The 287,047-nt window shown below is 44.4% G+C and overlaps 8 protein-coding genes, 1 long non-coding RNA gene and 1 other non-coding gene across 54 annotated transcripts in view; 5 read left to right on the top strand and 5 right to left on the bottom strand.

Annotated features, from left to right (window-relative positions):
- The window catches only part of LOC101126376 (destrin), a 10,858-nt gene extending 10,257 nt beyond the window's left edge, over positions 1-601 (bottom strand). The window contains exon 1 of the mRNA XM_055381327.2: positions 459-601. Within this exon, the coding sequence (XP_055237302.2) occupies positions 459-601 (143 nt within the window). The remainder of the gene's footprint in view (positions 1-458) is intronic.
- Positions 602-11,688: 11,087 nt separating this feature from the next.
- On the top strand, positions 11,689-21,064 carry XIRP1 (xin actin binding repeat containing 1). 4 transcript variants are annotated; one of them, XM_019024449.4, is made up of 3 exons: positions 11,689-11,838; positions 14,756-18,192; positions 18,620-21,064. In XM_019024449.4, the coding sequence occupies exons 2-3, from the start codon at positions 14,836-14,838 to the stop codon at positions 18,626-18,628; spliced, it is 3,366 nt and encodes a 1,121-aa protein (XP_018879994.4). In that variant the 5' UTR covers positions 11,689-11,838; positions 14,756-14,835; the 3' UTR covers positions 18,629-21,064. The 4 variants fall into 4 exon arrangements, with proteins under 4 accessions (XP_018879994.4, XP_018879992.4, XP_055237301.2 ...); XM_019024447.4 differs by having other exon boundaries at positions 14,756-21,064; XM_055381326.2 differs by having other exon boundaries at positions 11,698-11,838; positions 14,835-21,064.
- Positions 21,065-22,748: 1,684 nt separating this feature from the next.
- LOC129532507 (uncharacterized) lies at positions 22,749-29,041 on the bottom strand. The gene is made up of 4 exons (XM_063703459.1): positions 28,990-29,041; positions 26,108-26,215; positions 23,164-23,458; positions 22,749-23,052 (listed from the first exon to the last, which is right to left on the bottom strand). The coding sequence occupies exons 1-4, from the start codon at positions 29,039-29,041 to the stop codon at positions 22,845-22,847; spliced, it is 663 nt and encodes a 220-aa protein (XP_063559529.1). The 3' UTR covers positions 22,749-22,844.
- A 20,823-nt stretch (positions 29,042-49,864) lies between these two features.
- CSRNP1 (cysteine and serine rich nuclear protein 1) lies at positions 49,865-62,826 on the top strand. Of its 7 annotated transcripts, none has more exons than XM_055381320.1 (5): positions 49,865-49,994; positions 57,952-58,202; positions 59,424-59,683; positions 60,229-60,543; positions 60,636-62,826. In XM_055381320.1, exons 2-5 carry the CDS (start codon positions 57,992-57,994, stop codon positions 61,623-61,625), a joined length of 1,776 nt encoding a protein of 591 aa, XP_055237295.1. In that variant the 5' UTR covers positions 49,865-49,994; positions 57,952-57,991; the 3' UTR covers positions 61,626-62,826. The 7 variants fall into 7 exon arrangements, with proteins under 7 accessions (XP_055237295.1, XP_055237294.1, XP_004033928.3 ...); XM_055381319.1 differs by lacking the exon at positions 49,865-49,994 and adding an exon at positions 50,053-50,163; XM_004033880.5 differs by lacking the exon at positions 49,865-49,994 and adding an exon at positions 50,164-50,242.
- A 2,952-nt stretch (positions 62,827-65,778) lies between these two features.
- On the bottom strand, positions 65,779-97,192 carry TTC21A (tetratricopeptide repeat domain 21A). 24 transcript variants are annotated; one of them, XM_055381298.2, is made up of 29 exons: positions 96,869-97,192; positions 95,516-95,645; positions 94,591-94,701; positions 93,713-93,879; positions 92,149-92,271; positions 89,988-90,145; positions 86,541-86,625; positions 84,684-84,782; positions 83,513-83,705; positions 79,526-79,623; positions 79,154-79,354; positions 78,296-78,425; positions 76,192-76,349; positions 75,694-75,963; positions 75,370-75,608; positions 74,529-74,601; positions 74,322-74,432; positions 73,841-73,979; positions 73,585-73,688; positions 71,440-71,628; positions 70,352-70,462; positions 69,506-69,587; positions 68,172-68,349; positions 67,619-67,780; positions 67,292-67,499; positions 66,969-67,193; positions 66,292-66,412; positions 66,056-66,123; positions 65,779-65,968 (listed from the first exon to the last, which is right to left on the bottom strand). In XM_055381298.2, exons 1-29 carry the CDS (start codon positions 97,190-97,192, stop codon positions 65,891-65,893), a joined length of 4,335 nt encoding a protein of 1,444 aa, XP_055237273.2. In that variant the 3' UTR covers positions 65,779-65,890. The 24 variants fall into 24 exon arrangements, 21 of the variants coding, with proteins under 21 accessions (XP_055237273.2, XP_055237274.1, XP_055237275.2 ...); XM_055381299.1 differs by having other exon boundaries at positions 67,292-67,484; XM_055381300.2 differs by having other exon boundaries at positions 68,172-68,322.
- GORASP1 (golgi reassembly stacking protein 1) lies at positions 97,082-108,061 on the top strand. Of its 8 annotated transcripts, none has more exons than XM_004033875.5 (9): positions 97,082-97,253; positions 101,171-101,251; positions 101,843-102,046; positions 103,622-103,708; positions 103,847-103,977; positions 104,221-104,419; positions 105,230-105,380; positions 105,840-105,992; positions 106,244-108,061. In XM_004033875.5, the coding sequence occupies exons 1-9, from the start codon at positions 97,191-97,193 to the stop codon at positions 106,495-106,497; spliced, it is 1,323 nt and encodes a 440-aa protein (XP_004033923.2). In that variant the 5' UTR covers positions 97,082-97,190; the 3' UTR covers positions 106,498-108,061. The 8 variants fall into 8 exon arrangements, with proteins under 8 accessions (XP_004033923.2, XP_063559779.1, XP_018879131.2 ...); XM_019023585.4 differs by having other exon boundaries at positions 97,107-97,253; positions 103,847-103,936; positions 104,270-104,419; XM_055381325.2 differs by lacking the exon at positions 97,082-97,253 and adding an exon at positions 97,473-98,339 and having other exon boundaries at positions 103,847-103,936; positions 104,270-104,419.
- WDR48 (WD repeat domain 48) lies at positions 108,062-152,571 on the bottom strand. Of its 3 annotated transcripts, none has more exons than XM_055381317.2 (20): positions 152,387-152,520; positions 141,256-141,396; positions 138,554-138,632; positions 137,811-137,893; positions 137,566-137,695; positions 137,371-137,484; positions 135,577-135,665; positions 134,688-134,789; positions 129,481-129,705; positions 127,217-127,291; positions 126,191-126,293; positions 124,933-125,030; positions 120,479-120,586; positions 120,005-120,101; positions 119,129-119,224; positions 116,507-116,612; positions 115,422-115,509; positions 113,043-113,119; positions 110,668-110,860; positions 108,062-110,084 (listed from the first exon to the last, which is right to left on the bottom strand). In XM_055381317.2, the coding sequence occupies exons 1-20, from the start codon at positions 152,432-152,434 to the stop codon at positions 109,989-109,991; spliced, it is 2,148 nt and encodes a 715-aa protein (XP_055237292.1). In that variant the 5' UTR covers positions 152,435-152,520; the 3' UTR covers positions 108,062-109,988. The 3 variants fall into 3 exon arrangements, with proteins under 3 accessions (XP_055237292.1, XP_055237291.1, XP_004033924.1); XM_055381316.2 differs by lacking the exon at positions 137,371-137,484 and adding an exon at positions 114,715-114,750; XM_004033876.5 differs by lacking the exon at positions 137,371-137,484 and having other exon boundaries at positions 152,387-152,571.
- On the top strand, positions 152,528-232,410 carry LOC134758042 (uncharacterized). 4 transcript variants are annotated; one of them, XR_010132792.1, is made up of 5 exons: positions 152,528-152,599; positions 171,937-172,060; positions 176,182-176,245; positions 219,731-219,819; positions 232,321-232,410. It is a non-coding gene; the product is annotated as an uncharacterized lncRNA (long non-coding RNA). The 4 variants fall into 4 exon arrangements; XR_010132790.1 differs by lacking the exon at positions 232,321-232,410 and adding an exon at positions 232,164-232,292; XR_010132791.1 differs by lacking the exons at positions 219,731-219,819; positions 232,321-232,410 and adding an exon at positions 207,767-208,021.
- Positions 178,392-178,498, bottom strand: LOC115934092 (U6 spliceosomal RNA). The gene has a single exon (XR_004069940.1). It is a non-coding gene; the product is annotated as a U6 spliceosomal RNA (small nuclear RNA).
- Positions 232,411-260,496: 28,086 nt separating the features above from the next.
- SCN11A (sodium voltage-gated channel alpha subunit 11) overlaps positions 260,497-287,047 on the top strand; it is a 104,451-nt gene continuing 77,900 nt past the window's right edge. The window contains exons 1-5 of the mRNA XM_019023578.3: positions 260,497-260,763; positions 263,937-264,055; positions 265,332-265,433; positions 283,858-283,986; positions 285,281-285,375. Coding sequence (XP_018879123.2) covers positions 260,497-260,763; positions 263,937-264,055; positions 265,332-265,433; positions 283,858-283,986; positions 285,281-285,375 — 712 coding nt within the window. The remainder of the gene's footprint in view (positions 260,764-263,936; positions 264,056-265,331; positions 265,434-283,857; positions 283,987-285,280; positions 285,376-287,047) is intronic.

Raw genomic sequence — 287,047 nt, 5'->3', positions numbered from 1 at the left:
GACCTCCTGGGCTCAAGTGATCCTCACGCTTCAGCCTCCCGAGTAGCTGGGACCACAGGTGTGTGCCACCACACCCAGCTAATTTATTTATTTTGTAGAGATGGGGGTCTCGCTTTTTTGCCCAGGCTGGTCTCGAACTCCTGGGCTCAAGTGATCCTCAGCCTCCCAAAGTGCTGGGATTACAGGGGTGAGCCACCTGGCCCGGCCCCCCAACGGCTGATTGATTTTTTTCTTTTTAACAGGAATTCCGACCCCTGTGTTGATTCCTATTTGATCAATGAGAGCTCTGAGGACCAGAGGAGCTGCTGAACAGAAGCCTCCCTCCTGGTATCTCTACAGCCTCACCCGGCCCTCCTCAGCCCCGCCACCTGGCTGTGCCTTCTCACTGTCACTGCTCTGCCAAAGTGCTCAGGGGCATCCTTGCTGAACCAGCAGCCCATCCTGCCTGCTTATGTTACCACAACTCTGTGTAGCCCCAGACAGTGGTGCTCTCCTCCCCCCTCAAATATGCTCTTCCCTTAGCATCCTCCATGACCAACTCTTCTCCAGGTTTTCTCCCTCCCTCTCTGGCTGCTGCTTCTTTGAAGTCCTTCTCCCACATCTGACTCTAAGCCCGCTTCTCTTCACAGACCCCTGCGAGTGCTGCTCCCCTCACAGCCTCAATCCCCATCTGCACACAAACACTTGCCAGCCCAGTCTTCTCTCCTGAGCTCCACATCTGATTGCCTGATCCCCAGAAAGCCAGCTCTGACTGGGACAGCCCGACATTTAATGCTTATCTTGTCCAAAGTCAGCCTGTGGTCTCCACACACCACCAACCACCCTGCCCCTTCTCCCACTCCCACTGCCCCCACTTATGCATCCCCCACTCACTTATCCAGACAGCCGGGTAGCAGCCCAGAGTTTTCCCTTCCTCACCTCCAGGGTCACTAGATGGTTTTCAGAAGTTGCATCAAACAGTACACCAAGCACTTTAGCATATTTTAGCTCGTTTAGGTTCTGTCGACTCTGACTCCTGGGCAGCCCTCAGACAGTCCCTCCTCTCCCTCATCTGCCACCATCAGATCCTCATCACATGGAACCTGGACTGCTGGGACAGATTCCCTGCCCTGTCTCCTCCCCTGTGGACTGCCTCTAACCAACTCTATACTCCAACTTGCCCCTGATTAAAATCCTTCAGGATGGGACCCAAACTTCCATGCCTGCCATTCAGTTTTCACAACTTGGCTCCATGTGCTCCAAGACCACGCTCCACCTCTGCCCATCCATCCTGCCTTCAAAGCACACTGCACACGTCACACCATCCAAGCCTCTGTGCCTTTGCCACTCTCTTCCCTTTGCCCAGAATCTCCTTCCCTCATCTTCTCATGTCCAAAGTGTCTCATCCCCGCTGTACAGACAAAGAAACAAGTTCATTTTATTATTTTTATTTTTTTGAGACAGAGTCTTGCTCTGTTGCCCAGGCTGGAGTGCATTGGTATGATCTCAGCTCACTGCAACCTCCACATCCCTGGCTCAAGCAATTCTCCTGCCTCAGCCTCCCAAGCAGCTGGGATTACAAGCACCCGCCACCATGCCCGGCTAATTTTTGTATTTTTAGTAGAGATGGGGTTTCACCATGTTGGCCAGGCTAGTCTCAAACTCCTGACCTCAGGTAATCTGCCCACCTCTGCCTCCCAAAGTGTTGGGATTACAGGCGTGAGCCCCTGCACCTGGCCAGGAACAGGTTCAGAGAGCTGACACAATTGCCCAAGGTTGTAGAGCTGGGAAGTAGTGGAGCTGGGGTCCCAAAGGAAAACTATCTGAAACAGGCTCTTTTCACTGCTCTGCAGGGTCCAGACTTTATTCCAAGTCTCAGCTTCCCCATGTGTAAAAGGGGGAAATAAAAAAACAAAGGAGTCCTCCTGCTCCGACTTTGCCTGATCAGGATTTCTTGATTCTGAGATGCTCTGAAGTTCCCTGGTGACCTGGGGGCACTGAGCACAGCTGCCTCAGGTCCCTAGCCAGCCACTGAGTGGAGAGTGCTCAGGCCAGACCCCCCTCAGGGACTGCCTGCGTGACCTGTGAGTGCTTTCCACTAAGAACACTATGACCAGTAGGCGGCAGGGCCTCCTGCCTGCCCTCAAGTTCTCCAGTTTCCAGTCTGTGTTCCTTATCTATTGCTGTGTAGCAAAATACCACAAAATTATCAGTTTAAGAGGATGTTTCCACTCACAGTTCTGAAGCTCAGAGGTCCTACAGACATGGCTGGGTTCTCTGCTCAAGGTTTCCAAGGCTGAACCTCGGCTGTGTTCTCATCTGGAAACTGAAGAGAAATCTTCCAGGCTCATTCATGTTGGGGAAAGGATTCAATTTCCCGAGTTTCCAGGATTGAGGTTCCTGTTTTCTTGAGGCTGTTAGCCTCTCCTGGCTCCTTGCAGTCACCCACAGTCCTTCTCCTGTGATCCCTCCAAGTTCAAGTCAGCAATGGTGCGGCAAATTCCCCTCATGCTTCAAATCTCTCTTCGCATTTCTCTTCTGCCACCAGTTTGGGAAAACTTTTGAGGGGCCATCTTTAGAAGTCTGACCAGACCCTCATTCATCAGGCGTTTGCTATCTGCTCCACACCTAACCTGTACTCAGCAGTGCTGGGGGGCAGAAATGAACAAAATTTGACCACATGGCCTCTGGGACTCCTGTCTCAATACCCCTCTATTCATCTGTGCTTAACCAGATTTTCCTCCTACCTGTCCATACTTAGGCCATACCTCCTACCTAAATGCTGTTCCCCACCATATTCATTGGCCAAAGCTGCCATATCAAAATACCACAGACTGGATAGCTTTTAAACAGACATTTCTGTTCTCACAGTTCTGCAGGCTGAAAGTCCAAGATCAAGGTGTCAGCAGGGTTGGTTTCTGGTGAGGTCTCTCTCCCTGGCCTGCAGACAGCCGCCTTCTCACTGTGTTCCCACACTGCCCTCCCTTTGTGCATGTACATCCCTGGTGTTTCTTCCTCTTCTTATAAGGACACCGACAGGGCTATGGCCACACTTTTATGAATTCATTTAACCTTAATTACCTCTTTAAAGGGCCTATCTCCAAATATAGTCACATTTCAAGGTACTGGGGCTTCCACATATGAATTGGGGGAGGGGAAGAAAATTTAGTCCACAATACCCACCATCTCCACCCATCAAGTATCTCATTTGGGGGGCTCAGTTCACAGGCTGCCTCTTGCATAAAACCACCCTAGATGGAGTTTGTGTCTCACCGGGTCCCCCAACACCCAGTTGGTACTTCTGTTCCCACCATGTCAGTTTCCCACTAGACTGGGAGGGTCTAGGGAAGGCTCCAAAGCTGACAAGTTGGTGTGCCCTGGGAATCCTCCAGCAGAGGCCTGCTCCCAGTAGGGCATCAATAAGTGTTGGGGAGGAACAGAGGAGCAGGGGATGCTAACAAGGTCAAGCGACAGGGCCCCCAACCCCAGGGGAACTGACAAAGGCTGCCAACCACACATCTTCCTAGTGAAAAGTGTTCTGGGTCCCCAAGACTGCTGCATGGCTGACGACAGTTCTGCAAGCCCAAGGACTAGGGGGCAGCCACCTCTCAGCTTTCTGCAGCCCCACTCAGGCAGAGTTGGACCAAGTCCTTAGAGAGACTTAGGCCTGTCTCATCCCCCATTACATCCCTTCTCACAAGGTATCCCTGGGCGCTATAGAAGTATACCTGCCACCCTGATCAAGGGTTCAGGAAACCTGAGTTCTAGTCCTTGATGTGCCTCTCGCTTACTGTATCACTTTAACATCTTAACATAACTTCGCTGAGCCTTTGTTTCCTCACCTGTAAAATGGGCCCAAATAACTTTCTCACAGGGCTTCTGTGAGGATTGCATGAAGTCAAGCACATGCAAAAGGACCTCAGAACACTGGAGCCGGATATTAAAGGAGGGAGGGATTTGAACATTGGCAGCTCTGGGAAAGGTGTTCTAAGCCAAGAAAAGTGAACTAAATGTTAACACTTTTACCTTCCCTGTGGCTGTTAACCATAAACAAATCGCTTTCCTTTGCTGGGCCTTAGGTTTTTCAACTGGAAAATAGGAATTTGGATTCAATCTTTCCCTGTCAATGAGATTTTTGACCCGGAGAGGACTTTAAATACCATTGACTGTTATCTTATACATTTCACAGATGGGGAAAATGAAGAGGGGTTGTCAGGGCAGTAGTGGGGCTAGGACTGAGGACTCCTGACTTCCAGGCCAGCGCTTGCCCCAGCACCTTTCGGCCTCTCTCAGTGCGCAGACCCAGCCAGAGCTGATATAAGCCGACTATTTGCCCTAAACACCTCACAGGGATTAACCCTCTACATCTATGCTGTCCAATATAGTCTCCACTCACCACATTTGGCTACTGAGCACTTGAATTATGACAAGGGTAACAAAATGCAAAATGCACAGATGGTTTCTTTAGTTTTATTTAATTCACTCAAATTTTAAAACTGATAATTAAGTTACTAGAAAATTTTAAGTGTGCTTGAACAACTTGAGAATCTACTTTTCAGCAATACATTTTATTAAATATAGATGAAGTGGTTTTTCTCGTTGTTGTTGTTGTTTGAGACAGGGTCTCACTGTCACCCAGACTGGAGTACAGTGGTGCCATCTCGGCTCACTACAGCCTTGACCTCCCAGGCTCAGGTGATCCTCCCACCTCAGCTTCCCAAGGAGCTGGGACTGCAAGTGTGTGCCACCACTCCTGGCTAATCTTAGTAGAGACAGAGTTTTGCCACATTGTCCAGGCTGGTCTCAAACTCCTGTGCTCAAGAAATCCACCACCCTAGGCCTCACGAAGTGCTGGGATTACAAGTGTGCACCACCATGCCTGGCCAGATAAAGTGTTTCTGATGAAAATTTAGTGTCTGAATTAAGATATACTATAAATATAAAATATACACTGGATTTCAAAGATAATTCAAAATATCTTATTAATAATTTTATATTAATTTATGTGCAAATGATACTTTGGAAATCTAGGTCAAATAAAATATTAAAATTCATTTCATCTCTTTTTTTCACTTTTTAAAATGTGGCTACTAGAAAATTTTAAATGACTTATATGGCTCTCTCTCACACTATTTGGCTTATATTATTTAGACAAATTGCATTATTTTTCTACCCAACAGCACTGGCCCAAATCTTCAAAGCAACCCCATGACGTGGGCCTGCTATTATCTCCTTCATCTCACAGATATGGGAACCTAACATAGCATATGCTGCCCGTGTCCCATACTATCTTGCCCCACTTGGGGTCACCTATAACTTCCATAGACAGTTCCTGTAAGAGCTTCCTACTTCAAATACTTGCATCTTCTCTCTGCCTAAGGAGCAGGCAAGAAGTACAGGGGAAGAGGAGGTAGATAGCACTTCCTGAAACAGCACCCAATCAATGGGAGGTGAGGGTTGGTAGACAAATACCCCATTGTCTTAGTCCATTTTCTGTTGCTTATAGCAGAATAACTGAAACTGGGTCATTTATGAAGAAAAGAAATTTACTTCCTATAGTTATGGAAGCCAAGCAGTCAAAGGTTGAGGAATGGCATTTGGTAAGGACCTTCTTGCTGGTGAGGACTCTCTGCAGAATCCCAAGGCAGCTCAGGGCATCATATGGCCAGGGGGCTGAGAGTGCTTGCTGTGGTGTCTCTTGCTCTTCTAATAAAGCCATCAGTCCCACTCCCATGACAACCCATTAATCCATTAATCTACTAATATAATCTATTAATCCATGAATGGCAGAACCCTTATGACCCAATCACCTCTTAAAGGCTGCCAAGATTCAATACTGCCACATTAGGGCTTAAATTTCAACTTGAGTTTTAGAGGGGACAAATATTCAAACCATAGCACTCACTTTCCTCACCCCAAGTGAGGCATGCACTACCCCCATCTGTCAGAGGGTCTCAAGTGAGATTAAACTCAGTTTCATGATGAAGTGGAATCTATCCCTAGGATACAAGAATAGTTCGACACACAAAAATCAATTAATATTATACACCACTTTAACATAATAAAGGATAAAATCACATGATCATCTCAGTTGACTTAGAAAAAGCATTTGATGGCCGAGCCTGGTGGCTCACCCCTGCAATCCCAGCACTTTGGGAGCGGGAGGCTGGTGGATCACTTCAGGCCAGGAGTTTGAGACCAACCTGGCCAACATGGTGAAACCCCATCTCTACTGAAAAAAATAGAAAAATTAGCCAGGTGTGGTGGAGTGCACCTGTAATCCCAGCTACTTGGGAGGCTGAGGCAGGAGAATCACTTGAACCGGGGAGGTGGAGGCTCGGAGGCTGCAGTGAGCCAAGATCATGCCACTGCACTACAGCCTGGGTGACAGAGTGAGACTCGATAAAAAAAGAAAGAAAGAAAGAAAGAAAGAAAGAGAAAGAAAGGGAGAGAAAGAAAAGAAAAGGCATTTGATACCTTCTATTCCTAGTTTATTGACAGCTTAAGCAGTCAATAAACTAGGAATAGAAGGAAGGCACATCCTAACTAGGAATAGAACGAAGGAACATCAACATACTAATAGCTGTATATGAAAAGCTCACAGCTAACTTCATACTCAGCAGTGAAAAACTGAAAACTTTTCCTCTAAATTTAGTAACAAGGCAGGTACGCTCCCTCTCACCACTTCTATATTGAGTAGACATAGTACCGAAGTCCTAGCCAGAACAATTAGGCAAGAAAAAGAATAAAAGTTAATCAAATCAGAAAAGTAAAACTGTCCCTGTTTGCAGATTCTTATGTATAGAAAACTCTTAAAGGCTCCATTTAAAAAACTGTTAGAACTAATGATGAAAACTCAGTAAAGTCGTGGGATACAAAATCAACAGATGAAAATCAGTTGTGTTTCTATACTCTAACAATGAACTACCTGAAAAGGAAATTAGAAGATTAAGCCCCACTTGTTTACAGAGGTAACCCACTTTCATCCCTTCCCTTACTCACTTCTCTACCCTCACTACATTCCTGGGATCCTCTCCCAGTTAAATCACTTGCACTCAAATGCTCGTCTCAGATTCTGCTCTTGGAATAACCTAAATACAGACATTAAGGTACAGAGAGCTGAAAGACTCTCAGAGGTCAAATAAATAGTAAGAGACAGACTGGCAATTTGATCTGAGGCCATCTGACACCAGCTCCCACTCTCTCAAACACCATGCTCTGTTTCCTCTCACACGGTAGCCATGATATTCCCATGGCAGGAGGGTGGAGACTCTCCCCTCAAATCTGCTGACCCTAGAGCAAAAAATCCCTTCTCTGGCTTCAGATGATTCTTCTCTGGTATCAAGAGGCTGAGCAGACCCTTCCCCTGCAGGCTTGGAACAGAGCCAGCCTGGCTGCCCAAGCTGTCCTCCTGGCACCAGTGCCTGCTTCCCAGCCAGCAGGAAGCCAGGACTGCCAGCCAGTGCCAGGGTAGCCAGGAGTTGCACAGCTATTAAGTGTCACAGGTGGGATTCAGCCTCAAGCAGTCTGGCTCCTATCATTCTTGAATCCTGTCTCTCCTGAAACTTGAAGTGAGTCAACTGCCAGCTACTTACTCAGCTCCTTCATGATTTATGCATGAATTTCTGCCCAAACCCAACTTTGATGGAGCCCCACTTGGAGGGAGGGGCCGGTAGGAGATGATGCCCTGGACCCTAAAAACCAGCAGGCTCCCAAAAAGAGGACTGCGATAGCTGGAAGGGAACCACCCTTCCCTCACACCCCCTCCCCGAGCACCTCGCTGCCTGTTGACAAAGATCAGCTGTTCAACCTCAGGATATTTATTTATTTCCAGCCTCGTTCCCAAAATGATTTCAGAGAGCTTAAAGAAATAGATGCACAGTATCTCCACTGTTAAAGTAAGTTAAAATGGAGCTCAGACCTGAAGCATCCCTAAGCAGGCAAAACAAGTTAGGTCTCGTAAGGGACCTTAACCTTGCTTGATTTGTAGACATGCAAAACTGGAGCTCTTCCTTTCTTCTTTCTTTCCTTCCTTCCTTCCTTCTTTCTTTCCTTTCTTTCTTTTTCTTTCTTTTTCCTTCCTTCCTTTCTTCCTTTTCCTTCCTTCCTTCTTTCTTTCTTTCTTTTTTCTTTTCTTTTCTTTTTTTTGAGACAGGATCTCACTTTGCCACCTAGCCTGGAATGCAGTGGCATAATCACGGCTCACTGCAGCCTCCACCTCTCTGGCTTAAGCGATTCTCCCACTTCAGCCTCCCAAGTAGCTGGGACAACAAGTGCACGCCACCACACTCAGCTAATATTTTCTTTTATTTTTTGTAGAGACGAGGTCTTGCTATGTTGCCCAAGCTGGTCTCCAACTCCTGGGCTCAAGTGATCCTCCCACCTCAGCCTCCCAAAGTGCTCAGATTACAGGTGTGAGTCACCATGCCTGCCCTTGAGCTATTTCTTGTAAATGCCTATATTAAAGAAAAATAAAACTTAAGTGCAACTAATGAGAAGCAGCCAGCACAAATAATTATATAACCAGGGACTTTCCAATGGGATAGATCAAATAAGGCAACTGTATAACTGTAACCAATCAAATATTATATTTGCTTTACTTCTGTATCTGTCTTATAAAAACCTCCCGCTTGTGCTCCCTCAGTAGAGTTCCCAAGCCACTTCTGGTTTGGGACTGCCTGATTCAAAAATTGTTGTTTGCACAAATAAACTCTTAAAAAATTTATTGTGCCTCAGTTTACCTTCTTAATACCACTAAAGATACTCCAGTAAATAATGCCTAGTTTACTACCTTGACAGCCTCATAATTAATACCATGATGATGTGATATCATTAGATCATTACACACAGAGTGACTAGCTTGTCCTGGTTTTGTTAGAACTTTTCCAGTTTTAAAACTGAACATCCCTTGTCTTGCAAAACTCCTCGGACACAGACAACAAAAAGTTGATCACCCTCATTACACAGGATTTGGACCATAAAGTCTACTTGCTAGATTAAAAATTTAGCTCTGAGTTTCCTAGCAGCCAAGTCAAAGAGAAACACCATATGTCATAAAAATTGTTTATTCTATTGACAATTCTCCTTCCAGAAAAATTTATTTTCTTATTTATTTTAACATCTATAACAGCACTATCCGTAGAACTTTCTGAAATAATGGAAACATTCTGCACTATTCAATATAATAGTTTCAGGCCGGGCGCGGTGGCTCACGCCTGTAATCCCAGCACTTTGGGAGGCGGAGGCAGGTGGATCACCTGAGGTCAGGAGTTTGAGACCAGCCTGGGCAACATGGTGAAACCCCATCTCTACTAAAAATACAAAAATTAGCTGGGCACGGTGGCACACACCTGTAATCCCAGCTACTCGGGTGGCTAAGGCAGGAGAATCGCTTGAACCCAGGAGGTGGAGGTTGCAGTGAGCCGAGATCGCGCCACTGCACTCCAGCCTGGGCGACAGAGCGAAACTCCGTCTCAAAAACAAACAAGCAAACAAAATCAATATAATAGTTGCTAGCCACTTGTCTCTATGGAGCACTTCAAATATGGCTAGTGTAGTGAAATAACTGAGTTTTTATTTTATTTCATTTTAATGTACTTAAATTTAAATAGCCTCATTTGGCTAGTGGCAACTCTATTGGACAGCACAGCTGTACTAGATACAAAGAAACCAAGTGCTCAGAAAGAGCCTCTTTCCTAATATTGAGGCCTGAGGAATTTCTCCCATGAGTTATCACAGGAGGTGAGTACAAAAGTGAGTTCCACCTAGGGGCTTTTCTTTTTTTATATTATATACAGTATAATAGCTGGCTCTTCTAAAGCATAGGCTATGTGCTAAGTACTCTCAGGCACTTTTTTTTTTTTGAGACAGAGTCTTGCTCTATCGCCCAGGCTGGAGTGCAGGGGTGCGATCCCAGCTCACTGCATCTTCTGCCTCCCAGGTTCAATTTTCCTGCCTCAGCCTCCCAAGTAGTTGGGATTACAGGTGTGTGCCACCACACCCAGCTAATTTTTTATATTTTTGGTAGAGACAAGGTTTCCCCATGTTGGTCAGGCTGGTCTGGAACTCCTGACCTCAAGTGATCCACCATCCTCAGCCTGCCGAAGTGTGCTGAGATTACAGGCGTGAGCCACCATGCCTGGCTGGAGGCACTCTTTTCATATAATAATTCCTTCAATTCTCAAAACTATCCTAGAAAGTAAGAAATTTCAGTACCCACAGGGAGAAAGCTCCTCCCAGGAGAAATCCTGAGAAACCTAAGGCTGCCCTTTCCCTGAAACACTGGTACATCGGTCTCCCTGCCCTTCCTAGAGAGAGCCAGGAGCCTGGGGGACAGGCAGAGGGCTAGAAAAGAGCAGGGGAAGAGACAAGAGGGAGGAAGACCAGGAAGAGGGGGTTCCCAGATGTCCTTACCCCCATCCGAGCTGACGCTGCAGGACTGACATTGACTACATGGAAAAAGTGAGCAATGTCTGGCATCACCCCCTGGTACCAGAGGGCATTTGGGGAGTCAGAAGGAAGACCTCATGTGCCAGGCCACAGAATGCACCTGCATACCCACAGGCATGGAGCCTGGGCCAGGCCCACCTAGGACAAAACACCTCTTTCGAGTTTTTTGCGGATGGTCCCCTGACATCCTTCACCACACTGGTCTGACTGCCAGGATCTCTTGGGCCTCCTGGGCCCCTCACGCCCTGGTAAGCAAAGGAGGAGGCAGGTGTGACCCCCCCGCCCCCGCCACCACTCCATCTGTGACTGGGAAGCTGATGACTCCAGGGTCAGAAATAACCCCACGGTCAGCTCCCTGCATGCCGCTCTTCCCCTCCCCTCCATTCCCAGAAAGCCTGGGCCCTGAGTCAGAGGGAAGAGTCGAGAAGAAAGGACTCAGATAATCTGGAATGAAAACCATAGAGTCCTGCTGTGGAATTCATTCATTGGGAGGCCGAGGCAGGTGGATTACCTGAGGTCAGGAGTTCGAGACCAGCCTGGCCAACATGGTGAAACCCCATCTCTACTAAAAATACAAAAATTAACTGGGTGTAGTGGCGCAAAGGAGGAGCTGGGACTGGCCAATCTCGGCCCAGTGAAGAGCTGGGCCTGGTAATTCAGATGTCTTCCCCCCAAATCCAGCTTCATCGGGGATGTGTTGACCTGTGCTGTGGGGCACAGGGTGGAATGGATAAGAAAGAAGGAACTCTTTAGTGCAGAAGGGAATGGGGAAGAAAGAGAGCTGAGCCTCACACTCAGAGGTATCCAAGCTCAGAACAGAGAAGGAGGTTCCCAGCCTGCCCTCAGGAGACCTCCAGTCTCCTGGCACGGTGGGTGGAGACACGTCAGGAAGAGTCAGAGGCAGGGCCAGAGTAGAATGATGGGGGCTCACAAGACGGGAGCAAGCTGTCCAAGGTGTCAGATGCCTCTTCTTATTCACTCTCTCAAAATAGTCTGGGACACCCCCAACCCCACAACCCAGCTGAGTCACTGACCCCAATCCCCAGATCAGACTCTGGATGAATGAAGCTTCTCCCCCTCTGTTTCCCCTCCCCAGCCCAAAGGACATGTAACTGATTCCCCAGGATGGAAGAGTGACTTCCACAAGACCTAAAAATAACCGAACCACTTAATACTCTGAACATAGCCTCTCCTACCCGCCCCCACCACGGCCCACCCACTAGCCAGCAAGATAAAGGCAGCTGCTGGGGCTGGCAGGGGACAGAGACCTGGAGCCAGGGCAGCAAGAAGGTGTCTGTTGGAGCCAGCAGAACAGAACCAATTTGAACAAGAACCTCCAGAGGAACGACGAACCCTGAGACCACAGCTGCTACAGACCACAAACACCCCATCAGCCAAGAGAGACCCTCGGTGAGTAACCTACCTCTCCATCCTTCCACAGCAAGGCTGGCTTTCACAGCTGGGATCCCCTCTCCTTCTGAAATGGACGTATTAGGGATGGCTCTGAGTAGGGGAAGGAGATTGAGGGGCATGCATGGGAGGAGGTGAGTGGAAGTCTCAGACATAAAGAACCCACAAAGGAGGTAAAGACAGCGTGAGCCCCATGGGAGCTCTCAGAGTGGCTGCCACAGGCCTGAAGCGAGCAGAAAGGACAGGCTCCAGCCAGGCTGGCATGATCCAGAAAGGCCTGGAGTTGTGATTTCTAAAATACAGGTATGGAGTGCCTCAGGCTTCAGGGCTTCCTCCCAGGGAAGCTTCAGGCAGGCCCAGGATCTGGAGGAAGGAGGAACAGAAAAGAGGTGGGGGCAGGGGGCTGTAAGTAGGCCTGAGTGTGCATTGCTAGAACAAGCCCCATGCCTAGTTGTTGTGGATGACACTCTTGGCATATCTGGCCCAGGGATAGCTCCCAGGGGCTGGCCGGAGCCCAGCTCCCTACATATCATAGCCTAAAATCTGGGGTGGAATTCGGACTCTGCCCATGTCCATAGTCTTGCCCAGTGGGAAAGCCCCCAGGGCAGATCTGGGGGGCTCAGGGGAGGGAGACCAGATCTGAATTTGCCCAGATGTAAAGACATATGGAGCCAGCTGGGCCAAGGAGGAGGTGACCTGAGGACAGCAGGGGGACCATCCTGAGAGGCTGGCCCAGCCCTAGGAGACCAAGCTCTAGGACAGTTCTTGGAGCTCACCCCACCTAAGTCTGGTCCCAGTTATGAATTCTGTCCCGACTCTACACTTGCCCCAGGAGTCTCAAGCCAGGCAAAGATGGTGGTGGGAAGGCCAGGAGTCAGGAGACATGCTTCAGGCTTTGCTACTGCCTTGCTGAGCCTCCTTGGACAGCTCTTTTCCCCTCTTTGGGCCTCTGTTTCCCTATTTGAACAATAAGGGGTTTAGATCGAGTGACCTCTGAGGGTCCTTAGGCCTGACATCCCTGGACTCCATGATAATAACTGTCTGTGGCCTTAGCAGAGATTCTGGAAATTCCTGGGGGCGGGGGTGGGGTGAAGCTGATGGTCTGCACATGCCATCTGCTCAGGCCACCCTGGTGGTGACAGGATGGAGTAGAGGTGGAGACAGGCTCAGGTTTGCCTTGGGCAGGGGTTCCTCATTGGAGCTCAGAAATGAAAGAAAACCACCCAGAGCTTTGATGAGACTCAGGCTGCAGGTTTCAGAGCTCACATTCCCCAAAGGTTCTGATGTCTTTGGTGGACATGCCAGGGTGGGCATGGGGTCAGCAGGTCTCAGTTTCCTCTCTCCTCCTTCTGAGGTAGCCATAGGGAGGAAGTCCTGCCCCACTTACTTCCAGTACCTCCCCCCAGTGCAGACTCCTTTGGCCAGGGAAGGTGTCCAGGTTCTAGCACCTGGCTGGCCTGCAGCCCAGGGGCCTGACACCAGCCCAGGAGGCAGGATAGGGGAGCCCAGCCTAATGAAGGAGATGAGGTGAGCCAAGGGTACTGAGGGTCCCCACTGGCTGGGCCTCAGCCTCCCTCTGAGCCCAGGGCTGCTGTTCTGAGGCCAGGACCTCAGCTATATTTAGCACCCTGTGTGGTGCAGAGCAGTGGGTCAGGGGCAGCAGGAGGGGGCACATGCTTCCCATTCTTTCCCTACTGGCCTCTGGGGACTGTTAGTACACCTGTCACAAGAGAGATAAGACATACATGGACAGAGACCAGAGAAGGGCTTGAGGGGTGGGAGGCCATTGAGGGGCGGGGGTGTAGCTGGGGAGAGGCTGAGCTGGGGTGGCCATGAGGCCTGCTGGGGTAGGGCTTAGCCTGAAGCCCCCTGAGTCCGAGCCCCTGAAGCTGTACTTGCTTGCTTAGAGAGCGGTCTCCAGGAGCAAGAGGCAGGGCTGTCTCTGCAGAAAGGACCCTGATCCCATGGTCCTCTCCCTGGTTGTTGTCACCCTCATATCCTCCCAGGGGTGCCTGCTGGGGAATAGACGGGTTCTATGGCCAATAAGAAAGCTTTACACCTGCTACCCTCATTTCTTGAGGCCATGCCCTAAATGTAGTCTAGGGACCCCAAGCCAGCACGGCCTTCCATTTGTTCACCAAGATCTGACTCTGGGCCTAAGTTCCCTCATCTTTATTTATAAATGATTGTGCTAAAAGACCTTTGAGATCCCCCTAGCTCAGACATTCTCAGTCTTCGAGTATAATGCAGAAAACCCTGACCAGATATTCAGAATTTGGATCTGGCCTAAGCACGAGATATCTGATGAGCAGCTTCCCAGCCCTGATTCTCAGCTGCTTCCGCTCTAGCATGGGCTGTTGGCCTCTGCTTGCCTCCTTGGGCCTGGGAAAGGTTGGAGTGCATTGACAGCCAAGAGGTAAAAGTTAGGCAGCGTTCCAGGTCAACGTGGCAAGTCTGCCCTCTGGTGTTCTGCAAAGGAATCTCGTCTCCATAGGAAATCAGTCACCAGTTTAGAGACCTGCCTCTCCAAGGCTGGGACTCCAAAAGTCAGGATTCCCCCAGGCCACTCCCCTGGCAGTCTTCCAGGGAAACACTGATTTTTAACAAAGGAAGGCGAGGATGGGGCATGTCCAGTTTGCCCACTGGAGGTTTATGCATCCCTTATGGAGCTAAAGGAAAGTGTCTCATGTCCAGTGGTACCATGGTCACTCCCTAGCAACGCATGAGATGTAGGGAAAGCAGGAACCCACTATGATTAATGGGTCCATGTCCTAAGTTCAAGACCTGTTGCCCACAAACCATGCAGGCAGCGAAGTGAAGCCCAGGCCAGGCACATAGAGAGAGGGAAGGAGTCTCTAAGCGTAAGTCACCCAGAGCTACTCTGACTCTGAGCCCTGTTTACTACCATTTCTCCCAGCATCCAGCCTCTACCCTGCTGAACATCTAGATCTAAGGCCCCCAATCCCATCCTCATCTCTGCCCCTTCTTCTCAGAAGGATGGCCGACACCCAGACACAGGTGGCCCCCACACCAACCATGAGGATGGCAACTGCAGAGGACCTGCCCCTCCCTCCACCCCCAGCCCTGGAGGACCTGCCACTGCCGCCACCCAAGGAATCCTTCTCCAAGTTCCATCAGCAGCGGCAAGCTAGTGAGCTCCGCCGCCTCTACAGGCACATCCACCCTGAGCTCCGCAAGAATCTGGCTGAGGCTGTGGCCGAGGATCTGGCTGAGGTCCTGGGCTCTGAGGAACCCACCGAGGGTGACGTTCAGTGCATGCGCTGGATCTTTGAGAACTGGAGACTGGATGCCATTGGAGATCACGAGAGGCCAGCTGCCAAGGAGCCCGTGCTGTGTGGTGATGTCCAGGCCACCTCCCGCAAGTTTGAGGAAGGCTCCTTTGCCAACAGCACAGACCAGGAGCCAACCAGGCCCCAGCCAGGTGGAGGAGATGTTCGTGCAGCCCGCTGGCTATTTGAGACAAAGCCACTGGACGAGCTGACAGGGCAGGCCAAGGAACTGGAGGCCACTGTGAGGGAGCCTGCAGCCAGCGGAGATGTGCAGGGTACCAGGATGCTCTTTGAGACGCGGCCGCTGGACCGCCTGGGCTCCCGCCCCTCCCTGCAGGAGCAGAGCCCCTTGGAACTGCGCTCAGAGATCCAGGAGCTGAAGGGTGATGTGAAAAAGACAGTGAAGCTCTTCCAAACCGAGCCCCTCTGTGCCATCCAGGATGCAGAGGGCGCCATCCATGAGGTCAAGGCCGCATGCCGGGAGGAGATCCAAAGCAACGCAGTGAGGTCTGCCCGCTGGCTCTTTGAGACCCGGCCTCTGGACGCCATCAACCAGGACCCCAGCCAGGTGCGGGTGATCCGGGGGATTTCCCTGGAGGAGGGGGCCCGGCCAGACGTCAGTGCAACTCGCTGGATCTTTGAGACGCAGCCCCTGGATGCCATCCGGGAGATCTTGGTAGATGAGAAGGACTTCCAGCCATCCCCAGACCTTATCCCACCTGGTCCAGATGTTCAGCAGCAGCGGCATCTGTTTGAGACCCGAGCACTGGACACTCTGAAGGGGGACAAAGAGGCTGGAGCAGAGGCCCCACCCAAGGAGGAAGTGGTCCCTGGTGATGTCCGCTCCACCCTGTGGCTATTTGAAACAAAGCCCCTGGATGCTTTCAGAGACAAGGTCCAAGTGGGTCACCTACAGCGAGTGGATCCCCAGGACGATGAGGGGCATCTATCCAGTGACAGCTCCTCAGCACTGCCCTTCTCTCAGAGTGCCCCCCAGAGGGATGGGCTAAAGGGGGATGTGAAGACTTTTAAGAACCTTTTTGAGACCCTTCCCTTGGACAGCATTGGACAGGGTGAGGTTCTGGCCCATGGGAGTCCAAGCAGAGAAGAAGGAACTGATTCTGCTGGGCAGGCCCAGGGCATAGGGTCCCCAGTGTATGCCATGCAGGACAGCAAGGGCCGCCTCCATGCCCTGACCTCTGTTAGCAGAGAGCAGATAGTCGGAGGTGATGTGCAGGGCTACAGGTGGATGTTTGAGACACAGCCCCTAGACCAGCTCGGCCGAAGCCCCAGTACCATCGACGTGGTGCGGGGCATCACCCGGCAGGAAGTGGTGGCTGGGGACGTTGGCACAGCTCGGTGGCTTTTTGAGACCCAGCCCCTGGAGATGATCCACCAACGGGAGCAGCAGGAACGACAGAAAGAAGAAGGGAAGAGTCAGGGAGACACCCAGCCTGAGGCACCCCCAAAGGGCGATGTGCAGACCATCCGGTGGTTGTTCGAGACTTGCCCAATGAGTGAGTTGGCCGAAAAGCAGGGGTCAGAGGTCACAGATCCCACAGCCAAGGCTGAGGCACAGTCCTGCACCTGGATGTTCAAGCCCCAACCTGTGGACAGGCCAGTGGGCTCCAGGGAGCAGCACCTGCAGGTTAGCCAGGTCCCGGCTGGGGAAAGACAGACAGACAGACATGTCTTTGAGACCGAGCCTCTTCAGGCCTCAGGCCGTCCCTGTGGAAGAGGGCCTGTGAGATACTGCAGCCGTGTGGAGATCCCTTCAGGGCAGGTGTCTCGTCAGAAAGAGGTTTTTCAGGCCCTGGAGGCAGGCAAGAAGGAAGAACAGGAGCCCCGGGTAATCGCTGGGTCCATCCCCACGGGTTCTGTCCACAAGTTCACTTGGCTTTTCGAGAATTGTCCCATGGGCTCCCTGGCAGCTGAGAGCATCCAAGGGGGCAACCTCCTGGAAGAGCAGCCCATGAGCCCTTCAGGCAACAGGATGCAAGAGAGCCAGGAGACTGCAGCTGAGGGGACCCTGCGGACTCTGCATGCCACACCTGGCATCCTGCACCATGGAGGCATCCTCATGGAGGCCCGAGGGCCAGGGGAGCTCTGTCTTGCCAAGTATGTGCTCTCGGGCACAGGGCAGGGGCACCCCTATATACGAAAGGAGGAGCTGGTGTCAGGTGAACTTCCCAGGATCATCTGTCAAGTCCTGCGCCGGCCAGATGTGGACCAGCAGGGGCTGCTGGTGCAGGAAGACCCAACTGGCCAGCTCCAACTCAAGCCGCTGAGGCTGCCAACTCCAGGCAGCAGTGGGAATATTGAAGACATGGACCCTGAGCTCCAGCAGCTGCTGGCTTGCGGTCTTGGGACCTCCATGGCAAGGACTGGGCTGGTGATGCAGGAGACAGAGCAGGGCCTGGTTGCACTGACTGCCTACTCTCTGCAGCCCCGGCTAACTAGCAAGGCCTCTCAGAGGAGCAGCGTGCAGCTGTTGGCCAGCTGCATAGATAAAGGAAACCTGAGTGGCCTGCACAGTCTGCGGTGGGAGCCCCCGGCTGACCCCAGTCCAGTGCCAGCCAGCGAGGGGGCCCAGAGCCTGCCCCCAACTGAGAGCATCATCCATGTTCCCCCACTGGACCCCAGCATGGGGATGGGGCATCTGAGAGCCTCAGGGGCCACCCCTTGCCCTCCTCAGGCCATTGGAAAGGCAGTCCCTCTGGCTGGGGAAGCTGCAGCACCAGCCCAATTGCAAAACACAGAAAAGCAGGAAGACAGTCACTCTGGACAGAAAGGGATGGCAGCCTTGGGAAAGTCAGAAAGAGCCACGACTACCCCTCCGGGGCCTGGGGCCCCAGACCTCCTGGCCGCCATGCAGAGTCTGCGGATGGCAACAGCTGAAGCCCAGAGCCTGCACCAGCAAGTTCTCAACAAGCACAAGCAGGGCCCCACCCCAACAGCCACTTCCAACCCCATCCAGGGCGGTCTTCGGAAAGCTGGGGCTACCCAAAGCAACATAAGGCCTGGGGGTGGAAGTGATCCCCGGATCCCAGCAGCCCCCAGAAAGGTCAGTAGGGAAGAGCAAGCACTACCCAGAGGGCTGCCTGGGGGGTGGGTGACAATTCAGGACGGCATCTACACCGCTCATCCTGTGAGGACCTTTGACCCACCTGGGGGTGTCCAGCCTTCTCAGAGGGAACCCCAGTCAAGGCACAGGGAGACTGCCCTCTCAGTCCAGGCTCCCCGCCCACTCCAGGGAGGCCCAGGTCAGAGTACTGGGCCAGGGCGGGAGGAGCCTGGGGGCTGCACACAGATGGCCTGGGGGCCACCAGGGAAGGCGATGGCAGAAGTCTGCCCAGGGGGGCTCCAAGCTGCAGAGACCACCCTGAAGACTGCCCCTCTAGGCCGCCACACTCTGGCCTCTGGGCCCCAAGCTGCAGGTGCCAGCCCGCACCCCCATAATGCCTTTGTTCCTCCTCCTCCTACTCTCTCAGCTGCTGTGACAGGACCTGACTTTCCAGCCGGAGCCCACCGTGATGAGGACTCCATCCAGCAGGCCTCTGAGCCCCTGAAGGACCCCCTTCTTCACTCCCACAGCAGCCCTGCTGGCCAGAGAACCCCTGGAGGGTCACAGACAAAGACCCCAAAACTGGAGCCCACCATGCCCCCAAAGAAGAAGCCACAGCTGCCTCCTAAACCTGCACACCTAACCCAGAGCCACCCTCCTCAGAGGCTGCCCAAGCCCTTGTCTCTGTCTCCCAGCTTTTCCTCGGAGGTGGGGCAAAGAGAACACCAACGAGGTGAGAGAGATACAGCCATCCCTCAGCCAGCCAAGGTTCCCACCACTGTAGGCCAGGGCCACATACCTCTGGCCAGATGTCCCAGTGGACATAGCCAGCCCAGCTTACAACATGGCCTCAGCACCATGGCCCCCAGGCCCACCAAGAATCAGGCTACAGGCAGCAATGCCCAGAGCTCTGAGCCCCCCAAGCTCAATGTCCTCAACCGTGATCCCACCTCACCACAGTGGGGCCCCAGCCCCTCAGGAGAGCAGCCCATGGAAGGTTCCCACCAAGGGGCCCCTGAGAGCCCTGACAGTCTGCAAAGAAACCAGAAAGAGCTCCAGGGCCTCCTGAACCAGGTGCAAGCCCTGGAGAAGGAGGCCGCAAGCAGTGTGGACGTGCAGGCCCTGCGGAGGCTCTTTGAGGCCGTGCCCCAGCTGGGAGGGGCTGCTCCTCAGGCTCCTGCTGCCCACCAAAAGCCTGAGGCCTCAGTGGAGCAGGCCTTTGGGGAGCTGACACGGGTCAGCACGGAAGTTGCTCAACTGAAGGAACAGACCTTGGCAAGGCTGCTGGACATTGAAGAGGCTGTGCACAAGGCACTCAGCTCCATGTCTAGCCTCCAGCCTGAGGCCAGTGCCAGAGGCCATTTCCAGGGACCTCCAAAAGACCACAGTGCCCACAAGATCAGTGTCACAGTCAGCAGTAGCGCCAGGCCCAGTGGTTCAGGCCAGGAGGTCGGGGGTCAAACCGCAGTCAAGAACCAAGCCAAGGTTGGATGCCACACTGAGGCCCAGAGTAAAGTCAAGATCAGAAATCACACAGAGGCCAGAGGTCACACAGCCTCAACTGCCCCTTCCACCAGGAGGCAGGAGACATCAAGAGAAGATTTGTGCCCTCCTCGGGTCTTACCTTCCAGCCGCGATTCACCCTCCTCCCCAACATTTATCTCCATCCAGTCGGCCACAAGGAAGCCTCTAGAGACTCCCAGCTTTAAGGGCAACCCTGATGTCTCAGTGAAAAGCACACAACTGGCTCAGGACACAGGCCAGGCCCTGCTCCACCAGAAAGGTGTCCAAGACAAAACTGGGAAGAAGGACGTCACCCAGTGCTCTGTGCAACCTGAGCCTGCCCCTCCCTCAGCCAGTCCCCTGCCCAGAGGGCGGCAAAAGAGTGTTCTGGAGCTACAGACGGGGCCAGGGAGCTCACAACACTATGGAGCCATGAGAACCGTGACTGAACAGTATGAGGAGGTGGACCAGTTTGGGAACACAGTCCTCATGTCTTCCACCACAGTCACAGAGCAGGCAGAGCCACCCAGGAACCCAGGCTCCCACCTCGGGCTCCACGCCTCCCCCTTGCTGAGGCAGTTCCTGCACAGCCCAGCTGGGTTCAGCAGTGACCTGACAGAAGCTGAGACGGTGCAGGTGTCCTGCAGCTACTCCCAGCCAGCTGCCCAGTGAGGCCCACCGCCTCCCACCACACCTGCCACCTGTTCCTGGCCTCCACTGCCCCAGGACTGAAGTGGGTACCTGCCTCCTGCACACTGGAGAAGGACCAAGAGGAAATGGCATCTTCAGAGGATTACTGTGGGCCATTTCCCTTTCGCAGTTCTTTCAATAGGCCCAGTTCTTCCAAATGGAAAAAGAAAGGTCTGGAGGAGGCCCACAGAGTTGCATGGGCGTGGGGGTAGGATGGGGGCTCCCAGCTGCTTGTGGAGGATGTAATATGTACAGACACACATGTTTTTCACACAGGCCTGGCCCACGCATCGACATGTGTGAATTTGCACACCACTGCCTGAATTGGAGCCCCCCAGAGTGTCCCTCTACCCAGAGTTTTTATTTCTTTAATTAGTCTGAGTGTTCCCAGCCATCTGCTCCTTAATCCCTGGAGAGGAACAGAGCCAACTGGACACAGCGTTGGTCTTTGTTTGGAATCACTGTGAGGTCTCCAGAAGAACCTGGCCGCCAGCCCCTTCATTACCATCTCCATCATTCAGCTGGTCATCTGGTGGCCCAAAGGTCACACAAAGAGTCAGCAATCAGCATGTCCCTAGAAGCCAAATGCACTGCCTTTCTCTGTCCCCATGACTGTCCCCCACTCTGCACCCCAAATGAGAAGCATACGGTCTGAATAAATCCAAGTTTTATTCTCTACTTTGTGCATGTCTGACTGTGTGTACATCTGTTCCAGTATGTGTTCCCACTGCAGGGGGAGAAAACAGCCACAACCTCCAGGTGCCTCGTGTTCCTAGCAACAGCAGTGTGGGAAGGCTCTAAAAGCCACCCCTTCTCCACCATCTTGGCTGGCAACCAGAAATGCCCTGCCCACACTTCTATTCTCCTTGCCCCTATCCCCATCACACACACACACACACACACACACACACACACACAGTGCTGCCCTATCTCGACCTCGCCTCCTGGATGTTCTTGAATACCATCCTGGAGGGGTTCTTAGAATCCTGCCCCAGAGCTGGAGAGCAGCCCAGTCAGGACTGGGAAGCGGGAGGAACTCACGCCAGGAGAATTCCTGTGCCCAAGATGGCTGGATCACTTCTGCCTGTTCAGCCCAGGTGTTGTGTGCCAAGCAGTGGTTCCTGAGAAATGAAGTGCACAGATCCTGGCCTGGAAAGTCAGGATGTTTTGGTGAAGGGCCCTTTTCATGCTGTCTTTCAAAAATCACTAAGCATCTTCTGTATTCCAGGCCTGTTCTAGGCAGTGGGGACACAGAGGTGAGGTCCAACGGGGTCCCGCTTTCAGGGAACTTTTTAGAATGAGGAGACAGAGAGACAATAAATAAGAAAAATTAGATCAGGAATAGGGTGATGCATCTGACTAGGCCACTCTCCCACTTTGGGATAAGAGTCTTAAAATATGGTCATATGACAATGGCAGGTGATTGCCTTAGACGGAGTGGCCAAGGCAGGGCTCTCTAAGAAAAAAACACCTCAGCTGAGATCTAAATGACAAAGAGCAACTATGTGAAAATTGAGGGAGGAAGCATGCTAGGTAGAGGGAACAGCACTTGCAGAGACCCCGAAGTGGAATAAATTTAGTTCCTGGGTTTCCTGGATACCCAGGTGTTTGAAACTAGGTTTGCCTCACACCAAGTTTATGTGGAAAGTCACCCACACTTTGCTTCAATGGAAGAGACAGGCCCCTAGCCTACCCCTAGCCCAGGGCCCAATCTTCCACAACCCTCACAGGTCCCTCATTGCCTGCTCAGCCAATATGGGTAGGGTTCCTTTGGGACAACACAGCTCTGATCTGGAAGGAGCCTGTGCCCCGTGGGAGACTGTGCTGTGTCAAGAATAATCAAGGTACCAAATCCACCTGCTTGGGCCTGGTACATGAATCTTGTTGATCCCCTGCCTTCTGTGGGATCTCACTTGATTACAGGGCTCAGTGGCCTATATAGCATGACTGTTCTCCTCAATGTTCTCATCTGTAAAGTGGGCACAGCTATATTACCTACTATTGTGAAGATTAAGTGAATTAACCCATTTATGCCTGAGGTCGCAATTTTTTGAATTTTTGTAATCAGACCTTGGCAATGACCTTGAGCAGTCGCATAAATAACACCCACATGCTTAGCGTTCCAATAATGGAACACTAGGCAGTATAAAGTGCTTGAAGCTATGCCTGGCATCTGGAACTCCAAGACACTCACTTTTAGTATTATTGTAATTTTAAAAATATATATATCTTCTTTCTTACCTCCAGGGGGGTCCCTGTCTCATTCATCTTGGTACGTCTTTACCACAAGTGCCTAGAGGGCGCTCCATAAATGTCAAATAAATGAATGCATAAAGTATGAAATGATTGAGTAAATCTGCCGATTCATCCAAGTAACTTTTATTGAGCACCTCATTCATGCCAGGTTCTGTTCAGAGTGCTGAGAACAGAGACGAACAAGGCAGAATTTGTGCCTCAGTTTATGGAGCTTCGGTTTCAAGAGGGAAGGCAATATAGGTAGAAGCAGACAAGATAATTTTAGAGGGGAGAAATACTGTGAAGGAAATAAAAAACAAAGTCCAAGAGAAAAGGTTAGCAGTTCCTTCAACTTGGGTGGTCAGGGAAGGCGTCTCAGCGGAGGTGACCCGAATGACAGAAGAGCCAGTCCGATTGGTTGGAGGTGGCGGCCTAGGGGGAACAGTGGGGAGAGGCGACTGGGCCGGTGGTGCGCGCCGGCGGCGGCGTGCACAGAGGAGAGAAGCGGCTTCTCGGCGAGGCCCCTCCCGGTGCCCTGCACACCTGCGGCCACGCGTGCCGCCGAGGAGGGGCGGGGGCGGGCGGGGCTGAAGGCGCACCCCGCGGGAGGCGGAGCGCATGGCGCCCAGACCCCGCCCCCGGAGCCCGCAGGGCGTGTTCCCGCCGGCCGTCGCCAAGGTGACGATGAGGCCTAAGGGGCCGCCGAGTTCAGAACGTTCGGGCGGCGGCGGCTGTTGCTGGGAGACGCCCGGCAGGCGTGCAGCCAGGGACTGGCTCTGCAGTGCAGACGCCGGGCGCCAGGACGCGCCGTACTGGCCAGCCCTCTCGCTGAGGCTCCCTTCGGATTCCAGACGGATACAGGGTTCCTGTCCTCACCCACGTCTAGATCCTGCCCGGGACCTGCAGGACTGGGCGCCTCCTCCCTCCCTGGTGCTCTCTGTCATTGCCTCTGGGTCCGGAATTTGTCCACCAGTCCCCATCTTCACCGCCATCACCATGTCTCAGGCCACCGTCCATCCTCCCTTCCCTGGGGGATTAGGCACTGCCATAGCCTCCCCAATGGTCCTCCTCCCTTTGCCCTGTGTGTCCTTACGCTCTGTCCTCCACCAGGCAGCCAGAACTCTTACTAAGAATTTACCAGATCCAGTCACTCCTGCATAATACCCTCCACCGGCTCCCCAGCTCACTCAGTCTTAAATCCAAACTCCTCTCAGTGACCTGTAGGACCAGAATGACTTGCCTCTCTGCCTTCTTCTCCAACTTCGTTGGCCCCACTCTCCTTCTCACCCACATCACCCTAGTCACACTGTCTTTCTTGCTCTTCTCAGAACATACCAAGCTGATTTCTGCCTCCAGACCTTTGTACTTGATGAACCCTCTGGCTGAAAGTCTCTTCTCCCAGATGGTTAGCGGTTGAGCTCCTTCTCACTCAGGTCTCAGTTCCAATGTCTCTCCAGAAAGGCCTTTCCTGATCAGTCCTCCCCCCTTCCCCCATCTAAAGAGGCCCTTATTTTCATGCTGTTTTATGTCTTCCCATATTTCCCTCTCACAATATGAAATTATCTTGCTCACTTATTCACTTGTTTCTTAGTGTTCTAGATAGTATTTCTGCATAGCAAACCACCCCAAACAGGAATTTGGACAGAGCACAGTGGGCATGGCTTGTTTCTGTGCCACAATGTTTGGGACATCAGCAGGGATGTCAACCAGAACACACATGTGTGGCCTTTCCATGTGGCCTGGGCTTCCTCACAACATGGCAATCTCTGGGTTGTCGAACTTCCTAGGTTGTAGCTCCAAAGACATGTCCCATCTAACAAGGCAGAAGCTATATCACCTCTTATGATCTAGTCTCAGAAGTCATGAAAAATCACATCTGCAACCAACATGCCGTTGGTTACAAGCGAGTCACAAGTCTGCCCAGATTGAAAGGAAGGGGGTATTGGACATCACCTTTTGGTAGGGAAGAGGCAAAATTCTAGAACATGCATACATCTTTGGAAAGTGACATCTCCACAGTCAGTCTTCCCCCCACTGAAGTAGCATCTCCATGAAGAACCACGTCTCATTTGATTTTTATTGCATCCCCAGTGCTAGAATGGTACCAGAACACATAGTAAGTGCTAGATTCGTGTTTTAGAGTGAATACATGAAGGATTATCTTTCAAGGAGTCATTCAGGCCCAGCTCTTCTCCCTGTAAGTGTATTTCCTGTCCCAGCCCTTGCTTTTGGCCTGATCTGCTCTGGAAAAAGCCCAGTGTTTGTATTGGAGGGTGGGAGTCAAGCCTATTATGGGGGTGGGGATGTGCACATAAAAACAGTTATTGGGGATTAAGAAGTAGGTAGCCAATGAGTTTATGGGACAGTTTTCTACTGAAAGGGTATTGAAAACCTAGTCTGCTTTTCCCCATTCTTTATTCTGGAAATGTCCAAGTGAGGTGGTTTTGTCCTCCAGGCCATAATGAGCAGGAAAGTGCCCCAACTTGCAGGGTCTGGGCAAGAGGTGGCCCTGAAGCTGCCCACAAGCCTGTGAAGTTACTCGAAATCTCCTTGCTTTGTTATTTGTGAAAGACCTTCCATTTGATCTTCCCAAAGTCCTGGAGCACATACAGGTTCTCCTCCTGTCTTCCTATTTTCCAAGAGGGGTAGCAGCATCTGCCATTCACCCAAGCCAGAGAAGATAGCCCAGGCTTCTCCCTGCATTACTGCCTCATATCAGTGGGCTTTGGCTTCCCAAGTATGTCTTCCCCTTGCCCCCTGCTTCATTTCCACATTGATTTGTGAGCTCCAACATGTGACTACCATAGCAACAGCCTCCTCATTTCTCTCCCCACCACCAGTGCCACCCGCAAACCATCAGTCCTCCAATCCAGCCTTGCAGCAGTTTCTCACCACCTCTGTCGCCTTAAAATCCACGCTTCTTAGGTCATTCAAGGCCCTTCCTGTGCAGCTGTTACTGTGTTTATGGCCTCCTCCAGGAGGGGAGAATTCTATCCTCTAGATCCTTTCATGTTCTTTCCAGGCTGTGTCACATCGCTCTGATTTTACCCAGGGCCAACTCACCCATCCGGCACAGGGGGCAACACTGCCTAGGGTCCACAATCCTTTTAGAAGCATGAAAATGTTTAACTCATTTTACTATCAGAAGGGAAAATCAAACTTTCAGGCCGAAGAAATTGTTTGAATATATAACATTAACATATTCGGCTTTATACCACCACAGCCGTAAAATATACTTTAAAATTTTTTTTTATGGAAAAGGAGCCCATTAAGGCAAAGGTACTTAGGGCCCACAAAAATCATAATGGAGCTCTGGTTTTGGTTATGCTGTCCCTCCCCCCAGCCTGTGGCAGAGCTGCCTAGTTAGATGCCCAGCTAACTTCCTAAGAAAACTCTAGCAGAGGCTTTGCCTGGGAACCCTCAGGAACCACTCCCTGGTCCCAAATCAGGAGCTATGAGGACTGAGGTCCGTGTCCCCAACCCCCACCTGCGTCCCGGAAGGCAGGCGCGGGGGTGCCCTGCTGCGGGCCAAGGGGGCGGTACTCGGGTCTCGCTGGCTGCAGCTCGCCCGCCCGCCCTGCCAGCTCCACCCGACCTAATCGGAAAAAGGAAGCTGACCCTGAGCTGTTCTCTCTCTTCTTCCTCAAAAGCTCCGCCCACCACCCCCTTCCCACCCCCTTCCCACCCCGCGCCTCCCCAGTTACGTTTCTTACGAAAAAGTGCTGCTGAGAATTCCCAGAAAGTCCCGGATATGAAGTCACTCGCGTGAGGTCACCGAGCCTGGTTCCAAGAATCAGAAGCTTGTGGGGGAGAAAGGAAAGCGCAGAAAAAGAAGGAGCAGTGATCGGAGTTGTGGGTGCTGTCGCGGCCAGGGGCGGGAGGCGGGCCCCCGCCCCCTCCCCCTCCGCCCCTCCCCCCCCCCGCCCCCGCTAGCTCGGCAGGGTCCCAGGCGTCTCCAATCAGGCCTTGGCCGGTGTGACCCCTGGAAAAGTTCCAAAGGAAACTAGGCTTCACTACCATATTAGAGAAATGCCGACTGAACACAGAAATACCGATCCTTATTGACCAAGATCAAAAAGTCTGATACTGCATGGTGTTGGGGCAGATGGGGAAACAGCAGTGTTTATCCACTGTTGTCAGGGAGAGAGAACTGGCCGGGTCTGCCAGTTTGGAGAACAACTTGGAAATATGATCAGAATTTTAAATGAGCATACCTTTTGACCTAACAATCGCACATCTAGGAACTTATCCTACTGAGAAATACAAGGATAAATGCTTAAGAGAGTTTTCAGCAGCATCATTTGAAATACTGAAGGTTAGAACCCACCTAGATGTCCATCATAGGAAACTAGTCTAAAAAATGCCATGGTACATCCGTACTCTGGAATACTATGTGCTGTGAAAAAGAATGAGGCAGCTGTTTATGAGCCAGCTCTGTGTTCCCCATTACGGTCTTTTTTGTGTATGTGTGTGACAGGGTCTTATTCTGTCTCCTGGGCTGCAGTGCAGTGGTGCAGTCATGGCTCACTGCACCCTCGATCTCCTGGGCTTAAGTGATCCTACCACCTCAGCCTTCCAAGTAGCTGGGACCACCGGTGCATGCCACCATGCCTGGATAATATTTTTCAATTTTTTGTAGAGATGGGGGTCTCACTATGTTGCCCAAGCAGGTCTTAAACTCCTAGGCTCAAGAGATCCACCCCCCTCAGCCTCCCAAAGTGCTGGGATTACAGGCGTGAGTCACCACACCTGGTCTGGTCATTTCTTAAAGGTATATATTCATTCAACAGACATGTTTTGAGCACCTACAAAGTGCATGGCACATTGCAGACACTGGCAATAAAACAGAGAACAAAACAGCTTATGGGGATGGGGGAAAACCAATAAAATGCATCAAGTGGTGACAAGTGCTTTGGAGGAGACTCACTCAGAGCAAGGGGTACAGAAAATGTCAGGGTTGTGCTATGTTAGATTGGGTGGTCAGGGAAGGCCTCTGGGACAAGTTGACTTGGGAGCAGAGACCAGAATGATGGGAGAGAATGTCACCTATCTGCCCGGTGTAGGGCCTAGCCTGTGCCCAGGATTTTACTTGGACACAAAGACCAGCCAGGAGGCCAGCAAAGCTGAAGAGGAGCAGGCAGGGTCACAGTGGTAGGAGGAACGGTAGTGAAGGAGAGGAGGAGGAGGGTCAGGTAGGACTTCCTAGGCTTTTGTGAGGATTTTGGCTTTCATAGCCATTGGAGGGTCTTGCACAAAGAAGTGACATGACTCGACTTAGGTTTTAAAGGATCCCTCTGGCTGCTGAGTGGAGACTACTACAGAGGGGCAAGGGTAGAATCTGAGAGCCCAGGAAGGAGGCTGCTGCAACCATGGGAGATACAGCAGGGCTGGACCACGGTGGTAGGAGATGTCACGCAGTGATCTTCTTCTGGGTACATTCTGATAGTAGAGCTGATAGGATTTGCTGATAGCCCCAGATGTAAGTATGAGAGAAAGAGGAGTGTGTAACTATAAGCATGGAGTTATCTTTCATCAGGAGAGGGAAGCTGGTGGGAGGAGCAAGATTTTGGGGGACCGGGGTGAAGAATCAGTCTGAACTCACATGGGTTGGGAATTCAGGAGTGATGGAAACATGAGAGCTGTTTGGAATTTGTAGCAGAGAGGGTCCCAGGGAGAGACAGCTGGCACCCTGGAATTGAGAAATTTGAGGAGGGTTTAATAAAAGGAGCCTTTAGAAAAGAGTAGCAGGATGTAGAGAAACCAGGAGGGCAGTGTAGGCCCCCAGGGCTATTAACAGTGGGGCCTTAACCATCCATAGTTCTGAAGGAGTGAGAAGAGGGAGTTGCTGGAACCTGGGGACAAAGACAGCTAAAAGATAGCCGAGTGGAGAAGACAACATCTAAACTCATGTGATTTCATCCAAGGAAGGGGATTTATCTTTTTTTTTTTTTTTTTTTTTTTTTTTTGAGATGGAGTCTTGCTCTGTCACCCAGGCTGGGGTGCAGTGGCACAATCTCGGCTCACTGCAACCTCCGCCTCCCAGGTTCAAGTGATTCTCCTGCCTCAGCCTCCTGAGTAGCTGGGATTACAGGTGTGCGCCACCACACCTGGCTAACTTTTGTATTTTTAGTAGAGACAGCATTTCACCATGTTGGCCAGGCTGGTCTCGAACTCCTGACCTCAGGTGATCCACCCGCCTTGGCCTCCCAAAGTGCTGGGATTACAGGCGTGAGTCACCACACCAGCCTGGGATTTATCTTTTAATAGACAAGTTTGTATGTTGCCAACTGACAGGAGCTGAGGCCTTTGGTGGAAAAATGCAGCCAGTCCATGGCAACCCTACAGAGAGAACAAATATCCTGACCTCACTCTCCACCCCTCCTCCAAAGTCCGTGGGAAGCCAGAGAGCAAGGGAGCCCATGGATGCAGCACGTATGGGTCAGTCCCCAGCCCAGAGCAGGGAGGAGAAGGATTGCAAGCGGGTCTGGAGTGGCACATGGAGGCCAGGGACGCAGGAGCCAGCAGTGAAGGTGATCCGCAAAGCCATAAGGCTGGAGAAGGGATCTCTTAGGAAGTGAGGCAGATAGAAAAGTGGACCCAGTTCACTGTCCTGGGGCCCTCCAATATTTAGAGATTGAGAGATAAAATAGAGCCAGGAAAGGAACTGCCAAAGGAGCAGTCAGTAAGACAGGAGAACAGAGAGCTGTGCCTGAGGCCAAGGGAAGCAAGTGTGTCTAGGAAGGGGAAGGGAGGCAGGGCTGAGATGAAGACTCCAGAGAGGTCTAGTAGGATGAGGGTGTGTGTGTCTGTAAATAATGTACATAGCATATTTCTGGAAAGCAACAAAAACTCTTTTTAAAAATTTTTATTTTTATTTTTATTTTTTTTGAGACGGAGTCTCTGTCACCCAGGCTGGAGTGCAGTGGCGTGATCTCGGCTACTGCAAGCTCTGCCTCCTGGGTTCATGCCATTCTCCTGCCTCACCCTCCCTAGTAGCTGGGACTACAGGTGCCCACCACCATGCCCAGCTAATTTTTTGTATTTTTAGTAGAGACAGGGTTTCACCGTGTTAGCCAGGATGGTCTCGATCTCCTGACCTCGTGATCCGCCCGCCTCGGCCTCTCAAAGTGCTGGGATTACAGGCATGAGCCACCGCGCCCAGCCAAAAGACTCTTAATGGTGGCTCTAGCGGAGACATCTAAGGGTAAACAGAAGAAATGAGACCTAACTTTTCATTTTCTTCCATTTTTGATATTTTAATCATGTATATGTACGAATTTTATCAAAGGAAAGAAAATAGGACTTTTTAAAAAGGCTCTGCCACCTCAAGAAAGATATAATTTTATAGAAAAAGCAGATCCAGGCGGGGCACGGTGGCTCATGCCTGTAATCCCAGCATTTTGGGAGGTTGGGGCAGGTGGATCACCTGAGGTCAGGAGTTGAGACCAGCCTGACCAACATGGTGAAACCCCATCTTACTAAAAAATACAAAAATTAGCCCAGGCTGGTGGCAGGCATCTGTAATCCCAGCTACTCAGGAGGCTGAGGCAGGAGAATCCCTTGAACCCAGGAGGCGGAGGTTGCAGTGAGCCAAGATCGCACCATTGTACTCCAGCCTGGGTGACAGAGCAAGACTCCATCTCAAAAAATAAAAATAAAGAAGCAGATCCACAGTTTTTTTTAATCAGTTGAAAGACAGGCTTGAAAAAAAAAACAAACAACCCCATCAAAAAGTGGGCAAAGGACATGAACAGGCATTTTTCAAAAGAAGACAAACATGTGGCCAACAAGTATATTAAAAAAACCTCAATAGCACTGATCGTTAAAGAAATGCAAACCAAAACCACAATGAGATACCATCTCATGCCAGTCAGAATGGTGATTATTAAAAGATCAAAAAATAACAGATGCTGGTGAGGTTGCGGAGAAAAGGGAATGCTTAACACTGTTGGTGGGAGTGTAAATTACTTCTGCCATTGTGGAAAGCAGTGTGCCAATTCCTCAAAGACATAAAAACAGAGGTACCATTCAACCCACCAATCCCATTACTGGGTATATATCCAAAAGAATATAAATCATTCTATCATAAAGACATATGCATGCCTATGTTCATTGCAGCACTATTCACAATAGCAAAAACGTGGAATCAACCTAAATGCCCATCAGTGACAGACAGAATAAAGAAAATGTGATACATATGCACCATGGAATGCTATGCAGCCATAAAAAAGAATGAGATCATGCCCTTTGCAGGAACATGGATGAAGCTGGAGGCTATTATCCTTAGCAAACTAATGCAAGAACAGAAAACCAAATACCACATGTTCTCAGTTTGGAGTTTGAGACCAGCTAAATGATGGACATGGACACACAGAGGAGAACAGACACTGGGGCCTACTTGAGGGTGAAGGGTGGAAGGAAGGAGGGAATCAGGAAAAACAACTAGTGGATACTAAGCTTAGTACGTGGATGATGAAATAATCTGTACACCAAACCCCTGTGACACAAGTTTACCTAGGTAATAAACCTGCACATGGACTCCTGACCCTAAAATAAAAGTTAAAAAAAAAAAAAAAAGAAAGGCAGCCTTGGGGGTAACCCTGGGATTTGAGAAAGAGAGCTGATAGAGTCTGGGACGGGCAAGGCTGAGAAGAGAATGGCTGGAAGCATCTTCTCCATGTGTCAGTCCAGCCAATGGCTTTAGGAGCAGTGACCTCTGACATCTGGTTTAAATTATGTCCTGCTATGTGCTTCATGACTTGCCCCTCACTCCACTCCTTCCAACTCAAGACTTCAAGAAAGCTTAATTCATCACATCTTAGTATCTTTTCAATAATTTTACATGTCATGCTTTAAGTATTTTCAGTCTTGTATATCAAAAATAAATCCCCCTCCTTAGATGATGTCCAAGCTTGGATGATGTCATCTTGGAAGACAGATTCCTCCTAGTTCTCTTTCTGATGAAGCTAACCCTCAGACAAGGTGTGTCTTCCTTGCAGAGCACAGAATCCTCTGGACGGAAAGCTTCCTTTCTTTCTTTCTCTTTCTTTCTTTCTCTTTCTTTCTTTCCTTCCTTCCTTCTTTTCTTTTCTTTCTTTCTTTCTTTCTTTCTCTTTCTTTCTTTCTTTCTTTTCAGTTAAGAATCAGCTCCAAATTTGTGGGAATTATTTGAGGATTGTACTCTGATTCTTATCTCTATTGCAGGTCCCAAGGAGGATAGGGTCCTGGTTAAAGACTCCTGTGGAACCAGTCCCTCAGGAGCCTCAGGCCAACTTTAGGAGGCTTCTCACCAATAGATGGAGGGATGAGATTGGGGGAGGGAAGTGGTAAGAGGTAGCTTTGGGAAATCTCATCCTCTCCTTTCCTAGGGCTGCTTCCTTGGGTTGGGAGTTGGGGACTCCCAGTCTGACAGACTTGAGACTTTTCTGACATGGGGGTTTTCCCAAAAGGGAAGGGCCAGCAGAGGAAAGGGAGCCATCAGCCCAGGCCATCTCCCCTCTTGGAGCCTGACTGTGGTGGGCTAAGGTCAGTCAGAGCTCCACTTTCTTCTCCATTGCTCAAACTTCTCAGTACAGCCTGTGCCTTTGAGTCTTCCCACCTCTGTCCTGATAAAAAAAAAGAAAAAGAAAAAGAAAACTCCATGAGAGCAAGGAGCTTGTGTGTATCACTTTCTGCTAATGATCAATGACTAGAATACCATCTGGCACTCAGTTGAGTACACAGGATGAATGAATGCCCAAAATGCCTTTTCCACAGCTCAAACTACATTTCAGGAGAAACTCCCTAAACCAGCTTCTCCATCACCCACTCAGAAATCTTCCAACCATCCATTTTTAGAATCCCATACACATAGGTCCTGGGGTTGGCAGCCTCTACTCAGTGGTGTACTATAGCCTCAGAGAGGTGATTGTGCACATCTCTGCCCAATTTCACTTTCTGTGCCAGTAGCTTGAAATCAGCCATCGTGGAATAATTTACACCATAGAAACTGGAAAACACTAAAGATCATGGCTTCCCTCCGCCCTCCATCCCTGCCCCAACCCAGAGAATTGGTTGCTAATCATTTACCAGCACACTACTGCCTCCAGTCCCGTTTTGCCATTTACAAGCTCTATGATTCCATCAAGTCACTTAACTGCTCTGAGCTTCAGTTCTCTATAAGGTAGACATCCCATAATATCTACCTATAGGATTGTTGGGAGGATTCAATGTGATTATAACCCTGTAATGTGTTTAGCACACTGGCTTGTAGTAGATACTAAATACACTTTAGTATGGTTCCAGTTATCTGTTGCTGCATAACCAACTGACAAATGTAGTGGCTTAATACATTTATTTTGCTCATAAATCTATAATTTGGGCAGAACTTGATGAGAATAGCTCATAACTGGAAAGACATGAAGGCTAGAGGTGAGAATCATCTGAAACTGTGTTCACTTATGAATCTGGCAGTTGATGCTGGCTGTCAGCTGGGGCCATTGGCCAGGACACCTACATGTGAGGTGTGTGCCAGGTAGCCCAGGCTTCCTCACAATATGGTGGCTGAGTTTCAAAAGCGAGTATTCCAAGAAAAAGCTAGGTAGAAGCTATATCACCATTTCTAACTTAGCCTTAGAAATCACACACTATCACTTATTTTACGTTCTATTTATTAGAAGCAAGTCACTAAGTCTGGCCCATTTTCTTTCTTTTTATTGAGACGGAGTCTCGCTCTGTCGCCCAAGCTGGAGTGTGATGGCATGATCTCGGTTTACTGCAACCTCTGCCTCCAGGGTTCAAGCGATTCTCCTGCCTCAGCCTCCCGAGTAGCTGGGATTACAGGCGCGTGCCACCACACCTGGCTAATTTTTGTATTTTTAGTAGAGACAGGGTTTCACCATGTTGGTCAGGCTGGTCTCGAACTCCTGACCTTGTGATCCACCTGCCTCAGCCTCCCAAAGTGCTAGGATTACAGGTGTGAGCCACTGTGCCCAGCCACCTGGCCTGTTTTCAAGGGGAGGGATGTTAGATTCTCATTTTGATAAGAAGAGCATGTGGCCAGGCATGGTGGCTCATGCCTGTAATCTCAGCACTTGAGGAGGCCAAGGTGGGTGGATCACTTGAGGTCAGGAGTTCAAGACCGGCCTGGGCAACATGGTGACCATCTCCACCAAAAACACAAAATGTGTCGGGCATGGTGATACACGCCTGTAATCCTGGCTACTTGGGAGGCTGAGGCAGGAGAATTGCTTGAACCTGGGAGGTGGAGGTTGCAGTGAGGCAAGATTATGCCACTGCACTCTAGCCTGGCAAAAAAAAAAAAAAAAGAAAAAAAAAAGACTTAATTGCAAAAAAAAAAAAGCATGAAAGAATGTGTAGACATGTTTTTAAACCATCACAACCATTATTATTGTTGTTGCCTTTAGTATGCTCTAGCCTGTAGTATGGGAACTATCCCACTTCTTAGCCTATGCGCTCACCGCAGGAGGGCAGGAATGCATTCAATTCTTTAAGGTTCATCTCCTGAACCCTCTATCATTCTGCATGTGAGCCTAGGGCCCTGCAGGATTCAGTAACTGTTATATAAATGAATTTCCTCTTGCAAGAGCTGGCCCTGGACATTTATGCTCCAGTTCCTTAGGATGACATCCCAGTTGGCCCATAAGAACTGAGGTGAGAGCCAGGCGCAGTGGCTCACGCCGGTAATCCCAGCACTTTGGGAGGCCGAGGCGGGTGGATCATCTGAGATCAGGAGTTCGAGACCAGCCTGGCCAAAATGGTGACACCTTGTCTCTACTAAAAATACAAAAATTAGCCGGGCATGGTGGCAGGTGCCTGTAGTCCCAGCTACTTGGGAGGCTGAGGCAGGAGAATCGCCTGAACCCAGGAGGTGGAGGTTGCAGTGAGCTGAGATTGTGCCACTGCAGTCCAGCCTGGGCAACAGGGTGAGACTCTGTCTCAAAAAACAAGCAAACAAACAAACAAACAAAACCTGAGGTGAGGGATCTGGACAGGACACAGCTAGGACAGCGGGTGATTTTACCAGCAGGGCCATGATTCTAATAGGCCCTACTTACCTTGGGGTAGTGGATGATTGAGAGGGTAAGCTTATGGTTTAAACTCCCTCCAAAGATTCCTCTGAAGTTGGAATGGCAAAATCATTGTCTGGGAGTCAGGTCATGGGTTCATGATATAACCTCTTTCTTGGCCTTAGTCTGTCAACTGGAAATAAGAAAAGGTCCATAGGTTAGACATTTCCAATCGATTATTTAGAAAACTAGGTTAGAAGCCAATTTCTTCTTCTGGAAATGGTTGACAGGGTCACAAGCTTCTCTCATAGGAAATAGGAAAAGATGAAGCACAGAGAAAAATGCCTTGTTCTGTGGGACATGAATCCATCTCAGTTTCTTTTTCTTTTTCTTCTTTTTTTTTTTTTTTTTTTTGAGACAGAGTTTCACTCTTGTTGTCCAGGCTGGAGTGCAGTGGCGCAATCTCGGCTCACTACAACCTCTGCCTCCTGGGTTCAAGCAATTCTCCTGCTTCAACCTACCAAGTAGCTGGGATTACAGGCATGCCCCACCATGCCCAGTTAATTTTTGTATTTTTAGTAGAGACAAGGTCTCACCACATTGGCCAGGCTGGTCTCGAACTTCTGACCTCAGGCAATTCACCCTCCTTGGCCTCCCAAAGTGCTGGGATTATAAGTGTGAGCCACCACGCCCAGCTCCCTCTCAGTTTCTTTGAGATCCACAGAGCCAGGGTCTAATCCCAGAGAGAAACGAGTGTGTACACAGATGATCTCCTACTTACTATGGTTCTATTTACAATTTTTCTACGTCACTATAGTGTGAAAGCTATACACATTTAGTAGAAACCATACTTCAAGTACCCATACAACTATTCTATTTTTCACTTTTAGTATTTAATAAATTACACAACATATGCAACACTTTATTGTAAAATAGTCTTAAAAGTGTTAGATGATTTTGCCCAGCTGTAGGCTAGTATAAATGTTCTGAACACATTTAAAGTAGGAGAGGCTAAGCTATGTTGTTTAGTAGGTTAGGTGTATTAAATGCATTTTTGACTAATGATATTTTCAATTTATGATGGGTTTATCAGGACTTAACTCCATCATAAGCCGAAGAGATCTCTATGTGGGATGTTTGTGTGGGGACTTCTTTAGGAAAGATCCAGGAAGGAACGGACCAGAAAACCCTTCATTTCAATGGTGAGGGCAGGAGCAGAAGGAGAAAAACACAAGAGCTGGGAAAGCGAGGTGAGAGGGGTTCAGGGGAGAGAGGAGGTACAGAGTGGTCAGGCCCAGCCCTTCACTGGCTGGAGACCCCTTCCAGCCTTAGCTTCCTCTTCTCTTATTCCCCTCCTGCCCCAGCTTATGCCAGGAGCTCCCTGTCCTCAGTGGATCTTCCAGGTAAGTCTAAGAAGGGCTGAGGCCCCTGTGTGTCTTGCCTGGTTGGGGGAGTTCAGGTTACACCTCCAAGGCAGCCCCCAAGGGCATCAGGACATCAGTCTATGCTGGTTCCATAGAAACACCAGGGCCGCTGGGTCTGTCCCTCACCATAGAGTAACCCTACGCACTTCAGGGCCCTGACTCTGGGCCACAGTCCGCTCATTGATGAAATGAGCAGAGTTGTCTAGAATAGTTTTTCCTAAAATGTGTTCCATGAATCTCAGAGCCGGCAGGGATATTTCAAAGAAAAAACTGCCTCGAGCTCATTTCCCTCAGAAGCAAACCCAGAGACAAAGATTTGAGTGTTTCACTTGGATCCCAGGAAGCACTCATGGAAAGAAAGGAAGATGGGCAGGGAAGGGAAGGAAACCAACACAGGGTGTGTTGATGAGTAAATTACCAGGGTGGGCAACTGCAGCTCAATCTCCCTGGGACCTCTGGGATGCTGTCTGGAACACCCCTCAGTGTCTACCCTAACCCATTGTCAGCTAAGGGCTGTATTCAGGGGCATGTCCAGCCTGCCCTGTGTGCCTGTGGAGCATGGTCCTGTGACCAGAAACATCACTCAGGCAGAGAGTCACCTGTGTTTGCAGTGAGAAACCATCAGGAGGTGTGAGAACTATGAAGCCCAAGGGGATACAAGCAGGGCATGGCTACACAGAGGTTGCTACACAGACAAGAAATTTTGTTCACATACATTTCATAAATGTGAGATCAATGATAATTTCCACAGAAATCTCAATACCTTTGTAATAATTATCATGGTCTTGTAGCATGCACCTGGGCCATCAGAGCTGAATTAAGCAGTTTAGCTCAGCTTGTATTTAGTAAAGAGAATAAATACCATTAGCTGTAGTCCAACTTGATAAAACATTTTCATACTGTTTTCATGGTATTGTTTATATTTATTATATTTCCATTTTATTGTTACTGTTATTGTTATTATATCATATAATAATGGCAGTATGGCCCCAAATCATAAAGATAGATCCATCGTTCAAAAAAGGTTCATTAAAGAATAAAAGTATTATTGAAAATAGTAACAAAAATACTGCAATATAAAGTGTGATTATATATATTAGGGCAGATGAGTGGTTGAATCAGATGATTTTATACAAGTAGGAAAAAAAGTACGAATCAGAAATAAGGGTATGGGAATGAATATCCAAAAATAGGATTTTGTTAGCTTGTAATGCATTTCCTCTTGAGGCATCGTCTATTGTGAAACTTGTCAGATAGTGGCATGATGCCCAGTGAGGCCTTTGCATCATATTTGTTTGCATCAGACCCTGTAAACTAGTTAGAAAACCAATCAAGCTTTTCCTGAATGTGAGTAAAATAAAGTCTAGTGTGATAGGGATGCACTTTCTCACTAAAGACAGAGAAAAGATTGAAACCACAAAGGCATCATTAAACTTGTCCAACTTATAGTGAAAATCAACACAATTCACACCATGGCTTATAAACTGAGTCATAGGCTACCAGGGAATATGATGATTACAGAAAAAGCAGAGCAAGCTCTTGATGAAATTACTGGATCAAACAACACTTTTGGCTGTCACAGAAAATCAATGGCACATTCTGTGAAAGAGCAATTGCTGTCCTGAGTGAGTGCTAGCACACAATTGGCTTCATTGTTGAATACAACCACTTGTGGTAAGCCTCATTCATTTTCAAGAATTCATCCCATCCCTGCCTTCTTGATGACAAATCCCTAATTTTGATCCATGCACCAAAGTCTCCAGTCTCAAGCAATTAATTACAAGTCATCTAAATCAGGCATGATCAACCCATTTTCCACCTTTCCTGTCTTCCTTGCTACTATAGGAGACCACGAAGCCCCATTCTGATCAATGAAATGTGATGGGAAGTCTGCTGAGGGTACTTCTTGAAAATTTTTGTTTTCTTAATAATTAGGCATACATGCTGGTACCTCTTTCCCTCCTTCTTCCTAAGTTGACCATGCCTGGGGCTGGGCAGCCATCTTGCAAATATGAAGCAACCAGTACAAGGTAAAAGCTGAAATAATTCTAGGCACATCCGCAGTGCCATTATTGAGCCACTGAATGTCAGTGGTTGCCTACTTCAAGACTGCCTGCTATAGTATAGAAGTCAACCTCTCTATGTTTAAAGCCACTGTAACTTGTTTTCCATCACTGATAGTTGCAGACATTGCTAATGGGTGCACCACTGGTGTGTGGAGTATGAGTCAGCTCTTCACATATTTTCAAGACACATGAGGGAAATGTGCTTGTTAACTTTTTATGCTGTTTATCACCGAATTCCTTTGCAAGATTAGATGAATGAGCTTCTGGCTCCCAGTTGGGTTCGGCAACGGCAATCCCCAGCAGGAAATGGAGAAGGAAGAGAGTGAGATCAGGGCACTTAATCCCCTGGCTTCCTGCCTGTGAGTCACCATGGGTTGGATGCATCCTTCAACAGGAGGCCACTGGTCCTCCCAAGACAGCCCACTCCATCGGTTCTCTCCCTTCTAATGACACCTTCCACCCTTTTTTTCTTCAGGCCTGTTGGTGGTAACAGCTTTGCTACTGCTTCTCCAGTTTATTGTATCATCTCTTGGCATACTTCTACATCTGCAAGACTGTAAATAGTCCCCTTGTAAACAAGCCTTCCTAAAATCAGGCTTCCTAAAACAAGCCTTTTTTTTTTTAAAGTGAAAACAAGTTTATTAAGAAAGTAAAGGAATAAAATAATGGCTACTCCATAGGCAGAGCCGCCTCATCTTGGTTTTAAGTGTGCTATTATCTTTTGGTATACTGACTGACCAACCAGCATCAATTCACAGATTTAAAGAAAAAAAAAAAAAAACTTGCAGCTGAATGTCAACCATACACCACTGTATTCACAAAGACCAGCTGTCAGGCAACAATCTGGCTCCTAATCTCGATATATATAGAAACAAATAGCAAGAAGAGTCAATGCTTTCAATTCATGGCCTCTCCTATTATGTCTTCTCAGAATACTGTGTAGAGAAATGGACAGTAAGTCAAAGACACTGTTGAACAAAGTATGCTGGTTGCTGAAGGAAAGATATTCACATGAGGTTTTGAAAGAAGAGATGAGATACAGCATCCCTTTGTGGTACTGATAGCTCTTTGATGTAGGTGGCTAGTTCAAGCAGCATCTCAGTGGCACATTCAGTATCTTGATTACCCTGAACTTTTGGCTTCTGGGCAAGGCTATCAACCTCTTTCATATTGAGAAAAAGACATCAAGATTTTGAAGACAGAACTGTGGTGCCAAAGCTTAGCCTTTGAGAATACAACTCTTTTCCTACATCTAAATGTTTTCTTCTCTTGGCAGAGAAATAAATTGATATAAAAGCAACCACTAGAAATATTAAAAACAGACTTATGAACCTTCAAATAATCAGACAAAAATACAAACATATAGGCGCACACACACATGCATACCGAAGAAGACAAAAATACACAGGGTAAAACATAGAAAACACAAGCAGTATTTAAATAGAAAACAAGATAAGAAGACACAGTTAAGGCGAATATGTCAGTTATATCAGCACATGTAAATGGGATAAAACTACTCATGATAGAAAAATGATTCTCACATCGAATGATAAAAGTGTCTTAAAAAGTGTATGATGTGTGCAAGAGATGCATCTTTGCCAAAATTACTCAGAAAGGTTAAAAATAAAATACAAACCAAGGTGTACCAGAAAATACTAAGCTGAGGCTGCAATGCTACCATCAGCCAAAATTAAATTAAATATAAAAATGTGAAACGAGGCAAAAAAAAAAAAGTTAAACAGGAGCAAGAGTGGTATCCACCTGAAGAATCTAGTTTAGGCCAGGTGTGGTGGCTCATGCCTGTAATCCGAGCAGTTTGGGATTGCTTGCATCTAGGAGTTCGAGACCAGCCTGAGCAACATAGGGAGACCCCCCCTGTCTCTACAAAAATTCAAACATTTGTGGGGCATAGTGGCATGTGCCTGTAGTTCCAGCTAGTCAGGAAGCTGAGGTGGGAGGATCACTTGAGCCAGGGAGGTCAAGGCTGCAGTGAGCCGTGATTATGCCACCACATTCCAGCCTGGGTGACAGAGTGAGACCTTGTCTCAAAAAAAAAATAATAACAATGAAATAAGTAAAACCACAGTAAGATACCACCTTACCCTAGCCAGAATGGCCATTATTAAAAAGCCAAAAAACGACAGATGATGGTGTGGATGTGGTGAGATGGGAATGCTTATACACTGTTGGTGGGAATGTAAATTAGTACAACGTCTATGGAAAACAGTATGGAGATTTCTTAAAGAACTAAATCTACCATTTGATCTGACAATCCCATTACTGGGTATCTACACAAAGGAAGAGAAGTCATTATATGAAAAAGACACCAGCACATGCATGTTTACAGCAGCACAATTCACAATTGCAAAGATATGGAACCAACCTAAATGTCCATCGACTAATGAGTGAATAGAGAAAATGTGGTATATATACCATAGAATATTACTCAGCTGTAAAAAAGAATGAAATAATGTCTTTTGCAGCAACTTGGATGAAGCTGGAGGCCATTATTCTAAGTGAAGTAACTCAGGAGTGGAAAACCAAATACTGTATGTTCTCACTTATAAGTGAGAGCTAAGCTGTGGGTACACAAAGGCAAACAGCATGGTGTAATAAACTTTGAAGACTCAGAAGTAGGGGGGTGGAAAAGGGGTGACAGATATTGGGACAATGTACACTACTTGGGCGAGAGATGCACTAAAATCTCAGACTTCCCCACTATATAATTCATCCATGAAACCGAAACCCCCCGGGACCCCACAAGCTATTGAAAGAAAAAATTATATATAGAGAGAGAATGAAAAGGCCTGACATTGTGGGCACATCCTATACCCAGGTAAGAGGAGGATTAAACCAAGAGCTGTAAGGTGACAGATTAGCTGAAAGGTTCCAGAGGAGAGCTGACTGCACTAACAAACGTTGCGTTTTCAAACATGTTTCAGGTGCATGTCAGGTCATTCGGATGGGACAACGGTTTATACCACAGTAGCCAAATGTAAAAAGAAAGAAGTCATTTCAGGAAAAGGCATCAGGTTGAAGGTAGTGCCTCCAAAGATAATGTCCTCCTGAAAGCTGTGAATGTATGAAAGGAGTTTTGTGGGTGTAATTCCGTTAACAATCTTGATGCCATCATCATGGATTGAGATGGGCCCTAAATCCAATGATAAGTGTCTTCAGAAGAGAAGAGGAGAAAAGGCCCACAGGGGAGAAGGCAACGTGAAGACAGAGCAAAGCCCAGAGGGAAGCGGCCACAAGCCAAGGAGTGCCGAGGATGGCCGGCAGCCACCAGAAACTGCAAGAGAGGCAGGGAATGGTTTTCCCTCGCAGCGTCCAGAAGGAAACAGCAGTGCCAACACCTTGACTTAGGACTTCTGGCCTCCAGAACTGTGAGAGAATAAATTTCTATTGTTTTAAGCCAAAAAATAAAAAGCAAGGTGAAAGCAGCCATCGTGATCATTATCATTTAACATGGCTCTAGCAGTTCAAGCCAGTGTAATTAGACAAAAAAGAGAAATGTGATGTAAATATTGGAAAGAGGAAGCAAATTTATATGTAGATGATGTGATTGGAAAAGTCCCAACTATTAGAGAGACAGTAATTCAGGATGGCTCGGGCGTGGTGGCTCATGCCTGTAATCCCAGCACTTTGGGAGGTTGAAGCGGGTGGATTTCTTGAGCCCAAAAGTTCGAAACCAGCCTGGAAACGTGGCGAAACTCTGTCTCTACAAAAAATACAAAAATTAGCTAGGCATGATGGCGAGTACCTGTGGTGCCAGGTACTAGGGATGCTGAGGTGGAAGGATCACTTGAGTCCAGGAGGCAGAGGTTGCAGTGAGCCAAGATTGTGCCACTGGGCAACAGAGCAAGACCCCATCTCAAAAAAAAATAAATAAAGATGATGGCAGTTTCCAAGGTTCATATACAAAACCCAGTAGCTCTCCTTTACTTTACTTTATATATATAATATATGTATATATATAAAATCTATCAGAAATATATGAGAGAAAGAAATTACAGTTACAATGGCAATCAAAAAGACAAAATATTTAGAAAAATATTTAAAAGACATATAAGGGCCTTCACAAAGATAATATTAAAATTATACAGAATGTTGGGCAAAGTGCTCCCAGCATTTTGGGAGGCCAAAGCGGGAGGATGGCTTGTGCTCAGGAGTTTAAGACCAGTCTGGGCAACATAGTAAGGCCTGACCACTGCTAAAAACAAACAAAATTAGCCAAATGTGATGGTGCACGCCAGTAGTCCCAGCCACTTGGGAAGCTAAAGTAAGAGGATTGCTTGAGCCCAGGAGTTTGAGTCTGCAGTGAGCTATGAGCCCACCACTGCACTGCAGCCTGGGCAACAAAGTGAGATCCTGTCTCTAAAAATAAAAATAAATAAAATAATAGAGAACATTCTATTCTAGGCTTTTGTTTTTTGTTTTGTTTTGAGACAGGGTCTCACTCTGTCTCCCAGGCTGGAGTGCAGTGGCATGATAATGACTCACTGCAGCCTCAACCTTCTGGACTCAAGTGATCCTCCCACCTCAGCCTCCTGAGTAGCTGGAACTACAGGCATACGCCACCACACACCACAAAGTTTCGAATTTTTGTAGAGACAGGGTCTCCCTATGTTGTCCAGGCTGGTCTCAAACTCCTGGATGCATGTGATCCTCCCACCTTGGCCTCCCAAAGTGCTGGGATTACAGGTGTGAGCCACTGTAGCGAGACTACTCTGTGTTTTTTGTTTTTTGTTTTTTGTTTTTTGAGACAGTGTCTTCCTCTTGTCACCCAGGCTGGAGTGCAGTGGTGTGATTTCAGCTCACTGCAACCTCTGCCTCCAGGGTTCAAGTGGTTCTTCTGCCTCAGCCTCCCAAGTAGCTGGGATTACAGGCACCCGCCACCATGCCTGGCTAATTTTTTTTTTTTTTTTTTTTTTGAGACGGAGTCTCACTCTTGTCCCCCAGGCTGGAGTGCAATGGCGCGATCTCGGCTCACTGCAAACTCCGCCTTCTGGGTTCAAGCGATTCTCCTGCCTCAGCCTCCCGCGTAGCTGGGATTACAGGTGCCTGCCACCACGCCCAGCTAATTTTTGTATTTTTAGTAGAGACAGGGTTTCACCATGTTGGCCAGGCTGGTCTCGAACTCCTGACCTCAGGTGATCCACCCGCCTCGGCGTCCCAAAGTGTTGCGATTACAGGCGTTAGCCACTGCGCCCGACTAATTTTTGTATTTTTAGTAGAGACGGGGTTTCACCATGTTGTCCAGGCTGGTCTCGAACTCCTGACCTCAGGTGATCCACCTGCCTCAGCCTCCCAAAGTGCTGGGATTACAGGTATGAGCCACTGTGCCCGGCCTATTCTGTGCTTTTGAATAGAAAGACTCAATATTATAAAAATGTCAGTGTTGGCTGGGCACAATGGCTCATTCCTGTAATCCCAGAACTTAGGGAGGATCACTTGAGGCCAGGAATTTGAGACCAGCCTGAGCAACATAGTGAGACCTCAACTCCATATTTTAAAAATTTAAAAATAAAAAATGTCAGTGCTTTCTCAATCCATTTACTCACTGTGACTCTAATCAAAATACCCATAGGATTTGTTTGTTAGTCAGGTGAGGAACTTGTCAAAAATTATATGACAACCAAATGAGGAAATAAATAAGAGCCAGGAAAGCCCTGAAAAAGAAAAGCAACAAGATGAGGCTAGATGTATCAGATGATAAAAATATTATGAAATTATAATTTGTAAAGCAATTTGGTATCCAAAGGTGAAACAGACAACTCAGTAAACCAGAATAGAAAATCAGAAATAGATCCCAATACATATCAGAATTCAGTTTACATTTAAGGTGACATTCTAAATTAGTAGAGAAAGGTGGTAGTAAAATTAGCTACCCATTTGGGGGAAAAATATAATGGGAACACTATTCCCTAAATCAAAATAAATTCCAGGTGGATAAAGGATATATATTAAAAATAAAACCATAAGACCATAGAGAAACAATAAGTAAATTTATTTATAATATTATGATAAAGAATTCAGCAAATAAAATCCAGGATCCCTAAAGTAAACATTTATGAAATGTGGCTATATAAAAATTTTGGCTCACACGTGTAATCCTAACACTTTGAGAGGCTGAGGTGGGATGATTGCTTGAGCCAAGGAGCGCAAGACCAGCCTAGCTACATAGCAAGACCTGGTCTCTACAAGTAATAAAAAAAAAAAATGAGTTGGGGGTGGTGGTGTGCACCTGTGGTCCCAGCTACCTGGGAGGCTGAGGTGGGAGGATTGCTTGAACCCTAGAGGTTGAGGATGCAGTGAGCCGAGATCTTGCCACTGTATTCCAGCCACCCTGGGAGACAGAGCGAGACTCTGTCTCAAAAAAAAAAAAAAAAAAAAAAGACTTCTGTACGGTAAAGCATTCTATAAAGCAAGGTGAAAGACAAACCAATAATAAGTGCTACTGTGTAACAGACAGACAAGCTCACCTCCTTCATCCTCAAAGACCTAAAGCAACTCAAGACAAAATGAGTAAGGAATATAAACCAGCAGTTTACTGAGAAATAGAAATGGTTTTTAAAAGCTTCAACTTCACTCGTAAAAAGAGAAATGCCGACTGAAACAGTAAGATTTGTTTCTCCTATCAGATTGGCAGAGATTCACAGTTTGATAGCACCCAGTGCCAGGGAGGGTGTTGGGAAACAGTCACCCTCAGACACTATTGGTTGAGAGTGAATTTGGTGCAATTTTTGGGATGGTGATTTGGCAATGTCTTTCAAACTCCTTTGACCCAGAACTCAACCGCTTGGATTTTTAACCTACAGATCTATGCACAAAAGTCTTCCAATTTAGATAAATAAGAATGTTCAAGAAATGTGCTTTAAGACAGTCTCCTTTCTGCATTTTTGCTTTCCAATGCAATGCTCAGTGGGCCTCAAAATTTGATGTGCATAAGAATCAATTGGAGGGCTTGTTAAAACCCAGGTTGCTGGGCCCCACTTGCAGAATTTCTGATTCAGTAGGTCTAGGAAAGACCCAAGAATCTGCATTTCTAACAGCTTCTCCGGTGATGCTGATGCTGATGGTCAGGGGTTAGAACTTGAGAACAATTGCCTTAGCCTGTTGAGAGGGCTGGGGTGGGTCTCCAACCAAGATGAAGGCCTAGAGAGGGGAATTCCTTTGAGGAGGGGGAAGAGTAAAAGGCAAGGTGGAGAGGAGCAGAATTCCCCTCAGGACTATGGAAAGGAGGAGGTAGTTGGGGTGGGGTTGTCCAGAGAGGAATGTTTGAGCCCCCTAAGAAGCCAGGAACTTAGTCCCTATTCGCAGCCTCATAAAAGAGTCTTCCCTTCCCTCTGCACAACCAAGGATAGCTCAGAAATAGCAGGGCCCATCTTCTATGCTCAGCGGATCCATGGGCTTGGAGAAGGAGAATATTAGCCACAAGCAGACAGTATGGACTGAAAATCAGACACCTAGGTCATCCTAGACAGGGGAAGGCATCCCCATTCTTCAGATAGACCTCAGAGGGGTGGGGTTGGGATGGCACACAGGAGAGTGTCTCTGCTGACTGAAGGGGAAGCTCCCATTGAGACTTAGCTGCTCGGATTTGATTTGGGGGAGGGGGAATTGTTTTTAACAAATCATGTTGGGAAAACTAGATATTCATATGCAAAATAATGAAGTTGGACCCTTAGCTTATTATCATATAAAATTTAACTATAAATGGATTAAAGACCTAAATGTAAGAGCTAAAACTATGAAACTCTTAGATGAAAAATAACTTGAAGCTCCTTGCACTTGAGAGTCATGAATGGAATAAAATTCTTACCCATCTGTGGCAAAATAAGAAATATATTTGGTCTTCGTCCCTACTTTCTTGCTCAGAGTTCCTCTGGAATTTCCCTTGGAGTTTCCTGAGTGACAGGATTTATCCATCAGGAGCCCCTTACAATCACACCTGAGTCTATGCTATTATAATAAAGTGATTAAGGGTGGGGCCCTTAGCCTCAGAATGAGGTTGATCACCAGAAAGACCAAGGGATTAGAAGGCTAGAACTTTCATCTCTACCCATCAACCTCCAGAAGGGGGAAGGGAACTAGAGATTAAGCTCTACAAAAACTCCTGAACAATAAGACGGAATGAGCTTCCAGGCTGGTGAACACATCCACATACCAAGAGGGAAGCAGACCCCAGTGCTCCAGACACTTCTGAACCTTAATCTGTTTCTCGTCGTCTGGCTCTTCGTTTGCATTCTTTATCATAAACTGGTAACTAAAGCGTCTCCCTGAGTTCTGTGAGCCATTCCAGCAAATTATTGAACTTTAGGAGGGGGCTGTGGGAACTCCAGCTTTATAGCTGGTTGGTCAGAAGTACAATAAGCCTGGAACTTGTGATTGGTGTCTGAGAGGAATGGTCAGTCTTGTGAGACTGAGCCCTGAAGCTGTGGGGTCTGCACTAATGCTGGAAAGTTAGCGTTAAAGTTGAATTGTTGAACACCCAGCTGGTGTCTGGAGAATCAGATAATTGGCTGTAGGTGTTGGAAAACTCTCCAGACCATCACACTAATTTAGATGAAGAGAAACTAAACAGTTGAACCTGACCTGTGGACCCCAGATATACCTCACTGGTCTAGATGTAGATTATCGGTGAAAGGCTGAAAACACTGGCTCCATTTTCACAATAATGGCACTGTGATTGACACTAACTTCTCCTCTCTTTAAAAAAAAAAAAAAATCAGGGTAAAACTTAAAGTGAACAAATCTTCAGTAAGGAACTTGAATCTTTACACATGTATATACCTGTCCAACTGCTACACAGATCAAGATATAGAACATCTCTAGCATCCCGGAAGGCTCTTGTGCCCCTTCCCAGTCAATATCCCCAAGGCAGCATTATCTATCACTGTGCTTTAATTCACCTGCTTTAAAATTTAATAAAATAAGTGGAATTATAGTTACTCCTCTTTCAAAGGTCGCACCTCCCAGTACTGACACAATGGCAATTAAATTTCAATCTGAGTTTTGGCGGGGACATTCAAACCATAGTATCGTATGAAGCAATAGCTCGTTATTTTTCGTTGTTGTGTAATATCCCATTATATGATAACAATTAATTTTCACTTACCTATTAGTAGAATTTGTGTTGTTTTCAGTTATGGGCTGAAAACATACATAAAACTGCTATAACATTATTTTAAATGTCTCTTGGTGTGTATAAGCGCCTTGTTTCTCCTGGGTATATACTGAATAGTGGAATTATTTCCAATAGTTTCCAATTATAACCCTCATTAACTCAAGTGCCCAAACCTGCCCAGTTCCCTGATTGTGTCAATTCACCCTCCCATCAACAATGTACGATGGGCCAGGTATGGTGGCTCACACCTGAAATCCCACCATTTTGGGAGGGCAAGGTGGGCAGATCACTTGAAGTTAGGAATTCAAAACCAGCCTGGCCAACATGGTGAAACCCCATCTCTACTAAAAATACAAAAATTAGCTAGGCATGGTGGCATGTGCCTGTAGTCCCAGCTACTTGGGAGGCTGAGGCAGGAGAATTGCTCGAACCTGGGAGACGGAGGTTGCAGTGACTTGAGATCATGCCACTACACTCCAGCCTGAACAATTTACAACGGATCTGGTCAATTCTTAATTTTGTCATATTTAATATTGTTAGTTTCCTTTGAGATTAGCTTTACTAATGGGAATAAAGCATTAATTTTTAATTTAAAAAATTTTATTTAAAACTTGTGATAATTTTTATTTACCTAAAATTGGTGGTTCACGGATGCTGAATGTTGGAGAAACTTAGGACTCTTCCAAGTATTCAGAAATTCCTTGAGGATATGTGGGTGTGTTTCTGCCTATATATGTGCCATAGTCACAGATGGATGCTGCTCCAGACCCCACCCTTAATGCTTTGGAACAGACCTTTCTTTTCCCCATGAATAAGAAGAGTTTACTTGGGATCCCAGAGGGAGATGTTTCCCATCATCAGTAACATCTGGGGAACATCTGGTGAGTCCATCCCAGGACGGGGAGATGCTTTTCTGGAGAACACACATCACTTGATTCTTCTTATTCTCCTGTATTTTCCCTTGTTCTCTCTTTCTCTTCCATTGGGCTCCCCACTCTAAGCGCCACTCCAGCCCTCACCAGCAAACTCCCTACCCTGATTTCTGACTCGTCTCGTTTCCCCAATATACAACTCAACAGGATGCAAACGTAGGCAGCATGAGAGACCCTCATTAATTCTAGTGCCCAACCCTGCCCAGTTCCCTGATAAGCAGGCAGCATCTTCTAGAAACTGAGTCAAGGAATGTTGAAGCTGGTGAGGGTTCTCTTGTCCAATGCCTCCATTTTACAGATTGAAAAGCTAAAGGCCAGAGAGCGAGGGAAAGAGACAGTCAGGGACAGAAACAAAACTAGATCACTTCTGGGTATCATAGAAGCCTCTCTTCTGCTGGAAACTTGGCCTGGAGATTAGAGGCAGGCAGGAAGGCAGGCAGTGGAAAGGATTCCTTGGGAATAGCAACGTCTGCAGCCCGCAGCCACAGTGAGAGCACAGCTGAGGTCTGAGGTGGGTGGTGGAGGGTGGGTGGCCTGCGGGGTTACCCCTTAAAGCCCTGAGAGTGGAGTCACCTCTAGCAACAGACACCCAGCTTTGTAGCCTTTAAGCTCCTTCCTGTGCATTCTCAGCTACACTATAGCTTCAGTGTGCTAGCTGTGTGTTAAAAATCCATCCACTGCCATCTCCAGCCCTGCCCTCTCCTTGAGCCCTAGCAACTTTACCCATTTACTAGTCATGTTTAGTTTATTCAACAAGTTCTTATCAAGCACTGGAGATAGAGCAGTGATCAAGTCCAACATTGCTCCTGCCCTCCCACTGCTCACAGACAAAGCACAAGGAAATGCACAAGGAAACCACACAACTAAGTGGGTGCAAGGCAGGTGCAAGGTGGGATCCGCATCCTTGAAAGTTTAAAACAGGACATACTCTGAGAACTGACAACTGGCCAACAGAGCTGGAGAGCAGTCATCAGGGGTATGAGGTGGAAGTGTACAGGTGAGGCTGCGACAGAATCATACCTCATGTATAAAATAAAACCAAATGCAGAAGGACTAACGTTAAAAGCACATGAACTGGCCGGGCGCGGTGGCTCACACCTGTAATTCCAGCACTTTGGGAGGCCAAGGCGGGTGGATCATCTGAGGTCAAGAGTTCGAGACCAGCCTGGCCAACGTGGAGAAACCCCATACCTACTAAAAATACAAAAAAAACTAGCCAGACGTGGTGGCGCATGCCTGTAATCCCAGCTACTCGGGAGGCTGAGGCAGGAGAATCGCTTGAACCCAGGAGGCGGAGGTTGCAGTGAACCGAGATTGAGCCACTGCACTCCTGCCTGGGCAACAGAGTGAGACTCCATCTCGGAAAAAAAAAAAAGCACATAAACCAACAAAATGACACGTACACACATTAATGGCATTGAAGGGGGGGGAAGGGAGTGGTAAATGAGGGTATGAAGAGAGAGGTGAGACTGCAAAAGTGAGAAAGGGCCAGATTATTCCAGCTTTGTAGGCCCCAAGGAGTTGAGACTTCATCAGGAGGGTACTGGGAAGCCGCTGGAAGCTTGGCTCCAGCTGCCCAGACACCTCCCCCTGCAGGCCCCCAGGTACACACTCAATGCATGCGGAAGGACAGGGCCTTTATCTTCCCCCAACCTGCTTTCCTCCTATTGTTCTTGCAGGAAAGGTAAAGTGGAGCAGACCCCTGCCATTCTACATGCACTTCTGTGGCTGAAGAGGGGCTCTCACCATCAACTCCACCGCAGATGCCATCCAAGCAGGCCAGGAGGTCACCCCCACCCCCAACCTGGAGGAAGGTAGAATGGAATCCTGAGGGCTGGGCTAGTGGCTGACAGCATTCATCTAGGACAGTCAGAAGAACCCAGAATGCAGCGGGAGCAGGACTGGGAGGGGGAGGGTCAGGCTCCCACGAAGGCTCCCTGGAGGAGGCAGTGCAAGCTGAGCCCTTAAAGCAATGGGATTCTGGTAAGCAGAGAGAGGGCAGGAGAGCATTCCAGTGGAGAAGACCGGCTGCAGTAAAAGCGTGAGGGTGGAAACGCTCGAGGTGATGAGTAGACTCGTACCTGCGGTTGGGAAGTGGGGCTGAGGGTGGGCTCCCAGGCCAGGACTTGGTTGCCGGGGCATGTCGTACCGGGAGGGTTGGCCCCGAGTCAGGAAAGGCCTTGGCGGGAGCAGAGAAGGCAGTGGGCCATTTTAAGTGGCCAAGATCTGGCCCGGAAGAAACCAGCCTTTTTTATTTTTTTAAGGGAAGGTTGAGGTGGGAGTGGGCAAGCTAGTTCTAAGAACCCCTAGTTTGGAACTTCTGCAGGGAAGGGTCTCTTGGCCCGTGGGCAGGAATGAAGTTCAGGCCCACTGATTACATCCATCCTTCCCGCTCCCTGCCTCCCCGCTCCCCACACACCCCAGATTCCTCTCCAGCCACAGTTTACTTTTCCGGCGGATCTGGGGGTGGGTGGTAGGTTGGGGGCGGAGGGGGGAACTTTTAGATTGGAATAAAATAAACTCCCTCTAGAGGGGTGGGGGTGGAGAGCGTACAGGAGACGTCGGCTCTGCCACTGTCTAGCCCGTGGCCTTGCGGAGTTACGAGGTGCTCCCGGCCTCGGTCTACCCATCTGTAAACTGGGGCGGTGGGGCGAGGTGGGGATCTCTACGCTCGGCTCTGCCGGCTTGAGTCGTCCGCGCCTTTAGGGACCGTGCTGGAAGCCGGGCGGGGAGGGCGCTGGCGGGAGAGGGCTGGGGGCGGAGAGCGGCGGAGGCGCAGTCGCCGGGTCAGAGTCCGCAGGGAGGCCCCCAGGCCGCTGCGCCAGGCTCCAGGCGGGGGAGGAGGCGGCGCCTCCGGGGCGGGGCTGCCGGGCGGCCTGGCTGGAGGCCCGGCGTGCGTCAGCGCAGTGAGCCCCGGAGTTTTCCACTGACGAGGAGGGCGGAGCGGCGGGCGGGGCTGGGCGCAGCCAGTCTCCCGCCGCCGCCGCCGTTGCCGGACGCGCAGAGCGAGGGGCGGCTGGACCGACGGCTGCCGAGCCGAGCGCACAGAGTCGCGGCGCAGGGGGCGTCCCCGGCCGGGACGCGGGTCCCGTCGTTGTCCTCCGCGAGCGTCCGGATTGCAGGTGAGCGCCGAGGGGCCTCGGGCCCGGCAGGACGGGACTTTGGGGAGGGGGCATCCAACGCGAGTGGCACTGCCGCTCCTGCCTCCTGCCGTTCACTCCCCGGCACCCTGAGCGGGCGCGGGGGCTGGAGCTGCCCGGCTCTGACGGCGTGCCGCGGCCGGAGTCGGGGGCCGAGGGCCTGGCCGGCAGGAGTCGCAAGTTTTCTGCTCCCCTCCCCCGCCCGCCGCGGTAACCCCGAGAGAAGTCACGGCTCCCCGAGCTCGGCGCGAGTGGGGACAGAGCCGGGCTTGCGCGCGAGCGGCGAGGCGACGGGGGCGTGCTTCCGCGGGTGAGTTTCCTTTTGACCCAGTTGCCTGAGAACTTTTCAGAAGTTCCTCGCGTGGCCGGAGCAGGTGACATTTGTCGCCTTCCTCCTCGGGCTCCCCCCTCGGGGAGGCTGCGGGAGCTGCGGCGTGTGCCGGGCGCCCCCGGCCGGCGGCGGTCAGGGAGGGAGTGGAGGGATGAGCGTAGAGGGAGGCGCGGTGAGTCACGGACCCCGGGAGGGAGGGATTGTGTCGTAGGCTCACCTGTTTGTCAGTCGCCGTCACTCTCAGAGGCCACTGCTGTGAGTCACGGGCTCAGCTACACCGGCCACCCGCAGGCACACGTAGACTCTCTCCCACGCACTTCTCCTCCTTCCGCAGCACGTACTTCCTCCCCTTCCTCAGTTTCTCCTCCCCGGGGCCCATTCACAGGCACGCACTGTGGAGATGCCCACACCACAGCCATAGTCACACACTTAGTCACTCCCGCTCCCGGCACAATCACACACAGCCGTAGCCCACACTCCTGACACCAGAGGGTTCCTCCCCGTCTCCTGCTGCCCACCCAGCACCTCCACCCAGAAGTCGCAAGCCTTTTGGAGAGTAGCTCATCACCTCCCCCGACCCAAATCCTTGACAGCCCTGCCCTCTTCCTTTTCCACATCTTGGTATCTGCCTTTCTCCTATGCCCTTGACCTGTCATCTCTCCTGGCCCTGGCAGCACCTCCAACCGGTCACACCCCCTCCACTCCCGGTGCTGAGCCACGTTTTTAAAATGCAAATCTGGCATTGTCACTCCCTACTTAAGCCTTCTGTGGCTTGCCGTGCCCTCGAGGTAAAGCCTGCCCTGGAGCCCAGGCTCAGCCTCGCGGGCTGCCCCTCCTCCGATCACACTGTGCTGGTCCCTCCTCCTGTTCCTTACCCATGCGGAGCCCCTATCTGGAACTCTGCCTACATTCCTTCCTCGGAGAGACCTACCTTCACCCCAGCCGTACCCTGTCCCACCCTTCAGACCCTCCATCCCAGCACCCCACTCTATTTGTCCTCCCTGCTCAATTCAGAGCTTCAAGAGGGCAGCAGTTGTATAAGTCTTGCTTCCTGCATGCGCGAGTGCCTGCCACAGTGTTTGGCACATATGTGAGCTTAGTGCGTATTTGTTGAATGAATGAATGAGAGAGGGAAGAAGGCCCCACTTAGGTGGAGGAAGCAGTCATTGTCAGGTGCAGTTTCCCTTCTGCAGGAACAAGTGCCTCATGTAGCCAGCAAACATTTGGCACCTATCCAGTGCCAGGTCCTGGAGGCCAAAGCCGAGGAGCTGTCCCCTCCCCCAGCTCTCCTTCAGAGGGATGGTTGGGGAGGAGGTGCCAAGGCTTTCGGTCTGCCCTCTCAGGGCCACCCAGGCTGGTTTTTCAGTGGGGGCTAGAGGTGCTGGGAGGTGCCCTCCCCTTCTCCCAGGAAGTTCCTGAGGGACAGGGGTCATGTGACCCCAAGTGTTTTGGGGGGACTGGCCAAGGCCTGGGGCTCTGAGGTTAAAGGACACATTCTTCAGATTCCTGAAGGGGGATGGAGGCAGCTAAAGGTGCCCCCTCCCTAAGACTGGCTTGGGTTGAGGCCTGGGGCACTGGTAGGACTGCTGAGGTAGACAGAGGAGTTGCTGTGACGTTTTCAAGCCCCGCCCCCACTTCTCAAAAACAGCCTTTGGTTGCTTGGTGCCCAGGGGTGAGGTGGCCTTTCCTGGATTTGCACAGTGTGACCTGAGCGTGTGGATAACTGTGGCCAGTTGAGTGGGGGGTTGTCAGTGCCTGTGTGTGGTGGCAGGAGGGCTGCCTGATTGTCAGGGCTCAGATCCCAGAAGAAGCCTGGCTCTCAGATTCAGGGCCCGTCTCTGGGGTTCCTCGGCGGTGTGGTATTTCTGTCTGAGCCAGCTCCTGGGAACTGCTTTTCCTTCCTCCAGGACCCTAGGGAGGGGGCTGTGCTCACCCTGGGAACACTGCCATGGTCAGGATCTTGATTCCTGGGTAGCTGCTGAGGGCCCCTCCCCCCACCTCTGACTCACTGTCTGACACTTTTCTTAGATTCTCACTATGTTTCATTCCCTCTTGGCCTCTCCTTGTCTCTGGCTCAGTCTTTTTGTTTCATCTCCTGCCTCTGCCTCTTAGCCTCTGGATTCCGAGGTGGAACAGAGGAACATGAGAACCAGGGGCACTTCCCCCGCCTCTCCAGAGGAGTATCAGGGAGGAGGTAATTTCTCATTTCATTCCCGCTCTGCAGATTTGGAGGGGATTGTTCATCACTAGAACCTGCAGCATGACCGTAGCTTCCCTGTGTCTCTGTTTCCCTGTCTGTAGGCTTGGAGGTCATAACCTCCTCACCTTAAGTTCTCTTTCTGTGGCGATCCCTTAGGCAGAGCCGCAGTGCGTGGCTGAGCCTGCTTTCCTGACATCTCTCTCCATCTGTTTCCTCTTGGGGGACCAGGGAGCCTCCTGGGATTGCCTACATTGGCACCTGCCTGCAGCCTGAGCTTCCCTCTCCTGCCACCAGAGCCACCCTTTTTGAGCACCATTCTTGCTTGTACCCTCTGGCACAGCTGGGGGATAGACATGTGACTCTCCTCCTGCCCCTCTTAAATTAACTGTGACAGGAGCAGGAGAAGGTCACACTGACCAGTCGCCCTCAGCAGCCTCATGTGCGTAAGATTGCCTGTGCAGTTGGGTCTATATCCGATATGCAGGGCTGGTCTGCTTACCTCTGGTATTATCAGGTGCCTTCTCTATGCCAGACTCTGTCCTAGACATGGGCACAGGGGCAGCCAGAGAGAAATGCCCTCAGTGTGAGGCAGATGAGCAATGAGGCCCTTGCAGTCTGATCAGACAAAGTCTGTGATAGGGAAATACCAGGGTTTTTGGGAGCTGTTTTACTTTGGGCTGCTATAATAGAAAGTCCATAGACTGGGTTGCTTAAACAAAATATTTATTTTTCACACCTTGGGAGGTTGTGAAGTCCAAGATCAAGGCTCTAGTCAGCCTGATGAAGTCTGCCTTCTTGGCTCACAGATGGACACCTTCTTGCTGGGTCTGAGCTCACATGTTGGAGAGGGAGACCATCTCTTTTGTGTCACTTCTTATAAAGGTGCTAATAAGGTGTCATTTATCTCCTGATTACCCCAAGGCCCACCTCCAAATACCGTCACACTGGGGATTCAGTCTCAACATAAGAATTTTGGTAGGATACAAATATTCAGTCCATAGCAGGAGCACAGAAAGGCAGGAGGAAGGAGTGGGGGATTCAGGAGGCCCCTTGAAAGATGACTTTCTGAAAGGGAATAAGGCTGGGTTGTTTCAGCTTTGCAGAGGCCAGGAGGTGAGCAGGGACATGGCCATTACGGGAACTGCCAGTTCAGCTGGAGTAAAGAGAGCAAGGTGGAGAGAGGGAAGCAGTGGCCAGGTCAGCTTCAGCTTCTTGAATTCTGGACTTGATCCTAATGCCCCAAGGGGAGCTATAGAGTGGTTCTAGGCGTGGGAGTGGCAGGTAAATGTGTGGTTTAAGAAGGTCATTCTGGCTGCAGGATCAAGAATGGCTGGGGAAAGAGGGCAGGAGCAGAGGGACATGGGGTGGCCGCTGTGGGGACAGAGACATGTTAAGGTTAGTGAACTTTTTAAATTGATAGTAACCTAAATAAAATACATAAGTATATAAATCTTAAGTGTCCATAAGACGAATTTTTACAATTTTAGACATTCATTTAACCACCATGCAGATCAACATAGAACTTTTACAGGTCCCCCAGCCCTTCCTACCTCCCACCCCAGAAAATTTCCCTCATGACTCTCTCCAGGGTGTCCTTCTCCCTCCCCTGGGGAACCACTGCTCTGACTTATATCATCACAGAGTAGTTCTGCCTTTTTTTTTGAACATCTGCATATATTTCGTGTCTGCCTTCTTTCACTCAGCATGATGTCTGTGAGATGCATCTGTGTTGTGTGCATCCAGGAGCTGGAGCTCATTTTTTTTTTTTTTTAACAGTGTGGAATAACACATTCACTGAGCACTTATCACTAATCTAAGAACATGTGACATGTGTTGATTCTTCTAAACCCCCCAACCCTATGAGGTCTTAAGACAAAGAATTGGAGGCACAGAGAGGTTAAGGAACTTGCCCAGGATTACCCAGCCAAGTAATAGCGGAGCCAGAGTTCAAAAGCAGGCAGTCTGGTTCTGGAGCCGAAGCTCTTAACACTGCCACGTGGCCTCCATGATACCTCCTGGGTCTGTTCCTGGCTCTGTGTGGATTAAATGGATTTACATGAACTCCCAGGCATGGCGTGCCTGGATATAGATGGAGGAAGAGAGAGGAAGGAGTTGAGGATGACTGCAGGTTTCTGGCTTGAGTGACTGGGTGGGTGGTGGGGCTGTTACTAAGATAGGGAACACAGGAAGAGGAACAGATGGCATGGGGGGTGGGGAACAGAGACAAGGGGTTCGATTTGGGGCCTGCAGAATTTTATGTTTCTAGGGGATGGTTGGGCGGAGATAACAAGTGGGCAGTGGGTCCTGGGGGATCTCAGGCTGGATGTGTGGTGAAGGAGGCATTCAGGACCCTGTAGATGGCATCTGGAACTTGGGAAAGGATGGGGTCTCTTGGCAGGATGCGATGGGGACAGGATGTGTGGGTGTTGTTTGTCCATATGTTTGTTTCCGTGTGGTCTGAGCATGTGTGTACATGTGAGTATGCCTGCCTCTGGATCATGAATCCCCCACCTCCTGGGAGAACCTGCTGGTCAGCTGGGAGCTGGGTTGTTTTTGTTTGTGGTTTGACCCTGGGAGGGGGGGTGCCAAGCCTGAGAAACTACCCACGGAGAAGCCCCCGGAAACATCTGTGAGTCTTCTTCCCCCAGGCCCAGGGTGGGGGATTGGCCGGGGAGGGAGATTTTCTTGCTTCTCTCACGCTTGCCTAGGGGAGGCTGTCCCTGGGGTAAACATTATCCAGTTAGTAAGGTTGACAGCAAACTACAGGATTCGGGGACTTCGTAGGCGGCTGGGAAGAGGGCAAAGGAGTGTTTGGAAAGGACACCTGAGTAGAGGAGACCAAGACAGCCTTCTGGTTGGTTTTTCCTGTTCTCTTTCATTTCCTGTGATGGCAGTGGGGGAAGGGTTCCCCAGCACTGGGGCCTCGGCCTCAGCTTCAACTTCCTTTCCCTTTCCCCCTGGTGACCTCCCCGAAGGCCCAGCTGGAGCAACAGACACAAGGTAGCTGTACTCAGCCTTTGGGATTGAGTCCTCTGGGGCTTGCCAAACCTTGGGAAGGACCCTTATTTGCTGAAGCATTCCAGGGAATGAGCCCCAAGTTTCTTCTGCTTGGATAAGGCCAGCCAGCTGTGGGACTCTCTGGTTATACTTCTGCTGAGGGCTGAGACTCTCACTTGTGTTGTGGGGTGCTCCATGTCATGAAGCCACAGACAGGAGAGACTTTGGACATTAGGATCAAATGAGATGTTAAAGAGACAGCCTTAGTGGCTGTGGTCACACAGGCCTGGAGGCAGGAGACTTCTTGACAGTGGAGCGGGGGTTTCTAAGGGAAAGTCTGAGAAGCTCCCACACCGGGAGGGGAAGGGCTCAGAAACTACTCCGTCTAGGAATGGAGGCCAACGTCAAAGCCAGCCTGTTCCCCAGAGTGCCTGGCTAGCCTGGAGCAAGGGCCCGCAGCCCTGCCTGTGTGCAGAGTGGCGTGCCTGTGTGGGTGTGCTGGAGGAGGAGGAGGAAGCAGAGCCACCATACCAGGGCCGTGCGGGCTGTGCGGGCTGTAGGGCGTACACACACACATACACACACACACACACACACACACACAGGCACACAGATGCAAGCTGTGTGAATCACCCAGCCTGTGAGTCAGCCCCAGGATTCCTGTTGGGGAATGAGTGAGACCAGGCTGAGGTCTGTCAGTCCATCTGTTGGTCTGTCTGCCTCCTTCCCCTGCTGGTGTGGATGCATATGTGTGTGTGTGTGTGTGTGTGTGTGTGTGTTTTGTGTATGTATATAAGTGTGTGTTGTAGGAGGCAGTGGGGAAGGTGCCTGGTGCCTGGGAAGGCTTTGGGCAGAGGTGGGAGTTTGAAGCATCAGGCCGTGGATTTGCACATTAGTTTGGAGGGAGGGAGGTGCTGTGTCTTGTGCAGAGATCCTCCTGGAGACTGTGCCCTCCCCCACACAGAGCTCCACAGGCAGGGCTGGAGGGCAGAGGCCAGGGTCTGGGATGCCTTGGAGGGTAAGTGGGAGGGATGATGATCCTGGCTGGAAGTCCACCTGCTGCTGCCTGCCTGCCACTTAGAGCCTTCTCATTCCCATTCCAGGCTGTCTGTCCCCAGACCCCAGAGCACGTCCGGCACCACCATGACTGGGCTGTTGAAGAGGAAATTTGACCAGCTGGATGAGGACAACTCCTCGGTCTCCTCCTCCTCCTCTTCCTCTTCCTCTGGGTGCCAGTCTCGCTCCTGCTCCCCAAGCTCTTCTGTCTCCCGTGCCTGGGACTCAGAGGAGGAAGGCCCCTGGGATCAGATGCCCCTGCCTGACCGTGACTTCTGTGGCCCCAGAAGTTTCACCCGTGAGTACTCCCTCCCCTGGGAACTCCATCACCTGCCTGCCTTCCTGAAAGATGAAATTTAGAAGTCCCTGACCAAATGCCTTTGGCCTCTGGTGGTTAGGTCCCCATGGCGGTAGCTCTCATGAGCTATAATATAGTGGTCGCTCAGTGTCCACTGTCCAGGGGCACCTGAGCCCAGCTAATTCACCTTTGACCTTGGGAGTGATGACATCCAGGATGCAGCTCTGCAGAGTGCCCTCAGGGCCTTCCCGGTCTGGCCCCTCCCTTCTGTTCCAGTTTCGTTTCTCCAATGAGCACCCTACCGTCCTACAAATGGAACTGCTGGAGGTCCCCGCCCGCCCCATGCTTCTCTGCCACGGGGCCTGTCAAGCCGGTCCCTCTCCTGTCAAAATGCTGTCCATTTTGCCTGAACATAGTGAAAAGGGGTTTTTCCTGGTTATTTTCAAGCTTGTATAGTTGTGATTCCAGACTGATGAACATGGCCCTAGAGCAGTGTTTCTGGACCTTATTTTTCATTATTGTTCCCCAGGAAGCCTATTTAGACATTTTCTCCTTAATTACCCCCCACCATGAAATTTTAATACAATAGATGTGCTGTTTACCTTTTTATGTACTGTAGGTATATATCTGTGCATTACACATAAAAAGAATATAATTTTTAGCACATGGAATCTAACAGTATAAACAGAAAACCTTTTAGAAGGGAATTCCCTCTGGTAGCTGGGTACAAAATTAATATAGTAAGTTGAAATATATGGAATTTCCAATATTTGACGATTACATGGTAATTTGCTATGGTTCAACCTAATGAAAATACCAGTACATAGCTTACTAATCAATAAACATTAACTTGTAAAGGGAAAGCCTTTTTAAGCCTGTTGCAAAACACAGAAATCCTACAAATCAATAAAAAAAAATAGAAAACTGTACAAAGGACCTGTACATGGCTAATAAACATAGGAAAGATGTTTAATCTTACGAATACTGTCATTTGGACTGGTAAATAACAATAAGCCAGTTCTGACATGGGTGTGGTATTCAGTTTCAGCCGCTCCAGTCCCAACCACACAGGCTCCTAAATTCACATTTCTTTTTTCAAAATGGGTGGAGAGGGAGGAGGGAAAAGGTGGGAGGCGGGAGGGCAGTCTGGCATGATCTTTTTGGAGGTAAGTTGTGCCTCACTGAAAACTAATCCCCAGCCCATCTTTGCCTGCTTTCTAGCCCTGTCTATCCTGAAGCGGGCTCGCCGGGAGCGCCCAGGCCGTGTAGCCTTTGATGGGATCACCGTCTTCTACTTCCCCCGCTGCCAGGGCTTCACCAGTGTGCCCAGCCGTGGTGGCTGTACTCTGGGTATGGCCCCTCGCCACAGTGCCTGCCGTCGCTTCTCTTTGGCTGAGTTTGCGCAGGAGCAAGCCCGTGCACGGCACGAGAAGCTCCGCCAGCGCTTGAAAGAGGAGAAGTTGGAGATGCTGCAGTGGAAGGTAGAGAGAGCCCTCTCCGTGGCCCACCTCTTGAGGCAGCTCCTGGAGTCCTAACCTTGAGGGGTGGGCGTACCAGGGGTGGGTGCTGACTTGCTCATTATGTTTATGGGGAAACAGGCCTGTGGGCCTAGTGATTGGCTTGATTGGAGTCTGTTGCCTGGGTTGTCTGCAACAGGAGGCGCAGAGGAGGGCTCGTGTCTATTTGCTGCAGGGGCTGGGGGCATGATACCTGAATCTGAACTTTTTGGAGAGGGGGATGTGAAGTTGATATGAACTGGAGGGGGTGCGTATCTGTCTGGTTAGGAAAGGGAGTCTGTCCATGATCTAGGGAATGCCATGAGTAGGATATCTCTCTTTTTTTTTTTCAAATGCCCTGAGGGCAGTTTTCTTGGCTGTCCTGTTCACTGTCTGACACACAGTGCCCATCGAAGATTAAGCACGAGTAGTGGGGGGGTAAGCACTTGGGGAGGGTTTGTCTAATGACAGTAGGGCTAAGCCCATGTCCATGTCTGTGCTTCTCACATCCCTCTTTCCTGTGGATGCAGCTTTCGGCAGCTGGGGTACCCAAGGCAGAGGCAGGGCTGCCACCTGTGGTGGATGCCATTGATGACGCCTCTGTGGAGGAGGACTTGGCAGTCGCTGTGGCAGGTGGCCGGTTGGAAGAAGTGAGCTTCCTACAGCCGTACCCAGCCCGGCGACGTCGAGCTCTGCTGAGGGCTTCAGGTGTGCGAAGGATCGATCGGGAGGAGAAGCGGGAGCTGCAGGCACTGCGCCAATCCCGGGAGGATTGTGGCTGTCACTGCGATAGGATCTGCGACCCTGAGACCTGCAGCTGCAGCCTGGCAGGCATCAAGTGCCAGGTGTGATGGCTGGACTGGGATGGGGATCCTGAGCGTGGGGACTTATTTGCACTCCACAGAACCCTCACTTGTACCTCTACTTTTCTCTGCAGATGGACCACACAGCATTCCCCTGTGGCTGCTGCAGGGAGGGCTGTGAGAACCCCATGGGCCGTGTGGAATTTAATCAGGCAAGAGTTCAGACCCATTTCATCCACACACTCACCCGCCTGCAGTTGGAACAGGAGGCTGAGAGCTTTAGGGAGCTGGAGGCCCCTGCCCAGGGCAGCCCACCCAGCCCTGGTGAGGAGGCCCTGGTCCCTACTTTCCCACTGGCCAAGCCCCCCATGAACAATGAGCTGGGAGACAACAGCTGCAGCAGCGACATGACTGATTCTTCCACAGCATCTTCATCAGCATCAGGCACTAGTGAGGCTCCTGACTGCCCCACCCACCCAGGCCTGCCTGGCCCTGGCTTCCAGCCTGGCGTTGATGATGACAGCCTGGCACGCATCTTGAGTTTCAGTGACTCTGACTTCGGTGGGGAGGAGGAGGAAGAGGAGGAAGGGAGTGTGGGGAACCTGGACAACCTCAGCTGCTTCCATCCAGCTGACATCTTTGGTACTAGTGACCCTGGTGGCCTGGCCAGCTGGACCCACAGCTATTCTGGCTGTAGCTTCACATCAGGCATCCTGGATGAGAATGCCAACCTGGATGCCAGCTGCTTCCTAAATGGTGGCCTTGAAGGGTCAAGGGAAGGCAGCCTTCCTGGCACCTCAGTGCCACCCAGCATGGACGCTGGCCGGAGTAGCTCAGTGGATCTCAGCTTGTCTTCTTGTGACTCCTTTGAGTTACTCCAGGCTCTGCCAGATTATAGTCTGGGGCCTCACTACACATCACAGAAGGTGTCTGACAGCCTGGACAACATCGAGGCACCTCACTTCCCCCTGCCTGGCCTGTCTCCACCTGGGGATGCCAGCAGTTGCTTCCTGGAGTCCCTCATGGGCTTCTCCGAGCCAGCCGCCGAAGCCCTAGATCCCTTTATTGACAGCCAGTTTGAGGACACTGTCCCAGCATCTCTAATGGAGCCTGTGCCGGTGTGAGGACCAGGATGCCTTTTCCCAGCCCCAAGAGACCTGTTGCTGCTTTCTTGTAATTATGGGGCTCCCCAGAGTCTGCGTAACAGTCTCCCACTGGCTGGCTCACCCACAGGTGCCATGTGCACACTCCTGGTTTTCAAACAATTCTCTGGATTTATTTATTTGTTTTAACTTTTCTGTGCTGAAGAGAGGACTGGGGGGAGGGGGCTTCCCCTTTCAGCTGCCCGGCCCCCGACACCCACAGCTTGCTCTTCTATCTCCACAACGTGAGCCTGGAAGAGGAGAAAATGTGGCTCCTCTGGAGCTTGGCAGACCACTTTTCGGTCTTTGCGTGATGTTCCTTAGCCCAAAGACGGTGAGACAGGGCTGAAATCAGGCGGCTTCTGCCACCCTGAGCCCTAGACCCATGGGTGGCTAAATCCACTGGACTGTGAAGACTATAATTTATTTCCATAATTTATTTGGAGATTGAGGAGGCTTTGGTTGCACCTCTTTGGCTGGTGGGTAATGCCAGGGGTGGGGTGGGCACAGGCCCTCAAGAGCCCCTTTGGCCTTGTAGTCCTACACCTTGCCCTGCCTGGGCTTTGGTGCAGACTAGGTGTGGATTTGAGCTCTGTGATCTATGTCTGCTGCCTGGCTCCTAGATGGCTTTGCGGGCAGGTGCTGGCCAAGGACATCATCTAGGCAGGGGGAGAGCCTGGGCTGAACAGCTGTGACCAAAACTCCCTTCTGCCCCACCCTGCCCCCTCCACTTCCTGCCCTCTGTTCCATCTTCCCCCTTCCCAAAGGCCACAGCCTTTATTCCAGGCCCAGGGATGTAGGAGGGGGAAGGAGGAAACAGGAAGCCCAGAGAGGGCAAAGGGCCTACCTCGGGGCGCGAACCATGCCCCAGACTATTATCTCAGGGCTTTCTGGGCACTGCACTTCAGCCTGGCCCACCTGCCCATGCCCTGAGGCCAGTTGGCGAGGGGTGGCTCCTGAGGGTTTTTATACCCTTTGTTTGCTAATGTTTGATTTTGCATCATAATTTCTACATTGTCCCTGAGTGTCAGAACTATAATTTATTCCATTTCTCTCTGTGTCTGTGCCAAGAAACGCAGGCTCTGGGCCTGCCCCCTTGCCCAGGAGGCCTTGCCAGCCTGTGTGCTTGTGGGAACACCTTGTACCTGAGCTTACAGGTACCAATAAAGAGGCTTTATTTTTAGCAATGTGGTATGTATTTGTGGGGTGGGAAGCAGGGGCAAAGGGGATGGGGGACAAGCCCTGCAGAGGGGAGTATGGACACAGGCTGTGTTGAGGGGTAGGAGTAGGCATACCCAGCATATTGGGCCTCTTTCCAGGCAAGCCAGTCAAGTTGGAGGCAGGAAGCCAGCTGAGAGGCTGGCCAGGCAGATAGAGCAGTTTTTCCTTTGGAGTAACCTGTTCCTCTACAGTGGTGACCTGGGGTGGTGGGGAGGAGCAGCACCAGGGTCTTCTGACATGGGGCTATCTGCTGGGGATGGGTAAGGGCACCCTTCTTCCTACACACCCACACTGAGCTGAGGCCTTGTCCTGAGGGTGAATTCACCAACCTGGGTGGAGGCAGGGTAAGGGCATGTGCCTGGTCAAGGCCTGGTGATGGCCTTACATAGCAGCTGTGGTCCCTGGGGACTTGAGCAGGTGGGCAGCGGAAAGGGCAGGGGGAAGCTGCAGAACCTCATCCCTCTGCACCAGCCAGACCTGTCTGAGCTGTCCCTGGCAGCTCAGCTGGGCAGCAGGCCAGAGGAGTAGGCCACACCCTGCTCTGGGGAGCCCCAGTCTGGGGGCCTGAGAAAGGTTGACTTCCCTCTTAGGAATGATAGTGATTTGTACAAGAGCTGGAAGGAGGAACCGCCAGAGGAGAACTGATTTGGGTCTCCTTGCTCTAATTCTCTGCCTTGGTCTGTACTGGGCTCACTCATCTCTTTGGCTTAACTGGTAAGAGCACAGAGCCAGAATGCTGGGCTTGAATCTCAGATTTTCTGCTACCTAGTGAGGTGATTTGTGCAAATTACTCCCTCTGTGCCTGGGTGTCCTCAATACTACATGCAAACAGTAACACCACTCACCTCATAAACTTGTTTATTTCATATTTACAAAGCCCTTAAAGAGTGCCTGGAACATGCAAGTCCTGTGTATGTTTGCAACTTGCATCGATTTTCATGTTTCTGCCATTCTTTCTCTGAATGTTTAATCCTTTTTTTGCCTGTCCTGTCACCCTTCAGGTATGTCTCTTGCCTCTGGACATGCACGGTCATGACCACATGGCCATATCAGTGCCATTAGAGGACTCACACTCATAGTTTGGAGTCTGGCCTATGGTGGGGTAGTATGTCCCTGTAACCAGCTTAACTAGGAATAGGCTTCTCAGGTTAGAGTACCCTGGTACATTGAGTTGTCCTGTCTCTTCTTCACTGGTGCCTAGACACCCTTCTGTAGCGATTACTTCAGCATGCACAATCCAAAACCTGGGTTCTTCAAGGGTTCCCAGGGTCACTCTGATTGGCCTGGTGGTCTGGGTGGCAGCCCTCAGCTCCAGTACTCTGGCAGGAAGTCCCAACAGGCTTCCACCACATGGACTCAGCCCATGGCTGGACTGAGGCCTGCCTACTCCCATCTAGGGCCACAGGGTTCTTAGTTTTTGTTTCTCTGTTTTTAGATACATGAAGACAATCTAGGTTTTACAGCAAAAACATGATTAATGTACAATCCCTTTACAGGATCATTCTCCATATAGATAGACCTGTCAACAAACCTGTCCCAACAAAACTGGGTTGTAAAGCAGATCACAGAAAGGGGACTGGGTTTTCCCATAGGAAAAATGGTAGTAACCTGGAGAAAGCATTCCAGATCCCCAGCTCATATCAACAAACCATGTATGTGATCAGCAGTGTGTTATAAAAACAAGGCTCAGCACCATCCGAGTTACACTGTTCCAAAGGGACCCTTATCTGTCCACTGTTCCCAAACCTTAGTCACTGGACAACTGCTCTTGAAAACTCTGCCCATATCTGCATTCTACTTACTCTAAATAATTTTTCTTTAAATCAGTTATATCAGTATGCTTAAAAGTTAAACCCATCCCATGGAACAGCACCCATAAATTCCTGACTTTTCTGTGCTAGTTGGTTTTCCATGTAAAAATGATGTGTTTTTAAAAACACATAGTTATTAAACTTTAAAATGTTTGCTGTGTATCACTGGCAGAGAGTTGTGCCATGATTTGGGAGACATCTAATTTCCTGCCACAAATGGGGACACCACTAAGACCCAGAGAGGGGAAGGGACCTGGGAAGGCCACATTGGGAGATCCTAGGCTTCCTGATTGTCCTGAGGCCAGACTGTCCCATTATTGGCATCCTTAATGACATCAAGGAAGACTGGTATTGGGAGCACAGCAAAGGTGCCCTCTGTCACCCTCTTGCCAGTTGCAGTTAACATTATTCATCTAAATAGGAACCACTGCATTTGCCCCCTTAGACATTAAAAGGTTTTCTGTAGGATGTTAGATAGGCAATGTATTTTGTAAAAGCTGAAGTGGGAACTATTTTTTCTTGGAATGTATTTCCTTGTGCCAGGCGAGGGTAGTCAGGTTTGTCCCAAACTGGTAAGGACCAGAAGAAGCCAGCTGGACTTGGCGGGGAGTGGGGGTGCGGGGGGCAGGGGAAAGGGAAACAATGCATGGACAGGGTGGGACAATGGCTCTTGCACCCTGCAGGCCCTCTCACACAGGGCCTTAGCTGTGGGGGCCTTCTGCAGTTAATCCTCCTGTCTGGGCCCACTGCCCACAGCATCCTGGGCCCACCGCCAGGCAGACTCAGAGGGTAGCATGGCAGGGAGAAGTATCTGCTTCTTTAGCTCCAGGATCCTGGAGACCAGACAGGAGAGGGGCAACAACCATTGAAAAACAGCTGAAGGGGATTCTTTTCAACCACCATTCCACTAGGAGCCCCCTCTTTGCTCCCCTCCGCCCCCTCAAAGAGTGGGATAAAAGCAAGGTCTGTTAGCGCCCAATGAGCCCAGCAAAAGTTAAGCCAGTTGATGTCTTTCTTCCCAGAGCAAAATTTCTTGTGCCTTAAAAACATAAAGTTAGGTCAGATGAGACATGACTCAAAATAAACCACATACACTATAGAAATGGGGAAGAATGTGTCATTTTCTGAATCCCTTCTCCACTGACCCACTTTCTATCCCTCCACACAACTTCAGTAGGTTGATGGCTTCTACTGGTCCAGGCCCCTTGACCCCAGCTAGGGCCTCAGGGACCTTCGGGCCTTTTCCAAAATTTCCTCCCTGATCTTGGGGTAGTCGGGGTGCTCCCTGAGGACCTGGAACAGAGAGAGAATGGGTGTGCAGTATCATGCAGCGTTCCCCACCACTACACCAGGCCCTCCCCACCAAGGCTGCTGGCTTACATCATTGCAGATTTCGATGGCCTCCACAAATTTCTTGTCCTTCAGGTAGTTGAAAGCAAGTTTGAAGCCTACCGGGGACATGGAGAGCATAGATGGTGGCACCCTGGTGACCTGAGAACCCCTCTGGTTCTCATAACAGCCAGGGTACAGGCCTTGAGTTCTGGGGTCATGGTGGGGGCCCTCCTGCCCACCTCCCTCCCACGTCCATTCACGTGCACCCTGGCGGGTTGCCTTACCAATGGCAGGGTTGGCATGATGACTGTACTTCCAGGCCAGTTTGTAGTTGGTGACTGCATCCTTGTAGGACTGCTCCTTCTCCATGATGAAGCCCATGTACTCATAGGCCTTGTAGCAGGACTGCAGGGAAAGCCAGTTAGAGCCTCTGCAGAGCGGAAGCCCCAACTGGTTCCCTGGGCCAGGGTGGGACTGGGACCAGAACCAGAAGCAGGCAAGGGACAGAAGTGAGCTGCCATAAACCAAACTGCCAAGGGACCCCAGGGGTACCCCAACCTTTGCAAGAAGCCAACTGTGTGCCCTCCTCTCAGCTACCCCAGACACTGGCGTAACCCCTTTCCCTGCAGCCCTCCTGTTCCGCCACTCCCATTCCTGGCCTGCTCTGACCTGCAAAAGTCCCTCCAGCTTGGAACCCATGAAGCTTTCCCATCTCTTTCTGTCCTTTAGTGTTCCCTCCTCTGGACATAACACGACCCCTGTGCACCTCCTCTCACCTGGTCCATCGCCCTTGATCCTCATTCCTATCCTGGTCTGTCGCCCATGTGCCCCTCTCAGCCTGCCTCTTCCCGACTAGTTCTTATTCCATATGGCCTCTACCTGCAAAGCCTGCTTCACCTTCCTGGAATGCCTAGAACCCTTTCTGCCATCCCGCAGCCCTAGTGTGTGTGTGGCTCCTTGCCTTGTTGTATTGCACACAGCGCCGCAGCAGTTCTAAGGCGAGGTCGAACTTGCTGCCCTGGCAGTAAATGTCGGCCAGCAGGAGCCAGCTCTTCTCCAGGTCCTCAGCCTCACTCAGCACCCAGGGGGTCTTGGCCAGGCGCTTCAACTGCATACGCGCCTTGGGGATCTGCTTCAGGAACACGTAGGCTTGTGCCAAGGCCAACAGGGCAGGGATGCTGTCCTTCTGCACACCAGGTAGGAAGTGGACGTCAGCACGTGTTGGCCGCCTGGTCTTCTCGGCCCTGCCACCTGCCCATGCCCGCCAGTCCCCACCAGCCACACCTCAGCCTGCGCTATCTGGATGAAGCTGCCCAGCGCAGCCTCCATGTTAGCCTTTTCTCTGGTGGCCAGCCGGCAGAGGCCCTGCAGCAGCCGCAGCTGGGTCTGGCTGGAGTCTGAATGTGGGTAAAACTCACGCAGCAGTTTCTCGGCGGTGCTCACACCCTGCTGCTCCAACTCCTTCTTCTCCATGTAGCTGCAGGTGGTAGACCTGGGTATCAGACACAGGCCGGTGGCCTGCCCGTGTGGCCCTCACCTGGCTTCAACCCAGAGGTTGCAGGCTTTCTGTAACTTCCCCAGGGTTCCGCCCCTGCCTCCATGGGCCCTTACTTGCTCTCAGCCCCCTGGTTCTCAAAAGCCTCTCCGCCCACAACCTCGTTGTCTGGATTCAGACAGATCTGCACCATGTGGTAGATGGCGCTCTGGCCCCAAGTGCCGTCCTTGCGTGCCTTGTTCAGGAACTTTAAGGCTTCGTTGGGCTGCCCTATGTGCCTGTGGTGGAGAAAACACCAAGAATCAGTGAGGGAAACTGAGGCCCAGACAGGGCAGGGATATACAAGGACCACTTTGTGAGTCTGCACAAAGCAGAGGCTGGATCTCTGGTTTCCCAGCTCCCCTGGAGGAGATGCAGGCGTCGGACCTGGGTGTTGGATGCAGGCTGGTGGCCTGCCCAAGTGGCCCTCACCTGGCCTCCATCCAGAGGCTGCAGGCTCTCCCTGACTTCCACAGGGTTCCACCCCTGCCCCCATGGGCCCTCACTTGCTGGGTCCGGGTGTCCTGGAGGCAGAATTTCTGCTCCTTTTGTGCAGAGCAAGGGCCTAGCCTATCTGCCAGTAGGGCTTCCTGCACACAGCTGCCCCTCAACACACCACACCCAACTCACCAGCAGTAGATACCTCTGCAGTAATTGAACCCTGGTTCCAAAGGCACCCGGCTAGACACCTTCTTGGCCAATTCAAAGAAGGCAGGAATGTCTTTAAGTTTACCACTTCTTCTTAGCAGATCGATTAATTTATTCAATAGCAAAAAATTGTCTAAAATAAGAGACAGAAATCTCCAGGCTGAAATGCCCAGTAGCTGTTATCAGATGAGGGTGCTGGGGCCCTAGGAGAAGCCAAGAGATACTGCCCATCTGGGCTGAGCAGGGACATTCCAACAGCTCCAGAGTCTCCACTGGTCTCCAGGGTTGAGTAAAGAATAATACTAATGCTTAAAAATAGTAAAGAATAGCAGCTAACACTTATATAGCACTTATATTGTACCTGGTATTAAGTGCTTTACCTATATATTAACTGCAAGATTAGGTAGGTACCTAATCTTTTTTTTTTTTTTTTGAGATGGAGTCTCACCCTGTCACCCAGGCTGGAGTGCAGTGGCGTGATCTCGGCTCACTGCAAGCTCTGCCTCCTGGGTTCATGCCATTTTCCTGCCTCAGCCCACCCCCGAGTAGCTGGGACTACAGGCACCCGCCACCACGCCTGGCTAATTTTTTTGTATTTTTAGTAGAGACAGGGTTTCACCGTGTAGCCAGGATGGTCTCGATCCCCTGACCTTGTGATCTGCCCGCCTCGGGTTCCCAAAGTGCTAGGATTACAGGTGTGAGCCACCATGCCCAGCCTAGGTAGGTACTCTTATTGTGTCTGTTTTACAGATGAGGACACTGAGACATGGAGAAATAATTTGCTGAAAGTTGCACAACCAGTAAGTGGTAGACCAGGACTCAGACCCAGGCAGCCTGGCCCCAGCACCCATACTCCTAACCGTGGTGACCTCCTGGGCCTATGGGCACACTGCCATGGGCCTGCCAGGGCTCCAACCTGAGCCTCAGGTCTGGCCCCTTTCCCCAGCAATAAGGGGTGGTTTTACGCTGCAGTGAATGGGAATGAAGCTATACAACGGGGGAGAATTTCTAGTCCCTCCAAGTGGCTGTGACCTCAAAAGGGGACTGTGTCAAGCCCCATTGGCTGTGATTTGGGGACAGACATGCTGTCCTGGGTCCAGTGCCAAGTCCTTGAGACCAGGAACTGGCCCCTTGGACTCGGGAAGGGCCGGCACGTTCCACTGGGTCTTTATCAGTTTCCTGCTTCTCTGGAACAATCAGGGAGGAAGGGGCTTCCTCTGCCCAGTCAGGAAGGAGGGAGAGGTCCCACCCTTCTCTGGGAGAGCAGCCCTTGCTCAGTGGGAACTGGTACAGGCAGTCTCCATGGGCAGAATTACCTGGCGCTTTCTCCAAGACTTGGTGGTAAAGATTGATGGCCGCTTCATGTTTCTGTTTTCTAAACATCAGGTCAGCCATCAACTACCAGAAAACACACAAAGCTCCAGATTTCCCAACAGTGGCAGCTTGTATGGGTGTAGGGGGAGGCGGGGGGTATGGGGGTGATGGTGGTAAGAAGGGAAGGTAGAAAAGGACTTGCAAGGCAGCCTCCCTAGGCCTTGTGAGAAGCTGCCACAGGAGAAGCCTGAGGGTTTCTCAGGCCCCCACCCAGAAGGTGAGGACTTCCCAAGGTGAGGGGCAAGAAGAGTTGGGTTGAGGATGTACATGGGAAGGTAAGACTAGTGGTAGAGACCAGTGGGGCTTTTTGACAGCCTACAGGGGAAGCCTCTCCACCCATTCTGAGAACTGCCAGGCAATAGAGGTAGGGATGAGGACCCCTCCTTACTCTGCAAGGGCTCAGCTTCTGCTCCTGGGCCAGCCCTAGAGGAGGTCTGGATGATAGGGAAGAGAGAGGCAGGACCGAGGAGGGCTTTTCCTGAAGCCCCAGGAACCTGTCCCACCCTTGCCTTCACCTACAGTGAATGTGCTTTCCCCTGGGGTGAATCAACCTCACCCCACCTTAGACTGGCCCAGGAGATTGATGCTGCCCACTGCCAGCCAGCCTACCGCTTCCGGCTAAAGGGCAGAGTAGGTGCAGCACTGAGTCCTCTCTGCCCGACAGCTCCTCAGAGGTGTGTCAGTGAGGCATCTGAGGTTACGGGGCTAGGAAGTAGCCTGCATCTGGTCACAGGGACCCTGGGAAGGGAGGAAGGGAGGGGAGGGAGAGGGTGCTGGGGGCTTCCTACCACAGAAGCGGTCTCATGGTTCTGCTCAGTCTGCAAGAGGATGGCACAGTGCTGCTCACACAGGTCCAGGTGCCCCTGGAGCAGGTAGAGCTGCGCCAGCTCCAGCATCACCTGGGACAAGGCCGGATATAATAAACTAACTAGTAAACACCATGGGAAACCCCTGGGGTTATCCTTGACAGCTCTTTCCCTCACACCCCACTTCTATCAGCTCTGCCTTCAAAATATGTCTCGAATTCCCCAAGTGAACGTCCTGGCCTTCCCCTTCTCCCATGCAGTTCTCCAGTCATACCCTGTGTCTTACTAACCTCTGAAAGTTGGGCCAAGCTAACACATTTTCATCCTTCAGCTTCACCTCTGGCCTCACTGCTCTGAGAGCCCTCTGTGCCCCAGACTCTGGGGCAGGTACCATTCTTCCAAGTGGTGCCCTGTATCCCCATGCAGGCATGTATTGCATGGCATTAGCGCTGCCTGTGCTCTCGTCTACATGCCCTTGCCCAAGGGTAATCTGTGGGCAGTGACCAAGCTTTGCCCCACTATGTCTCCAGAGCCGGGCACAGTACTTGGCACATATTAGATGAGGTATCTGTTAAATGAGTTGAGTATTAAATGAATGAATGTATCGGTCACTAAGCTCTTCATCTACTGTGTTAGCGTGAACTCCAACTATGGTTCCCTTATCTGGAGCCACACCTCCCTCACAACTCTAGGCCCTCTTGGAAGCTCAGCCTGCACTTCATGCCCAAAGTGCCCTGACAGCTGCAACCCTCGTCATCTCCCCACCTCCAAGGGGGACTTGAAAATGTCAGACTAACGTGATTTTCAGCAATGTCTTCCCCACTACACCCTTCACATTTGGCTATCCATGGTGAGCCTTGCTCCAAGGGCTGCAGCAGGTGAGGCCCCAGGTCAGCAGGAGCAGGCACCTTACCCCAGAGGCCACTGCTAGCTGGCCTCCCATGCCCATCATATCTGTGACTCCTCAGGGAAGAATGGAGAAGGAACTGGCCCCTGTACCTGGTCAGTGAGCTCAGCAAGTCATTGTGCCCTGAGGGAGAAAGCAGCCTCTTGCTTTGAGGGCCACTCACCTTATTGTCAGTTGGCAAGTAGGAGAAGACATCCTTATAAGACTGTACCGCCTTGTCATACTCTTTCTCTGCCAGGTAGTGCTCTGCAAATTGGATGCAGATAGAGGCTGCCAGTTGCTTCTGGGAGGGAATCATTTCTGGTTGCTCCAGTGGAACTCGCTTCAGTATCCGAGACTGGAGGTCCAAGGCCTTGAGAAACCAATCAAGCCAGGATCAGAAACTCAGAGCCTGATATACCAGTTCACAGAAAGTCCTAAGTTCTTAATTCAGAGCCAGAAGTATGAAAAATGACATCTTAAGTGCCCTTGGGCAAATTTGGGTCACTCTGAATAGGCAAAGCCACTGGCTGAGTACACATGAGGCAAGCTGGCACTGCCTCTGGGGGCAGGAGCAGAAGCAAAGGACTCAAACAAAACACGCTTTTGTACTTAGCCTGTTTACCTGCTTCCATCACACCTTGAGGTTCTGTGTCTAATTTGCTTCACTGCACTACAGGCTAGAACTAGCACACAGTAGGTGTCCAAGGCACACAGTAGACTGTTCTGTTCTGTATGCCTCCCTGCTGGGAATTTGAGGAAGCACCCACAAATATTCACCACACAAATGATCAGGTGAGTAAGCAGAGAACATCAGGGCAAGAGGAAATGATGATGCCAGGGTTAAGCTGTAGGACGTGGGTAGGAATCAGCACTTGGCTCCCCGAGGGCCAAAAAGAGGAATGGGAATCCAGTGGTAAACAAGGGGATAAATCATCTCAAACAGTCAGAGAGTGGGCCCTCCCTCTAGAAGCACAGAGCATACTCCAGGAACAAGTTTGAGGCCACACCCCTGGGGGAAAAAAGTGAGGAAGATATGACAGGAATAGCCGGGGGCTCTCGGATCAGGGGCAGCCCAGTGTGCAAAGAGCATGGGTTGGGAAAGGCCAGACCTGGCTCAGATCTCAGCTCCACCACTTGCTGGTACAGTCACGTGCTGCATAACATTTCAGTCAATGACAGACCACATATACGATGCTGGTCCCTTAAGATTATAATACTGTATTTTTACTGTACATTTTCTATGTTTAGCTGTGTATAAATACACAAATACTTACCATGATGCTACAACTGCTTACAGTATTCAGTAGAGTAACATGCTGTGCAGGTTTATAGACTCAGAGCAATAGGCTACACTAGATAGCCTAGGTGTGAAGTCAGCTATACCATCTGGGTATGTGGAAGTACATTCTATGATGTTCACACAACAAAACCATATCCCTGCTGATAAGCAACATATGACGTTGCTATGGTTTGAACATGCCCCCCAAATGTCATGAGCTTTCCTGGAAACTTAATCCCCAATGTGGCAGTATTGAAAGTTAGGGCCTTTGAGAGGTGATTGGATCATGAGGGATCTGCCCTCATAAATGGATTAAACTACACATGGATGAATGGATTAATGGGTTATCATGGGAGTGGAACTGGTGGCTTCATTAGAAGAGGATGAGAGACTGGAGCAAGCATGTTAGCATGCTCGGCGCCCCCCGCCCACCATGTGGTGCCCTGCACTGCACTCTTTAGAGAGTTCCCCTTCCCCTGAGCAGGAAGGATCTCACCAGATGTGGCTCCTCCACCTTGGACTTCTCAGCCTCTAGAACTGTAGAAAATGTATGAATTACCCAGTTTCAAGTATTCTGGTATACACCAACAGAATACAGACTAACACAACTGAACCCAACTTTGGGCACATTTCTCAACCTCCTAGAGACTTATCTGTTACATGGGAATGTCACAATGCTTATTACAAAGGGCTACTGTGATCATTCAATAAGAAAGCAAAAACCCTACAGAACCTAGCACAGAGCTTTCAATGCATGGGAGCTATTGTCATTACCATCCTTATTATCTCTACTATCACCCTTGAGGACAAAGGCACTCTCTTACTTCCTGCCTTTCCCAGCCCACCACAGCTCAGAGCACATTAGTGTACCATCACTGAATGAACCAGGACGGGAAAATAAGTGAAGGTGGATGTCAGAGGTGTAACCTAGGTCCTTTTTTAAGGAAGAGGTCTGGGGCTTTCCAGACCTGGAGCTCTCTCCTTCCTCCTCCTTCAGCCCCCATCAGCTGATGGCAGATAAAGAGCTTGAGTCCACCTGTCAATTACCTTGTTCAAAGTTTCTATCACAGCTTCTTTTTTATGGCTCTTGTAAACCTTTGCCAGCAAAAGCAGGCACTTAACATCATTCATCATGGATGGGATGTCTTGGACTGTTAAATGGAAACTCAAATTAGTGTTAGTTCACTGGCTCCTGGGAAGCTGTGTTGGTGGGGAGCGCTGGGATCAGGACTTCAGCTAATGGGGAATGGGGGAGGAGTATGTCTGCTCCAAATGCTAGAAATGGGTTACAATGCTGCCTCACCAATGTCATGTTCCAGTGCCTGCTTCAAAACTTTTTCTGCTTTATTGACCTTCTTTAACTTCAGGAGCAGTTTGCCCAGATCGCAGCACAGAAAGTCCTGTCCATTAATCTTCTGGGCAGCCTCATAATACTCAATTGCCTTAGTGCAAACAGTAAATATTAGCCTCTGGCCTGGTTCTGCCCTTCAGTGCCCGACACCATGTTCCCCTCAGCAGCCATCACACCAGTGTGCCCCTCCAGAACATAGCCTAAAGTGAAAAGGCACTCCTCCCAGCTGGCACAGGGTGTAACCCTCAGCTTAAGCAGGTGTGGTCAGCGGCAGAGAGTTGCTGAGTTCTCCCCTTGGCACCCCATTCAGCAAGGAGCTGAGTGAAAAGTCAGCTACTCTCCTCCCACCCAGAGCTCCCTAGTCAGGTACCGTCCTCCTCCTTCCCTGCTGGGCTGGCCCTCCCTGCCCCTTCACACCCTAGCCCAGCCTGACCTCAGTATACTGGTGGGCCTTCACATAAGCTTGCCCAATTCTGCTGGCCAGGGAGGCGTCATGTGGGTTCTGTCTATAGGCCTCATCATAGACCTCCAGGGCCTTCTCGGGCTGGTGGGGAAAGTGTCTTTGGGTCTTCCTCTTCTCTCCCACTGGAGAAGGGAGACTGGGAGGCCACTTGGCAAGGCTGTGAGGCCTCTCACTTACCTCCAGAATGCTCATTAAAGCATCGCCCAGTAGCAGGCTGGTGTGGGGGCCAGGCAGATGTTCACAGAGCTCACTGCAAGCAAGAGTAACCAAAAGCTTATCCCAGGTTCGCACACACCTCATGTTCCTGAAATCATCTCCTTCACTTCCTTCCCACTGATTCTGGCTGACATTCATTCATTCATCAATCAATACTTATAGAAAGTCCACTGTGAATGAGGCACTGTGCTAGCTACCTAAGTCAGGCTTTCCACATCCATCTCTGTAGTTAGGCCATGGCCAGGCCCTCTACCTGTTCCTCTCACTCTACCCGCTATCCCTCCAGATCCCTCTCCATGAGGCAGCAATGTCACTCTTTCTAAAACTCCAATCTGGCCGTGCCTCCATACTGTTCACTGGTTTCCCACTGCTGGATAGCCTTCCCTACTCCCTCAGCATCCCCACCTCCCACTTTAAATTGCTTAGATGCAGCTCTGCCAGAAGAAAGGGATGAGGAAGGCGCCTTGGAGGTCCCAGTGCAAAATCATACAGAGACAGCAGCTTGGAGCTTCAGTGTGTCTGCTCTGAGAACCAGGCCTACAGTCTCCCACTACCATGTGCAAGCAGGTGAGGGGGAGGCAAGCAGGGCTCAGGGCCAATTCAATTCTGTATCCTCATCCATGAACAGGGCTTACTGACCTTTCATGCTCAAATTGTAACCCATGGACAATTCCATACATTCATCAACTACACTCCAAGGACACATTCTGGAGACCCAGGTTGAAGAAATACCATCTGAAGGAAACACTCCCTAAGATACCACTGCAGAAGAAGCTGTCATTGTGCTGCCTGTGGGGCTTACCGGTAGCATCTGATGTAGAGGCGCCTGTCTCTGAGGGTCTGCAGGTAGATGTTGGCCATCTTCTCTCTGGCTTCCATATAGCAGGACTGCTTGGGCAAGATGTTCCTTAGCATGTTCAGCGCCACGTCCACATTGCCCTTGCTCAGGACCAAGTCCACGTTGGCAATGGTGATGCGGTTCTCTTCTGGTGTGCCACCGAACTCATTGATGGTGTCCTGCATGACCTTGGTGGCCTCATGCTAAAACATGGGAATCAAACAGACCCTTCACTTGATGCACAAGTAAACAGTGGGTGGAATCAAAGAACCTGGTTCCTGGGCCTACCCTGAGCCTCCAGTGTGCCCCAGTCCCCAGGGAAGAGAGCACGGCATTTCTTACTAGCTCCCCATTCAGCCGGAGGGCCTCCACCAGTTCCAATAAGATGGATGCCCGCTGGCTAGGCTGCACTGAGGGCCTGAGGAACTTTCTGCCTTCTTCCTTCTTCAGAGCTGGCAATTTGATGACCATTTTCAGCGTCTTTATGGCCTCTGGATAGTCTCCAGCCTTGTTGAGGGCCCTGGCCTTGATGAGGTGGTAGAGGGGGTGATCTCGGACCTAGGAGGAGCACAGCAGAGTGTGGGGCTCCAGTTCACTGCTGCTACTGCTGCTGCTCACAGCAGCCAGGTCAGAGAAAGCCTCAGGAGCCCACTGAGCCTACCCCTGCCTTTGGACGAGCAGAAAGATCTACGGGACACAGCTAGCCCCTGGGGCTACTCTCAGAAGGCAAACAGGGGCCACAGCTAGCTGGGCTTTGGGATGCTGAGAGGATGACAGGGCACCCACCTGGAAGTTGTGGCTGACACCCAGCTCTAAGCAGTGGAAGCACATGCCAAAGTTGCCCTGAGCCAAGTAGATCTGACACATGAGGAGATGGGCATCCACGGAGGCGGGGTCCAGCTCCAGGCAACGCTGCAGGATGCTCTGGGCATTCTCTAGCTCTCCTAGAAATAATACACAAACCTCTACATGCAGGGTTCCCAAGGGCTCCTAAGACCTGATATGCAAGGGCAGAATGAATTTTACATGTCCTGTTCCCCAGAAATATACAAAGTTGAGTATTTTAGCCAGTTTTGTTCTGCTTCACTCAGGGGTCCATTTCTAAAATTAAGACTACACAGTTGTTTCCTTGACTCAGACAAACGACAGGAAACTCAAACCTCAGTGCAACACCCTTCTTGTCTCTGTAACCCTCAGGGAGATAGCTAAGTCACTTCACAGCTCCATCCAGAAGCTCAGGGGAACACATTAAGTCTCAATTCCCACACCTAAGAGCAAACAAAACCTAGTAGTAACAGCAACTATAATAGTTACAATTTAAGAAGCTCCTGCTCTATGTTCAATACTTGCAAAACACTTTAGAAAGTCTGATTTATTACTTGCCCAGCCCTGCAAGGTTGGTGCTATTGTTCTTGTTTTTTCAGATGTGGTACCTGGGGCTCCAGTGATATAAGCCACTCGGCTTGGAAGGGGCGAAGTTGGCATTTACGTCCAGGCCTATTGGGTTCCTGAGCTTCAGCTCTGAACCCCCTGGGGCTTGAGGGCTGCGGGGCCTCCCTGCAGACAGGCTGGCACTTTCAGGGTGGTAGCAGCAGCCTAGGGGTTGGGTGTGATGAGTTGGTAGGGGCACTCTCTTCCCTTGCAGTCAGGTCTCTCAACAACTCCTACTTGGGATCCATAACCTGGTGGGTAGGGAGCACCTGTTTCTGGGTCCCAAGCTCCCTGCTCCTTCTTATGTGCTGTGGAAATGTGAAGAGGTCACCATGGCAACCTACACAGCTGGAGACTGCTTTGGGCCCAAATCTGCTGGCAGATGCCGGCACCCAGGGGAAGTTATCTCACCCTGGCCTTGTATCCAGGATACCTTGAAGCTGTGGGGAAACCTGGCACCCAAATGAACATAGGGAGGACCAAGGATGAAGACAGGAAAGCTCTCAGCAGGAGTGCAACCCACATGATGCAATGCCAGAAGACAGACAAATGGCCACAGTATTCTGATCCCTTTGGACACCCCCAGAACACCACAGATCAGCCTGGTTTCCAAGCAGGCAGGATTGGGTGAGAGGCCACAGGGAGACAGTACTTCAAGGGAGGACTCTGCATCAGAGAGGACAATAGAGCACCCATAGAAGAGTTTCCCTCTCCTTCCCTTTCTCTCCAGGGTCTGGGCCTTGAGAAGGGAGAAGGTGAAAGGGCCCCTGGAGGCTCTGAAGGCCTCATGGTACAGGGTTCTCACTTCTCCACAAGTTCTTTCTGGATACCTTTTCAAAACTGCAACCCTGCCACCCCTGCATCACTTCCCTGTTTCAGCTTCTTCCATAGCATTACCATGTTCTAGCAAAAAAATACGATGTGCTCCCTCGTGGAGCTTGCATTCAGTTGTCAATTTCCCCTTACTAGATGCAAGCTCCATGAGGGAATTTTTGCCTATTTTTGGTACTACTGTATCTCAGAAGAAGTTCAATAACTATTACCAGCACAGATCAAATGAGTAAATCCACAAAGGCCTAGGTGGGAGAGACCCCTGCTGGTGAGAGGTCAGGAAGCTTACTAGGGAATGGAGGCTGGGAGTGGGCAGGCCTGTAGGATCATGTGCCTGTGTGTGTGTGCACGTGTGTGCATACGTGTGTGTGTGTGTGTGTAGTACCCCAGGCAAGGAGCATGCATGTGTGTGTGTGTGTGTGTAGTACCCCAGGCAAGGAGCATGCATGTGTGTGTGTGTGTGCATAGTACCCCAGGCAAGGAGAGAGAGAGTGTGTGTGTGTGTGTGTGTGTGTGTGTGTGTGTGTGTGTGTATATGTGTGTAGTATCCTAGGCAAGGAGCCTGCAGACACAAAGCTACATCAGGTGTTTGCAAGGCCCCACCTGGCTGTCAGGATCCCCCGCTCACCTGAGTAATACCTGACCTGAGCCATCAAATACAGGGGGTCGATCAGAGCTGGTGCTGCTTTGACTACAGGATTCAAGATCACGGCGACTTGTTTAAGAAGTGGAGACACGATCTGGCCTGGTAACCTGGGCTGTGGGAACACGGCGGTGGAGGTGGGAGTAGGTTTGCCCTATTCTAAGAGAGACTCCTGGAGCTCTCAGAAAATGCTCTCAGTGAAGGAATTTTGCTTCATTCCACACTTATTTATTATCCTCTGTATCACCTAGTGCTTAGAGCACGAGCTCCAGACTATGGAACTTTGTTTTGTTCACTGTTGTGTCCCCAGTACCGAGAATGGTATCTGGCATGTAGAAATGCACTCAATAAATATTTGCTGAATGACTCATTACAAGGCACTGGGGGGATATTAAGGTGTATAAAAATATGATCCTTGGTCACAAAGAATCCTGACTGGCTGGAAGAGCAGGACAAACAAGTAAAGACTAACATACTTCTTAGGGGGCTTCTGCGGAAAAGGAAGCCAAATTCTCATCTCGGATAAAGGCAGGGCCATGGGCCGGTGCCCTGTTCTTCCAAGTGTGGTCCCTAGACAAGCAGCATCCATATCACTTGGGAGCCTGTTAGAGATGCAGGGTTTTAGACCCCCCTGTAGAGTCAGAATCTGTACTGGAACAACCTCCCAGGTGACCTGTGTGCTGTATGTTCAAGTTTGAAGAGCACTGGGCTCCCCAGCTGCCCAAGGCTCACCCCATCCTTACTTGTGACTGGCCAAGTAAGGTCCTTGCCTCTGTCCTTCAGGTGGGCACCATCCAAACCTGTACTCCAGACCCCCACCATGAAGACAGGCCTTCCCCTAACCTGCTTGGGGCAGAAGAGCAAGTACTCCTTAGCAATGCAGACCAGGAAGTACGGGTCCAGCTTTTCAAAGTACTCAGAGCCAAGAGGGATGCCTTGCATGCTGGAGAAGTGAAGCTCCACTGCCTCCTTCAGGAGCGCTGTGGTCTCTTCCTCCCCCTTGTGCTTCTTGGACATCAGGAGGGCTTGAAGGAAAATTAGCACCTGTGGAAGAGAGGACCGAGTCTCAGTGCCAATATCAGCCTGGGCAGATTTGATAGGCAAGGGCAAAGTGAAGGTCCAGGCCACCTTGCATGCTTTCTATTGGAAAGTGGGGGTGGGAGGACAGCAGAGGACATCATCCTGGAGCAACCCATACCCCCAGGGAGCTCTGACCTCAGACTTCCCAAGGGACTTCTGCACCTCCTTCAGGAATTCCAGCCGGTACTCAGCTTCCTCCAGGTGGCCTTCTAAGATATGACACAAGATGATCCCTGTAAATGGGACAAAACAATGATGAGCAGCTAACACTGAAGCACAGCCAGCAGCCCATCAGGTCAAGGAGCATGGATAAGACAGTGGAAGGAAGATGTCTCAGTGTAGGGGATCTTTTCCAACATTTCTACAAACTTAAAGAGAAATACATGCTCATGCTCAAGAATTCAAACCCTAAGGCAATACAGAAAAACATCCCTAGCTCATGTTCTGGCTTTAACAATGTCTCTCTCTAGAGATAACCACTAGGAACAATTTGAGGTATAATACGTTACTACTATATAGACATCTCAGACATATATATGTACACATGAGCATACCAATGGGTTTAAAAACACACACATACACAAAGGGAATCAAATTTCACATACACCATTCTGCAATCTGCTTTTTTTTTTTTTTTTTTTTTTTTTTTTTTTTTTCTGAGACGGAGTTTCGCTCTTTTGCCCAGGTTGGAGTGAAGTGGCACGATCTTGGCTCACTGCAACCTCCGCCCCTCAGGTTCAAGCAATTCTCCTGCCTCAGCCTCCTGAGTAGCTGGGATTACAGGCATGGCCACCACGCCCGGCTAATTTTTGTATTTTTAGTAGAAACGGGGTTTTGCCATGTTGGCCAGGCTGGTCTCTAACTCCTGACCTCAGGTGATCCACTCACCTTAGCCTCCCAAAGTGCTAGGATTACAGGCATGAGCCACTGCGCCTGGCCACAATCTGCTTTTTTAAATTTGTATATGATAGTCATATTTTCCCATCTCTTCATACAAATCTACCCCATTTTCTTTGATGACAACACAATGTTTTACTGTGGATGTAACAATTTATTGCCCTACTAATTATTTAACTATTGCCCTACTGAAGGACATCTAATTTCATATTTACTTTATTTTTGGTATTTAAATACTACAATGCTATGATGAACATTTACATAAGTTCAAATTCCTGAGGGAGAGCTGATGGGTCATAGAGCACATATATTTAAAATACTGATAGATAAGTTCAACTTGCCCTCAAAGATACTTGAACTTATATTACTATCAAGAATTTAAAATATCCTTTCTTCATAACCTCAAACGTGCTGTAATTTTTGCCAGTCCGAAACATGAAAAGTAACTAGTTTTCATTTAACACCTTTTTTAACTATTAGGGAGAATGAACACCTGTTCATATTTCCAATATAGCCTTTTCCTTTCTACGGTGAATATTCTGTTCACAGCCTGCCTGGTTTTTTTGGGGGGGGTGATTTTTTTTCTCTTTATGTTTTATTAACCCTTTGTTGCAAGTGTTTTCTATTAATTTGCCATTTATCCTTTAACTATTTTTACAGTACCTTGTTATGTAGTAATTTTAAGCTTTTATGTAGTCAAATAGGTAAAATATTTTCCTTTGCAGCTTCTATTTTTTTTTTCCATGTAGAGCCACAAAGCCAAACTTTGCAGCTTCCAAGTTTGGAGTTAGGCTTAGAATCCCCAGGGAAACCCATGTTTCACTTAATTTTTATGTTTAATACTTAATTCATCTGAAATTTAAGTATGGTGTAAGATGAGAACTTACCTTTTTTTCTTTTTCATAATGGATAGCAGGGTATCCAACTAGGAGTTGGTGAACAACCTATTAGTTTGAAATAAGGCCTGTTACATCCCATTTATCTATTTGCTTATCCCAGTCAGTGCTGGCCTCAAAGGGACTTAATTACTGTAGTTTTGTGATATGTTTTGATGTTGGGAGGACAAATCTCATCTGTTTGAAGCAAGCTATTCTACTTGCACAGGTATTTCTTTGCTATTTTGGTATATTTATTCTTGACTGTCTTCCTCATCACCATCTTAGTTTTCAGTTATATCCATCCCACTATTAGGCCCATTTATGAAATTTTTTACCTTACAATATTTTTTATTTTTGGCAACTCTTTTTTGTTCCTGTACCTTTTTCACAGTAGCACATTCTTTACTTATTGACATAATAGCCTCTCCAAACACTGAAGGTGTTTTGGGAGGAAAAGTCTTTTCTGTACTAGCCTTAACTCTGCTCCTCAGATGGCTACTGCTTTGCATGTTCCACTCGGCCAACCTTTCAGACTGCTAGCAGATTTATAAAGGAAGGACAGCAACTAGGCACATTTTACACACTGTTAAGGTCACTGATTTTGTCAGACTGGGCAGAAAATATGGTGACTCCAGGACATACAGGTGGGCTCGGCTTGGACTGGGAGAGTGGGACAGACATCCTGACCAGTGGACTTTCCTCTGGCTAACCACTGGGACTCTGCCCCTTGAAGGAGGAAGTAGGGAAGGACTCAACCTGGTGGAAGAACATTCTAGGGAATTTTGCTTTTGTGCTGAGCAGCCAAGTCCTTTTGTCCTTCATGTCCCTGGTTACGGTGGGAAATCATCCAGAGCACTGCTCCTCTCCCTCCTGCCCCAACACCCAATACACACCTCCTGGATTCTAGCCTCTGGCCAAGGCATGATTCCAGTAATCCTCCTATTATCGCTCTCACTGCCCCGTGGCATGCTTTCACACTCAGCCTCTGGTGACCCTGAGCTCGTGTTTTTTAGTTTTTGTTTTTCCTGGAACTCTTTGGGGAAAGCTGGTCTACTAAATTCTTTAGCTAACCCATCTCTGCCTATGTTTGCTTATGGGTTTCTAGATCTGCTTCGAATTCCCATGTATTTGACACCATTTGCCCTCCATCTTCTAGAAATGTGAAATTCTTCAAAGTTTCTGGTCCACGCTGCTATGTACTCTTTTTTTTTTTTTTTTTTTTTTTTGAGGTGGAGTCTCACTCTGTGGCCCAGGCTGGAGTGCAGTGGTGTCATCTCGGCTCATATCAACCTCCATCTCCCGGGTTCAAGTGATTCTCCGGCCTCAGCGTCCCGAATAGCTGGGATAACAGGTGTCTTCCACCACACCTGGCTAATTTTTGTGTGTTTTTAATAGAGATGGGGTTTCATCATGTTGGCCAGGCTGGTCTCGAATTCCTGACCTCAAATGACCTGCCCACCTCAGCCTCCCAAAGTACTGGGATTACAGGCGTGAGCCATCACGCCTGGCTCATTACCTTTTAAAGATATCTTTCATTATTTTCATGGGATTTGGGGACAGAGGGAAAGCATGGATTTGAGGGGGTCAGCCTGACATGTTGAACCACAAGTCAAGATAAACTACTCTGATAAATGTGCTATGCAGATGAGGAGCCTGGAGTTTAGAAAGGAGAAGTGACTTGGCCCCAAACACATAGCCCCTCAGAGCCAGGGCAAGAGTCGGCCTGCCTTGAGCACTGGACCACACAACTTCCTCAACCCAAACCAAATACTGCCGCTTCAGAGTTCACCACAGACCATGGAGTAGGGGGCTTTAAAAAATGTGTAAAATGGAAATGGCACTGTAGAAAGTTCATTTGGCATTTACAGAAAAGATTTTTAAAGTCACCTGGACAGACAGGGAAATATATAATTCTCAGAGCTACTCTTTTTGGTGGTTTTTCAGCTCAGAGCCCTGAAGGAGGGTCTACAGAGGTGAATCTAGAGGCTCTGCATGTGGGGACTGGTGGTGAGTAGAACTGCCTCCAACCCCGGCCTGGGCAGCCTGAGAAGAGGCAGGGCCCACTGAGTATAAGGTTCAGCCTGTCAGTCTTCTGGGGCAGTCAGTGTAGACAGACATTGGAGGTCTGGTGGAGATCAGAGTGACTCTGATCATACCTCTGAGCATTGCTGTGCCTCTTACATCTATACTTGTGGATTCCCAGAAAGATACCCCATCATACATTGTACCCCAAAATTCACATACCCTTCAAGGAGAATGCTTTCCAGCACCTCTCTTCTGGACCCATGGAAGCTGCCCGGTTTGGCTCCCGACACCCATCCCTGAGCCCTGCCACACCTGCATATACCTGTCAAACCAGCCATGCCATCCTTGTCCAGTTTCATGGCTTCTGAGTACCACAGCAAGGCCTCTTTCACGTGGTTCTTCAGGATGAAGAGATAACCTAGTTCTGTGGCCACATGGACATAGGAGGGGGTGGCCATGAAGGTGCGCTCGATGAAACTACACACTAGCCCTAGAATCACCTGGTGACTCCCACACTGCAAGAAACAGGAAGGTGGGAATTGGGAAACCAGTCAGTCCAGCCTGTATGAGCAAGGTCATGTCAGAAACGGGGGACACTTTGGTAGGCAGGGCTGGTAGGCCCAGGAGAGCCCAAGAGGTACCGTGTGTCTAGGCAGCTGGGTCTGTGTTGCTGTCTGGCTCCCAAGGAACCTCTCACTGGCCACATCTGTGGAACCTGCCTCTAGCCACAGGGTCCTCTGAGGGACCTATCCCCTGTCTGGTCACAGTAATTGGTCTAAGGAGTCACCAAGAGGTTTTTCAAAAATTGAAGCTGAATGTGTCCAGTAATAAGAAGTGGCCCCAAAGGCTGCCATCAGCCATGTTCCCTGCCATGTGTGGAGAACAAGGCAGAGAGAATCAGACATACAGAGGGAGAGATGGTGCCTATGCAACTCCACAGTTCTGGTTCCTGGGGTCCCAGAGTTGCCTTCATTCTTACAGCAACTACTTCTAGTAAATCTTGCTTTGGGGCTGAAGGGTCTGAAAGAGATACAGATTTGTTGGCAACCTGGTCTAGTTGAACCTTCCCTGATGTTTGAGAGGCCTAGGCAGGCCAGCCTTCTCAGGTCACCTCCACAAAAAAGAATATGGGAGATGGGCACCCAGGCACTAGAGGCTAGAGCTGGGTGTGGCTCTGCTGCATAACAGCTGCAATACCACCCGCTTTCCCCAAATAAGGCACAGCCCACTCCAAAAGCACTTTCAGACCCCGTCTCCCTGATCTTCATGGCATCTCTGAGGGGGCACCTAGGCTAAGGATGTAGAACCCACATGTCACAGTTATCAGCCAGAGGCAAGTAGGCACAGCAGGATATGAGCCACTACCCTGAAAGGACAAGTTTGAGCCAGAAGGGAGGGGTAAGGCACTCAAGGAGCTTCCTGGGGGAGCACAGTTCTCCTCTAAGGAAAGCAGGGAGAAGCACCATTTCAGAACCAGGAAAGAACCTTCTTACCAGTCGGCTAACCACAATAATTTTTTTAAGATGGAGGCTTGGATTTTCGGGCTCCCTTGTCTCTAGTGCCTTAATCAGATTTCTAACGTGATTGGTAGCCTGCAGGGACAAAACAGAGAATGTCAACATGCAAGGTGCAAGGTCAGAGTTGGGCCGTGGTTCTCAACCCTGACTGCATAGTAGCATCAGCCGGGAGATTTAAAAAATGCCCATGCCCAGGCACAACTCCCCAGAAATTCAGATTTAAGTGAATTGGAGTGGTCCAGGCATCAGAATTACTTCAAAGGCCTATAAGTGGAACTCCTGGGGACATTATTCACCCAGAGCTGGCACTGCCCCTCTGTTCTTGAATTTGTTTTTGTTTTTTTTTCTTTTTTTTTGACTGCTCCTTATGGAGCAGGGCTAACCCATAGAGTAGCCCTGTTCCTGAGTTTGTGAAGAGAAGTTGCCTTTTCAGACCCACCCAGGCAGAGCCAGGAGCTAGCCCTCACTGTGTCCACAGTGCAGCCTGCCAGGCCAGCAGCAAACTAACTGTGCTGGCCCAGAAGCCTCTGCTCCATTTTGACATGAATCAAATGTAAGTCAGTATAACTATTCGAACTTTCCAAACCTTCCTGTCCAACACATGAAAGGTTAGAAAGGTTAGGCAATTGGTCTGAGGTCACCCAGCCACCTAGGTCACTGACAGATTCCAAAGCTTAGGTTCTTTCCCACTCCTTACCCAGGAGTAAGGAATTCTTAGTTCCCAGCTGCAGAGAAGTGCCAAAAGCAAAACCAAGGATGGTATGGGTCCACTCTGTTCAGTAAGTATGAACAAAATTAGAATTGGGTAGCCAGCCCAGGGTCAGTGGGTAGGTCCCAAGGTTTGAAGTGGGAGTAAGAAAGGGGCTAATGCTAAATCTCAGTTAGCTAAATGCTAAGTCTGCCCCTGGGATTAACTTTCAGGCCAGGCCCCAGGAAGGCCTGCTTAGGGATCTGGAGTCACAGGGAGCTGAGGATAGTCCTATTCTCTTATTCCTACCCAGAGACGAAAAGGGCTGGGGCCTTTTTCTCCCAAATACGGACTCTCCCCTCTACCTCACCCCATTCCACAAAATCCACAATCTCAGAGCTGTGCAGAAGAAACCAGAAGCTTCCCCTTCCCACCATGACCCCTTAGAGACTCTTGGTTTGCCATGCTCTCCATAGAGGCAATATATTTCACTGATCGAAAAGGCAATGCTTTGGCTAAAAACAAACCTTTTTGAAAATGAGAACCTGTCTGGGTATTGAGGTTTCACTAAGAATTCTAGGTGTTTCTGACTGCATTTGAGGGCTATTTTTGGTTTCTTTGGAAAACTACAAGACTTACGAGCATGTTTGGGGCCCAGTATTACCTGGCCAATGCCTGAGCAGTTCCAACTATCCCCTAAAAAAAAGGCATTTCCTGAATTCAGAAATACTACCACAACTTCTACTATCAGTTAACACTGATGGAATTACTGTAGTGTGCCAGGGACTGTTCCAAACTCTCCCACTTCTTATCACATTTAGTCCTGTGTGGAATTCTGTCTATTTTACAAACAGGAAGCCTGAGGCTTATCCAGGTGGGGACACCTGCCCAGGCTTCCACAGATAGCACATGGCAGAGCCTAGAATCAATCTCACTGCCTGATGCTGCCTGACTCCCAAGCTACACAACTCAAAGAGTCAAACCAGAGCAGGCCTCCTTGGCAGCGAGTATAGGGGTGGGGTAGAAAAGAGGAAGCTGAGATCCAGGAGCTCCCTACAAGGGCTTTGGGTCAGGTGCACAGGTTATGAAGGGTTCCTCCTTGATTCTGTTTCAAGGATCACCTTCTGAGTCTTCAAAGAACTTACTGTGGTCATGTTTCCTTCTCTTGCAAGCTCATGCACAGTTAGAATTTGGCAGGCATCAATATTGCTCTCATCTTTTTCTAGGATTCTGAAGGAAGAAGAGGAGGCACATGAATTGAGAGTATTGATAGGCAAGGCTGGGATGGTGTGTTGGCGACTTCTGATTGTCTTTGAATATCCATTCTCCCCTCTTCTTTTAATAATAGAACTCCCAAATTAGCCAGGCACAAGCTGCTCAGAATAAAGACATTTCCCAGCCTCTCTTTGCAGCTTACATTTGGCCATGTGACAAAGGTCTGACCTACAGGATAGAAGTGCAAATGAGGGGTGTGCTGTCCAGTTGTACCCTACCAGCATGCCTTCCCTTTCCCCCCTTTCCTCCTGCCTACTGTATGGAATGTGGACCATGTGAGCATTATCCTAGGAATAGCAGAGCAACAAGACAGAGGGGCCTGGGACTCCCCAGAGTTAAGCTCTCATCCCAGCCCTGAGCCACCACCAACTTTACCTGGAGGAGGAATATGTTATTTTATTATGTTTTTTTTTTTATGTTATTTTTTTATGTTATTTAAGTTGTGTATCTGAGGGTATCTTTGCCACAGAAACTTATTCATAACCCAACTAACCAGACATGACCATGGTGCCAGAGACTGGAGGTGGCCAGAAAGGCACTTGGGGGGCAGTCACTGGAAGATGGAAAAGGAACCTGGGTTTCAATTTTGTACTATTGTGAAGCTATAGCTTCTGACCATACTATGAGGTTTTCAATATTCTATTTCTTTATAGAAAGATTCTTTCCCATTTTTCAGCCTGTCAGGGAATGACTTTCTGCTTAATAGCAGATTAGTCTAATTCACATACTAAATTCCAACATGATTAGACACAATCAGCATTGAAAAAGTTCTAACCATTTCTGATACTTCTGAAAGCACTGTAAACCTCATACATGTAAGAATTAACAAAAACTGCAACATACTTTGAAATAACTTATAGACCAAAGAAGAATCAAACAGATATTAGAAAATTCTTGGAGCCAAATGATATGGAAAAATATTACATATCCAAATGTGTAGACTGTGCAAAAATGGTACCTCAAGGGACACGCACAGACTTCAATGCTTATATTCCAAAGTAAAATTGAGAATGGTTGAGACAGGCATCCAACTCAAGAGTCAGAAAACAGGCCAGACACGGTAGCTTACACCTGTAATCCTAGCATTTTGGGATGCTGAGGTGGGAGGATTGCTTAAGGCCAGGAGTTCAAGACCAGCCTGGCAACACAGTGAGATCCCATCTCTACCAATTAAAAATTAAAAAATAAAACTAAAAACTAAAATTTTTAAAAAGTTAGAATACAATAGCAAAATACCTTGGAAGAAAGCAGTTGGTAGGAAATAAAAAAGTTAAGAACAGAAATTAGGCTGAGTATGGTGGCTCATACCCATAACTCCAGCACTTTTGGAAGCCGAGGCAAGAATATCATTTGAGCCCAGGAGTTTGACACCTGCTTGGGCAACATAAAAACAAAAAATAGCTTATAAAAAAAATAGCTGGGTATGGTGGTGCTTGCTTGTAGTCCTAGCTTCTCAAGAGGCTGAGGTAGGAGGATCACTTGAGCCCAGGGGTTCGAGGCTGCAGTGAACTATGATTATGCCACTTCACTCCAGCCTAGGCAACAAAGCAAGACATTCCCCCCCAAAAAAGGGGGGGGGCAGAAATTAATAAATTAGAATACACAAAGAATATAATATAGAATTTATAATACAAAATTTCTATTTTATTAGAATATAATAGAAAGGAGCTACAAAACTCAAAGCTGTTTCTTTAAAAAGATTAATAAGAGAGGCAAACTTTTAATATTAATGAAGAAAAATAAGAAAGAAAAAATATATTAGGGATGAAAACAGAAACACATCTTTACAGAGCAGAGTTTTAAAAATCAGTGAGGGAATTCTATGAATCCCACTAACTGGGAAAGCTTCCATGAGGGAACACGCTGGGGCACTGGATTCAATCTGTTGGCCCCAAACACTGTCTCCCTACACATGGGCACAGCAGGGCCAGGGCCAGGGAGGCCACAAACATCCACATATGGCTTCAGCCAGGTGCTTCCAGGTGAGTTGCTGGCCTGAGGCCTAGCCTCCAAAGCAAGCTCCTACCAAGGCCAGGTTTACACTGTGAGAGAGGGAAGCTGAGGTCCACACAGGCATTACATGTGTGGTGCCTGTGGGCTGGGCAGGGTAGAGATAAGTTTGATTTGCTACCAGCACCTCTCTATAAGATTCAAGTTCCAGTCATCAGCAGAGGAATTAGGATTCTTCTCCAGGGAAGGAAGAGGTTTGATTATATGCTTTTTTTTTAGACCTGTGCTATATATTTCCCTATAATTCAGTTACAAGTCATAGTGATAACTCATGGGCCATTAACTCCTTATGGGAAAAAAGTGAAGATGACACATTTTAGAATGATTGCGATAAAAATAAAGTGTTAGAGTTTATTTTTATTTTATTTTATTTATTTATTTTTTTCGAGACAGGGTCTCATTCTGTCACCCAGGCTGGAGCACAGTGACACAATCGCAGCTCACTGCAGCTTCAACCTTCCTGGGCTCAAGTGATTCTCCTGCCTCAGCCTCCCTAGTAGCTGGGACTTCAGGTGCATACCACCATGCCCAGCTGATTTTATTTTTTAATTTTCTGTAGAGACAAGGTCTCACTATGTTGCCGAGGCTGGTCTTGAACTTCTGGGCTCAAGCAATCCTCCTGCCTCGGCCTCCCAAAGTGTTGGGATTACAGGCATGAGCCACTGTGCCCATTAGAGTTTAAAGAGATAATTTTTTTTTTTGGTTTCCCAAAAGCCTTGCATCAAACACCCTCCCCAAAGCGGCTGTCATTTCTCTTCACAATGCTTCCAGATCACTCTATACTTGGAGTCTGGTTTCTACATGCCCAATAACTCCTGAAATCTGCTCTCTGGTTTATGTACCCAGCCTGCTGCTAAAACACTTCTCTCAAAGTCACCAGTGACTTTTTTCCCCTAAAGTTTTTATAAAGGTATACTATACTTAATAGTTTAAAAAAAACCTTAATAATGCAATATATTCTAGTCTCATTCTCCTGCCAGTCTTCATAGCAACTGATTTCTACCCTGTAACTCTTGCTTTAGTTCTTTTGATGGGTCCTTCCCTGTCTCTTCTAAACAATAAGCCTTTACCTTCTGTTTCTTGATTTAGCCATCATAGGCCACAGCTCCTAGCCTCATGTTATCATGTGTATTTCATTTGCTTGCACCCATCCCTGCTCTCTTCCTCATCCCAATTTGGCCATAGCACAATTCCCAGTTCCTCTATGGGTGATATTTACCTTTCTGTCTTGTTCTCCTGCCTCTCCAGCTCATAAGATGGTAAATACGTGTTACCACCCTTGGCTGCCCATTTGTGCAGTAGCTCACCTGTGTCCCATTTCTACTGTCTGCTCCCAGTCCTGCCGAGCTAAGAACAGCTGCATCTTCAGGACGAGGGCTGGTAGGAAGCTCCCTGAAGTCACAGTGATCTGGTTCACCACCTCCAGGGCCTCTGAGTAGTTCTGCTGCATCATGAAGTACATTGCCTGTTGGGAGCCAGACAGAAGAGCCTCCGTGAAGGGAGTGCCCATGAAGGGAGTTTGCTGGAGGGGGGTTGTCTCAGTGTCTCCATGAAAACAGGAACAGAACCTGACACATGGGCACTGTGGGTCCTCTCAGCTGGGCCAGTAGCCCCTCAAAGTCCCCGGGAGAAGGAGTGACATATCCAGGTTTACAACAGTCTTGGGTTCTCGGACAGGATGAGCAGGGGCTTTGGGGAGATAGCTAAGCCTCAAGCTTGGAAAACTTAGCAGGCCTGGGATAGGGTAAGGCCATGTGAGGTCACCCTGAAGGGGAGAGGTGAGGTCACTGGGTGCTTTCCAGTTCCATACATTTTCCATTCATTTCCCATTCACTTTTCCATATTTCCTCACTGAAATTGCTCGCCAAGGCCCAGTTTAGCAATTCTGAGTCAGTTAGGGTTTTCTGGCAACTACTTCTATAGCAAGGTTGTGGCGTTTTTTTTGTTGTTGTTCTGTCAAGGCCTATTGGGCTGTGGTCATGGCCTCTGCAGGCCAACACCAGCCACCAGGTTCTCCTCAAAGAGTCATGACACAGGTGCCCTAAGGGCCAGGGTGCAATGCTTCTAAAAGACTTGAAATTGGACTCTGAAAGGACGGCTTCCCTTAGACCTACAGTAACCCCCATTAAGAGACTCGTCATTAAAAACAAGAGGACTATTCCGTATAATGAAGACTTATGCATAAATGTGTTCACTGAAGCACTTTAAGTGCATAACTGGAAACAATCCCAATATCCAAACAATAGGGGACTGGGTTGGTAAATTACATTATGCTCATACAGTAGAAGACTGGCTTTATATCCATGTTCAAACTGACATTTTGAATATTACACAAAGAAAATATTACATGAAGAAAAACAAACTAAATGACAATATGCCCTAGGGTGAAAACTACGTTATAGACCAACACTGTCTCCCACCCCACAGTGACTGCTGTGTGTGACCCACCCCCCTACCATCAGGAGCAGGAGAGTTGGTGGCTGATGGCTCTCCATGGAGTCTCCCTCCAGGGATCACCCATGGTTGAAGGGAGCTGCTTTGTCCCAGGTCACACCTGTCCCTGGGGCAGCCCACCTCCAGTGTCAAGGCACTGATGGGGAGCTCACTGAAGGGGCATCCTGGCTCCAGAGTTCCCCAAAGAGTAGGCTGTGGCCTTTGCTGTGACTATTCACAGCCCGCCTTCTCTTTCCACAGGTGCTAGCCCCAAGGGTGCTCTGTGATAAGCTGGCTCACAATAATCTCCATTGCTTTCTGCCAGCCAGAAAACCAACCTAATACACACCCTGGACCCAAGTATAGAAAGAAGACTAGAAGACATTGCCCTAAAATACTAACATTTGTCTTGGAGCGGTAAGACTAAGCCTGCCATTTTAATTCATCTGTTGACTTTTTTTAGGCTTCTGTTTTCTTAAATAAGTACGTATTCTTTTATAATAAAAATATATGCAAACAGAAGAAAATACGAGGACATTTTTTCTCTCAAAGATTAATTCCATGAGGTTCACAAGAGAAAAAAGAAACTTAAGATCAGAAAACACAGAACATATAAAATATATACCTCCCTTCTCTTACGGCACACTAAATGAATTTAACAGGTAGAAAGAGGTGAAATGGGAAGGTCAAAATAAAAGAAGAAAGGGAGAAGGGCACTGAGTGAAACTAACACAGAGGCAGAGAGAAAGCCTGAGAGGGTCAAGGAAGGACAGACCTTAAGAAAGTGACCCTGAGAAGACCCCCATGCAAATGAGACAGAAACTCAGATCAAGCAGGAAGAAATCTGAGAAGTAGAGTGGACCTTGGACTGCTGTGTAACCCTGGATTGGTTGCTGAACCTCTCTGGGCCTCTGCTCTTTATCTACGAGATGAGGCATCTGGAGACTGAGGGTTTGGCCTGGGGGTACCTGGTGGGTCTCTGGTTCCAGTGGCCTGGCCAGGAATACTTCCACCTCTCCCTTTTCCACTGCCCACCTTTCCCATCAGCCCCAGCACATCTTTGGTGTCCTGAATTCCTTGTTCCAGGTACTCAATGGCTTTCTTCGCAGTGTGGGGCTTGTCTGAGGTCAGGTCCACCCAGCCTCTGAGCACATAGGCCTGGGATGAGAACAAGATGAAAGATGAAGTCCTTGGTCCTGCACAGAATCAACTCAGCCTGCACATGATCCACACTTTGCCACCCAAAACCCTGAGGCCCTGCCAGGCACAGTCCCGTGCAGATCCCAGGGCAGCCAGCTCTCTCTCATGGCCAGGACTCCCATTGTTGCTTTGTCTGGAAATGCCCTGGACAGCGCCCCTCCCACTCCCAACCAAACCCCTTCACCTAATGTCCATTACCACTACTTACAACTCAGCCTCAGAGGCCCCTGCTTAGGAGGCCTTCCCTCCCTGTACCCCTACAGCTCTCCATGACCCTTACTGAGGCACACTCACCTATCCTGTCATTGCCTGTTTACACTGGGGTCAGGAGCCAACATGGGGGCCTACACAAGGCCACTCTTGATCTCTCCACTCCTTAGGCCAGCACAAGGCCTGGCCCTGCATAGGAAGCCAAGGAATGCCCTCTGAGTGGGTGAGCAGGAGCCGTTCTGAGCTCGTGGACCTCACTGGTTCCATGTTAGCCTTCACCCAGCCTCTCCAGGCAGATGGGGAGGGCCAGGCCTGGGAAGCAGACTTGGAAGAGCCCTGCCCTAAAGCACCCCTCTTGATGGCCTAGATCAGTATTTCTCTATTATAGTTCTATTTCTCTTTTTCTATTATCTATCCTAAGGAGTCTCTTTAGATACTGTTTTCTAATCAATCCCTCCCCTTCCAAGAAATGTTAATGCCTCAGATATACCGTATCTGTGTATTGTGTACTGTATATATATCTGTGTTTTATACATAAAGAGTAAGATTTTTTTCACCCTCTCCCCCAGGGACCATGTCTACACCCTTGAAAATTGGTATCAGCCCTGCTGAGAAGGCATGGCCTAGACTGAGGCTTCAAATTCCATATTAGTGCAGATATACAGTATATGGGCTGCACTGCATGAGCCACCATTCAGTTCCAGCAGAGCATTACAGGGAGGGAATGGCCCAGTGTGGCCAGCTCATCTGGGTCTTCAAAAGAACCAGTAAGTCTGGACCAGCCTGGGCAACATGGCAAGAACCAGTCTCTACAAAAAATGTAAAAACTAGCTGGGCGTGCTGGCACACACCTATGGTCCCAGCTACTTGGGGGGCTGAGGTGGAAGGATTGCTTGTGCCTAGGAGGTTGAGGCTGCAGTGAGGTCTCAAAAAAAAATTTCTTAAGAATATGGTGCAAGCCATAGAAAATCTATCTAAAGATCAGACTCTGTGTACAAATGCCAATGTGTAACCTCTGCTAAGCCCAGAGACAACATGCGTGGGGCAACTGTGAGACCCGGTGTTTTGTCAGTGCCTGGGTGTAGCTCTCCCCCAGTTTCAGGGCCCTTTGTGGGAATGAGGGCCACCCTGCTATTATGTGTTTGGATGCTGCTTTCTTCGCCTGTTGTCCCCATGGTGTGGTAAGTACCTCTCTGAAGCCTCTAGAAATCTTCAGCATGCGGTCAATGTATTCTTTGGCCTTGTCATGGCAGCCTATGAGCCAGACGAAAAGGCCAGCATAGTACAGTGCAGTCCCACTGACTGTCTTGCCTATTTCCTTCAGGCTGTACTCAAGCTCCTGAATTGCTTCTCGGTCTGTAAATCCAAGAGCGAAGGAAGAGGGAGAGTTAGGATGTGGAAGTCTGCCTGGTTCTGCATGGGCCACCGAGGGCCCAGGGAACTACCTCGGGGTCTCCCCCAGACACCGTGGATCTCCTTCAACATATGCAGCACACCGCATGCAGCCCAAGGCCTGGAAACCAGCAGTACCTGCTCTTGAGATGCTGCAGGGGCTGCCCTGGTGTGGACTCAGGTGTGCTGTCTGAGATTATCTTCTCTTCTCTGTGCCCAGCAGTGTGCTGAGCAGGCAAGCCAAACCAAAATCCTTAGCCTCAGGCCCACAACTTATTGTGAGTAGGGAAATAGTAGTCTGTAGTCTCTCTTGGACCCTCTCCCTGACTCTAGAAATATGGAGATTAGGGGTAGAATTATATATATTGGCTTGGTTTTTCTGACAAGATCTTGGCAAAGAAGAAGGGTGTTTCCCCAACTCTTGGGATCTGGAGCATGGGCCCCTCCCACTGTCATGGGCTCTGCCTGCTTCCACTCAGTTGGGCCCAGGCATGGAGTCTTCTCCCAGGCCTCCAGGGGGAGAGGAGCAGCAGCCACTTCTCACTGGTTAACAGCATCTGCACAGCCACCAGGGCACATACCTCCTTTGGCAGCCCTTGAGGGGCTGTGTTATCTCTGGGGCAGGGCTTTCCTTCCCCTGGTGGGCCAGGCCTGGTTGAGCATGGTGGCACTCACCAATGATTTCACATCTTTTGTGAGCATAAATGAGGGCCATGGTGGAGCACAGGGACACGTCTGGGTGATGCCTGATGCTTTCCAGGTCACTGATGGCATCCTGGATGTGCTCTGCAAAGACAGTCCACATAATTATACTCTCAAGCTCCAGGACTAGAGGACATGAGACTCTATAGCTGACCCAACAGCTCAGCACTACTACCTGCTGGACTAACTGGTCTGAAAGGTCCCCAGTGACCCAAGTTCCCTGAAGATTGGGGCTCTTTGAAAGAGTTGCTGGTAACATGGTCCAGGCTGTTAGGGGCTGGAAATCTTGGACTTGAAAGGTTCACCCTGTGAGTACTTGTGGGGATATGTGTGAGGCTGCAATTATTAGCTGTGTCAGTTCTGAAGAAGGACCTCAGGTAGGGCATTCTCAGCTACCGCTCAAGAGCCACTGATTACATTTATCCCTCTATGTCCTCAGACATTTGGCCATGGGCTATTCGGCCAGTCCTCAGCCCAGGACCACCTTCTGAATGTCAGCCCATCTGCACCTGCATGGGTCCCACTCCTCTCCCTGTACCTGTACCATACCCATCTGTCCTCACACCTACCTCTTCCCCCTCCTTTGCCTGCATTACCAGTTCTCAGCTTCCAGGCCTGGAATTACTTCAAGAATCATGCAGCTATCTCTCCAACCAGTCATTTTACAGAGAGGGAACACGAGGTGCAGAGCAGGGATAGTCAGCGCTCTGAGGTCTCAAAAGTCAACTAGATATGGATTACGTAGGCCTCTGTGGATTCCCGTGGGAATCCAGCCGCTGAGTGTGAAACTGTTTTTATGGGACCATAACTAGGATACAAGAAGGCATCCAGGTGGAGCCAGAGTGTTAGGGCCCAGCTAGTGCCTGGGGTCACAAGACCAACACTGCCAAGTCCTTACCTTCTTTGAGGACTCCATAGGCTTTAAAGAACTTCAACACAGGGTCATTGCTGAATTTTTCCAGGCCCACAGCTGCAGCCTGCTGCACATGGTGGAAGTACTTTTCCTGGCTATAGTAAATGATCCCAGCCTGTATGAAGGAAGACATAACTGCAATAGCCCAGTCCCTTCTCTGTCTCTGTTCTGTCCCAGATGGGATGAGACCTGCTCCCTTCCCTATCCCCTGCTCCTCCTCAGTTCTGCAAAGGGAAGAGAAAGATGAAACATTCAGGCCTCATCCTGTCCTCTAACAGCCCTGGGAGCAGCTCCATGCAGTTTTCCCAGGAAAGAGTTTGGAGGTGTTTGTTTGGGGGATTACCAACAGATTCTGGTTCAACTATGATGGGGAATTCAACCAAGGCTTTGTCTTAGGAAGGGACTAAGGGGGGAAAAATGAGGACAAATAATAAGAAAAATTATACGAATTGTAGTTACAAGTTATTGTGTGCTTTTCATATCCACTATCCTGTGCATGGTCCTCTCAGTATCTTTCACAGCTAAGGAAGCTTAAGCCCATGGAAACTACAGCTTGACAAAGGGGCTGAGATTTTAAAGTTAAGTTTCACTTCCCCTAAGGTTTGTGGGTGCTAGGTTGGGAGCAGATGTGGTTGGACTGTAAACATCCTCATGGGCCATATGAAAGAGCCCAGACACCATCCTAAGGGTAACAGAAAGCAGAATGGTTTTAAGGCGAGGGATGTTTTCAGATGTACATTTTTGCAACAACCACTCTGGCTGCTTTTGCATGTGGGGGGTGTGTGCCGTGGTGGCAGCAGGGACTACTGATGCTGAAAAGAGCCAGAGCAGAGAAACCAGATGGGAGGGAGGCTGTTGCAGGCTCTCAGGTGGGGAGAGATGGTGCTGGTTCTGGGCTAGAAGATAAAAAGATAAAAAGAAAACCCAGGAGACATCAAGGAGCTGGCATTTCTTGTAGACAGGATTAGAAGATGAGTATAGGGAAGAGGTATGAGTTAAGGCTAGGAGATTAAATGGTGCAGCCATCAACTGGGGTGGGAGGCGCAGGCGAGAGTGAGCTGGGTGGAAGAAGGGATGATGACAAGAAGGGATAATGATAGTGATTGGATGAGCTGGTTTGGGGTAGCTCAAGAAACGGGGATGCTAATTTGGGGCTCAGGGTGCGCAGAAGCCACCGGAGAAGACGCCCTTGCCAGGGGGAGTGGGGCAAGAAAAGGCAGGACCGCCTGATATAACTGAGGACAGCGAAGGGTGGCAGGAGAGTAGCAGGGCAGACGGTCTCTGGGTCACGGGCGGGGAGTCACGAGGGAGCCCTCGGACAGCGCCCGGGCCACGCACCATAAGGGACGAGTCATTGCTGCTCATCTCGGGCCGCTCGCGGCTCCGAGTCCGGGTCTGGTGGGGCGGTGCAGAGCGGGATTCCCGAGGCAGGGTCGTGGGCACTCTATCGCGGCGGGCGGTTGAAGGCGTTACAGTCCTTGGAAACCGAGCTGCTAGCCGGTTGCTAGGAGCGTCAGTGTCTGGAGTGGGAGGAACAAAACGCCTCACGTCACAAGGCGCAGGAATCGAGCGCCGAGAGAGCGAGTCGGTGCTACTGGCGCCGGGTCGGTCCGGGTAGCCGCAGCGGGACTGGACCTGGGTGCCGAGCGGAGCCGCTGCCATGGGCCTGGGTGTCAGCGCTGAGCAGCCCGCAGGCGGCGCCGAGGGCTTCCACCTCCACGGGGTGAGCTGCCGCCGCGGCGCCGGTGACCTTGGCGAGGCGCCCGCAACCCCGCGCCCGGGCGTCCGGTCGCCGGCTGGCTGGCGACTGCGGCGGGGTCCCGGCCCGAGTGTTTCCGACTGGGTGGCGGGAGGTGCCCCCTGCCCGGTGGGAGCCTCCTGGGAGAGGCGGCCTCGCGGGACTCCCGGACCCTGGCTAGGCCGCGGTCGGGCCCAGCGCCCGCCCCAAGTGCCAGCAGTGCCGGAAGCGGAGCGTTTTCCTGGTCCGGCCGCCGGGAATGGCGCTCCTCCCGGGTGAAGAATGCACCACTACCAGTCGGGACGCACTCGTGCGCTTAGCACACATTTACGCTCGCCTGCCGCGGGCCGCTCTCCGTGCTGGGCCTGGGAAGAGAGTCAGCCACGCCGAGGACAGTCCCGGGGGCTGGGGTTAACCGAGTGGACGCAGCTGCGGGGGAGCCCGTCGGCGCGCGTCCTGCCAGTCGTAGGGTCGTAAGGGCTTCGGAGGGTAGAGGACCGGTGCAAACCAGCCACGGGATAGTGGGGAGCGGGAGGGCCGGGAGAGTGCTGCAGAATCCTCGAGGAGAGCGTTTGCAGCTGGGGAGGGTCCCAGCCTTTAGATGCCGCTACATGGAGGTCTGGGCGAGCAGGCTTCCGGAGAGTGGAGACGGAGTGGGGTTCCTAGAACGGAGTGTGCTGTGAGGGTGAGGAGAGGGTCCCGCAACCGGATGGAGATTTGTGCCTGCGGTGAGGGAAGGGCTATAATGTAGGTGAGAGGGGCTGGGGGTCTCTGACCCCGGAGCGCTGCGGGGAAGAGGCGTCCCTGCACCCCCCTTTCCCTAGTGAAAGGCAGCTGGATGCAGAGATGAGTGGAGACAGGCAAGCTTGTCGGTTTGTGTGTTTTGAAGGTAGGGTCTGTTGCCAGCTAACCACATGAGAGGGCTAAAAGTTTCTTAACGTGAAAACCAGGCTGGCTTGGAGAACCCAGAGTTGACAGGATTTGTGCTTGGGAATGGGCTTTCTTATGGTGAGACACCAAACAGCAAGCGTGGACAGTGGAATGCATCCAGCCAGGAGCGTCTTCCAACAGGTTTGATTAAAGGCAAAGGAACTCAGGATATTGGCAAGAGGAGGGGTGGGGCGATGATGGGAGCTTCGAAGACGGGAGGGGCCTGCCTGATGGAGAGGGACAAATCGGAGAGGGACCAGGGATCAGAGGTTGTCAGTCACAAAAACAAAGTTTTGAGCTCCTACTCTGGCAGGCAGAATTCTAAGGCTCTAGAGATAAAGCAGTGAACAGAACAAACATGGTCCCTGTTCTCCTGGAGCTGACATTTGGATGATGGTAGGGAAAGAAGGGAAATGAAAAAATACATGGTAGGTGGTAATTACCAGTGATAAAAATAAAGCAGGTTAAGGGGATACAGAATGGTGAGTGGGTGCTATTTTTGATAGAGTGGTCAGGAAGGGCCTCTTCTCAAGTCACATTCGAACAGATGCTTCTGAAGGAAGTAAAGAGTGGACAATACAGATATTTAGGGGAATAGTAGTATTCCAGGCAGAAGGACCAGCTTGTGCAGAGGCCCCGAGGTAGGTTGTGCTTGTGTGTTTGAGGAAATACCAGGTGAGGCTGGTGTGCTTGGATGGTGTGGCCAGTGTGAGGAGGAGACCAGAGCAGACCGTGTAGGACCTTGCCTGTTGTCCTGAAGATTTAAGATTTTATTCTGAGATGTAAAACCATCAGGAGGTTTTAAATGGAGGAGTGACATGACCTACTTACCTTTAACAACACTGAAGAACAGCTGTGCTGCATTCTAGAAATATTGGCACCTCGCTGCGTGCCCAATACTTTGGAGAAGTCGCTGCCCTCAGCGAGCTTAGAGTAGTGGCAGATTCAACAGGAAACAGCTGTTAGGAGAGGGCAGTGGTTAGGGGGAGGGCTCTGGGTTGGATTTCCTGGGGTCAAATTACTGAATTATTGAGTACTTGGTCTCATTTGTCATTTGAGGTTATTAAAAAGGTTAAATGATACATAAAGCAGGTGAGGTGGTGCCATGCCCTGGCACTCAGCCAACCAGCCCTTAAGTGTAAGTTGTGATCACTGTGAGTTCCATTAGGTTCCCTGATTGGGAAAGATAGGGTGGGAGCATGAGGAAAAGCAGCACTATAGGGCCGTGGGGCAGGCTGTGATGGGAGCCCCTGAGGGAGCTGGATGGCAGGCAGTGGTTTCTGCAGGGGGAGCAGTACAGTGGGCAGCAGCATAGATTATTTCAGCTGCGGAGCCATAGCGAGTAGTGATGAAGCCCCAGGTGAGAGAAGTGGAGTGTAGCCAAGCAGAGGACAAAGCCACAGGAGAGGGTGGTGGAGGTACTGGGTGGGTCAAGGAGGCCAGGCCTGAGGCCTGAGCCTCTGGACCTCATTCATGATGGAGAGCAGCTGACATGCAATACTGGGGAGTGGGGAGGGAAGTAGGCAGGCACCTGACGTGGAGTGATTTGGAGGTGGCCCTGATTAGGGAGGGGCATTGTCCCCAAGCTGTTCCTGAATAACTGTCCTGTCCTGTGGTTTTCGAAAGATCCCCTCACCCCAAGGGTTAGAGGGCAGGGCCCAGAGCTCCCCTGCAGCGGGGCCTGGGAGCAGCTTGCCTACTGGGCCAGGCCAGCTAGGGCCAGATCTGATTTCTGGGCCGCACTCACTCCCTTTGGAAGCCATGGCAGCTTCTGGAGGTGATAAGGAGGGGCTCAGTTGGTGATGCTGCCAGAAGGGAATCCTAATTCCAGGGGCAAACTGGCCTTGATCTCAGTGGTTTGTTCTCAGCCTAGTCTTCATGAGCTCTCCTTCAGGTTGGGGAATCCAAAACTGGAGGGGCTGGTGTGTAGCAGGAGCCACAGGGCCTTTCCCATGAGGAGGCAGCAAGAGCCTAGGTCCTGTGCCCTCTGGGCTGGGTCTGGCTGGTGTCTACGCCAACAGGTTATCAAATGCCTGCAGCCAAATACCTGAGGGTGTGGGCCCATCTTTGGGTCTAGGGCCTTGGGACAAAGCCTGCATTGTTTAAGCCAGGCTCTGTATATGGGGCTTTTGGGATGGATTTCTGCCACAGCCTGCAAAGCCTGGTTGTTGTGCTTTTGGAGACAGCAGTGAGGTGGGGAGTTCAGGGAGGGGCAGGGAGCACCCTGGAAATGGGAATGCTTCCTGGAGGAGGTGTCCTGCACAGGCATGGAGGCTACACTATGAGGCTGGTAGGGCAGCTGAGCCACTGGGGGACTCCTCAGTCCAGAGCCAGGCTGTGGGGATTGGCACTGCCCACTCACTGGGCTCCCTGGCTCAGGCCTAGTTCTACCCCTGGGGTCTGCTTCTCTGCCAGTGGCTTTCATTACCTGCTGGACTGAGCCTGGGTCTCCCACCCCAGAGGCTGGGGTGCAAGCTGGGACCTGGCTGCAAGCTGCCTTTCCCACTCCTCTTTCTGGGTACAGCCCTGGGTGTATCCCTCCCGAGGCCTGCCCACTTCCACTGCACGTCAGGGCCCTCCCTTCTTGTCCAGTCTAAACCTTTCTGGTAAACCCTTTTGGCTTTCCGGCCAACCCTAGCCCAGCCCTCTGGAGCAGCATTCCCACAGGCCTGGGCCAGCCTGTCTCCATATTGCCTCCTGGGAGCCCCTAAGGATGTCCTGGGCTGTGAGCCATTTCTGAAAGCATCTGTGGATCATAATCAGGAAGGAGCCATTTTCCTAAGAGGAAAATTTGTGCCCAGGAAGGTAGCAAGAGGCCATGGAGTGAACCTTGAGAATGTCCGGAACAGTTCATGCCAGACATGTGTTCTGGCTGGCACACTGGGAGTGCTGATGGTTCCTGAAATGGGGGAGAGGGCTACTTGGAGAGTCCCAGGGTTGGCGCAGTGACTGTGGTCTTTGCTGTGGGACAGGTGCAGGAGAACTCCCCAGCCCAGCAGGCGGGCCTGGAGCCCTACTTTGATTTCATCATCACCATTGGGCACTCGAGGCTGGTGAGTTCCCCAACCTGCCTCTGCTTTGCTTGCTTATGTGTGTTTGTGTGTCTCCATCTGTCCCACAGGGGGCCCCAGTCTACCCTTCCCTCCCTTTTTTTCTAAAGGGAGTCCCAGCCCTGTCTCCCCTTCTTCCGGGGCTGTACTCAGAGCCTGACTGGGGCCCTGCCCAATGCTCAGCTTCTGAGCTCTGTGGGGTGGACAGAGGACATATGGCCTCTTGGAGGTGGCCACAAGGCCCAAGGGGCCTGCCTCCTGGGGCATGAGGGATATGAGGGCCCTGGCCAAGGGGCAGCTCAGAGTGGGGCAGCACTGGAATGCTGTGGATCCGGGAGGCTTTTTGCTTGCTTTGTTTTTTCTGGCAGGCTGAGGAAGGTTTGGCAGTGCTTGGGGAAGGTGGGGGTCCCAGTGGCTGCAGGCTCAACCCTGGTCTGTGAACCTGGCCCATCCACTACCTTGGCCCATCCCCACAGTGACCCTGCTGAGGGCTGCTGCCCACTAAGGCCCTTGCCCCATCTCAGGCCCAGACTTGTCTGAGGGTCCTAGCCTGGGCATGAGGTGGCCTTGGAGTCAGCCCCATTGCCCCCACAGAACAAGGAGAATGACACCCTGAAGGCACTACTGAAAGCCAATGTGGAGAAGCCCGTGAAGCTGGAGGTGTTCAATATGAAGACCATGAGGGTGCGCGAGGTGGAGGTGGTGCCCAGCAACATGTGGGGCGGCCAGGGCCTACTGGGTGCCAGTGTGCGCTTCTGCAGCTTCCGCAGGGCCAGTGAGCAGGTGTGGCATGTGCTGGTGAGTGTGGGGTATGGCAGGGCAGGGTGTGTCGGAAGGATGAGTTTACTGGGGCAGGTGTGGGTGTGGGCGGGGTGTGAGGGGGGACATGCAGGAGTGGAGCGGGAGCCTTGGAGCAGTGGCCAGGGAAGACTGAGGGCAGGATGTGGTCTCATTCCAGTGTCCCAGAGAGGGCAGCTCATGACTACCTGAACAGTGTATCTTGCTTCCTGTTAGCCATGACTTTGGGTACTTTCTTACCTTCTATACCTAGGTTACTTAATTTGAAAGGTAGAAATATCATCTACTGGAATGGTGGTTGGACTGCTGGAATGCTGCTGCTTTTATTATTCTCTGTGTCTCTCCGTGTGTGTGTTGCATGACAACGTTTCAGTCAACCACGGACTGCATATACAATAGTGGTCCCATAAGATTATAATACCATATTTTTACTGTACCTGTTCTATGCCTGAATGTTTAGACACACAGATACTTAACTGTGTTACAGCTGCCTACAGTACTCAGTATAGTAACATGCTGTGCAGGTTTGTAGCCTAGGAGCAACAGGCCATAGCATATACTCCAGGTGTGTAGTAGGCTATGTGTAGGTTAAGTTCACTCTATGATGTTTGCACAACAATGAAGTCAACTAACAATGCATTTCTCAGAATATATCCCTGTCATTAAGCAACGTGACTGTAAATATACTGTTTTTTCTGGTATATTCTTATATGATTAATCGATATCTTAACCTCAGTGACCAAGCTGTCATAGATGTTAGTCTGTCCACAGACACACGTGCACACCCAACACCTGTGCCCATTGATGGTATCTAAGTTCTTGAATGCTCAGTCCTGTAGCCTGGTGGAAGGAGGGTGCTCTGAACTAGAAGTTGGCTGATTTGTTTTCTAGCCACTTATTTTTCTCACTGACTTCTTGGGAGAGCCTGGCCAAGTTTCTCAACTTTCACAGCCTGCCTTAATCTGCCCATGAGGGAAAGGGGACTGATGATGCAAATTGCTTTGCATTTCCCAGGGAGACTGGGAGATTGGGAGTGGTGGAACTTTCCAAGGGAGAAGGGAATCCTTATTTGTACCCAGTTTTGCTCATTGCCCTCACCTCCAACCCCTAGGAGTCTTTAGCCACATGCCTGCAGCAGAAGCAGCAATGTAGTGGGTGCTCCTGTAGCCAAGGTGTGCTTTTCTTCTTTTCATATATTTATTTTTCTCAGTAACCCTATCATTAGGTACTGTGTATCTTACTTTTAATTGTGGGGAAACTGAGGCTAGGAGAGGTTCAATAATGTGTTTATAGTCATATAGCTGGGCAGCTGGAGCCAGGGGTTGAGCCCGGGGTCAGATTCCAGAGCCTGGTGCTGAGCCTTATCATGGTACTGCCCTCTGCTGGACAGGCTGTAGACCTGGGGGAGGTAGGGGAATGGAGGGGTGAAATGAGGGAGTATGGGCTTGAAGCCCTGCTTAGGGACAGAGGACAAGTGTCCCACTCACTACCTCAAGAGGCAGTTCCCCCTGCCCTTTCCCATCCCCCAACCCCACCTCTGGTAGCATGGCCAGTGGTTTGCGGTTCTTTCCCCAGGATGTGGAACCATCTTCACCTGCTGCCCTTGCCGGCCTGCGCCCCTACACAGACTATGTGGTTGGTTCGGACCAGATTCTCCAGGAGGTGAGGAACCCGCAATTTGCCCCTCCCCAGACCCTCTGGATGTGGTGTGAAGAGAAGGGTGCTGTCCATGAGAAGTGTCTGGTTTTGTTGAGGCTTTAGCCCTGGAAGCAGGCCTCAGGTGCTATGCGTTTCTCACAGTCCGAGGACTTCTTTACGCTCATCGAGTCTCATGAGGGGAAGCCCTTGAAGCTGATGGTGTATAACTCCAAGTCAGACTCCTGCCGGGAGGTGACTGTAACTCCCAACGCAGCCTGGGGTGGAGAGGGCAGGTACTTCGTGGGGTTGGAGGGCTGCAGGGCCAGGTGGGTGGGGCCTGACCATTGGGCATGGACCTCAGAGTTCTATGGTGGAGATGGAGGAGGGTTGGGCCCTGGGCCCAGGGATCCTGAGGCTGACCAGTATTTCAGAAGTACCCTTTTCAGCCCCCTTATTGCTGGTAGTAGGTGGGGATAGCAAAGGTAGGGAGGGCCGTGGGACAAGCCCCTGGATTGAATGTTTCTGGCCTTCGGCAGTCTGGGATGTGGCATTGGCTATGGGTATCTACACCGGATCCCAACTCAGCCCCCCAGCTACCACAAGAAGCCACCTGGCACCCCACCACCTTCTGCTCCACCACTTGGTGCCCCACCACCTGATGCTCTACCACCTGGACCCAGCCCCGAGGACTCTCCTTCCCTGGAGACAGGTTCCAGGCAGAGTGACTACATGGAGGTATGTGGGGAGAATCTGCCAACTGGGAAGACAGAAAACTCTAGAGGCTGCCCTTGGGGAGCCATCAGCAACCCTCACCAGGGGCCTGTGGGGCCTTTGTGATCTGAGAGGCCCATGTACTTCTGGGACCCAGTGGGAGCAGGCAGGCCATGCCTGGAGCAGTGAAACTCACTTTTGGCTTTCCTGCCCCTTGGGTCTAGAAGTGAGGGTGGAGGTGAAGCACCAGTTGTCATCTTCATTTCACGAGTGGGAAACTGAGGCTCAGAGATGGGTGCTTGCTGTGCCTGTGAGTTGTGGCAAAACTGGACAAAGGGCTAGGCCTTCAGAGCCACAGTTGGGATGGTTGTCTGGCCAAGTCTGCAGGGAAGTGCTGGCCCTGCCTTCACAGCTGATGAGTGGGTCCTCTGAGAGCACCTTTGGGCACTGGGCTGGTGCCTGGGGTCTAGGCCAGGGAGTATTCAAGGATGTTCTCCAGGTGTGCCTGAATTCAAGGAAGCCCCTCTCTTCTAATGAGTCATTGATGGGGCAAAGGGAATGTGTCGGGGCCAGGTGGGCACCTGGGATTCCTTGTCTGAGTGCAAAGAGTGCTCCCTCTCAGTGCCAACACTGCAGGGAGGCCAGGCCAGGCCCCTCAGGCCTGACTTCCTATCACCAATAGAAGAAGGGGTGGTTTATTAAGGCCATTTCCTTCCTTTAGGCAGAGCAGTGCTCCTGGGACAAGTGGGGACTGGTGGTTAGGGTGGACTGCAAAATTCTTCACCTTGAGGCACTGTCCTGATTGTCCCCTACCCATTTCTTCTTCTTTCCTAGGCCCTGCTGCAGGCACCTGGCTCCTCCATGGAGGATCCCCTTCCTGGGCCTGGGAGTCCCAGCCACAGTGCTCCAGACCCTGATGGACTTCCCCATTTCATGGAGACTCCTCTTCAGCCCCCACCTCCAGTGCAGCGAGTTATGGACCCAGGTACTGGGCAGGCCCTGGAGAGGAGTGGGCCCCAGGCTTGGGGCTGGACTTTGGCAGCTATGTCAAAACTTTCCCCAGGCCTTGCTGACCCCTCATATCTCATGTATACCAAGATATTTAATAGTTGCATATCATCCAATCTAGTATACAGATGGGGAGTCTGTAGTCCAGAGAAGAGAGGTAGCCTCCTTCAGGTCACACAGCAAATTGGAGACAGAGCAGAGTCTATGCCTGCTGCCACTGTGCTATTCCCATGATGACCAACTCCAGGCCCCTTTCTTTCCTCAGAAGCAGGCAGTGTGGGAACCTCTTTGAGGTTGGGTGAGGGGTATCACCAGGGGCTGAGGAGATTACAGTCTCACAGGCTGGGCCAGATGCCCTAGGCAAGGTGAGCCCAGGGTGCTGCTTTCCAGCAGTCAGGGTTTCTTGCTGGCAAAGAACTGCACCACCCTCCTCTAGGCTTCCTGGACGTGTCGGGAATTTCTCTCTTGGACAACAGCAATGCCAGTGTGTGGCCCAGCCTGCCCTCTTCCACAGAACTGACCACCACAGCTGTCTCAACCTCAGGGCCAGAGGACATCTGCTCCAGCAGCAGTTCTCATGAGCGGGGTGGTGAGTGGCCATCACCTTCCGAAGTCCTCTGGGAAGGACCCCGGGTTGTTGGGAAGGCTGCCCTCAATTCCTCAGCTGGGCAGAAGTGGGCCATCGGGTTGATACAGCCACACCAAGGCATTTGTACACTCCATCTCCAATCCCCCATCAAACCTGGAGTGGCAATGGGGGGCGGTCAGTGGGGTTACTGGCCCTAACACCATGGCCCTAGGTTCTTGCAGACCTCCTCAGCCTGATCTTCTGTGTTGCAGGTGAGGCTACATGGTCTGGGTCAGAGTTTGAGGTCTCCTTCCTGGACAGCCCAGGTGCCCAAGCCCAGGCGGACCACCTGCCTCAGCTGACTCTTCCTGACAGTCTCACCTCTGCAGCCTCACCAGAAGATGGGCTGTCCGCCGAGCTGCTTGAAGCTCAGGCTGAGGAGGAACCAGCAAGCACAGAGGGCCTAGATACTGGGACGGAGGCTGAGGGGCTGGACAGCCAGGCCCAGATCTCTACCACAGAATAACACCCTGGGCTGTGACAAGGCCCATGATGACATTTCATGAGGCCCAGATGTGGGCAGGCAGCCGGGGCTGCACTATGCGGTCAGGATTCTTTGCTGCTTCGGTGGGGCATGAGGCCTCAGTGGGTGGTGAGAGGGGGCCATGGGCCTTGTGGGAGGATATCTTTTGGCTGTGTACCCTCAGGTCCAGTGCTTGGTCCTGCTCTGGTCACTGGGGCTTCCCAGGAGGCAGCAGGGTCTGGTCATAATCCAGTGTGAAGATGAGGTGAGGAAGGAAGGGGTTGCTGTCCAGTGTTGGCCTGGTCGCTTTGATTCTTCCTGCACAGCTCAGCCCACCCCATCTGTACTGGAAGGGACCCTGGAGCCCTGGGACCACCCCCTTTCAAGTCCCAAACACAGTCCTCTGTCATGTGTCCTTGTCCCTAGGCTACAATGCTACACTTGGCTCAGGCTGATCACCATGCTAGTCACAGGAGGGAGAGAGAGGCAGTGTACTTGCCCCCCTCTCCTGGAGGGAGGTGGGTTGGAAATTCTAGGACCTTCAGCAGAGACCCATTTGTGCCCAGACCACAATATTTCTTCTTCCTCAGGGCCTACATGCCACAGACCTGTATCCCCAGTGGCAACTCCTGTTAGCTCCCAAACTTAAACAGTGATCTCTTCTAAATATACAAGGCATCTACCCAGCCCCAATAGTGAATAAAAGTCACAAATTTAAGTTCAACACCCTAAGCAATTTCTCAAAGCCAGTCTACCTGACTAGGTCTATCCACGCACGGTTCCCAACCCCAAGGGGGAATTAGGGGAATAGATTAAGAGTAGGTAAAGACCCTTTTGTTCTTTCCTGTTGTAGGGGAGGAGGCTGTTCTCCCCACCCCAGGTGCCTTTGAAGGTTAAGGCTAGGTTAGGCCCTGCACTCCATCTGGGGACGGCCCCTCATCACCTGAAGTCCTCTGCTGTGTTGACTGGCCCTCACTTCCCACACTGCTAATTACTATGAAAGCTGCTCTGGCCTCGTCTTCTAGCCTGTGCCTAGTTGAAAGTCTCACCTTTACAGGATCATTTGTAATGCTGGTGTACATGCAGGGAACTCACAAGCTGTGTCAGGTATGCAGGACAAGGAATGTCTGCTCTGGGGGGCACAGGCCAACTATATGGAGGGAGGGTCCCAAATTAGCAAACCCTTCATTTAAAGCAAACCCTTGTCAAGCCTACCAGAGCAGCTGATACGTGTGCATAACAGTGAGGCATTGTGTCCTGGATCGTCTGGGAGCCCAGTGTCAAGTCTGCAGGAATGCAGGAAGTAGAGCAGAATCGCCACAGGACTGTTCTGGGGCCAGCTTCCCTTAACTCTGTAGGCAGTCTGACCCAAAGTTGCCCTCACCCGAAGGTTCTGGCTCTTCCCTCCCTCACTTTTACTTTCCCTTCCCCCATAAGTTGGAGGATAAAATGGGTATCAATGCTAATATTTCCAGGGAGAACATGAAACCAGAGGTTTCTTTCTTTCTCTGTAATCTGCTATGAAAGAAAATAACAAATGAAAATAAATGTGTACTACACTTTGAAATATTTTAACTAAAGCCTTTATTCTATACAACTGTGAAGTACAGATTTTTACCCTTTTGGCATTGCAGACTGTCAAATTTTCTGGAAACTGTATTACGGTTTGACTGGAGGGGAAAGAAATACAATCATGCTGGGGGTCAGATCTATGACAGGAGGGGAATGCAGCCACCCAAGGCTTAGCACACAGGGCAAAATGACCCAGCAAAACCCATTTCTTTGCTCAAAGGCCCCTCGGGCAAACACAACTGAGGGCTGGTAAATAATTTTTTTTTTTTTTTTTTTTGCCATTAATTCACAACTATTGCTAAAAAATGTGCACCAAAAGCGCACTGTTGTATCCAACAGATAGAAAGGACTTTTAAAAAAAAGAAGCTGGTTGCTCTCTGAGGAAGGGAGAAAGACCATTTCAACTTATTAGAAATGTGGCCACGTCTTTGCTCACTTCTTCAAAGTGCAGGTGGCAATGGCCTGTCCAGTTTCCAAAAGAAGCTGACTAGCAGTGAGGGAACCCTGTCTCTGCAGTTGTGCGATCGGAGTATCTTAAATAGTAAGGTATGGACTTAGGCCCATCAGCTGCCCCCAGCCGAACCTGTGAAGATGTAGAAAAGAAAAAACCTTCCCTGCCTCCCTCCCTAGTCCCTGCTATGGTGGAGGCAGGCCACACACAAGCTAGGGAGGCAACTGGACTGGAATCAACTGCCCTCTGAAGGCACTTGTGCTTCTGGCTTCATACAGGAGGCTTGTCTTACAGTTTTATGGGGGTGGACCATTGATTTACTCTGAATACAAATGACCTTGGGGAGAATCCAAAGTTTTTTCTGCCAAAAGTTGAAGTGTTTATCCCCAATAAGTTACATTGTATACAAGATCCAAATGATTCTATGAAATTGTTAGATTGTTAGAACAGTGAAAAGAAGATCTGGATACAGGTACAACAAAAACCTGCATATAAAACTTTGGAAAAACAAATATGTATACTTCCAGGATATGAATATCAAATTAACTCACTATCATCTCCCTTTATTCTGACACCATAAATTTTAGGTAACATTTGAATGAAACTGAAATTTCATCATGGTCTTAAATTTTGATGGTGTCATGCTGCTCATCCAGAGCAAGAACCTGTGGTCTCAGCTCGCTTTGTGTAAATAAAACTGGACACAGTGGAGGAAGGAGTGAAACTGCTGCACCTCCCTGGGGTTGCCACAAAGCCAGGACATCATGGGAGGTGCAGCATCGCTAGGCATGGGCTGCACAAACTCCAGCCCAACAGTCCAAGTGCTATGATCCAGCACCTGGAATTTCAACAGATCTTCCTACAAGAACACATCTGAGATGCAATATTAAAAACAAGCCCAACATTAATATTTTATTATGAAATGGGCTGGTTCTCAAATTGTGCAACAGCAAATTCCCATTAAAAATAACTGTCTTAAACGGTGAAAACAATTTGATTTTTTTATATGACAAACTTGGAAAAAGCCTTCATATCTATTGCATGAATGGAATGCACTCTTTTAGAAAAGCTACAGTGTGTGTGGGCTTAAAGTTGAAACAGAGACAGTTGTGGCCCGACTGAGGTGTCTCTAACAAGTGTTAACGGGCAGATAAGGTCCTTTGAAACAAAAGGAGGAAGCAAAGTCTGCACTGGCCTGTTGTCAGTCTTCTGTACATCTCGAAAGACATAGTCTGCTTGGGGCTCTTCTGCTCTTGCACTCTGCTTCCCTGGGGACAGCTTAATCTACACATGGAGACTGGTTTCTATATTACATCTTGATTAGTCACTTCAATTGAAAGATAATCTCGGTCCATACCAAATCAGCCGTTAGAAGTCTTGCTCCCGTTGGGGATCAGTGGGCTTCCTAGGACTACTCTTGGGGCCATAGAGGAAGGTCGTAAATGAATATCCAGGAGCATTAGCCCAGCCTTCACGTGGACTTCTGACGGTAATGGAGGGTGAGGTCTCCACCGCTCTTCCATATGAAGTGTTTCACTGTTCGAAGGTCCATATTTGGATCCAAAACCTAAATAACCAAAATTAAATTTAAAAATTTCAAAGTCTCTAATATCTAAAACCTTATCATTAACTCAGGGACTCTCATCAGGTGATCCAGCTTGCTCACTCCTCCCCTATGCCTGGTATCCAATTCTTGCTGTCACAGCTTCCATGCATGCGGGAATGAAATTGAGCTTAGTGAGATGTACATCTTTTGTGACTATGCCAGAAACACCAGGCCATCTTTCAGCCATTCCTCTGAGGATATGTTTTGAGTGCATCTTGATTTAAAAAACAGTTCTGCCATTTCTCTGCACACCTTCACTCTAAATCATAAACTAACATGGCACATGCTGCTTTTTGCAAATCAAGAAGACCATGTGTCTTTTTCTTGTCAGAAAAAAAAGCTACCAGCACATCCACATTTGTCTATGTATCCCTTCTCTGAAAATCTCCCCAGCAGTAAAGAGGAGCTTTAGGGTGGGCTTTAGGTAGGAGAGGCCCAGGGCTCCTTAGAGCCCCTCTAAAAGTAGAAGCCCCCCACCTAAAGGCATGTAACTATGAGCACCAGCACTGGAAAAATTGGGGCTGTAGTCCTCAAGTCCACTTACCTGGTCCTGGCACAAAAGTTCAATTTTCTCCTCTGCCAACACAGCAATATCTTCTTCTTTTTCCTGTTCTCCTGGTTTTTCATTATTAGAAGAGCTAGTGGTTTGAGACTCATTATCCAAGTTGATAATTTTTTCATAAACATGTTCCATAACTTTTCGGACTTGGAGCATGTCACTAGCAGAGAGTCTATCTCTGTAAAAAAGCAATGGCATATTGTGACATCAGGGAAATCACTAGATATTATTTATTCCATATTATTTTTCTTTGATGCAAACATTTTATAAAGATGAAAAATAAACCAATAAATGTTTTTAGTCATTACCTTAATCCATTTTTAGAGCTGCCGAAAGATTTTCTACAGTGTCCTTCTAAGACACAGTTTATGTACAACTAAATGAGATTAATACGTGTTCTTAAAACTTGACATATACAGGCCAGGCGTGGTGGCTCACGCCTATAATCCCAGCACTTTGGGAGGCCAAGGCAGGTGGATCACTTCAGATCAGGAGTTCAAGACCAGCCTGGCTAACCAACATGGTGAAATCCCATCTCTACTAAAATACAAAAATTTAGCTGGGCATGGTGGTGCATGCCTGTAATTCCAGCTACTCAGGATGCAGAGGCTGCAGTGAGCCAAGATACGCCACTGCACTCTAGCCTGGGCGACAGAGCGAGACTCCATCTCAGAAAAACAAACAAAAACATTTACATATACATACATAGTAGCCTTCTGGGTTTTATTCCCTTGAATACTTTCCCAGAACCTGGGCAAACTAAATAATTCTGGAAAGGCAGGCAGCTCCCAGTGCTTACCAGGGTCCGACACTCTTAGTGCTCAATTTTCCCTGGGCTCTCCTCCCCACTGCCATGCCTTCAACTAGCACCTGTGAGCAGACAATGCCTGAGTCTAGACCTTGAGTCTCAACCTTCTCTTCTAAACCACAAACCCAACAGCTGGTTGGGTATCTTCAGTTGGATGTCCTACAGGCACCTCAAACTCTATATGTCCCAAACTAGACTCATCAACACCCTACTTCTGTATCTCTGATAACAGTCAATAACTATTATACCAAAAAACTAAGGCTTACGCTCTGAAAATCATTTGAACTTCAGTTGTTAAATCTATCTGAAGTGATGTCTAGGACTCACTTTAAAATAATTGTGTGTGTGTGTGTGTGTGTGTGTGTGTGTGTGTGTAGAGAGAGGTGGGTGGGAGGGCAGGTAGAGGTATACGTGAAGCAAAATGTTTAGCAAGGTATTGATAATTACTGAAGCTATCTGATGGGACGATGGGGGCTCACTAGCTTCTTTCTATATAAGTTTGGAAATCTCTGTAATAAAAAGGTTTAAAAATTTTTTTATTTTATTTGCTAGAATATACATATTGTTCATAGTTTAGCATCCCATTACTACACTACTAAAATTCTTCTCTTGGGTCTCCGTGGACCATATCCCACATTGGCTCAAAAGTTTCTGGTGTTTAGTTACTGCACGCTCTATGGCTTGGCATTCAAATTCAACATCAACAAAACCTTTAACTGCTTTTCCAATTTACCTCCTAATATCCCCCTGCTGCCCCTCCATCCCATGCTGCCAGGTGCATGGGTCCTCACGTTACTTTCCACTATCTTATGCATGCTCCCACTTCCACATCCCTGATCACACTGTGTCCTGGACTTGGAATATCTATCTTTTGAAGTTCTACCAATCATTACATGTCCAACTCAAATTCCACATCCTTCAAGAAGCCTTACTGGGAAGCTCCAGCCAAAAGCTCATTTATTTCTCTCACTCTCATTATTCCTTAAGTATCCATAAAAACAACTATTATATACAGGTTGGGTCCTAAACTGTGAATTAAGGCAACAGACAAAATGTGTGTTTTATTTATCATTTTTTTCTTAGAGACAGGGTCTCTCTCTGTTGCCCAAGCTGGAGTGCAGTAGCATGATCTTTGCTCACTGCAGCCTCAAACTTCTGATGATCCTCCTGCCTTAGCCTCCTGGCTAGCTTGGACTACAAGCATGTGCTCCCATGCCCAGCTAATTTTTTTACTTAAATCTTTTGTAGAGACAGGGGTCTCACTACATTGCTCAGGCTGGTCTCAAACTCCTGGCCTCAATTAATCCTCCCACCTCACCCTCCCAAAGTGTTGGGATTATGGGCGTGAGCCACTGTACCTGGCCTTATTTATTTTTAAACACCTGTAATCGGCCAAAGTTGGTACCTGGTAAGTGGTTTAATTGTATAAACTTTGAATATTATAAAATCAGCCTTAGATCTGGTATTTGCTTCCTTTGCTATAAAAGCAATCATAAGGAAAAGGAATTCTCTCTAGTAGTTAATTAGATCAAGAAACCATATATTTACTTACTTTTTTAAGGTTTTTGCTCCTGAAGATGCATGAGGTTGGAGGTAGAAAGGAATTTTGTTGAATTTGGGCATATTTTTCTGAAACAGTAAAAGTTAAAAAGGTATAACAGTTTCTATTAGTTGATAAATGAAAATAATGTTAATAGGAAAACATGACTTGCAAGTAATAATTATCTTACAATTAAAAGTGACTTTCTATGAAATGTATAGTAAGCTATCAAATTACCTAAGTCAGCCTTCGAGAAAATTCATCAGAAAAATATATGTAACATTAGAGGTAATACGAAATTGTAGCATGGCTCTTCTTAGATAACAGTATAAGGTATTAAAGGGAAACAAACTTTAATTTTTTAAGCCATACAAACCAGAATCTCAATTCTACATTAAAATGTTGGAGTTGATACCTAAAGGCCCAAACAAAAACTTAAGTGTCTTGAGAGAAACCCACAGCATTCACCTTTGAGCAAAGCCACACATTCTGTGCTGGTGAGGCCCATCATCCAACTGAAAAGGCCAATCAAAGTCCTCCCATTTTCTTTCCCTCTGACATCAAAGTGAGGTCTGAGGTGTTAAGAAAGAGTGGAAACTTCAGCCAAGAACCCAGATGTCTACCATGAAGTAAACCACATTCTTAGATGAAGGATAAAATTACGTGGTCATCTTTTCTCAGGGTATTAATCCCCTCCAAGCCTCCATGTCACATCCTGTCTGGATGTCTCCTCTCAAGAATAAGCCACAGGGCTAAAGTCAGCAATGCGTCCCAGGTGAGTTTCACATTCAAAGAAATTAGTGGCTATGGGGTGCTCAGGCATAGAGAAGACCATGGAATATCCATCGGGTGTCACATTGGCTTTAAGTCTTAGAGGTATATCCGGGACAGAAAATAAAGTTTCTGAAGGTTCTAAAGATTAAATGCCTTTTCATATGGCTTTAGAAAGATACAAAATAGATCAACAGTACATAAGAGAGTCTAGAAGCAGACCCATGTGTATACAGAAATTTAGTACATGATAAACATAGCATCCCAGATAAGTAGAAAAAGGACAGATTTTCAATAAATTGTGCTAGCACACTAGCTGTCCCTTTGGAAAAAGTCTAAATCCTACTTCACACCAAACAGAAGACTAAATTCTAATAGATTAGAGAGCTAGACATAATTATCATAAAAGAACTAGAAGATAATATAGGAGAATATTTTTGTTACTTTGGAGTAGGAAATACCTAAACAAGACATGAAACTAAGAGCCATCAAGGATCAATTTGATTATATAAAAAGTAAAACTTTTCACCTGGCAAAAGGAACAAAGTGAAAATTTAATTGAGAGACACAGATAATAGTTAAAGGGTTAATATTCAATATAAACCACCACCCCACAAATCAGTAAGAAAAATGACCCAATAGAAAATGGGTAAAGAATACAAACAGGTAATTCACAGAAGAAAAACAAATGGCCAGTATGAAAAGATGCTTAACCTCACTATTAATTTGTTTTTAATCCACATAAAAATAATGAGATACTATTTGCCTATTTTTTAGCAAAGATTAAAAGTATCCAGTGTTGGTGCAGGTGTGGGGAAATGGGCACTCATACACTGTTGGTGAGAATGTAGACTACTACAGCCTTTGTGGAGGGCAATTTGGCAGTATCTATCAAAATTTAAAATGTGCATACCCTTGGATCCAGCAATTCCACTTCTAGGAATTTATCCTAAAAAGCACACAAAGATATATGTACAAGGATGTTCACTGCAGCACTGTTTGTAATAGAAAACATTGGAAACAACCTAAATGTCCATTAATAGGGGACTGATTAAATAAATTATGGTACATTTATACAGTAGAATCTTACACAGTCATTAAAAAGCAATGATTCACATGTACAGATATGAAAAGATGTACAGACATGAAAAGATGTCCAGGATACATTTTTTTTAGGTGAAAAAAAAGTTGCAGAACAGTATAAGAGATTTTGTGCAATATAAAATGAACTGTAGACACATCTATGTACACAATATATGCTTGTATGCAAAGAAAAAAGTACTGAAGGCTATGCATTAATTTATTAATAGTTGTTACCTCTGGGAGGAAGGATAGGGAGTGAATGGGCAAGAATGAATGCTTGGGGAAGATGAGCGCTTCATTCATTTATTATTTTGTTGAATAAGCATATATTATTTTTATAATTAAAAACCAACAAAGCTAGATATATAAATAATTATCAGTACTATTTCTGCAACTTTGGAACTGCAAGGAAGCAGATGGGGATTCCACTTGGGAGTCTAGCTTTTATTAAGGTTTAAAATTATAATGTCTAAAGCAGTTCTAATTTCATGAGTTATAAAAAAATAAAAGAGCAAAGTGGGAGTGGAGGATACTTACATCCACAGTGATGTCAATTACCCATTGTGGCACTGTTTCATTAAGAAGCATAGACTCAGTCTCACCCCCGGAATCTCGGCAGAGCAGCCTAAACATAAACCATCAAGTAGTAAGTAACCCAACAAGCACAGATGTCAAAATCACTGTCAACAGATATTAGCGGGAGGAACCCTCATGGTTTTCATGTAGGATAACCCCCACTTGACAGCTGAGGAAATAAAAGTACAGCCTGGAAGAATGACTCACTCAGCTAAAAGGGAAAGCAGGCCCTAAAATCAGGCCCCCAGATTCCAAGGCCAGGCATACACTACAGCTGCTTCTTGGAGTCCTTGGGTGATGACAGGAAACCTGGGTGCAAGCAAAGCACCCAGTAAAGGTCCCCAGCTAGTGCTACAGTGCATGGCACAGACTTTCACACGCAGTGGAAGTCAGAATATTTCTGGTAACCACTCAGGAAACTATCAGAAAGATAGATAATCCTGCACTCAAGAATAAGACAAGCATGTCTTATTCTTTCTTTCTTCTGGCACCTATAGACTAGTAAGCTCTCCCCCGGCTCTACCAGGACCTTGCTAGCAACTTGGAGGTGAACCAGTCCAGCCCTTCCCTGAAGGGCCCCACACATAACTGTCTGGTACCCCAGGCAGTGTCAGTGTCAGCCTCAATAGTTCCCAGGAGCAGCCCAGCTCATCTTGGCTGGATCAGCCTAAGAAAAGTAATGTAATGTACTCTGAAGCTCTTCTGTGGGCAAGGAATTCTAGTGGTATCATCTGTTGCTTGGCCCTTGCAGTCACACGGGCAAAGTGAAGGAAAGTAAGAATTACCTACAGTAACCAATAGAGAAGCTGCTTCGAGGCAAAGTATTCTACCTCATTCTAACACTAGAGTTTCTCCTCCCAATTAGAATGTGGTCTAACAGCAGCAGACATTTCACTATCTCATGGACATGGGATGCTTCCAATCCCTGGCATCCCTAGAATTTAATAATAAACTATTTCTAATATCGAAATATTGAGTTTGAGTCGACACTTCTTAGCAAATGGGATACCTTCTCAGGCAGAACCTCTGGTCTTTCTTACCCATACCTGAACAGTGTGCGACCTCCAGCTTCACCAAAGATCACGGGTGTATGTGGGGGCACTTGAAAATATCCATTTCCCTTCTGCACTCGGTTCTCCTGCTCCCCATTTACTAGGAAAAGATGCAGGTGGTGTTAATATCAGAGTTAGTGCTAAAAACACAGATTCTAAACATTTTACTCCCACAAGCTTCAAACATTGCAAGATTAAATTCAAATGTCCTCTAAGTCCACCAGAGTTACAAATAAAGGTTAAAAACAAGTTAAATTTCTGAAAATAAGAAACACAGCAACTTGTGGTCTATTTCATGGAAAAAATGACTGTATTTTAGAGGATTTTAATAAAAGAGATTAATGTTTGAGATTCAGAACAAAAACATAACCAGCTACTTCAGCCACAAGGAAGTCTAGGACAGCCTGTATATAAACGATGATCTAGAGTTTTTTTGTTTTTGTTTTTGTTTTTTGTAGAACACCAAGCTCAGAAAAATTTCTTGAGGAAAAAAAAATTACATTTAATGGCAGCCATAACTAAAGACAGGAGCATTTGTGAAAAAATCCTCAAGGAGTCCACAATTTTGCTTTTATTGTTCTCTGCAGATTTCCTTTCCACTGTTGTTTTTTCTTTGAGACGGGGTCTCATTCTGTTGCCCAGGCTGGAGTGCAGTGGCGTGATCACAGATCATTGCGGCCTCAACCTCCCCTGGCTCAAGTGATCCTCCCACCTCAGCCTCCTGAGTAGCTGGAACTATAGGCACACACCACCACACCTGGCTAATTGTTTACATGTCTTGTAGGGACAGGATCTTGCTATATTGCCCAGCATGGTTTCACACTCCTGGGTTCAAGGCTGCTTGGCAGGGCAGCCTAAACATAAGCCATCAAGTAGTAAATGACCCAACAAGCACAGACGTCAAAATCACTGTCAACAAATATTAGAGGCCTCCCAAAGCACTGGGATTACAGGTGTGAGCCACCATGCCTAGCTCCATTCTGCTTTCTTCATAAACTTTTGACCCAGCACAGGTGGGTGATACCAACTCAAGTGCCAATTCATTCATGACACTTTCCTCATCAAACTGGAAGCATCTGACCCCCTGAAATCCTATAGCATTTGTGGAACCTCTCTCCTAGCACCCTTCTATCTCAGAATGCTTTCCATAAGTAACTCTCTGCCATACCAGAACATCAGCTCCTGAAGGACAGGGACCATACCCATGTGTCTTTAGTACCCCCACCTGAAACTTGGTAAGGGCCCCTGACTAGTAGAGCTGCTCACCAAGCACCATCTGAACAACTCCAGAGTGTCCACTGAGTATGCTGCAGGTGCTGTGGTCTGAGCTCTGGATGAGGAAGTAGCCATGCCCTGCCCTACCTTTCCCATGCAGTCTGATGTTAAGGATGATGTGATTTCTGGTGATGTCTTCCTTATACTCCTCACCCAAAGCCTAGATCCAAAGGGTGCATGACTATACCACTGTTTTGATAACTTAATCCTTATTGCTTATTTGGGTCGCTGAGAGTATCCCATCTAACTGGAAATGATTTGCCCACAGCAACATAGCTGTTAAGCAGCAAAGCCCACCCCAGAACCTAGCTTTCTTGACCCTCTGTGGAAAGATTTTTCCATCAGTTTCTTTAGCTCAAAGTCCACTGTACAATTCTGACAGGGATCAAAGTGTGCCAGGTGATGTAAAAGAAAAGCCACCATGGGTGGGGCAACAGCACCCTCTCTCTGACAGGAACATCAGAAGACTGGTTTTCAAGGAAGCATGTCATCCTCATGTGAGAGATTTAAATTCCACATATCATTATGGGTGAATCTGACAGCCAGAACAAAGTCCCTGGCAGGAGGTACTCGCCATTGTTGCTCACTCCTGGTGGCCAGCAGAGAATCTTCAGCAGAGTAAGCCTCAGTCGATGGGACTCAATGATTCCTCAACCAGCTGTAGGTTACACATGAGGATGTGAAATTCTAAGTTCTTGTTTCCCCTTCCTTTGATCAAACTGAGCCAAATGCATATATTCAAAACATGTTCTCCTCTGCTGCTCAGGGAACGTTACTGCCACTGCCTATGGCACACACACGTTTCAGATGTCCTCAGTGACATTAATTCTTTACACATGCTTGAGCATATGCCCTGTCACTTCTGAGTTGGAATTTGAATTTTTTTTTTGAAACAGAGTCAAAATCAGGTAGGCCATGAGACTAGGAAATACCAACATTTCAGTCCAACATGAAGAGTGACTATGCAATGACAAACCTGGCTTTCTGATGCAGCTAACTACCTAGCTTTGGAGGTTAATCCAAAAGATCAGAGGTACCTTGAAGAATATTTTGGAAATAAGTCTGTTAAGGTGCCTCATTTTAAGACAAAAGTCATCTGAATATAAATATACAGTATTTTATTTATCTTGAGCAGTCTCACTAAAAGCCATATCATAAGGTAGTCTGCTCTTTTGGAATCTCAGTCTCAGTTAAGACTGGATGGATGTTCCTACTTTGAGATATGGAAGAGAGGACAATAAACTGAGTACACCACAAATATTTTAGCTAACGGTTTAAGTAAGTACCTTTTAAGTAAGTACCTCTAACTTTTTATGCAACTATCTGAATATAAAAACTAACCATGGTTTACTTCATTTTCCTCTTCATCCATTGGATTCACATGTGTTCTAGGCCAATATTCCAGGAGTGCTTGGAGTAAAAGTCCTCCTAAATTCACTGTAAAAAAGTTAATTAAAAAGAGATAAAATGGAAAAGCGAGTTAATTGGCTTTAACCTAAAAACAGAATAAAAATTGTAAGTTTGTACATATTCTGATGTTAAATTCTTAACCCAATGCAAATGATGTCTAAAATAAAGACTTTAGTCATTTTGCCAATTCTGCTAAAATTTTATCTTAGAATGTTTAAAGCAATGATGCTATGGAGCAAAGAGAAATTCTACTTGGTTGTTCAGATATAGCTATTATTTAAAAACAAAAATGAGAATCAGATTTTTTTTTTTTTTTTTTTTGAGATAGAGTCTCGCTCTGTCACCCAGGCTGGAGCGCAGTGGTGCGATCTCGGCTCACTGCAAGCTCTGCCTCCCGGCTTCACGCCATTCTCCTGCCTCAGCCTCCCGAGTAGCTGGGACTACAGGCACCCGCCACCAGGCCCGGCTAATTTTTTGTATTTTTAGTAGAGACGGGGTTTCACCGTGTTAGCCAGGATGGTCTCGATCCCCTGACCTCGTGATCCACCCTCCTCGGCACCGCAAAGTGCTGGGATTACAGGTGTGAGCCACTGCGCCCGGCCGAGAATCAGATTCTTTAAAGGGCTATTTCCTTATGAAATTACTAAAATGATTTGTATACATTAGGTATTTGTACATACCACATTTTTAGGACATAGTCAACAAAATATAGAGAACTTTTACAAAGATAAGTACTTAGCAAAAAACAGCTCATATTCATCTTCTCTTTAGAAGGGAGGAAAAAAAATGAAGGACACTTAAACTCACATTTTGGATCTGACCCATCAGGGCTGCTGAAACCAGCATCTTTTGCAGAAACCCAGGCAGCAAAACAATCACTTTCATCCAAAGTAATAGTTAACATCTATCAAAAGAAAAAACTTAGTGGCATCCCATTTGAATATATTCTCCAAACAAGTCTCTAAACCTTCATTTATTTGTACTATTTGACTAAAGTGCTAAGTCATAAATTCAGGAACCAAAATGTGTTTTGTGTGATTCAATGCAACAACACAATTTAGTTTCCTGGGATACCAAAGGCATTTTGTAACTTTTTAATTTTTTTCTTTTTTAATATATTTTTAATTTTGTTTCTTTTTTATTCCATTTTGCATTTTAAGTTTTAACACAAATTTTTTTTTCACACCTAAAAACACAGGACTCTGTAACTAATAATAATAATAAGCTATAATGAAAACCTTCAATTATCCCAAATCATACAAGTATCAATTGCTAACTTACCCCTGTTTTTAAGTCTACTGAGAACCAATTTGGCACATACACCATTTTAAATCTTTTCTTAATTTCATCTTCAAAATCCACTTTGCCCAGATCTTCAACTTTACATGCCTATACATCAAAAGAAAGTATAATGATCAATATTAAGTGGTGAGTTCACTTGATTCTGACTTTGCTATTCAAAATTTTACGTATTTTCACGTGTCTAAGTGAAACAGTCTAAAATACATTTCAAAAAGAATGTGGTCCTTTTTTAAAATAACAATCTGCTGCTATAAACAATTTAAATTAAAAAAGCACAAAATAATATTTGGGAAGAAACTGTATTTAATTGTGCTGATATTGATATAATATACCACCTCATCTTAACAGCAACATGGCTCTTTCGAGGGTCCCAGTTGTCGGCCATCTTCTCAAAGGGGGGCTGCTTATTTTCCCACATCCCATTGTTCCTTGATGCTACATGGAGACCATTACTCTACCATCTCCATGTAAAAACTTATTTCTCTGAGGCCTATGTCATTTAGCAGCAGTAAACTGTACACCTTTCCTTCACTGCCATCTAGCAACCTGCCACTCTCCCTCATTTACTGCAGACTTGAGCCCTGGGCTCACTGTCTTGCAGTCCATCTCAACTAAATCTCTCTTCTACCTCTGACCTTGCCACCTTCCCCATTACCCTCAGCACATGACTCTGATTCCTTTTTCTCAAAACAAGGAGAAGCCTTGACAGAATCCTCTTAACTTTCTCTATCATTCTCCCTGGTGCAAGGAAAACGGTGTCCCTTCTGACCGTGCTCCGGTCCCCCTCACCTCTTGCTTCTTGGGATGACCTTGTATTGTCATCTACCCATGAATGTCTCTACTGGCTTCTTCCCAGGAGCAATGAATATGCTCAAATTTCTTACATCTGAAAAATACCCACATATCCAAACAAAACCAAACAAAATCAAAAGCTTCCTTTGGCCCTCTGACTCCTACATCTTTTCTAGTTTCCGCCGCTTCCTGCCTACCCCTCCAATCAAATTTCTTCAAAGATTATCCAGTCAAATTTTCTGTTTCTTCACCTTCAAATCACTACTCAACTCATTCTACCTGGCTTTTGCCCTTAAGACTCTACCCAGAGGCCACCCTCTTTATTTAAATCCATGACGTTAGTCACATCTTAAATCAACTCACAGCAGGTTAATGCCACTAACCACAAGATCCTTCCTGAAACACTCAATTAGTTCTTGAGCTGCCACTGGCTCTTCGTTTTCTTACTCCCCAGCAACTTTTTAAAATCATATACTATTGTGGCTTCCTCTTTTCCCAACATCCCTGAAAGACTGATGACTTAGTTTCTTCTCAGTCTACATATGTCCCTTGGAAACTCTGACATTTCCTATGACATCAAACTGTAATCCACAAGCTGATGACTGCTGAGCCTTTTTCTCCAGCCCAGTTCTTTAACTGTGCATGAGACTGTACAGCTGTCTGCCCACCAAACACCTCTATTCAGATATCCCACAGAAACTCAAATTCAACATCTTTCTCAGCATGTCCTTTTCTCCTGATAACCTGTTTTTCATCTTATATTCCCTACATCACTTCCATTCACCAAACTGGACAATCAAGAAACCTGGGACTCATTCTTGCTTTTTCCTTTCCTCATACTCCTTTCATTAAAGTATCACTCCTGTGGGCAGGCACGGTTGCTCATGCCTGTAATCTCAGCACTGTGGGAGGCCAAGGCGGGCAGATCATGAGGCCAGGAGATCGAGACCATCCTGGCCAACATGGAGAAACGCTGTCTCTACTAAAAATACAAAAATTAGCCCAATGTGGTGGTGCATGCCTGTAATCCCAGCTACTCGGGAGGCTGAGGCAGGAGAATCGCTTGAACCAGGGAGTCAGAGGCTGCAGTGAGCTGAGGTTGCGCCACTGCACTCCAGCCGGGGCAACAGAATGAGACTCCGTATCAAAAAAAAAAAAAAAAAAAAAAAGTATCACTCTTGTTCACAGGCCTAAATATTTTTCTAATCATTCTATTTTTTCCATCCCCCTTGTTCTCACCCTAGTCTAGACAAATATCACCTTTCACCTGTATTAGTGCAACAGCCTCCTATTATGTACCAGACACTGTGCTTCTCAACATCACCAATAATAGGCACCCCCGACATTTTAGGAATGAAGAAACCATTTTAGAGATGTTCCCTAGCATATTCCGTAGATCATTTGGTGAGTATTTGGCACAGCCAAGGTTAGAATGCAGCTCTGTCCAACCCCCAAGCCAATGTTCCTAAAAAACTCCTGACTGTCCCACACTGTTTAGCCATGTCTATTACACCAGATCATTTGATATCAAAACTTCAAGGTCTAGATATGGGAAGCTGCTAGGTACACAGAAATGCCAATCATGATGTATGCTGGCCCCATCTAAGTAGAAGGACCTCCCATTCAGACAGCAGGATTCTACTCAGGCCTCAGTTAACCAGACCAAGAGTGGGCAACAGACCCATATACAGAAAACAGATAGGTCAACTCTCAAAGAGGAGCTGGCCTGATCAGATTCTCTTGGGTATTCTGGAGACAATTAGGTCCTGGGCAGCATGAGGCGAAGTCCAGCCACAGGACAGAGTTAGGGACACATTTGTGGTAGAGTATCAAAGTGAATAATCAATAATTTCTGCTGATGAGTTTCTTAGGGCTGTTCTGGATCCTGCCAGTCCCCAAGAGAACCCTCTCTGAAATCAATGTGAGTTTCTACCCCCACCCCCAACAGGCATCTCTCTATTGTAGAGAAAAACTAATCAGATTTTTGAAGCTTGCTGCAACTAAACTTTCTACTCAAAGAACTAAAGCCTCTCATTCTGAAGCAATGCTCACCAAACAACTGTTTCATAATGGACTTCCCACATAGATGTCCCACAGGGAGGAAAAATGGTAGTCAAGCCAAGGTTTCTGTTCAGTGACAGTCCCTTTTTCCTAGCAAGAAACTTGCCTGTCTTATTCTTTAGTTCATTAAGTGAATCTCTTTTCTTTATAACCAGGAGCTTAACCAAAATACCAGCTGTTTTCAATTCTTCCTTTATAATAAGCTCAACATCTGTCTCGTCCTTTATTTTTATTTATTTATTTAACCTTCCCTATGGTGCTCATGTCTCTTCCTTTAGATCTCCAATCATGATGTCTTCCAGCTTTCAGTTTCCCATTACATACACTAACAACTACTGCCCTCAACATGAGATTTTTCTGCTCTAAAATTATCTAAGGTTCTTCTTAGGAGTACAAAAGAAAGGCCAACTTTGGGTCCTGCAGCTTAAGGCTCTTTGGGAAATGACCTAAATGTCATTTTTCAATCTTACACCCCTGTTACTTCCTTATATTTACTCTGGTCTCCAAATAAACAAAACTGCTCACCTTGCCCCAAATAAGCACATACCATCCTTTTCCTGTGCCTCTGCCATTCATTTCCTTTTCCTGAAATGCTCTTCCTTCTACCCCCATTACGCATCTACTGGAAACCTTTAAGTCCTTGTTCAAATGATTTCTCCACCACGAAGCTCTCCTGACTTCCCTCATCCATAAGCTATCCTGAAATCTGTTCCTTCTTTATCTATAAGGTTTTCCCATTCCACTTGTCCCTCCTACCAAAGGGGATGAAGGTAAAGACTTTTTCATCATTTATGACCCTCAAGCATGGTTCTTTGCATATGACAGTCATTCGATCTAGGAAATATCTGTTGAACAAATGAACAAGTATACCAACAACACTAAGAGAGAGACTGGTCAGAATGATAAAAGCAGACTAACTTTTTAATCTGCCTACAAATGCTTCACTGCTATTTGGAATGTGATTGAATAGCTTCATGCATTTCAACTGTCCCAGAAGGAGTTATTGTAACATGACCCAGAGTTGTAACTAATGCTCATAGTGATGTCTATAAATCCTAAGAAACAGCCAACCTTATTGTGTGCACTCCAGTGTGTCTCATCTAGGGTGATTTTACACCATTCTTCCTCCCTCCAAACATCTGGCAATGTGTGGAGACACTTGTGGTTGCCACACCTAGGGGGAGGGAGGGGTATTACTGGCAACTACTGGGTGGAGGCTAGAGATGTTCTAAACATCCTACAATGCATGGAATAGCCCCCTACCTGCCCCCTCCTCCACCTCCAAATAATTATCTGGCTTAAGATGTCAATAGCTACAAGGATGAGACTTTTAAGGTAAGGCAGCATATAAGATTGTCTGCAACACACTAACCAGAGAAAATGATTCCATTTAAACAGTTTATTTACTTAAAAAGATGAACTATGATCTTATCTAATATTCATATAAGAAAGTATATGCCACCCCATAAAGTATTACTGCAATTACATCTTAATTTATATTTATTATCACATACAAAAAATAAAAAATAAAGGGGGTATACAATCTAACAACCTATATTTAGCCCAAAAAAAATACTCACCTTCAATACATCCCAATATGCCACATTATTATTGGTATCTTTGGTTAATATATGTCTCTTATCATTAAGAATGTGGCACTGAATAATACTAGCACCCCCTAATGGGAAAAAAAAAACACAATTGGTAAAACAATCTTTCTACATTTAAATTCATGGTGTGGTAACAATTGTTAACTGGTATCTAACAGGAACATAAACTGTACTAGCTACTAGAAAGGAAAAGGCAAACTTAAAGACTATATAATTATATCTAAAGCAATTCAAGTCCTATAAATTATTTATGTCCATTTATAAACATTCAAAGAAAAACTGTCTGATTTTAATAATACATTATGGATTAAAGGGCTCTTCATGTCAAGGGGGTACTAGTGGAAAATTGTTGAGAGACAACAGCTTTATCCACTGGGAAAAGTCAAAATGATGACAGGAAGTCTCTGTATTAGTCTCATTTTGCGTTAACTTTTGCTTCCCATCTTTTGCTTCCTGAATGAATATTCTAACGGTTTAACAGCATGAACAAATGAATGTGCCATACAAAATTCTAATCCCAAACTCTGACATTAAACATATGCTGCTTTTTTGCCATAATCAGCAGCAGCATGTAGAATTTGAGGATCATATCTGTCCTTTTCTGCCTCATATCTACTAAGTACAATATTAAATCCTATGTATTTTATGAAGTGGTTACTGGCTTTATCATGGCTATTCTGATGTTAGGCAAATAAATTGACTCAAGAAAGTCCACTTTAAAAGTCACTAACAGCATTTTTTAAAATAACTTTTTCTAGCTGGGCGTGGTGGCTCAGGCCCGTAATCCCAGTACTTTGGGAGGCTGAGGCAGGCAGATCATTTGAGGTCAGGAGTTTGAGACCAGCCTGGCCAACAAGATGAAACCCCATCTCTACTAAAAATATAAAAAGTAGCTGGGCGTGGTAGCTCACACCTGTAATTCCAGCTGCTCGGGAGGATGAGGCAAGGTAATGGCTTGAACCCGGGAGGCAGGGGTTGCAGTGAGCCAAGATCCCATCACTGCAGTCCAGCCTAGGTGACAGAGCAACACTCCATCTCAAAAAAACAACACCAAAAAAGCAAAACAAACAAAAAAAAACCTTTTCCTTATATTAAAAATAAACCAATGTATTATCTTTTGTTTACATCAGGATTATATTTAAAGAAAGGTCATTGTCTTGATTTTTGTCAATCTCTAAGTAACTATCGCTAACTTCAATAAGGGGTACAGTACCTTCCATTTTCTTACCTTTAATAACCTGGTCAGGTTGTGTACAAAGAGGTGTTATAGGATTTGTACAGTCATTGTCATAATCTCCAGAGGCTCTAAAATTATGAATTCCTTTCAAAGTCTAAAATTACAAAATTTGTTATTTGATCATGTTATGCTCTACAAGCTTTGCCAGCCTGTTTAAAGTGGCAAGAAAAATAAAGTCAAAAAACAAATAAGAAAACCTCAACAACCACTACATCAACCGAAAAATATTTGGTCACAATACAACTATCTATCATCGTTTAGAAAGAAACAAATTTTAAGAAGGGTATTTTGTCTTTGGGAGAGAAAACTATGCATGAAAGCAGGAGTGCTCTTCCAGGTAAAATTATATAGGTCATAAGTTGGCATGATGAAATTAACACAAGATATACAACATTTAAAAAATAAGTACACAGAAAGAACACTTGACCTGCATGTCAACAGGAATAAATGCAAACACCTTCTCTTTTGTTACCTACAGATAGTCTGGTAAGCAAGAAAACTTAAGTCTTTTTAAATTAAGATTTAAGAATTAACGGTGCACTTTGGATGACTTCTGTTTATCCTCTATCTCTATCCCTGTTCTTCATGCTATGAGGAAAAAGAAAACTCATTTGAAAGCACAATTTTCTGCTTTCTCTTATGTTTAAACAAATTTGAATCCTGGTGAGTTTCCCTGCCTTGTTGGTACTTGGGCTACCTATCTTCAAATGTAGCTTCATGAGGTCAGAAGATGTACTAAGACTTACTGGTTTTATCAGGCAACAGTGTCTATTCTAAGGACATGGAACATGTATCTTGGCTCCGGACAAAGAAGTCAGAATAGTCATTTTGACTATTATCTTAATTTTAGTATGATCTTTAGGATTCTACCTACATTCACAGGGCTTTCAGGTTTTTGCCCCTGCCCAAAAGCATGCTAGAGTTAGGGCCACACTGAGCATTTGCAACTGGCGTCTACAGGTCTGTGATAACAAAATACATGTTTATAAACCTTTGCCAGGTTAATAGTTCACTTACCCATTTATTTACTGTAGACTTAGTTGTTGCAACCCAAATTGCAGGAGGAGGATCAGCTGATCTATCAAGCTCCATCTGAAAACAAAGCACAAAAATATTGCTTTGTGGAATGTCAACTCTTCTGAACTGCCAGGACTAGATACGTTATTCATATCAACTCCTTCATTCAACAATTGTGGTGACTATACCTGGGCATGTGTAAAAAACTAAGGATGCACAGAAAAATGAGAGAGTCTTTTTCTTTGCTAAATAAATTCATAGCCCTATAAAAGTGTAATGGGGTAATTTCTCACCTAAAACAGTGGCCAATAATTTTAAGTGTGGTCAATTTGAGGGACTTGAATGGATACAGTCAAAAGGATAAAGACTTTCCATAATTTTCTCCTCTTGTTACTCCAGTTTTTATGTTTCTATAGTAACAAGGAAATAAATTTCCTTTTACTTTGAAAATGTCTGAAGTAAAAAACATCCTAACAACACAGTAAAAGTGAAAATAACCCTCGCCTAAGGACGGGACACCTGGGAATAGCTTACTGTATATTCTTCTGTATGTAAAATACTGCACATATAAGAATATGTTTATGTGCATGTATATATTACACAAGCGGAATCACTCTACATTCATCCACTATTCTTCCCACATCAGGAAACCGCAGGTTTGCAGTGATGGGAACAGGGCAGGACTCCTAGCTAGCAGCAATCCTCCTCAGTTCAAGATGATATTCCTTATAACATATAATTATGTTTGTGCCAAGTTCTTTCAGTCTTTTCCCCACAGCCAACATCCCGGCAAGAGATCCAGGCAGCTGCAGAACTCGTAATGCAGAGTGTTTCTCCTCCAAGTTTGTCTCCCCATCACATCAGCCTGCTGCCTGCACACATGTTGTATATGTATGATTATTAATTCAGCTCTGACTCCTTGCTTCTCTAAAGGATTACTGGTTCGGTCCATTAGGATATGCCATCTATTTTAAAGAACCGTACTTGGCCAGTTTTGTCTGAATTCTTAGACTGCAGACATCCTCCCAACCGTCGCATTTGACCTCCATTCCTCTCTTCAGCCCTTCCTCCTACACAACAGTCTGAGGTTTCAGATGTCACTTAGTTTCGTAGAGAATGGGTATCTGCAGTTCTGTTTCTCATTTTCCTTTCAGGTGATTTCTGAGAAAAGGGAGTAGTAGTATTTTTCTGCCTCCATTTTAAAACTTGGAAACTTCCGGCTGCGTGTGGTGGCTCGCGCCTGTAATCCCAGCACTTTGGGAGGCCGAGGTGGGCAGATCACCAGGTCAGGAGATCAATACCATCCTGGCTAACACGGTGAAACCCCATCTCTACTAAAAAAACAAAAAAAAATTAGCTGGGCGTGGTGGTGGGCGCCTATAGTCCCAGCTACTCTGGAGGCTGAGGCAGGAGAATGGCGTTAACCTGGGAGGTGGAACTTGCAGTGAGCCGAGATCGCGCCACTGCACTCCAGCCTGGGCAACAGAGCAAGACTCCGTCTCAAAAAAAAAAAAAAAAATTTTGGAAACTTCTTCACTGTTGTTTTAATGTGAAATTCTGTGACTATCGGTGAGGTTGAACATGTCGACTGGCCATTTTTCAGTCCAGCCTTCACTTTCAGCAGGTGTCCATATGGATGGCTTCCAAAGACTTCCTCAAGAACCCTTTGACCCACATGGCAGATCCTGATGGTTAGGGCTGCTCTGAGGCAGTGGTGGTTTGGAGTATGAAGCAGCCTGCTCCCTCTTCTTTCAGGAGAGTACTCTTCCACTTCCTTACTCCTGAAACCATGGACACATTTCCTGACCTTCCTCTGCTTTGTCGTCTGCTCACAGGTAACCTTAACTCCTCATATTTCTCTTCCTAAGGACTGCTCAGGAAAGCCAGGCAAGCTCAGGAGCAAGTATGAGACAATTTCACTACAATTCATCAGTGGGAGAGCCATGCATCACTGATGTACCAAGAAGTCACACTTTCTTCTATAGGCGACTTACAAAACCGTTAAAAAAAAAAAAAAAAAAAAAAAGCAAAACACAAAAGTGCCCCAGAACTGACCCAGAGTATCTCATACTGACACTCTTCCATCCAGACAGATGCTTACTCTTCCTTACCCTGTCAAGTTCTGCTCATGATGGAATATCTTTTTTACAAACCTTCCCCCTCAACCCCGCAGTTGAGTCATGTTTTAATATAGCTTTTGCTCTATTTGGCTAACACATGTAACAACCTTAATTATAAAACTAAAATATTAACATATGACATACCTTGAGAACTGGTGCTTTTTCTTCACAAATTAGCACCCGAATGTCAGGGTTTCTTAGGTCTGTACAATAAATCTTCCTGTCCCTTCCACCAGAATACACATGTGTGAAGGCATCATTGACTTGCAGCGCCCAAACACCTTCATCATGGACTCGGTATGTTGCTATACATCTCTGCTGGCCAAGGGACCAAAGGCGAATTGTCCCATCAGAACTGCCTGAAAGGCACTGCAAACAAAGAAAGGCAAAGTTAGAACTTGCCACAAAGTTCCTGCTTTCTTGTGCTTTGCACTTGACTTCTCCCGAATCCACACTGTCAAACACACGACTCTATTAACCTGTGTTTCTGCCTCTGATAAAGGCTTGACAACCATGCACCACAGGCTAAAGTGACCAAATTTATGTAATTTTGGGAAAATTACTTATTTTTCCCAAATATGTAATTAGGGTAGTTTTGTTGATCAATTCACTAATCTGCAAGTAAAAGTTTCTTTTCTCCTCATCTCTTTTTCCTAAATAAGTAGTTACGGTTGTTCTGTTGATCAATTCACTCATGTAAATATGCTAGGTTGTTGGTGGTAATTTTACATTTAGTCTATAGTTGCCAATAAGGAAAATGGATAGAAGAGAAACTAGATGAATGACACCTATTAATTATGCTTAGAGATACTCCAGCAGGAGAAATCTCTGAGCAGAACTGCCTTTGTCCTCTCTACCTGGCCACTTGTTGATTTCTGGTCAATCCTGTAGACAAGCCCTACTCGCATTATCTACTACTAAGGGAGATAGAGTTTGAAAGCAGTGGAAACGAAGGTAGCAGTATGCACTAGGCCCATGGGTCTCAAAGTGTGGTCCCAGCAGCATCAGCGTCCCCTGGGAACTTGTTAAAATATAAATTATTGGGTCTCATTCAGAGCTAACAAGGCAGAAACTCTGTTGGAACCCAGCAATTGGTGCTTTAACAGGTTCTCCAGGTGATTCTGATGTTCACTACCTTTGACAAACACTGCACTAGGCCAGCAAGCCTTTTGAAGCCCTGGGTTACACCTCTGTCTCATGGCTCTGGATTCCTGATGAGGCCAGGTCTCTTGGATTCTACTGAAGGGAGTCAGAAACAAAATCTAGTCTCAGGCTTACCATTCACTCTTTGTGTTGGACACTTTCCATATGAGCCTCAAGTGAGTTAACACTGGCAATTCTGACAATTTCTGATGGCTCAAGAGAGTCAACTACATAGAAGCTGCTGGCACACAAATTAGGGCTGAGCACACTGTGAGTGTGCTCAGGTGGAAAAAGACTGAATTAGACACCCTGCATCCACACAGCATGTTACTGTGGTGACTTGCAGAAGAGTATAAAAACTTGATTTCCTTAGGAAAAAGAATGGCCTGGAGGAAAAAGCAATTGCTGGTGCTGGAGTATGAAGTTAAGTAAGCAAAGAGCTTCAAAGAAGGAAAGACAGTTGTGGGCTTGGAGATTTGGAAGGTGTCCAAATACATGAGGCCTTCAGGAATAAAAATTTACTGGCCTGCCCCATGACTTTAAGGGCCCTTGAGAACTCTAAGCATGTTTAATTAAATGAACACATACTAGGAAACTCTCCCACAAGATGCCAGGAGCATCAGTAGTTTAATAACCTATTCCAGCTAGTTTACAAGGGAACCAAGAAACTAACCAATAAAGCAAACATCAGGAGCAAAGTTAAAGCAACTCTGCAACATATGTGAGTGAGAAATGTGGCAATCTGATGGTGTAGGGGCCAAGGAGGGGCTCCCCATTCCAGGAAGAGGTGTTATTCTGAGGTGGCAAAGCTTTTAGTAAAGCTTTGATCCCTCAGATCCTAGACTATGCATCTACAGAGTAAGATGTGACAACTTAAAGAGGACAAGGAAAGTAAGATATGATGGGTTAGAAGTCCTCGTGGCCTGGGGCAACTTGTAACAGGAAAGGATAAGTCCCAAACTAAGGGTGCACAGTTGGAAGCAGATAAGGAAACATAGTTGTATCAACACTGATATAGAACGCCAAGTAATCTCTGATGGTAATCAGTATTCTAAGACTACAGAAAAGCAGATCCCCCAACAAAGCAACCACTTTAAAAGTATTATGTTGGCCAACTTCTTCACAGCATTTGGTAGTATAATTAAAGAATGTCCTGTTTTATAGGAATTCTAGTGCCTGAGATCTTGTAGGAGCTGGAGGAGTCATCAAAACATTTCCACTGCCTCCATCCTTCCACTAGAAAAACATAGATAAACATGAAGATGTTCATTATGAGGTAACTCCTGGGACTAGGACAGAATGTCCTTCAATGATTCTGCTAAATCAGATTTAGTGGAATAGAGTCTGTAGCCCTAATCAGGTGCTCTTTGTTTCTGCCAATGAAGATAGGAAGTACCAGTGTGCTGAGGCCAAGTTGCTGCTGACCAACAGGAGTGTTCCCGGGATGGTCACTAACACACAATCTCAAGTGCCAACAGAGATCAGCCAAGTGGACGACGTAAGCTGGGGCAATAAGTGGCCTGATGCTCTGAGACCCTCAGACCCATAAGCTAGGATCAGCAGACTTGTATTACCAAAAGAACCCTTTGAGTGACATACAAGGACATGACTGACTCAAATCAAGATGGCAGGTTGTCCCAGCTCCTCAAGCAATGAATTGCCTAAGTAAAAGGAATAAAAAGATAGGTGGCTCTGCCCAATAATGTTAGCACCCATCAAAGCAACTGCAATGCTGATCTCTTTACAGGCAGAACTCCCTTAGGGAGAACCTCAAATAAATTTGGTAAATAAGAATCTTATTCTACAACAAAAGAATCAGGCAACAGGCAGATATTCATGGGATTCATTGGCCTATAAGATATGTATCTTACTGCCAATTCCTGACTTACAAAGCCACCAGATACCCTATATTACAAGCTCACAGGGCAATTTAGCAGGATGCAATATAAACTTTGGCCCAGTAACTGATAACCACCTCTTCCATATTACAAGAATTCAAGAATCTGTAAGTAGAAGTTTCTTTTTTCCTCACCTCATTTTTCCAAATAAGTAATTATAGTTTTTTGTTGGTCAATTTATTAATCAGTAAGAGTTTCTTTTTTTCTCATCTCTTTTTCCCAAATAAGCAGTTATTATAGTTTTTTGTTGATCAATTCACTAACGTAAATATGCCTGGTTGTTGGTGGTAATTTTATATTTAGTAGATAGTTGCCAATAAGGAAAATGGGTGGAAGAGAAACTAGATGAAGAGTGATACCTATCAAGTTTGCACTCTGAGACTAAGGCAGTTTTTAAAGTAGAACCACAATATTTCCTCTGCTTACAATGACTGTAGCTGACTTCAGATGAAGTGCATTTCTAACTGTACACGTGATACTTAAATCATCTTTTATAGAAGCACATTCATAATTGCATAGATAGGAAACAAGAGATGGAGCAGACAGGTAGAGCTTTAGAAGGTCTGCCAGGCCCATAGCCCCCTTCTGGAAACCATGGAGATGATATGATCCCGCCCAATCCTGGCAAAGCTAACTGAAGAGACACGGGCAACCATCTCAAGTGCAGCCTTGCAGCTACACTGCAAAACAGTGAGGAGCTGACTGCACTGGGTAATTCTTACAGTCATGTGAAAATGAGGCCACAAAGGAACTTGAGAGCTCTAGGAAATGCCCTGGCTTACAGTTAAGAAAATACTTATTAATAACACATATATATACATATACACACACTCTCACCAACTATATAAACTATATATTATGATTCTCACTTTGCAGATAAGCAAATTAAGGACTAAAGTGAAATCCTATCCTATATGTTTATTGCGGCACTATTCACAATAGCAAAGACTTGGAACCAACCCAAATGTCCAACAATGATAGACTGGATTAAGAAAATGTGGCACATATACACCATGGAATACGATGCAGCCATAAAAAATGATGAGTTCATGTCCTTTCTAGGGACATGGATGAAATTGGAAATCATCATTCTCAGTAAACTATCGCAAGAACAAAAAACCAAACACCGCATATTCTCACTCATAGGTGGGAATTGAACAATGAGAACACATGGACACAGGAAGGGGAACATCACACTCTGGGGACTGTTGTGGGGGGTGGGGGAGGGATAGCATTAGGAGATATACCTAATGCTAGATGACAAGTTAGTGGGTGCAGCGCACCAGCATGGCACATGTACACATATGTAACTAACCTGCACATTGTGCACAAGTACCCTAAAACTTAAAGTATTTAAAAAAAAAAAAGATCCTTCACATCTCCAAATACCTCCACAAGTATCTTTAAATCTTTCTTCTCCTAGTTCTGAAAAATGATTTCCTTCCTTAGACTAGTTTCCAAACCTTCTGTTCATTTCTGGAGGCGACGGCTTCTCTGATTGATGTCTAAAGCAATTTCTTAGACATGAAATTGCTAAAATTTCATGTCTAAAGTCTTAATTTCCACAGGAAAAGAAACTGATGGTGTTTCTCACCTCATCATCTTTCTACTTGCCCTTTTCTAACCCTATCACAATCAATTCCAGTTATCTCTGACTTATCACTGCATTCTGGAAAAAAAATGGCTGAGTCAAGGGTACATGGTAGACATATGTCATACCCATAAAATGATGCTCAGTTTTTGTTTTTTATTATCTACATTGATGAAAAAGTATTTTCCATTGCTACAGAACAGAATTGTGATTTATAATTCACAAATTATGTGGCCAACAGAGCTAATGTATAACATTACCAAAATGTTTTTCTTTGAAATGTTCACTCTGAGCATTATGTTAGAAAACTAAATTTATCAACTATATCTACATAGTCAACTGACAAAATGTGCCCCTAAGTCAGACCCACTGTGAGCAAATTTTCCACTTAATACACTGGCAAAAAGCATTTGATATCAAAGCTTCCTTTTGCTTTACACAGGTAATATTTTTAGTTATTTTAGCCCCTATGCACCATAAATGCATATACTCATCTGCATCAGAATTATTCTAAGGAAATTCTTTGTTTTGTTAAAAGTGATGCAAATAGAATAGTTTTTAAATGTAGCTTATATGTGCAATTTAGTATTTTAAAATTTTTTAATTAGACAATTTATAATAAGTGTGGTTTTCGGTTCAAATCAACCTATGCAATAGTATACAAAGTGCGGAAATTTCTAACAAGGTTATTAGGTAAACACCCAAATGAAACTGCATACTTGCGTGCCATCTCTGTTTAATAGCAATGCCTTCACATTATCCGTGTGCCCTTTAAGCTTCATTAGTTTTGCACATGTTCTTGGATCCCATACCCTTAACACCTGTGAATTTTAATAGAGTATTACACAAACTAAATATATCAGTATCAAATTTAAATAACAGACAACTCTCGTAAGTCAAATGATAACCATTATATTCTGAGAAGGCAATACCGCTTCTGCCAATGGACACTGTCTAAGCCTCCCAACCTCAGGGAATTAGGCCTTTCAAACATCAAAAATGCACAGCCTCTTTATCTTGTCACTATACACACAACAGTTATAGTTATACTCTTACTTATTCAAATAAAACCTTTTGTTTAGCACCCACTAGGCAAAACCACTGTCTATATATTTAATAATTATACAGATTAAATTATTTTGGTTTCTTTATTTTCTAATGTTCAAACCACCCTTTAAGCTCCCCCGATTGGGGCACAGTGGCTCTCATGCCTGTAATCTCAGCACTCTGGGAGGCCGAGGCAGGTGAATTGCTTGCACTAAGGAGTTGGAGGGACAACATGGCGAAACCCTGTCTCTATTAAAAATATACAAAAATTAGCCAGATGGGACAAGGAGTGGCCTGATGCACATGATGGTGTGTGCCTGGGGTCCCAGCTACTCAGGAGATTGAGGTGGAAGGATCGCTACAGCCTCAGCAGTCAAGGCTGCAGTGAGCCAGGATCATGAGGCCACTGCACCCCAACCTGGGTGACAGAGTGAGACCCAGTCTCTAAATAAATAAACATAAAGAAGCTAATCGTAAAATACCTGCTTAAAAAATAGGAGACAAGGTATGTGAAAAATAATTTTTTTTTTATTTTAAATAAAGAAATAAGCTCCTCCTTACCTTTTCAGTGGACCCTGATACAATGATTGTTCCCAGTTGATTCATGGCCAGGCTATAAATGGAATCTTTGTTTCCACTTAAAGAAGAAGCTATTGAGGATAAATGGAGCTAAATGTTAACAAGATCATCAGCTGTTTAGTAACTAGTCAGCAAAAACAGCAAGTTTAATTATTCAATTTAGAAAATCTTATCTTTATAAGTACTCTACGGAAAAGAAATCTACCTATAATGGAGATAAATCTAAACAGTATTATTATCAAAATTTACATATTTTCTAGATTTGAATATACACAAATGCTCAATATCTGATAAATTGCAGTGCCATTGAAAAGCTATCCGCTTAAATGACATGTTTAAAGCTATTCATGTGCCATAAATACGAAAAAAATGTTCAATTTCAGTATTTTTCAAACACAAATCAAACCAAAAACACTGTTTCATACACCAAGACAAAAAACAAGGTAATACTTGATTGTAAAAAGAAAACAGTACAATGGAACTCTCATATATTACTTATGTGAAGATAAATAGGTGCAACCTTTCAGGAAGGAATTCAGACTATAGCAAAAATCATGTTCATACTCTCAGTATCACTGAAGTGAAAAAAGATGTATATGAAACTGTCTATATAGTATGATCCCAATTTTACAAACATATTAAAAAGTTGAGTAAATGAGTTACTACATGTACTGTTTAGAAAAATGTCTACTTGTAGCAAGTACTCAATACATGTTAGCCATTATTAGTGTTATTTTTATTATTATGTATTAAAAAAAAGTGTGATATCCTCTCTAAACAACTCTAAGCAAGATGTAGCAGAATCTGTATCCACTAAGCCTGGGCCCTGACCTTGTGACAACCTGCTTTTTTTTTTTGCTTTGTTCCCTCCCATTAGTGTCTCTTTGAGGCAGGCCTTACATCCAGACTTAAAACCTAATGATGTATCATGACAGCCCCAACAGGGACCAGCTAATGAATCAGAGATAATGTACGGGTGAAAAATCAAGAACAAGGGAAACAGAATGTTGAGACCTTCACATATTTCCTGGAAAACAAGGCAAAACAACAATCAAGAGATTATAAACACAAGTCTCCCAACTTACCCTTCTTGGCACATACTAGGCTATATTAGTAAAACTGTATTGTCTATGTCAATGTGAACACTCCACAGAGTCGTTATAAAATGGACCTATAATGTAGGGATCCAGAGAATGTAGGCCCATGTCTTCAGTGTAGACTTTCCGGGTCAGGCCTAGCCAAAAATGTGCTCCTAACAGTCCCTTCTGAAACCTGGCCTAGATGACTCTAGTAGGTTGGGCCAAGCATGAAGCTCAATTTCAAATCTAGACTTATATGAGCCTGACTTGGTAGTCTGAGATCTCTTAGCTGATGAATCATCCATGCTGTGAACATCTCTGGATTGCCAATAGAAGCACTCTACCGTTCTGGCTCTTCTGGAATTGGCTTGATTCCTCAGGGCTGCTCTAAAAGGCAGAAAATTGGATAAACTGGCACTGGAAACCTTTTCTTTCTTTCTCCTGGGTATTTTTCATCTTGGCTATTAACTCAAAAGCTCTTAACAGTTTAAAAAGTCAGAAAACCTCCTACTTTGTCAGATAATCACCACCTCCTTCAATAATACCTGCTGAGTGTATGGATTTGGACCAGGGAATGCTGTGGGAGATACGAAGTAGTAAGACAGTCTCCTCTACCCTGCAGGGACTTACATTTTAGCTAGGGAGCTAAGACATGCACACGTATAAAAAATAACCAGGTTACACCTGGAGAAGTTACCATTTTTAGACTGCAGTGAGGAACTAGCTCTTTGTTGTTCAATCATACTCTTGGGGGCTAGAACGCTGTAGGTAGAAGCACTCTCAAAATATGAACCACTCTCTCGATGTAAACCTATCAAAAATGTTTTATAAACCATTCTTTATTTATGTTAACTTGGATCACTTTCAAAGAAGTTTCTTTTAAACACCTTACTTGTGACAGTGTTATTTGAGGCAGTCAATGCTGTTAGAGTATTCACATCCCAAAGGAATATTTGTCTGTCCAACCCAGCTGATGCTACTAGTTCTTTATCCTTGGCATATGCTAAGGCCTTTACGTAATCCTGTAATAGAACAGACATACTATGATCTATTCTGTAGATCAGTAATAAAATGAGCCACACAAAGTACTGAGATCCCAATATTACACTAAAGACACTGAGAACTGTATTGTTTTACCTTATGTGTCCTTAATGTTGACATGCAAAATCCCTTGTGTGCATTCCATACTTTTACTGTCGTGTCAGAAGAAGCAGATATCACTAGAAGAAGCAAAGAATTAACAAACTCCTTAGTAGTATGACTTACAACTTTGAAAACTTATCTTACAACAATGTAACATTATTTCAAACTAACATGGTCTCTCTCTTACACACACAAACATACCTAAAAGCTCTGTCTAGAACCTATTGTATATTGCCTCAATTTTTTAAAATCTCAAGACACATGTTCAAAGAAAAAAATATATTTTTAAAACAAGCAGTGCAAACATTTTTAATGTTCCAGTTGAAGGCTCAACTAATGTGATTGAGAAAAATTCCTGTAACTCAGACTGCAAAACCAAGGAATGGATCTCACCAAAATTAGAACAAAAAGAGGTATTAATAAGGCTAAAAGAAGAATACATATAGTACAAGTCTATATACAGTTCAAATGAAGGCAAAACTACCCTTTGGTGTTCAGAAGACAGAAGAGCAGTTACCTTGGGGCAAGAGGGAATAACTGAAAGGGTGGCAAAGGGTGGCACAAGAGGGCTTCTAGTAATATTCTGTTTCTTGATTTGGGTATTCACTTTCTAAAATTGTGTTGAACTGCAATCTTGAAGCGTGTGTACTTTTCTGTATGTATGTTTCAATAAAAAAGCTTATATAAAAAACAAAAAATATATCAGAAGCCCAATAATAATCCAAAGAAATACTTACATGTTTTCCCATTACAACAGAGTACAATGTCGTTTACCCAATCAGTATGGTGTTCCATAGATGCTATATATGGATCTTGCTGAAATTAAAAGAAAAATCCTAAGAGTTTATATGAGAGAATGAAATATATTACAAATGATAGATATGGTTAAATTCTTCAATTAATGTGACATACTGCTCTAGGCATTAAAACTAACATCTGAATTCTGAGTAGAATCTCACCAAATAGGTGATGCTTCCAGATAACAGATGTAAACAGTTTTGTTTCAGGACAGTTTTACTCTTATTGAAAGCTTAGGTTTCCAGGACAAATGCTTCTTTTTTTTTTTTTGCCTTGTTAAAGTGAAGGCAACGAGCTCTGGACTAGGCACTGTGTGTGACATAAAACCCTTTAAAAAGGGTTCACTAGAAAGGACATGACTTGTAGGAATCTGTAGGCTGTGGGGATTTGAATGAGTGGTGGTGAAGGCTCAACAGCAGACAGCAGGGGCAGCAATGAGTCTGATGAGTGCAGTAAGGAGCCTGGTCTGAATGCAGAGGGAGATAAACGCTTCTGCTTTCAGCTTCCTACTGTTGGGTTCACCCTCTGAATTAAATGTTTTCCTCATGGTACCTACAGGCCTTCAGAGATGAAAGGAAACCCAACGGCTGAGAAAGGACAACCTGTGTCACCATTTCAATTAGGTGATTCGAGATTCTACTTCTCTTACCTGGCTTAATAACCAGGAGAGGCCTTTTAAAGAACAGTATTTAGTTACATCCTACACCTAAAACAGGCAAGTTTGAGACACTTTATGGGCAAACAGAACAGCTCTGTACAAGTCTGTTTGACAAATAATGCTATTCAATCTTGTCATAAAAGGAAGACCAGAAAAAAGATGTTTGGGGCAAGACAGGCAGATTTCCAGATTCTTCAGGTTAGTTCTTGTGGGTGTTTTTCTTAATTTGTTTGAAATACTGTGAATGCTCAGAAAGGAGACATTCCCATTCAACTATAAGTACCAAAAAGCATTTCAAAGCCAAACACAGTTTTCTTACTTTTCATGCTTTTGACATTTGGCCACCACTGCATGGTCCATTGGCTAAAGAATTCAAAGCCTGCCAGACTGAAGTTATAGGTGCATAAAGTAGTGGTTCTTTTTCTGAACTGAATATCAGACTTGTAAAACTTGCTAAAAAGACACAAACTTTTAAAAATACAAGGTCTAGCACTAGGGTTTTCAAGTTGGGCTGGGTATTAATTCTCTGTCACTTCCTAGCCACATAACCATGGGTTTCTCTGAGCCCATTTTCTCATCTATGAAAATGGATCTGGCCAGGCGCGGTGGCTCACGCCTGTAATACCAGCACTTTGGGAGGCCAAGGCAGTTGGATTATCTGAGTCTAGAAGTTCAAGACCAGCCTGACCCATATGGTGAAACCCCGTCTCTACTAAAATTATAAAAATTAGCTGGATGTGGTGGCGTGTGCCTGTAGTCCCAGCTGCTCGGGAGGCTGAGGCAGGAAAACTGATTGAACCCAGGAGTCAAGAGGTTGCAGTGAGCCAAGATCGCGCCACTGCACTCCAGCCTGGGTGACAGAGCGAGACTCCATCTCAAAAAAAAAAAAAGACAAAAAAGAAAAAAAAGAAAATGGATCCTAATAGGTACCTTGAGGGACACTGAAAATTAAAATCACATTGGATATGAAAATGCAAAGAGCGTATGGCACATAATTAGAAGATCAATAAATGCTCTTTTTTTCTTCCCTGATTCTTTTCTCTGTCATTCACAATATAGGTGTTCCAACAAAATACTAAAAGGGCTCGTTCCCATTTGCCTGGAGATTTATCTTTACATATATTTAAACCCTGTTCCCTGCTTAAGAAAGGGAAATCTTTGAAGGGGAGCATGTTGTCTTCATAGTTTTAACACCAATTTTATATTATCTTTATTTATTTATTTGAGACAAGGTCTCCCTCTGTTGCCCAAGCTAGAATGCAGTGGTGTGATCACGGCTCACTGTAGCCTCAACCTCCCATACTCAATCAAGTGATCCTCCCACCTCAGCTCCCCGAGTAGCTGGGACTACAGGTGTGTGCCACCATGCCCAGCTAATTTTTAAGTTTTTTTTTTGCAGAGACGGGGTATTGTCACATTGCCCAGGCTGGTCTCGAACTCCTGGACTCAAGGAATCCTTTCACTTTGGCCTCCGAAATTGTTGGGATTGCAGGTGTGGGCCACCATGCTCAGCCTAACCTTGTATTACCTAGTTAGGCCCTGTGGGGTTTGTGAGGATCCTAATTACTTTTAAGTGAGGAAAATAAAATATTTTTTCAAGATTAATTATAAATGTAAAAGAATATTCAATCTTTTTTTAGTAAGGTTACCAAGAGGTTGTTGGGGAACATATTTAAAGCAAAAAGTTAATTGTTGAAAGTAATCCCCCTACTAGCCAAATCACTTTGTTCCTTTGTGGCAAAGAACTCTGTAAGGCAAACCTAGTTTAGGGAGTCCTTGTCTTAGCTGAAACACTTCTGAAACTTTCCTAGGGATGGTTTTTCTCAGAGGCTTACAGAATTCTAGTTGCAATGTCTTTATACAGTGTACCAAATAACTCAGTATTCAGAGAGATTAAATCTGAAACTGTGAAAAGTGTCATATTAGACAGTAAAAGCCATTTGTCCAAAATTTGCTGGGTACAGATTTTAATCCCTGCATTACCTTGTGCTGATTGACACTCCATATTCTTATGATAGAGTCTCGACCGGCTGTGAAAAGTCTATTTAGTGCTGGATCCAGCTGCAGAGCATTGACTCCATTTCGGTTGTACTTCTCCACTTCATCTCGAATAACATAGGAAACCTGACAAATGTGTCAACATATGCTTTTTATAAAGTACAAGCCATGCAGTAATAAAATATAGTCTACTAGTGGCCAATCTGAAACAGAAAATCCCATGTTTTCCAATATGTACTTTTTCAACCCAATACAAATTTAAATTTTACTCCTTAAAGACTAAAGGGCTGAAGAGAAGGATGGTATCAATGATAGCCTAGTCCAACATGAGTAAGTTGCTAAACTACTATAACTGCTTCCTAACTGGACTCCTTTCCCAGTCTTTAGTCCATTTTTCACAAAGCAGCTAGAGTAATTATTTAAAAATCTATCTCAGCTCTGCTCAAAAACCTCCAGTTGCTGACTACTAGACTCATGATTGGATGTAAACTCCTTAACATGGTCTCAAGTACCCTGTTTGTCTTTCTGGCCACTCATCTCTGCTCCAGGTTCTGGTGCATTGTGCCTCCAGACCATCACACATGCTGGTCCTCTCTGTTTGGAAGCTCTTCCTCCGACCTGTCTGGCTAACTCTTGTTGCAGCCTTCAGGTTTCCATTTAAACAATACTTCCTTTAGAAGGCCTTCCCTGACTTGCCAAGCAAAATGAGGTTTTGAGCTCCTATCACATACTAAACTTTTTCTTCAGGGCATTTTTCCCTACTTTGTTACTGTTGGTGACCTCTGTCTGTTCCTTGTGAAAACAGGGGATCAACTGAAAACAATTACACCTAAGAAAAAGCCAATAAGCTGGCTGGCAGCCAGAAGTAAAACTTTCTAATGTAATGAAATAAACAGTTAAAAATTAACTCAAGATGGATTAAAGACTTAAACATTAAGACTTAAAACCATAAAAACCCTAGAAGAAAACCTAGGCAATACAATTCAGGACACAGGCATGGGCAAAGACTTCATGACTAAAACACCAAAAGCAATGGCAACAAAAGCCAAAATTGACAAATGAGATCTAATTAAACTAAAGAGCTTATGCACAGCAAAAGAAACTATCATCAGAGTGAACAGGCAACCTACAGAATGGGAGAAAATTTTTGCAATCTACCCATCTGACAAAGGGCTAATATACAGAATCTACAAAGAACTTAAACAAATGTACAACAACAACAAAAAAAAAACCCCATCAAAAAGTGGGCAAAGGATATGAACAGACACTTCTCAAAAGAAGACATTTCTGCAGCCAACAGACACATGAAAAAATGCTCATCATCACTGGCCATCAGAGAAATGCAAATCAAAACCACAATGAGATACCATCTCATGCCAGTTAGAGTGGCAGTCATTAAAAAGTCAGGAAACAACAGATGCTGGAGAGGATGTGGAGAAATAGGAATGCTTTTACACTGTTGGTGGGAGTGTAAAGTAGTTCAACCACTGTGGAAGACAGTGTGGCGATTCCTCAAGGATCTACAACTAGAAATACCATTTGACCCAGCAATCCCATTACTGAGTATATACCCAAAGGATTATAAATCATTCTACTATAAAGAAACATGCACACGTATGTTTATTGCAGCACTATTCACAATAGCAAAGACTTGGAACCAACCCAAATGTCCATCAATGATAGACTGAATTAAGAAAATGTGGCACATATACACCATGGGATACTATGCAGCCATAAAAAAAGGATGAGTTCATGTCCTTTGCAGGGACATGGATGAAGCCAGAAACCATCATTCTCAGCAAACTATCACAAGGACAGAAAACCAAACACCACATGTTCTCACTTGTAAGTGGGAGCTGAACAATGAGAACACATAGACACAGGGCAGGGAACATCACACACTGGGGCATGTCGGGGGGTAGGGGACTGGGGGAGGGATAGCATTAGGAGAAATACCTAATGTAAATAACAAGTTGATGGGTGCAACAAACCAACATGGCACTTGTATACTTATGTAACAAACCTGCACGTTGTGCACATGTACCCTAGAACTTGAAGTATAATAATTTAAAAAAATTATCTCAAGTACCTATAGTGATTCTATTAGGAACAATTATGCCCTTTCTCCACATCTTAAACCAAAAATGAATTTTTCTATGAATTTAAGACTGAAATTTAATAACCATAAAAATAATTTTTGTTTTTATTTTTTGAGAGAATCTTGCTCTGTCACCCAGGCTGGAAAGCAGTGGCCTGATCTTGGCTTACTACATCCTCTACCTCCCAGGTTCAAGCAATTCTTGTGCCTCAGCCTCCTGAGTAGCTGGGATTACAGGCATGTGCCACTGTGCCCAGCTGATTTTTGCATTTTTAGTAGAGATGGTGGTTTCACCATGTTGGCCAGGCTGGTCTTGAACTCCTGGTTTCAAGTGGTCCACCCGCCTCAGCCTCCCAAAGTGCTGGGATTACAGGCGTGAGCCACTGCACCTGGCCAGCATAAAAATAATTTTTAAAACACAGGTGAATATTTACATAGTCCCTTGGCAGAGAAAACTCTTCCAACATGCCAAGAAAGATGGTAATCTTTACGAAGGAAAAGAGCAATGGTGATCTGGCCAAATACAAGTCAAAACCTTTTCTACGTACAAGAATGTTCACAGCATTGTGGCATTCACAATAATGTCACAAAAGTGGAAACAACCCAAATATCCATCAATTGACAAAACAAACAAAATGTGATGTGTGTGTGCATATATATATATATATATACACACACACACACACACACACACTGTACTGACACATGCTATAACATGGATGAACCTTGAAAATGTGCTAAGTGAAAGCCACATATTTTACAAAAGGCCACATATTTTATGACTCTATATATAATGTCTAGGATAGACAAATCCACACAGAAAGTAGATTAGTAATTGCCAGGGGATTGAAGGAGGGAAAAATGAAAAATGGGGAGTAATTGCTAATGAACATAGAGTAATTAAACATTCTGGAGTTAGGTGACCAATAAACAACTTTCCGAATATACAAAAAAATCACTGAATTGTACACTTTGAAAGGGTGCACTTTATGGTATGTGAATTTTATCACAATGTTATTATTTTCTTAAACCTTCTGAATATCAAAAAGTAACATGAGCAAGACTAAGAGAATAATGAAATAAATATGAAAGAAAGTTTACTCTTAACAAGATTCCTTATAAAATAAGAAAAAGTCAAATTTTCCAACAGAAAGAGGGACAAAGTTACAAAAAGGAACTTTTTAAAAAAGAAATGGCCAAAAACCCCATAAATAATCAAAGACAAAATTAATGAGATTATTTAACCTATAATACAAGAATTTTTAAAAATAACTGCCATTTTTGTTTCCCCTGAGGATAAACACTTTCTGACAAAAGTTTTAAACTCTTTGAAATGTTCTTTAAAATTCAATTTCCAGAAATTTGTCCTTTAAAAAGGGCCAGGGCTGCAGACACAAATAGCTACAAGGATGTTGTTTTAACCCAGTCTTTTGGATGCAATTAACTGTAACTGAGATCTACTCAAACCAGCTTTTGTTTGTTTGTTTGTTTGTTTGTTTGTTTTTTAAAGGAGACTTCAACACAAGGATATCTTAACAGAGCCCAAGGTCAGGAAATACAGTCATCATTTATAAGAGGCATTTAAAAAATCAAATCATGACACTTCTCTGCTGAAACTTTCCAATGGCTTTTCACAAAATTTAAAGTTCAAACTCCTCAAATGCTTAGTTCTAACCCTGCATCCTGACACTCATTTCAAACTGACTGCCCCCAGCTTCTTTTATGACAGTCATTCCAAACTCCTTTCTGTTCCGTAAACACATCAAGCTCTTTCCCATCCCAGTACCTTCTCATTTACTGTTGCCAGTGTCGTGAAGATTCACCACCCCTCGAATCCCTATAGGAATACTCTTTCTCCAGCTTTCATCTTGTCTAACTCACCGTTACTCTTCAGATCTTAGGAGAAAGGTCTCCTTGGAAAGGCCTTTCTGATCTCATTCTCCTCAGGGTTATGACCCTATCTATCACTTACCTTACTTATTTAACAGTTCTTACCACATTCTGTATTCTTTTTTTTTTTTGAGACGGAGTCTCATTGTATCGCCCAGGCTGGAGTGCAGTGCGATCTTGGCTCACTGCAACCTCTGCTGCCCAGGTTCAAGCAATTCTCCCAACTCAGGCTCCCGAGTAGCTTGGATTACAGGTGCCTGCTACGGCGCCCAGCTAATTTTTGTATTTTTAGTAGAGACAGGGTTTCGCCATCTTGGCCAGGCTGGTCTTAAACTCCTGACCTTCTGATCCACCCACCTTGGCCTCCCAAAATGCTGGGATTACAGGTGTGAGCCACCGCGCCCAGCCAAATTTATATTTTTTGGTGTATCTTCTCCATTAGAATAATAGCTCCAAGAAGTCAAGGGACTTGTCTGCCTTGTTCCTTCCACCACTGTGCCCCCATTATAGTGTCTGGCATATAAAAGACATACGTATCATTGCATGAATTGGCTTTCCAAAGCCACCAGGAACCAAGCTAGTTTCAATGTCAACTTCAGTCTCTCTCAATCTCTCTTTCTCTGGGGTTCCAGGGCTGCTTACCTAGCTCACATTTCCTTTAACTGAGACTGTGCAGCATATCTAAATCTTGATATCCAGACTTCTGGGAGATTATCTGACTGGTTAAGGCAAGAGTGAAAGAATAACCTGAATGTCAGAATTCTCATTCTAGGTGGAAAGTAATTACTGTTAAAACCAGTCTGGGCCAACCTCTTCAACGGTATTTCCTAAAGATGTGTGCTTTAAAATGCAAAAGAATTAGAAGTATCCTAGTTGGATAAATTCTAGCACGCACATCTGTAAAATACAATACTATTCAATCACTTAAAATGTTGATGTAGGCCAGGTGTGGTGGCTCATGCCTGTAATCTCTGTGCTTTAGGAGGCTGAGGTGGGAAGACTGCTTGAGCCCAGGAGCTTGAGGCTGCAGTGAGCTATGATGGCACCACTGTACTACAACCTGGGCAACAGCAGGAGACCCCTGTTTCTAAAGAATAATAAAGAGCTGATGGAGGTCTAGACTGATACACATGGGCGGAAAGCCATGATATATTTTTAGTGAAATATGTGTGGTCCAACACAGCAATGTACAATAGTCATTATTATAAAAATGTTCCAAAATATTAAATATTTCAGAATAAATACACAGGTTTTGAAGACTATACATATATAAAAATAACCACGGGCCAGGCGCAGTGGCTCATGCCTGTAATCCCAGCTTTGGGAGGCCAAGGCGGGCAGATCACGAGGTCAGGAGATCAAGACCATCCTGGCCAACATGGTGAAACCCCGTCTCTACTAAAAATACAAAAATTAGACGGGTGTGGTGGTGCGCACCTGTAGTCCCAGCTAGTCAGGAGGCTGAGGCAGGAGAATCACTTGAACCCAGGAAGCAGAGGTTGCAGTGAGCCAAGATGGTGCCACTGCACTCCAGCCTTAAGACAGAGTGAGACAATGTCTCAAAAAAATAAAAATAAAAATAAAATAAAATAACCAGCAGTTATTTCTGAATGATGGGATTATGGTGATTTTTCACTCATTCATGTCTCTTTCATGTGTTCTGAATGTTTTACAAACAACATGTATTACTTAGTTTTTAAAATTTGATCATTTGTTATCCAAGTAATTCTTGCTTGTATTTAGAAAATCAAATAGTAATGACTGTAATGAAAAACAGTCTCTCTACTGTCTGGATAAGACTCCCACACCTAGTCTTCATCCCTAAAGGTAACTAATTGCAACTCAGTTGTTGCTACTGGATAGTTAACTGCATTTCTCTAAATATTGTGCTTATCCTATAACTTTTTGGCTCATCCATTTTAGACATTATCGATTTACTCATGCTACTGTAGATTAGGATGTAGTTCTGAAACTACCCTCAATATCTCCTCCCTCTACTCTTCTAATATAGATACATCCCTATTTTTAATTGAACAAATAATCAGTGCTATATTGTTGTGACTATAAGGCTATCTACTAAGTACTATATTATGAATACATTTCCTTCCTCAAAGAGCTTTTTGTTTTCCCTAGAGTTTTAATCTTTCCTTCTTCAATGGTTTTCTCCACTTTAACTTCAATTTTAATTGCTGTACCACAGAACTCACCCCTACCCCTTTATTTTCTCAGAAGGCTTCCCCCTCCAAACCCTCCTTCTCCTCATTACAATCTAGGCTGACTGCCCTCTAGATCTGCTGGCACAGCTGTCACCTTTGGTGTTTTCCTTTACTGCTTTTCTGGGTTACAGCCATTGTTTCCTGAATTCTAATGCCTCCTTCTTTCTTTGTTCACTCCACAGTTTTGCTGAAATACATCCCCAATACCTTAAGAAAGTAATATAAGAAAAGGCACATGGGTTGGCAACTTAGTCCTTGCATGCCTGAAAAGGTCTTTCCTCCACATTTACACTTGATTTAGCAATTCTCTCAGCTCTTGAAAGCATTGCTGTAAGTTCCTCTAGCATCCAATGTTGCCACTGATTTCAATGCCATTCTGTTTCATACAGCTTTAAAGGGATCCTATTTTCATTCTTTCCTCCACTCCCTCGTCATCTCCTTCCCTAAGCTTTCAGGATTTTCTCTTTTTCCTTGGTGTTGTGACATTTCTTGTTTGTTTTTTCTATCATTAGTTTTTTGTGCATTTAGAAAGCCCCTTCGATCTAGAAATTTGCGGCACTTAAGCTCTGGGAAATTTTCTTGTATCCATTATTAATCATCATCTCTGTTTTCTTTGCTCTTTCTTGAACTCAAATGAGTCAGATACTGGAACTTTCAAACTGATCCCTCATCTTTTATGCATTCTGTATTATCTATCTTTGTCCTTTCATTTATTTTTGTAACACTTCCTTTACTATTTTATAACTCTGGAGGTTTTTTCAAAGCAAATTATAGTATGATGGAAAAAAATCAAAGCAATATCTTCAATAAGGAAATGGCTAGACAAATTATGGTACATCCATTCTATGTGGTCATTAAAGAATGAAAACTATATACGCTGATATGTTTCAAGACATGTCACCTTAAAAACTTGTTATCTGCATCCATTAAAGTACAGAGAAAAAATTTAAAATGTCTGGCTATAGAAAAATAGAGGAAAATGGATTTAATTCTTTCAACGAATATTGACTAGGCATCCACTTGTTGCCTGGCACTATTCTAAATGCTGAGGATAGGGTAGTGAGCACAAAAGTCCTCTTGGCATTTAGCTGGGGAAAGAGCTTAACTAGAAGTGGCAGCAAGTTAAGCGAAGTATTTTTTTTCCCCAAGCACTGTGAAGCACTGAAGGAAGACGCCATAACAGGAGGAAAAATGGAGGCAGAGAGAGCCAATCAACAGACTCAGGTTGTTGGAAAATCATAACACCAAGGGACTGCCAAGGATGGAAAAGACTTGCTTTGATATCCTGGTTACCAGAGAAAATGCTACATCATGTATCTGAATTCACATATTTGATTATGTTTCTGACAGTCACAAATCCATCCCTCTCTCCTCGTATCTCTAGTTTTCCTAGAAGTTGAAGATGGTAGGACATGGACTCATTTAAAATTATGTCTACAATTAATATGCAGTATGTTTGGACCCCTCTCCACTGATTTTAAGTATCATTTTATTTTATTTTTGAGATGGAGTCTCGCTGTGTCACCCAGGCTGGAGTGCAGTGGTACAATCTCGGCCCACTGCAACCTCCGCCTCCTGGGTTCAAGCGATTCCCCTGTCTCAGCCTCCCAGGTAGCTGGGATTACAGGCATGCGCCACCATGCCGGCAATTTTTATATTTTTAGTAGAGACAGGATTTCGCCATGTTGGCCAGGCTGGTCTCGAACTCCTGACCTCAAGTGATCTGCCCACCTTGGCCTCCCAAAGTGCTGGGATTACAGGCATGAGCCACCACGCCTGGCCTCCACTGATTATTTAGCAATATTTTAAGTCTCAAGGGTTTGTCTTGGCCTACAACTTGACAAGGAGCTCAGGGCTACTGTTTCGTGGTCTGAGAGAGTCAGGAGACAAAGTATATTTACTCCAAGTACCCATATATGCTTTTTCCAAGATGAGAAGTTTTCTTTTTGATGTATAAGAGCAAATAATGTGGTAAAAAGTTCAAAAATACAAAGTTGTGCATATTTCAAACTAAAAGATATCCCATGTCCTGTCTTATCTATAATCACACAATCTATTCCCAAAGGGATAATCACTGCTATTACCCTTCCTGACTTTTAAAATGCATATTTCCTTTGTGGAAATGGGAATATGCCATGTTGACTTGCTTTTTTGACTCTCTCTCTCTTTGAGGCCTCCCTGGAAGACGAGCATATCCTAGCACCATATTTCCTGTAAAGCCTGCAGAACTATGAGCCAATTATGCCTCTTTTCTTTATAAATGAGCCAGTCTCAGGTATTTCTTTATAGCAATTCAAGAATGGCTTCACACAACACCCTTGCATAAGTAGGGACAGATATATGCATATGCAATTTTGTAGAATATATTTTTAGATAAGGAATTCTGGGCTAAAGGGAATGTTTATTTAAAAATTTGACAAAGCAAGACACAAAACAGTGAATACTATGGCTCCACTTATAGCAAAAAAAATCATGTTAAGTCAGGTACACAAACAGCAAGAGGTATAGAACAGTGGTTCTCAACCAGCGGCAATTTTGCCCTTGAGGGGACATTTGAAAATGTCTGGAGACATTTTTAGTTGTCACAACTGGGGAGATGCTACTACATCTAGTTGGTAGAAGCCAGGGATGATGCTAAAGAACCTGTGATGCATAGGACAGCTCCCTCCCTCAGACACAGCGAAGAATTATCCAGACGAAATTTCAAGAATGTTCAGGTTGATAAACTCTGGTCTAGGATTAAAACATGACATTGCCCGCAGTAGCTTTCTTGGAAGCATGGAGGGCAACTCTAATTTATATTTTTGTTTGCTGGGATTTTTACAATGAACACGCATTAGTTTAAAAAACACCTCATAGACAATGATGGTTCAGATGAAATCAATCCCTGTGGCTTCTCAGGCTGCTTCTATACCTTGGGGACAAATTCCGAAAGCTCCCTGAATCTTCTCTTCAGCAGGTTAATCTAAGACAGCTCTTTCAAAAGTTCTTCATAGGAAATAATTTCAAGTCAGTTCACCAATCTGATTGCTACCTATGAAGAACAAGGTCCTAAGTGCTGAACACCAAACTCTAATTTTGTACTTTGACCAGTGAAAAGTGGAATTATCACCTGCCTCATTCTACGTGCACTGGCTCACATTCAGCCTATTAAAACATTGTTTTTCCAAACCTGCTGCAGTTAATTTACATTTTCTCCATCCCATACTAGTACAATTGCCTTGTAAGTCTTTTTAAAATATATATACTTTATTGCATGCATTTTGGGAGTGGGCAGGCCTGGGAAGGAAGCAAGCAGGGAACACACTGCAGTAATAGGAGTTTTAAGTCTTAATGCAATAAACTGAAAGGCCTGATTAACTACCCTTACTCCCCTAAGATGTACACCACCATAGAGTCTATAATACAATCAGGTTACTTTTTGAGTTATATTTCAGTGCCAAGGAGACAGTCTCACTACCTGCCTTGGATGCTGGTGATACTTAAATCCTATCACTAATGCACTGAAAAACTCACCTAATAGGGTGAGTTTAGACTCTTATTAATTTCACTCATTTCAACAAACATCCAGTGAGTGCTTAAGACACTGTACTGATCAATGAGATCAATAAAACCAAGATGTGAACTAATCAGAAGACTTTATGGCCTACCACCTTCTGCTGGGATTACCTTACTGAAGGACCCCTTCATCTAACTACCTTTATCTGACACTTGATTTCAACCCGCAGAACTCCATATAATGCTGTGTTTTATAAAGAAAGCCTAGGTGTTAATTATTCCTACACCCTTTCAATCCCTTTTCCCCTTTGGGGGCCACCCTAAGTGCTAGGTAAATGTTTAATGAATAAATGCACCAAACTGCCACTACCACATACAATATACCTGCAGGCAAACACCTGTAAGAGGGCTTTTATTCCCTGCATCACTAAAAATATTAAGTGGCAATAACTGTTTATTATTATTATTATTATACTTTAAGTTCTAGGATATATGTGCACAACGTGCAGGTTTGTTACATAGGTATACGTGTGCCATGCTGGTTTGCTGTACCCATCAACTCGTCATTTACATTAGGTATTTCTCCTAATGCTATCCCTCCCCCAGATCCCCAGCCCCCACAGGCCCCGGTGTGTGATGTTCCCCGAAGTGGCAGTAACTCTTAAGCGTAACCGCAGACAAAAGTGAATTCACAAAGGCATAAGGCACAAGACACACACGGTAAGATTAGACAACTCTTTACCACATGGACAATAAATTACACAAACAATAAAGACAGATTCAGCGATGCACACTTAAGATGAAGAAATGGTGAAGAGGAACTTAAATACCAAAACAATTAAAATTATAATTTCCCCACGCACATTCTCATGTCACTTACACCTACCCAGGGGACAGCTCCCACAAAAGAGAGGGCTGGGGGCTCCCAAGTGCGGAATCCTCAGCAGAAACCCCGCAGGGCCGTTGGCGCTCCGCCGCCTCGCCACGCCCCCGCACAAGCCGCTCACTCCTCCAACGCCCACCCCCCTGGGAAACCCCTGGAGGCCTCGGCTCCGACGCAGCGAGGGCAGAGCGCTTCGAAGAAAGACAGGGCAAGGGGGAGGCAAGTGGGCGGGGAACGAGCCTATCCCGACCCCGCAAGTCCACTCCTACAGAAGAGCGGCGACAAGCAATCCCGGGCTCAGAATGCCGCCCGCGAGGGTCCCGGGCCTGGGCCCCAAGGGCCAAGCAAACCGACCCTCGCCCCTTCCTCAAGCCGTTAGCGCCGCGGCCCCACCCCTCGTGGCCGGCCGCGCCCCGCCCCGTTAGCCCCATGCCGCTACCCCAGCTGGTCGTGGCGCCGGGCACCTTCTAGCTGGAGTGGGCCCGGAGCTGCCGGCCGCGTCCGGAAGACCGAGGAACCGGGCTTCCATACCTGCACTTTCCTCCGCCCTGCTGTGTTCTGCCGGTGATGTGCCGCCATCTTGCATGTTGACACTTCGACGTCACTTCCGTAGGTGGCTCAGAACGGGCGGATGTCCTGCCTCTTTCCCTTTGGCCAAGGGTTGGTGGCTGGGCTGAAGGTAAACAGGCTGTTGTGTTTCCTAGGTGCTGTTCGTTGCTGTGTGGCCGGTAGCCATGTGATGAGGTAGATGTACCTAAAAACAAAACCATTGTGCAAGTATAATGCTGATGGGGAGAGAGCCACTTTTCAGGGCTGAGGGAGCAACACGAATCCACTTGTGTGGCCCTAGACCCTGGCTTGCGCTCTTTTCCGGGCAGTCCCTGAGAGGCCCAAGCAAAACGAAAGCACTGAATTAACAGTGCTAGGCATGGCGCTGGACCATCTCCTGACCTTTCCTAGGCAGGCAGGAGAACCAAGTGAACCAAGTGATTTACTGTTAAGTACCTAAAAATGCGGAGAATTATATCGTGGCCTCAAAGGGGGAGAAATAGAAGTCCTTGCAAAGGAGGTGGCATCCATCTTCAGGGGGAGCAAAGAATCCATTTAAATTAAAAGGATAAAAAGTGGGGACATAAAAAAGAACGAGATCATGTCCTTTGTAGGGACATGATGGAGCTGGAGGCCCTTATCCTTAAGCAAACTAACAAAGGAACAGAAAACCAAATACCGCACGTTCTCACTTACAAGTGGGAGCTAAATGATGAGAACACATGGACACAAAAGAGGGGGACAACACACACTGGAGCCTTTCGGAGGGTAGAGGGTGGGAGGAGGGCGAGGATCAGGAAAAATAACTAATGGGTACTAGGCTTAATACCTGGGTGACAAAATATCCTGTACAACAAACACCCGTGACACAAGTTTACCTATATAACAAACCTGCACTTGTACCCCTGAACTTAAAAGTTTAAAAAAAAAAAAGACAAAAAGATGTTATAGGAAGGCGAAAACGGTACACCAGCTAAAATTGTTCCCAGAGACAACTCAGTTCCAAACCCTGAGCTGAAAACCCAGTTCTAGTTTAAATCATCTGTTATACTGGAACAGTTAGGTTTGACTTAAGGTGGTTTTCCTGACCACTAATTATAAGAGCTGAGGGTGATCAGACCCTCTCCAGTGAAAGTGAATCCTATAGAACTACACTGTGGGATATAGCATATGATGTTGTATCTGCTAGTCATTTGTGGCTCTTGAGCACTTGAAATATAGCTAGTTCCAGTTGAGATATGTAATTGTAAACTACCCCCAAATTTCAAAGACTAGTTTGAAGAAAAGAATGTAAAATATCTCATTAATAATTTTTTGTATTGATTTCATGTTGAAATGATGTTTGGGGGTATATTAGGCTAAATAAAATTTATTAATTTTGTCATGGATATTAGAATATTTAAAATTACATATGTGGTCACAAATTTCTGTTGCATAGTGCTAGTATATAAGTAATGCTTAGAAACGTTGTCTTGACAAATACTTCTTCTTAAATTAATAAAGAAATGTGAATTAGAGGAGTAAAAATTGTGATGGCAGAAAGCTTCTTAAGCAAAACTGGCAGTGATAACTTATAGGTAAATTACTGCATCATTACAGGCTTATTCATTCACTGATTCATGTATTCATTCATTTAACAAAATATTATTTAGCACATCATATATGCCAGGCACTATATTAGGTGTTGGGGAATCAGTGGTGAGTGCACATAGTCATAGAACTTAGAGACCCAGGAAGAGACAGGATTTAATACAGAGATAAGTACACTGAAGAAAGATGATTGTAAGACAGGAAGTATCTTGAGTCAAGAGTTTAGGCAAGGAGAGGGAACAGTCTGAGCAAAGGTCTTGTAGCAGGAGAGAGCATGGAACATTACAGGAACTGAGGGTCAAGGCTTAGAGTACAGAGAAGTGAAAGGAGTATGCAGAGGCCATACCCAGCAGGATCTTTTAGACCAATGGGAAGCTGTTGAAATACAGCTAGGGAAATAATATGGTCTGTATTTTAAAAATTGCTTAAGTGTCTATTGAGCACCTATGATGTGCAAAATACAATACAGGTATGTTGCTCTGGACAATATACTGGTACTTGCTAGAAATTGATATGTTGTAGCCCTGCTTTGGACCTGAAAAATATTGAAATAGTGAAGTTCTTTCAGTGGGCAGAATTTTCACCAGTATGTTTTGATATTCAGTTTGGCTGAAAGGAGAAATGGTCAATTCAGGGTCAGAGGATAATTTTTTGGCCAGTTTGTGAAGGACATGGAAAGAGCAAGACTGGAGAACTAGTGACAAGGAAGACTCCAGAAGGGATATAGTGATGGACCTCTCAGAATAAATCTTAAGAATCATATGGATGAAATGAACTGCTTTGTGATGAAACTCAGCCTCACTGCCTGCTCAGTAGAATCATGAAATAAATGGCAATGGCAATGGCAACAGGATTGGAGCTATGCATGGGATCACCAAGCCACCGCTGGGTGTTCAGAAGCAGTGACCAATACCCCATGCTCTGGGAGGGTCGGCCAGTCACATGTAGGCAAGTCTATTCCATTGGTCATTGGCCCTCCCCCATCATTGAGGGAGTTCTTATTTGTCCTCTCTAAAATATGTTTATTCTAGATTGAGATTTGCTTCCCCTGCTCACTGTACTTCCGCTGACACCACCATCTAGGGAATTACTCAGTGCTTTAGACACTATCATTTTCTCTAACACTATATTGCTTTTGACCAAGAAATTCACTCTACAATGAAAGAAGTAATGCAATGGGCTATTGCCCATGGAATTTATTGGTCTAATTGTGTACTCAATCACTGAGAAGTATCTTGTCTTATTGAAGATATATTGAAGACTTAGTTATGGTGCCTTCTGGGAGATAACCCTTTTTGATACTGTCCTGTAGGATGCAGTATATGCTCTGAACTATTGTCCAATATTCAGCACTCTTTTTTCCTGTTCCTTTTATCTATTGCTGTTTAACCGTCCACAAAATGTAATGGTTTAAAACAATTACAACACTTACTTTACTTACAAATCTGTAATTTATGCAGAGCTTCGTGGGAACAGATTGTCTCTGTTCCACTATCCACTTCACATCAGCTGGGGCAGCTGAAAGATTGGGGCTGGAATCATCTGAAGACCCCTTCTCTCACATGTCTGGTGACTGATACTGGTGTTGGCCTAGTCCTTAGCCAAAGCTGTGGCTAGAACACCTTCTCATGATCTTTCCACAGCACTGTTTGGTTCCTCACAGTATGCTAACTGGGTTCCAAGGATGAGCATCCCAAAGAAGAAAAATCTGGTTGAAAGTTCTATAATGCTTTTTCTAAACTCACAGTGGAAGTCATGCAGTGTCACTTTAAGACATAGTCAATTCATTAGAACTTAGTTACTAAGGCCATCAGTGTCTAAGGAGAGGGGATTAGATGACTCCTTTTTTTATGAAGTGTCAATAAATTTGTGGATGTATTTTTTAATTGACACATAATAATTGTACATATATATGGGGTACAGTGTGATATTTTGGTACCTGTATACAATCTGTAATAATTGCTTTGGGAAAAGTCAATATCCACTCTTTTAGCTATTTGAAAATATGGAATAAATTATTGTTAATCATAGTCATCCTACAGTGATATAGAACACCAAAAATTATTCTTTCTACCTAGCTGTAATTTTATATGTGTTAACCAACCTCTCTCTATATAATCCTCTCCTTTACCCTTCTCAGCCACTAGTTACCACTATTCTGTTCTCTACTTCTCTGAGATCAACTTATTTCTCTTTCACATATTGGTGAGAACATGCAGTATTTATCTTTCTGTGCCTGGCTTATTTCACTTAAGATAATGACCTCCAGTGCTATCCATGTTGCTGCAAATGACGTAATTTTATTCTTTTTTATGATTGAATAGTATTTCATTGCGTATATGTACCACATTTTCTTTATCCATTCTTCTTTTGATGGACACTTAGGTTAACTCCATATCTTGGCTGCTGTGAATAGTGCTGCAGTAACTATGGGAGGACGGATATCTCTTTGACATACTGATTTCCTGTTCTTTGGGTAGTAGTGGGATTGCTGGATCATATGGTAGTTGTAGTTTTAGTTTTTTGAGAAATCTACACACTGTTTTCCATAATGGTTGAACTAATTTACATTCCCATCAACAGTGTATGAATTCCCTTTTCTCTGCATCCTCACCCTCTGCATTTGTTTTTGTCTTTTTCGTATAGCGATTCTAACTGGAATGAGATGATATCTCACTGTGGTTTTGATTTGTATTTCTCTGATGATTAGTGATGTTGAGCATTTTTTTCATGTATTTGTTGGTTATTTATATGTCTTCTTTTGAAAAATGTGTATTCAGATCATTTGCCCATTTAAAAATTATTTGGGTTTTTTTGCTATTGAGTTGTTTGAGTTTTTTATACTTCCTCAATATTAATTCCTTGTTGGATGAATACTTTGCAAATATTTTCTCTCATTCTGTAGGCTGTCTCATTCCTCTATTGATTGTTTCCTTTTCTGTGCAGAAGCTTTTTAGTTTGATGTAATCCAATTTGTCTATATTTGGTTTTGTTGCCTGTGCTTTTGAGGGCTTATCCATAAAATCTTTGCCCAGGCCAATGTCCTGAAGCATTTCTCCTGTATTATCTTTTAGTAGTTTCATAGTTTTGGGTTTTATATTTAGGTTTTTAATCCATTTCGTGTTGATTTTTGTATAGGGTGAGACGTAGGGAGTCTAGTTTCTTTCTTTTTCATATAGGTGGTCAGTTTTCCCAGCACCATTTATTGAACAGGCTGTTCTTTTCCCAGTATGTTATAGGGCCTTTGTTAAAAATCAGTTAATTGCCAGGCATGGTGGTACATGCCTGTAGTCCCAGCTACTTGGAAGGCTGATACATGAGGATTGCTTAAGACCAGGAGTTTGAGGCCTGCAGTATACTACAATTGTGAATAGTCACTGCACTGCAGCCTGGGAAACACAGCAAGACCCAGTCTTAAAAAAAAAAAAAAGGCGGGGGGTGGGGGTGGGGGGGTGGGGGGCTGTGTGCAATGGCTCACACCTATAATCCCAGCACTTTGGTAGGCTGAGGTGTGTGGATCGCTTGAGCCCAGGAGTTCGAGACCAAACAGGGCAACATGGCAAAACCAGTCTTTATCAAAAAATACAAAAATTAACTGGGCATGGTGGTGCATGCCTGTAGTCCTAGCTACTCAAGAGGCTAAAGTGGGAGGATTGCTTGAGCCTAGGAGGTTGAGGCTGCAGTGAGCAGAGATCACATCATTGCTCTTCAGTCTGGGTGACAGAGCAAGACCCTGTTTCAAAAAAACCATTAGTTGGCTATAAATACATGGATTTATTTCTGGGTTCTCTATTCTGTTCCATTGGTTGATGTGTCTTTTTTAATGCCAGTACTATGCTGTTTTGTTTAGTGTAGCTTTGTATAGTATATTTTGAGGTTAGTGTGATGCCTCCAATTTTGTTCTTTTTGCTCAGGATTGCTTTGGCTATTTGGGGTTGTTTGTAGTTCCATATGAATTTTAGGATTATTTTTTCTATTTCTATGAAGAATGTCATTGGTATTTTGATAGGGATTGCATTTAATCTGTAGATCACTTTGGTAGTTTGGTCATTTTAACAATATTAATTCAGTATATGAACATGGATGTCTTTCCATTTTTGTGTATGTCCTCTTCAATTTATTTCATCAGAGTTTTATAATTTCCTTCTTTCCCTCCCTCCTTCCCTCCCTTCCTCCCTCCCTTCCTTCCTTCCTTGCTTCCTTCCTTTCTTTTTGAGACAGAGTCTCACTCTGTTGCCCAGGCTGGAGTGCAGTGGCCTGATCTCGGCTCACTGCAACCTCCACCTCCCAGATTCAAGTGATTCTCATGCCCCAGCTTCCTGAGTAGCTGAGATTACAGGCCCGTGCCACCACGCCCAGCTAATTTTTGTATTTTTAGTACAGACAGGGTTTTGCCCTGTTGGCCAGGCTGATCTTGAACTCTTGGGCTCAAGTGTTCCTCCTGCTTAGGCCCCCCAAAGTGTTGGGATTACAGGAATGAGACACTGTGCCTGGCCGCTACTGTTTTGTATATTGATTTTATATCCTACAACTTTATGAATTTCTTCATCAGTTCTGAGAATTTTTTGATGAAGTCTTTAAGTTTTATATATATAAGATCATATCATCTGCAAACAGTGACAATTTGACACTTCCTTTTCAGCTTAGATGCCCTTTATTCTTTAATCTTGCCTAAATGCTCTAGCTAGCATTCTCCATACTATGTTGAATAAGAGTGGTGAAAGTGGGTATCTTTGTCTTGTTCCAGTTTTTAGAGGAAGAGTTTTCAATTTTCTCCTGTTTAAGATGATACTAGCTGTGGGTTTGTCATATATGGCCTTTATTGTGTTGAAGTATGTTCTTTTTATACTTTGTTGAGAGTTTTTATCATGAAAGGATGTTGAATTTTATCGAATGCCTTTTCTGCATTGATTAAGATGATCATTTGGTTTTTGTCCTGGATTCTGCTGATGTGATGTATCTTTTGTTTATTGATTTGCATATGTTGAATCATCCTTGCATCCCTGAAATAAATCCACTTGATCATCGTGTGTAATCCTTTTGATGTGTTGTTGGATCTGGTTTGCTAATATTTTGTTGAGAATTTTTACATCTATGTTCATCAGGGATATTGACCTGTAGCTTTCTTTTTTTGTTGTGTTTTTGCCTGGTTTTGGCATTAGGGTAGTGTTGGGGTTGTTGAATGAGTTTGGAAGAATTCCCTCCCCTTCAATTTTTTGGAATAATTTGAGAGGAATTGGTGTTAGTTATTTAAATGCCTGGTGCAACTCAGCAGTGAAGCCATGGTCCTAGGCTTTTCTTTGTTGGGAGACTTTTTATTTCTCCCACAATCTCATTACTTGTTATTGATTTGTTCAGGTTTTCTATTTCTTCCCGATCCAATTTTGGTAGGTTGCGTGTGTCCAGGAATTCATTTCCTCCAGGCTTTTCATCTTGTTGGCATATAGTTGTTCATAATAGTCTCTAATGATCTTTTGTATTCCTGTGGTAACAGTTGTTTTTTTTCATTTCTGATTTTATTTATTTGGGTTGTTGCTCTCTTTTTTTAAAATTACTCTAGCTAGTGGTTTGTGGATTTTATCTTTTCAAAAAACTTTTTGTTTTGTTGATTTGTATTTTTTGTCTCGATTTCATTATTTCTGCTCTAATCTTTATTATTTCTTTCCTTATGCTAATTTTGAGTTTCGTTGGTTCTTGTTTTTGTAGTTCCTTGACGTGCATCATTAGTTTGTTTATTTTTAATCTTTCTGCTTTTTTTGATGTAGGCATTTATTGTTATAAACATTCCTCTTAGTAATGCTTTTGATGTGTCCCATTGGTTTTGGTATGTTGTGTTTCTATTTTCATTTGTTTCAATTAATTTTTAAATGTCCTTCTTAATTTCTTCATTGACATATTTATCATTCAGGAGCATGTTATTTAGTTTATATGTATTTTCACAGTTTCCGAAGTTTCTGTTATTATTGATTTCTAGTTTTATTTCATTGTAGTCAGAAAAGATACTTGATATGGTTTTGATTTTAAAAAATGTGTTGAGACTTGTTTTGAGGGCTAACATATGGTCTATCTTGGAGGATGTTCTATAAGCTGATGAAAAGAATGTGTATTCTGCAGCTGTTAGAAAAAATGTTCTGTAAATGTCTGTTAGGTCCATTTGGTCTATATTGCCGTTTAAATCTGATGTTTCTTTGTTGATTTTCTGTCTACATTATCTGGTCAAAGGTATTGAAATCTCCAATTTAATTGTATTGGAGTCTGTCTTCCCTTTAGATCTAATGATATTTGCTTTATATATCTGGGTGTATATATATTTAAAATTGTTATACCCTTTTACTGAATTGATCCCTTTATTATTATATAATGACATTCTTTTTCTCTTTTTACAGTTTTTGACTTAAAGTAAAAAACTCTTGCTTGTTTTTGGTTTCTGTTTGCATTTACATTTGGCATTTAAAAAATTATTTTTATCTTTAACTTTCGTGGGTACATAGTAGGTATATTCATTTATGGGATATATGAGATCTTTTGGTACAGGCATGCAATGCATGGTAATCACATCATGGAAAATTGGGTATCCATCTCCTCAAGCATTTATCCTTTTTTTTTTTGCATTTATCCTTTTTATTACAAGCAATCTAATTATACTTTTTAAATTATTTTTAAATGTACAATTAAAGTATTATTGACTGTAGTCCCCCTGTTGTGCTATGAAATACTGTCTTATTCATTCTTTCTAATTTTTTTTGTACTCATCAGCCATCCCCACCTCCCCCCCAGCCCACCCCCAACTACCCTTCCCAGTTTCTGGTAACCATTCTTCTATTCTCTGTATCCATGAGTTCAGTTGCTTTGATTTTTAGATCCCACAAATAAGTGGGAACATGTGATGTTTGCTTTCTGTGCCTGGCTTATTTCGCTTAATAAATGACCTCCAGTTCCACCTATGTTGTTGCAAATGACAGGATTCTGGTTTTTTTTTTTTTTGGCTGTATAGTACTTCATTGTGTATAAGTATCACATTTTCTTTATCTATTCATCTGTTGATGGACACTTAGGTTGCTTCCAAATCTTGGCTATTGTGAACAGCGCTGCAACAAACATGGGAGTGCAAATGTCTCTGATATACTGATTTCATTTCTTTTGGATGTATACCCAGCAATGGGATTGCTTGGTAGCCCTATTTTTAGTTTTTTGAGACTGCTAAATGATTCTTCATAATGGTTGTACAAATGTGCCTTCTTACCAACAGTATACGAGGGTTCTCCCTTCTCCACATCCTCGCCAGCATTTGTTATTGTCTGACTTTTGGATAAAAGCCATTTTAACTGGGGTGAGATAATATCTCATTGTAGTTTTGATTTGCATTTCTCTGATAATTAATGATGTTGAGCACTTTTTCACATGCCTGTTTGCCATTTGTATGTCTTATTTTGAGAAATGTCTAGTCAGATCTTTTGCTCATTTCTTTTTTCTTTTTCTTTTTTTTTTTTTTTTTTTTGAGATGGAGTTTCGCTCTTGTTGCCCAGGCTAGAGTGCAATGGCATGATCTCGGCTCACCGTGAACTCTGCCTTCTGGGTTCAAGTGATTCTCCTGCCTCAGCCTCCCAAGTAGTTGGGATTACAGGTATGCGCCACCAAGCCTGGCTAATTTTGTATTTTTAGTAGAGACAGGGTTTCTCCATGTTGGCCAGGCTGGTGTCGAACTCCTGACCTCAGGTGATCCTCCTGTCTTGGCCTCCCAAAGTGCTGGGATTACAGGCGTGAGCCACTGCACCCAGACCTTTTGCTCATTTCTTGATCAGATTATTAGATTTTTTTCCCCTATAGAAGTGTTTAAGCTCCTTATATGTTCTGGTTATTAACGTCTTGTTAGGTGGATAGTTTGCTAATATTTTCTCCCATTCTGTGTGTTGTCTCTTCACCTTGATGATTTTTTCCTTGGCTGTGCAGAATCTTGATGTGATCCCATTTGTTCATTTTTGCTTTGGTTGCTTGTGATTGTGAGGTATTACTCAAGAAATTTTTGCCCAGATTAATGTCCTGGAGTGTTTTCCCAATGTTTTCTTGTAGAAATTTCGTTGGGATTTCTTTTTTATATTTTTTCACTTTCAGTCTATGTGTGTCTTTACGAGTGAAGTGAGTTTCTTACAGGCAGAATAGGCTCTTGGTTTGTTTGGGTTTTTTTGGAGATGGAGTCTTGCTCTGTCTCTCAGGCTGGAGTGCAGTGGCACAATCTTGGCTCACTGCAACCTCTACCTGCTGGGTTCAAGCGATATTCCTGCCTTGGCCTCCTGAGTACCTGGGACTACAGGCGCCTACCACCACGCCCAGATAATTTTTATATTTTTGGTGGGGACAGGGTTTCACCATGTTGGCCAGGCTTGTCTCAAACTCCTGACTTGAAGTGATCCTCCTGCCTCAGCCTCCCAAAGTGCTGGGATTACAGGCATGAGCCACTGTGCCGGCCTGGGTCTTGTTTTTTTAATCCATTCAGCCAGTCTATATTGTTTAATTGGGAAATTTAATCCATTTACATTCAAAGTTATTATTGAAATATGACATTTTTTTCTGTCATATTGTTAATTGTTTTCTAGTTGTTTTGAAATTCTTTGTTCTTTTCTTTCTCTAATTTATCTTTGCAGTGATAAAGTTTGATTTATTTTTCTTTCTCATTTGTGTATCTTTTCAATCAGTTAGTTTTGTACTTTTGTGTTTTCATGATGGTAGTTATCATCCTTTTGCTTCCAGATGTAGGACTCCCTTAAGTATTTCTTGTAAGGATGGTCTAGGGTGATGAATTTCCTCAGTTTTAGTTTGGGGAAAATTTTATTTCTTCCTCATTTCTGAAGGGCAGTTTTATTGGGTTTGATATTCTTGATTGGCAGTTTTTTTCTTACAGCACTTTGAATATATCATCCCATTCTTTCCCGGCCTGTAAGGTTTCTGCTGAGAAAAATGCTGTTAGTCTAATGGGGATTTTCATATATGTGACTTGACATTTTTTTCTTGCTGTTTTAAAAATTCTCTCTTTGTCTTTGACTTTTGACAGTTTGATTATAATGTGCTTCAGAGAGGACTTTTTTGGGTTGACTATATTTGAAGATTTTTTAGCTTCCTGGATGTCAATGTCCATATGTCTCCAAAGTCTTAGAAGGGTTTCAGTGATTATTTCATCAAATAGGTTTTCTATTCCTTTTTCATCTCATCTCCTTCTTAAACATTCAGAATGTGAATATTTGTTTGCTTAATGGTGTCCTGTAAGTACTGTAGGCTTTCTTTATTCTTTTTGAATTATTTTTTCTTTTTTTAGTCTGACTGGGTTATTTCAAAAGACCTGTCTCCAAGTTCAGAAATTATTGTCCTTTTGTTTTTCTTTTTTGAGACAGAGTCTTGCTCTTTCGCCCAGGCTGGAGTGCAGTGGCGCTATCTCAGCTCACTGCAAGCTCCTCCTCCCGGGTTCACACCATTCTCCTGCCTCAGCCTCCCGAGTAGCTGGGACTACAGGCACCCGCCACCATGCCCGGCTAATTTTTTTTTGTATTTTTAGTAGACATGGGGTTTCACCATGTTAGTCAGGATGGTCTCGATCTCCTGACCTCATGATCCGCCCACCTCAGCCTCCCAAAGTGCTGGGATTACAGGCATGAGCCACCATGCCCGGCCTTCAGAAATTATTTTCTTCTTGATCTAGTCTGTTATTGAAGCTCTCTATTGTATTTTTTATTTCATTAGCAGAATCTTTTAGCTTCAAGATTTCTGTTTGGTTCTTTTAAAAAAATAATATATGTTTCTTTGTTGAATTTCTCATTCAGAGCATTAATGTTTTCCTGATTTCATTTAATTGTCTGTATTTATCCTGTATCTTGCTGAGGTTCCTTAGGCTCATTAGTTTCAATTCCTTTTTAGGCATCTGATAGCTTTCATTTTGGGGAATGTGTTACTGGAGAATTATTGTGTTCCTTTGGCAGTGTCGTGTTTCCTTGTTTTCTTATGTTTCTTGTGTTCCTATGTTGATATCTGTGCATCTGGTAAAATAGTCACCTCTTCCAATTTCATGGAGTAGCTTTCATTGGGAAAGACTTTTTTCCTGTAGTTGTGACCTGTAGTGCTGATTGCATAAGATGCTTTGGCTTTGGTTCTGAGTGGGTGCAGTAGTATGATCTCCACACTCGATCTTAGACAAAAGGCTGAGAAGCAATAACAGTTATGTAGTCTCTGTGTGATTTTTAACAGCATCAGCAGTATTTGAGTGCCACAGTGGCATAGACTGTTGACATTTATGGAGGCGATAGTGTAGTTTTGCTGGTGGTAAGTGTCCATTGGTGGCCAGTTCTTGAATTATGGGAGGGTGCTTGCCTGGAACAACAGCTTTACTGATTATAGGATGCCATTGCCAGCTGTGGTGGGCACCAGGTGGGCACCAGCCCTGAGGAACACAGCACGTGATGTCTCTACCTCTAGAGGGGGTGGGGTTAGCAGAGGTGGTGTGTGCTAGGTAGACCAGTCCTCAGCCCTTGGCGGACATGTACACATGCTATATCTCCACCACTGGATGGGGCAGGGTTGCTGGCAGCAGTGGGTGCTAAGTGGGCAGTCCCTGGGAACTGTTTCAGGTACATGGTAGCTCTGCCACTGGAGGGGACAGGTTCTCCAGTGGTGACAGCCTCTAGGTGGGCTGATCTTTGGTCTCTAGGGGTGCCCATGCATAAGGCAGCCTCATCACTGGAGGGGATAGGGTTGCTGGCAATGGTGGGTACCAGGTGGCTGGCCATGCACATTGGCTCCCTCACTCCTGAGGGTGACCTCCTTACTGTGCTGGACTACCTGCTTCCTGGAGCACAGAGTGCTATGTGGGCTTTATAGTGCTAGAGTCATGGCTCTACTGCTAGGTCTGGCTGGGATACTGGCACTCAGTCTTCTGTATGGGCATGGTGGAATGACCGCAGGGCCCCAGGGATATTGGAGACATAGGGGCCATTGGATCCTGGGCAGGATGTACTTCAGCAGTGGCTTCTTTCCCAAAATGGTACCATGCCGTGACAGCTTAGGTCCCAGGGAGTGTGCAAGAGAGGGTTCATTGTGTGTTTGTGGATGTATTTTAAAACCATCACACTGCCATAGGCAAAATAAATAGATTCAGAAACAGGGATATTATACCTAATGACCCACTTAAAACAATTTTTTAGACTTCCATTCTCTGAAATTCTGGGCTTCGGTGGTTTAGAGGTTTGTTTCTAAAGAAAGGAGTTCCTCCAGCAAGGGCTAAACAATGATTTCTTTGATTTGGAGCTGAGACTGCCATCTGACCATTTTCCATGTCATCTATCATTGGATAAGCAAGAGAAGAAGAAGGTGAAAGAGAGGAAGAAGGTTATGGTATTGATTGATGTTATTAAACTTATCATCAAGCAAAAAAAATAGTTTTGCTGGTATATCTTTAAACAGATAGATCTACCAAATGCTTGGATCCCTTAGAAATGAAGGTACTGGCTGAAAGTAAAAGGAACATGGAATCGCTAGTAGAGAAAGGAAGTCATAAATGGAGGGAAGGCCTTATGATCAGGGGAAGAAATGAGAGTTGTCATCTTGTTTATGTATTTTTTAATGTTTCATGTATTCTTTTATGTGTTTTCACTTTTCTTTAGCCTTTATACTTCACTATTGTATGTAGGGTGTGATACTGTTGTAAACTTCATTATTTAGTCCATAAGTATCAGAATGTGGATACGAAATCAGTACAGAACTTGAAGAAGAATGGCCACCAACTAGACTTGGTGATGGATGGTTCTAGACTTGGAATTGGGTTGATGGATGTGGTAACTGATGACACATTGGATTGACTTCCTTGGAGAGTGACAGTGTGAGTGCATCTTTGATTGTATAAAGGAAAATTGCAATATTTTAAGTGGCAACACTTTTTTGAAATATAAACATTGGAAGCAGTGGTTATATTGGTGTTGGGCAACCAAAGGGATGACTTTGTGTTTGACATTTTTGTGGTTTTATTTTCTGCTGTTTATCATCTGAGCCCTCTTTCTATGTGTGTGGAATTCCTCATTGTATGTGTCTTGGTTGTGGTGAGCAATACTCCCACTATAGAAAATGAGGATAGTTACTCACTTTTATAGTTAAAGTATGTTCATGTAACCTCAGCTTGACTAATCAGATAACATCTTGACTGCAACCTCATGAAACTCTGAGCTACAACCAACCACCTAAACTGCTCCTGAATTCCTGAACTACAGAAACTGTGAAACAATAAATGTTTATTATTGTTTTAAGTGGCTAAGTTGTGGGATAATTTGCATTGCAACAATAGATAACTAATACACCTTCTCTTCCTCATGGGGAGTGGAAATGTCCCAGCGCCTTCACAACTCTCACAAAGATATTCTTACCATCACCCTCTTCAATCTACCATTTAATTCTTTGCCTTCTCTTACAAAATTGCTAGGAGGCTTGTCCTGGCAGAATTCCTTTAACAATCTTTTTAGCATTTTCTTTATGAAAAGATTGGTTTCTTTATTCAAAATGTAAGAAGCCTTGACACCTATTATATTGTTTTCAGCTTTTAAGACTTCTGCCAAAACTCCTAGATAATATGAAAGGTTTAACATCCTTCTTTATTTTTGGCTCCCATTCTCATTTCTATCCCCCATTATAAGTACAGTCATCCCTCAATATCTATGGGGGATTTGTTCCAGGACCTCTTCTGATACCAAAATCCAAGTATACTCTAGTCTCTGATATAAAATGGGATAGTGTTTGCATATAACCTAAGCACATCCTCCTGTACAATTTAATTTTTTTTATTTTTAATTTTTTGGGTATATAGTAGATGTATATATATTTATGAGGTACATGAGATACTTTGATAGAGGCATACAATGTGCAATAATCACATCAGGGTATATGGGGTATCTATTACCTGAAACATTCATATTTCTTTGTGTTACAAACATTCCAATTGTACTCCCTTAGTTATTCTAAAACATACAACAAATTATAAATGACTGTAGTCACCTTCTTGTGCTATCAAATACTAGGTTTTATTCATTCTATCTAACTATATTTTTGTACCCATTAATGATACCCACTTCCCTGACCCCCACCACTACCCTTCACAGCTTTTAGTAACCATCATTTTACTCTATCTCCATGAGTTCAATTGTTTTAATTTTTAGTTCCCACAAATTAGTAATAACATGCAAAGTTTGTTTTTCTATGCCTGGCTTATTTCACTTAACATAACGTCCTCCAGTTCCATCCACGTTGTTGCAAATGACACGATCTCATTCCTTTTTGTAGCTGAATAGTACTCTATCGTATACACATGCCACATTTTCTTTATCCACTTGTCTGTTGATGAACACTTAGGTTGATTCCAAATCTTGGCTATTATGAGTAGAGCTGCAATAAATATAAGAGTGCAGATATCTCTTCAATATACTGATTTCCTTTCTTTTGGCTATATACCTAGCAGTGGGATTGCTGGATCGTATAGTAGTTCTATTTTCAGTTTCTTGAGGGAACTTCTATACTGTTCTCCAGAGTGGCTGTACTAATTTACATTCCCACTAACAGTATATGAGGTTTCCCTTTTCTCCACTAGCATTTGTTATTGCCTGTCTTTTGGATAAAAGCCATTTTAACTGGGGTGAGATAATACAGTTTTGATTTGCATTTCTTTGATGATCAGTGATGTTGGGCACCTTTTCATTCGTATGTCTTCTTTTGAGAAATATCTATTCAGATCTTTTGCCCATTTTTAATTGGATTATTAGATTTTTTCTTACAGAGTTGTTTGTGTTCCTTATATATTCTGGTTATTAACCACTTGTCAGATGGATACTTTGCAAATATTTTTTCCCGTTCTGTGTATTCTCTCTTCACTTTGTTGATTATTTCCTTTGCTGTGCAGAAGCTTTTTGACTTGACGTGATCCCATTTATCCATTTTCTTTGATTGTCTGTGCTTTTGGGGTATTACTCAAGAAATCTGCTTGGCCAGGTGTGGTGGCTCTTGCCTGTAATCTCAGCACTTTAGGAGGCCGAGGCGGGCAGATCACTTGAGGCCAGGAGTTTGAGATCAGCCTGGCCAACATGGCAAAATCCCGTCTCTACTAAAAATACATAAATTAGCCAGATGTGGTGGGGCATGGCTATAATCCCAGCTACTTGGGAGGCCTGAGGCATGAGAATCTCTTGAACCTGGGAGGCAGAGGTTGCAGTGAGCTGATATTGTGCCATTGCACTCCAGCCTGGGCTACGGAGCGAGACTCTGTCTCTAAAAAAAAATAAAAAGAAATCTGCTGAGTGCAGAAAGCTGACGCAGGAGGACTGCTTAAGTCCAGGAGTTCTGGGCTATAATGCACTATGCCAATCAAGTGTCTGCACTAAATTTGGCATCAGTGTGGTGACCTCCCAGGAGCAGGGGACCAGACCACCTGGTTGCCTAAGGAGGATTGGACTAGCCCAGGTCAGAAATGTAGCAAGTCAAAACTTCCATGTTGCCGGGCGCAGTGGCTCGCGCCTGTAATCCCAGCACTTTGGGAGGCCAAGGCGGGTGGATCACAAGGTCAGGAGATCGAGACCATCCTGGCTAACATGGTGAAACCCTGTCTCTACTAAAAATACAAAAAATTAGCTAGGCGTGGTGGCGGGTGCCTGTAGTCCCAGCTACTCGGGAGGCTGAGGCAGGAGAATGGCATGAACCCGGGAGGCGGAGCTTGCGGTGAGCTGAGATTGCACCACTGCACTCCAGCCTGGGCGACAGAGCGAGACTCCATCTAAAAAAAAAAACCTTCCATGTTGATCAGTACCAGGATCACACCTGTGAATAGCCACTGCACTTCAGCCAGAGCAACATAGGGAGATCCCATCTCTAAAAAAAGAAAAAAGAAAAAATTTTGCCCAGACTAATGTCCTGGAGAGTTTCCTCAATGTTTTCCTTTAGTTGTTTCATAGTTTGAGGTCTTAGATTTAAGTCTTTAATCCATTTTGATTTGATTTTTATATACGGCAAGAGATAGGGGCCTAGTTTCATTCTTTTGCATATGGATATCCAGTTTTCCCAGCACCATTTACTGAAGAGACTGTCCTTTCCCCAGTGTATGTACTTGGCACCTTTATCAAAAGTGAGTTCATTGTAGATGTATGGATTTATTTCTGGATTCTCTATTCTGTTCCCTTGGTCTGTGTGTCTGTTTTTGTGTTAGTACCATACTGTTTTTGTTACTATGGCTCTGTAATATAATTTGAAGTCAGGTAATGTGATTCCTTCAGTTTTGTTCTTTCTGCTTAGGATGGCTTTGGCTATACTGGGCCTTTCATGGTTCCATATAAATTTTAGGATTTTTTTAATTTCTGTGAAGAATGTTATTGTTATTTTCGTAGGGATTGCATTGAGTCTGTAGATTGCTTTTGGTGGTATGGACATTTTAACAATATTAATTCTTCCAATCCATGAACATGGTATATCTTTCTATTTTTTGTGTGTTTGCTTCAATTTCCTTTATCAACATTTTATAGTTTTCATTATAGAGATCTTTTACTTTTTTGATTAAGTTTATTCTTGGTTTTTAGTTGATTTGTTGTTATTGTAAATAGAATTACCTTCCTTCAGATTGTTCACTGTTGACATACAGGAATGCTACTGATTTTTTATGTTGATTTTATATCCTGCAACTCTACTGAATTTGTTTTTCAGTTCTAATAGTTTTTTGATAGAGTCTTTAAGTTTTTCCCAATATAAGATCATATCTGCAAACAAAGATAATTTGGCTTCTTCCTTTCCAATTCGTATGCCTTTTATTTATTTCTCTTACTGGGTTGCTCTAGCTAGGACACTGACTACTATTAAAATGTTCAATAACAGTGATGAAAGTGGACATCTTTGTTGTGTTCCAGATCTTCGAGGAAAGACTTTCAGTTCTTTTGCATTTAGTCTGATACTGACATAGGTCTGTTGTATATGGCTTTTACTGTGTTGAGATATGTTCCTTCTATGTCCAGTTCTTTGAGGATTTTTTTTTTATCATGAAGGGATGTTGGATTTTAACAAATGCTTTCTCAGCATCAATTGAAATTATCATATATAGATTTTTGTCCTTTATTCTGTTAATATGTTGTATCACCTTAATTAATTTGTATATGTTGAACCGTCCTTGCATCTCTGGGCTGAATTCCACTTGGTCGTAATGAACGATCTTTTTAATGTGCTGATGAATTCTATTTGCTGGTATTTTGTTGCCTCCTGTATAGTTTTTTTGTTTGTTTTGTTTTTTGTTTGTTTGTTTTGTTTTGTTTTTGAGATGGAGTCTCACTCTGTCGTCCAGGCTGGAATGCAGTGGTGCAATCTCGGCTCACTGCAACCTCTGCCTCCTGGGTTCAAGCAATTCTCCTGCTTCAGCCTCCTGAGTAGCTGGGATTACAGATGCACACCACCATGCCTGCTAATTTTTGTATTTTTAGTAGAAATGGTGTTTCATTATGTTGGCCAGGCTGGTCTCGAACTCCTGACCTTGTGATCTGCCCACCTTGGCCTCCCAAAGTGCTGGGATTACAGGTGTGAGCCACCATGCCCATCCTATACTTTTAATTATCTCTAGATTACTTATACCCAATACAATGTAAATGCTATGTAAATAGTAGTTCTACTATATTGTTTAGGCAATAACAAGAAAAAACTCTTGAGTTTTTTTCGAATATTTTTTATTTGCAGTTGCTTGAATCCACAGATGTGGAACCCATGGATATTGAGGGCCAACTGTACTGTGATGTGTTCATATAATCTCTCAGATTCCCTGTGAATGCCTAATGATAGCCATGTGCCATTCTCACGTCAATCTTACACACCTGAAGTTATTCACATGATATGGTTCAAGTCCTAGGTCAGCCTTTGCCCTTTGAGAATTCACATTATTTCTCCAAGCCCCCAAGGTCTTAACTAATCTGTAAAATATTAATAACAATGCTTTTCTCACAAGGTACTTCTGAGGTATATTGTAGTTCTGTTCTCTTTGAGTCTCGAATCTTTGTTTTAAGCATTTTTGTGCAATAAAATGTAGATTGTACATGAAAAAAGTTTAACATCTGGAAAGAAACCTCACATGTATAATAAACAAAAATGTAGTAAATATAAAAAGTAAATAAGAGTTTTAGAAGGCTTCTGCTTCCAAACAAACCAGACTTGCTATTGTTAAATCATCCTCTGAAGTTTGATCTTTCTTCTGCCAATTACCTGAGCAAGTTAATTAAGTTTTCTCTCTCTCTCTCTTTTTTTTTTTTTTTCAAGATGCAACCTCCTTCTGTTACCCAGGCTGGAGTGCAGTGGCGCTATCTCAGCTCACTGCAACCTCCACCTCCCAGGTTCAAGCAATTCTCCTGCCTCAGCCTCCCCAGTAGCTGGGATTACGGGCGCCCGCCACCATAGCTTGGCTAATTTTTGGATTTTTAGTGGAGTCAGGGTTTCGCCATGTTGGCCAGGCTGTTCTCGAACTCCTGACCTCAAGTGATCTGCCCACCTCGGCCTCCCAAAGTGTTGGGATTGTAGGCATGAGCCACTGTGCCTGGCCAGTTTCTCTCATCTTCAATTTCTTTATCTGTAAAATGGTAATAAAAATGGTACCCATTTCATATGGGTCTTCTGAATTCAAATGAGATGATCTTAGCATAGCACTTAGTATGCAGGAAATATTCAATATATTTTAGGTATTATTTTTAATGATCAGCTTGCCCAGGAAACATTGGCAAAGTGTTATAATTTCCTAGAGTCAATTTTCTCATAAGTTTTATGTAATATAGGCTCTATCACTTTTTAAAAATTTTTCAAATCAGTTTGAAATTTTCTGTTTTTCTTGCCTCCTCTCTTGCTTTTACAACCTGGAAAAGGTCTTGTGAAATGATAAAGCTTGTTTTTGTTGTTGTTGTTGTTGTTTTCAGATTGTCCCAGTGCTTCACATGTTTCTGGCTCCGTGTTCAATCCATTTGCTGAACACAGTGAAAGTATCCAGTATGTCTTTCCACCGTACCCTAGAGTTGGCATCTTGTTTACCAGAGGGGAGCGGTGAGTGTTTTCATATTTTTTGTTTGTTCAAGAGGAATTAATATATTTTGAAAATATATTTAAAAATGCAACATAATTAGAGCCTTTATTTATAACCACCACTGTCTGTTAGTGATTAATATGTTAATTTGGATATTTTAAAGACAGATTTTTAAAAGAATAGAATAAGACTCATTTAAATAATGCAGAAATGCTAAATAAACTATTTTTTTGAGCAACTGAGTTTATTTTATTGCCCTGCTCCTGACACAGACATCAATCTGTTTTAAACACATCAGTTCTAGAAGTATATTTAGAAGTACAGGGGGAAATGAGCACGTAAGAATCAGTCAGTATTCAGAGATTAATCCACTCCTTTTGTATAACCATTTTTGTTTTTTTTTGTTTGTTTTTATGTTAGTAAAATGTACTTTTTCTAAGTTTTTCCTTCACTGTAAAATATATCTATCAGTTGGTTAAAGCAGGATGCAAATGTGGTGGGAATTCTGACTTAGCAGGGTTTGGCAAACTTTTTCTGTAAACAAAATAAACTTTTTAATGCAAGCCTATCACGGATATTAATCAGATTCACCGAGAAACTGAGAAGCTGCATAATTTCTTCATAGCCCTTTAATAGTCTTCTTTGAAGAAATAAGGGTGTTATGATATATAATAGACTAGAAGATCATAATTAAATAATTATGCAGAAGTAAAGCAAGATTATATAAGTATACATAGAGACTCAGAATGCTTAAAATGTTTAAGTTCAAAGTTGTGTACTATTCTTGTACTGGCAGAAAGACCTCCATTTTATCTTTCTTTTTCTTTTTCCTTCTTTGTTTTTGTTTTTGTTTTTGTTTTTGTTTGTTTTTGTTTTTGTTTTTTTTTGACAGAATCTCGCTCTGTCACCCAGGCTGGAGTGCACTGGTGCAATCTTGGTTCATTGCAACCTTCACCTCCCAGGTTCAAGCTATTCTCCTGCCTCAGCCTCCCAAGTAACTGGGATTATAGTCACACGCCACCACACCCAGCTAATTTTTATATTTGTAGTAGAGATGGGGTTTCACCATGTTGGCCAGGCTGGTCTCCAACTTCTGACCTCAAGTGATCCTCCTGCTTTGGCCCGCCAAAGTGTTGGGATTATAGGCGAGCGAGAGCCACCGTGCCTGGCCAAGACCTCAGTTTTAAATACAGTCTTTACAATATCCTTTTGAAGTTGTAAGAAGTCATGGTGCTGAATGGTTCATTGTTCAACAGTTCACTTATTTCTGAACACACTGAGAAGAAAACATCCTTCAGTTCTTTTATCTCCTTCTGTCTATATATTTTACATCCCAATATTAGAGACACATAAACCAGTCCATTTTCCATTTCAAAAATGCTTTGACTTCCATCTAGCTTTCCCACTGGAGGGCAGTAGAGAACCATCCAGGCCATTCTTGATTTGAACTAACTGGCGAATATGACAAGTCTGACTTCAAAATACTTAACACTTAATCCCTACTGATGAAAAGTCATAACCAAAGTATCTTTTCAGGAAACCTATTTTCTCCCATAAAAGTGCTATCATTGATCATGAAAATACATTAAAAGAAATAAAGCAAAATGTGTTTGTAAAGTACTAAGTGGGCAAAATAAAAACAATATAAAAACCATGTCACAAATGTGCTTTGTGTGTGTGTGTGGTAGGATTTTTGTTAGGAGCTGAACTGGCTGAGGCTTCTTAACAATACTAGTCTAAAAACGTGCGCTGGATGTAAATTTTAATCGACAAACTGATGTGTCAAATTGGATGTCGCATTATTAAAAATAAAAATAATTTCGAGCTCTTGGCCAGCTAAAATGATAGAAAATGTAACTTCAGTTACTGTTAAGATTCTTCTGACACTCTAATATACCATAAAGTCACTCATGTATCCCAAGGGTTATATGCCTGGAAGCACCAACAATCCTCAGGCCATAGTGGTTAGGGCTGAGATGCCTTAGGGTGTCAGAAATATGGTCCTGTGGAAGTGGGCGAGCCACTGGTCTTTTCTGCTGTTGAGACTGGGATTTTTTGTTAGGACCGGGAATCCCAGTGCCTAGGGCTGCACTTCCTGAAGAGCTCCAGCCATCACGACCAGGTTCTGTCACCAACCTAGATGTTTTCAGCAGTGGTCACAGGTCTGCCCTCTTTGCAGAGCCTCTCCTGCTTTCGCTCACTCCTGCTCTTGCCTCCAAAGAGAATTGGCTTGTCCTCGCCATGCCCCTCCCCACCTAGATTTATAGTTTAAAACTCTTCAGTGAGCTTGAGCTTTCACTAAGGGCAAGACCAGAGATGATCTTTAAGCAGTTTCTGCTTTATGCCCAGGAATATAAACCACTCCTGAGACCAGCAAGCACTGTGGGCTGGCAACCCTCAGCAGATGGTGGAAATGGAAGAAAAATTACACCAAAAACAAAATATACTCTAATGTCTGAACAAATCATCTTGCCACAGAAGCTGGAACTGAAGACAATTCTTTTCCTAGTAATCTCCCTATAGAAAGCACAGGCATTCTTTATGTCTCTAAGCACCTTCAAACTGCATTCAAAATTAGGGTTGTGAATCTGGAAATCTTTCTTTGCTAATTTGTTGTACATAAATGCCTGCAGAAGCCTTTGAATGGTAAATACTGTGGGAGGGGCAGTTGCCATGGTGACTGTCCAATGGACCCTTTTTCTTACACTTCAATTAAATCTTCATTGCTGAACTGCTATGAATGAGAAGGTAACAACTCAGTAACATCTGGAAGACAGGAGAAGATGTGAGAGATGCTGTTCCAAATGTAGCTACATTCTAAATGCCCTGAGTTGTACTACGTTTGCCTTGAACTATCTCTTCATGGGTTCCCCTGCCCACTATGCCCTTTCCCACTATGGGAAAATCTGTTTGGAACACACATGACAGTGAGCCAGTTTCCCTAATAATACAAGAAGTGTTTACAAGTTAATATGAAAAATACCAAAAGCACAATAGGAAAAAATGGGCAAAGGATATGTACAGGCATCTCATAGTAAAAGAAAATAAGTGGTTTTAAATTGCATAAAAATATATTTAACTTCATTTATAATCAAGAAAATACATATTTATATAGATATAATTTTTTACCTGTTACATTGGAAAAGGTTTAAAAGTTTAATAAGGTACTGTGTTCAGAGGATGTGGAAAAACCATCTTTTTTTATACTTAGATTGGGAGGGTAAATTGGTATAACCTCTTCAGAGAGTGACTTAGCTCTTTTTCTAGAAATTTAGCTACCGGTATATTAACAGTTGACTTAAAAACACAGGTAAAGGGATATTTATTAAAGCACTATTGAAGTAAATGACCATGACAGATTAAATGAATTGTTGATACATCCGTAAAGATGCATCATCCAGACAGTTACTGATACTGCCATGCATAGGCAGTTACTAATGGCTTGAATATGACTTGTCCCCTATAAAACTCATGTTGCAATTTGATTCCCAATGTAATGATGTTGAAAAGTCGTGGGAACTTTATGAAGTGTTTGGGTCATGAGGGCTTTGCCTTCATGAAGACATTAATGCTGCTGTCATGGGACTGGGTTAGTTCTCGATGGGGTCAGTGAGTTCTTGCTCCAACGGGACTGGATTAGTTACCATGAGAGTAGATTGTTATAACGCAAGGCCACCCCTCATGTTTTGTCTTTTTTGCACACTCTTGCTCTCTTGCCATGTGGTGCCATTTGCCAAGTTATGATGCAGTACAAAGCTCTTGCCAGAAGCTGTCATCATGCCCTTGGACTTCGCAGTCTCCAGAACTGTGAGCCAGATAAACTTCCTTTCTTTATAAATTACCCAGTCCCAGGCATTCTGTTATAACAACAGAAAACAGGACAAGACAGCAGTTAAAGAATGGTATGGCATGAGTGTTTATTGTCTCAGTTTGACCTGAAGTAGAAACATAATTAATATAAAATCTCAAATAGGTTTAAGAGGGATCCTATGTGCCAATTGACAAATGAAATATCCCTGAGAACTGGTTATAAGCATCTAGCAGGTTTAAGGATATTAACAGTGTCAGAGCATGGGAAGAGGGGTTAAAATATTTCTTTGGAAAAAATCTGTGCTATGAACTCTATCCCTTCTCCCCCAAGGGGTTGTATCCTGTGATCCGAAATATAATGAGGTAGATCTTCAGTGAGAGCATCTGAGAGCTTGGTAAGTGACCAGTTGGGTGGTCTGGGGTGTAACCCTCCAAAATCTAGAGGGCTAGAGATGGGCCAACTAGTTGTTTTGGTGGTAGAGCCACAAGAGTGCTAGTTGACAGACTGTACTCCCACAGTTTTTTATTTGGGAGGGGGTAAGGGTTTGATGAGGGTTTTCTGTAGACTAGATGGATGTGTGGGAGATGGGAGAAAAATCCAGGCTGAACTGAATTAAGTCCCACTCAAGAGGACCACCTGGGAGATGAGAAAGAAGTCTTCAACTATGAAAAATGTGTGGGTGCATCACCATGACCCAGGGCTGAGAGGGATGCAGCTAGTCCAAGGAGCAGAATATGTCACCTCTTCAGGAGACTTGAAGCTGGGTCACAGAGCTGGGGCTCCCAGAAGTGCCCAAGAAAGCTCTAGAAGGTAAAATGCCAGCTTCAATCATCTGCTAGTTCCAGAGAAGCCACCAGCTAAGGAAGAACTCTCTTACCTCCTTACTTCTCAAATCCTTGCTTCAACCTTGGTAGTATCTGAAATAGCAGCTGTGAATGTGGGGTAAATAGCAGCTGTGAATGTGGGGTAAACAGCCTCCCCAATCGGGTTTGTGAGATGTTTTAAGGGATAGGGGCAGTGATAGTTTTAAGGGGCTAAACTTTCAGAAGCCCAGTGTTTATTCCTAAAGTTCATTTGCTTGAGAAATTTGCCCACAGCTGAGTGCCAATGCTGGTCCTTCTTTTCTTACCTACACTTTCCAGCTGAGCTTCCAATTTACAAAAGAAAGTCATGTGTTCTGAATCTCACTATCATGCACTGACCCCTGGGCAACAAGCAGGGATTTTTGAAAAACTGGTGTCAACCTTGAGTAAGTGAATGACCCCCAAAACCCAGTAACAATCCTTTTGCAAATCTCGTGGTTTAATAAAACTGAAGGAGGATCTATCCTGCCAGATGAGGCCCTTTATGGTTGCCACTGGCTTTGCAAGCATGACTTAAGTAAGGAATAGTCTTTATTGAGTAAAGGAAAACCCCCCATGCCAAGGTAAACAAGACAGGGATGTTCAATGTCCCTCATTCTACCCATCTTTCCATGTGAGTTGTTTCTAGGGCCAGGGCTTCTGCTGGACATTTTTTTTTTTTCTAGTAGAGTGACCCATTCCTGGAAGTGGGCTCCATGGGAGGAAGTGGCATCAGGCAGTCTTGATCTGGAGGGCCAGCTGTTTTCAGAAGTTGTCTAGGAAAGTTAGCTCTCCTACCCCTGGGGGCTTTAGGGACATCTAGAGCGACAGACTCTCTCTGACCTAACACTAATAAGGCTCTTCTAAGCCCTGAAGACCCAGACCATGGGCTCTGTCCTTGGCTTGCTTATTCTGCTTTCAGAAAGAATCCTGCTGAGTTAGTGTCACTAGAATCCCCCACCCTTGGTATCTGACCACCCTTGATATCTGATGAAATTCCTCAACCCCTCTCCCTCAGTATCTTCTTATCCTGGCTGCCTTCAGCTAGAAGCTGAGTCACTTTGGAATCCCTCTTATTGCTGATGTTCCCTTTTAGTAATTTCCATCCACCGACCTCACCCTGCACCTTGGCCATAATTTCCCATTTGTCCTTGTATTCAGAAGGAAGCCCATTCTAAACTGAGGTCTCTCTTTCCCTATTGCAATAGCTCCTGAATAAAATTTGTCTTTACTGCTTTAACTTCTGTCTGGCCCTGGTTTTCCTTGACAGAGGTCTGCAGGATATTAAAGGCCCTTTACCCGGGAGAAAATCACTGGTATCATGGGAAGTTGGACTTAAAGGTTTTCATCATGATGGGAGAAGGGTGAACTCCCACGACCCGGTGAGGTTGTAGTTCAGGTAATTCGTGGTGAGCAAATGAGTTGTTTAGAAGACATTTCTAAATTGTATCCCAGGTAGAGAACAGTGAACACATCTTAAGTATAGAGCTTAATGAATTTTCAGAAAGTGAACCTTCACACATAAAAAAGAACACAGGATTATTTTAAAGATAAATATCTGCCTTGTATAATGACTTGTCAGCTGAGAAATAATTGCAGACAATCTCTAATGACAGATCAGTATGTGATATTTAAGGTTGAAAGGATTTTCTATGTTTTTTTAAAGTTTTATTTTATTTTTAATTGACACAATGTAATAAAAATATGGAACACTTCATGAATTTGCGTGTTATTCTTGTGCAGGGGTCATGTTAATCTTCTCTGTATCATTCTAATTTTAGTATATGTGCTGCTGAAGCAAGTACTCTTTTAAGTATTTTTGTCAACAAAAATACTTACTGCTTTAGTTATAAAAATACTTAGTGCATTAGGTATAAAAGAAAGAAATAATAGCAATAGAACTGTCAGAAGCGTTTGAACCAGAGAAACTTCATCTTGAATTGGGGAGGAGTAAAATAAGGCTGAGACCTACTAGGCTGCACTCCCAGGAGGTTAAGCATTCTTAGTCACAGGATGAGTTAGGAGGTTGGCACAACATACAGGTCATTAAGACCTTGCTGATAAAACAGGCTGTGGTAAAGAAGCCAACCAAAACCCACCAAAACTAAGGAGGTGATGAAAGTGACCTCTGGTTGTCCTCACTGCTCCTTACACACTAATTATAATGCATTAACATGCTAGAAGACACTCCCACCAGCGCCATGACAGTTTACAAATGCCATGGCAATGCCAGGAAGTTACCCTATATGGTCTAAAACAGGGAGGAACCCTTAGTTCCAGGAATTTCCCATCCCTTTCCAGGAAAATTCATGAATAATACACCGCTTGTTTAGCATATAATCAAGAAGTAACAATAACTATAACCAGCTGCGCGTCCTGTGCTGTTCCTCTGTCTAGGGAGTAGCCATTCTTTTATTCCTTTACTTTCTTAATAAACTTGCTTTCACTTCCCTCTACGGGCTTGCTCCAAACCCTTTCTTGTGTGAGATAGAAGAACCCTCTCTGAGGGCAATTTGGCATGCTGAGTACTTTGAACTAAAGGAGACTGGAAGGTCTCAGAAGCAGCCTCAGAACCAAGGTCTCTCTGACCTCCTGCTCTCCTGTCTCCCACCCCTCCTCTCTTGAAGTAAGTCAGGAACAAGAATTCCTCTTCCCCAAGGGTTAAGGGGGGCTCTTAGAAGCTAGAACTCCCTTTATCCAAAGCAAGCTATTACTCCAAACTTCCTCCAACCTTTCTGTCTAAGAGCTTGTGCAGAGGCCAGGGGGTTTCACTTGGCGCTTTGAGGGTTTGCTGAAAAACCAACTTGGAAAAGGCAGATTAACTGGAGAAAAGGCATACAAATTTATGTAATGTGTATATACAGGAGCCTTCAGAAGGAAGACCCAAAGATACAGGGGAAATTGTCCATTTTCATGCTTAGGTTCAAAAAAGTATGGACAGCCCTGTAGAAATGTGATTGGACAGAAAGGGTATGATCTAATGCTAATAGACTGGGGATATCCAGCAAAGCCTGTCTGTCTAAACTCTTCTGGCCCTCTCTGAGCATGCATTCCTTCCTTCTGGGTATGGGGCAGGACCCTTTCTGAAATGGGAGTCTTATGACTTAACAGTCAAACAACGAAGATCAGATAACTTTTTTTATGGCCAGTTTTACACAGAAAGGTAGAGAAAAGTTAGAGTATTATGTTCTGGTTTTATGGCTGGCTTTGGGGTAAAGGGGTTCTGGTTTCTGTGACCTGCCTTGGGGAACAGGGATTCTAGTTTGTATGGCTAGTCTCAGGGGAGAAACTTTTTCTCTTAAGGCTGCTTCTGAGGCCTTCATTTTGGGATATTGTTTTCTGAGCCCCAACACTGGCCATAAAGATGTTCTCTGATCTGCCCTTGCCTGATAGTCTGTCATAAGACCTTACCTCATTCCAAAGGGTCCTGCCCCATACCCAGGAGGAATAAATGCTACAACAGAAAGGCCAAGAAGATTCTGAACAGACAGGCCTTCCTGGGCTTCCCCAGTCTATCTGCTACTATTAGGTCATACCCTTTTGTCTAATCACATTCTACATGGCTATCCATTCTTCATCGAACCTAAGCATAAAAACAAACTATTTTCCCTGAGTCCCTGGGTCTTCATTTCTGAAGCATGTAAAACTTTGACTAAATGAATCTGTTATGTTCTTCTCTTGTTAACCTGTCTTTTGTTATAGGAGTATCTGCAGTGACACTTGTGATGGGGAGGAAAGGTATCACACCTTTTGGTCCCTACAGTTTATATACATAGTTACTACTCCTCCATGGAGACAGAAAAAACTGGTGATTGGGAAGGGGGACTGAAAGGACTGAAAGTTGGGGATCTTGGCCAGGCACAGTGGCTAATGCCTGTAATCCTAGCACATTGGGAGGCCGAGGCGGGCAGATCACCTGAGGTCAGGAGTTTGAGACCAGCCTGGCCAACATGGTAAAACCCTGCCTCTACTAAAAATACAAAAATTAGCCAGGCGTGGTGGCAGGTGCCTGTAGTCCCAGCTACTTGAGAGGCTGAGGCAGGAGAATCGCTTGAACCCGGGAGGCAGAGCTTGCAGTGAGCCGAGATCATGCCACTGCACTCCAGCCTGGGTGACAGAACAAGACTCTGTCTCAAAAAAAAAAAGAAAGTTGGGGATCTGAGGTGAAAGGCAAGTCTATTTTTCATCATCTACCTTTATATTCTGCTTGATTTTTTCTTTGCTTTTGCCATAAGCATATATTATTTTTAAAGAAAAAAGGGTATTTTTTATAAACCTACTTTGACAAATAATAAAGCAATAAAAGATATAAAGGAAGCATTGCAGAAAATACAAGTAGAAATGAATAGAAATATAAAAGTCATGGGAGGAGAACCCTCAAAAAAACCCTTTCAGGTTTTGACAATTGAGCAGACAAAAAATAAGTAAGGGTATGAATAGCAGTTCTCAATATAGGCTGTATATGAAGAACAATTTAGAAGTTTCTTTTTAAATGCTTTTTTATTATAGAAACTTCAAACATATGCAAAAGTAATAGACTAACCAAATGAGCCCACATGGTCCACCACCTAGCATCAACCATTATCAATTCATGACCAGCTGTGTCCCCATCCAGTTTCCCCCTTTCCAGATTATATTGAAGCAAATCGCAGAAATCATATTGCTTGATCTATAAACATTTCTTCCAGTCAGTATCTCTAAAATGTAAGGACTCCTTTTAAAAAGCATAACCACAATACCCTTATCACTTTTTAAAAATTAAAAATTTGTAAGCGTAATATCATTATCACACTTAAAAAATAACTAATTCCTTAAATTCATCGAAAATTTAGTGTTAAAGTTTCCAATTGTTGCACAAATGCCATTATTAAAAAGCTGTGTTTATTTTATTTTATTTTATTTTATTTTTTTTTTGAGACAGGGTCTTGCTCTGTCACCCAGGCTGGAGTGCAATGGCATGATCAGGGCTCACTGCAACCTCTGCATCCTGGGCTCAAAATCTTCTTGCCTCAGCCTCCCAAGTAGCTGGGACTACAGGCATGCACCACCGTGCCTGGCTTATTGTATTTTTCTTGTAGGGACAGGGTTTTGCCATGTTGCCCAGGCTGGTCTCGAACTCCTGGACTCAAGCCATCCACCAGCCTCAGTTTCCCAAAGTGCTGGGATTACAGGTGTGAGCCACTGCCCCTGGCAAGAAAAACTGTGTTTAACTCAGGATCTGAGTAAGGTCTACACATTTTGATTAGTTGATGTGTCTCACAAGTCTCTTATTGTAATCTATACTTTACCTAGGAAGTGTCAACTGAAGAAAGATAAGGTTCATAAATGTGGGAAGGAAAGCTTTATGTCTCATAAAGGGTTGCAGCCTGCAGGATGGCCATTCTGACAGGCTGGGAAGCACAGCCTCCAGTAAGAAGCCAGAAACAGACACTTCAAGGGAGGGGCAAAGGGAGCAGAAATTTATGTGTAGCACAGTGGCCAAATATACATATTTATTAAGCTATAGGAAGAGTCATGAATATTTATGAAAGGAGAAACATGCACATGCACAGTTGAGCTTCACGCCTCTCCATGAGTCCCAGGGACAAAACATAGCAATGTTAGCATGATCTGAGGGTGGAGTTTTTGGCCCTCTGATATCAAAAGGTGAAGCAGAGGACACACAAACCATTACTGTGCCTTCTCCTTAGACAAGCTAGAACTACTCCAGTGGTGATCTCTTATCAGGGAAAAAAGGAGGGGTAGCCTTAGGCACTTGGTTGATTGATATCAGTGGTGGAGTCTTTTGAAAGGGCTGGTTTCTGCTAAGCCCTGAGGGAAGAAAGCCTAATCATGGTTAGTCAGAGAGGGGGTATAACAAGGTGTGTCTGAACCCCCGATCCCATCATGGCCAATAACTCAGTTTTCAAGATTATGCTGGGGACTCCTTGGCCAAGCAGTCAGTTGAGGGGCTTAGAATTTTATTTTTAGCTTACAGAAGCTTCTAGAAAATGTTGTTGTTCAGGCTCCATCCAGACAACATTGAATTTTACCTGAGTCATATCATTGTGGAAAAAAGAAACAGTTAAGAATCCTTCCCTTTCCCACCCATTTTGTGTTCTGGAAAAGGCCCATTGCAAAGAACCATCCTTTCCCATATGACGTAGGTGGGACTCAGAACAAATGCCTGTTAACCAAACTTCGGTTAAGATTCTCTCCTTCACTCAGGTCCCCACAACATCTTCTTAGCAGCCCCTCAAGAATAGGCTGGCCTCAGAGCAAACCATTCTCTGATCTCTTATTCCATCAGGCCACCTTTTCATCCCAGTTCCCCACACCAGGGTCTTTCTTGTCTTGTTTACTCCTCTCTATAAAAGAAATCCCTTTTTGGCCATGAGAGCTGTCAAAATCATTAATAGGGAGGCCATTAGGCTAATACAGCTCCAGCACCTTGAGTTCCTAAGCAAACTAAAACCCAACTCAATGTAAACAATAAAGCAAAACTTAAGCTTAACCAGTCAGAAACTGCCAACTAACCTCTACCTAGAGACTTCACCAATCAGAAATGGCCAACTAACCTCTAACTAGGGATTTTCCATTTTAACCAAGCAAATATTTAATTTGCCTTACTTCTATGAACACCTTCAAAAAGTTTCCCTTACCTTTTTGGTGGAGCGCTAAACCACCTGTGGTCTGGTACTGCCCCATCCACAAATAGCTGAATGCTCAAATAAACTTATTAGAATTTTAATGTGCATAAGCTTATTTTTTTTTTAACAGATCTTATGGTCAGAAGGTTCTCTCTGTTGTAATAGCTCTTCTCTCACTATTGCAATAGTTCCTCCCCACTCCCCTTTGCAATATTTTTTTTTGAATAAAGTCTTTCCTTACTAAATCTGGATTTGTTTTTTATTTCACCGTTCCCAGAAATTTTGATGCATTCTCCAGTTGATTATAATATGAAATGAGAATTGAGAGCCACTGCTTAGAGGATGTGAACAGTGCATTTGCTAGGACAATCTAATACATATATATATCTGTGTTAGTGTGTGTTCCTACAGAAAGCAGATTTAGGAGGTAATCTCAGGAAGCCCAAGAGAAAGAGCAGGAACTGTGAGACAGGAAGAGGAAAAAGCCCATGCAGGGTGCATAAAAAATGAGTGGGTTTCTTCTGTGGGTGACCGAAGCTCTGTCTTTCTGGGGATTCTAGGAAGAATATATACAACACACCTTAGATTTTCTCTCTCAAGGGACAGGAAAGCTGGGGTTTGTATCCCTTTTTTCCTGTTCCTCACTGATTGAGAATTATCTCTGAGAGTTTCAAATCTCAAACACTGCTGGACTGTCCCTGGAGCACCTTCAGGTAGACAAGCAGAGAAATGTACAGGTTCTTGAGGGAAACTGTCCTGTCGGCACATTGCCCAATGCAGCTTCAGGCAAACTCTGAGGCGGGACAAAGGCATATGGAGTTGGAGATCAGTAACATCCGTTGCAACATGGACCTTCACACCTATTGAGAACATCCTTTTTTATTCTTTCAAGTATCAGTGAGTATCAAAATTTGACCACAAAGAAATCTATAAATTTTCCCAAATAGAAACTTTAATTGAGATTTGTTGAATGCTTACTATGCGCTAAGGCTTCCCAGATATTTATTATCTTTATTTAACTATTGGGGCAACCATTTGAGATAGGTATTATTATCATCTCCATTGTACAAATGAAGAAATTGAGCCTTAGGTTAAATACTTTGCCCAAAATCATATAGTCAGAAAAAGACAGAGCAGGGATGTAAACCCCAGCCTTCTGACTCAAGCATTCAAACTATTAACCACTATGGGGTCTGCTTCACCACAGCCTTTACTCATAATGTGGAAAAACAAGAAGTTTATAATAACAATGGTACAAAATGATCAAACAGTAAATACCCCAACCATTTGGAGATTTAAAAAATTTATCTGATGAGACAATGAAAGCGATGATAAGAAAAACCCTATAAAGTAAAATGTATGGGTTATGGATAAAGTTGTGATAAAAGGGAATATCATTATAAATAAGAAAGAGTGACATGTGAATTAAACATTCTACTCAAAAGTTATGAAAAGAACAAATTAAGCTTTGGAAAATGGAAGTGAGGGATTCATAAAAATAACAGCAGAGTGGACTTTGACTTCAGGTAAAGATGGAATAACAGAAAGTGGATTGATCCTCCTGCTGAAACAATGAAAAAATAGACAAAACATGTGAAACTGCAACTGCTCAATGGACTCTTCCTGCCCAGTGCACAAACAAAATCAATTCATGGAGACCATGGCATTGCAGTAAAGAAAGAGTTTAATTGATGTGAGGCCGGCCACGTCACACAGGAGACAGAGTTATTACTCAAGTCAATCTCCCTGAAGGCTCAGAGGTTAGGGGTTTTTCAAAGGTAGTTTGGGGAAAGGGGTAGGAGTGCTTGCTGGTAATTGGTTGGAGGTGCAATCAAAAGGGTGTGGGAAATGATTCTCCTGAGCACTGAGTCACTTCTGGGTGGGGTCACAGGAGTGGTTGGTGGGTCCAGGTACAGCCATCCATTATCGGACATGCAAAAAAACTGAAAAGATATCTCAAAAGGCCAATCTTAGGTTCTATAATATTAATGTTATCTGCAGGAATAATTGGGGAAGTTGCATATCTTGTGACCTCCAGAATAATGGCTGGCAATAGTTTATGTCTACACCTTAGCAGAATTCAGGCTCCTCTATCCTCCTAGCCTGGTGGTCTCTCATTAGCTTTACAAAGATGGTTGAATTTTGGGGAAGGGTTATTATCATGTAAATTATAAACTATATTTCTCCCAAAGTTAGCTTGCTTAAGCCTAGGAGGGCAGCTTGAAGGCTAAAGGCAAAAGAAAGAGCATTTGGCTAGATCAGATCTCCCCCACTGCCATAACTTTATCACTGTTATATAATTTTTACAAATGCAGTTTCAAAACAATGATTTATTTATTTATTTATTTATTTATTTATTTATTTATTTATTTATTTATTTTTGAGACGGAGTCTTGCTCTGTCACCCAGGCTGGAGTGCAGTGGCGCCATCTCAGCTCACTGCAAGCTCTGCCTCCCGGGTTCACGCCGTTCTCCTGCCTCAGCCTCCCAAGTAGCTGGGACTACAGGTGCCCGCCACCACACCTGGCTAATTTTTTGTATTTTTAATAGAGACAGGATTTCACCATGTTAGCCAGGCTGGTCTTGATCTCCTGACCTCATGATCCACCCGCCTCAGCCTCCAAAAGTGCTGGGATTACAGGCTTGAGCCACCACGCCTGACCCAAAACAATGATTTTTTAAAGACACTCGACATCAAACAACAAAAGACAGTTTCCTTAACGGGAAACAAAGGAGGTGAACCCTATCTTGAGAGAGCTTCCAGGTCTTAGAACAGGAAGGGGAACCCAGCAGAGTACAGTAGCTTCCTTGAGTTGAGGAGAAGTAGCTGAGAGTCTGAAGGAGAATAAAAACACCTGGAGTTTTCAGGACAGACAACCAACAAGGAAAGAACTGCACACAGAAAGAAACCCGGAGATCTGTAGAGAGTTCTTTTCTAGTATTTGGCAGAGTACTGATCAGTGCATGTGTGTGAAGAATCAACCTGAGGTCAGGAAAAGAAGTTTCTAAAAAGATTAGAAGTAACAGTGCCCAGGGTTCACAAAAAGCCAGGAATAGTGGCCCAATTTCACCAGCCAGGGCACTGGTTAGTCTCTGTGGAAGAGTCTTGCCTTAGTAATGGGAAATAATTAGCCCCCAAATGAATGCTGTTGCAGTTTTACCTAACAAATTTTAAAAGTAAGACCACAAAGAAACAAACTCTTTCCAAAGAAATTAATGGTGTTCCAGAACAAAGTTTAAGAATATTTATAGGAATACAAAATACCCACACCTAACAAGTAAATTTCACTATATCTGCCACCCAATAAAAATTGCCAGGCATGCAAAGGAGTAGGAAAATATGACCCATAATAAGGAGATAAATTGTTCAATCGAAACCACGCAGAACTGCCATAGGTATTATAATTAGTAGGACATTAAAACAGTTGTAACTATATGCATATGTTCACAAAGTTGAGTAGAGATATAAAAGATGTAAAAAAAAAGACATAGAACTTTTACATGAAAACTGTAATAAAAGTGAACTGCAGGACAACTTCAAACAATACAGTTGGAGCTTCCAAAAGAGAGGAAAGAGAGAGAGAGAGACAGAAAAAATACTTGAAAAAATAATGGTTGAAATTTTCCCAAATTTGATGGAAACTATAAATCTATAGATCCAAGAACCTCAGAAAATACTCAAGTACAGAAACATAAAGAAAACAACTCTAAGGCACATCATAAAACTGGTGATAAAGAGAAGCTCTTAAAAGCAGCCAGAGAGAATAAAAGGCATTACAGAAAAGCAAGGATGAGGATGACTTTAGATTTCTTGTTCGAAACAATGTAAGTGAGAAAATAGTTGCCTCGGTGAGCTTGGGCTGCTGTAACAAATTACCATAGACTAGGTGGCATAAACAACAAACATTCATTTTTCAGGGTTCTGGAGACTGGAAAGTCCAAGAGCAAGATGCAGGCCGACTTGATGTCTGATGAGAGCTCACTTTCTGGTTTGCAGAAGGCCATCATTTTTATTGTGTTCTCACATGGCAGAGAGCAGAGAGAGAAGAAGCAAGCTCTCTTGTGTATTTTTATAAGATCTCTAATTTCATTCCTGAGGGCTCCACTCTTATAATATAATTACCTCCCAAAAGCTCCACTTCCCAATATCAACAACACGGGGTGTTAGGATTTCAACATATGAATTTGAGGGGAACACAGTCAGTTCAAGCACTAGTGAAGCAACATTTTTAAAGTGCTAAAATAAAAATACTATCAACTTATAATTTTATAACCAATAAAAATATCTTTTAAAAATGAAGGCTAGCTGGGCACAGTGGCTCACACCTGTAATCCCAGCACTGTGAAAGGCTGAAATGGGTGGATCACCTGAGGTCAGGAGTTTGAGACTAGCCTGGCCAATGTGGTGAAACCCTGTCTCTACCAAAAATACAAAAATTAGCCTGGCATGTTGGTGTGTGCCTGTAATCCCAGCTACTCAGGAGGCTGAGGCGGAAGAATTGTTTGAACCCAGGAGGTGGATGCTGCAGTGAGCCAAGATCTCACCACTGCACTCCAGCCTGGCGACAGAGTAAGACTCCATCTCAGAAAATAAATAAATAAAGTTAAATAAATAAATAAATAAAAATGAAGGCAAAATAAATATGTTCCAAACTTAACAAAGGCTGAAAGCATTTATCACTACTACATGATGCACTATAAGAACTATTAAAGGATGTCTTTCAGGCCATAGGAAAATGATGCCAGGTGGAAACATGGATCTACACAAAGGAATAAACATCAGAAATTGAATTGTTTTCAGTGCCTTAGTTTGTATGCACATGCTTGAGCTGACAGGGTGTTTCAGGCAGTACCTCATACTTGCAACTTTCTCTGGGGGATCACCCCTGAACAACTAAAGCCATCTTACCCCAGATACCTGAGAATTTTACTGCCTTCCCTACCCTGGCAGCCCATGGCCAATGACCATCTGCAATGAGGGTACTAAGGCCCCTTTCCTTGCCTCAAAGTGGGACAGATTCTGTGGCACAATTTATACTTCAAAGTTCCCTGTGGGATCAGATGAAGCTAGACTTCACTTTAACCCACATTCTTACATAGCTCGTTTTCCTTCCCTACCCTGCTGCTCTCATTCCCTTATCAATTTCTCCTGATAGCGCCTTAAAAATATATCACATCTAGTGGCTCACGCCTGTAATCCCAGCATTTTGGGAGGCTGAGTTTGGCAGATCACTTGAGGTCAGAAGTTCGAGACCAGCCTGGCCAAAATGGTGAAACCATGTCTCTACTAAAAATACAAAAATTAGCCGGGCATGGTGGTGAGTGTCTGTAATCCCAGCTACTTGGGAGGCTGAGGCAGGAGAATCGCTTGAGCCCGGGAGGCGGAGTTTGCAGTGACCCGAGATCACGCTACTGCACTCCAGCCTGGGAGTCAGAGCAAGACTCTGTCTCAAAAAATATATATGTCACATCTTTCCTGTGATGACCAGAACAATCCAGTGCTCAGTAACCCTTTTCAGTGTAGTCACTGTCTCTATGAGAAATAAATAAACATCTATTTGTTTAAGCCACTGGAAAAAAATTTTGCATATATATGAACCTCTGTTTCAGGCTCTGCTTCTGGGAAACCTGAATTAGGAGAGGCACAGAGTATACAAATGTTTGTATCCAATGTAAATACTGAGCAGATGGCATTAACATCAGTGGAGCTTCACAATAATCAAGCTTCAAGATGATCATCCTATGGCTATAAGTCAGTCTCTTTTTTTAGTCGTTCTGTGCTTACTCAGTGGGTTTGTGTATAGAAACCCAAAGTGGTTGTCTTAGTCCATTTGTGCTCCTATAACAGAATACCTGAGACTGGGTAATTTATAATGAGTGGAAGTTTATTGGCTCATTGTTCTGGAGGCTGAAAAGTCCAAGATCAAGAGGCTGGCATCTGTCAAGGGCTTTCTTACTATGCTATCACATGGCAGAAAGTAGAAGGGCAAGAAGAGAGCTAGAAGAGGCTAGATTTGCCCTTTTATAACAGCACCAATCACACCCATGAGGGTGGAGGCCTAGTGCCCTGATCTTAATGGCTCTCTCTTCTTAAAGGCTCCACCTCTTAATATTGCTACAATGGCAATTAAATTTTAACATGAGTTGTGGAGAGTAACAAATATTCAAACCATAGCAGTGGCCATGACATCAGAAACGTAGGCCATGCCTCAGCTCAACAGCATGGACTTTCCCACACCAAGACTGATTTGGCTGCTGCTGCTGTTGAGTGCACAATATGCCAACAACAAAGGCTGATGATGAGCCCCTCATACTATATCATTTCCTTGGGAGACCAGCCAGCCACCTGATGGTAGATCAATTACACAGAAGCCCTTCCATCATTAAGTGGGCAGCATTTTTATCTCATTAAATTTTTTTTCTGAATATGAATAATTGCTTCTATTCAACTTGCTTTAACTAGCAGCACTATCCATGGATTTATGGGATTCCTATTCACCCCCAAGGTATCCCACACAACATCACTTCCAATCACAGAACTCATTTTACCATAAATAAGTACAGCAAGGGATTCAACTGGTCTTACTATGTGTCCCACCATCCAGAAGCAGCTGGCCTGATAAAAATGGTAGAATGATCTGCTAAAGACTCAATTATGGCAGACATAATTGGGAGACAATACTTTACCAAGTTGGGATATTGTCTTATAGGATGTGTTTTGAGCCAATAATTTATATATGTTTCATTTTCTCTCCTGGCAAGAGCACACTGTTTGGAAACCAAGTGATGGAAATGGGAGGGGCTCCTTTTTACAATTAATAACCTGTTTGCAAGAGTTTGTTGACTTTGTCTGTAACCTTGACTTCTGGTCTAGAAGTCCTAATTCCCAAGAGCAGAATGCTTACATCAGGAGACACAATAGTTCCATTGAATTGGAGGCATTTCTACTCAATGAGGACTGAGAAGACCATGTCTGGAATCACGAATTCCCTGGGGCACCTCTTAATACTTGCATGTTCAATAGAAAAGGTCAGTGTGCAAGAGGTGGGTAAGAGTGACCACAAAAATTCAGGACGAGTAAGGACTAAAACCCATAAAGAATGAAGGTGTGGGTCACCTCACTGTGTAAAGAATTCCAACCAGCCAAGGTTCTGCTCGAAGGCAAAGGTATTATGGAATGGGTAATGGAAAAAGGATGTGATAAGTATCAACTATGGTTTCATGATCAGATACGAAGCTGAGGACTGAGGCTGCAGTGTTATGTGTATTTAAACCAATAATTCCAAGCCTCTGCCCTTCATCTTTTCCCTGTGGTTTTGCACAAAGATTTTCAATGGTGCTCAACTTTAATTCAATGGCAACCAGGTATGAGAAGATACAACCAGACCTGCTGGTGCTGCATATCCCTTGGAGATCTTAGATTTGATGTGGACAACATGACAGATGAGATTTTGTGTTTCCCCTTGTTGGGGAGAGAGCAAGAACATCCTTATTTGTAGGACAGATCTTCCGCCTAACATTTTTTGTTAGGTAGAAGCATAAGGTTGTTTTATGAGAGTTAAGTATGGGCAGAAAGATTAGAATGGATGCTGAATAGCAAAAAGGGTGGGCTATGCTGATCCTGTGCTTGTTTGTGCCTCTCCCTTTCTTCCTGTGACTTCCTGGGACTTCCCCGCTGTGGGCTGCATTTTCCAAGATCTTATGTCAGCTGACTTCTGGCTGGGTTCAGCCAATGGGAGGCACTACTGGGAGACTGGAAAAAAAAAAAAAAAAAAAAAGAAAGGCAGAAGCCAGAGAATTTCTTCCTCTTTTTCTGTGTCCTAGCATCATCTCCAGCAGGGACTGGATCTCCTGCATAGCTCCAACTATGGCATATACAAATTTTATGTATGTGAAAGTTTGTGTGAACTAAGCATGTAAAATGTGTTTCTGGATCACTTAGTTTGTTATACCGCCAAGAAAAAGGATTGGAAGACACTATTAATGATGTAATTTGCTAAAGATCATTATCTCTAAGTGGTAGCATTATTGATGACTTTTTTTCATTTGGTTGTTTTTTAAAATAAAAAAGTATGCCACCCTCTCATCTCTGTTAATGCTCTTTGATGAACAGTGCAAACTGCCACCTGGTATTTATTTTCAGGAACCTCTAATAGCAGCTCATCAAGCATTTATCTTGCATTTATAAACTCTAGCTGGAGGTACATTTTTTAGCCATCCTCAGTTAAAAAAAATAATTGCAGTAGAAACTGTAGAAATGAACATAAGAAAAAGTCAAAGATGAGCATAATCACTTATTACGTAAGCATTGCTATCTTTTTTCTGCCCACATAGAGATCAGGAAGAGAAAACAACATCTTAAGTAGAATTTATGAAGCAAGGAAGTTATTGGAAAGGAGCTCAAAGAAAAACTGCTATGGAGTTTTCATGTAAAGAAAATGATCCAGGCCGAGCACAGTGGCTCACGCCTGTAATCCCAGCACTTTGGGAGGCCAAGGCAGGTGGATCACTTGAAGTCAGGAGTTTGAGACCAGCCTGGCCAACATGGTGAAACCCTGTCTCTAATACAAAAATTAGCTGGGTACGGTGGCACATGCCTGTAGTCCCAGCTGCTTGGGAGGCTGAGGCAGGAGAATTGCTTGAACCTGGGAGGTGGAGCCTTCAGTGAGCCAAGATAGCATCACTGCACTCCAGCCTGGGCAACAGAACAAGATTCTGTCAAAAAAAAAAAAAAAAAGAGAGAAAGAGAGAGAGAAAGAAAGAAAGAAAGAGCAAGGAAGGAAGGAAGGAGCTAATCCAGTACACCAAGTTTATTCAATCAACAGAATTTCTTTCCTTTTCTTTTTGAGATGGAGTTTCACTCTTGTTGCCCAGGCTGGAGTGCAATGGCGCAATCTCAACTCACTGCAACCTCTGCCTCCCAGGTTCAAGCGATTCTCCTGCCTCAGCCTCCCAAGTAGCTGGGATTACAGGCATGAGCCACCATGCCTGGCTAATTTTGTATTTTTAGTAGAGAAGGGGTTTCTCCATGTTGGTCAGTCTGGTCTCGAACTTCCGACCTCAGGTGATCTGCTCACCTTGGCCTCCCAAAGTGCTGAGATTACAGGCATGAGCCACTGCTCCTGGCCCCAGAATTTCATATTATTTAATTTGTAAATCTCAAAGCCCAAATAAAATATTATTTTTCTTTTCTAAAATGTTTTTATTTCTATTTTAAAGATAAGAGAGTTTCCTTGTCCAGATCAGTCTGACCTGTTTTTTGTAATTCAGAATATTATTGGTAGAACATACAATAATTTTTTGACTTAATTGTAATCTGAGTAACTATCAAGTGCACTCCTCTTATTTAACAGGAAATTGAGAGCAAGTGACTTGGTTAGGATGAGACAGAGCAGGGACCATTTTTAGGAACCCGCCGCCCCCAACCATGGAAGTATAGGAAAATCTTGAGCTCCTTCAAGGGGACTTCCAGGCATCTAGCTAGCCTTGAGAAATAAATGAGCAACCTGATAAGCAAAAAGTTAGCTTAAAACAGTAGACTGGGAAGTTAGAACCACAAGATATTTGGTTCCCTATAGAAACTAAAGATAATATCTTATCATATGTCCTTTTTCAGAGTTGTTTTTTCGGAAACCTGGACCTCCACCAAATGGAAAATGCCATCTGCTGGCACGTAGACCTCAGATAAAAGGGAACTGAGGACCAAACTCTGACCACTGTTCTTTGTTCTAAATTTCTTCCTGAGGGCCCTGGAGAAGGACACGCCTGCAGGCCAGAACTTAACATTCCTTTCTGCTGACCCCAAGTTTTTAGGCAAAGCCTTACTTCGTGAACCAATTGCAAATCAGAGAATCTTTGAATCCACCTATGGCCTTTAAGCCCTCGCTTAAATATATCCCACCTTTTTAGGCCAAACCAGTGTATAACCTTCATGTATCAATTTATAATTTTGCCTGTAACTTCTACTTTCCTGAAATTTACCCCTGCATTTAAAAACCCTTTCTGTAAACCATCAGGGAGGTCGGGTCTTAAGCATAGCTGCCTGAGTCTCCTTGCTTGGCACCCTGCAAATAAATGCCCTCCTTTCTCTTGCTGCAAAACCTCAGTGTTAATGTTTGGCTATGCTGCGCCAGGCAAGCAGACCCTAGGTTTGGTTCGGCAACAAGGGGAGTAAGTGGCAGAGCTGGAACCACAGTCCGCTCTCTTGATTCTGAATTCACTGTTTCTTCTAAATATTAATGGTTCTTCAATGAACAGCAGTTTTTCTTCAAACCACACACACCCCTCCTCAGCAATCCCACCCTTGTGATTCTCTTATGTTCCACCCCCCAGTTTGGAAACATGTATTATACAGTCTTCCATTTCTCAAATCAAAATTTAAAATCCCAAATTTACTGCGGTGGTCTCTGAATCAAAAAATTTAGCTGCTATCTCATGAATTTATCTATTGTAAAGTCAAGAAAAAAGAAATATTAGGCTGGGCAGGGTGGCTCATGGGCTGGGAGTGGTGGCTCACGTGAGCCTGTAATCCCAGCACTTTGGGAGGCCGAGGCGGGTGGATCATGAGGTCAGGAGATCAAGACCATCCTGGCTAACAGAGTGAAACCCCATCTCTACTAAAAATACAAAAAATTAGCCGAGTGTGGTGGCGGGTGCCTGTAGTCCCAGCTACTTGGGAGGCTGAGGCAGGAGAATGGCGTGAACCCAGGAGGTGGAGCTTGCAGTGAGCAGAGATGCGCCACTGCACTCCAGCTTGGGGAACAAAGCGAAACTCTGTCTCAAAAAAAAAAAAAAAAAAAAAAAAAAAGAAAAGAAGGGAGGAGCCAAGATGGCCGAATAGGAACAGCTCCGGTCTACAGCTCCCAGCGTGAGCGACGCAGAAGACGGGTGATTTCTGCATTTCCATCTGAGGTACCGGGTTCATCTCACTAGGGAGTGCCAGACAGTGGGCGCAGGCCAGTGGGTGCGCGCACCGTGCGCGAGCCGAAGCAGGGCGAGGCATTGCCTCACCTGGGAAGCGCAAGGGGTCAGGGAGTTCCCTTTCCGAGTCAAAGAAAGGGGTGACGGACGCACCTGGAAAATCGGGTCACTCCCACCCGAATATTGCGCTTTTCAGACCGGCTTAAAAAACGGCGCACCACGAGACTATCCCACACCTGACTCGGAGGGTCCTACGCCCACGGAATCTCGCTGATTGCTAGCACAGCAGTCTGAGATCAAACTGCAAGGCGGCAGCGAGGCTGGGGGAGGGGCGCCCGCCATTGCCCAGGCTTGCTTAGGTAAACAAAGCAGCCGGGAAGCTCGAACTGGGTGGAGCCCACCACAGCTCAAGGAGGCTTGCCTGCCTCTGTAGGCTCCACCTCTGGGGGCAGGGCACAGACAAACAAAAAGACAGCAGTAACCTCTGCAGACTTAAATGTCCCTGTCTGACAGCTTTGAAGAGAGCAGTGGTTCTCCCAGCACGCAGCTGGAGATCTGAGAACAGGCAGACTGCCTCCTCAAGTGGGTCCCTGACCCCTGACCCCCGAGCAGCCTAACTGGGAGGCACCCCCCAGCAGGGGCACACTGACATCTCACACGGCAGGGTATTCCAACACACCTGCAGCTGAGGGTCCTGTCTGTTAGAAGGAAAACTAACAAACAGAAAGGACATCCACACTGAAAACCCATCTGTACATCACCATCATCAAAGACCAAAAGTAGATAAAACCACAAAGATGGGGAAAAAACAGAACAGAAAAACTGGAAACTCTAAAACGCAGAGCACCTCTCCTCCTCCAAAGGAATGCAGTCCCTCACCAGCAACGGAACAAAGCTGGATGGAGAATGATTTTGACGAGCTGAGAGAAGAAGGCTTCAGACGATCAAATTACTCTGAGCTACGGGAGGACATTCAAACCAAAGGCAAAGAAGTTGAAAACTTTGAAAAAAATTTAGACGAATGTATAACTAGAATAACCAATACAGAGAAGTGCTTAAAGGAGCTGATGGAGCTGAAAACCAAGGCTCGAGAACTACGTGAAGAATGCAGAAGCCTCAGGAGCCGATGCGATCAACTGGAAGAAAGGGTATCAGCAATGGAAGATGAAATGAATGAAATGAAGCGAGAAGGGAAGTCTAGAGAAAAAAGAATAAAAAGAAATGAGCAAAGCCTCCAAGAAATATGGGACTATGTGAAAAGACCAAATCTACGTCTGATTGGTGTAGCTGAAAGTGATGCGGAGAATGGAACCAAGTTGGAAAACACTCTACAGGATATTATCCAGGAGAACTTCCCCAATCTAGCAAGGCAGGCCAACATTCAGATTCAGGAAATACAGAGAACGCCACAAAGATACTCCTCGAGAAGAGCAACTCCAAGACACATAATTGTCAGATTCACCAAAGTTGAAATGAAGGAAAAAATGTTAAGGGCAGCCAGAGAGAAAGGTCGGGTTACCCTCAAAGGGAAGCCCATCAGACTAACAGCGGATTTCTCGGCAGAAACCCTACAAGCCAGAAGAGAGTGGGGGCCAATATTCAACATTCTTAAAGAAAAGAATTTTCAACCCAGAATTTCATATCCAGCCAAACTAAGCTTCATAAGTGAAGGAGGAATAAAATACTTTACAGACAAGCAAATGCTGAGAGATTTTGTCACCACCAGGCCTGCCCTAAAAGAGCTCCTGAAGGAAGCGCTAAACATGGAAAGGAACAACCGGTACCAGCCGCTGCAAAATCATGCCAAAATATAAAGACCATCGAGACTAGGAAGAAACTGCATCAACTAATGAGCAAAATCACCAGCTAACATCATAATGACAGGATCAAATTCACACATAACAATATTAACTTTAAATGTAAATGGACTAAATTCTCCAATTAAAAGACACAGACTGGCAAGTTGGATAAAGAGTCAAGACCCATCAGTGTGCTGTATTCAGGAAACCCATCTCACGTGCAGAGACACACATAGGCTCAAAATAAAAGGACGGAGGAAGATCTACCAAGCAAATGGAAAACAAAAAAAGGCAGGGGTTGCAATCCTAGTCTCTGACAAAACAGACTTTAAACCAACAAAGATCAAAAGAGACAAAGAAGGCCATTACATAATGGTAAAGGGATCAATTCAACAAGAGGAGCTAACTATCCTAAATATATATGCACCCAATACAGGAGCACCCAGATTCATAAAGCAAGTCCTGAGTGACCTACAAAGAGACTTAGACTCCCACACATTAATAATGGGAGACTTTAACACCCCACTGTCAACATTAGACAGATCAACGAGACAGAAAGTCAACAAGGATACCCAGGAATTGAACTCAGCTCTGCACCAAGCGGACCTAATAGACATCTACAGAACTCTCCACCCCAAATCAACAGAATATACATTTTTTTCAGCACCACACCACACCTATTCCAAAATTGACCACATAGTTGGAAGTAAAGCGCTCCTCAGCAAATGTAAAAGAACAGAAATTATAACAAACTATCTCTCAGACCACAGTGCAATCAAACTAGAACTCAGGATTAAAAATCTCACTCAAAGCCGCTCAACTACATGGAAACTGAACAACCTGCTCCTGAATGACTACTGGGTACATAACGAAATGAAGGCAGAAATAAAGATGTTCTTTGAAACCAACGAGAACAAAGACACAACATACCAGAATCTCTGGGATGCATTCAAAGCAGTGTGTAGAGGGAAATTTATAGCACTAAATGCCCACAAGAGAAAGCAGGAAAGATCCAAAATTGACACCCTAACATCACAATTAAAAGAACTAGAAAAGCAAGAGCAAACACATTCAAAAGCTAGCAGAAGGCAAGAAATAACTAAAATCAGAGCAGAACTGAAGGAAATAGAGACACAAAAAACCCTTCAAAAAATCAATGAATCCAGGAGCTGGTTTTTTGAAAGGATCCACAAAATTGATAGACCGCTAGCAAGACTAATAAAAAAAGAGAGAAGAATCAAATAGACACAATAAAAAATGATAAAGGGGATATCACCACCGATCCCACAGAAATACAAACTACCATCAGAGAATACTACAAACACCTCTATGCAAATAAACTAGAAAATCTAGAAGAAATGGATAAATTCCTCGACACATACACTCTCCCAAGACTAAACCAGGAAGAAGTTGAATCTCTGAATAGACCAATAACAGGAGCTGAAATTGTGGCAATAATCAATAGTTTACCAACCAAAAAGAGTCCAGGACCAGACGGATTCACAGCCGAATTCTACCAGAGGTACAAGGAGGAACTGGTACCATTCCTTCTGAAACTATTCCAATCAATAGAAAAAGAGGGAATCCTCCCTAACTCATTTTATGAGGCCAGCATCATTCTGATACCAAAGCTGGGCAGAGACACAACCAAAAAAGAGAATTTTAGACCAATATCCTTGATGAACATTGATGCAAAAATCCTCAATAAAATACTGGCAAACCGAATCCAGCAGCACATCAAAAAGCTTATCCACCATGATCAAGTGGGCTTCATCCCTGGGATGCAAGGCTGGTTCAATATACGCAAATCAATAAATGTAATCCAGCATATAAACAGAGCCAAAGATAAAAACCACATGATTATCTCAATAGATGCAGAAAAAGCCTTTGACAAAATTCAACAACCCTTCATGCTAAAAACTCTCAATAAATTAGGTATTGATGGGACGTATTTCAAAATAATAAGAGCTATCTATGACAAACCCACAGCCAATATCATACTGAATGGGCAAAAACTGGAAGCATTCCCTTTGAAAACTGGCACAAGACAGGGATGCCCTCTCTCACCGCTCCTATTCAACATAGTGTTGGAAGTTCTGGCCAGGGCAATCAGGCAGGAGAAGGAAATAAAGGGTATTCAATTAGGAAAAGAGGAAGTCAAATTGTCCCTGTTTGCAGACGACATGATTGTTTATCTAGAAAACCCCATTGTCTCAGCCCAAAATCTCCTTAAGCTGATAAGCAACTTCAGCAAAGTCTCAGGATACAAAATCAATGTACAAAAATCACAAGCATTCTTATACAACAACAACAGACAAACAGAGAGCCAAATCATGAGTGAACTCCCATTCACAATTGCTTCAAAGAGAATAAAATACCTAGGAATCCAACTTACAAGGGATGTGAAGGACCTCTTCAAGGAGAACTACAAACCACTGCTCAAGGAAATAAAAGAGGATACAAACAAATGGAAGAACATTCCATGCTCATGGGTAGGAAGAATCAATATCGTGAAAATGGCCATACTGCCCAAGGTCATTTACAGATTCAATGCCATCCCCATCAAGCTACCAATGACTTTCTTCACAGAATTGGAAAAAACTACTTTAAAGTTCATATGGAACCAAAAAAGAGCCCGCATTGCCAAGTCAATCCTAAGCCAAAAGAACAAAGCTGGAGGCATCACACTACCTGACTTCAAACTATACTACAAGGCTACAGTAACAAAAACAGCATGGTACTGGTACCAAAACAGAGATACAGATCAATGGAACAGAACAGAGCCCTCAGAAATAACGCCGCATACCTACAACTATCTGATCTTTGACAAACCTGAGAAAAACAAGCAATGGGGAAAGGATTCCCTATTTAATAAATGGTGCTGGGAAAACTGGCTAGCCATATGTAGAAAGCTGAAACTGGATCCCTTCCTTACACCTCATACCAAAATCAATTCAAGATGGATTAAAGATTTAAACGTTAGACCTAAAACCATAAAAACCCTAGAAGAAAACCTAGGCATTACCATTCAGGACATAGGCGTGGGCAAGGACTTCATGTCCAAAACACCAAAAGCAATGGCAACAAAAGCCAAAATTGACAAATGGGATCTAATTAAACTAAAGAGCTTCTGCACAGCAAAAGAAACTACCATCAGAGTGAACAGGCAACCTACAACATGGGAGAAAATTTTCGCAACCTACTCATCTGACAAAGGGCTAATATCCAGAATCTACAATGAACTCAAACAAATTTACAAGAAAAAAACAAACAACCCCATCAAAAAGTGGGCAAAGGACATGAACAGACACTTCTCAAAAGAAGACATTTATGCAGCCAAAAAACACATGAAAAAATGCTCATCATCACTGGCCATCAGAGAAATGCAAATCAAAACCACTATGAGATATCATCTCACACCAGTTAGAATAGCAATCATTAAAAAGTCAGGAAACAACAGGTGCTGGAGAGGATGTGGAGAAATAGGAACACTTTTACACTGTTGGTGGGACTGTAAACTAGTTCAACCATTGTGGAAGTCAGTGTGGCGATTCCTCAGGGATCTAGAACTAGAAATACCATTTGACCCAGCCATCCCATTACTGGGTATATACCCAAAGGACTATAAATCATGCTGCTATAAAGACACATGCACACGTATGTTTATTGCGGCATTATTCACAATAGCAAAGACTTGGAACCAACCCAAATGTCCAACAATGATAGACTGGATTAAGAAAATGTGGCACATATACACCATGGAATACTATGCAGCCATAAAAAATGATGAGTTCATGTCCTTTGTAGGGACATGGATGAAATTGGAAACCATCATTCTCAGTAAACTATCGCAAGAACAAAAAACCAAACACCGCATATTCTCACTCATAGGTGGGAATTGAACAATGAGATCACATGGACACAGGAAGGGGAATATCACACTCTGGGGACTGTTGTGGGGTTGGGGGAGGGGGGAGGGATAGCATTGGGACATATACCTAATGCTAGATGACAAGTTAGTGGGTGCAGCGCACCAGCATGGCACATGTATACATATGTAACTAACCTGCACAATGTGCACATGTACCCTAAAACTTAAAGTATAATAAAAAAAAAAAAAGAAAGAAAAAAAAAAGAAAAATACTAAAACTTCTGTTTGTACTAAATTTTTTCTATTTTCAGCTTTCATCTTTAACAAAATTATACATAATTAGAGTCAAATAATTCCACAGGACTTGTTGGGAAAATGCCATCTCCCTCTTCATTTCCCCCTTTTAGAGGCCACTACTTCCACTTTTATTTGTGGGTTTTTTAGGATTTATTTTCATATCTCTAAATGACATGCTTATTTTTAAAACCTTCTTTTTAGAATTAGTTATTATCTGTTGACTTCTCACTATGGAAGATGAGAATTTAGCTCTTTTTTGACAACTTCCCTTTAACTAGACTTGCCCCTAGTATCTAATATAGTTATGTCATACCTTTGATTAGACAATATCATTTTACATTAATATGGCTATGTACATGCCCTGGCTGGGCACAGTGGCTCATACCTGTAATTCCAGCACTTTGAGATGCTGAGGTAGGAGGATAGCTTGAGCCCAGGAGTTCGAGATCAGCCTGGGCAACATAATGAGACCCCTATCCTTACCAAAAAAAAAAAAAAAAAAAAAAATTAGCTGAGCGTGATGGTGCACACCTGTAGTCCCAGCTACTCAGGAGACTGAGGTGGGAGGATCACTTGAGTTCTAGAGGTCAAGGCTGCAGTGAGCTATAATCATGCTACTGCACTCCAGCCTGGGTGACAAAACAAGACCCTGTCTCAAAAAATAAAAATAAAAAATATTTTTAAAAGACTGCGTACACGCTTTTCTCAGCTGAGCCATCTAGTATGCTATGCTTAGTTTTCGTTTTCTGTTCAACTTTCTATTTTCTCTGGAATTTATAATTGTTTGTTTGCTTTGGTCTACCTAACAAAAATTCAACCTAAATCTCTGTTAGTTTTCTGAATCAGCAATTCTCAAACTTTCTGGTCTCAAGAGCCCTTTCCACTCTTAATATGATGGAGAATCCTAAAGAGCTTTATATATATATATATATATAGACACACACATATATATATGCACTTTTTATTTTTGCATGAGCAGGATCAGACGACCAAAGAGCTTTTGATTATATGGGTCATATCCACTACATTTATCATATTTGAAATTAAAACTTACCAGTAATAAAATCTATGTATTAATACATTAAAATACTAAACGTATTTTATGTTAACATAACATTTTTCATGAAATGTAACTATGTTTTCTAAAACAAAACAAATATAATAAGAATGATATTATTTTACATATTTTCAAATCTCTTTAATGTTTGGCTTCTTGGAAGACAGCTGACTTCTCATATCTGCTTTTTCATTCAATCTGTTGTAATAGCACATGCCATGTAGCCTCTGGAAAACTTTTTTGTATACTTATGAGAGAAGGAGATTGAAAAAGAAAAATAATATCTAGTATTATTACATAAATAGCTTTGACCTTGCAAATTATCTAATAAGATTTCAGGGACCCCTAGGGCCACTGGACCTGACTTTGGGAATTACTGGTCCAAATATATATACATACTTTTTTTTTTTTTTTTTGAGATGGAGTCTTGCTCTGTTGCCCAGGCTGGAATGCAATGGTACAATCTTGGCTCACTGCAACTCTGCCTCCTGGGTTCAAGTTATTCTCCTGTCTCAGCCTCCTGAGTAGCTGGGACTACAGGCACGTGCCACCACACCCACCCTTGTATTTTAGTAGAGATGGGGTTTCACCATGTTGGCCAGGCAGGTCTCAAAGTTCTGACCTCAGGTGATCCACCCACCTCGGCCTCTCAAAGTGCTGGGATTACAGGCATGAGCCACCGTGCCCAGCTCCAAATATATTTAGATGCATTGGATGTTCTAGTAATTTAATCTTTCAAAAAGGACTTCCTTCTGGATCTTTCTGACTGCTCCATTTGAAATGGTTTCCGTCTATATCTGGTGCTCAGCAGTTATCCAGGTGTCTCCTTTCACCAAAATCCAGAGGATTCTCTTGATTTCTCTTCTATGCTATATACTCTTCCCATATCCTAAGGCTTCCTCTTTCTTGTTCTGGTGGAATATATCCTGCGGTAGCTTTCTGTGAAATGATGCCTGGGGACACATTTTTTCAGACCTTGCATGTCTGAAAATGACTTTATTCTCCTCTCATACTTGATTGAGAGTTTGGCTGAATTAATATAATAATTTGGAAATGATTTTCCATTATTATTTTGAATGAATTACTCCATTATCTTTTAGACCCCAATGTTGCTATTGAGAAGTCAAAAGCCATTGTGATTACTGATCCTGTTACTCTACATTCAGAGAACTTTTAGTATTAAAATAAAAACTTGTGCCTCTATTCAAAACACTTCTGACACCAAATGTGTAGATTTCCCACACCGAGCAATTCTCCACTTCTCTCTGGACACCAACTGGGTGTCCTACAATTTAATTCACTTCTGACACTAACTGTCCAGAGTTAATGCAGACCCCATAGATTAAGGGCTCAGTCCCATAAGACTGCCCCCAATTTCAGATGCCAGTTGCAAGTATTGGGTGTTTAGGGCATCCACACTTCTCTCCAACTTTGCTACATATCTGGGGTTTCCATGACCTTCTCCTCAGGTTTGATAATTTGCTACAATGTCTTTCAGAACTCAGGAAAACACTTTACCTACACTTACTTGTTTATTATAAAGAATACAAACTAATGGCCAGATGAAGAGGTACATAGGGCAAGGTCTGAAATGGTCCTGCGTGCAGGAGCTCCTTTCCCGATGGATTTGGGATGTGCCTCCTGGCACAATGATGTATTCCCCAACCTGGAAACTTTTTTAAGTGTTATTTAGGGTTTTTATGGAGTTTCCTTTATGTAGGCATAACTGATAAATTATTGCCATTGGTGAATAGCTCAATCTCCAGCCCCTTTCCCCTCCTAAAATGCCTCAGTCTTTCTGGCAACCAGACCCTATCCTGAGGCTATCCAGGGAACCCAGCCACCAGTCATCTTATTAACATGAAAAAAGACTCTCCTATCACTCTGGAGATTCCAAAGGTCATAGAGGCTCTTATGTCAGGAACCGGGGACTAAGACCCAATGTTATAACAAAAGGTGCTCCTATCACTCAGGAAATTACAAGGGTTTTAGGAGCTTTGTGCCAGGAACAGGGGTTGAAGATAAAATGGACATTTCTTTAAAAAATTGTTTAAAATTTTTTTAGAGTACTTTGAGTTGCTCTTTTACGTATATTTCTTATTATATCACAAGTATTTTCTCTTTCTTCCCAGCGTTCTAAAATCTCCCAGTGATATGTCTTGGTATGAGTCCAGTGTACTGGGCATTTCCTAGGTCTTTTTAATCTGGAAATTCATGTTTTTCCATTTTGGGAAAATTTCTTGAATTTTTCCTTTGATAATAGTTTCACTTAAATTCTTCTTTTTTTCTCTCTCTATGAAACTACTGTTCAGATCCTCTCTCCACCACCACTTTTTTTCTATGTCTTGTTTATTTTTGTTCTACTTTTGTACAATTTTCTCAATTTTATTTTTCAATTTTTCTATTGAATTAAAAATTTTTTCTTTTAGTGACATTAAAGTCCTCTGAATGCTCCCGTTTGTTTATTTAGGTTTGGTTTGGTTTTGGTTTTTCTGAGACAGGGTCTTACTCTGTCACCCAGGATGGAGTGCAGTGGTACAATCATGGCTTGCTATAAACTTGAATCCCTGGGCTCAAGCAATCCTCCCACCTTGGCCTCCTAAAGTGCTAGGGATTACAGGCAAGAACCACTGTGCTGAAGTAGTTTCATGGCTGCAACATTTTCTCTAAGTACCCTGAAGACTTCGATAATATGTTTTCTTCTTCTTTTTTTTTTTTTTCCTCCTTTCAGAATCTGTTTCCTCAAGATTGCTTTTATCTATTGGTTGGTTTGTCTCCATCTTTCATAAAAAAGCTCTCAGATGTCTGTTGATTCTTGATTGGTTATATAATGGTGGGGCATGCAAACCCTGATTGAGCATCAGATGTGGGCTTTATCATAGAATGATCTGGCTGGGCTATTTTCAAGGAATCCTTTATGTTGGTATCATTGGGACTTCTTGGGCTGGTCAGATTCTCAAGAGAAGGTTCTTTCATTCCCAGATATTGATTAGTTGTTTAGGTTGTCACTTGAAGCACTGAAAGATCAAATATGTTGATAAACACAATGCACAATGCAACACTAAGCAAAGGCCATGTGTGGACTTCATAGTGAATATCAGAATGTAAAGGATAAAGGGAAAAATCCTAAAATCTTTTAGACAAAACACGTATTACATAATAAGGAATGATAATCAGATTGTCATAAGCCTTCTTATCAAAAACATTGAACAAAAAAGACAATACAGCAGAATTTTCAAAGTACTGAGAGAAAATTACTTTATATTTAGAAACATATACCAAGCTAAACTGTCATTCAACATTGAAGATGAAAGAGAACTATTTTCTTAAAAATAATGATTTAGAAATCTCAGTACTCTGGACTTTCTCTGAAGGAATTATTAAAGTATGTACTCAGGTAAGAAAAACAAAACAAAACAAAAAAAAACAAAAAACAAATCCGAGAGGTAGTGGGAGGCAGGAAGCAGAATGAGGGGAAAAAATCAGTAAAGCTCATTGTTATGTTTAAATACTGATTGAGGGTTTTGTTCAAAGCCTCAGAGTGAGCACATGCCAAATGCTTTCTCCTTTGCTCCAAATATGTAAAAATGAATAAGACAATATTTTAAAATAAAAAAATATGGATAGTTGATCTAGAAGTTAATGGAAAGTTTATGTGAAGCAAAAAGACAGCCCACATGGCAAACAAGGGCTGAAGTCACATGGTCCTTGGGGAACCAGGACTGTAAATGGGCACTTTGAGCCAAAACTTAATGCCTTTGCAGGAATGGGAGCCACAAACACTTTCACACGTGGTAGGAGACTAGAATTGGGCTCATTATGCGAAGCCAGAGGTAGGAAAGGAAAGAGGTTGGTCCCTGAGATAGCTTTGTTACCCCTCTCAGGGGTTGCAGTCACTTGCCAATGTCTGGGGAGATCCTAGTACAGAATGGCAGATTTTTCTCAGAGCCCTGTATTGAGGGAAGAGAGAGACCCTCTCATATTGTTTTATACTGTTTTATACTCAGTACCTGTTTTAGAAGAAACAACAAGGAAGTAAAGCCAAAGACAGGCAGCCCGGCGCCAGGCCTGAAACCAGGCCTGGGCCTGCCTGGCCTAAATCCAGTAGTTAAAAATCAACTCATAACTTAAAAACCGATGTTATTCATAGATTCCAGACACTGTATAGAAGAACACTGTGAAACTCCCTGCCCTGTTCTGTTTCTCTCTGACCACCAGTGCATGCAGCCCCTGTCACGTACCCCTTGCTTGTTCAAATCAAACACGACCCTTTCATGTGAAATCCTTAGAGTTGTGAGCCCTTAAAAGGGACAGGAATTGCTCACTCAGGGAGCTCGGATTTTAAGGCAGTAGCTTGCTGATGTTCCCAGCTGAATAAAGCCCTTCCTTCTACAATTCGGTGTCTGAGAGGTTTTGTCTGCAGCTCTTCCTGCTACAGTATCACATGAGACTGAAGCAGAAGACATAGAATTATATCTATGAAGAGTGGAAAGAAAAAATTGTCAACCTGGAATTCTACATATAATTAAAGTGTGAGGGCAAAATAAAGATATTTTCATATTCTGTACAATGAAAATTACAAAACACTGCACAAAGAAATCAGAGAAGACACAAACAAATGGGAAAAAAAAACATTCCCTGCTCATGGATAAGAAGAGTCAATATCATTAAAATGGCCATACTGCCCAAAGCAATTTACAGATTCAATGCTATTCCTATCAAACTACCAATTACATTCTTCACAGAACTAGAAAAAAACTATTTTAAAATTCATATGGAATAAAAAAAGAGCCCAAATACTCAAGACAATCCTAAGTAAAAGGAAGAAAGCTGGAGGTGTCACATTACCCAACTTCAAACTATACTACAGGGCTACAGTAACCAAAATAGCATGGTACCAGTACAAAAACAGGCACACAGACCAGCGGAACAGAATAAAGAGCCCAGAAATAAGGCCGCACACCTACAACAATCTGTTTTTTGACAAAGCTGACAAAAGTAAGGATTGAGAGAAAGACTCCCTATTCAATAAATGATGCTGGGATAACTGGCTGGCCATATGCAGAAGACTGAAGCTGGACCCCTTCCTTACACCATATACAAAAATCAACTCAAGATGGATTAAAGACTTAAATGTAAAACCCAAAACTATAAAAACCCTGGCAGACAACCTAGGCAATACCATCCTGGACATAGGAATAGGGAAAGATTTCATGACAAAGACACCAAAAGCAATTGCAACAAAAGCAAAATTTGACAAGTGGGATCTAATTAAGCTTAAGAGCTTCATCATAGCAAGACAAACCATCAACAGAGTAAACAACCTACAGAATAGCAGAAAATATTGGCAAACTATGCATCTGACAAAGATCTAATATCCAGCATCTATAAGGAACTTAAACAAATTGACAAGAAAAAAAAACCCATTAAAAAGTGGGCAAAGGACATGAACAGACACTTTTCAAAAGAAGACATACATGTGGCCCACAAGCATATGAAGAAAAGTTTAATATCACAGATCATTAAAGAAATGTAAATAAAAACCACAATGAGATACCATCTCACACCAGTCAGAATGGCTATTACTAAAAAGTAAAAAAAGAACAGATGCTGGTGAGGTTGTGGAGAAAAGGGAACACATACACTGTTAGTGGGAGTGTAAATTAGTTCAACCATTGTGGAAATCCGTATGGTGATTCCTCAAAGAGCTAAAAGTAGAACTACCATTCAACCCAGCAATCCCATTAGTGGGTACAGACCCAGAGGAATATAAATCATTCTACCATAAAGACACATACATGCAGATGTTCATTGCAGCACTGTTCACAATAACAAAGATATGGAATCAACCCAAATGCCCATCAATGACAGATTGGATAAAGAAAATCTGGTACATATACATCATGGGATACTATGCAGTCCTAAAAAGGAATGAGATCATGTCTTTTGCAGAAATGTGGATGGAGCTGGAGGGCATTATCCCTAGTAAACTAATGCAGAAACAGAAAACCAAATACTGCATGTTCTCACCTATAAGTGGAAGCTAAATGATGAGAACTTATGAACACAAAGAAGAAAAACAATAGACACTGGGGTCTACTTGAGGATGGAGGGTGGGAAGAGGGAGAGGAGAAGAAATAATAGCTATTCGGTACTGGACTTCATACCTGGGTGATTGAATAATCTGTACAACAAATTCCCATGACATGGTTTTATCTATATAACAAACCTTCACATGTACCTCTGAATCTAAAATAAAAGTTAAAAAAGAAGTATTTTCTACAAAGACTAAATAAGTTTACTCCCTACTAGTTGGGTAGGCAAAACACTGTAATAAACAACTTTTAATTTTCTAAATTAAGTTCCTAAAAAAGAACAAGAATATGATCTTGTTGGCTGATTTAGACTGAACTTAGCTGCAGCAGTTCAGCTTGACTCCATGGGTCTCCTATCCTTCTCCTGGCCAAGCAGGCTAACGCAAGTATGTTTCTCTTTGGCAGAGGCAGAGGTTCAAGAAAGCAAACAAAATTACAGAAGAGCATTTAAGGTTTGCAACCAACATACTATGACTTCTACTTTGTTCCACTGGCCAAAGCAAGTCACAAAGCCAAATCCAAAATCAAGGAGTGCGAGAAACTGCAAAGCCACATGGCAAAGGGTATGGATACAGGGAAGGGTGAAGAATTGTACTACATCTGTCTCCTCACATCTTACATACCCTTGATGTCAGTTGGAGCCTCCATGGTTTGTGTGATCTGGGTAAAATGGTTTTGAACCTTCAGTTACAAAACTTGTAGAAATACAAATCCCTTCTTAGAAGCCAGCAAATTCCTGGACTGTGTATGTTTTCCTGTTCCTTTTTGCCTTTGGCCTTTTGCTTGTATAAATCATTCAAGGTGGTGAAACTCAGCTCTTTTTACTTCACAAACATAGTCCATTTGCACAAAGCTCATGTAAGGAGAATTTATTAAAGCACTGGTTGTGGGTCATATTATAGACAAAATAAATCACAATATTTGTTTCTCATTTAGACTTGTTTGAACTTTTCAGGTTAGGAATCACTGGCCAAATTTCAAAAGTTATTATAAACTACAGTAATCAAACAGTTTGGTACTGGCATAAAGATAGATGTATAGCTGAATGGAATAGAATTGAGAGTCCACAAATAAACTCATACATCTATGGTCAATTGATTTCTGACAAGTGTGCCAAGATGATTCAATGGGGAAATAATAATAGGTTTTTTTTGTTTTTTTTTTGAGAAGGAGTCTCACTCTGTCGCCCAGGCTGAAGTGCAGTGGCGTCATCTCGGCTCACTGCAAGCTCTGCCTCCCGGGTTTATGCCATTCTCCTGCCTCAGCCTCCTGAGTAGCTGGGACTACAGGCGCCCGCCACCACGCCCAGCTAATTTTTTGTATTTTTTTAGTAGAGACGGGGTTTCACCATGTTAGCCAGGATGGTCTCGACCTCCTGACCTCGTGATTCGCCCACCTCGGCCTCCCAAAGTGCTGGGATTACAGGCGTGAGCCACTGCGCCCGGCCAGTAATAGTGTTTTGTTTGTTTGTTTGTTTGTTTTTTGTTTTTTTTAAACAAATGCTGCTGGTAACAACTAGATAGCTACATACAAAAGAATAAAGTTGGGCCCCTACTTCACGCCATACACAAAAATTAATTCAAAATGGATGAAAGATGTAAAAGTAAGAAGTAAAACTGTAAAACTCTTAGAAGAAAACATAGATGTAGAAGTAGAAACAATCCAAAATTAATTCAAAATGGATGAAAGACGTAAAAGTAAGAAGTAAAACTATAAAACTCTTAGAAGAAAACATAGATGTAGAAGTAGAAACAATCCAAATGTCCATCAACTGATGAATGGATAAACAAAATGTGTTATATACATCCAATAGAATATTATTTGGCCATAAAAAGGAATGACATACGGATACATGCTACAACATGGATAAACCTTGGAAAAGAAACATTTTGCTGAGTGAAAGAAGCCAAAAGACCACATATTATATAATCGTATTTATTTGCCCAGAGTAGGCAGATTCATAGAGACAGAAAGTAGTTTAGTGATTGCCAAGGGCTGGGGACTGGAGAGAATGGAGATCAGCTTTGTAACAGATATGGAGTTTTTTTTGAGGGGTGATAAAAATGTTCTGGAATTATAAAGTGGTGATGGTTGCACAATATTGTGAATATATCAAAAGCCACTGAATTGTACACTTTCAGATGGTTAAAATGGTGAATTTTACCTCACTAAAAAAATGAGTTTAGGAGGTTAATGTAACCTTGGTGAAACCAAGAACCATTTGGCATAATCATGGATTTTGTTTTTGTTTTTGTTTTTTGAGACAAGAGTCTTGCTCTGTCACTCAGGCTGGAGTGCAGTAACATGATCATGGCTCACTGCAACCTCTGCCTCCCAGGTTCAAGCAATTCTCATGCCTCAGCCACCTGAGTAGCTGGGATTGTAGGCGCACGCCACCATGCCCAGCTATTTTTTGTATTTTCAGTAGAGACAAGGTTTCGCCATGTTACTCAGGCTGGTCTCAAACTCCTGGCCTCAAGTGATCCACCCGCCTTGGCCTCCCAAAGTGCTGAAATTACAGGAGTGAGCCACTGCACCCAGCCAATCATGGTATTTAAAAAAATTAATTTAATAAATGTTCAGTGATTATCTTCAACGTGCTAGGTAGTGAATGAAATACATGCTAATAAGATCAAACCATAACAGTTGCATCCCAAAATCTTGAGTTTAGAGGAAGAAAGGGACTATTAAATAATTAAGTTGCATGTGGTAAATGTAACAGAACTGAGTAAAACTTGATCTAAAAGCACAGAAGAAAGTGAGAACAAGTTTGGGGAGGGGGGAGTTGAGAACGGCCTTCTAGAGGGTATATTTGAATTTGATTTTTAAGAACAGTTTGCTGATTGAGTGGAAGAGAAGCTGGAGAGTAGGTCAGCAATGTAAAGAACGTGTGCAAAGTCAGGAGATGAAAGAACAGCCTTATTCCAAGAGTGAATCATCATGCATACCTTGAGGACTTGTAAAACCAAGCTCTACCCAGTCCACACCAACCCAGACACAAATCAAAGACCTCCGAACAGACTCCCAACAGGGGGAAAGGATTTTAAGTCTTGTCAGCTCTTACAAAGCTAAGCTAAGCCATCCAAGTCACAGACTACATGCAATGTATTGCCCCCTAGAGTTGGTTACGATGTTAACAAACATCAAATTGGAAATGAAGCTTAAAGTCACTAGATGGCAGTAGCTACAAAGCAGATACTTGTGTTACTTTATCTTTTCAGTATTCTAGCTTCAGGTGTTGACCACATTTTAGGGCTCTAACCTACAGGAGCTGGGAGCCAAGCCTGAGGGGGTATTGGTCAGTTCCTCAGCCAGCATGCATAGGTTACAGCTGATCACCTTTCCAGGTGCTATATCCATCATCACACTTCTTCCAATTAGTACTTTCACCAAGAACCTGCAATGCTAATTCCTGTTTTTGAGTGCAGGGGAACCTCATTTTCAGAGTATTTACTATTGGAGTACCTATAATTATAAGTTGGGAAGCAAAGGTCATCCCAACACGAAATGTTCACTAACAGAACCTTATAAAGCTAGTCTCCACTCACACCTCCCTCCGGCTTAACACTGGCATCTGCTCCCACCCACTATTATTGCCAGGTGTTTTTACTGTGATTATTATGCTGACAAATTGCAAGGTGAAACTGCCAATCTCACAAACATGAAGGATTTCACTAAGATAATGAAAGCAATGGAGGAGGACTGATGGAATAATTATTAGAATGCCTCCAAGAAATGAGGGTCTGGCAGAGTTTGTCTGATTACAGTTGAAGAAGAGAAAATTAACAAAGATGATGACATAATAGAGTCTTCAAAAGGGGATAATTAGAAATTCAAAGGGTTAGGAGAGGTCCTGGAGAAAAGTGAAGTCCTTGATTATTTTGCAAAATTTACCTTCTTTAAAATCTTGATATGAAGGTCAAATGAGAAATGATGGATGCCATATTTTGCCACCTTACAATTTTGTTTTTTAGAAAAAAAGCACACCAAAATGAGTCTTGATTCAACTTCCTGTCCTAAGAATTCATCTATAGTTGCAATGATAATCAAAAGTGGTTACATGTAAAAGAAAACAAACGTAGTATTATAATTTTTAGTTCTTTTAAAGCTAAAGCTTCAATCTACACTCTCCCTTACCTCCATTATTTGCTGTAAAATGTTGCTTCCCATTTAAGTGGATTCATGTTAAGTAGACTTTTCCCAGGAATAATTATCCTTAAATAGGCTTTTTAAAATTATTATTATACTTTAAGTTTTAGGGTACATGTGCACAACGTGCAGGTTAGTTACATATGTATACATGTGCCATGTTGGTGTGCTGCACCCATTAACTCGTCATTTAACATTAGGTATATCTCCTAATGCTATTCCTCCCCCCTCCCCCCACCCCACAACAAGCCCCGGTGTGTGATGTTTCCCTTCCTGTGTCCATGTGTTCTCATTGTTCAGTTCCCACCTATGAGTGAGAACATGCAGTGTTTGGTTTTTTGTCCTTGCGATAGTTTGCTGAGAATGATGGTTTCCAGCTTCATCCATGTCCCTACAAAGGACATGAACTCATCATTTTTTATGGCTGCATAGTATTCCATGGTGTATATGTGCCACATTTTCTTACTCCAGTCTATCATTGTTGGACATTTGGGTTGGTTCCAAGTCTTTGCTATTGTGAATAGTGCCCCAATAAACATACGTCTGCATGTGTCTTTATAGCAGCATGATTTATAATCCTTTGGGTATATACCCAGTAATGGATGGCTGGGTCAAATGGTATTTCTAGTTCTAGATCCCTGAGGAATCACCACACTGACTTCCACAATGGTTGAACTAGTTTACAGTCCCACCAACAGTGTAAAAGTGTTCCTCTTAAACAGGCTTTTTCTAAGGAACTCCTTAATTCTACCTTATAAGAGCTTATGAGCCCACTAGGCATAAAAGCATCATAGAAGTGCTGCTATGTGTTTGGTTAGTGGAGATTGCAAACCCGATTCCAGACTCACTCATCCAGCTTCTTCCTCCAAGAGGAATGACATTTTCCTATGATGGCTACATCTGCTTGCTTCAAACTTAAATCATAGAAATGCTGGGATGGCTCATAAAACCTGCCCTCTGGACTTCATGAGAAATTCAGCTGCAGAGATAACTGTTTGTTCTTCCTTCCCTTAACGTAGTAGTCATATTTCTGAAAAACAGTACATGTAAATATTTATAAAGTGAGTCTAATTCTAATCAGTTTTGGGAGAAGTTCCATGTTTAAAAAGCAAGACTTCTTTTTTATGGGAGGGAGTTGTTAAAGCAAAGAATCCCTCTGTTTTTGGAAGGGGATTATGAAAATCCTTTTCTTCTCATCCTTAAGTTATAGATATTTAATACATTTATTTTTAAAATCGGATTCTCTCCTATCAGCATGCACCTTCATTGTCCCAAGTGAGGATATCTTGAATTAAAAGTATTAATCCAGAAACATGTACCTTAACAGGCATTGGTTGGTATTCATGATAAATACTTACAGGTATTATGTGATACTGCAGACGGTGGGGAAAGCCCCATTGTCTAAGGCCTATGCTCCTTTCTGAATCTTTGGAGATGGAAAATTAGAGATGAGCATGGAGATTCCACATTCATTTATCTCCATTATTCAAGCACTAACTTAGCCATTCAACAAACATTTACTAAGTGTCTCATTTGTGTTCTATCCACTGTTCTAGGCACATGAGATTGTCAGTGAACAAAACAGATACAGATCCTTACCCTTGTGTAGCTAACATTCTAGTGGGGGCAGAGGAATACGTATCAAACCTAATAAGTTGTATATGATGTTAAAAGAGAGTAAGTACTATGGAAACAAAAAATAAAAATAAAGCATAGCATGAGGACTGGGATTTCTTTGTGGATTATAATTTAAATAGGGTGACTGGTATAGATGTATGGAGAAAGTGACAGTTGAGCAGAGACTTAAAGGAGATGAGGGAGCTAGGCATTTTCACATCTGGGGATGAGTACTCCAGCAAGGGGGATGGCCAGGGCCAAAACCCTAAGGGGAGAGCATCCTGGTTTGTCCCAGGAACATCAGGAAGACTGATGTGGTTGATGTGGAGTAAGTGTAAGTAAGAGAGACCAAAAGCAAGGTCAGAGATGTAATGGGAGTGAAGCAGATAGAACAGGGCTTTGGAGGTCATTGAGGTCACTGTGAAGACTTTGAGAGAAACAGAGAACCATGGGAAGGTTCTGAGCAGAGCAGTGACATGACATGACTTTACTAAAAGATCACTGGACTGCTATGTTGAGAACAGATTAGAGGGGGCAAGGGTGAAAGCAGGGGGATTAGTTAGGAGGCCACTTGTGGTAACTGAGGGGGGAACTGATGGTCATGTAAACCCAGGAGGAGGCAAAGAAAGTAGTAAGATGTGATTGGTGGTGAAGGAAGAATTAACATTTATCCTGTACAGTGGCATGATCAAGTGGCTGCTCACTGCAGCCTTGAACTCCTGGGTTCAAGTGATCCTCCCGTCTCAGCCTCTTGGTAGCCAGGACTACAGGCATGCACCACCATGTCCAGTTGACTCTCCTTCTTGATGGGAGAAACCGCAAATTTACACAACTATAGGGCATGGAAGAATTTGTTGCCATCTTCGCAATATACCGCAGGAGGGAAGACAGTGATTATGGATGCAGATGCTAATAGGTGGGTCAATGCAGTTGTAGTATTATGGGAACATTGTCTTCTCAGCACTTTGATCTTCTCAAAAGTAGGGTCTCAAGTTCAAAGTCCACACAAGGCTGATGTTGATTTATTCATTTACAATAAGAGACAACACTGCCAAGATAACTGGGGCCTTATGGCAGCTTCCTAGAGTCTTTAGAAAAATGCTTCCTGGAAGCCACCTAATCACGAAGTCTGGGATTCCTGCAAATGAGGCTAATTGGATAAATGATGGTTGATGTTATGAATCTTGACAGCAAGATACACTCATCCTTGAAAAGGACATTCTTTTCAAGCAGATTGAAATACCTATCTGCTAGGCACTCCCTGCCCTGGATAATGCTACATGGGTGCTTCTGGGCTTTGTCTTTTGACTGTATTTTCTCTGTGAACCAGTGCCTATGTCCATCCACCCTTTCTGTACATTTATATGTGTGTAATAGTGGGCTTCTATGACAAAATATCACAGGTGGGATGACTGAAAAAAAATTTTATTTCTTATAGTTCTGGAGGCTGGGAAGTCCAAGATCAAGTTGCCATACAATTAAATTCCTGGTGAGAGCCCTCTTCCTATCTTGTAGATGGTCACCTTCTCACTGTGTTCTCACATAGTAGACAGAAAGAGAGAGAGAGAGCGCTCATGCTCTGGTGTCTCTTCATCTTTTACAAGGGTACCAGCTCTATCAGATTAGAGCCACATTCTTATGACCTTATTCACAGTCCTTATCTCTATATACATCCTTATCTGTACATTGTGGGATTATGGCTTTGTATTGGTCAGGGTTCTTCAGAGAAACAAAATATAGATAGATAGATAGATAGATAGATAGATAGATAGATAGATAGATAGATAGATAGATAGATAGGTAGATAGACAGACAGACAATTTATTGTGAGAAATTGGCTCACATTATTATGGAGGCTGAGAAGTTCCACATTCAGCCATCTGCAGGCTGGAGAACCAGGAAAAACTGTGGTGTAATTCTAGTCCAAACCCAAAGGCCTGAGTACCAGGGGAGCCAGTGCTGTAAATTCTAGTCCAAGAGCAGGAGAATATTGAGGTCCCAGCTCAAACAGCCTGGTGGGAAGGAAAAGAGAGGAATTTCTCCTTCCTCTTCCTTTCTGTTCTATTCAGACCCCCAGCAGATTAAATGATGCTCCCTGCCTCCCAACATGGAGGAAGGTGGTCCACTGAGTCCACAATTCAAACACTAATTTCATCCAGGAAACTCCATTCACATTTCTTCTTAAACTTCTTAAATTGGCCGGGTGCCATGGCTCACGCCTGTAATTCCAGCACTTTGGGAGGCCGAGGCAGGCGGATCACAAGGTCAGGGGATCGAGACCATCCTGGCTAACATGGTGAAACCCTGTCTCTACTAAAAATACAAAAAATTAGCTGGGCATGGTGGTGGGTGCCTGTAGTCCCAGGTACTCGGGAGGCTGAGGCAGGAGAATGGCGTGAACCCGGGAGGAGTGAGCCGAGATCGCGCCACTGCACTCCAGCCTGGGCAACAGAGGGAGACTCCAACTCAAAAAAAAAAAAAAAAGTTCTTAAATTAAAGCTTCCCTTGTGTGCTGATATGGGCTTATTTGGGGCCCAGAAGTCACACTATGTCTTTTCTACCCTTTCCTGTCAAGCTTGTTAGCTTCCCAGGAAGTGTGTCTGTATCTTTGAGGGTGGAGGGTGGGTGAATGTAGACGTGAGGACGTAGGGAGGTAGAATGAGAGGCAGGGGTGTTTCCCTTGACGGCTTCGTGGGGCTTCTGTGGGTCTTCAGAGACTGGCCTCACATTTCTGGCAGCCTCTCAGCTGCAGATAAATAGCTCCTCTGCTGGCCATGTGAGTCTCTCCCCTAGAGCCCTGTGAGTGTAGGTCCCTCCAGCTTCCATCTGTCTCCAGGTGGATCTTGTGGGCCAAGTCTATTTAAATTGTCTCTCCCCTTTGCCTCCCACTTCGTCCATAGAAACACTCCCCATGCTTTGGCTTGACAAACCCCTCCATGATCCACAGACACTGCAGACTCCAAGGGACTTAGGCCAACTTCCTCAGGAGTGCTCCTTGATGTCCTCTCACTAGGTTTGATGTAGGGGCTTGTAAACCTACGTGCTTATCTCTGATGGATATGAGGGCAGAAGTAGGGAGGAATCATAATATATCAACAGTTCTCTCCAAAGAGATCCTCTTTCTCTTTTCCAGCTTGTGACCTCTTAAACGTCAACAACAAATGGGAAAGTGGCCAAGAGTCTTGGAACCAGTTTTATATAACTCCTAGAAATGTCCTAAACATGTTCTGAGCATTTCCTATGCTAGTCCAGCACTTCACCTTAAATGTGACGCTCAGTATCCTGGGTGCTCATTTTACCATCCTGTTACAGGTTCCTATACAGGTATCCAGGATTTTAGCTGGTCCATCGTTCTGCCATGACAATATATAGGAATACTTTATAATTAGCATTAAGAAAAATAAGGTTAATTGCAATCAAAGTATATCATTGAGTTAGTTTTTAGTCTTATCTTGTGTCTAGTTTGATTCTTTTCTTTCAGACCCTGAAACAAGGACTTGGATGCACATAATTTATCTGGGGAGCGATCCCAGGAAGACCAGTTGAGGACAGAGGAGAATGAGGCAGGGAAAGGAGAAAAGTCCATGTAGAGTATGCTAATGAATGGTTACTGCGTGGACAGCTAGGGCTGCACCGCACTGGGACCCTCTAGGAGACTGCATGGAAGATGCTGCAAATTCTTCCCACTAGAGGAAGGCAAGGCTGCTTCCCATGTAATTTGTGGAGAACTTGCCCCCAGTGGTGTTAATTGCAGCCCCCTACTCCAAGTTCCTTGCATGCAGGAGGCAGAAAAGAAGAGAGACACTAGGCACTTGAGGGGTTGGAAGGCATCTCCAGTGCTGTGGAACTTAGGTGGGCTGGGATAGGTGGGATATTGGACAGGGCATAAACAGCAGCTGATACCGTTGCACACAGGCCAGGAGAAAAGTGATGAAAAAAGACTGCTTGAGTGTTTCTTTCTTTGGATGTGTAGATTTTCCTATCTCAGACCTCTGTTTCTTCTGCATTTGCAGTGCCTCCCTGTAGTTTTATGAAATTTCAGTGACCAGAAGTTCCTCTTGGCCTGATGTTATGATCAACACATGATTTGTTGCTTATAGTAAAACCAATTTCCCTCCTGTTTAGTATGAAAGTATGTGATTGGAAACTAGAAGTTTTAGAGGAGGAGAAGGGAGCCAAGGCTAGCATAACTCTAAGACATCTGCTATACGACATAACGTGGCTGAGGAGAGTGAGACCCAGCTTTGGCTCAGTGCCTCTCAGTGGCATTTGAGATTGGCTTCTGTTAGGGCTCTTTTTTTTCTGATCCCAGTAGCCTTCATCCTGGATTCTCCAATGAATAAAACTCCCAGAGGCGCTCCAGTGTCTGGCGTATGTTGTCCCTTACAAGGCCCTTCAAAAAGGACACTGTTCTTCTCCCATGGCCACCCCAGAGGAGTCCAGGTGGATTCTTAAGCACTTGGGAGTCACAGTCATCTCAATCACGGTCACAGGTAATCTGAGGCAGAGGAATGCCTCGAGAGAACCACATATTCTTTTCCTCTTATTGCAACCCATTAGGGACCAGTTCTCTGGGGCTGAGTGGGCAGAGTGCAGCACTGGCCATTGCTCCTGAGAATCGGGGATGTCTGTACCTGACCTAGGACTGAGCTGGCAAGTGTGTGTGGTAAGGTAGGAGAGTGGCGTAGGAAGCTCTCAGCCTGGCCCACAGCTGAAGGCTAGGCAGTGAACAAAAACAAAATGGAAAAGGGAAAGGTAGCCAGTAAAACTCTACCTGCCCTTGATGTATCAGGAAAAAGCACTTGATTAGATGCAGGTTCCAGCTGGGAGATATGATGCTTGGCAAGTTACTTGACCTATCTGTGCATTGGTTTCCTAATCTGTAATATGGTGACCATGCCACCTTCCGGGGGTTGCTGAAAGTATTTGGTGAGACTAAAGGTATGAAAGAGGTTTAGCATGACACACAGGCTGTAAGGGTATTTTCTTTTACTATTTGAAATGAATCAAGTAAAAGGTATAAGGGATTCTTCCTTTTGTTGATACATGAGTCACTCATATAATATGCATGAGCAAGAGAGATGTAATGGGAAGTTGACTGTCAAGGAAGGGAAGACAGATCCACCAGAGGATGCAGTTTGTTTGTAAAGACAGATAACAGAAATCAGCAGTTATATTTAGTAAAACCATAAGCCTAGGGGAGAGCAGCATGTTGTCTATCAATATTCCGAGGCATAAAAGCACAGAGCATTCTTGAGGAGGATTGAGTGTTGAGCTGCACAGATGATGTGGCCATAGCCAATCCTGGATAGACTGAAATCCAGGTCTTTACTCTGTAACTTAATCATGACATCAGTTCATCAGGCCTTCAATGAAAAGCTTCACTGTTAGAATATAGGTGGAATGCAAAGGATGTATTGGACTTCGTTTCTGCACTCAAGAATCTTTGGGAAAGCAGAAGTGTGAAACAACTGGGAGTTATTTGCAATCTAAAGAACAGACTGGCCAGGCATGGTGGCTCATGCCTGTAATCCCAGCACTTTGGGAGGCCGAGATGGGCAGATCACCTGAGGTCAGGAGTTCGAGACCAACCTGGCCAACATGGTAAAACCCCGTCTCTACTAAAAATACAAAAATTAGCTGGGTGTGGTGGTGCACGCCTGCAATCCCAGCTACTCAGGCGACTGAGGCATGAGAATCACTTGAACCTGGGAGGCAGAGGTTATAGTGAGCCAAGATCACACCACTGCACTCCAGCCTGGGGGATAGAGTGAGACTCTGTCTCAAAAATAAAATACAATAAAATAAATAAATAAAAAATAAAGCACAGACTGCCAATTCAACTGCTTACCAGGACCCAGCAGGTGATGTAGCTAAGCAAGCAGGCCAGTTATAAGAAAAACAACAGCATAGGTGCCATGTAAATGACATTTGACCTTAACATCAACTCCGCTTCCAAATTGTCCAGTGAAAATGGAGGCCTAGGATTGTCAGATCTTTTGGTTTTATCCAAAGTCAGAAATCCAAATTTTTATACAAATTTTGTCAATTTTTGTAAGCTGTCAAGTAACTTTAGGAAATTGCACAACATTATCAGGTCAAACAAAGAGGTCTTCATCTCTCTATGATCTCCGCAAACACACGGTTGTGAGTAGGAAGGTTGGGGAGCTCAGAGACAAAGGAAGAGAGGGTGGGGGTGAGCATAGTGTCCAGAGCCTGAAGGATGGATTCTGTGAGCTGGCAGGAGGGCAGGTCCCCAGCTCCCTCTGGGCGGAGGAAAGAGTCCATAGGCTCATCTTCCCTGTACCCAGTTGCTGCCCAAGGACTGGCCTTGGCTTGGTCTTCTTCTCCTTCTGAGCAACTGTTTCCTTCAGAGAAATGGTGGGGCATGGGGAGGATAGTCTTAATTTGTTTTTTATAAAACAATATTTAGTTGTAAAAGTGATTCAAGGTGAAACTTTCTTTTAGAAAATATAAAATACTTTTTTCACTTCACTCCCATCCATTTCTAAGAAGTAATCACTGATAACATTTATTTTTCCATATCATCCTGGAAATTTCCTAAGCACAAAAAACCATATACATGATTATTTTTTCCCTCAGGAGACGGAAGAAAGATGTGATTGGCCGCTGAATGGGGAGCAGAGTCCCCACTCTGTGCATTTGTGCCTGCAGTGTCTCCTGCTTGGAAGGTACTTCCCTTTCTTCTCATCTCCTTTACTGCCTTGAAAGACACACAGTGTGGTGGTCAGGAACACAGACCCCTGAGTCAGACTTTCTGGCTCCACATCCTGCCTCTACCAATTGCTAGCTCTGACCTGTGCCGAGTGTCTTAACCTTTTCATGCCACGATTTTCTCATCTGTGAAAATGGGGTTGGAAGCAGACTCTATTTCGAAGGGCTGTGGGGAGGAATGAATGTGTTAAAGTATATAAAGGGCTTGCACAGGATTTGGCACAGAGCATGTGGTATGTAAGTGTTTACTATTGTTATTGTTCTCAAAGGCCCAGCACTTGTTTCCTTTCTAGTAGGAAACCATTCTCAGTCATCCCTAAGCTTTGCTCCTCTCTCCTCCTCCAATTTACCTCTTTTAATGCTAATTATGCCATCTAAATTGGCACCTAATTATATTGCCTCACATTATCTCAACACCTATCATACATGCAAGCATAATGCTGACTTTTTGAGGGCAGGCGCCATGCCTTTCACTCCTTTGTGCCCACATAGAGGCATTGTGTGGGCAGATTTGGGTCAGGAATGCAGGTGTGAGGGCCTGCATGTCTGTGTTCGGTCTCTGCCCCTGCAGAGGTGAGTGAGATGCAGCAGGGAGCCCGGGGCCCGGCAGTTTCTCCCCTCCAGCACCTCGGATAAGTCGAGATGGAGTGCCTCCCTTGCTCTGAACTGCTCTTTATATTCCCCAGAAGTCGCTCTGCCAAAATTTAGAGCCAACTGTTTTAGAAACTCTCGTCAGCACCAGGGCCCTAAGGGCAGCAATGCTCTGCACTTCCCCTGATCCCCAGGGAGCCTCTGAGCTCATCTCAGTAAAACTTTAATGCCTGGAAGTCAATTAGAGTGAATTCTCCTGTAATCAAAAGAGGCAATGCTTTTATTGGAAAGGTGCAAACTGGAAGAGAAAGATGACAGCTGTGTGAGCCTCTGGAAAGCTAATGGCTTGGACTGGGAACATTATTTCGACAGAGTCACCCTGTATCTACCAGGCACCAAGACAAAATGAGAGGGGGTGGGGTGGACGGGGGAACGGATTGTAGGGGGCCTTAATGATTATTTTCATAATGTGCTGCAAAGTTCCCAGAGCATGTTCACACATTTGCTCTCCTAAAATCCCCTACCAGTTCCACTATGTGGAATTACTCACTAATTCCCATTTTACAGAGGAAAAACTGAAGTTCAGAGAAGTTAAGTATGCAACTGGAGTTGGAACCCTAGCCTCTCCACTTCTTTTCAGAAAGCAGACCTGGCTGGACTGAGGCATGTGGATGAGGAAGAGGAATCCCTGCTCTTTCTAAGCACATTCTTCAAAAGCACCATATTTTTGTTGCCTGTTGAAGGAATTCTGAAAAGCAGTTAGAGGAAGTCATGTGAAATTTATGACTTGAACATCAGTGGACAGATGCACGGGTTGTACCTAGCTGTTCCAGCTTACTACTGTTGCATAACAGCTCACTCCAAAACTTACTGTCTTTGAACAACCATTTTAGTATACTCACAGATCTGTAGGTTAGGGATTCAGTCAGGGCAGTGGGTCTCTGCTCCATGATGTCTGGGGCCTCAGTTAAAAAAAGCTTTTAGGCAGGGGCTGGAATCTTCTAATGGCTCGACTGGCTGGAAGTCCAAGATTGCTCATTGCATGGCTGGAGTTAATGCTGGCTGCTAGGTGGATGCTCAGCTAGGGCTGTTGACCAGAGTGCTACGTGTGGTCTCCCCAGCATGGCAGTCTCAGGATGTCTGGAGTTCTTATATGGAGGCTGGCTTTCCCCCAGATTGAGCATCACAGGAGAACCAGGCAGACTTTTTTTGACCCTTCATCACTTCCACCTTACTCTAATGGTTGCAGCAGTCACAAACCTGCCCAGACTCAAGAGAAGGGACATAGATCCCCACCTCTCAATGGTGCCAAAGAATATGCAGCCATTGTTTTTAAAAAACCACATACTGCCTTTTTCCTTTATGTCCTTATTCTTTTGTTCTCCTATGACCCCATCAGTCCCAACTTTAGGAGTTGTAGTAGGAGTCAGCAGGTGCTGGAATCCCGTCTTGGCTTTGCCACTCACTAGCTATGTGACCTTGGACAAGCCACTTACCCCATCCACATTCCTATTTCCTCATTTATAAAATCAGAGTTGTAATAAAAATAAACTTTTAGATATCTCCTGTCATTTATAAAATATCTTTAAAGCCTAGCAGTCTTATAAAACTCTGAACGGAGTTGTTTTGAGGGGAGGGAATATTCCCAAGCTGATGGTAGAACTCTTTTGTTGGGCAGAATCCTGGTGACAAGACGAATAAATGAGGTGATGGCTTTCAGAAACAATGGCAGGGAGATGGAGTAAGGGCTGGACAGGGGAAAGATGTGTGCGAGGACTACCTGAGACAGAAAGAGACTGCAAGGTGTGTGGAGGGCAGGCATGAGCTGCAGACGGGGAGAGAACTGTAACAAGGAGGGATGGGGGAGCCCAGAGACTTGTGATGGAGGCCACAGGGTCTGTACTGGCCAGGAGGTGAATGATGGAATTGCCTAGGCTCAGAGAATGAGAGATAGGTGATAAATAAGGAAGGAAGAGTATTTCTCTTTCAGAGCCCTGTGTGGCTCAGCCCAGGGCTAGAGAGGCATGCAGGGAGACTGGCTGGAAGGATGTTAAGGGCAGGCATCAAGGCTGTGGACTCAGGGGAAGTCACAGGCAGGCAGGGCCAGCTTTATGTGTGTGTAACTAGTGCAGTCACACGGGGCCCTGCATTCAGAAAGCCCAGTGCTTTAATGCTCTGTTGTCACCATTCTGAAATTCTTAATTATTTATGGACAAGGAGCCTCAAATTCCCATTTGCACCGGGCGCCACAAATTATGTAGCTAGTCCTGGAGGCAGGACGGTATGACTGTTTCCCTCACGCTTGATTCTGAGGCTGAACTGCAGACTTTGTGCTCAAATCCTTCCCAGGATGGCAAAGTTGAGTTACGTGCAAGCTCTGCAAATGTGGGCTGGAGGCAGAAACAGGGCAGTGAAATATTCTGCCGCTGGAGAAGCCAGACAGGTTTGGGATGTGGTCCTTTATTAAGAAAACTTCTCCTCAAGGCTGGGCCTGGAGCAAGAGGGCACCTTGGCTCCCTGAGAGAGCAGCCCCGGGCTCTGTGGCTTCACAGAGCCTGCTCTTTGCATTTTTAAGGTAAGATTCAGCAAATTTGATCAACTAGGCTTCACTGAAGTGCCAGTGTCCAGAACGAGTGTGAGGTCACCTCAGGGATGAAGTTAGAACCCTTCAGGTCACATGGGCAAATGGTGTCTCCTTTGTGTGATGCCTGCTCTTAGGAGAAAACTCTTGGATCTCAGAGTGTCTTGGGGAGATTACTACTTTCCTCAATACTTGATCCACATTCCTTGAGGAGTCCCTAAGAAGGTTCAGGCACTGAGAGAGAGACAGCCCTGTCTCTGTGGAAGAAGCTGTAAGCTAGAAATATGGGCCCCAGACATGCTTGTGCCATTAGCCAGCCTTGCAAGATGAGTGACTCCTGTAAAGGACAGGACAGGTCTGTGTGTGTGTGTGTGTGTGTGTGAGAGAGAGAGAGAGAGAGAGAGAGAGAGAGAGAGAGAGAGGCACTGGGAGGGAGAGAAAGGGAGGAAGAAGAAAGAGGAGGGAAGAGGGGAGAAAGGAGAGATGAAAAGAGGACAGGACAGGACAGGAAAGAGGAGAGATGGATGAATGCCTGTGATGTTAATTTTCCCATCCTCCCTTCCAAAGATACTCAGCTTCTGTCTTTTACTGCACGTTAGTCACTATGTACTGTGTTTGGGGTGGTTTCACATTAAACACTTGTGTGTGTGTGGTAGGCAGAGCCTCGTGTTTCTCAATGGGATGTGTCTCTACTGGTCTTGCTGTAGTTGTCCAGGTGCGGAAAGAAAGGGGTAGGGGTACAAAAATGCAGGGGACTGAATTCCACCTTGACCTGTCAAGGGGAAAGTGGTCTCACAGCTGGAAAATGACATGTGGCTCTATAGATCCTTGCTCCAAGAGACTCAGTACAAACCTCAAACACAAAGCTGTGCTCTGCATGGCCAGGCTGCAAAAATCGCAGGGTTAATTGCAGGACTTCCACTCTGGTTTTATCAGTATTGTATGGATCTGCCCCATATTTCAATGCCTCCTTGTCCTTTGTTTGTTCCTCTCCAACATGGTTGATCTCTGGCTCATTCCTCAACTCTACTCCCATTCAATACAACAACAACAACAACAACACACACACACACACACACACACACACACACACACACACACACACACACACAGAGAAGGAGGGAGGGAGGGATAGATACTTGCATCTTAAACCCAATTAGCAGCCTGGATTGATTTCTTTTTACATCTTCAGTTTCGGGGTTCCCTCTTCTTTCTTGTGGTCACCTCACTGCATCACCGTTCATAAAGCCTGGTGGGCCACTCAGTATGTAAGGCAGAAGCAGGGTCTGTCCAGCTCAGCTCACACTTTAATGGGGAACACCCAGCTCCACTGAAGTCTCCATTCCATGTGTCTGGAATCATTCCCTTTGATCCATTTGTATCTCTCTGAATCTGATCATTCCACTCCTATTCCTGCATATTCTTCAGTTCCTCTTTATTAGACTGGCCTCCCTGATGCACCTGCTGGCTCTGTCAGCACTTCCTTCTGGCAGCAGTGTGGATGGTGTGGTGACGGTCCATTGAAATGGCCTCTAGTGATTCTCAGCTCCTAGTATGCATGCCCCTGTGTAGTCTCCTCCCACAATGAAGGCAGCTGATCTGTATAACTAACAGGATATTGTGCAAATCAAAAAGTGTGACTTCCAAGGCTAGACATTGTGGCTTTTGCCTTACTTTCTTACATCACTTGTATAGGACACTCAAACAGACTGTGGAAAGGTCCAGGTAGGGAGAAATGGCAGTTTCCCACCAATGGCCAGTACAGCCTCGCCTCATGAGTGAGCCACCTGCAAAGCAGACCTTTTAGTCCCAACCAAGACCAACTAGCTAACATCTTGACTGCAACCTCAGGAGAGATCATGAGCTGGAGGAACCCAGCTAAGCCATTCTGGAATTCATGACCCATAGAAACTGTGAGATGGTAAACGCTTATGGCTATTTTAAGCCACTAAGTTTTGAGGTCATTTCTTACACAGCAGTAGACGACTAATACTTTAAACGACATGTCTCTTCTAGTTTTCACCATCCCAGCAAATGGCAAATGCATTTATGCTGTTGTTCAGTCCAAAAATCCAAGACTCAGCCTTGATTATACTCTTCCCCTCACAATCCACATCAGCAAATTATGTAAGACAGCTTTTCCTTGAAATGGTTTCACAAATCTGTCTGCCTTTCTCCATCTTCACTGCCATAGCTCACACCCAAGCCATGGTCACCTCCAGCCTGCACTCCTGCAACAGTGTCCCCACTGATCTTTTCATTTTTACACCTGTCCCTAACAGTTGATTCTTAAGACAGCCAGCAGGCCGGGTGCGGTGGCTCACGCCTGTAATCCCAGCACTTTGGGAGGCCGAGATGGGTGGATCATGAGGTCAGGAGATCGAGACCATCCTGGCTAACACGGTGAAACCCCGTCTCTACTAAAAATACAAAAAAAAATTAGCCAGGCATAGTGGCAGGTGCCTGTAGTCCCAGCTACTCAGGAGGCTGAGGCAGGAGAATGGCATGAACCCGGGAGGCAGAGCTTGCAGTGAGCTGAGACTGTGCCACTGCACTCCAGCCTAGGCAACAGAGCGAGACTCTGTCTCAAAAAAAAAAAAAAAAAAAAAAAAAAAGACAGCCAGCCAGAAAGACATTTTTTTAAAAAATCCGAATATGTCATCCTCTGTTTAAGCCCTCCTGTGGCTTTCATTGTATCACAAAACTGAAATAGTCTGCTGCAGCCTAGTGACCATACATAATCCAGCCCCTGCCTACATCTCTGCCTCATCTCCTACTATGCTTGCTCATTCACTCAACTCTAGTCACACTGGCCTCCTCACTGCCCTTGAATATGTTTCTGAGTCAAGGTCTTTGCATTTGCTCTTATTTTCTTGGAATGTCCCCTCCCCCAGACTTTCACGTGCCTTGTTTTCACACTTCATTGAAAGCTCAACACGAATTTCAGCCAGGCGCAGTGGCTCACGCCTGTAATCCCAGCACGTTGGGAAGCCAAGGTGGGCGGATCACCTGAGGGCAGGAGTTTGAGACCAGCCTGGCCAACATGGTGAAACCCCATCTCTACTAAAAATACAAAAATTAGCCGGGCATGGTGGCAGGTACCTGTAATCCCAGCTACTTGGGAGGCTGAGGCTGGAGAATTGCTTGAACCTGGGAAGCAGAGGTTGCAGTGAGCCAAGATCATGACATTGCACTCCAGCCTGGGGGACAAGAGTGAGGCTTTGTCTCAAAAAAAAAAAAAAAGCTCAGCACAAATTTCACCTCCTCAGAAAGGCTTTCCTTGACAATTCAATATCAATATCTCCCTTTTACCATCTACCCCCTTGTCCTCACCACTAAGGTGCCATATTGGATTTAGGGTTCTTGGGTTGCAAACAACAGAAACCAGCTCTTTCTTATTTAAACTAAAATAACAATTATGAGAAGGTAGGGGGAGCTCTTTAGATTGAATGCAATGTTGAAGAGCCAGAAGGAGGCAGATACTAGCAGCTCTGAACATGTTGGTCTCCAGATGAACAGGGCACCTTCCTCAATGGAGGCACCCATTGAAGAATGAGTACATTCCTAGAGAATGTGGTCTAAGAGGATTATGAGTGAAAAGGACCTGATGGTCATGGAGCAAGACTGCTCTGGGATTCCTCCTTTCCTGGTGGTTGCAGAGAAGGAACAGTGGGAAAGAGGGAGCTTGTAGAAGGATGACTGGTGTAGAAACTTTCCCAAAGCAATGGGACTAAAAAGATTTAGAAATGTGATCAGCAGGACTTCATTTTACCCTGTTCTCCTGGGAACAAATCAATGAGGTGATCATTATCTTCACCAGAGGCCCATTTAGAAATTGAACATTTTTAAAAGCACACAGAACAGAAGGATTTGTAATGTGTAAGTTTATCTCTAAGTAATTTCTCTCTCTAACTTCCTGGTGGATGAAACCCAACACAAGTTAGCTTAAGCAAAAAAGGTCTTTGTGTTTTTTGTTTTTTAAATAGAGATAGATAGTTCTTTCGTAAAACCGTAGGACTGTCATGATGGTCAAAGGACTAGAACCAGAAACTTAAGAGTCATTAGCAACTCAAAGAGATTCTTTCTTTTTTGGATTTTCTTTCAAGCTCCCTTATGGGGTAGGGGTTGTCATTAACTTATAGATGAGGAAACTGAGACGCAGAGGTTAAGTAACTTGCCTTCGGGTCACACTTGGCTTTACCTTAATGATAGGAGGGTCCTTGTTTGTCTTGAGGGTTTCAGAATTTCCTTGTTCATTTCTCTATTACTTTCTTTCCCCATTCAAGTGAGACTCAAGTTGCCGACACAGGGGAGGTCAGGCCACAGAGGACCCAGTGTCTATTGAAACTCTATGTTATAGGGCACAGTGAGCACCCTTCCTCAGCCCCCAAAGCCTCTTCTTTCTAGAAGCCTTAACTTAACTAGGGGAGTTCAAAGTCATGCACCTTTTGCTTAGGTCTGAATATTGAAGAATGGCCTGACCACTCTGAGGAAGGTGACATGGAGCAAAAAACATCAAAGCTCAGGGGTGAAGAGGAATCATGAAGGCCATCTAATGCAGGGGCCACAAACCCACACGCAGCAGGAACCACTCAGGTATTATAAAGGAAATAAGTAGCACAGTAAGAAGAGTGGTGAGGTCTGTGGCTAATGGTCTCATCTAAAACAGCCTTCCCTATTCAGCTCTGGCTTCTTGCTGACATTTTGGACTCATACTCAACATTGTTAGATTTTCTGAGTTTTCAAAAGAAGCCAGAAGTTTTCCCCCCTACTTTGTATTGTTGTGAAAATTAAATGAGATAACTCACATAAGTTGATTGGAAGATGTGTCTGGCATATGGGGTAAGCTTTCAGTAAGTGTTCATGGCTATAATAACATTTCGCAGATGTGGAAACCAAGGCCCAAAATGGTCTCCTCCAAGATCACATTTATTGGAAGATGTTACATGACAGCCCAGGATCCTGACCCTGGGTCCACAGTTCTTCCTTCCTGGTTTTCCTTTCCTGACCCCCACCCCATCCTTGAGCCATCACCATTGTCACTGTGTAGCATGACACATTTTAACTAACTATATGCTGCTTCACCACTGTATCTTTCATATATTATGTCTGCTGATTCCCTACTTTCAGAGAAATTTTCCTCCCTTAGTAAATGAAACCTATGTCAAAGCTTGTTCCAGTAAAACAATCCATTGGGTTGTTCGTATAAAAGCAATAGCTCCGAAGCAGCTCCCCACCCTGCCTTATTAGCTCGGCAGGGCTGTATTACATAATCTCAGACCTTTCCATTTAAGTCAGGGGCTCACCCACTGTTTACCCAGGGCCCATTAAACCATTAAGAAAAAAGGATGCCTTAGTGGGCCAGGAAGACTTGTGCACTTTGTTGAGAATGAAGCTAATTTCCTCTTGCTCTGTGGAAACAAATGCGCTTTACACCCAGTAAAAGTTCCAGGAATTCTGCATCCTGTAGTGGTCCAGATGTGGTCCCACAGAGCAGGCAGCAGGGACTGTCATTTCCCCCTTAGTACTCCCAGTTCCAAACAGGCCAGGGTTGGCCCAAGTTGGTACTTTCATCTTTTGCTCAATCCCACAGTTCTAAGTTAAGGCCATCTCCTTTTGCACTACGTGTCAGCTTCATTCGGCTCACTGGAACACCTGAGGCTGGATGGGGCCACACTTGTCCCTTGTGGTTTTGTTTTTGTTTTTTTCTTTTTGCTTTTTGTTTTGTTTTTTTTTTTGAGACAGAGTCTCACTCTGTTGCTCAGGCTGGAGCACAGTGGCATGACCTTGGGATCTTGGCTCACTGCAACCTCTGCCTCCTGGGTTCAAGTGATTCTCATGCCTCAGCCTCCTGAGTAGCTGGGACTACAGGTGCCTGCCACCATGCCCGGCTAATTTTTGTATTTTTAATAGAACAGGATTTTGCTATGTTGGCCAGGCTGGTCTCAAACTCCTGACCTCAGGTGATCCGCCTGCCTCAGCCTCCCAAAGTGCTGGGATTACAGGAGTTAGCCACTGTGCCAGGCTCTCCCTTATGTTTTTTGAACTGGAATTCTCCCTGTGGATTGCCCTGGTGCTAGATTCATGCTTGGCCTTGGGATGGCTACTATGGCACTTTGTCTAAAAAATTTGCCATAAATCAGATGTCTGCTGCTCTTTCCTGAGACCATGGATGAGGAATACACACACACACACACACACACACACACACACACACACACACAAACACACACACACAATACAGAAACACTGATCCCTAAAGGTACCAGGAAGATGGGCCCCGGAGGCACTGGCCACCTTGGTGCTCAATGTTGCTGCTTTTTCAGGCCTTCTCTCCTCACAGTGCTCTGTTCATATTGGAGCCAACTTCAAGCCATTTTCCAGGTCTGTTTTTCTGAATTACTTGGACATGTAATTAAAGTACAAAAGAAGGCACTCTTTGAATTTGTCCAACAGGTCAGGAAGTGACATTCCTGGATAATAAGAATTTCCATAATACATGGAAAGCTCAACTCAGAGAAGGCTTGTTAAACACGTGGTTGATCAGGTTAGGGTTTTTCTGAATTAGGAAGATAAGGAAGAAAACCAAGAACCACAGCATAAACTGTAGCCTTGGAAACTGTGTCATACTAGTGGAAAATGCAGACAGAAGGGTAGACATCTACAGAAAGGGCAGACAAAGGATTTCTCCTGAAATTGAAGAAAACCAATTACAGGGTTTGTTCTGCTACCGACAAACAGAGTGAGATACTGTGTCTGGTGTTCTGGGGTATCTCACCCTGGTTTTGATAGACCATTTCTCCACTGTATCAGAAATTTCAGGCTCTGTGTAAGTTGTGGTTTTAAAAAAAGTGTGTCTCTGACTATCTGGTCTCCTTTGGCTCAGCTTCCACCCCCAGTAAGTAAATCTCTGGTTATTAATTTGGTTTCCTTGGTAGCATGATGTTGGGGAAAAGCTGCCCTGGATAGCAGTCAGGACTATTTTCTTAAATAGATGAAATGTTTCTGAATCATCAAAGGTGGGGACAAAATTCTGGATCTGACCTGATTTATCTGTAATCCCCTCTCTGCCAGAAGCAACCACCTCCAGAAAACCCAAAAAGCCCCCAGAGGTCTCTCTTGAGCTCATATACACTTGAAACCAGGCTACAGTTTATAACACCTCTTCACATATCTTTCCTTATCCTCCCACTTTTCTGATGATGTTTAGTTTACCATCTATGTATCACAGACTCAGAGAGGTTCTGTGGCTTGCCTGGGCTCCGCAGTAAGAGCGTATTGCAGCTGCGGCTCCATGACCAACATCACTGAATCACAGTTGCCTGCAGTGGTTCTGGGTCTTTTGTTGGATTGCTTCCCCATTAACTTCCCTTCCTGGAGAGATGGTTTTAGAAACCAATTTGCCTCTGGAGGTGATTCCCCTTGTTTCTGCCATTCTTTTCCCTGAGTGCAGTTTTCCATGGTTTTCCCGGGATCCATGTAATGTAAATGATTCTATTCTTTCAATGTGAGTTGGTATTTTTTTTTTCCTTAAAGAAAGCAGAAAGAGATATTTTCATTCACACCGACTGTGAGTTGTGCCTAAGTTGATGCCTCCTCCAGCATTTACGAGCACCCAGCAGCAAGGGTTGTCTGCACCTCTGAGAGCTTCCTCAGCTGTGGGGACTAACACTGAGTCGCTCAGGTTCTCCTTCTGCCTGGTCCCCTGGGCCTGGTGCTGGTGTGGGTGTGATGTGGGCCATATGTGAGCTGCAGGCCTGGGTTGAATCTCAGGGTGACCACAGAACAACAAGCGGCTTTCTCTTCTGTTGAGCAAAGAAACTGAATGGGCAGGGTGGGGTCTGCACTAAGGGGGGTTTTAAATGTTTGCTGGGGAAGACTTGATGTGATCTGTGGGGAATTGGGAGTTGGGAGACTTGCCAGTTTTTCAGCTAAGAGGCAACCTGCCCATATATGAATTTAGGACTGTGCCTGTTAGAGAATCCATTACAGAAGACAAAGGCTGGAGGGGTCTGTTAGAATGGTTGAGATGGCAGGGACAAGAGCTTGACTTAGAGATTGGCAGTGGAGATAGAGAGATTTTGGAGAAACACTATGCAGACTTGGCAGAGAAATGATCAAATTTTTTTGGTGTTTTATGAAATGTGAAGTCTAAAAGAATCATGGAAGGCTGTTTTAAACCTTGTTAGTTATATCTTTATTTTTCCATATGGAAGCCCCTGCCTATCTGTCACAGTCTTGTGTGAATGGGATGACACAGATCTGCAAAGGATGGACCATGGAGATGGCAGTATCTGGAGGACTCAGAAGATTCAGAAAGCATTGACTCTCAAAACTTGTGAGCACCATACCCAGCTGTGCCTCCTTGGTCAAAGGAAGCAGTGGTGACCTCACTGGAGAAAGCTTACAGTATCTCTCACACCACATAATCAAGTCAGAAACACAGGTGTTGATTAGGGAAGAAAAAAGTTACATCCACATGGAATTGCACTTTACTACTTAGATTTCAAAAATCTGGGAACCATTCAGTCACTCATTCACTCTTTTCTTCATTCAGCAAATACTATTAAATGCCTACAGTGTGTCAGGCACCATGCTAAATTCTGGAAATTCAATGGTGAGCAAAACCAGGAATAGTCATAGCCCTGGTGAATTTACATAACAGAGGCTAATCAATTTCACAAACAAATGCAAAACTGTCCCTGGGAAAAGTGCTATGAAGGAGAGACCCACGGCGCCCTGAGGCCTGAGGTAGAGAGGATTTGGCCCAATTAGAAGTTCTTTAAAGGTTTCCTGAGGCTGACCTTTGAAAGGCTGGAAGGAGGTAAGTAAACATGATGGGGAAGAGGGTTTTAGGTCAAGGAGTGGCATGTGCAAATACCCTGTGGCAGTGACATGGCAAGCACTAAGGACAGAAAGAAGGCTGCTGTGGAAGGGCAAGGCAGAGAGCGGAGGGGCCGAGGCTGGAGGGGACAGGGCCAAAGCACGCTGGGTCCACAAACCACATTAGGGAGCTTTTCTTTATCCTTCCTTATCATGTTTAAATTTAATAACATCAAATTATCTTCATTTCACTTTATATTACTTTCTGTTTATGAAAAGAGTTATTAATTTTTTTTTTTGAGACAGGGTCTCACTCTGGCATCCTGACTGGAGTGCAGTGGCATGATCTCGGTTCACCGCAACCTCTGCCTCCCAGGCTCAAGCAATTCTCCTGCCTCAGCCTCCCGAGTAGCTGGGATTACAGGTGTGTGCCACCACGTCCAGCTAATTTTTGTATTTTTAGTAGAAACGAGGTTTCACCATGTTGGCCAGACTGATCTTGAACTCCTCATCTCAAATGATCCACCCACCTGGGCCTCCCAAAGTTCTGGGATTACAGGTATGAGCTACCGTGCTGAGGAAAAGTGTTATTCATTTTTAATGAACAGGAGTGACATACAGATTTTAAAAAGAATATATCTAAGGATAAAAATAGACTTGATATAAATAAAAATAGTTAATAGTTATACAGGTGTTCGGTAGAAGTGGCAAAAATGGCATACCTGGAGCAGAGATGACTGTGGTGGAAGGAGTGTGGGTTCTGGAGGAAGCAGATGTGATCATGGATCCTGGCCTCTCCACCACCAGCTCTGTGATCTTGGCATTGAGCATCAGTTTTCTTGTCTGTAAAATGGGGATAGTAATACCTGTTGTATGTGGGTAGTTGCAATGAGTAATAAAATATTGCAGAAGGTTCCAACAGTGCTTGGCACATCACAGACAATCAGTGAATGTATGTTCTTCTAAAAGGAAAATAATTTTCTGAAAGCATTGAGAATAGTAATATTGGTGGGGAGAGGCTGAAGATAGTCAGACCATTCAAATATTCCTGGTGAGAGGTGATGCAGATTTAATATGGGATGGTGGCAAGAAGCGAAAAGTCCATGGAGGAGGTAAACTTGAGTTATGCCTTTGAAAGAATGGCTTATCTGCTGATTAATCAATATGTAGAGAGAAAGAAAAACATGCATTCCAAGTAGAAGTTACAGAGTAAGCTAAGCGCAGAAGGGGAAGCTCCAAGGCATGTTGTTGGGTGATGGAGATGTTCCAATTTGGGTATCAGTGGGAAATGAGTCTGGAAAGGCAGGTGAAGGTAGGACCATATTCTGCAGCTTTACTTGCAGAGCAAAGAGGTGTGATCAAAACCAGAGAAAACACAAACAACACTAACAGTGGTAATGGCTCGCATTTGTTGAGCACTTATGATGTATCAAGCAATATTCTAAAGGGTTTTCAAATATTGACTCTTCATTCCCGTATCAACCTCATGACTGCCTACAAATTACTACCATCTACAACTTACAAATGAAGGAACTGAGGCATAGAGGGGTAAAGTGACTTGTTCAGGTGATATAATTCTTATCCAGTGCTAATGGGGAGCCTTCCAAGTCTTCTGAGCAGCCCTGGTCTCAGATGTGGCGTTTACAGGGCCAGTGGAGCGGCAGGAGGAATAGCAGGCCAACTGGCTAGAGAAGAAACCATGGCAACATTTCAGACAAATTAGGAGGGCTGGACTAGGAAGTCAAGAGTGGAGTGGAAACCCACTCTTTCTTCTTTTTGAGTGATCACAACCTACTCAGCAACAGTAATTTCTTTTTGTTTTCTCTTTTGCTTAACAGAAATACTTGTGGATCCAAATCCATGGTAGGAGGTCTGATTAAGAGGATTTGCAGAGAGGCTTTTGAGAAGTTGGATGCTTACTGCTGGTTAGAAACGACTGCTCTGGAATGAGCCACACTCTGTGCAGTATTTGATATTAAAATATTCTCCTGATTGCTTCTAATTCTACATGTAATAATAAATCACTACCTTCTGAGAAGGAAGGCTCTTATTAAGTAAAATGTCTGTCATTATTCAGAGCGTCTACGTGGATTTGAATATTGACTGGGTTTGGGTAGGGGGACGGGAGAAAGCTGAATTGCTGGGCATGATGAGCAAGAAGAATTAGAGATCCTGGGTGCAAGTGTGGGAGAGAGAGGGGAAGGGTTAAGGGAGAAGCCAATGAGATTATATGATGCCTGGAGCTTTGGAGTGGGGTGACCAAAGAACTGCTAAGATCAAGTGTGCAATACAGGTTGAGTATCCCTTATCCAAAATACTTGGGACAAGAAGTACCTTGGATTTCAGATTTTTAAAGATTTTGGAATATTTGCAGGCCAGTTGAGCATTCCTAATCTGAAAATATGAAACCTGAAATGTTTCAGTGAGCATTTCCTTTGAATGTCATATCAGTGCTCAAAATGTTGCAGATTTTGGAGCATTGCTGACTTCAGATTTTTTAGATTATGAATGCTCTAACTGTATTTGATTTGAAATTGTTTGTATTTCTGTAATGCAATTTCTGCCATCACCTCCCCAGGCCTTAAGTCTGCTGCATTCAAAAGTGTCTTGTGGGAGGTGTGAGTAGATGTTTTGAGTGTGTAAAAACTAAGAAACAGTCCTCGTAAGTATGGAAACTTGGTTTATGACAGTATGTATATTTCTGTTCTTTGACTTTCAATATTTCTGCCTTCTTATATTTTATTTGTGTCTCATAACAAGCATGTAACTGGATTGTTATTTTAAATCCAATATGAAAACACTGACACTGGAGAGTTAAGTATATTGAACTTTAAAGTGATTACTGATATATTAAAATATATTTATACTATCTTATTATGCTTATTATGTGTTTTCTCTTTATACTGCATTTTATGGTTAAAAAAATTCTAAACAATTTCCACTCTTTTTTCCTTTTAAAATATTGTGGTAAATACACCTAACATAAAATTTACCATCCTACCATTTTAAAGTGTACCATTCAATATAGCGTTGAGTACATTCACATGGTTGTGAGATCAATCTCCAGAGCTTTTTCATCTTCCCAAATTGAAACTCTATATCCATTAAACAACTCCTCTTTCTCCCCTCCTCCCGGCCCCTGGCTACTACCGTTTTACTTTCTGTCTCTATGAATTGGTAGGTATCTCATATAAGTGTAATCATATATATCTATCTTTTTGTGACTGTATTGTCACTTTACATAATGTTTAACAATCTTCATTCTTGACTTCTTTTCCTTTTCTTACTAAAATTTCCTTCTCGACTTGTTTGGAAAAAGTTATCCACTCTATGTCCACTTGAACAACTTGCTCAGCTTGCTAAAGAAGTTGAACAATTTGTTGAGCAAGTGTTTTAACATGCCTGCACTAAACCAAAACCAATCCAAATATTAATCCTGCTGAATTAGACCAGTACGAGGATCTGAGAATGCTTTAATTCTTGTTAACTTCTCTCAACTTAGATGCTTTTGTTATCCCATATTTTATTTCCAGCTTACCTTCTCACCCCTCGAATTAGACATTATTCTATTATTCTATTAGACATTATTACTATTGTTAATGTTATTATTAACTTCAGAGTCAGAGTTTGCTTAGCTGTATCCTCCTATTCATATCCACCTACGTTTTTACTCACCATCCCTTCATGTGTCTCAGACTTAGCATTTGGAAGAATTTTTCTTCTGCTTGAAGTATATTTTTTAGGATTTTCTTCAGTGAGGATCTTTTAATGGTGAACTTTTCTTAGTTTTTGTCTGAAATTGTCTGTATTTTACTGTCGTTTTTTTGAAATAGTTTTTTTATCAGCATACAAGTTTAAGTTGACAGTTTTGGGTTTTTTCCTCTCTCAATATATTGAACATTTTACTCTACTGATTTCTGTATTCTTTTATTGATATTGAGGTGTCAGCCAAGAATTAAATTGCCGTTCATTGGTACACGATCTATATTTTCTCTATGGCAGCTTTCAGAATCTAGTTGCCTTTGATGTTTCAAAATTTCACTATTTTGCACGTAGTTATTGATTTAAAAATTATTTCACTTTGGATTTATTGAGCTTTTTAGATTAGAAGATTGGCATTTCCTAATAATTCTGGAAATTTCTCCATTGTTATAATACACTTCGAATATTGTTTTTCTTATTTTTTTCTATTATTTCCTTTTAGAAATTCAATTAGACTTGAATTAGGCCTTCTTTTCTTTTCTTTTCTTTTCTTTTTTTTTTTTTGAGACGGAGTCTTACTCTATCGCCCAGGCTGGAGTGCAGTGGCGCGATGTTGGCTCACTGCAACCTCCGCCTCCCAGGTTCACGCCATTCTTCTGCCTCAGCCTCCCGAGTAGCTGGGACTACAGGCGCCTGCTGCCATGCGTGGCTAATTTTTTGTATTTTTAGTAGAGACGGGGTTTCACCGTGTCAGCCAGGATGGTCTCGATCTCCTGACCTCGTAATCTGCCCGCCTCGGCCTCCCAAAGTTCTGGGATTATAGGCATGAGCCACCGCGCCCGGCCTTGAATTAGGCCTTCTTAATTCATTCTCCATGTCCCAACCCTTCTTACTTATTTTGCATCATTTTGTATTCCTGTGCCATATTTTTGTTTAATTTTGTTGTATTTACCTTTTAGTTTACTAACTTTCTCTTCATATATGTGTAATCTGTTTAACTTGTGCATTACATTTCTAAATCCCAGTTGCTAATTATTTTTATTTCTAGAAATACTGTTTCTTTAATTTTGAAATTTTCTAAGATTATTCTTTATGATCTCTTGTACCCTCATGTTTTTCAGCTTTTCTATTAGTTTTTACATTTTCTATCTGTTAATTCCAGTTCCTAAGCCTTTGTGTTGTCTATTACTTTGGCTCTCACTCATGGTGACTTATTTCCTTGTATGTTTTGTGACTTTGATTGTAAGGTGATATTTTTACTAAAATCTTATTTGTGGGAATTGCTTGAGGTCTGGGTCACAGTAGAACTCCTTCAGAAAGAATTCCTGTTGGCATCTGCCAGCCTCCTTCTAAAGAGAGATTTTATTTCTTGTTCACCTTACACTGTAGGTGGAGCCCTTTGATGCTCCAGCTTTACACAATGAACTCCTTTAAAATATTCCACTTCAGATGGTCCCCAGGCTTTCTGTCCTGCCTCAACCTTGTGCAGTCATCCAAGTGGAAGCCTAAGATCTTCAGGGTGGGGCACAGATCCTTCAGGTCAAAGCTGCTTCCAACACTCTCTTCCATCCAGAGGTTTCTGTTTTCTATTTATCTTTAGAGTGCTTAAATCATCAGAGCTTTTTAAATATTCTAATTGTTAAACTTTTAATATTTTATCCAATATTTTAGTTGTTTTACTAGCAAGAATTATTCAAGGTATCTAACTATCCATACTGATAGAACTGTCATTCTAGGCTCTTCTTTAAGCACCACAGTTTTTTAATATAAAAACCATTATCTCATATTCCTTTCTTTGTTAGCATTTTGATTTTGCTATATATAATTATATATGTGTGTGTGTGTGTGTGTGTGTGTGTGTGTGTGTATCTCAACACCATTTATATGGTGTTACTGTTGACTTCTGACTGCAAGAAGAGACAGTGAGCCTCTAATTAACAGACTTGTGAAAAAGCTTTTCCTCCTGAGATAATATTTATTTATTCAAAAGTGTATTCAAACGAATATAGCAATTAAAAACATTTTCTTGTGATAAAACTGAAGGTTGAGAATAGTTTCTAAACATAAGATTAAATGTAAATTTAAATATTGTTTAGAAAAAGTGACATGGTCTTCAAACTTATACCTGTGCTACATCTTATAACTTTTCTTTTTTCTACTTCTATAATTATAAAAATGCCTTTTGATAGTAATTATTAAACTATCTTGTAGACAAGTGGACTTCAACATTTTAATATTGTCTCCTATATAATGTAACTAAAACTCTCCAAGCCTCATTAATTAATTTTCATGTAAACATTTTGTGTGAAATCCTGGTCCGTCACACAGCTCTACATGTTCCTAAATTTCTTTTCTTTGCTGACAGTGTTATCAGGCTCACTTTGCCTGCCTCTTCTCCCTTTGGCCACAGGATTATTAATAAAATTCCAAACTCTAACGGATTCTTTGTGTTAAATTAAGTGTTAGAAAGACTTTTTTTTTCTATGCAGCCCATAATAAATTCAATATACTTGTATCTGTCTTCCCAAGTAAGTGAAGGCAGAAACTGTGTCTTACTCTGTATGTCTCCTTTGACCCCTTTCTCCACTAAGTGCTTTATAATTTGGTAAAAACTCAGTGTACCTCAGTGTGTCTCAGTGTGTGCGTGTGTGTGTGTGTACATATATATGTATGTGTGTGTGTGTATACATACATATGAAACATAAGGGAAAAAAGAGTCACAATCCAAGTTTTTGAACTGAGATTAAATCTGCTGTTGAGGCCATCTAGCTTTCTTTCAGGTGAGAGACAGCTGGGGCCTCGTTGGTGTTCAGAGTCTGGGGAATCCTTTAGATGACCTCTGGCCACTCAGCTCACCTCTGATTCTCTCTCCCTTGGGCTACCTGGGCTGCCAATGACCCAAGCCTGCTAGGGGACCAGAGCATAGGTAAAAGGACCTGGGTCACCGTAGGAAGCTGGAGAGTGAATGGTGGTTTGTCAGCCCTTCATCATGGCTATGTGGTCCTGGAGAAATGAAAAATCTGAGACTGTAAGGGGGCTTCCAAGGCTCCCCCATCACCCCCCCATCCAGGCAGGCACAGCTCTGAGCTCTCCTCTGCAGCAGGATTTTGTTCCCTCCAATTAACTGTACATAACAACAAGGAGTGAAACCAAGTAATTTAAGAAATAATTTATCATATTCAGTTCACCATTAACAGCCATCTAGTGTTTCCTTTGCCCTCTTAAATGAGTCTTTGTTCTGATGCTCAGCTCTTCTGTGTATTCCATAAGCTTTTAGTGAGTGCTTCTTCCCCCTCCCTACCTCTCTGCCTCCCTCCTTCCTCCTGCCTCCTGCCTTCCTTAAGCTTTGAAGCACAAGTGTCTTTCTGGAAGCAGCTGAGCCTTCTCCCATCCAACATCTTTTGTCCCAGTTAATAAGGAATCGAATATTACTTTATAAGCATGAACTCCAGGCTGGGTGTTGAGACATACAGAGAGTAGGATAGTCTTTGCCCTGAACCAGCTTTCAGCCCACCCAGGAGATGAGGCTCATTCACCAAGAAACAGGGAGGGGAGGAAGGAGCACATAGTATTTGTCAGTGTCATTGGCTGGGCTACTGGGGGCCAAGAGAGGTCAGATCTTGCAGTGAGAAAAGCTCCCTGGAAGAAGAGGACTTGAACCAGTTCTGAATGTTGGTGTGGATTTGGAAAGGAAGTAAAGAAGAGGGCATCTCATACAGGGGTCCAGCAGGAGCACAGATATGGCTGTGGGAATAAGCCTCTGGCATGAGGGCAGGTGAGATGAGGACAGAGAGGTGAGCCTTAGCCAGGCCAGTGCCCAGTTAGTAAGGCCCTTTACCTGCCTGCTTGCTCTTTTGTCTCCACTTTGGGATCACCTGGCCTGTGAGCCTGTTTCCTTACCTCTAGGGTAAAGGGAGTCCAACCGTCCAGAAGAAATTAGGTGGTGTCCTTAGTGACGTTTTAGGTTTTAGAGTCTGTTTCTTTCACGTGTGTCTTCTGCTGAGCTCTGTGTATGTGTGTGTGAGCCCAGGAGGTCAAGTCTGCAGGGAGCTATGATTATGCCACTGAGCTCCAACCTGGGCGGCAGACAGAGACCTTGTCTGTTAAAAAAAAAAGAAAAAGAAAAGAAAAAATGTGAGTGTGTAAGTGTATGGGTGAGTGTGAATGCACAGCTGAGCTCTCAGGGACACACATCAGACACTTACGTCTCTGGATTTGAGCCACGGCAACAGGATCTATAGCTTTGAGTTGCTGAGGCTGTGAGACCCTGGACCCTCCTCTGGGGCTCTGGTAGCAGCTCTGCCTCTACTTCAAAGCCTGTTAAGCTCCCTGATGGAGGAAGATGGGTCTAGGGATTGGGAGATCAGGTAGTCTGGGCTTTCAGAGGGGCTGAAAGAGCATCCACACATGCCCCTCCTTTTGAGCAAAGTCCCAAAGCTCTGGGGGCACAATGAAGCCTTCATGGTCAGGGTGTGCTCACGGCCCATAGTGCTGACCTCTTCTCAGAAGGCAACATCATGCTGGGTGTTATAGGGAAGGGGTCTTGCTGGTGTCCAAGGAGCCTAGAGGCTAACAATCTGGATTGCCCAGAGCATGGGTCACAGATGATCCAGGAGAGTGAGCTAAGCAGGGACCCTGAGGGTCTGACTCTCTAGACATCTGTGAGCAGGCACACACACTCACCTCAAGGCCTCTTGAATAGTGTCTGAAAGGCCAGGCCTCAACCAAAAAATTAACTAAGATTTCCAGTATCTATTTTTAATTTCTAAGATTAAATATAAAATTGACAGCAAACTAAAAGAGAAAGTTACCTTTAATTCCAAATTATGGCAATCTAATGAGCTGGTGACATATTTCTTTACTAAAATTTATTTTGGAGAGGGCATATTATTTGTTTCAAAGAAATACTCAGGTAAATTGCTTGATGAGATGGAGAGTAAGATCCCAAGGGCATGCATGCAAAAAATTACAGGGGGTGGCGTCTTTAAGACTGGAAACAGTATTGAAATCTGTTTCATTCCTGAGAGGAAAGATGGCAGGAAATTGAGGTGAATAGATCCAATGGAGGGTCCAGTAGGGTTAGAAGGCCAAGAGAGATCCCCCCTCTTGCTGTGGGCTGTGCAGTATAACCCTCCTCTGCTCTCTCCCCTACAGAAACACTGGTGAGATCTACGATGCTCACTAATGCTTTCCTGAGAGCAGGCTCTTTGGGGGACCAGAAGCCAGGGGCAGCAGGAGTGGATACAGGTGACAGCAGAGAAACAGGCAGCTAACATCTGCGCTGCAGATAAAAGGGAGCATTCAAAAGATGGCAACAGGGGCAGGCAAGCCTGGAGGCTTTGACTAGGCCACCTTATGTGGGAGGTAGATTGGGGGGTTTGTGTTCTCAATTTTAGAGAGAGAACTGAGCCTTCTTAAGACTAGACTCTGGCATTAAGCAGTTAACTTAAGGTGGAGTGAGGAGCTGATCCTGTGATATCCAATCATGCTGCTTCTCAGCTTGAACTTTGGTTATCAGACACTGTCTCTTTTCTTATGCACGTTGTGAATTCGTTTCCAGAAGCTTTTAAATTTGTTCCAGAAATACCAACATGCACTTTCTGCCTAGTCAGGAAAAAACAAAGCAAGCTGAAATGACCAAACACAGGGAGCATCACAAGGCAATCCTCCCTTGACTCTTCAAAGGACACTAAACTGCAGCCCCTAGACCACAGGGCCAAGGATGGCAGCTTCACAGCCAGGTCAGGCATGTGTGTTTCTTCCTGTCACAACTCAACTCCCTCACTCCCTGTGTTCCCTAAGGAGGAGCCGTGCAGGCAGCTGATGTCACAGCAGGCCGCTGAGATTTTGTTCAAAGCTTAGACCTGTTCCTCCCTCTTATGTGCTTGGTGGTGCTGCCCCTTTAAGATTTTTCTCCTCCTTCCTCCCCAGTAAGGGTAAACCAAGAAGAATGAAGCCAGGGTAAATTGAGAAAATATTTGAAGCCTATTAAGAGTGGCAACAAGTTTATGGTGATTCTTAAGTTAATTATATCCTTTTTGACTTCCAGCCAGTCCCTTCGCTGGGCCTCCATGTAGACTTGGCCACCTATCCTAGCCTCAGTCTGGCAGCATGCCTGCCTGCCTGCCTGCCTGCCTTGTTCCTTCCCTTCCTCCCTCCAACTACCTCTTCCCTGCACCCTCCTGCACAAATAAGTCAGCAAGCCACTGCAGCTACTACTTGGGGCTCAGATATGGTAGGTAGGGGCTGTGATGGGCATAAAGAATTGGAGTGTGTATGTATTTGTATCTGTGTGTGGGGTAGGGACATGGTAGCTAGTGGGAGACCACATATATAAATACTATTACCACAACCATATGCATTTATTTTCGCATGTACTTTACAGTTTATAAAGTGTTAACTCCTGATCATTTAAATACATGAAAACTTTATGTAGTAGATGTTATCAGTGCCATTTTCTAGATGAAGAAACTGAGGCTCAGAAAGTTCAAAAGGAGATCACACAGCTATTAGGTGGCAGAACAAGGTAGGCTTCAGGCCAGGTCTTTGATTCTGATGTGTGTGTGTGTGTGTGTGTGTGTGTGTGTGTGTGTGTATGTGTGTGCTTGTGTGCATGTGTTTGCATATATGTATGTGTGTGCACATGTGTAAGCATGTGTGTGTGTGTGTGCATGTGTGTGTGCACATGTGTGTTGGGGAAGGCATGTGTGTTTTCCCTCTACACTATACTGGTTCCCAAATAACAATAAAGTTGGACCTTTGTATAACATCTTAGAATGTATGAAGGGAAGTTTTGGCATACTGCCTCATTTAATTTTTAAAACATTGCTATAATGTTGCTATCCCCATTGGGGGTTTCTTTAGGGATTGCTTCTCCCTGGTCCACCAGGTTGGCAGGGGCAGCTGCCTGACCTCCATCTCTCTGGCCTCTGTTGAGGTTCAGAGTCAGGCCCCTGAGCCAGGTGGGGCCACTCAGTCCCTTCCCTAGGAATTTTGTATCTGGGAATGAGAGAGAGCAGCATGTAAACATGGTGGTTGAGAGTGACCATTTTCTGTCAGGTGTACTAGGATCAGAGAAAACCAGTGAACACTGAGAAAGGAGAGCAAAGAGGCTGTAGACTAGCAACAACTGCAAGAGACAAGGAGACACAGACCTCCCTGTACTTCCTACAGGTCTTCATTCTTCGGCTCTACTCCATGAGGGTCAGAAGCTTCTCTCCCCTTGAATTCTGTGTGACACCCCTGTTCTCTGCCAGCAAGCTTTCTTTTATGCTTATACTAGCTAGGGTTAGCATTCTGTTCCAAAAGAATCCTCAATACTATATATTAGAATTGGAAGCAGAGTGAACTAAATACTTAGAATAGGTACAAGGAATGAATAGTGGAAGTCAGAGGATGGAGCAATTTTCACTGTTGCAGGAGCTCTCATGAGTTGGGCGTTGATGCCTTTGCTGAATACTGACATGTGTGAGTAGCCCTTTGATGAGCCCTGGGGAGGGGAAATAAGAATATGCAGGAATCATCTTTTAGAAAGTTGCTCAGTCTAGCAGGTGCTTGTGTTTTCCCTGCCACATTCCAGCAGCCCACCTCTGATTCCAGCTAAAGCTGTGGTGGACAGGTCCCTTGCATACTGACAGCATCCCACCTCAAGAGTCTGCCTTGCTTCACTTGGCTTTTCTGTCTCAGTGCTTTCTCCAAAGCCATGGGAGCTCTCTCAGCCCATAAACAAGCACAGCCCAGGGATTTGGAGATGGGAGGGAAATGAACTCCTGAAAATAGAGGGTCTGCTTCCAAGACGACTTACTCATATGGCTGGTAAGCTGGTGCTGGCTATTGACAAGAGGCCTCAGATGCTCCCCACGTGGAATCTCCGTAGGGCTGATTGAGTGTCCTCACAGCATGGCAACTAGCTTCCTCCAGAGTGAGCAATCCAAGACAGCAAGACAAAACTTGCAATGCCCTTTATGACTGAGCCTCAGGAATTACACACTGTCACTTCTCCAATATTCTATTGTTTACACACATCAGCCCTGTTCAATTTGGGATAGAACCACACAAGAAAGTGAATATCAGGAGATATGGATCATTGGGCTGCCTTGGAGGCTGGTTACCATGGCATCTCTGACAATAGGGAATGTAAGCCAGAGGATAAATGTTTCAGCCTCCTAATATTCAAGTACATTCTACGTGGTTCCTCAGACAGTCTCTAGAGAGGCTGAGCCACAGTTGGCCATATCAGTAATCATCTCAAGTGCACACCCTTTATTGGCTTCTCCTTCTCAGCTTTCCATTCCTCATTCCCTCAATCCTGTTTCCTGAGATCACTTTCCAAATAAACTCCCACACTGGAGTGCTTGTCTAATGCTTCTGGGGGAACCCAAACCAAAACACAAAGGCAATATCTAAAATAATTTTGAAACATGAAAGTATGCAATGCACTGCATAAACATGGTCAAGAAAGGCTTCACAGAAGCCAAGGAGAATAATAGATACCAGAGGCTGGGAAGGGTGTGGACGGCAGTGGTAGGAAGAGAGATTGGTCAGTGGGTACAAACATACAGTTAGGTAGAAGGCATAAGTTCTAATGTTCAACAGCAGAGTAGGGTGACTGTAGTTAACAACAATGTATTCTATATTTCAAAGTAGCTAGAAGAGAGAATTTGAAATGTTCCCAACACATACAAATAATAAATATTCAAGGTGATGGACACCGGCCCAGATACCCTGACTTGGTTGCTACACATTCTATGCATGCAACAAAATCAAATATACCCCATAAATGGATAAAATATTGTATAGCAATAAAAATGTACAATCCTTGCTACTCTCTCCTCTTACCTTGCTTCATCTTTTTTTTGTAAAATACTCCTACCTCAAATTACATAATTTATTTGTTTTGTAATGAATGAATGATCTATAATGATAATAATGAACTATGACATTAACAAATGTTAATTTCCTTTGTTATGTGAAACTGATACACAAAATGATGTCCCTCTGGTTCAGATCTCTAAAGTGAAGTCAGGAAGCCATTCTAGGGAGGACTGACGACCTGCAACCTTGCAAACAACAACAACAAAAACCCTCAGAAACTTGCCTCGAATTTTTGGGTTGGGCCAAACAGCATTGATGGCAACGTTCTGGAAAGCAGCTGAATTTCACCAGCGCTGCAACTTCTGAACAGAAACAACCAATGATCTCAGGTACTAAGCCAGCTGCCTCTACCAATGATATATATTTTTTCAAAACAACTTGCATAATCATCCTCAGCTTCTTTTTTGTAAAATTTTTTTTAAGGGACAGGGTCTTCTTCTGTCACCTAAGGTGGTGTAAAGTGGCACAATCCTAACTCACTGCAGCCTTCACCTCCAGGGCTCCCATGAGTCTCCTGCCTTAGCCTCCTAAAGTGCTGGGATTGCAGGTGTGCACCACCATACCCAGGCCTCGGCTTCCTTTTAAAAATGCATACTCCCCTCCCTTTCTTTGGAACACAAGTTGACTTCTAGTCGAATCTGTGTCTTCCAAATTGCAATTCTTAAGACTCCAATAAACACCTTGTCATATGAAAAAAAAAAAGAAAAAGAAAGGCTTCACAGAAGCAGCAGAAATTCAGAGATTGGGAAATGTGTGAGAAGAAAGGCAAGAGGAGAGCACTGCGACTTTAGCAAGACTCAGAGTGGCCACAAGGCCTGGTCAGGGCAGGGAACAGAGAAGAGCAAGATGTGGCTGGAACAGGGGTGGTCAGGACAGGGACAGCTTACCAGGAGGAAACTGGAGCAGATTGTCGATTGTGAAGGCCTTCATGATGGTCAAGATGAGAGGTGAGAAGGGCTTGCACTGGGCGAAACTGGCTGGAAACAAAAGATGGGAATGAAGAAACCAGACCTTACAAACGTTGTCTTACAGGGGCCTGGCAGGGCCTCCTTCCCAGGACCAGACATATAAGATTGAGGAGCCAGGGCTGGGTCTCAGAAAGGACTATGAGGAGGTTAGCAGTTATTTTATTTATTCACAAACAATTATTAAGCACCTATTAAGTGACATGCACTGTTTTAATCACGGCACGGCAGTGAACAAGATCATGAAACTCTTCTCAATGAGTATGCTTTCTGTAAGGATCTACTAGGAGTCTCCATTAGAACCCTGGAGGAAGTGCTTCCTAGCCACGGATTCTGTGCTTCCTCAGAGCTGTCTCTGCAGAATCAGTCACAGCCAGTTCTTTTGGTTTGCTTACTCTCAGTTTCCCCACACAATGCTCTGTTCACTTTGGCTGTTCACTCTTCTACGCTGCACTTATCCTACACTGAACGTTGTCCATTGACATCTGCTTATTTGCATGGATGTCAGCAGTGGCCCACATCAGGGAAACAGAAGACTTGGTGGTTATGCCTAAAGTAATCGAGAGCTTGAGACGGTGCCAGTGTCATGCCTGCTGTGTGAATCAATACAAATTTAGGTTTGAACTCCTTGGTGGTATGCAAGAGATATTCAAGGCATCCCTTCAACTTTGCATCCTCTTCTTCCATGCTCCTCCTGTTGGCAATACCACATCTCCATGAAACCACTAGAGGTTGTCTACACATGCTTGTACCTCCAAGCCTGTGTGCCCTTGCACCTGCTTTTCATGGAAAGCCCATCCCCACTTTCTCCACCTGTTGAGTTCTTAGTCATCCTCTATGCTTCAGTTTAAATCTCACCTCTTCTCGGAAGCCATACCAGAACGAGTTGCTCCCTGTGCCATTCTGTGAAAGCCTCTGTATCTTACTTGCAGCTCCTTGATGCTCTCTTGCTTTTTATGGTTCTTTCTCAGCACACCCGTTCTTTCTCATGCAGCAGACTGCATGCTCCTAAAGACCTAAGGTCTTGTTTTAATGTTTTCAGGATACAGCATGGTGTTCTGCAGTAGAGGCGGCTCAATGTCATCTTTGCTAAATGAGCAGATGGGAGGTGTTGCTGCCACTAAAGCTGATGCACCTTACCTGGCCACTGATGCTGAAGCCAGACTCCTCATCAGACGGCAGAACTGAGACTGGCAGTGTCTTGCTGCCTGCCATCACCAAGGGACAGCAATGTGCTGTGTGGCTCCAAGGATGCAAATGTGGGGGGCCTCAGAACGTGTCTGTTGTTGACATCCTCTTACAATGTGGACCCAGCACAGGTGCTCTGCTCCATTTGTCAGACACATGTTTTAATTTCCCACAGGACAGAAAAGTCCTGAATGCAAACTCCACTCAAGTGACCTGTGTGTGTATTATTCTTTGTCACTTAAGTCTTTACACTTGGAATCATTTGCATTTACCTTAAAGATGAAGCTAGAAAGATTCTTTGAAACTTCAGGAAGTCTGAATGTGACTTAAATGTGACTTAATTGTTTAGAAAAAATTGTTTAATTTTTTAAAATTTTTCTGTAAGTTATTGGGGTACAGGTGGTATCTGGTTACATGAATAAGTTCTTAAGTGGTGATTTGTGAGATTTTGGTACACATATCACCCGAGCAGTCTACACTGTACCATATTTGTAGTTTTTTAATCCCTCGCCTCTCTCCCACTCTTCCCCCCAACTCCCCAAAGTCATTGTATCATTCTTATGCCTTTGCATCCTCATAGCTTTCTCCCACATATCAGTGAGAACATACGATGTTCGGTTTTCAATTCCTGAGTTACTTCACTTGAATAATAGCCTCCAATCTTATCCAGGTCACTGCAAAAGCTGTTAATTCATTCCTCTTTATGTCTGCATAGTATTCCATTATATATATGTATCTCCATCATATATATATATATATCCATCATATATATATATCTCCATCATATATATATCTCCATCATATATATATATCTCCATCATATATATATATATATCTCCATCATATATATATATATATATATCTCCATCATATAGATATAGTTTCTTTATCCACTTATTGATTGATGGGCATTTAGGTTGTTTCCATGATTTTGCAGTTGTGAACTGTGCTACTACAAACATGGATGTACAGATTTTTTTTTTTTTAATAAAGACTTCTTTTCCTCTGGGTAGATACTCAATAGTGAGATTGCTAGATCAAATAGTAGTTCTACTTTTAGTTCTTTAAGGAATTTCCACACTGTTTTCCACAGTGGCTATACTAGTTTACATTCCCACCAGCAGTGTAGAAGCATTCCCCGTTCACTGCATCCACGCCAACATCTACTGTTTTTTGATTTTTTAATTATGGCCATTCTTGCAGGAGTAAGGTTGTATCACATTGTAGTTTTGATTTGCTTTTTTCTGATCATTAGTGATGTTGAGCATTTTTTCACATGTTTGTTGGCCATTTGTATATCTTTTGAGAATTGTCTATTCATGTCCTTTGCCCACTATTATTATTATTATTATTATTATTTTATTTTTTATTTTTAGACGGAGTTTCACTCTTTTGCCCAGGCTTGAGTGAAGTGGCATGATATCTGCTCACTGCAACCTCCGCACCCTGGGTTCAAGTGATTCTCCTGCCTCAGCCTCCTGAGTAGCTGGGATTATAGGCGCCCGCCACCATGCCCAGCTAATTTTTGTGTTTTTTGTAGAGATGGGGTTTTGTCATGTTGGCCAAGGTCTTGAACTCCTGACCTCAGGTGATCCATCAGCCTCAGCCTCCCAAAGTGCTAGGATTACAGGTGTGAGCCACTGCATCCAGCCCTCAGCCCACTTTTTGATGGAATTGAAAGAAATCATAGATGACACAAACAAATGGAAACACATCCCATGCTCATGGATGGGTAGAATCAATATTGTGAAAATGACCATACTGCCAAAAGCAATCTACAAATTCAACACAATCCCCATCAAAATATCACCATCATTCTTCACAGAATTAGAAAAAACAATTCTAAAATTCATATGGAACCAAAAAAGAGCCCACACAGCCAAAGCAACACTAAGAAAAAAGAACAAATCTGGAGGCGTCACACTACCTGATTTCAAATTATACTATAGGGCCATAGTCACCAAAACAGTGTGGTACTGCTATAAAAATAAGCACATATACCTATGGAACAGAATAGAGAGCCCAGAAATAAACCCAAATACTTACAGCCAACTGATCTTCAACAAAGCAAACAAAAACATAAAGTAGGGAGAGGACAGCCTTTTCAACAAATGGTGCTGGGATAATTGGCAAGCCACATATAGAAGAGTGAAACTTGATCCTCATCTCTTGCCTTATGCAAAAATCAACTCAAGATGGATTAAGGACTTAAACCTAAGGCCTGAAACTATAAAAATTCTAGAAGACAACGTTGGAAAATCCCTTCTAGACATTGGCTTAGGCAAGAATTTCATGACCAAAAACCCAAAAGCAAATGCAATAAAAACAAAGATAAATAGCTGGGACCTAATTAAACTAAAGAGCTTTTTCAGCAGAGTAAACAGACAACCCACAGAGTGGGAGAAAATCTTCACCATCTATACATTTGACAAAGGACTAATATCCAGAATCTACAAAGAACTCAAACAAATCAGTAACAAAAAAACCCAAACAATCCTATCAGAAAAATAATATTTTTAAAGAGTCTACATTTCAAAAGGCCAGGGCTCTTTAAGATAATGGATTCGGAGTCCTCTTACCTTTTCAAACACACACGTTGCATTTATGTAAAAAGTGCTTATTAACTCTAAGCACCTCTCTTATTCTTTGGTCTTCTCTTATTCTGGGAGTCACTGTGAAACCAGGCAAAGGCTTAGAATTTTTGATTCCTGCTTCAAAAACCCAAGCCATATGCTCCATGCCAGGCCAGGGGCTGATCCCACGTCTGTGGTTTCAATTCCTCTCCAGAGGACCTGGGTGTTGGCTTGGTAGGGGGAGAAAAGCAACCAGGCATTTTTCCTCTTAAAAATCCACAGATACTTCGATTTAGTGTTTGCTGAGTGTTTTTAGAGCTATTATCACATTTGCTTCTTAACAGTAAAAAGATTTGAAAGAATTATCATATTTAACATGGAGAAAACTAAGGCTCAGGAAACTAAGTGATCTTTCCAATAACATGCAGCTGAGAAGTGGTGGAGCCGAAACTAGTCTTCAGCGCCCCTTGTGGCAGGACCAAAATTTCCTGTTTCCCATCCTGCACTCCCGTAAGCACCTACTTCCTTGTAAACACTCACCCTGCACCCTTTATCTCAGCTGACTGTCAGCTAGTCTCCTGAAGGTGACGATAGCTTATGGTGTGATACTTTCCAGGGAGACTTAAATTTTCCCCAGGAATAAAAAACAAACAAACAAACAAACAACAACGACAAAAAACACTAAGAGCTTACTTGGGGGAGTTTTGGGTTGGTGACTGGTCTGCTGCGGAGTTGTCTGGATGACCAAAAGTTCTCTTGGCATACCTATGGCCACCACATAAGCATGCATGTTATCAGTATTCTTCTAGGTCTGAACCCCAAGGTTAATGGCACAAGAGAAGAGAAAGGAGGAGATGCCGAATGGACACCCTGTGAGCAATTCCATGTTGTGTGGGCCTCAGTGGGTCCTGTGGGGGGTGAGACCCCAGAACACTGGGTTAGGAGGCCTGCAGCTTAAGCTGAATGCGGAAGCACAACCTGGCTTTTCACACAGACTTTTCTGTATTCCCTCACCCACTTGGATCAGGCCACAGAAAAAAAAACAACAACCTGTTTCTTTATTAATGATGCTTTCTGCAGAGTTAGATTAAGCACTGATTAAAGGCAGATGCTTCCAAAGTATAAATGTAAGTACCCTCTCAGTCACTTCTCCGGTTACAGGGTTTCCTACACAATTCTTTAAAATCACTTTGGCTTTCTTCCCATTTGCCTTCCTCCACACTCTCCACCCAGCCTCCAAGCCGCTCCTCCCAGAAGGGCTCCAGGCAGCTGCCAGGAGCAGAAGCTCGAACTCTGCTGAGAGACTTGCTCTGTGGAGAGCTTCAAGAAGTATCGCTGGGATTGCTGTCTGGAGCCACCTTACCAAGAAGTCAGGTAAGTCCTCTGGGCCGGGTGCAGGCCTGTTCTGTTCTTTCAAGTCTGGGACCTGCCACCTGGAACTTGGTTTGTTTTTCTCATCAGGGTAGAGTACAGGCCTTTTGTGATTATTTCCTGATCAAATTAGAAGCAGAGAGCGGGTAGGAGATATATGGCTCAGCTGGTGGAGTCCATCGGGTTGTTCTCCCTGCTGTCAAATACACTGAGAGGTCATGGGCTCACAGGGACAGGAGATGGCCAGCTGGCCTAATAGGCGCTTGCAACCCTGGACTTTGTGTCAGCAATTGGACCTTGCTAGAAAAGGTCATCTCAAATCTTGTCTCCAACTGAGGCGATGGTAAAAATCCTCCAAATATTTTCTGAATTCCCCGTGGCCAATTTATTTAATCAGAAATTGACATGCATGATTTCTTTACTGAAGAGCTAGCAAACTAATCTTGGGATTGACTTTGAATTGAGATCAATTTCATTAAACTCTGATCATGTTCGTTTGCTTTCTGATTTTCTTATGGGATCTATGAAGAGGGAAAGAGATATCTTTTTTTGGTAACTTATGTTAATAAATATGGATTATGTGTCACCAAAGTTAAGAACTTGTTCAGGTTATACCTAAAATGAATGAGGAGGTTTTCTGTAGGGCATGTCTACCATTAAGCTGTCTGACTTGGGTGGTGGGTGAGAGTGTCATGGTGAGGCCAGTGGAATGCCCGTAGGACTGACATGTGAATGAGGAGGTGGCAGTGGGTTGAGGTCCTGGGAGGCCACGTCACACACAGTGAGGCTGCCATAGACGCATACCAGCCCAGTTGGAAGCTTGTGAGGCTTTCTCCTCTTGACTCCTTTCTCCCATCTCCTTGGGGATATCTTAGTTTTAAGTAAGAAAACTAGGCACGTAGGCAGAATTGCATGGTGGCTAAGAGTATAAGGCCTGGAATGGAATTGTTTCGGCTTGAGATTTTCCAGCACTTACTTATGTGATCATAAGCAAGTTTTCTCAATTTCTGTAAGACCTAATATCTTCTGCAAAATGGGGATGATGTAATCATGCCCACCTTGTAGATTTCTGGGGGAAATTCTGAAAGATAATCCATTTAAAGCATTTGCCCCTTTGTTTAGCCCATAATTCATAATTCTTATTAACCTCAGTGTGGACCTCTGGCATTCCAGATTGTGTGGACCAGATCTATGCTGAAATGTTCCAGGTGAGCAGTTGGAAACATCTTGCGATTTCCCTTACTGGTTAGGATAAAGTGTGAGAATCACGGCATCAGTTTGCTCTTTGCCAAAACAGAAAGCTAGAAACACCAGGCAAGGAAGGTATAAGGTTAAAGCCTCTGACCTTAAAGAGAAGGCCATAAATAATCCACCTTAATTCTAGATGAACATTTCTTTCAGATATCGCCAAGAATAATATATATCTCATAAAATTGTTTTGAGGGTTAAATGAGATAATGTATGTTAGTTAACACACTCCAAATTTCACCTGGAACAGCATAGACAGTATGAAATGGTAGCTTTCTTTATGAAAATGTTCTTGTTATAGGGTTTAGTGAAAAAGTCACCATTTAAAATTGTTATACAGGGCAATGACAGTCATATGAAATATATGGACAAAAAGACTACTGCAAAGAGATACACTAAAATGTTAAAACTTGTACATATTAGATGGCTATGGCTTGTGGGTAATAATTTCCTTTTCCTGATTTCTAAATTGTATTTAGTGAATGACTCTATCAGCCAGGGCCCCAGCAGGAAACAGATGGCAAGTTCAAATTGGACATTGTGAGGATATTTTATTAAAGGGACTTTTTACAAAGGTGTGGGCAGAGTACCATAACAGAAGCAGGTGATGGTGCATTTCTCAGGTTGGTGAGAGTGAGGTGCCATTACACCCCACATCAGAAGAGGCAAGGGAAGGGAGGTGCGAGCCCTGTAGATGGGCACCTCACAGGCACTGTGTGGCCCATGGCCACCATCAGCGGAAAGCTGGAAGAGAAATCCCTGCCCTCACTCTCCCATCATATTCCGGGTCACTTGCTGGATGCCTCTCACCAACCAAACCCAGCCATAAGCCAGAGTGTGAGAGATCCCACAGGGGGCTACATGTGGGTCAGGTTTGCATCACTGAGCAGAGTGGGGAAGGATGGAGAGTGAGCTGGAGGGCACAGTGAGGCTATGTGACTTTTATGACTACAGGCGAATTCATAAATAAGAGCCAGGAGTCTGTGTGCAATCCTCAGTGCTTTCACACTACGTTGCCTATTGTCCAGGCCACCTCCCTCCCTCCTCCCAGCTAAATGACTTCTGATTCCTCATCACCATGCCCCCCTCAGGGCTCCCACAGCACCCAACAATTGCCCCTGGTGCAGGCATACACATGGCATGGTTTCATCCTCCGTCATTTCTTCACCTGGTCTCCACAGATTGGAAGACCCTGGAAGGCTGGTGCTTTATATCCCTTTGCATCCCCAGTGCCCACCACATGAATGAATGAACCATGGGAGGTCAGGCCTAAGTGCTTCTATAAAGCTTGCAGCTTTGGAAAGTGAGGCCTTAGTCCTCTCTCCTAGGTGAGTGTTTGCTCTCTGTCTATTCGGCGGGAGTGGGCCAGTCTTCAGAAGAGCAGTTGCAGAGTTCCCTGTGACAGGTAGCCCTGGCCACCCTGCAAGACTGGCCCCTGGGCTCATGAAGCTCTTGCAGGGCCTCCTCACTGCTCTCCCAGGCTCTGTCATTCCCCACATCAAGTCGTAACCCACATGTGGCCGGCCTCCCAGTTTAAGACTGCATGCAAGTTGAGATTCTGCTTGTTTCCTTCATGGCCCAAGGGGATTGGGAGCCCGTCGTGCTTGGTATCTTGTCTCTCTAGTTTGAATCAGAAGATGTTTTGATCCCCTGAAGGATTTTCACAATCCTTTTGCAACCTATAAAAGTAACACAAGCACATAATTCAAATAGCTTAGAAGGAGAAAATGTTGAGAAGGATATAACATTAAAAGTAAAATGTCTCCACTTTCACCTATGCTCAGTCCCACTTTTAACCATTTTAGTGTTTAATTCTGGTCATTTTCTCTCTTTCTTTAATTTTTTTTTAAGTTTTTTTTTTTCTTCGAACTACTATGCCCAGGGACTATTTTATTTTCAATTGACAAAATAATCATTGTATATATTTGTAGGGGGTCTCTCTAACTTTAAATTAGCTTACACTGCTATTTCTTGATTTATCAAGTTTGAGTAGAAGTTTTTGAATTGTCCCTGTGGGAGATGAGGAATTTAGCTTATTGATGGTAATCCTTCTGGGCTCCCCATGATTCTTCCAGTTTTTGTTATCTGTATTTAAAATTTGGTTTTGTACTTATGTGTGTAATTTTAAGGTATAAACTTATTTTTGTATGGCTTGACCAACCTTTCATAGAGTGTCTTGACTCTCTAAATGTTTAAGGTGAGAAAATTGGTATCCTTAATCTTCCCTTCACTTTTTCTCTCTGACTTCAGCTTGTAGTAAAATTTTGTAACATTTATAGCATTTGTAATCTACTCTATAATTATAATTAATTCTTCTTTATCTTTAGGATGATTGTGAAAATTAAAAACTAATAGATAACCTGAATTATATCATAATTTTGTAGCTACTATTTTCCGGAACCAAGAACTGTACTATATTTGGACCCATAATAAAGGTAAAGGAATGGACCCTGATGTTACTATCTGCTGCACATTCAAGGTCAAGGTCAAATGAATTATCTTATTTTTCCTATTATACTGAAGGATGGTCCTTACCAAGGTTCCTGTCAAAATGGCAGGGTATCAGGGTTCAAATCATTTAGTTGGCTTTGTCTATAAACCATTACTTTTGAAGTATGTCTTATTTTGATGGAATTTCTCATTACCTTTCTTTTAACATGTGGAAAAACCATTTTCTTAAACATATTGTTTGTTACATAAAATTTTCTTTATAGTTTAAATATTTTTCCCAGGATTCTCTGACTTTTCTGTCAGTTAGAGCAATTGCTTCTTTTTGTTTGTTTGTTTGTTTTTTGCTTTTTTTTTTTTTGAGACGGAGTCTCCCTCTGTCACCCAGGCTGGAGTACAATGGCGCAGTCTTGGCTCATGGCAACCTCCACCTGCAGGGTTCAAGTGATTCTGCTGCCTCAGCCTCCCAGGTAGCTGGGATTACAGGCACGCACCACCACGCCTGGCTGATTTTTGTATTTTTAGTAAAGATGAGGTTTCACTATGTTGGCCAGGGTGGGCTCAAACTCCTGACCTCATGATCTGCCCGCCTCAGCCTCCCAAAGTGCTGAGATTACAGGCATGAGATACCATACCCGGGCTTTTGTGCCGAATGTGCAGGTTTGTTACATAGGTATACATGTGCCATGGTGGTTGAGCAATTGCTTCTTAAGCCTATTGATGTGTGGTTGACCAGAAATATTTTATTGCACTCTTCGGTTAAGGACATAATGTCTTGGATTCCATGCATCCTGCTTTTCTGAATTCTCTTTTCATTGTTTGGGAGCATATACTCAAGTAATTTTTTTTGTAAAGGGTCATTCAGAATCTGAAAATTTTATCTTCAAATTTGTTAGCAGGACTTGGAAAATAATTGCACTTAGCTAATTTAATTCTTTGATCAATTTTCTAGCAATGCAATCTATTTTCTGCACAGAAAATTTTCAGAATTAAGTATTTCAGTACAAATTTCACCATAAGGGTTTGAGTCATTTCAAATTTTACCAATTACAGCTTGTGCCATATTGATTTTCTATTAATTTATCAATTTTATCTATTTTGTGGATGCAGCCTTGATTTTCACAGTCGAATTTTCCTGAGTTTACTTATTAAAGAATACTTGATTCTTCCATTAATTGTTTTTTCAGTTAATAAGGAAATTTTACTGCATACTGCATGTGGTTTTATTTTGTCAGATTTATTTGAGTTCATAATTTTTATTCAGTTTTCCTTTTCCTGGGTCAATTTTTGCAGTTTTCAATATTACTTTCATTTTTTTTGAGACAGCGTCTCATTCTGTGGCCCAAGCTCAAGTGCAGTAGAGTGATCTCAGCTCACTCCAACCACTACCTCCTGGTTCAAGCGATTCTTGTGACTCAGCCTCCTGAGTAGGTGGGATTACAGGCACACGCCACCACACCCAGCTAATTTTTCATTTTTAGTAGAGATGGGTTTTCACCATGTTGGCCAGGCTGGTCTCAAACCCCTGGTATCAAGCAATCTGTCTGCCTTGGCCTCCCAGTGGGTGTAAGCCACTGCACCTGCCCTCAATGTTACTTTTCTTTTCTTTTCTTTTTTTGAGACAGAGTCTGGCTGGGTTACCCAGGCTGGAGGGCAGTGGCACAATCTTGGCTCACTGCAACCTCCGCCTCCTGGATTCAACTGATTCTCCTGCTCAGCCTCCCGAGTGGCTGGGATTACAGGTGCATGCCACCATTCCCAGCCAATTTTTGTATTTTTAGTAGAGACAGGGTTTCACCATGTAGGCCAGGCTGGTCTCAAACTCCTGACCTCAGGTAATCCACCTGCCTTGGCCTCCCACAGTGTTAGGATTACAGACATGAGCCACTGTGCCTGGCCAATGTTACTTTTAAGATGTGGTTCTTTAGGTGTGTGTGTGTGTGTTTTTTGTTTGTTTGTTTGTTTATCATCTATAACAAATTTTACTGTGTACAGTTTCAGGGGTTGTCAGTTTTATTTTGTGTTATATTTATTTTTAGCAAGTTTCTCTTTCTTAAGAACCCAGGCAAAATATCTCCCAGAGTCAAAATGGCAGGGTGAAAGTGCCCAGTTGCTTCTTTAATCGCCCCATTAGAATGGCAGCACCTGCCACTGGACTCCTTGCTGTAACTGAGCATAGGGTCCAGGTTTTACCATCCAGGGTCTTTCACAGCACATCCATTTTACAGGATTGACTAGCATCCATATGGTGTTCACTGCAAAAGACTTATGCTCTGAATTAAATGTCTTTCTTGAGCTCTAGAGTCAAATGCAGCAGAGTCTCATTATATGCCCACTTCATTCATACAAATTCAATTACACATGTTCATGAGGAGGAGGAAATTGAAATAGTGCGGGGAATTCCATCATCCAGACCTATCAATAATGAGCTTGACTCTGGATGAATGTGGGACAGAGAGTGATGAATCTACAATCCTACATTCAGTTTCAGCTGACATATGGCTCTCACAGTATTATCATTGCTTGCCCTAATCATAGTATACTTGAAGGATCATACATTGCCTTTATCATGGCCCTGAAACACAATCCAACTACTTTGTTTGGGGCTAACCTGAAGAAAGAGTGTCTGGTTCTGGCCCTGGAAGAAAAGCTGGTTGTATTGAACTCGTTTAAGTAATGAATTGGGATGCCTCTTTAGTATGGTGCCTTCCTGAGGGAGTTTCAAGAGAAATTTTGGCTACATTTCTTTGCTTTCACGCTGTTTTCAGAGCCTGACATGTGTGAACTATGATTTCCCTATATTCGAGTGCCTTTTCGTTCTCTCCACTTGCAGGTTCCCCAGGCAGCTTCAGCTTCGTGTGTTGCAAACCAAATTTATTCCCTCGCAGTGCCCTCCTTTTCTTGCACTCTCTGTCTCAGTGAGTGGCCACACTGTCCTCTCATCTGCTCAAGCCAGGAATCTCGGTAAGGACCATCCTTCAAGTCTCTCTCTTCCCATTAATCTCATGTCAAGGCTATTTATTAACTGTCAAATCCATCCATGTCGTTAGATCATCCCCTGTAGTTTGATTTGCTGCAACAGTTTCCAAGCTCACTTCTCTGATTTTAGCCTCCCCTTTATCCTCCTATCTCAAGCCTTTTCAATCCCCAACAGTTAGAGGGACTTTTTTTTTTTAACTTGTATTTTAAGTTCAGGGGTACACATATAGGTTTGTTACATAGGTAAACTTGTGTCATGGGTGTTTGTTGTACAGATTATTTCGTCACCCAGGTATTAAGCCTAGCACCCATTACTTATTTTTCCTGATCCTTTCCTTCCTTCCACCCTCCACCTTCCCATAGGCCTCAGTGTGTGTTGTCCTCCTGTATGTGTCCATGAGTTCCTATCATTTAGCTCCCACTTATAAGTGAGAACATGTCATATTTGGTTTCCTGTTCCTGAGTTAGTTTGCTAAGGGCCTTCCAGCTCCATCCATATCCCTGCCAATTCCCAATAGTTAGAGTGGCTTTTCTTTAAAACAACAACAACAACAACAACAACAACAACAACAACAACAACAACAAACAAATCTGATAGTGTTTCACCTCTGTAGTAACAACAATAGCAATGAAAACCCAAACCTTTAGTAATTCCCCATTACCCTCAGGGGAAGTCCATGATCTTTACCAAAGATTACAGGCCTGCCCACTCTCTCCCTCTGCTGAGTAAAGCCCTATTGGCCATTCCACTCCATGAAATCCCCATTCCTGGCAAACAGAACCAGTTGCTGGACATCATGTTCTTTCTCAGCTGAGGGTTCCTGTACACACTGTTTGCTCTCCCTGGAGCATCCTAGTGTCCCCCTTTTTCTCTTGTCCTAAGTCTTGCATCTCCTTCAGGTCTCAATTTAGACATCAAAGGTTTGGACAACAATCCCTGATTCCCTGTTGAGACGCCTATCCTATGATGAGACACCTATCCTATGCATAGACAGAGCCCCACTACTTCTCCCTGTAGTAGCATTTGTTCTATCTTAATTTCCTGTCTTTGTCTTTTCTACTACTCCAGGACAGTGTAACTGTTGGACCAGGGACTGTGTTTCTTCACCGTTAGTGCCTAGCACCATGCCTAGAACAGACACAGGGCATATAATTGTTGAACGAACAAACCAGTGATATGTTGGGTTTCTTACTATAATTTCCTGGAGTGGGTGTAAGAGTCAGCCCTAGATTAGCATCCAGTAAATAAGAAAGAGGATGGCTGGCATGGGGAATATAGGCATTCAACCTGAATACTACTGCTTCTTTTCAGTGTCTAGCTTGAACCCTGTGGCTGTAGAGAAAGTCCTTGAAGAAGCTATTATCCTATGGTAGAATAACCCTATTAACAAACCCTTTCTGCTTTTGTGTCCGGAATTGGTGGGTTCTTAGTCTCACTGACTTCAAGAATGAAGCCGCGGACTCTCGCGGTGAGTGTAACAGCTCTTAACGAAGTGCGTCTGGAGTTGTTCGTTCCTCCCGGTGGGCTCGTGGTCTTGCTGGCTTCAAAAGTGAAGCTGCAGACCTTCGTGGTGAGTGTTACAGCTCATAAAAGCAGTGTGGACCCAAAGAGCAAGCAGTAGCAAGATTTATTGCAAAGAGCAAAAGAACAAACCTTCCACAGTGTGGAAGGGGACCCGAGCGGGTTGCCACTGCTGGCTCGGGCAGCCTGATTTTATTCTCTTATCTGGCCCCACCCACATCCTGCTGATTGGTAGAGCCCAGTGGCCTGTTTTGACAGGGTGCTGATTGGTGCGTTTACAATCCCTGAGCTAGATACAAAGGTTCTCCACATCCCCATCAGATTAGTTAGATACAGAGTATAGACACAAAGGTTCTCCAAGGCCCCACCAGAGCAGCTAGATACAGTGTCGATTGGTGCACTCACAAACCCTGAGCTAGACACAGGGTGCTGATTGGTGTATTTACAATCCCTGAGCTAGATATAAAGACTCTCCACGTCCTCACCAGACTCAGGAGCCCAGCTGGCTTCACCCAGTGGATCCCGCACCGGGGCCGCAGGTGGAGCTGCTTGCCAGTCCTGTGCCATGCGCTCGCACTCCTCAGCCCTTGGGCGGTCGATGGGACTGGGCGCCGTGGAGCAGAGGGCAGTGCTTGTCGGGGAGGCTCGGGCCACACAGGAGCCCATGGAGGGGGTGGGAGGCTCAGGCACGGCGGGCTGCAGGTCCCAAGCCCTGCCCCGCGGGAAGTCAGCTAAGGCCTGGTGAGAAATCGAGTGCAGCGCCAGTGGGCCGGCTCTGCTGGGGAACCCAGTACACCCTCCGCAGCCACTGGCCCGGGTGCCAAGCCCCTCACTGCCCGGGCCAGCAGGGCCAGCCGGCTGCTCCGAGTGCGGCGCCCGCCAAGCCGGGGCCCGCCAAGCCCACACCCACCCGGAACTCCAGCTGGCCCGCAAGCGCCGGGTGCAGCGCCGGGTGCAGCCCCGGTTCCCGCTCGCGCCTCTCCCTCCACACCTCCCTGCAAGCTGAGGGAGCCCGCTCTGGCCTTGGCCAGCCCAGAAAGGGGCTTCCACAGTGCAGCGGTGGGCTGAAGGGCTCCTCAAGTGCCGCCAAAGTGGGAGCCCAGGAAGAGGAGGCGCCTAGAGCGAGCGAGGGCTGTGAGGACTGCCAGCACGCTGTCACCTCTCACTTTCTTAGGGTCGAAGTCCTAGAAGTGAGAGAGCCGGCATGGGGGTCGCAGTTCATGCCTATGTTTATGGCTCTTGTTCCCATTTCATCACATTTTAAGAACTTCACTGACTGGATGTGAGAAAAGACCCATGCACTTTCAGTTTTGCTTTTGCAATCCATAACTATGGCCCAGTCAATTCCCTATTCCTTTTTCTCTTTTTTGGGCCATGTGGCCACTTGCCTGCTAGTTAAGCAAATCCCACTTCAGCAGTTCAGCCGGCTCAGCCTTATTGTCTTGCTTAATGTCTGGGTCTCAGTTTTAGAGACTGGGCTTCTGCTCACTTGTTCCTGAACTCAACTTCCCGCCTCTTGCCAGGTCCTCCAGGAATGATGCCCTGCTTTGGTTCTGTCTATGCCAAAAGTTCCTGCTATACCCACAGTGGTGGTCATCTCTTCTGATCTTCACAGCCAATCAGCTCCCAAGGCCCCTGACCTCAGCTCAGCTTTTGTAGATCCTTATGACACCATCCTTTAAGACTGGAATCCTAGGGCAGGCTGTTTTATTCCTGCCTCCTGAGGCCTTTCTGAGGATCTGTGGCTTGTCTCTGTCCTGAGGGTGAAGATGGATGACAGATGCTACCCAGTAATCTTTCCAGATGAGCGGAATTTCCGCCCCTTCACTTCCGACTCTCTGGCTGCAATTGAGAAGCGGATTGCCATCCAAAACGAGAAAAAGAAGTCTAAAGACCAGACAGGAGAAGTACCCCAGCCTCGGCCTCAGCTTGACCTAAAGGCCTCCAGGAAGTTGCCCAAGCTCTATGGCGACATTCCTCGTGAGCTCATAGGAAAGCCTCTGGAAGACTTGGACCCATTCTACCGAAATCATAAGGTACTTCATGGGGGGGGGGGGGGTGTTCTAACCATGCAGTTATAACTGGTGTTACAGGTTCTCCAAACACCACTCTTAGGGTTTATAGCAGGCAGGCTGTGCCTCTTCTTTGCTGTCATCCCCTGGCATTGCCTTGATAGTCCTGAAAACCCCTTTCAGTCCTCATTTTTTCTCTGCAATGCATGTATTAGAGGAGAAGATGAGGATGAGGGACTGCAAAAGGATAAAAGGAAAACAGAGAAAACACAAAATGAAGTCTGGAAGGAGGACTGGACTATTAGTCCCAGAAGTTAGATACAGGCCATTTCAAGTGATTGGCTTTATGACTCTGGGCAAGTCACTTTACTAATCTTCATTTTAAAATCTGTATGATAGAAATAATGCCTGATGCTCCTACCTTAGAGCATAGACATGCTGGGAAAGCACTTTATCACTATAATGCATTATACTGATACAAAGGATTAATATCATGGTCCAGAAATGCTCATTATAGCAACAAGATTTTACCTTAAAAACTCTTGGATAATAGGCTTTCTAGGCTATTAAATGAGACTAATAGGGTTCAAACCAACAATTGATGCATAGTAGGAGCTCAGTAAATGAAACCTAAGAAAATGGTAACCAAGTGGGCACATGCAGATTCTATGTAAACTCAATGCAAATATGTGAAAGCCTTGCTATTTTATCTGCCTGGATGCAGTTCTTGCAGGGAAATTCTAGTAAAGGTTTCTTGAAGGGGCTCCCGAGTGAGGGAATGTAAACTTTGAGCTCCCACATGACTGCTCTAGAGCCTGAGGCTGTGAGCACACTTGGCCCTTTCAGGAAAGGCTAAGAAGATTTTGCCATCATCACCTCGCAGTGTGATCCAGCAGAGGTTGGAAACCCCACCTTGCCATACTGAGGTTAGAGTCTTAGGAGGCTGGGAGGTTTGGGGAAGCCCTAGAAAATATGGGATGCTGAGAGCATCTTTGGCTGGCATCCGTAAGAAACTGACCTTTCAAAGAAAGATTGCCTGATTTGCATGTACTTCAATTGGGACAGACTTAGAGTTGCCAGGCCAAATGAGGACCACATATACAGAGGAAAGTAGAGTATAAGTAGGAAGGACAAGCAAGGGGGAAAGAATTGAAGGAGCAAAAACACTCCAATGTTTCTCCTTTTTCTGATGCCCCAGGATTCCAGGGCCTTCTTGGAGGTATAGTTGTTGGAGGTGAGTTAACTGTAGAGGTCTCCTTCTGCGTCAATGCTGGAGAGGAGACCCATGAGTCAGGCAGCAGTTTGGTGTGCAGCTGACAGTCCTGGGAGAACAGGACTATTCCAGCCTGGGTGGTAATTCTAGGACCACCACTTCTCAGCCTGGGTCCTCACTTTAAATAAGAAGACACGATATCTGTTTAGAGCTCTGCACACCCATGATCTCACATGACCAGTGCCCTCAACAGTCATGTGAGGTATGTGTGATCATGATTAGCACTCTACCTTACAGATGAGGAAACCAGAGCCTAGCTGGGAAAGTAGCTTAAGCCAGGTCAAGCAGCCAGTGAGTGGTGGAGCTAGGATGCAAACCCAAGGGTGCTTTTTATCATCACAGGCTACTTCTCTTTGGAAGCCCCATTTTGAAGAGCAACAGGGGAAAGAAGTAGAGAAGTGTCAGCAAGCAGGCAGGAGGAGCTAGTACCTATCATTTTAATCATTAAAACCCTGGCATGTAGAGTTAAATATACCATTAGTTAAAATATTTAAAGCAGTAAGAAGAGGCATCAATAAAATATCAAAATCAAAGGCACAGAAGGAGAGCCATATTGTACCACTTATTAATGTGGGGTGACTCATCTCAAAGAGAGGTTTGTTTCTGCTGCAAAATTGTATGTCTGTTCAAAGGAAAGGCGCAGAATTTCCAAAGCAGGTCTTGGGCTCCTGGCTCATATTTTTAAAAAACCCCGTGGCTCATTTCATTATTATGGGGGCAAAGAAAAATATCCTAGCACAGTTTTCCCTGCAGCCAGATAACCATCAGACCAGTCAATCCCAGCAGCTCATTAAAGGAAGGTTGATGGTTGGCAGTGGCTGACGTTCTGGCACCTGAGCCAAGGTAGCACTTACAGTGCTGACGTTGGGCCTGGGTGCCGAGGTCTGTCTCTCCTGCCTGAGAACATGCTGTATTACATGGCCAAGTAGTACTTTTTGCAAATCTGAAAGGAGCCATCAGTTGGGGAGAAAGGAATGACTCTTACTTTCTGAAGGCTTTTGTAACTGACAGCCATGGGGACAGATATGGGGACAGCTAGATTACAGTTACATGGAAAAAGGGAGGTCTGGAGGTGGATGTTAGAAGCATGTTAGTGACAGGTTGTTGTCCAGGGGCTGCTTCATTCCCAGTGCCCAGGGAGTCATGCTAGGAGAAAATGGGCAGAGGTTCAGTGTTCTTTAATGGGACTCCATTGGGCACTTTGTGGGGGCGGTGGGCATAATGTACCATTGGCAAGTTTGTCCTGTTTGGCATCCCTGGGTCTTCCCAGTAAAAGGCCAGTAGAGCCCATAGTCATTACAGCAGACAACCAAAAATACTCACACACATTTCCAAATGCCTTCTGTAGCGGCAATGCCCACCTCCCCTGCTGGTTAAGAACCACAGGGAAATTTGCCCCTATGTCCACAGAGGTAAAGAAAGAGCAAATCCAGGAAACTTGGTGACTTTTTTCTTGAAGATCATCAAGGTTAGAATTGACTGGTTATTTCACACAGCGTTTCTCAGACCTGTGGCATAGCAAACATGGACCCTTTAGGTCACTTATTCTAAGATTCATTGCAAAGTTTTCGTTAATAATCAAAATAATTTAAAATAATCTGCTGAATCTAAATGTCCAAGCTCAATTTCTGCCTCTTCAAGTTCTCTTCTAATCCGTTTCCCCGTTGATACATACCATGGAGTACAATATTAAGGGTTTTCTTTTCCCCAGTTATTCCTCTATACTCCTAATTTTGGTATTTTCAGGTCCCGTGTTTTCCATCTCTGATTTCTCTGGAGTATCCCATTGGGTAAATATTCCACAGCCCAACAGTTATGTTATAATTTTCTCTAAATGAATTCATGATAAATATTGTTTTGTCACTGCATTTAATTCCTGTTGTGTATGTGTGTGTTTTCTTGTATTGTTTTTTTTGTTTTGCAGACATTTATGGTGTTAAACAAAAAGAGGACAATCTACCGCTTCAGTGCCAAGCATGCCTTGTTCATTTTTGGGCCTTTCAATTCAATCAGAAGTTTAGCCATTAGAGTCTCAGTCCATTCATATCCTTTCATTGCACCTTTTACTAAGTCCAGATCATTTGAAAAGTGCACGTGCCCCACGGTGTTCATGTTATTGGATGGAAGCAAATAGCGAATTCTTTCTACAAATACTGGCTGAGTGCGTACTGCTGCAGGCAGGGACTGTGCTGGATGTGAGCAAGATGTCATCTCCTTCTCTGGGGTCCTATGGCCTCAGAAGGGCATAGACTAAAAGGCAGGCAATTTCTTTAGTGAGATTGGTCGTGTGAAAGTGGTAGCAGGGAGAGGCACTGCTGTGCTTTAGAGGCATCAAGGATGGCTTCTTAGAGGAAGGTGCATCTAAGCTGACACCTAAAGAGTTGTAAACTGGCAACCTGTGCAGTATATTGAGTTGATAATGTGTTGTGTTGGACCTACACAGTACTTAAAACTTTGAAAAATACTTTCTAACGTGAATACTCCAGATTTCCAGCTTTTCTTGAAAGATGGAAACTGGCAAGGGTAGGTTCCCATTTCTGTTAATACCTGACAAAAATGGATAGAGTAAGGAATTGCTGCCTCTTTGGAGGGGGCATGTAAGCTCTGTCTCACCACCTCTGCACCCCTCTTGTGGCTGAACACCAGCCCATTTTACCCATTTATATGCCTTTTCAGGCTCTTAAAACTTAGGGTTTGCAATGTCAGTCTTAAAGTGTAAAGGCAGGTAGGAATTATTAAGCATTTCTGATGTATGCAAGGGTTGGGGGAGACACTAGGAAGTTTTAGACAGGGAAATGAGAAAAAGATATGGGTTGGTAGATTTAGTAAAATATTGAGGAGAACGGCAATGAATAACTATTTGGGTTTGGTTCCCTAGAAGCAGAGCCTGATGTGGGCATTCTTATTTAAGTGATTTAACAGAGGAGTGCTTTCTGGAGAAGGAGAAAGGGAAGCAGAAGGGGGGAAAACAAAGAGCCAAGCAAGGATATGGTCTCAGCTGAGTCACCTTCATTCTGATCCCACGAGGAACTCTGGAGCATGAATTGCACCACAGAATTGTCCCACTTTGAAGCAAGGGCCTAAGTCAGTCAGACATATAGAAGGGGGTGTGTAGCTCTCCAAATGAGGAGGCTGCCATTCAGCAGGGGACAATTCTCCACAGGAGGGGACAGTTGTGAGTTGTTCTCAGCCAACACTCACAGTCAGAAGATAGATGCACCTGCAGAAAAGGGGACCATCAGGGGCACCCCCAGTCTTACCCAGTAGCTAATGATGCATGCCATCCTGCAACATATCTGCCTTAATGGATGCTGGCCACATTGTTCAGCATGTTCATTATCGGCACCGTTATCATCAACTGCGTGTTCATGGCTACAGGGCCTGCTAAAAACAGCAACAGCAACAGTACTGACATTGCAGAGTAAGTATTTTTCCTTCACTCACCTGTCCTAAGTTTTTAAACAAATATACCTAAGACGGTTAATGATTACGCTGGAGAGAAAGAAAAAGTCACTAATAATTCTAACACATATGTTGGCAGAATCAGTTTTATTTTTGACCTTTATTTTTTTACAATTTGTAATGAACAGCACACATATGTTCACATTTTAAGTGGTTTTCTTTGTGTTTACATAAGTTTTATAGGTATCCATTTTGATGGTTGTATAATATTTTATCAGGTGAATAAACCATAATGTACTTCACCACTCTAGCATTTTAGTAGATTATAACATTGTCATAAAAATCTTTTTGCATAAAGCTGTATTTATGTATTTACTTATTCTTTGTTTTTGTTTGTAAAAAATTGTTATGGGAGTTCACTATGCCAAAAATAAAGCTATTCTTTTTTTATTTTTTTTTATTTTTTGAGACAGGGTTTTGCTCTCGTTGACCAGGCTGGAGTGCAGTGGTGCTATCTCAGCTCACTGCAAATCTCTGCCTCCCAGGTTCAAGCGATTCTCTTCCCTCAGCCTCTCAAGTAGCTGGGATTACAGACGCCTGCCACCGTGCCCAGCCAATTTTTTTGTATTTTTAGTAGAGACAGGGTTTCACCATGTTGGCCAGGCTGGTCTTGAACTCTTGACCTCAGGTGATCTGCCCACCTTGGCCTCCCAAAGTGTTGGGATTACAGGCATGAGCCACTGCACGCAGCCCTATTCTTAAATTATTATTTTCTTGAGATACACTCTTAGAAATGGATTTTCTAGGCCGGGCGTGGTGGCTCATGCCTGTAATCCCAGCACTTTGGGAGGCCGAGTCAGGTGGATCACGAGGTCAGGAGATCAAGACCATCCTGGCTAACATGGTGAAACCCCATCTCTACTAAAAATACAAAAAATTAGCCGGGCGTGGTGCGGGTGCCTGTAGTCCCAGCTACTCGGGAGGCTGAGGCAGGAGAATGGCATGAACCTGGGAGGCGGAGCTTGCAGTGAGCCCAGTGAGCCACTGCATTCCAGCCTGGGCAACAGAGTGAGACTCTGTCTCAAAAAAGAAAACAAAACTGGATTTTCTAGATTAAAAAGGTATATTTTAATGCTTTTAATGATATATATAGACAAAATATTTTCCAAAAAGTTTGTATCACTTTGCTCTGCCATCAGCAGTGTATTCTAATAACCAATTATATCACATGCTTGCTAGCATTAAATTTTTTCTTCTCTAATTTATGGAGTTAAAAATATTAGCATTTCTTTAATTTCCAGATAGGTTAGACTTTAAACAATTTTAATTGACACATAATAATTTACACATTTACAGGGTACATGTGATACTTTGATACATGCATACACTGTGTAATGATCACTTAAGGGTAATTGGGATATCAATCCCAATTGGACATTTATTATTTCCTTGTATTGGAAACATTACAAATCTTCTCTTCTAGCTATTTTGAAATATACAATAAATTATTGTTAACTAAATAGTCACCCCACTGTGCTATTGAACACTAGAATTTATTCCTTCTATCTGTTTTTTGTACTCATTAATCAACTTCTCTCTATTCCTCACCTCTCACCCAGTCTTTCCCCATCTCTGGTAACCACCATTCCATTCTCTACCTCCATGTGATCCACTTTTTCAGTTCCCATATATGAATGACAACATGAAATATTTGATTTAGACTCTTTTAATGTTTTCATTTCTGAATTGTGTGTTTCCATCTTTGCTTCTGTATCATTTTTATTTCTTTTCTAATCAGTTTGAGTTCTCTGTATAACCAAAATATTAACTTTTTATCATTTGCATTGGCTTTTCAGACATATGAATTAATGTTTTAACTTAAAAGCTATATTTGTATAAATATTTTCTTATCGAAAGTTCCAGTTTTTCTAGTTTAACATAATTACTGCTTTAATCTTTCAGGAACATATTGAATGCAAATTGAATAAATGAGACCATTTTTTCTAACTCCTATTTAATTATGCAATATAAACCACTGCAATCAATATATAGACCATTTCAATTACCCCCCAAAACGTCTCATGCCTCTTTGCAGTTAATCGCCGACTCCCACTCCCAACCCCAGACAAACATCGATCTCATTTCTGTCATTCTAGACTTGTTTTGCCTTTTTTAAGAATTTCGTATACATTTCATATGCTATGTATGATAGTATATTTTTGTATCTGGTTTCTTTCATTTAGCATAATGCTCTGAGATGCATCCATGTTGTTATGTATATTTCTACATTTTTTTTTCTTTTTGTTGCTAAGTTGGATTCCATTGAATGGATATAGTTTTCCCATTTATCTATTGATGCACATTTGCATTGTTTCCAGTTTAGGGCTATTATGAATAAAGTTGCTGCGAACACTTCCGTATAAAAATCTTTTGTGGATATTTTTGCATTTCTCTGGGATAAATACCTAGGTGTAATTGCTGGGCCCTGCGATAAGTATATATGTAACTTTCTAATAAACTGCTAAACCTTTTTCAAATTGACAGCATAATTTTACATTTATATCAGCAATATATGAAAGTTTCAAAGTCTTTATTAATTTTTTCATTCAATTTGCTTTGATTTTAAATTGCTTTTCTTTTTCTAGCTTCTTAAGTTGGAAGCTTAAATAGTTGGTTTTAGATTTTTCTTCTTATACAATTGTATAAAGCTATGCATTTCTGTCCAAGAACTGCTTTAGCTGCATTCCACAGATGTCAATACACTGTGTTTTTATTACCTTTTGGTTCAAAATATTCCCTACAGTTTCTCATGATTTCTTGTTTGTCCCATATGTCATTTAGAAGTGTGTTTTTTAATATTTCCAAATATTTTATACTTTTCTAGTTGTTTTCTGGTTGTCTGATTATTATCTAATTTCAGTTCAGTTATGATCAGAGAATATACTCTGTAAAATTTCAATCTTTTGAAATAAAGAGAAACATCTTTTATAGTCTGTCTTGGGAAATGTTTCACATGCACTTGGAAAGAATGTGGATTCTGCCACATTCTTAAATACTCCTTAAAAGGTCAGTTAAGTTAAGGTGGTTGATAGTGTCATTTAGATCTTTTGTACCTTTACTGATTTTTACCTAGCATTTTTATGAATTACTCAAAGAGAGGCTTGAAATCTCTATCTATGATTGTGGATTTGTCTGTTCTTTCTCTCTTTTTGTCAAATTTGGCTTCGTGTATTTTGAAGCACTATTATCAGGTACATACATATTTACGATGATTATTATTATCCTCCTGATGTATTCATTCTTTTATTATTATGGAATGTCTTCTTTGTCTCTAATAATACTCACTTAAATATTTGTTTTGTCTAATATTAATACAGCTACTTCAGCTTTCTTATGCTCTTTGTTTGCATGGTATATCTTTTTCCATTCTTTTACTCTCAACCCTTTTGTGTCTTTGTATTTGTAGCGTATATCTTGTAAACAACATATAGTTGGTTTTTGCTTTTTATGCAGTCTATCAATCCAGTCTCTGACTTTTGATGGACTAAAGTTCATTTACATTTAATATAGTTATATAATTGGATTTTGCTTTGCTATTTTTCTATTGGTTTTCTATTTATCTCATCTTTTTTTTTTGTCATTGTTGTTGTTCCTTTGCTACTCCATTATTTCTCCATTCCTGCTTCCTTTTGTGTTAATCATGTATATTTAGTATTTCATTTTAATCCTCTGCTGGCCTTTTAGCTTTACTTATTTGCATTTTTTAGTGGTTTCTTCAGATATTAAACAATGCATTGTTAAATTGGCAAAATAGAGTTAACGTTGAATTCCTTCAAGTAAAACAGGAACCATGCCACAGTTTAGTCCCCTGTTTGTTTTTTATCATATAGTTATGCTAATGTACACAATAAACCCAACAATACAGTTTATCATTTTTGCTTTTAATGGGCACATGCCTTTTAAAGACATTTTTTTTTCCTGTAGATCCAAGTTATCTTTTGGTGGTATTTCTTTTTAGCCTGAACAACTTCCTTTAATATATCTGGTGGTTCAGTTCTGTTGGCAACCCATTCTCAGTTTATATTGATCTGAAAATGTCTTTATTTCATGCTCATTTTTGAAGTAGAGTTTCATTGTATATAGAATCAGTGCTTGACAATTTGTTTTTCTAGCACTTTAAGTATGTCATTTCCATGTTTTATGCCTCCTGTTGCTTAGCTCTCTCTTGCGTGCTTCCAGGATTTCCTCCCTAAATTTCCAGCCGCTCTGCCAGCTCTGAACCCCGCCCTCGGCCACCTTAAATCTTCAGGACTGCAGCCATTTGCCAGTGTTGGGGTGGGTGTGGGGAAGTTGGAAAACACTCTCAGACCAAAACAGTTAAACATTTTCATAATTCTTATGCATTGCAGGTACCTTCTTTTAAGAGGAAACTCTGCCCCAGTTTCTGCCTCCTTTTGTTTACCTTCCAGGGCCTTCAAATAATTGTCCTTATATATATTTTTTCCAGTTTAATACTCATTATCTGTGGGAGGGTTTGCCCAACTACTTCATGTCTTCATCACAATTGAAGCAGGCATCAATGGTCTCTTAATTTTGCCTATTATTTTTTTCTTTTCCTGTATTAAATTTAACAAACTTTCCTCTATGCCCGTGGATTTTGATTTATAGTTAGAAACACTTTCTCTAGCCTTGAGTTATAAAAGGACTCTCTCATATTTTCTTACAGTGCTTTTATAGTTTCCTTTTTTAAAAATTTAAATCCTTGAATAATTTGGAATTCATTCAAGGGTAGGGTGTCATAAATAGATCTGACTTCGTAGTTCCGTCCCAGATGTCTATCCATTTGTCCCAACACCATTTGTTAAATAGTCCACCTCTTATCCTCTGATGTGAAATGTTACTTAGTTATTCAGATCTATTTCTGGACTTTCTTTTCTCTTCCATTGGTCTGCGTTTTCATATGCCAGAACCACACTTTTTAACTATCAAGATTGTCTAATGTTGTAATGTCTAGGAGTGCTAGAGGTTCCTTTTGAGAATTTTTATGGCTCTTGTTGGTTTATTTTTTCATGTAAATTTTATAGTCAACTTGGTTAGTTTTATTGACATGATGAAAGGATTTATAAATTAACCTAGAGGAAACTGACATCTTTATGAGGTTGGAACTCATTGAGAACATGACATATTTTTCATTTGTTAAAATCTTCTTTTGTGTTCCTCTAATTGCTTTAAAGTTTTCTTCATACAGATCTTCCACAATTCTTGTTAAATTTGTTTGTGAATTTTACTGTTTTTTGTTGCCATTATAAATGTGGTCTTTTCTTTCATTATGCCTTGTAACTAGTTGCCTTGTTATGTAAAACTATATATATATATATGTACATCAGTATTATACGTATCAATATTTTATATATATATAAAATTTTGTGCTATTTTTGATAAAATTTGTTGTCAGCATTTGTTTACTCTTTTGATGACTTGTATGGCTCCTCCCCATCTTTCCCATGTATTAAATTTTTTTTTTTTTTTTAGATGGGGTTTCACTCTTGTCGCTCAGGCTGGAGTGCAATGGCGTGATTTTGGCTCACCACAACCTCCTCCTCCTGGGTTCAAGCGATTCTCCTGACTCAGCCTCCGGAGTAGCTGGGATTACAGGCATGCGCCACCACACCTGGCTAATTTTGTATTTTTAGTAGAGATGGGGTTTCTCCATGTTGGTCAGGCTGATCTCTAACTCCCGACCTCAGATGATCCACCCGCCTCGGCCTCCCAAAGTGCTGGGATTACAGGCATGAGCCACTGTGCCCGGCCTTGAAATGTTTTTAATAGCATGGAAATGAGGTATTCTGGGAGAAAGAAAGAGAGAATTATCCAGTAAAGTGATTTATATCTGCAAATCTTTTGGAGAGGGATATAAGGAATTAGTGAAATGGGAAGGAATTCATTTATTAATAGCTTTTTCATTTTTCATTGGTAATCTTTTTCAGTTTTAAAATTTCTCTGAATATTTTGCTATATTCTTCTTCTCATTTATCATTTTGTTCATATGTTTTCTTTTTTATTGATTAGATTTGCCAGAGGCTTGCCTATTTTTATGTTTTTTTAAACTATATCTTAAATTCCATTTTAAAAACCATTCTATAGTTTTTCTATAACTATGTCTTAAATTCTATTTGTCTTAAATTCTATGTTTTTCTAAAACTATATCTTAAATTCTATTTATGTATTAAATTCTATTTTTATTTTATTATTATTTTTTGAGACAGAATCTCGCTTTCTTGCCCAGGCTGGAGTGCAGTGGAGCAATCTCTACTCACTGCAACCTTCGCCTCCTGGATTCAGGAGATTCTTGTGTCTCAGCCTCCCAAGTGACTGGGATTACAGACATGCACCACCACTCCTGGCTAATTTTTGTATTTTTAGTAGAGACGGGGTTTTGCCATGTTGCCCAGGTCTTGAACTCCTGGACTCAAGTGATCCGCCTGCCTAAGCCTCCCAAAGTGCTGAGATTACAGGCATGAGCCACAGCACCTGGCCTTAAATTGTATTTAAAAATATAATATTTTTGGCCGGGCGCCGTGGCTCACTGCCTGTAATCCCAGCGCTTTGGGAGGCCGAGGCGGGCAGATAACCTGAGGTCGGGAGTTCGAGACCAGCCTGACCAACATGGAGAAACCCCGTCTCTACTAAGAATACAAAATTAGCCGGGCGTGGTGGCACATGCCTGTAATCCCAGCTACTCAGGAGGCTGAGGCAGGAGAATTGTTTGAACCTGGGAGGCAGAGGTTGCGGAGAGCAGAGATGATGCCATTGAACTCCAGCCTGGGCAACAAGAGCAAAACTCTGTCTCAAAAAAAAAAAAATATATATATATATATATAATATTTTTCCTTCTGCCTTCTTTTATTTTCTTCATTATACATTCAATAGGACATAACATTTTCTAAAATATGAATTTGAATGTTTAGTTCATGCATTTTCCTTCTTTTTTGTTTATTATTATTATACTTTAAGTTTTAGGGTACATGTGCACAATGTGCAGGTTAGTTACATATGTATACATGTGCCATGCTGGTGTGCTGCACCCATTAACTCGTCAATTAGCATTAGGTATATCTCCTAAAGCTATCACTCCCCCCTCCGCCCACCCCACAACAGTCCCCAGAGTGTGATGTTCCCCTTCCTGTGTCCATGTGTTCTCATTGTTCAATTCCCACCTATGAGTGAGAATATGCGGTGTTTGGTTTTTTGTTCTTGCGATAGTTTACTGAAAATAATGATTTCCAATTTCATCCATGTCCCTACAAAGGACATGAACTCATCATTTTTTATGGCTGCATTGTATTCCATGGTGTATATGTGCCACATTTTCTTAATCCAGTCTATCATTGTTGGACATTTGGGTTGGTTCCAAGTATTTGCTATTGTGAATAGTGCCGCAGTAAACATACGTGTGCATGTGTCTTTATAGCAGCATGATTTATAGTCCTTTGGGTATATACCCAGTAATGGGATGGCTGGGTCAAATGGTATTTCTAGTTCTAGGTCCCCGAGGAATCGCCACACTGACTTCCCCAAGGGTTGAACTAGTTTACAGTTTACAGTTCCACCAACAGTGTAAAAGTGTTCCTATTTCTCCACATCCTCTCCAGAACCTGTTGTTTCCTGACTTTTTAATGATTGCCATTCTAACTGGTGTGAGATGGTATCTCATTGTGGTTTTGATTTGCATTTCTCTGATGGCCAGTGATGGTGAGCATTTTTTCATGTGTTTTTTGGCTGCATAAATGTCTTCTTTTGAGAAGTGTCTGTTCATGTCCTTCGCCCACTTTTTGATGGGGTTGTTTGTTTTTTTCTTATAAATTTGTTTGAGTTCATTGTAGATTCTGGATATTAGCCCTTTGTCAGATGAGTAGGTTGCGAAAATTTTCTCCCATCTTGTAGGTTGCCTGTTCACTCTGATGGTAGTTTCTTTTGCTGTGCAGAAGCTCTTTAGTTTAATTAGATCCCATTTGTAAATTTTGGCTTTTGTTGCCATTGCTTTTGGTGTTTTAGACATGAAGTCCTTGCCCATGCCTATGTCCTGAATGGTAATGCCTAGATTTTCTTCTAGGGTTTTTATGGTTTTAGGTCTAACGTTTAAGTCTTTAATCCATCTTGAATTAATTTTTGTATAAGGTGTAAGGAAGGGATCCAGTTTCAGCTTTCTACATATGGCTAGCCAGTTTTCCCAGCACCATTTATTAAATAGAGAATCCTTTCCCCATTTCTTGTTTTTGTCAGGTTTGTCAAAGATCAGATAGTTGTAGATATGCGGTGTTGTTTCTGAGGGCTCTGTTCTGTTCCATTGATCTGTATCTCTGTTTTGGTACCAGTACCATGCTGTTTTGGTTACTGTAGCCTTGTAGTATAGTTTGAAGTCAGGTAGCGTGATGCCTCCAGCTTTGTTCTTTTGGCTTAGGATTGACTTGGCGATGTGGGCTCTTTTTTGGTTCCATATGAACTTTAAAGTAGTTTTTTCCTATTCTGTGAGGAAAGTCATTGGTAGCTTGATGGGGATGGCATTGAATCTATAACTTACCTTGGGCGGTATGGCCATTTTCACGATCCTGATTCTTCCTATCCATGAGCATGGAATGTTCTTCCATTTGTTTGTATCCTCTTTTATTTCCTTGAGCAGTGGTTTGTAGTTCTCTTTGAAGAGGTCCTTCACATCCCTTTTAAGTTGGATTCCTAGGTATTTTATTCTCTTTGAAGCAATTGTGAATGGGAGTTCACTCATGATTTGGTTCTCTGTTTGTGTGTTATTGGTGTATAAGAATGCTTGTGATTTTTGTACATTGATTTTGTACCCTGAGACTTTGCTGAAGTTGCTTATCAGCTTAAGGAGATTTTGGGCCGAGACAATGGGGTTTTCTAGATATACAATCATGTCATCTGCAAACAGGGACAATTTGACTTCCTCTTTTCCTAATTGAATACCCTTTATTTCCTTCTCCTGCCTAATTGCCCTGGCCAGAACTTCCAACACTATGTTGAATAGGAGTGGTGAGAGAGGGCATCCCTGCCTTGTGCCAGTTTTCAAAGGGAATGCTTCCAGTTTTTGCCCATTCAATATGATATTGGCTGTGGGTTTGTCAGAGATAGCTCTTATTATTTTGAGATACGTCCCATCAGTACCTAATTTATTGAGAGTTTTTAGCATGAAGGGTTGTTGAATTTTGTCAAAGGCCTTTTCTGCATCTATTGAGATAATCATGTGGTTTTTGTCTTTGGTTCTGTTTATATGCTGGATTACATTTATTGATTTGCATATATTGAACCAGCCTTGCATCCCAGGGATGAAGCCCACTTGATCATGGTGGATAAGCTTTTTGATGTGCTGCTGGATTCAGTTTGTCAGTATTTTATTGAGGATTTTTGCATCCAAGTTCATCAAAGATATTGGTCTAAAATTCTCTTTTTTGGTTGTGTCTCTGCCTGGCTTTGGTATCAGGATGATGCTGGCCTCATAAAATGAGTTAGGGAGGAGTCCCTCTTTTTCTATTGATTGGAATAGTTCAGAAGGAATGGTACCAGTTCCTCCTTGTACCTCTGGTAGAATTTGGCTGTGAATCCATCTGGTCCTGGGCTCTTTTTGGTTGGTAAGCTATTGCCACAATTTCAGAGCCTGTTATTGGTCTATTCAGAGAGTCAACTTCTTCCTGGTTTAGTCTTGGGAGGGTGTATGTGTCGAGGAATTTATCCATTTCTTCTAGATTTTCTGGTTTATTTGCATAGGGGTGTTTGTAGTATTCTCTGATGGTAGTTTGTACTTCTGTGGGATTGGTGGTGATATCCCCTTTATCATTTTTTATTGCTTCTATTGGATTATTCTCTCTTTTCTTCTTTATTAGTCTTGCTAGGGATCTATGAATTTTGTTGATCCTTTCAAAAAACCAGCTCCTGGATTCATTAATTTTTTGAAGGGTTTTTTGTGTCTCTATTTCCTTCAGTTCTGCTCTGATTTTAGTTATTTCTTGCCTTCTGCTAGCTTTTGAATGTGTTTGCTCTTGCTTTTCTAGTTCTTTTAATTGTGATGTTAGGGTGTCAATTTTGGATCTTTCCAGCTTTCTCTTGTGGGCATTTAGTGCTATAAATTTCCCTCTACACACTGCTTTGAATGTGTCCTGGAGATTCTGGTATGTTGTGTCTTTGCTCTCGTTGGTTTCAAAGAACATCTTTATTTCTGCCTTCATTTCGTTATGTACCCAGTAGTCATTCAGGAGCAGGTTGTTCAGTTTCCACATAGTTGAGCGGTTTTGAGTGAGTTTCTTAATCCTGAGTTCTAGTTTGATTGCACTGTGGTCTGAGAGACAGTTTGTTATAATTTCTGTTCTTTTACATTTGCTGATGAGAGCTTTACTTCCAACTATGTGGTCAATTTTGGAATAGGTGTGGTGTGGTGCTGAAAAAAATGTATATTCTGTTGATTTGGGGTGGAGAGTTCTGTAGATGTCTATTAGGTCTGCTTGGTGCAGAGCTGAGTTCAATTCCTGGGTATCCTTATTAACTTTCTGTCTCGTTGATCTGTCTAATGTTGACAGTGGGGTGTTAAAGTCTCACATTCTTATTGTGTGGGAGTCTAAGTCTCTTTGTAGGTCACTCAGGACTTGCTTTGTGAATCTGGGTGCTCCTGTATTGGGTGCATATATATTTAGGATAGTTAGCTCTTCTTGTTGAATTGATCCCTTTACCATTATGTAATGGCCTTCTTTGTCTGTTTTGATCTTTGCTTGTTTAAAGTCTGTTTTATCAGAGACTAGGATTGCAACCCCTGCCTTTTTTTGTTTTCCATTTGCTTGGTAGATCTTCCTCCATCCTTTTATTTTGAGCCTATGTGTGTCTCTGCACATGAGATGGGTTTTTTCCTGAATACAGCACCCTGATGGGTCTTGACTCTTTATCCAATTTGCCAGTCTGTGTCTTTTAATTGGAGCATTTAGTCCATTTACATTTAAAGTTAATACTGTTATGTGTGAATTTGATCCTGTCATTATGATGTTAGCTGGTTATTTTGCTCATTAGTTGATGCAGTTTCTTCCTAGCCTCGATGGTCTTTACAATTTGGCATGATTTTGCAATGGCTGGTATCGGTTGTTCCTTTCCATGTTTAGTGCTTCCTTCAGGAGCTCTTTTAGGGCAGGCCTGGTGGTGACAAAATCTCTCAGCATTTGCTTGTCTGTAAAGGATTTTATTTCTCCTTCACTTATGAAGCTTAGTTTGTCTGTATAGGAAATTCTGGGTTGAAAATTCTTTTCTTTAAGAATGTTGAATATTGGCCCCCACTCTCTTCTGGCTTGTAGGGTTTCTGCCAAGAGATCCGCTGTTAGTCTGATGGGCTTCCCTTTGAGGGTAACCCGACCTTTCTCTCTGGCTGCCCTTAACATTTTTTCCTTCATTTCAACTTTGGTGAATCTGACAATTATGTGTCTTGGAGTTGCTCTTCTCAAGGAGTATCTTTGTGGCGTTCTCTGTATTTCCTGAATCTGAATGTTGGCCTGCCTTGCTAGATTGGGGAAGTTCTCCTGGATAATATCCTGCAGAGTGTTTTCCAACTTGGTTCCATTCTCCCCGTCACTTTCAGGTACACCAATCAGACATAGATTTGGTCTTTTCACATAGTCCCATATTTCTTGGAGGCTTTGTTCGTTTCTTTTTATTCTTTTTTCTCTAAACTTCCCTTCTCGCTTCATTTCATTCATTTCATCTTCCATTGCTGATACCCTTTCTTCCAGTTGATCGCATCGGCTCCTGAGGCTTCTGCATTCTTCACGTAGTTCTCGAGCCTTGGCTTTCAGCTCCATCAGCTCCTTTAAGCACTTCTCTGTATTGGTTATTCTAGTTATACATTCGTCTAAATTTTTTTCAAAGTTTTCAACTTCTTTGCCTTTGGTTTGAATTTTCTCCTGTAGCTCGGAGTAGTTTGATCGTCTGAAGCCTTCTTCTCTCAACTCGTCAAAGTCATTCTCCATCCAGCTTTGTTCCGTTGCTGGTGAGGAGCTGCGTTCCTCTGGAGAAGGAGAGGCGCTCTGCTTTTTAGAGTTTCCAGTTTTTCTGCTCTGTTTTTTCCCCATCTTTGTGGTTTTATCTACTTTTGGTCTTTGATGATGGTGATGTACAGATGGGTTTTTGGTGTGGGTGTCCTTTCTGTTTGTTAGTTTTCCTTCTAACAGACGGGACCCTCAGCTGCAGGTCTGTTGGAGTTTGCTAGAGGTCCACTCCAGACCCTGTTTGCCTGGGTACCAGCAGCGGTGGCTGCAGAACAGCGGATTTTCGTGAACCGCGAATGCTGCTGTCTGATCATTTCTCTGGAAGTTTTGTCTCAGAGGAGTACCCTGCCGTGTGAGGTATCAGTCTGCCCCTACTGGGGGGTGCCTTCCAGTTAGGCTGCTCGGGGGTCAGGGGTCAGGGACCCACTTGAGGAGGCAGTCTGCCCGTTCTCAGATCTCCAGCTGCGTGCTGGGAGAACCACTGCTCTCTTCAAAGCTGTCAGACAGGGACATTTAAGTCTGCAGAGGTTACTGCTGTCTTTTTGTTTGTCTGTGCCCTGCCCCCAGAGGTGGAGCCTACAGAGGCAGGCAGGCCTCCTTGAGCTGTGGTGGGCTACACCCAGTTCGAGCTTCCTGGCTGCTTTGTTTACCTAAGCAAGCCTGGGCAATGGTGGGTGCCCCTCCCCCAGCCTCCCTGCCGCCTTGCAGTTTGATCTCAGACTGCTGTGCTAGCAATGAGTGAGACTCCGTGGGCGTAGGACCCTCTGAGCCATGTGCGGGATATAATCTCCTGGTGTGCCATTTTTTAAGCCCGTCGGAAAAGTGCAGTATTGGGGTGGGAGTGACCCGATTTTCCAGGTGCCGTCTGTCACCCCTTTCTTTGACTAGGAAAGGGAACTCCCTGACCCCTTGTGCTTCCCGAGTGAGGCAATGCCTCACCCTGCTTCGGCTCGTGCACGGTGCGCTGCACCCACTGTCCTGCACCCACTGTCTGGCACTCCCTAGTGAGATGAACCCGGTACCTCAGATGGAAATGCAGAAATCACCCATCTTCTGCGTCGCTCACGCTGGGAGCTGTAGACCGGAGCTGTTCCTATTCGGCCATCTTGGCTCCAGCCTAACCGCATTTTCCTTCTTGTTGTAAATAATAAAAATATTTATAGGGACAATGCTTAGGGGTACAGCTTTGTCTCTGTCTTGTAGGTTTTAATATGTGGCATTTCAATTTTTAATATTTTCTAAATGTCTTTTGTATTCTTATTTTCCCTTCCTCTTTGTTTCAGTTGCTTGCAGATTCTTCTTTAAGGATGTTTATAGTAACATTTGTGGTATCTGACTTGGCAAGTTGCAAGTATTGTACTACATTTCCCACATTAGTTACCCTTGTAGCTGTACTTTTCCTTTCAGATCCTCTAGTAATTCAAAGAGACCCACTCAGGTTCAGGCAAATATGAGAAGCTTCTTGTGAATGGAATGGCTTATCTAATATTTCTAAAATGACTGGAGCAATGACTTACTGTTTCTAAGGCTTGAGGGACTTGGGCGCACAGGCAAAAAATCACTCCCGCTAGAGGTGTGATGGTGAAAGCTGGCTAGCAGCTGTTTGTACCTCTGGTGGGGAGTAGGACTGGGGACTCCCTGACCTTGCAGGCACTTATTAGGGAATACAACATCATCAGGAAAGGGGCTATGTGAACAAGGTTGGATGCTCCAAGGAAAAATGGACTGATGACCCTGGGAGGCTTTCCTCCTGGAATCTGGGCAATGCCCACTCTCGTCATGCTTCTTTTAGAACATGTTCTTATTTTCAAATGTTTTCATAGATTTTAAATGGGAATTTGGGAAGGCAGTCTCCAGTCACTTCCACTCTACCTTTTTCCTGGAAGTGTTCTCTAAATCATGTACACATCTATTCTCCTTTACTTGGCTCTAGTGGTTTCTGGGACACCGGTTAGAGGTCAGACTTTGAAAACTGCCCTTTCTTTGACTACAAGGTCTGGTTTGGTCTATATGTCTCTGGAGAATTCTTCTCCCTTCTAGGTGGTGTCTTTATAGGGACCGTCTGTCTCTGTTGCTGGGTGGAACCTGGAACCTGGTTAAGGCTGGCCAGTGGAGGGGCTGTGCCTTGAGGAGGGCACAGATAGCCCCAGGAATAGGTGCCATCCTGGCAATGTCCTTGGGGAATGTGGTCTCCCCTTTGGAGATTTGGCTGTTGCATGAGGTGCTAACTGAGTGCAGGGGTTGCTACTCGTTGCTTACTGCAGCTTCCCTGGAAGCGTTTGATCAGGAGGGCAGGACCTATGGAGGAGACAGATCAGGAGAGTGCATTGTTTCCACAGCTGCGGTTTGCTCTGCCTAGCCCTTGTGGTGAGATGCAAGGAGCCTTCTTTCTCTATTATGGGAAGGTAATTTTCTCTGAGGCCATTTTCACTATTAAAATACCCATAAGGCAGGGAGGAAAACCCCTCTTTAAGCAGAGAGGCAGGAGTCAAGGGTGGGGAAAGCTGTTGCACTCCCCTGGAAGTTTTGGATGAACAGTGGGTACATGAATGTGGGGTGGGAGGAGGCTGTTAAAAGTGTCTTCATACAAGGAGGCATGTAATTTCCTCCTGGTGGGCGTGGCTTTACTCCACATCAGATGTCATTTTGATCTGCCTGTCCCATCAATGGTCAGGCTTCAGCTGGAAAAGAGAGAATGGTGGAAGTGAGAGGTGGGAGACTAGAATGTCAGGCAGAAACAGCAGCGACAGTCTGCTGTCTCATTTGCTTAAGATCTGTATGAAGACTTGAAAAATCCCACAAATCTGCAATTGCAGATTTTTATCAAAGCATCTATAACTTTATAATTTAAAACTGGTATTAAAAGATGTTGCCTTTTTAAACTCTTTTAATGCCTGTTTATATGAGGACATTTTTAACAACCTCCTGCAACCCTACATTCACACACACATATTTTAGGACAGACATTATTTAATCTGATATGCTCACTTGTCACACAAAAGGTGAGCAGCTCAGAAAAAGCCTGAAGCAAGGAGGAGCTCTTGCCTGTGGCAGCCTCATGACCATTTCTGCTCTTGGACTTGGCTGCTTTGAGTTTTTTCAAGTCCTCAAGGCCTTTGTTCTTTAGCTTTCAGGGCTACTATGACTGGATAGTTTACCAGAAAAGGTCCACTTCTTTTACTCTGAACTGATAAGCTGTTTAACTGAATTGCTTGTTTCTGTCCCAAGTGAGCGTGTGTATGTGTTTGTGCTTGCAGACTCAGTATTTTTGCAGCTTGGGATTATAACAAAAGATACGAGTTTTTTTTTTGAGACAGCAGATAAAAAGGGAAATAAATTAGAGAATTATCTTAGTCAATTTTATGTTGTGATAACAAAATACCACAGACTGGATAATTTGTAAAGAATACAGATGCATTTCTTACAGTTCTGGAGACTGGGAAGTCCAAGATCAAAGGGTCTGCATCTGGTGAGGGTCTTCTTGCTGCATCATCCCATGGCAGAAGGCAGAAGGGCAAAAATGTGCACATGAGAGAGCAAGGGTAAACAGGCCTGAACTCACCTTTTATCAGGAACCCACTCCTGAGATATTGGCATTAATACATCACAAAGGAAGTATCTTCATGGCTTAATCACCTCCTAAGGGTCCCACCTCTTAATACCATAATAATGCCAATTAAATTTCGACATGACTTTTGGAGGGAACATTCAAACCATAGCAAGGATAGAATACGATGGAAGATTCAGGGAAGAAAAAGGAAGGGCCCAGTTTTTATTAAAATTGTGACAAAGTACACATAACATAAAAGATACCATCTTAACTATTTTAAGTTTATTGGAATTAAGTACATTCACAGTGTTGCACAACATTATCATTATTCATCTCCAGAACTCTTTTCATCTTGCAAAACTGAAACTCTATATCCAAGAAATACCAACTCCCCATTTCAATCTTCTCCTCAGCCCCTGCCTCATATAAGTGGATCACACAGTATTTGTCTTTTTATGACTGGATTGTTTCACCTTGCATAATGATTTCAAGGTTTATACATGTTGTAGAATGTGGCAAAATTTTCTTCCATTTTCAGGCTGATTAATATTCCATCACATGTATATACCACATTTTACTCTGAACTGACAGGTTGTTTGACTGAATTACTTGTTTCAGTCCCAAACGTGTGTGTGTGTGTGTGTGTGTGTGTGTGCGCAGACCCAGTATTTTTGACAGCGTGGGAATATAAAAAAGATATAAGCTATTTTCTTTTTTTAGGAGATTGTCTACTTATCTGGCAAAGGGCATTTGGGTTGCTTCCACCTCTTGGTTATTGTGAACAGTGCTGCTATGATCATGGGTAGGCGAATAAGTTCTTGAGAACCTGCTTTCAATTCTTTTATACATATACCTAGAAGTGGCTTTGCTGGATCATATAGCGAGTCTATTTTTAATTTTTGAGGAGTCTTCATACTGTTTTCCATAGGGATTGCACCATTTTACAATCTCATCAACAGTGCACAAGTGTTCCCATTTCTCCACATCTTCATCAACACTTGTTATTTTAGGTTTTTTAAAAAATAGTAGCCATCCTAATGGGCATGAGGTCATCTCTTTGTGGTTTTGTTTTGCATTTTTCTAATGGTTAGTGATGTTGAGCATCTTTTCATATGCTCGTTGGCCATTTGTATTTCATCTTTGGAGAAATATCTATTCAAATCCTTTGGTCATTTTTTAATTAGGTCATTTAATTTTTTATTGTTGAGTTGTAGGAGTTCTATTTTATTTGATTTGATTATTTAATTTTATTTTATTTTACTGTAAGTTCTGGGATACAGGTGCAGAACATGAAGGTTTGTTACATAGCTGTATGTGTGGCATGGTGGTTTGCTGCTCCATCAACCCATTATCTAGGTTTTAAGCCCCACATGCATTAGGTATTTGTCCTAATCCTCTCCCTCCCCTTGCTCCCCACCCCCAACAGGCCCCAGTGTGTGTTGTTCCCCTCCCTGTGTCCATGTGTTCTTATTGTTCAACTCACACTTAGAGTGAGAACATGCAGTGTTTGGTTTTCTGTTGTCAGAGTTATTTACATATTCTGGATGTTAACCCCTTGTTAGGTATATGACTTTCAAATTTTTCTTCTATGAGTTTTATGTTTTTCAGGTCTTACATTTAGGATTTTAATCCATATTGAGTTAACTTTTTATATGGTGTAAGTAAAGATTCTAACTTCATTTTTTGCAAGTGGAGATTCAGTTTTCCCTTTACCATTTGTTGAAAAGACTGTCCTTTTTCCAAGGACATTGCCAAGACTATTCCGTAGTCTTGTCACTCTTGTGGAAAATAATTTGGCCATATATGCAAAAGTTTACTTCTGGGCTCTCTATTCTAGTCCATTGGTCTATATGTGTCTTTATGCTAGTACCACCTTGATATGGTTTGTCTGTGTCCCCACCCAAATCTCATCATGAATTGTAGTACCCATAATCCTAACGTGTGGTAGAGGGCCCTGGTGGGAGATAATTGAGTCATGGCGAGGGTTTCCCCCATGCTATTCTCATAATAGTGAGTTCTCATGAGATCTGATAGTTTCATTAGGGGCTTTCCCCTTCGCTTCACTCTCATTCTTCTCCTTCCTGCTGCCGTATGAAGAAGGACATGTTTGCTTCCCCTTCCACCATAATGGTAATTTTTCTGAGGCCTCCCCAGCCATGCTGAACTGAACTGTGAGTCAATTAAATCTCTTTCCATGATAAATTACCCTATTTTGATTACTGTAGCTTTGTAATAAATTTCGATATCAGGAAGTGTGAGACCTCACAATTTGTTTTTTCTCAAGATTGTTTTGGCTATTTGGGGTCACTTGAAATTCCATATGAATTTTAGAATGGATTTTTATATTTTTGTAAAAAATGTCATTGGGAGTTTGATAAGGATTGCACTGAATCTGTAGATCACCCTGGGTAGTACGATATCTTAACAATATTAAACCTTCCAATCCATGAACACAGGTATGAAAATATTCAGCTATTTGCTTGTCATTTACTCTCTTCATTGTTCTGTCACCATTGTCTCCTTCTGTACATCAGAGTGACAGCTCTAGAATGGTGGTGACAAAGTACAACCTCCAGTGCTTGGGTCTCATGTTACCTGAAACTATTCTCAAGAATATGGACATAAAGCTAGGCCTTGAAATGCAGCTTCACAATTTATCTCTGGGCCTGTTTCTCTGAAATTCTAAATACGAGGACTTGCTTAAAAAGCTTGCATTTTTGAACTCTGGTTTGCTGAAGACCAGAATGTTAAATGTCACATTGAAATGGAAAAAAAAAATCAAGACCAGTAAGATAGAAGGGCTCTTTGCTTTTCACATTGTTCATCATGTTTCTTCCTGTTGTAAATGATTTGCTTTTTAGGTGTGTCTTCACTGGGATTTATATTTTTGAAGCTTTGATTAAAATATTGGCAAGAGGTTTCATCCTGGATGAGTTTTCTTTCCTTCGAGATCCATGGAACTGGCTGGACTCCATTGTCATTGGAATAGCGTAAGAATATTAAAGATGTTTTTGAAGAGACTTGGAGTGGGAAAGAAGCCCCTTTGCTTCCATCAGAGCTCTGTGTGGATCCATTTGAGTGGCTGAGTATGGCCTAGTAATGCCTAGAGCTCTGAGTGCTGTGTTGGTTGGCCCTGAACAGCACGTGCAGCCAATTGGCCAGAGGCCCCCACACACAAAGCCATTTCTAGGTCAACACTCAAGTTTGTGTTCCTTCAGCCATTTACTCACCAACACTGGCCTGTTATGGGCCAGGCTCTATGCAAGGTACAGGGGTGTGCCAATGAAATTTAAAAAAAAAAAAAAAGACATGGTTTTCAATCTTATGAAGCTCACAGTCCAGAGGGGAAAAGTAACAATTAATGGCCCTGAAAATATGGTATGATGAGTACCAGGATAGGGGCTATACATGTATTAAGCTCTTAGAGAATATAGGAAGAACAAAGCAGTCTAAAAAATCTTTGGCTGCTACAAGGTTACAAAGAGCTTTACTCCTGTTTACTTCTAGAAGTTCTGTAGTTTTGGCTTTTATGTTTCAGTCCATGGTCCATTTTGAGTTAATTATTATGTATGGTGTAAGGTGAAGGTCGAAGCTCTTCCTGAAGGAAAGACACTGATTTGGAATCTGAATGATGAAATGGAGTCAGCAAAAGAAAAAATAAGAAATGCAGTGACACATTGCCAGCACAACAATAGTAAACCTGGCATCATTCAATATGTACCAGGCATTATGTTAAGCACTTTGCATATTTTTTCCTATTTAATATTCACAAAAGCCCTTGGAGGTAGGTGCTAGTAATTTCAGAGTTTTACATTTGAAGTTCAAAGATTGTGTGCTCTTTGTTATTGAAAGGTGGTGAAGCACAGTGGTTTAGAGTATGGCTCTGGAGCTACACTGCCTGGCTACACATTCAGGCTTGACCATGTAGTGGCAGGAGACTTTAGTGAAGTGCCTTGGGGCGTGGAACTTGTTAGCCACTCAGTAAATATTTGAGAGGACTTCTATTATTCATGGATGTAGCCACAACTACATGAACTATTTCAAGGAGTCTTCATCTGTGTCCACATATGAAGGTGAACTGAGAACAGCCTCCTCTGCAGTTCATAGCAAGAACAGTGGTATTGCCAGATCCTAAGATAAAGGTGGGGCTGGAAAGGTGAGGCTGTCGATTTCACCTTGGAGGTCACAGGCCCCAGGCTGAGCTTACTTGCGGCTTTTGTGGAGATGTGCAGTGCAGCTGCAGGACTGAGCAAGCCCATGCTTTCCCTGTGCTTTGTCTTGTAGGATTGTGTCATATATTCCAGGAATCAACATCAAACTGTTGTCCCTGCGTACCTTCCGTGTGTTCAGAGCTTTGAAAGCAATTTCAGTAGTTTCACGTAAGTCACTCTCACTTTCCACACTGGCTCCTATCTAGAAAGAATGTTAATTTATGTTTAAATTTTTTCAAAATGTCATCATGTAAACCAAAAACAAACAAACCCTGCTTTACAAATTTATTTGATGGTCCAACTGATAATTATTGAGCACCTAATATGTCCAGGCACTGTGCTAACTGCTTGAGATCTAGTAGTAAGCAAATGGATACGGACTCATGGAGTTTTACCGTCTATGATAGGGGGTGGGGAGACAGACGCGAAGCAACAACTATAATAAATAAGTACATTATGTAGCATGTGAGCAAGTGCTATGTGCCAGGGAAAATATAAAGAAAAAGTAGACACCATGAGGGCTATGGGAAGTCACAGGGTACAGGGGAAGCAGGTTGCAGTTTTAAACAGAGTGATCACGATAGTTGTCATTGAGGTGAGAGGTGGCAGAGATTTGAAGGTGGCAAGGGAGTGACACAAGCAGATATATGGGAAAGAGTATTCTGAGCATGGGAAACAGCCAGCACAGAGATTGAGGAGTAGCAAGGATGAGGATGGGACTGGAAAGGAAAGGGTGAGAGGCCAGGTAGAGGTGGGATCATAGAAGTGAAGGGGGGCTGGGTACAGTTGCTTACGCCAGTAATTCTGGCACTTTGGGAGGCCAAGGTGGGGAGATAACTTGAGGCCAGGAGTTTCAGAACAGCCTGGCCAATATGGTAAAGCCTCGTCTCTACAAAAATACAAAAGTTAAGGCCAGGTGCAGTGGCTCACTCCTGTAATCCCAACACTTTGGAAGGCTGAGGCAGGTGGATCACCTGAGGTCAGAAGTTTGGTACCAGCCTGATCAACATAGAGAAACCCCATCTCTACTAAAAATACAAAAGTAATCAGGTGTGGTGGTGCATGCCTGTAATCCCAGCTACTCAGGAGGCTGAGGCGGGAGAATCACTTGAACCTGGGAGAGGGAGGTTGCGGTGAGCCTGGATCGCCCCATTGCACTCCAGCCTGGGCAACAAAAGCAAAACTCCGTCTCAGAAAAAAAAAAATTAGTTAGGTGTGGTGGTGAGTACCTTTAATCCCAGCTACTCGAGAAGCTGAGGCAGGAGAATTGCTCGAACCTGGGAGGCAGAGGCTGCAGGCTGCAGGCTGCAGTGAGCCGAGATTGTGCCATTGCACTCCAGCCTAAGGTCTAAAAAAAAAAAAAAAAAGAAGAGCTGAAGGGGAGTCTTGTAGGCACAGGGAGGATATGCGCTTCACTCTGAAGAAATGGGAGCTGTTGTGTGGAGAATGGAATGTAGGGGAGATGGGAGAAGCAGGAAGACCTCCTGCTACAGGGAGCACGGTGGACTAAAGATCCCGGCTTCCACCTCTCTGGATTCCCCACTGCATTCATCCACATGCCAAGATCGTGCCTGCCCTGCACAGTGTGTGGGTTCTAGTGCTGGCCCATTCCTGAAGCATATGGGATTCTTCTAATAGGAAACTTTGGCTCAGGGACTCTCCAGTGACCTGGCTGAGACTCTGACAGCTGCACTGCAGTCTGAGGTTCTTCCTATCCAATCCTCCTCCCTTGTCTGTCTCTCAGACATCAAACTTGAGCTGCAGTCTGAAGTTTCTCCCTGCCCACTCCTGCTCCCCCCACTCATCTTTCACAGGTGTCCTCCCAACCCCCACAAATCTC

The sequence above is a fragment of the Gorilla gorilla genome, chromosome 2, assembly GCF_029281585.2.
Source record: "Gorilla gorilla gorilla isolate KB3781 chromosome 2, NHGRI_mGorGor1-v2.1_pri, whole genome shotgun sequence".
Classification (NCBI taxonomy): Eukaryota; Metazoa; Chordata; class Mammalia; order Primates; family Hominidae; genus Gorilla; species Gorilla gorilla.
Note: the sequence above shows the minus strand (reverse complement) of the source record. Positions and strands in the feature narration are given on the sequence as shown.

Coding starts and splice junctions, on each gene's coding strand:
- LOC129532507 (XM_063703459.1), bottom strand. CDS start 29,041: ATGGGCTCCCTTGCTCTCTGGCTTCCCACGGACTTTGGAGGAGGGGTG. Junction 26,216..28,989: donor CTTTGGAGGAGGGGTGGAGA/GTGAGGTCAGGA, acceptor TTTTCCGATTAG/GTCGGGTGGAGCTGGCAGGG. Junction 23,053..23,163: donor GGCGGCACGCGTGGCCGCAG/GTGTGCAGGGCA, acceptor TGTTCCCCCTAG/GCCGCCACCTCCAACCAATC.
- TTC21A (XM_055381298.2), bottom strand. CDS start 97,192: ATGGCAGCGGCTCCGCTCGGCACCCAGGTCCAGTCCCGCTGCGGCTAC. Junction 70,463..71,439: donor ACTTGCCAACTGACAATAAG/GTGAGTGGCCCT, acceptor GCCTTGTCCCAG/GTGATGCTGGAGCTGGCGCA. Junction 66,413..66,968: donor GCTGTGTGCAATACAACAAG/GCAAGGAGCCAC, acceptor CTTTCCCTGCAG/TCCTGCTACAAGGCCTATGA.
- WDR48 (XM_055381317.2), bottom strand. CDS start 152,434: ATGGCGGCACATCACCGGCAGAACACAGCAGGGCGGAGGAAAGTGCAG. Junction 115,510..116,506: donor GGAGGTCGCACACTGTTCAG/GTATGGGTAAGA, acceptor GTTTATGTTTAG/GCTGCTCTGCCGAGATTCCG. Junction 110,861..113,042: donor GGAGCAAAAACCTTAAAAAA/GTAAGTAAATAT, acceptor GCTTTTTTACAG/AGATAGACTCTCTGCTAGTG.
- CSRNP1 (XM_055381319.1), top strand. Junction 58,203..59,423: donor TGGCCCCAGAAGTTTCACCC/GTGAGTACTCCC, acceptor CCTGCTTTCTAG/CCCTGTCTATCCTGAAGCGG. Junction 60,544..60,635: donor TGGCAGGCATCAAGTGCCAG/GTGTGATGGCTG, acceptor TTTTCTCTGCAG/ATGGACCACACAGCATTCCC.
- XIRP1 (XM_019024447.4), top strand. CDS start 14,836: ATGGCCGACACCCAGACACAGGTGGCCCCCACACCAACCATGAGGATG.
- GORASP1 (XM_055381323.2), top strand. CDS start 98,262: ATGGGCTTTCTTATGGTGAGACACCAAACAGCAAGCGTGGACAGTGGA. Junction 102,047..103,621: donor AGCAGGTGTGGCATGTGCTG/GTGAGTGTGGGG, acceptor TTCTTTCCCCAG/GATGTGGAACCATCTTCACC. Junction 105,381..105,839: donor GCAGCGAGTTATGGACCCAG/GTACTGGGCAGG, acceptor ACCCTCCTCTAG/GCTTCCTGGACGTGTCGGGA.